The sequence below is a fragment of the Phyllostomus hastatus genome, unplaced genomic scaffold (assembly GCF_019186645.2).
Source record: "Phyllostomus hastatus isolate PE091 unplaced genomic scaffold, TTU_PhHast_1.1 phas_contig_196, whole genome shotgun sequence".
Lineage (NCBI taxonomy): Eukaryota > Metazoa > Chordata > Mammalia > Chiroptera > Phyllostomidae > Phyllostomus > Phyllostomus hastatus.
In genome coordinates, this window is record NW_025333709.1 from 14,522,230 (window position 1) to 14,809,238 (window position 287,009).

Sequence of the window (287,009 nt, forward strand, 5' to 3'; positions counted from 1 at the left end):
ACATACGCTTAAGTGGAACAAAATAGTGTCTAGTGAAAGAAAGCTCTGGTAGATCTAAACACTTTTATTTGTTGTTAAAAACAACTGAGGATTTATTTTTAACTTGAAACCAACTCCCTTTCTTCCCTCCCTCCCTTCCTTCCTTCCTTCCTTCCTTCCTCAGGAACCCCCCTGGCTGTTACCTGTATCCTTTGGGTTACCGTCACCTTCCTCTTGTATTTGGGACTGGACACCATTTACCAAATAGAGACCATCCAAAGAGAATCTTTGGATTCTCTCTTTGCAATTCCTCTCAGACATTTATATTGCTCATATTTTCTTTAGAATTACCTTTCATCTGGCCCTCTATCAATTTCCTCTTTCTGCCGGGGCCATGGTAGCCCCTTGTGGGGAAGACAGCCACAGTCTGGTCCGCAGAAGTCTCATCTGTTCTTGCCCAGACTTTGGTCACCCCCCCTTCCCCCCACCAACACACCTGCCTCGCACCCATCCGGGGCTCCCCCCAACCCACCCCATCTGTAATCCCTTCATGAAAACGTGTGTGTGTGTGAGGGGTGTGTGTGGTGCACATATGAAAATATGTATGGGGTGGAGGGTGCCACATTTAGATAAGGGGACAGCTACCCAACTTCTTCAATATTTGGCAAGAAAGGATCTCAGAGAAATAGAAGATCAACATTTCACAGACGAGCAAAGGACAGTTCTGGTGAGGTGGGAGGGGCAGAGGGGTTGGGCCTGACAAGGGGGAGGGGAAGAGAGAGGAAAACTGTGCAGGAGAAGACTGAGGCCAGAACAAAACCCAGATGGGCGGACGCAGCCCAGCTCACTTGTGCCTGATGTTTGTGTGCCCTGGGGGCGTCGGGGGGTTAGAGGAGCTCATCCCTGGAGCTGGCCACTTGCCTGGATGGATAGACTGTGCAGAAGGGCCTGGCCTTGGGGGACCAGTGAGCCTGAGCAACAGCCCTGCCCTCTGGTCTAGGGAGCTAAAGCAGGAAGCGCTGGGCATGGAGGCCCAAGATGGGGATGCACCTCTGATTCTCCCAAGCCTTAGTGTGCTGATCTGTAAAATGGGTCAACTTGCATTTTGAGTTTAGGGGTTCATTGAGATGATGCGGTAAAGAAATGTATGTGGAAGTACTGGGCACTGCACCTGACAAGTTGGACAAGGGGAGATGGTGGCTCCTGTAATGAGGGCAGACGCTGCGAGCCCTCACCCTGTGCCGGGCACGGCCCCCAGTGCTCAACCTGCACAAACCCAACCAATCCTCACAGCAAGCCTATGAGGCAGCTGTTTTTATTTCCCGTGCTTTACCGTTCAGGAACGGCGCAGAGATGTGCAGCCGCTTGCCCATCACTGCACGGCTAGGACCCCGGTCACCTGTCCCTAGAGTCTGAGTGCCTTACCAGCGGGTTTTTCCGACACTGGGAAGGGCCCTTTATACTTACTACCTGTGCCCCACCCCACCGCCCTGACACTGTGCTCCTGATGGTATGTAAGCCACTGACCCTTCCCTTCACATCCAGTCTCGTAAGGAAAGCTAACAAAAACCCAGGGAGCAATTCTGGTAAAAAGCGGGTGCTGTGGGCCTCAGTCTGGCCTCCCCCACTTCCCCTCCCCCGGCAGGTGGGCCCGGCACTCAGAGGGGCTGCACCGGCCGGCCTGCGCTGGTTGAAAAGCAAAACAGCCTCATCACCTGAGTGATAGTTAATTGGAGTTAAGGAGCTCTTGGCATTTGGGACTTCCCTGACCTCAAGGCTGGGGCCTTACCTACCCACCCTGGAAGTGAACACACACAGACACACACTCACCTGACGTGCACACACACTCATCTCTGCACTCACACTCGTACATTCACCTTTGCATCGACACACCTCCGCACAAGTACACGCAATCATACACACACTCTCAGACACACAGACACTTGTGTACTCTACTCACCCCCACACAATGCACTCTCACACACTCTTCTTACACGTGAGCCTAACTCTCCACTTTCCCCTTCTTGCTACCCCCATTCCTGTGCCGTATCAGATTCCAGCAGAGGGAGGGAAGGAGGAGCCCCTGCCAGAAAGCCCCACCCCCAGCCCCACCCGACCCCAGTGACTACAGGGCTGGTGCTGCCCATCAGAAGCCTTTCCGTCTCAGGAGCTCTGTAAACAAGTCCCTCAGCCACGCCCACTTTACAGACGGGCAAACTCTCATCACTGGAATGACATCTCAGGGAGAGCGGCCTTCCCTCTGTGGGTCACAAAGGACTCTCTCTCCTCCTCCGCATACTAATTAGAAGCCCCAGTGGACGAGTCACCACTGTTCTTGCCCTTCCACAGTCCTGGAAAGCGCAGGCGCAGGAGGGGACTCGGGATTAGAAGGCTGGGAAGATGTAGCCCGTTTCCCAGTCCAGGGACCCACCTGGCTGGCTGCGGGCTGCAGTGTGAACCTCAGGAACCGGACCGTTAAGCATCCTGGGAGGGACTTTGGGGTGGAGAAGAAGCCTGCGGAATAGGACTTGGAACAGTGTCATTGTGAGAGCTACCGTGAGCACGTGTTTCCTGTGCAATAAGCACAGTTCCTGGCAGATGCTACAAATCAGGGCTTTTTGTGTGTGTGTGAGAGGGCTGGGGGCAAGTTATAAGCATTTCCCAGGGCACACTGCTTGGAAGGCACTGGAAGTTTCTCATTCAGCGAGGGATGGCACTTCAGGACGATGGATCTTTATGCCGCGTGCAAATGGGATTGAAAAGGGAGTCAGGGGCCAGCCAGGTGCTCGCTTAGGCCCAGGGCGACTTGGATGTGATCTGGGTTAGGACTTGGCGATGGAAAGGAAGGTGGGTGTAGAGCTGCTATAAAGCAACCTGGCAGTTGGAAGAAGCTAGTTACCTTCCCGGATTGGAGCCTGCATTTCCCCAGCTCTGGAAAACAGGTGCGTTGGACTGCACCTCGGAAGTTGTTTTTTTAAAAATGCTTATGTTCTGAATCCAGATTCTGATTCAGTGGGCCTGGAGTGGGGTCAGCTATGCCTCCTTGTGTGATCCTAGGGGACAGCTGGAGCCGAGGATCACTGTTCCGAACCCTGGCTGCTCAAGGTGTGTGTGTGTGTGTGTGTGTGTGTGCGTGCATGCACACGCATGCCTGCCCCCCCCCCAGCACTGGCAGCAGCTGGAAACCCCTCCCAACTCAAGGCCAAGTTAATACAAACGAGTATCCTGAAGGCTTCTTTTACCCAGGGACCTGCTGAAGTGCAGTTTCTGATTCCGATTCAGGTCTTCCTGAGTGCCACCTCCGAGATCGGCTCCTGGGCCCAGTGGGCTGTCGGCTTGATGGTGACTGACTTTCCCACAGTGACTTGGAGCTCATCGCGTTTTGCCTAACCTTTGTCCTTTGCTGCCCCGCAGAGCGGGCGGCCCGGCACGCTGGGCCCCACTCCAGCAGCTGTGTTTTACAAAAGGGAGGCTGAGGCTCAGAGCTGGAAATCCACCCTTGGCTTGCTCAAGGCCCTGTAGCAAATCAGTGATGGATCTGGGACGTACAGCTCCAAGTCTGCGGGCATCAGATACCGGACAACAATGACTAGGGACACAGGCCTCCTGAAGTGCTTGCCGGTTGAATGACAGCTCACCACCGTGTGAGGAGAGGAGACGATTAGCGTGGAACTAGTCTGAGAGGGAGGAAAGGGGTCATAGACCAGTGGTTCTTGACCTTGGCCGCACAATGAAATCTTTCCTACCAAATCTTTAAGAAAATACCCAAGCCTGCGTCCCAGCACAGCTGTTCTGATTTAACTGATCTAAACAGGGCTTGTGTTTTGAAATGTTTTCAAAGTCACCCCCGTGATCCCCATGGTGCAGCTGAGATTGGGAACCTCTTTCTCCCCAGCCATGTGGCGCAGTCCTGTACCCTGAGCAAATACCGCCAGCCACCTGACAGCACGAATCCCTCCTCCCAGGCCCTGGACCCGCCCATTGTCCCCGGGCAGCCCGGCAGCGGAAGGTGCCAGCTGGGTCCACATGCTCTTTCAGAATCTCACCTGCACCCTCCTTCACAGTTGCCGGGTTTAGCGAACAAAATACATGATGCCCAGTTACATCTGAGTACCAGATAGCAGTCTTTTGCAGCATAAGCATGCCCCAGGCAACATGTGGAGCACATGTACACCACACATGTATTCCTCGTTTATCTGGAATCCGAATGTCAGTGGGTGCCCTTCATTTTGTCCGGCGGTCAGAGTCCTGCTCCCAGCAGCCGCGCCTCCTGAAACGGGGGCACCTGAGGTGAGGGCGTCTGCGCCTGGTTTGTGGCACCCAGTTTTGTCAGATGAGGCTGCTGAGGAGGGTTGGTTTTCAGGTTTCTTTATCAAAACTGCCCCGGCTGGACAGACACAACACCCTCCTTGTCTGCTTGGCCGTGGAGTCGGCTTTCCATGAATGTGTCCCACGTGCGTGGGCAGGCCGGTTTCTGTTCTCCCTGGCACCGGGCTGCGGACCCAATGGTGCGGCCCCGCTAGGCGCCAGGAGCCCAGAGTTTGCACGTGGAAAGAGTCTTTTTCCCTGGAATCAAGCAGCCAGAGCCAAACAGTGTGAAGTTCGGTGGAAGGGTCACAGGTGGCACGTTCTAAGAGAGTAAGATCTTGACTTACATTTGTACCTGGCACTCACAATTAGTTGCAGGCACTCACAATTAGTTGCAGGCACTCACAGCCTGCAGCTAATGCTGTCTAATGAAAACCATTGCTGAGTGAAGTCAGGGTGATGGGAATCTAAACTGCCACAGTCTAAGTTAGTGTTAGTTGCCTGCTCATACATTCATTTGATTTCAAAAATGATTTCTTCTTCACCTACTATGTGCCAGACATCGGGAGTGAAAAGATGCATCCTTGCACTCAGGTTGCCCCCGTTCTGTTGGGGGAGACCGATGAGTGAAGACACAGTGCAGTGAGGTGAATGCTTTGATGAGGGTAAGTGGGGGCGCTACGAGGACCCCTGGGGCAAACTTACCCAGAGGTAGGGGGCAGGGAAGGGTCTCCAGAGGAGACACATATGAATTTCTGGGGTGCAGAAGGAAGGAAGACAGGGAGTATTCCAGGCAGGGGGAATAGCTGATGGCAAAGCTAAAAGAAGGGAGAGAATGTGGAACCCCCAGAAAACAGCAAATTGTGGGATATCCCTGCAGGACGTGAGAGTGGGGAGCTGAGCAGAGGCTAAAGAGGGCATGAGTATAAGCCTGGAGTTTGGAGCAAAGGAAAGTCATGGAAAGATGTTTAAGCAAGAAAAGGACAAGACCAAGCCCTGGCTGGTGTAGCTCAGTGGATTGAGCATGGGCTGGGAACCAAAGTGTCCCAGGTTCGATTCCCAGCGAGGGTACATTCCTGGGTTGCAGGCCATGACCCCCAGCAACCGCACATTGATGTTTCTCTCTCTCTCTCTCTCCCTCTCTCTCTCTGTCTCCCTCCCTTCCCTCCCTAAAAATAAATAAATAAAATCTTTAAAAAAAAAAAAAGGACAAGACCAAATATAGAGGTTGGGTTGGAAGGGGCAGGCCTGAGGTCAGGGAGAGCGAGTTGAAGGCCGGAATTAAGCATCCATGTAAGGAGCTGAGGGTGGGCCTGCTTAGGGCAGAGGCAAAAGAGGAAAGAGAAGGGGTATACTGCGGAAGCTTTATGGAGGCAGGGCCAGCAGGACGTGCGGATCCCATGGGATATGCAGGGTGAGGGAGGGGCAGTGTCTAGTGTGGCCCCTGGAGTAGGAGATGAATCTGGCTGTGTAGTTGCCCGGGATAGGAGCTACATCTCCAGACCCAATTTGGCATCCGAGGTCCAGACTTGATGACCCAACTGACTTTTCACCATTCTTACCAATGAGTAACAGGCTTTTCCATCTGGATGCATCTGATAGGTTTTGGTGGTCTCCCATGTAACTGTCTCCTTGAAGTAGGAGTCCCCTCCACAAGTCATGATCAGTGATTGTCCATTCTCCACAGAAAGGTCTCATGTGACAGGGAACCCCAGGACCTCAGAGGAGTGAGCCAGAGCTTGTTACTAAATAGTTTTTCTTCCCATTGGAGCAAAGCGTCTTCTGCTGACTTCCACCCAGTCACCCCATTCAGCTCTCCAAGTTGAAATCTGATTCTCTTTTTATAAGACAGCCTTTCAAATATTTCCAAGAAGCTATTGCTTTGCCAAGTAATCTTTATATCCCTAAGGTAAGCATCTTTCATTTCTAAACTTTCTAATAGAGTTTCTAGATATTTCTAGGAACTCGGAATAATTTTAGGATCACATAAAGTAAAAAAGGAGGTAAGTGAAGATAGCTTTTGGTTAGAACGAGAAGGAGACAGGGAGAGGGAATCTGGCCCATAGTCGGTGTCTTTCATATCGTCTTCATTCATCCTCGTAGCTCCTCAGTAAAGACACTGTTGGCCAAGACCTGCTGTCCTGGCCTTGACTGGCGTGGCTCAGTGGGTTGGGCAACTTCCCACAAACCAGAAGGTCGCCAGTTCCATTCCCGGCTGGGGCACATGCCTGGGTTGCAGGCCAGGTTCCCACTGGGGGCGTGAGAGAGGCAACTGATTGATGTTTCTCTCACACATTGATGTTTCTCTCCCTCTCTTTCTCTTTCCCCTCTCTCTAAAAATAAAATCTTTTTTTAAAAAGCTTACTATACTGCAAGTGATGAAAAACAAAAAGAAAAACATCAACTCAAACTGTCTTAAGCAAAGAAAAAAACAAAACCAGATTAATAAGAAACTGAAAAATCCCAAGAGTAGATCTTGACCTTCAGTATAACTCGGTCCAGGAGCTCAAATAATGACACTAGGGTTTCTGTCTATGTGTCGGCAATGGGAAAACAAAAGCAGTCAGCAAAACCAGTCTTTGTATGGCCTTCACTCTTGACTGAAAATATGGTGACTCCCTGCAAATTCAGGCTCACACCTTCCCAAGTTCAAGTCCAGCAGGAAGGAGCCCCTTAAGTTTCAACAAAAGTCTCACTGCATCTCACTGGCTCTCTCTGCCTCATGTGCCTGCCTATGGACCAGTGGCTGGGCCAGGAACATGAGCGATCTTGCTTCCAAGGCCTGAGACTCCATCCACCTCTAAAGCCTAGGGTAGAGGCACCACCCAAAATGTCCCTGCCATGAATGGTGTTGAGGTGGTTCCCCAGAAGAAAATCTGGGTGCTGTTACCTGTCAGGAGGGGTAGAATTTACTCCCTCTACCTTTCTTTAGTTCTTACCGCTGGACTAATGATAAAATAGACACAAGACTAGATTAACAGGAGCAAAACCAATTTAATACGTGAGCATGGGAGAATCCTAATACGATGCTCAGATCCTAAAATGAGGCTCAAAGAAATGATCAAACCAGGCACCTTTTTGTACTTTCTAGACAAAGAATCAGTATATTTGTGTGAAGTTGACAGACAAAGAAAGTTAGTGCTCACTAGAAAGGAATCTAAGCAAGGTTTGGGCTGAGGTCATAAATCCCAAACGGCTCCCAGCTTTGTGTATGCATGCTCTTCCGTTCTGCACTTTTTAACCCTTGGGATAAGGTTGTCTCTCAGGCCTCAGGAGCAGGGAGGGTCCCTACGGTGGAGAGCTATTTCCTGCTTGAACACAGAGCAGAGCCAGAGAGGCTGCCCTCCAACCCCTGCTTGTCAAGTGACTTTAATTGGAAATATCCTGGGATGGCTTGCCCTGGGCCCCAGCAGACCCAAAGAAGCGGAGGGAAGCCCCACGCCAGCCTTATACGTGGACCCTTCCGTTAGTCTCCCATTCAGAGAGGAGGGAACTGAAGCTTGGAGGCAGGAAGCTGTTTGTGCAAGGTCACATACCTGAAAGGTGGCGGGCAGGCGGGGGTTTTGTGTGCTGGCCTGCAAAGCCATGCCCTCTCCCCACAGCAGCAGTGTCCGGGGAATTCTGCTCCCCGGAACTGAACCCAGCACCCGCATCTCCACTTTTTATGATTCAGTAGTCTGGGTGGCAGTGCAATGAATGTTTAGCCCTGGTGATTCATAAACTCCCGAGTTGTTGGAGCTAAGCTATGGGTTTCACTCAGAATTCCCAGCAAAGGTGTTAGGATTTCTCCATGATTGGTCACTGAGTTCATGAGCATCTTCCCAGAACCTGGGGGCAGGGGGCCGGGTGGGAGTAGCTGCTGGGATTTCAGAAGCCAGTCACCTGCTTCATCCTGGTTTTCATTTCCTGGTAGCCAGTCTGGCTCTGTCTGTCACAGACGGCCTCAAGGGTCCATCTCGGGGACACCGGAGTGGAACCCCATGGTGAGCCTGCTCCAGGGATGAGATTTGTTCTGCCTTTGCAGTGGTTGGAAGGTGTAAATGTGAATGCTTTAGTCATTGCCCAATGCAGGCCTTATTTTCTGTAGAACATTTTGTGTATTTCTCTAACTTGTCTGTTCTGAAGACAGTTGAAATGCCGCCTCAGATAGACTTTAGGAACCTAAACTATGTCCCTTATCACTAGTGAAATACACTGTGATGGGACCATGCATGAAACACATTCATCCATGGGGTACCGTCTGTCAGTAACGAGAACAGAAGGAGGTAACCAAATACCAATACTGGCGAATCTCAGACACGCAATGTGGAATGACAAAAAAAGTTGCAGAAGGACACACGTGAAATCATCCTGGCCCCACTGTCCTCTACAGTCAAGACACTACCAACTGGATTGGGACAAACCCCTCGGAAAGACCAGACTCCGCAACAAGGGTGCCTGCCAGCAGAAACGGCAGGGGCAGCAGAAGCGTGGCCTCCCACCCCCTGCTTCTTCGGGCTGGTGGATCCTCCTGTGCCTCTGAGAACTGTAGTTCCTAACTTCCCGGCCTCCGTGGTTGCAGAAAGACATGTGAGGAGAACGTCAGAAAAATTAATCCACCTTCTCAAAGGAGCTGTATCGTTCCATCACATGGTCTCTTCCTGCCTGTGCACGACCTGGGCCCGGGGCTGGTACTCCCGCCTTCACCCCCCTGAATGCCTGCCCCAGCCTCCATAGTGGGTTGGGCACTGGTGGTCAAAGGACTCAGTGAAAAAACAAGATGTGGTTCATGGGCATTGTTGTGGCGTGGTGAGCTCATGCATCTAAGACCCAGGCCCGGGGCTGCAAAGAAGGCATTAGACCTGGAAACAAATCTGGGGCCCGAGTGGACCACAGCCAGCTAGGTGGTCCCAAGGAGAAGGTGGTAGCACTTAGTGGTGAAGAGTCCAGTTCAGAACTCAGACAAATCTCAGGCCATTTTTGATCGCCTTGCTGCTTATTAAAGGGTGACCTTGCAGGAGTTCCTTGATCTTTCTGGCCTTCAGTTTTCTTATCAAGAAAATGGGGATGATGATAATGATAAAATCTCTCTCACTGGGCTGTTGTAATGATTAAATGACACAGAAATAATAACAGCAAATATATACAATGCTTATGAGGCACTGGGTTAAGCACAGAATGTACTTTAACTCATTTAACTTCACAACAATGCTGGAGATGGGTACTTAAGAAAAATCTTTTATTATTATTTTTTTTTTATGTTAGAGAGAGGGAGAGGAAGGGGGAGAGAGGGGGAAACATTGATTTGTTGTTCTACTTCTTCATACATTCATTGATTTCTTTTTTTTTAATTGTTTTTAAGATTTTATTTATTTATTTTTAGGGAGGGGGAGAGAGAGAGAGAGAGAGAGAAAGAGAGAGAGAGAGAGAGAGAGAGAGAGACATCAATGTGCGGTTGCTGGGGGTTATGGCCTGCAACCCAGGCATGTGCCCTGGCTGGGAATCGAACCTGGGACACTTTGGTTCCCAGCCCGCGCTCAATCCACTGAGCTACGCCAGCCAGGGCACATTCATTGATTTCTTATTGTATGTGCCCTGACCGGGGACTGAACCTGCAACCTTGGTGTATCAGGACAAATGCTCTAACCAGCTTAACTACCCGGCCAGGGTTTGAGGTGGGTGCTTTTGCTGTTTGCGGCTCACAGAGGTGGAAACTGAGGTTCACACCCAACAGTCTGGCTCTGTGCTCAGGAGCGCTCCAGGCTGCTCCTCTTGGGACATAAGAAGGGCTCAGGGCCGCCTGAGGGCTGGGCGAGCCTGAAACACTGTGTGTTGCCGGGTAGAACGCACTCCCACGTATAGTGCGCACCCACGTATAATGCGCACCCATGTTTTTGGCCCAATCTTTCCGGAAAAGTTTTTCGTTTTAATTTCTTAATGCACCTTTTTATTTATTTATATTTAGAAATAAAATGGATCCTTGTATTCCAGGGTATTAGTTTGCATACAGATATTATTATTGCTTTCTAGAGTCACACGTTTAATGTGTAAGCATAAATAAAAGAATTAAAAACATGTATATAGGTGTGGAATTAGTACTACCCATGTACAATGTGAATCCCTCAGAAATTTGGGCAAAAAAGTGCACATGATACATGGCAAAATGTGGTAACTTTTAGCTACTATCATCTAGGAGAACTGGTAGAGAGAAAGACGTGATCATAGGACCAACATCAGTAGTGGATTAGGTCACGTGGCAAAATGAACTCCTTGCAGGCTGGGGGGGCGGGGGTGAGGCCCTGAGGCACGTGTGTTATGTGTCACTATAAACCCCCACCCTCAGGGCAATGAAGAGTGTCCAGCAAAAGCCATTGGGCTCTTTATAGCTCTCTAGCAGAAAGCCTCTCTCCCCTCAATAAAATGGAAGTCTGTGGGGGCTCTCCCAATGAGTGGGTGCCCAAAAGTGCAACCTGGGAAGCAGTCAGGAGCTGAGGAGGGACCCTGGAAGGATGGCCACTATCCTTGGCTTCTGCTGAAACCCTCCTCAGGAGAGCTGCCCACCTCGGGCTCATCCCCTGGGTGGGGACGTTCCGGGGACTGCTCAGGTGGGCCTGGCCTCCTGGCCCCCAGCGCGTGGGGGTTCTAACCAGATAGTTCTGTTTGCGGAAGGTTCTGAGCCTGCCGCTTCCTTTCTGTCCTTGACAATGGGGATATGGCAAGTGTTAGAAAATCTTTAAAGGCATGCTAGAATCCAACTGGAACTTTCTCTTTCATCCACTATACATGATGCTAACGTGCCGCTTCAAATTAAAGAACTCTTTCAAATAAATGTGTATTTTCTTAAATTCATCAGTAACTACATAGCTTTGAAAAATAACGGATAGATTTTCAAAGAGTATTTGCTCAACCTTCAGGTAATGAGTGCCTGGTAAATACAGACACGAGAGGACACGGACTTGACCTCTGTCCTGTTCCCAGGGGTGGAAAGTAGGAAGATCTGAGCCCCCAGCCTTCATGACTTCCATTCCCACCAGGCAGGACTGGCTACATAATTCCCAAGGCTGAGTACGAAAGAAAAGCATACATGGGTCCCTCATTAAAAATGTATTAAGAATTATAATATAGTGATGGAACATTAAATCAAGTGTGGGGACCCTTTCGGTGTGGGTCCTGGTGACTGCCCAGGTCACATGTACATGAAGCTGGTCTTAGCACTAAGGGATTTCCCCCAAATGGAAGAGTAGTGTGGGTGCTGAACATTGACCCCTCAGTTGGGATGACCTTTTCACAGTCTAAGTTAGCTGAGTAGGGTGACCTGTGATGTCTGGGGGGTACCACAACACATGAAGCCCAAAGGGCTCCCCATGGCCTCTCTTCCCTTCCTTCTTTCTGCCAGCATTTATCGAGCATTTTCTCAGTGCCCGGGGCAGTGGGACAGACAGGCTTCTAGCCTGCAGCGTGCTCAGTCTGCCGAAGGTGATTGTTTCACAGGGAGCCATTGAAATACAAGGGAGGTGTGTGAGGGCCATTTTGGAGAAGGGTCAGCTGGAGGGAGGCAGGAAGGGACCCCTGATAGACTCTTCCAAAGGACTTTGCAGACCTGGGGGCCAGGGTTCCGTGTTTCAGAAGGTCACACTGGCATGGGGTGGAGGCTGGACTTGTGCAAGGCATTGAAGTAAGAAGGTCCAAAGCTGTAAAGAATTCTTGTGTTGGTTTGGGTTTTTTTTGCTTTAATAGTTCATTTTTATTGTATTTTTTTCCATTCCCATTTACCCCCTTAACCCTCTTCCACTTCCACCCATCCCGGGTCCCCTCCCCAGTCACCACCTGTCCTCCTGGTCCAACAGTCCTCTTTCTGCTAGATCCCTCCACCCCGACCCCACCCGCCTCCCACCCAGCTGTTCGCCTGCTCCCTGTCTATGGCGAGAATTTTAATGAGTTTATCGGAGTTTGTGTGAGCCAAACAGGGGAACTCTGGGAAGCAAGATCTCAGCAGGCAGGTAAACGCTTTAGACCAGAGAATGATAGTTTGCTGTTTCTTTGATGCATTTGGAGTTAAGGAGGGAATGTAGGAAGGATCACACAGAGGCGGAGGCGAGAGAAAGCAGGGTGGGGACTGGATTACGGGGCAGTTAAGTGATCATCCGCTTTCTTCAGGGTGGTCACAGCTCATTTCAGTGTTAACCTGGATGCACAAAAACAATGGACAAGGATTGCTTAAGGCAAAGGTAAAGCTTTTACCGAAAACACTTAGATTCCTGGGGTGTGACTGCCCACTGTGATCTGCCCAGTTGGGACTTCGTGATCAGATCACCCCAGGAGTTAATTGCCATAGAACCCCCTTACGAGGGAGGTGTGTGAAGGGACATTTTGGGAAGAGGCACTGGTCATCCTGAGGGAGGCAGGAAAGGATCCTGCGTGGGCCCTCCCAAAGGACTTTTCAGGCCCTGGAGAGGCCCGGGTCCTGACCGTCTCAGAAAGCCACACTGGCACAGGGAAAAGGCCGGGTTTGTGGAAGGCAAAGCTGGCACTGAGGAGCCCGCTCGTGGCACTGCTCGCTGCCCTGGTGAGACGTTAACTGGGTCCCAAGAGACAGCAGGAGAGCCTGGCACTCCTGGAGAGGAGAGGGCAGATCCTAGACTCAGCGCAGGCCCCACCCTGGCCGCTGCGTGGCGGCAGCACTGCCGCAGGGCTGGGAAACTAGGAAGGGCAAGCAATGGAAACAACACTTGGGAAAAGGAAATTTTGAGTGCACAATTGTTTCTAGTTCTGTAATCAAGGGCAATCATCCTAATACAAATATGTTTTTTTAAAAATAGAAATAATTTCCCCGGCTTTCATCAACAGACTATTTAGAAATGTTATTTACACCTTTCACAGACTATCATATTCCATAGATGAACTCAAGTACTAAGTGAAAAGGTGAGGGTGGCAGGGAAAGGGGGATTCTTGTCAAGTTAAGATAGATCTTTAAGTTAAAACATTTTTTAATTACCCAGAATAGGGTCACCCGATATACCAAGGTTGTGTTCAGTCCCCGGTCAGGGCACATACAAGAGTCAACCAATGAACGCATAACTTAGTGGAGCAACAAATAAATGTCTCTCTCTCTCAAATAAAAAAAATTAACTTATATGAAATAAAAAAAATACCCGTAGTAGCTTAATTTCTTAAGAGTCACCTTACATGCACAACACAAATCCTTGAAATGATTAGCAGAGGAAAAGACTGGTGGCAGCCCATAATATGCCCCTCATTTAGAAAGCATCTGGGCCAGACTCTAGGATGCAGCCTCAGAACAGTCACCAGTCAGTTCTGACTCCGGGAGCTGTGAGAATACGGAAGCCCCAGCCACATTGCTAGCACAGAAAAATGGCACCAGGCATTAGGAACCCAGATGATAAGGGGAAGTTTATTTGGAAAGTGACAGAGGTAGTAGAAGGGCCCCTGGAGCTTTGGACAAAGAGGGAGGGAGATACATGCCTTGCAGGATGGACGAGGGAGCAGAGGCATGGGATTGCTCCAGAAAATAGAGGACACAGGGGTCCCTGTTCCAAGGGCTTTTATCTGGAGGCCTCAGGGCAGAATCCCAGCAGAACGTTCACCAGCTCTGCAGGTGTTTCCCCTCGTGATCTCCACGGACTGGCTGGCGCCACGGGGTCCTTAGTCAATGCAGCTGGTCCTCATGGCAGCCACGGCGTCACTTTGTCTGGTTTTGCTTCTTTTCTGGGCGTGGAGCTGAAACACAGCTGAAGCCTCGATGTCATCTTCCAGGGGTTAATACTTCAGGGAGTGTTCCAGCAAGGGCTCATAGTTTTGCCTGTTGCTAGGTACCCGGGGTTCTCTGCCCTGGTGACCCCTCTGCACCTGGCGCATCATTCCTACTACAACATCACCTGAGCAGTAATTAGCATTACCCCACACCACGTCTATGTCTCATTTCACACTTTCTAGACCCCTTAGTTCCTCCTGAGCAGCAACTGAGGGAAACTATTCGGGCATTCATATATGCCAGATCACAGCAGGCACTCCCAGGGGAAACCCAATCCCCTGGCAGAGCGTAGCTGCGAGTTCGAGTCTGTTGAAATACACACCCGTCTTCAAGTTACCCAGAGTGGGTCTGTCCTTTCCTTTCCTTCCACAATGTGGTGAGGACACCTAGGGCTGCCACCTCCCAAGCCATGTGCTTTTCTTAGTGTGGCTTTGGGAGACAGGCATGGGAACCACAATGGCTGAGGGGCCTCCTTCTCAGAGATCCTGTTTCTCGGCTTTCTTACAGCTTCCATCGGGGGTGCTGCTTCTGTCTGCAGTTGGCCGGGGTACATCAAGTGAGAGGTTTTTCTGCTGACCTGTGAAATAACTTTTTAGAAGTAATTGCTCAGTGACCTTGGTCTTTAACTACTCCCACCTGTGAGGCCGGGAGGGCGGGGAGGGTGAATTATATATGGGGGCCTGGCGATACAGCTCTCCCTCTCTCTGCCATGTGCACGGTGGTTTCCCAGAGGCCAGGTGTCGAGGGGCACGGGTCCCCTTCGGCCAAGGGGTCTGGGCTGGCCTAAGGGACTTCATGTGTTGGAATTGCTGTTGTTATTTCTTACAGGCACCCATCTCTGGGTGCTCTGAGCAAACCAAACCAGACCTCTCCAGCACAGTATTTGATCGGGGACGTATGTCTCCATTTCAGAACAGGCTACGCTCTAGGGACTGAAGAATGGCCAAACCAATTGGGGTTCCAAAAACTTAACCAAGCATCTTCTGAAATGGGATGACTCACTCACATTCCTGAGGCCTGTGAAGCAAAACTGAAATCGGCTCCAACAGTTTTGCAGGAAGCAGGTGGCAGTTTTTCAACTAGCCTTTAGAGGAAGGTGGCAGATGTCCACATGGACAGAGAAGTGCGCTTCCCAGGAGGGCAGGCGGTGGAGGGGCAAGGATGGAGCCACAGGCTGGGACAGTGGCTAGCTCTGCAGGCGTCCCTCAGGGGCTGCTGACCACTCAGCTTTGTGTCAGCGCCAGGCCACGGACAGCCTCGGTCCCGGTAATTTCTGGGTGGCTGGGTGTAGCGCTCATCAGGGCTAAACGAGCTTCAGACCCTCTGCTGAATTACTGACGCTGTTTGGTTACCAGCTCCTGGGTGAGCAGGGGCAGAGCCTTGGCTGCTGAAGCCCGGGGAATAAAACTCTTTGCCTTCTCCCCGGAGAGCCAGTGACCCGTTTCTGACATTTTCTGGGTACCCACTCGGACAGCCTTCCGATGGATTGCAGGATGTGTTAATCTATTGATTGCAAAAGCTGCCTTCTAGAAGCCAGAACTCATAGGTTTCTTGACATGCCTCCTCAGCAAGGGAATGTGGTTATTTTCTTCTCTCCTCTTCAGGGAGCCGGTCAGTGGCTCTCAGAGGCAAGGGGTCTCTCAGCTGGGAAGGGACACAAGAGGTCTCCTGGAGGGTGGGACACAGATGTAGGAAGGGACAATGGGAAGGACTTCAAATGTCCCTCTTTCAGTGAGGCCTTTCATGGCCGCCCAATATAATTTATCCTCCACCCCATGCAATGTCTACCATGTCATTCTGATACGGGATTTCCATATATACGAGAGCCCTTATTGCTGCATGACCTTATTTTGTTTGTTTAAATACTTCCTTGCTGGAGGTCTCGCTCTCACCTAGAATATAAATTCCAGTGGAACAAGGATTCCACATGCCTGGGTCACCCCTCTATCCTCACCAGCTGGACAGTGCTGGTCTCTGATGGGCGCTCCATGGACATTTCTTGAAGGACTATAGGAATGCACGGGGTGGAACATTTCCCAGGGCCTCGTAGTTGTTGTTGTTGTTGTTTTAATGTAGATGTCTGGGTTAGAAGTTTTACTAAAGTGAATTATTTGGTTTCCTGCCTTCTGTAGTAAGAAGATACCAGAAAATTAAAGCTGTTCGGAATAAACCAGGGCATTGTCGTGAGTGCGGGTTATTACACGGGACTGCCATCCCATCCTGCTGCGTGCAAGAGTTGTTGAATGTGCCTTCACACAAACCGCTGTGGTTGCTGAAGCTTGGCTCTGAGTTGTATGGCTTTTCTCCCTTCATCTCGGCCTGGCTCTCAGCCCTTTTCTTTCTGTGACTGAAGCACCTACAACAACGATTCTCCTAATATTCACTTCTAACTGTAGTCAAACTGGATAGTTGAACTTAGGAAAGATAAATACAAAATACAAGTAAATAGGTCCTACCTATGAAGAATCTCTTGGCTACACACGTGAGTGTTAAAATGTCCTTGGTGGCATTTATTTAACTTAAGGCAGATTTTTTTCCCACCACTAGTTAATGGATGATAAGTTATGGGTAACCTGAGGGCAAACGACAAAAAATGATGTCGGATATCTCAAGAGAAAAGAGGACTGTTTTGGAGCCCCCTGGGAGAGCTCATAGAATTGAAAGGATTCTGTCATTAAGGAGCTTACTATCTAGGTGAAAAAATTAGATAAAACTAGTGTGAGGCAATTATTAGTCAAGGTTCTCCAGAGAAGCAGAGCCAATAGGATGGACAGAGAGAGAGAGAGCTAAGAAAGAAGATTTATCATAGGAAGTGGCTCACGAGGCTACAGAGGCAGAGAAGACTCAGGATCTGCCCCCTGAAAGCTGGAGAACAGGAAAGTCCTTGGTGGAGTTCAGTCCAGGCCCAAAGGCCCGAGAACCGGGAGAGCTTATCCCCGGAGGCAGAAGGTGGCTGTCTCAGCTCAGGCAGGGAGAGCAGGGTTGCCCGGCCTCTGCCTTTTCATGCTCCTCGGGCCCTCAGCAGACTGGGGGACGCCCACCCACGTTAGTGGCCTTCTTTACCCACTCCACCACTCCAATGCTAATCTCCTGGGGAGGCACCTTCACAGGCACACCCAGAAATGCTCTGAGCCTGGTCAAGTCCACGCGTAAAACTGACCATCCCAGGGGATAATACAAGTGGCATCATAATGTTCTTTTTGTTGAGTCTCCAGATCAATTAAACAGATGCCAAATGAGGAATTCTTTTTTTTTCCTGTAGTCCAGTGACTAAAAATGGTTGCCTCATACATTTTGTCCAGTTTTATATTTATATATATTTTTTGTGGTGGGAAGCCTAGTTCACCACTAGTTTCTCCATCATGGGCAGAAACAGAAGTTGTTGTAATGATCTGTAATTGTGTCCAAAGGCCGATGGCTATTTTTACCTTCAATACTGTTATCAGGGAGATTTAATCTTATGTCCAAATGAAGAATTCTGAGGAAGGGGGGATCCCTGTCCACTGAGGACATCACGTGAGGCTTTAAGAAGGGTGCGGTGGGATTTGGGAGCCCAAGGGGCCTTATAATTTATCTAAGTAGAGAGCAGTGTGTGTGTGGGGGTGGGTTGGGGGTCGGGGAGGTGATCAAGTCTTAGGGAACAGCACAAACAAAAGAATGGGAGCAGGACCCTATGTGACATTTTTAGGGGCAAATAAGGAAAGCTGTCTGGAGTGGAAGTTTCCAGAAGGGGAGTAGTGGGAGGCGAAGTCGAATGCTGTGAGTAGGTCAGGCTGTGCACATCAAGCCAAGGACTCAGAATGACATCCACAGCTGAACAGCTGACCTGGCAGGACAGAGCGGAAACCAATCACCGATGTCGAATCAGTACTGACTGTCTCATCTATAGGCAGTGTAGTCACACCTTGGCCTTGACGGAGTGACCTCCCTTCTTTATCTCCCAAATAGAAAGTGACCACAGGCAGGTCTGCTGTTATTTCTTCTCCCGAATTCCATAGTCTTGTTTTGGAAACTATTACCCACTTGGAATGTGCCTAAATGCTAAATCCCAGGTGAAGAGCTTGGCCTTGAAGAGCAGGAGTTTTGTCCTTTAAAACAGGTCAGTCATTCCAGGTAGTAGTAACAGTGACTGAAATTTGTGGAACACTGACCATGTGCCAGATATTCTTCTAATAGCTTATGTGTTATTTAATCCTCTCTGATGTTACTGTATTTCCAGGTTTATTGGTGAGGACACCGAGGCACAGGGAGGCCACAACTTGTTATTGGTAGAGTCAGAAACCCAACCACAAACCCTGTCACACATTTCAAACTCTGAATGACCAGGGCTGAGGCCCCACAGGGCTTAAGGGTTGTGGGGGAACTAGAGCTGTCCCCCAGGGTGGGGTGGCAGGTGCAGAGGTCAGTGGTGGCAGCTTCACCTCTCCTCAGCTGGCAGTTGGCAGAATTCCATCACTTGCTTTGCAGGATGCCAACCACATTTTCTCAGGAGAAAGATGTAGGTTCCCCACAAAGGTTTTTTTATAGGATAAATGGATGGATGGATAGATGGCGGAGAGAGATGGGTGGATGGCTGATGGATGGCTGACGGATGGGAAGAGAGACCCACTGCAGGTTATAAGGCGGCTCACCCAATATCTCAAGAAAGCATTTGTGTTGAATGACAAACACTTTCCCCATGACAATACTTCTTAAAGAGAATATAACCAGGGAAGTAGATAAAATCAATAACTGACCCTTTGTTTCAACTAATTCTTAGTGACCTATACTTGGGATTTGACTATGTTAGATCTTGATGCAAAAATGTGCATGTATCATTCCAAAGCAATGTTTCTAGTGCCTATGCACTGCGTAAGTGCCGAGGACACAGCAGTGCATGGGGCAGATGCGGTTCCTGTCTTCTCACATATTTATGCAATTAGCTAAGATGTTCTATGAGAAAATGCTTAGCACAATGCCTGGAAGCTAGTATGTGCTCAGTCAGCGTTGGTGGAATGAAAAAATGAGTGAATTAATGGAAATAATGAAACTAGCAATCTTTATGAAATCGTTTTACTTGGTGGCTCCCAATCTTATAATTTACAAACCAGCATCATGATTTTTACGTTATACACAAACTACATTGTTATTATTTATTGAGTATTTATTCTTAAGGTCTAATCACTTGTTATTTGCCAATTTTTCTTGAAAGGAAAACCTCCTATTACTGCTGCAAATGGAAGCTCATTATCACTTGCTATTAAATACAAGTAACCTTGAAAATACACATAATGGGAAGAATGAAATACTGGGTAGCAACGTCGCTCACTTCTAGCCAGATATCCCTGCTGGGGGAAGGCGCTGAGGCCAGGGCCTCTTTTCTGTTGCATGTACAGGGTTGCTTAGCAAGCATTAGAGAATTGTTAAAGACAGGCTAGTTTAACCCAGATAAACTGAGAGTTTGAGGACAAAATATATGCCACTTAGAATTAAGTAACTCTTTTAATGAATGGTGGATTTTAACTTCAACAGAGGCTACATGGCTTTGAGAAATAGCAGGAGAGGGCCCGAGTCCTTCTGATGGAGCCCCCTCACCCCCAAACAGCAGTAGGTAACTGTGTAGAAAGCAGGCCCTCAGCCCCTGGGAAACACCGCACGTGCATTAGGAAGGAAACAGGGACTCGGGCCTGTTCACAGCTGTCTGTTAGACTCCCAGCGCTGCCGAATAAAGTACCACAGACTGGGGGGCTTAAACGGAAATGTATTTTCTCACGGTTCTGGGGGCTAGAGGTCGGAAGTCAAAGTGTCACGGGCTGGTTTCTTCTGAGGCCTCTCTCCTTGACTCGTGGCTGGCTGGCGTTCTCCTGTGTACACATCCGTGTCCTAACCTACTCTTCATTCACATGAGGACACCAATTAGATTGGGTTAGGGTCACCCCTAATGATACCATTTTAATACACCTTTAAGAACCTTGTCTCCAAGTGTTACCACATTGTGAGATACTGGTGGTTAGAAGTTCAACATACGAGTTTTGGGTGAACACAGTTTAGCCCCTTTAACAAAAATCCTTCCTCGCATCCGGAACAGTGCTTGGCACCGGAGAGGTGCTCAGTAAGAGAATGAGAGGGTGGGCCTGCAGCCCCTGAGGGAGGTCTGTGTGATCAGGAGGTTCTACCGGTTTAATATTGTTTAACCTCTCCAAGATTTTATTTTCATGGTTGCCCTTTGACTAAGTACTAGCTTGATTATCCACAAGGTATTTCCAGTGAACTCAGTACAAAGGACCTGCTCTTGCCCATTAAAGATTGGCTCATTCACTCACTCACTCAAGTGTATAACTAGGAGGGGTAGTTCAATGGACCTGGCTTCTTTTTCTGGCTTCATTCCCTTGGTTTCACCTCAGAGTGTGTCATAAATCTTGGCCTATGTCCAATACCCAGGAATCCCTAAGAGACTATCTACACGTCCGAGTACCTAGATCTGGCCAAGGTCCTACAAACTCCAGGAGGCTCCAACCCTTCCTGGTCCCCGCTGCATGTTAGAATCACCTGGGAAGCTTTAAGAAACTTCCATGGCCCAAGCCTCAGCCCAGTCAGACTGCACTGAAGTCTCTGGGGGAGAGGCCTGGGTATCAGTAATTTGCAGCACCTCCGCCTGATTCCACTGTACAGCAAGCACTGAGACCCAAGGGGACTCTATGACCCTCTGTAAATAATCCGATCATGCCACTGTAGATTCCAGGAGTCCCCACAAGCCTCAGTCTCCTAAAGACGTTGCCTTCCTGCCTTGACCCTTTTTACTGTCCCTTACTGTCCTATGTGGGGACACACTTGTGCATCCATTTAACCAAGACTCATCGAGGATGAATGCAGGAGATATTGGGAGAAAAATATAAACATGATGTGATCTTTGTTGTTTAAAGAAAGTAAATAAGACCCAAGAGGGTAGCTCCATCGTTTAGAGCTTCTTTCTGGTACACTGAGGTTGCATGTTCAATCTCTGGTCAGGGCATGTACAAGAATCGACCAGTGAATGCATAGCTAAGTGGAACAAAAAAATTGATGTTTCTCTCTCTCTCGCATCAATAACAAATAAATAAAGCTTACAGTCATTTAGGAAAACCAGTAAGAGTACCAGTAAGAGAAAACCAGTGACTGAGTATAATGTTATTCATTCACATGTTTATTCATTGCTTAACTATTTATTAAGTGTCTATTATGTACAAGGTTTGGGGATACAGAGGTGAGCAAGACAGCCAGTGCCTGCACCCAAGGGCAGGAGAGAAAGAGGTTAAGGACACACATACCAAGGGACTTAACCTGGTTTAGGGGACAGGGCATGTTTCTTTCAGGAACCGACATTTAAGCCGAGACCTCAAAGATGAAACAGAGTCAGCCAGCCCAGTGTAGGCCTCGTAAGAGCAGAAGTCACATGTGTCTCATTGTACTCCCTGGGCCTGGCTCGCAGCAGGGGCCCAGCAAGTGTTTGTTGAATGAATAAAGTAAACGAATAGTGGAAAACCCAGGAGAATGTTTAGCACTCCCTGTCTGAAGCAGGAAGTGTCAGAGGGAAAATCTCAAGATTTCCAATTGGAGGGTAGGCAGGGTCTAGATCAGGGAGTCATAAAGCTCATAAGCCATAAAAAGGAACTTGGACTTTATTTGGGGTCAAAAGGAAGCCATTGAAAATTAGGCAGAACCACACCGGCCAGATCTGTATTTTAGAAGCATCTCTTCCTTCGGCTGCAATGTGGGTTTCGAGGGGAGGGGTGTGAGAGACTAGAGGTCAGCAGTTGTGTGACGGGCAAGAGGGATGGTCTGGTCCAGAGAGTGGAGCGGTGAGGATGCTCCCAGCACAGTAGATTGGGCTCGGTGGTGCATTGACTGGTTTTGGGGAGACAGAGGGTGAGGGACTCCCGGGCAGCTGGTTTGGGAAGCTTAGAGGATGATGTCATTCTTCACTGAAACAGGATGCTCTAGGGGCAGAGCAGGCTTGGGGTAAAGATGCAGTGTTTAGGGCAGGCCGTGCTGAGTTCAGGGTACCCATGGGCTGTGGAAATAGAGATACCCACAAGCAGTGGGGTGCATGTGCTGATTCTCAGGAGAGAGGCCTGAGCCGGAGGCAGAGTTGGGGGCTACAGTGCAGAGAGGGGGCAGTTAAAGCCAAGGGAGTGGAGAGATATCCCGGCAGGATTGTGTACAGGGAGAGGAAGGAAGGGTGAGTGAATTTACATTTTGCAACCACCTTCCATAGTCAATTAGTTATTGTTCTCGTGGAAGCCTGAATAATCCCTCCTGTGCAAGTGGGCCGTTACCCAAATCATAAACTGACTTCTTGGGCTTGTTCGATCTTTTAGCTAGAATGCTTATCAGCTACCACTGACTGAAGAACAAAACATGTATGAGGCACCCTGGCCCTTGTGAGCTGTGTGGCTTTGGGAAAAGTACTTTGTTCTTCAATTTCCTAGCCTTTCAAATGAGGCTAAAAGTATGTACTTCAGAGGGTTGCTGTGAGGGATGAATGTGTCACTACGTATAGGCTCTTGGAGCAACTCATGGAACAAGTTAAGAATTATCAACATTTGTTCTTTATCATCTTTGTTAGTGTTGCTGCATTTTATCCTTCCCATGTCTCTGCACAGTAGGAATCAGAAGTGTCCTTTTCTGGATAAAGAAACAGACTCAGAGAGGCGAAGTATAATTTGCCCAGGGCCCACCTCTAATATATAAGGACTCTTGGTCACAAGAAATGGGAATTCACTTGAGCTCACGTAAGCAGCATGTACGGGCTGTCTCATGGAACCCAAGCAGGCCATGTAACTGAGTATCAGTCAGGACCTCTCAGTGGCACATAAAAGAAACCAACTCTGGTTCTGCGCAAACAAAGGCAATTTAAGGAAGACCAATGTGGCACACAGAGCTGCCTGACTGCAGATGGTGCAGGCCCCCGGGCAGCCTGGAGGGGCAAAACCAGGAGGGCCAGCCGCGGCTGCCCAGGCAGGCAGCCACCATCTGGGTCTCTGGGGTGAATGGACCTTGTCGGTCACTTGCCCAGATTCATGTCCTGGGAGAGGCTACTTGATGCAGATCCTGGTTCCTGGGGTCCGTGGCGTTATGGATGAGACGAGACAAATTCACACGGACTACCGAGTCCTGTGGAGGAAAAGGGTCAGCATGGCTTTTCTCTCAAGAGGAGAGAAAGCCTAGGAGCACCTTGGCCACTCTCCAGGACCCTTGCCTTGACAAGCTTTTATTGGGTTCAATTTCCACAGGAATACAGGGTGTATACATAAAACTCATCAATCATTGTCAGGCAGAAATGGTTAAACAATAGATAACATTCAAAGAACTCTGGGGGTTTATTCTGAGTCAGGGTCAGATAGTTAAAGGGCCATAAAGCTTTGTGGAACAAACTCACTTCCTGCTTGGACCCTTATCATTTAAATTGAGGGCATTGGAAAAGTAGGTTTCATAGGATTTTATGCATTCTTTCTTAGGCCTGATTGCCTTAGGAACGCAGCACAGGGCTGCACCCACCTCCAGCATTGTTTCAGGCTTAAGTCAGGCGGGGGAAGTAAGGCAGCCAAGAGATTAGGAGACTTTTTGCAGACAGAATGAGGACTCAGGCTGTGAAATCTGAGGGGTAAGGGTCCATCACCCCCTTTTCCTATAGCCCCCCAAGTTCTTCTCTGAGGGCCCCTTCACGACCATGCCTGTGTTAGGTCATCCTTCATTTAAGGAATCTTACCTGTCTTTGGCTAACCAGTCGTCTGCCTGAGGCCCAGCAGGGTGAAGAGAAAGGGGGCAGAGGTGCTGCCCCTACTAGAAAGATAAGCTTTGTCTCCTAAGTGGCTTATGGTCCCAAGGTCCTTTACTCAGCCTTGGCCATGGGGGATTTCAGCTTCTGAAACCAGGCAGGGCAGTTCCCAACAGCCACTGTGTTTTCCCAGCTCAGGACATGCTCCTAGACATGGCGGTTCCTGGGGTGGGCAGCAGGGGGTGGCTCCCCCCTAACATAGTGAGGTGGGTCCCTGGAATGATTTGTCCCTACAAGGTAACTTTCAGTGAAGAAAAGCCACTCCCCAAAAGGAAAAAAGGCCACGTTTTGGAAGACGATGAATTCTGAACAACCAAAAGCACGCACACCTGCACTTCACCAGCTCTTGACCATGAACTGACCAGGACAAGAATGCCCTCCAGACTGTCTCAAAGTGTCATTCGGAGCCTTCTTTATATTTCCACTTCATTCATCAATCTCTTTGCCTGAAAACTGACTTTCTCTGCATCCTGGGTAGAAAACGGCTGTCCACAGCCTCAGGATTTCCTGATAGGTTCAAGCACAGCAGGACTGCATGTTAGCACAACGCCAACTTTCCAGGCCAAAAAAACAAAAACAAAGCAAACAAACAAACGAAGCCTCCCACAAACTTCCGAGGCAAGGAACTGATTGGTACAGCTCAGATCAGGTGTCTACCTCTGGTCCAATCATTTGAGGCCAGGGGGCAGAGACCATCTGAACACTCTAGGAATGTGGATTGGGGAAGGGAAACACTTTGCAGGACAGGCTCGAGGACTTCCCTGAGGATATGAACCCCAGCTTGGGGGGTTTGCAAGTCCCTGAGGACACTAAGTACTCTGGATGGGTCTCCAGACCAGTCTCTAGCCTGGCATCACCTCCGGTATCCACAGTCTTCAGAGACTCAGGCAGCTCCTTAGCAAAGAGATGACCACAAGACACTTGTCACCGTGAGGCCAGAGGCAGAAGTGCACATCCAGGAGAAGTCGAAGGAGGAGGTAGAGTGAGGGGGAGGCAGCCTGTGCAGGACTGGGGACTGTGTGTTCCGTGGGAAGATGTACAAAAGAAATGAAGGCTCTGTTCCCTGCCTTGGGGAGCGGCGCCCCCACGCACTGCCAATTAGCAGGGACTCCAGTTCTTGGGGTCTGAGACTGTGAGTCCAGTGGGGGAGGAGAAAGTAGGAGGACAAGCCCAGAGTGGACACGTCAGAGCTCAGGAAGGGACTGGGGGAACATTGGTCCAACTCCATTGCCCAGATTCAGAGGTTCAGACACATGGAGTCTTACCCAATGTCCGGGATGGCAACACAGCTGAGAGCTGCATTTAGGTCTCTGAATTCTACGCCGGGGGTACTCCCTGCTGCAGAGTACCCTCACTGGTGTTTTATTTTCAAAACAGATGTTTTATTGTGAGTTTTGTCACCCAGCCAGAAAGAAAGGTGTGAGCTCCCCTCAGAATGGCTGTGGGTTTGCCTTGGATTCCACAGTCAATCCCAAATGTGAGCTATTGGTGTCACATTCCTTTGTCCCCTCCAATAAACTGAGCGAGTGGTCAGGCTGGTTACCACTCCTCCGCCTTCTCAGGAGCTGTCCTGTGAAGCCTGTTCTTGAATCTGGACCATTGGGGGCCCCAGGAAAAGCTAGGCCTAGCGTCACTCCAGCCTGTCTGTGGTGATCAGAAAGGCATTTGTCGGGGGAATCTGGAATTCTGGCTCAAGGGGTGAGTTAGCCCTGGGGAGCCTGGCTCACCTGGCCAGCTGGGGAAGACCTTTCTGGGGGAACGCATCAAGATTTTGCTGGGGACTGAACACAGTTAGGGACTCTCTGACTCCTGGTTCTCCTGAGGATAATTTGTTTTTCTTTTTTAATTCTTGAACTTTAATGTTAGCTATTTTGAATACATAATAATCATATTCGGAAAGCTCAAAGTTCAAAAGTGCAAGAAAGTGTGCAGAAAATAATTCCTTGCCCTGGCTGGGTATCTTAATTGTTTGGAGAGTCATCCCAATAAGCGAAGGTTACAGGTTTGATCCCTGGTCAAGGCACATACAAGAAGCAACCAATAAATATATTGATAAGTGGAACAACAAGTTGGCGATTCTCTCTCTCTCAAAAAAATCAGTTAATAAACAGAAAAGAATCCCTCGGTCACAGCTTGGTCCCCAAGTCCGTGTCCCCATGTCCCCAGGGGACAGCCAGGTCCATCACATGAAAACGACGCATGCTAACTAGTCATTTTTTTTTTTTTGTCACGCTTCCTCCCGGGGAGAAATTGCCCGAGAAGCCAGGTGACTGTTGATTCAGGGAGGTTTCTATAAGGTTTGCTCAGCTGCAGTGCATCCTTCCTGCATCCTGGCTGTGCCGGGCACCTTCCAGAGCTGCCAAGGGGCAGCGGGTGGAAGTTCGGCTCCGATGGCTGGAGCGGGATCCCTGGTCTGTTTCTTGCTCCTTCTGGGATCTCGCAGAGTGGCCCCATCTGCAAAGTAGGGGAGCGGTAAAAGAACTTCCTGTACAAGGTTGTTGAGAGGATTACATGAGACCTCATACATTCTGGCACTTTCTCAGGCACAGGTGTTGCGCAATAATTCTTGGTATTACTTGTTCACAGTCTGACTTCCCACTAGAACACAGACTCCGGGAGGGCAAGGCTGTGTCCACGGTGGGCATGTGGCAGACAGTGAATCAACTGCCATCACGGTTAATGTTCCGAAGCGTTTGCTGTGTGCCAGGCACTGTACCAAGCTCATGACAGATGAACTCACAGTCGCTGCCCTCAGAGGCAGTTGCCACCCTCAGTCCTGCTGCGCCGTACAAGAGGAGACGGGCACAGAGAGGTCATCTCCCGGCCACAGAGCAGCAACGCCAGGCTGTTCTGGCTGCCAGGGCACTGCCAGGGTGACTGTCTTTTCCCATTTTTTCCAGGTCTACCCTGGTTTTAAAGTGGCAAGGCCCCCTTTCCAGCAAGGGCAGCCTGGAAGACCCCAGGCTAGGGCTAGGTGACCGAAGCTTTTGCCTGGGGCTGGCAGTGTAAGGTGCTGCCCCACAACTCAGGAGTCAAGAGAAAGAATGTTTTAATGCAAGCTTTTAAAAATAATCCAAAGTAATGCAAAAACATCTATGGTGAACAAAATATCAATGTAAACAAAGAAAAAACAGGGACCCAGTGAGAGTGGCCACGCCTCTGCCCACGCCCAGAGAACCTGTTTGGGTGGGAAAAGCGAGGCCCCTCCTCCTCCTCTCCCTCCAGCTGGGACCCAGGGACTGTTCCCCCCCCCCATCCCCCACGTCCTTAGCTTTGGGCAGGCGGGCTGTGGTGGTAGTTGCTGCAAAGCAGACAGAGTGGGCTGGGTTTGTGGGAGGAAACCGGAGAAGTGCCTGGCTGACAAGGGGAAGGCTGGGGGAGGAAGGAGAGGGGACCATCTGTGCCGGGAAAGTGTTCGGGAAGCCTCTTTGCTGGAGGGGCTGCAGACCAGGGCTTCACCGGTGGCCAAAGTCAGAGGAAGGAGAAGCTAGAGTATGAAAGGGGAAAGAGAGCGGAACTGGAGCTGCGGTGACAGAAGGTTCTAGAAGAGGACAGTGGAGACAGGGACAGATGCTGCTTGATGTGAACCCAGGATGTGAGCCCTTCGTGTGACTTCTTATGGTCACCTTGAATTACATTTGCCACCATCAGAAGCTCCTGGGGGTGAGGTCTCTAACAAGACTGCAGAGGCCAGGGTCAGGGTGGTCCCTGGTCCGCCCCGGAAGTCAGCAACATCACACATGCCGGGAGCGGATGCGCTCTCCCTTTCTGGGAAGGGTGGCCCATTTGTGCCTGTTAGCCAGCAGTCACCAGACTCGGAGTGATTCTGCTGTTGCATAGATGCCTACTGGGTACTCCCTGCGGATCTCTGTGGATCTGGGACAGCAGTCGGCCTCTCCCAAGTGTTCCTGCAATGGCTTTGCCTCTTGGAGAGATTTGGGCAGCACATTTTGGGGCTTTCGCAAAGCCAAGCTCTTGATTTTTTTCCCTTCCAAATTTGTCTCTCTCCCATTCTCCTCACCCCAATAAATGCCATCCTCATCCACCCAGTCCTTCAAGCTAAGTTCCTGACAGTCACCAGAGATTGCTTTCTTTTCTTCCGTCCGACCCGCCAGTGAGTCAGAGGGGCCCAGCTCCACTCACGGTGGCCCGGGCTTGTCGGGGATTTTCCCTTTTCAGCACTGAATGCCCCACGTTCCAGGAAGCGTCTTTGCTCCCGGCAGACGGCAGACAGGAGTGGCTGGTCACCCCAACCTGCGGGGGGCCTCGCTGCTCCGATTTGCATGACAGCAGGCCTCCCGCATCCTTGCTTTACTTTCCCTGGTTTCTCGTACCAGCGGTCTGAAACTGCTAAACAGAAATGTCCTGAAATAAACAGATCGTAGGTTTTAAAGTGCCCACCATTCTGAGCAGCATGATCTTGGGCTACTCGTTCTGTCCCCCCGCTGCCCCCCGACCCTGCCCCAGGACGTGACTTACCCCTTTGTCCAGCGTCTCTGCTCTGGGGATGGTCCCAGCCCCTCAGTCACTCAGTGGCCAACTAGGTTGTCAGATCAACTGTTGAGCTATCACAGTGCTTATGTTCAAGTCATCCTGATTTTATTTAGTAATGCCACATTCACGTAATTTTATTACAGTATGTTGTTATAACTTTTATTATATTGTTAACTGTTGTCAATCTCTGACTGTGCCTAACTTATAAATTAAACTTTATCACAGGTACGTATGTATGTGCAGTGTATACAGTGTTCGATACTATCTGTGGTTTCAGGCAGGCACTGGGGCTGTGGGAGCTGGAAGGTGCCCCCGTGGATCGGGGGGCAGGGGGCTGCCCACTGCATGACGCCCTCCTAGCTGGCCTCCCTGCTGACTCTGGACCCACAGCCCTTCTCCCTGCAGCAGCAGAGTGAGCTTTTAGACCAATGAATCCGGGGTGAATATCCTCTGCTAGAGACCCTCAGAGGCACTCGAACCCACAGCCAGACCTCAGGGCCTGGTGTGACGGGGCCTGGCCTCACTCCAGCCTGTGTGACACCGACCAGTCACTACACCGGAGCCACCACCGCGGCGTGCCACATCCGCTCACCCCACGTCTGCCCTCGCCGTCCCCTCTTCCTGGAGCACTGTCCGAGGTGCCCGTGCGTGGCCTGCTTCTCACCGTTCACGTCTCAGCACGAGTGCCGCCGTCTCAGAAAGGGCTCTCCTACCTGCAGACCTGCAATAGCTTAGCCTGCCCCGAACTGCCGCTCCCCATCCTGTAACTGTTTTCTTCTTCTTATGTGTGTGTCACCATGAAAACAATTACGTCCATGTTTGTATGTTTTGCCTGCCGCCTCTTCTCTGCTCCTTCCGGAATGCTCCTGACAAACATCTTGGTAGCAGGAACCTTGCCTCATACTCCACTGCATCCCCAACACCTAGAACCGTGCCTGGCACACAGTTGGTGTTTAATAAGTGAGTGGGAGCAAGGCCTCCCTTCACAGGACTCAAAACTGCAGAAGGAATGGTTCTCACCCTCCAGGAGCTTTGAGGACTTAAGGGCTAGTGGACACAGTAGCAGAAGGGGAACATGTGATTGGTATTATCTGAATTTTTCAAAGGAAAAGAGGGTCCCTGAATAGGCCGTGAGGCCTGAAGGACAATGGGATTTCCAGAGGTACAGCCGAGGGCACTTCAAGGGCATTCCCTAGCAGTGGAGGATGGAGGTAGGAATGAGCAGTGCACTGTGGGTCTGCGCTGGGGCTGCTCATGGGGTTCGCATGAAGTCATCAGTGCCTGGCCGAGGAAACGTGCGGAGGGGGCAGCAGGGAGCCGCAGAAAGCTTTGGAGCCACACACCTGTGTGCTCTTTTGGGAAGGTGAGTCTGGGTGTCTGGAGAACGGGGCCCACACTTGTGTGACAGGTAAAGGGAAAGGAGGTCAGGCTGGGAGAAGGGAACCAAATGCAGGGAACGTTCAGAGGGAAGAATCGCTAGGGTTTTGTGGCTGTTTGGAGCTTCATGGCAAAGGGAAAGAAACTGTCCAGCCCATTACCTAATTGTATTGATTTTCCAGTAGAATCCATTTGAATTGAGCGATGAAGTAGGCAACTGTAGAAATCGGAGAATTGGGAAATTCAGTAGAAAGAGCAATAGAAGTAGGCACCATATTTTTCCATGTATAATGCACCCTTTTCACCCAAATTTTTGAGGGAAAAATAAGGATGCATGTTATATGTGCGTATAATGATTACATGCCATGGGCATCATAATCCTGTGCACAAATGTGGGTGTGCCTTATACACGGCAAAAGATGGGTAATTGGGTGGATGTTTTTGGCAAAGGAGAGGGCACGTGAACGCTGTCTGGGTTGCCGGGTGGAAGGGGGTCTCTGCGGAAGGGACATGCCTGGGAGGGTCACTCCAATAAGATGGTTTTGCAGACTGTTCCGTGTAGGGTGCTGGTGGGACATCCAGGTGATGCTGTATGTCAGCCGCTAGGACCTGTGGGGCTGCAGAGACACAGACAAGTCACTCTTGCCAGGGGAGGAGGTTCTTAAACTCCTTTGGATCACAGACTCAGAAAAATGTGCGTGCAGGATTAACGAGTGTGTGTCTTTTGTTTTTTTTTTTTTGTTTTTCTTCGTGTTTGTATGTGAGTGCTCTTGAGGTTGGTTTTTCTACATAGAAAGGACTATTCCAAACATATTTCAATTTTTTAAATCATTTTGAATTTGTTCAAGTGCTTATTTTTTAAAAAACACTTCTCTCATCATCTTCTTAAATTTAGTTTACAAATGTCTTTGAACTACTTATAAATCTACCAAAGTTTAAACAGACAATTTTTAAAGCATTTTGTTTGCCTTTTAAACTTCATTTATGCTTTTATTATATTTGGTTTCTTCAAATTATTGCGATTGTTGAATATAACAAATCTTTCAAGATACATGAATAGTTTGTAGAACTCTGACAAATTAAACCTTAATATGATGGATTTTAAGTTCTCTCAAGTGTTTCAATATGGTTTACAAACTTTAATATAATTTCAGTTTAAATTCACAAGTCTGAATCAATTACACAATTGCCTATTTTAAATTAAAATGACTAAGTTAACCTGTTATAAGTACAAACATGCTAGCATTTCAAGAAATTAGACTAAGAGATATAGACAGATTATTTCTAAATTCAGCACAAAAATGTTGATATTCTAGGTTTGACGGACTTTGTAACTGTTGTTAGTTCTGAATCTCCCCTTGGGTTAACTTTGCTTATTCATCAAAGAAAAAAAAAACCCCTGCAGTACTAAGCCTTTCTCAGAGTGACTATGTCAAGGACTCCAAAACTCTTAAAGAAAATATTCCCTGATCTAGTCACAGATGTCTGCATCCCCACCTGTGGTGCTACATTATCATATTCTACTTTTTAATTAGATTTGATCTTGTGGGCTTTTGTTTTTTAGTTCTTAGGCTATTTTAATGCCTTTACGGCCTAACCCTGAAGACCTTGAATTTGATGGAATTCTTTCTTCCTTTATGCTGTTCACATCTGGTGTCCCCGGCTCACAGACAGTGCAATAACGTCTGAGGGAATCTCCCACAGCTTTGCCTGGGTTCAAGGTCACCTTCATCTTGAGCCATGCCTGTGACAGCAGTGAGGCCGTAAGAAGCCCGTGGACCCCACGTTATGACCCCTGAGTGGCATTAACAGCTGAATTTAGAGAAAGCAGAGAAGGCAACTTGTTCAAAGGGGGTGAGGGAGGCGAGGGGAGGCGGTGGACCGCGGTGGACGCACAGAGCCCAGAGCCGCGGGTCGGCGGACCAGAACAATGAAGGTCACTGAAGCCAAGATTACGGAGAGTCTTAAGACAGGAGTGTTTATCAGAAACGTCAAAACCACAGAAAGGCTGAAATGGATGAGGGCGTCAGAAAGACTCGAAATCTCTTGGATTACAAGAGCTCGGTTTCTGAACGTGACCGCTAGCTGAGGCTTCTCTGATACCAGGCACAAAGCCCGGCGTCCTTTTGCCCACCGCGTCCCCCTTTCCGAAAAAAGGTGTTATAATTTCTCAGCACCGCCGTTCAATATTAGGGTCAAAGAGGCAGCTGTGTCTTCTCACACAGGCTCCACATCGCCGTGCCAGGGAGCGCAAATTTCCACTAAACTCCCTTCATCTGTCCTTCTAGGGACTGGAAGAGGAAATTGATCGTTGGACTGTCCTGCAGGTCACTTCCCCGAGTCTCTTGGAGGGAGGATTTAATTAACCTTCACACGGTCAGCTTCTGAAGCAGCAGTGAGGCCAGCGCCACCAAGCAGGCAGATCACAGAATTAGGGCACAAGTTGCAAAGTGGCAAGGTCTATCAGGTTTGGAGAAAACAGAAAAGCACACTGGCTGTGGATTTTTCAGCCTCAGCACTAATGCCATTTTTGGCTGAATCAGCCTTTGTTGTGGGGAGCTGTCCTATACAGTGGTGTTAACAGCATCTACTGCCTCTGCCTGCTATTAGCAATTTTAAGCAAAGAGTGTAAGTGGAAGGATGAGGAGCTTTCAGAAGCACACTGGAAGTCTTTGACTTTGCTGGTTCTGGGCAGACCTGGTTGCAAATCCTTGGGTCTGCTCCTTACCAGCTGGGGACGCTCAGGCAAGTTAGTATGTAATTTCTTGGGACTCTGCTCTCCCCACCTCAGAAATGGGGGAATGACAGCTACTTAGACCAGTTATTTAACTCTCTATCTGCCCCACAGGGGGCCATTGTGAAAATTAAATAGGAAATGTACTTCAAGTACTGGCAGCTGGGCCTAGCTCTGCAGGGGCTCAACCTGTACCAACTAATTTTATTGCTGTCGAGATTAAATGGCAACACAGGCAAAGACAGCGCACAGAGGGGCACATTGTAGGTGAGCAGTAATGTTGCTGTTAGTAGCAGAACTGATATCTCATCTCATCCGCAGTAGCAGCGGCTATCTTCTAAAGGGAAGAATTTTGAAGATGTGGTCGAGCCACAGGCCCTACCTGGCTCTGCTCTTAATCTCAGCGACGGCGGGGCAGGTGTGAAACCAGTATGTTCCCTGTTCAGAAACCAAGATACGGACTTTTGGCGGCTGATTCTTGAAGTGGTCTTTTGCTCTTCGTCTTTTGTTTCCCTTGCCATCTTTTTCGTCTTAATCCATTGGAGTACATTTATCAAATGAAAGATTTTACAATGCCTTCTTTAAAAAACATCACATCATAAAACAAAAATTCTATCAAAGGAAATTTGGGGAAAATAAGAAACACTTAAAAAATTCCCTTTGTCGAACAAAAAAAGAGTCTTGGAGTCTGGAAAGCCCTTGCTTGCATGGCTCAGTTGGTTGAAATGGCATCCTGTAGATCTAAAGGTCGCAGGTTCAATTCCCAGTCAGACCACATACGCCGGTTGAGGGTTTGATCCCTGGTTGGGGTGTTTATGAGAAGGCAATCAATTGATGTTTATCTGTCACATTGATGTTTTTCTCTTTCTCTCTCCCTCTCTCTCTAAACACAATGAAAAAAATATCCTCGAGTGAGGATAAAAAAGAATCTGGAGGCTTTGTTAGAAATGAATGACAAGATGTTTTCAAGGGTCTTATGGCTTGCAAACCAGAAACACAATAGGCAACAGCTATGTTGCATGGAGAAAAGAAAAACTGAGGCTGGGGACGAGACTGTCCCGTGCCATGACAGCTGTCAGACCCAAAAGCTGGACTGGGCCAGAATGGAGATTCTTTACCCCTAAGCCACCCTAGAGACTGCCTGATTATAATCAGTGTTCATTCTGACAAAAATCAACACCACTTTCCTACCTTCTGCTACATGCTGGTTCCTGGACAGATGGTCCTGACCTAGTCAGACATGTAATTTCCATACCTGGTAGCAGTCACTTGCTAGTACCTGTACCTTGTCCCCACTGCCCCCGCACCCCCTGCCACTCTGTGTCTCTCTCTGGCCCCTGTCAGGCAGTGCAGAGAAGATGCACTTGTCTTGCAGCGCCTGAGATGCACCTCCCGTGTATGTTTCCTTTAATAAACTCTGTTAGTTACGAGACTGGAGCAGTCTATTGCTTTCTTCTGTTTTTCTCTGCTCTACCCTCATGGAGGTAGATGTTCAGTCTCTGGGCTTTACCCAGGGTTTGTGTGCATTAACAGGTTCTTGTACTAAAAAGTGCATTCTTGAGAAGAATCGGTCATACATTCCCAGCCTCTGGGATGGTACTCCTCTAGATGACTGGTGGTCCAGACGCTGGGCGTCTGGTGGTCCATACAGGTGAACATTCTTCCCATAGCCCCTCAGGGGTAATCAGATGGTTATCTGGAGGTTTGATGTATATCCATGCAGTGATGCAACCCTTGAAAGTTCAAAAGTTTAAGTTCCCTGTTTAGTTAAAACAAGAACAGAATCGTTTCCTCATGCCTCACTCGATTTTACTAATTTAGTAGCTTGACTGGAGTGACATCATTTCATTTCTTCACTCTATTTCTCATCTTTACCCCTACTACCCGCCCCCCCACACCCCGCCACAACTATTCTTATAAATCTGGATGCAGCTCGCCTTTTTCTGCCTAGCTGGTTTTCCCCTGTTTCTTCCTACCACTTATTTCCATTTTGAATCCAGCATTTCTTTGTTGAAAAAATTGTATCACAAACACTTGTATCTTGCTACCTTGTTTTCCTGCAGGCTAATGTTTCCGGTGGTCAGGGGTAGTCTCATTTGTCTGGTGAGACAGTTGTAACTTGCTTGTCATGTTCCCAATGTTGGCCACGTAGTAGAGCCCTCTCTTTATTCTCTACATTCTGATGAATATTTTTATGCATACACTTGGGATCTTTTCCTGCTAAGCATAGTTACTAGGCCAAAGGGTAAAAATAATGTGATGTATCTTAAAATATGTTTCCAACTTAATCCCCAAAGCTATACCAATTTGCACGACACAAGAAAATATCTAGTATTCCATTGCTCACCACCATAGGACATTCATGTTTCAAACGAATACTGCTAGGAGGGAGAAATGTCTTTTAAATCTTAGTATGTATTTCAAAGGATTATTGGCAGCTTTCAATAAGTAGATTCGAAGCCGTGATCCCAGCCGCGGGCCTGGAGCAGGTGGCCTGGGCCAGCCCTGTCGGGTCTCAGCTCTGGCGGGATCAGGTGGTCGGTCGTCCAAGGCCGGCAAGCTGACTCTCTGATCTTCGTCACGGGGACAATAGACTCTTGTCAAAAACATGTGGATTCAATCCATATCTTTCCTGGCAGATTTTCTGCTTACTGCTTTTATTTATGGACGTCTTAGTGTTTGGCTTATTAACATGAATAAAGTTTAAAAAACTCAAAAGGTATCAATTCATTGTATTTGCTTAATTGTGTATTTGTATGTTGATTCTATAAGCTCTTGTCTATTTCACCTTTTTTTTTTTTTTTTGCTCCTGTGGTCTTAACTGAAAATTTATCAATAATCCTTGACTTTAAAGTTGATTTGAGATGACCTCTTTATGAGATTTCTTCAGGGGACTGTTTCTGGGTTACTTTATTCAATTAATCTTCTTGTTGCTCTTAGGCTATTACCACTCTGCTTTGATAACTTGGCCTTTTAGTGTGTTTTGATATCTCATAGAGTCTGTTATATCTCAACTCTTTACTTTATTCTGAACTTTCTTCCATATTCTTGCCATTTCTATTCTTCCATCTGAGTTTTATTCATTGATTTTTTAGAGAGTGGAGGAGAGAGAGAGAAACATCGATTTGTGGTCCCACCCATTTCTGCATTCATTGGTTGATTCTTGTATCTGCACTGCCCAGGGATTGAACCTGCAACCTTGGTGTACTCGGACAATACTCTGACCAGCTGAGCCACCCGGCCAGCGCCTCTTCCAGATGGGTGTTAGCATTGTTTAGCCATTGTCTATACCTCCTCTCCTGGTGGGGAATGTCAGGATGGGCTGGCGGCCTAGGTCTCTAATGCCCCTGCAGCACCTGCGTGTGAGCCAGATGAGCTAGCTCAGACAGGACCATCAGAGCAAAGGGTGAGGAGGAGCAGAACCCACGACCAAGCCCCAAGGCTAGGTTTCTAAGCCTGCTGGGAGCTTGAAATCAGCTCCTGGAGAGGGGGCTGCAAGGATCAGATTTAGGGAGGGAGCTGGCCTGGGTGTGGCCGTCCCGCCCTAAGAGAGGAGCTGGGTGGAGCAGATTCAAGGAGGTTGCCGCCCTACAGTGTAGGCTATATCTTGGCTCAGGCTGAATAAGGCCTGGTGCCTTCGTTCTCAGCAAACAGCTCTTCTGGGTTGTATCCTTGCCAAGTAAGAAAGCGGCTGTGCGGCCCGAGGGGTCTAGAGCCTGCTCCACAGCGGGCTTGGTTTCCTCTGGTCCCGGGTGAACAGAGCTGGTCTCTGGGAGGGTGGAGGTGGGGTGTCAGATGGCCCTGTGAGGCCGGAATGATGAAGAAAGTCCGAGCGAGTCCGCTTTCCAGCCCCAGCAGGCCTGGGTGTTGGGGGCAGAGCGAGAGGGAGGGCCCCTGTGGCCCTGTGTAGTGGGGTGTTCACTGGGCTTCCCCCTGGGGGGTGCCTGTTGCAGACCTTGGTCACATTCACGCTCAAGTTCATGTTTAGGCCTGTGCAAGGTCCTGCTCCCGCGTGATTATGGTTAAGGTAGGTTTAAATCCTGATTGGCCTAGAAACTAATGTTGTAACTGTAAGCAACCTGTCAGAAGCCTCTCTGGGCCCAAGCTCCTTATCTGTAAAATGTAGATTCAATGACCAGGTTACTTAGGCCTGTCGTGAGAATTAAACAGTAAGTCTTGTGGCTTGCTGCAAAGTTTAGAGATGAAAAGCCAGAGATTTTGTATCTTGAGTTCTTTGTGCTTTGCTGCTCACTAGCTGTGTGGTGTAGGTAATCTGCAAAAATGTGGATAATGATAGGATCAGGTTTTTAAGGTGATTGTGAAGATTAAATGAAATTAACCCAAACCCACAAAGGCTTAACCCTGGGCTGCCCTATGTAACTCTACTCTTGGGGACCTCCCCTTCACTCTGAAATTCTATCCACCTCTCCTGACGCAAAGATGGGTGGGTGGGGCAGTTGGGACCTTGAAGGTGCCCCTGGCATTGCCTCCAGGCTAAATCTTGTGGCCTTAGGGGCCTAAAATGAGAGTGGGTGGGGCCCGCTCACCCCTAGGGAAGTACTCCTAAGATCCTATTAACCCAAGAGGGAACCAGCACTTCAAAAGCCCTTATAAACAGCTCTTGGCAAAGACCAGGGTGCAGGGTCCCACACAGTCCCAGGACAAGAGCTCTCGCTGGGGCTGGGAAGGGCATTGTCAGGGTTGGTGTCAATAACTTTGAAGACATTTTCATGACAAAGAAATTGCTTGCAACATTAATAACGGGAAGAAGAGGGGAGTCAAAGCACACATAAAATGATAATTTTATTATTAACATCTTAGACCATCTCAGAACAGGTTACTTCAGAAGGTCCTGGAGAGCAAGAGAAATTTGGCCAGACTTACTACAATGGGGGTAGGGGCTGTGTGGCTTGACTCCACGCTGGGAAAGGCCCACTGCCTGAAATAAGATGAGAGATTAGGTCATGGTGGCCCCAGCTGGCTGCCCACTGCACTTTTCTCTGAGTCACGTTCAAGGGTGCCCCCCACCCTCCGCCCATTCCCACAGATCAGAGAAAATAAATAACAGTTAAAGCCGGAGTTAAAAATGGCAAACCACCTTGCCCTTTCTCAGGGGTTATAAGATCTGTTTTATTGAGTTCCTTGAAGAACAAAAGCTGGTATTGTTCCTGGTAACTAGCGGCCGCTCCAGCCTACAATCCTCTGGACGCCTGCCCAGCGTAAACATGCTCACGCAGGGGCGCGGAGCCCCTCCTGGCCCGCGGCACTGTGATTAACTGTCATTGATCGGGGGAAGGCACCAAGGGCTTTGGAGAGCGGGGTGGGAGCATGATGCCTGCAGTCAGGTGGGCTCTCGGGGGCCTTCCTCCCTGACAAGAGCCAGGCTCTGATAAAGAAGGAATCGGCACAGAGGTATAGGTCATGGTGATGTCGGTGTGGTGTCTGGCCTGCGGCCTGCAGGCTGCATGCAGCCCAGGGTGGCTGTGGATGGGGCCCAACACAAAATCGTAAACTTCCTCAAAACATTAGGAGATTTTCTTGTGATGACGTGTTGCAGTGTATTTAATGTGTAGCCCAAGACAGCTCTTCTTCTTCTAGTGTGGCCCAGAGATGCCACAAGGTTGGACATGCCTGGTCGATTGTCCTCTGTGTCATTTGTTCATTCCATACCCGTCAGGTGAGCTCTACTCTGAGTCAGGTCACCCTCTAGGTTTGGGGGACTCGGGTAAGAGACAAAGATCCCTGGCTTCATACAGCACGTACTCTGTTGTCCTCAAGAGCCGAAGTTCTAGGAAGGTTTAAAGAGAGAAGCACCGCAGAGCATGAACTAGCAAGCAGCTCAGCACGCTGCATTTGGCTTGAGGTGTATTTCATTTGGCATAAGTTTTGAGCCAACATCAAAAATTCTGAAATTAGTATTGGCTGGTGTGGCTCAGTGGATTGAGCATGGGCCTGTGAACCAAAGGGTTGCTGGTTTGATTCCCAGTCAGGGCACATGCCTGGGTTGTGGGCCAGGTCCCCAGTAGGGGGGGTGCAAGAGGCAATCACACATTGATGTTTCTCTCCTTCTCTTTCTCCTTTCTTTCCCCTCTCTCTAAAAATCAATCAATCAAATCTTAAAAAAAAAAAAATCTGACACGACCTCCTGAAACACGAGAGAAATAGCAATGCTGGCCCTCGTTTCCAACAGCAGCAGCTGAAACTGAGTGGCGCCTGCTGCCCCTTTCAGGAGGACGTGAGTGGATCAGTCACTCTTCCCAGGCCGACTGTGACACCTGGCCTTCCTCTCTCCAGCCCTACCTGGCTGCCGTAGTGGAACCTGCCTCTTACTTCCCTACGCCTCTCTTTGCCTCTTCTCACTTCTTTTTCTTCTCTTTTTTTTCCTTCTCACTTCTTTTTGAGTCACTTTTCCTTTGTCAGTTTGTAAGCTGCCTTGAACCCTCGGTGGGGCAGCTCGCAAACAGGAAAAAAGTCACCTGCTCCCACCGCCGGCGATAACTGCTGTGAACGGTTTGTGTGTTGCTCTGCAGTATTCTTCTCTGTATGCCCGTATGCAAATTTCAGCCAAGTTGAAAACCGCCTACAATTATGTCAGCCCAGGTTCCGTTTCCTTAGCGGTTCTCCATCTAAACCTGCGCTTTCTCACGCTGAGGTGACATTATTTGACACTTCCTGAATCCTGGCTGCAGCAGGGGGATAGATAGCCTGTCAGCGGGCCTGACTAAACAACTCCAGAATTACCAGCATTGTCAGAGGGCTCTGAAGAAGCCCCTGATGAATGAATGCAGGAGTTCGAAGCGGTTTTGTTCAGCTGTTATTTTTGGAGCCACTTTTCTTGTAGCGGCTGTGGCCAGGAGAGCACCAGGCTGTTTGTGCACTGGCCCCCCGGGTGGGTGCTGGGCGAACCAGCCCAGAATGCAGCTGCCTTGGCAGCAGAGAGGCCAGCAGGGGGTACCTGCCATCCCCTCTATTCCTGCTTCAGCCTCCGGCAGCTCCCGCTGCTGGGGAGTTTGGATGAACAGGACAAGGCCACGGTTTTCTCACCGGTCTGAGTACCTTGGTTTTCCCAGGCCTGGTGACTCAGAGTGTGGGGCACTGAGCCCAGAACCTGGGCTCGTGGGTTGCCCTTCTTGGGTGCACTGTGGCCTCCTAGGGAAGAACGCCATCCTCTCCGCTGGACCCTCTCTCTGCCCCTTCTGCTTTGTAAATCGCTGAGCGCATTAGGAGAGCGGCAGGAAGAAGCAGCAGAGGGCCCCGAGGGCAAGCCAGGTGATACTGGAGATCCTGTCTGGCGTCAGGATGAACGCTGGCAGTCCACTTACTTTGACCTCTTAGACCGCTTACTTCGGCCTGCTCAGCATTGTTTTTTTAGTGATAAATTTCAGATAAAAACTGGATATGTGCCGTCTCCAGAAAATTCTACAGATCTGGCAGCATCAGTCCATGTCTTCTGACGCAGCACCTGGAGCTCAGCCCTGGACAGGGCGCTTCCTCTCCAGGCTAACAGTGTCTTCCTGGTGCCCGGCTCCTCCAGGCATGTCCCCTGCCCTGGAGGGAGCGGTTCCTGCCCTGCTCTCTGCTCAGCAGCCAATGGTGAGCTCAGGGTGGCAGCAGCATTGGCCAAGACCGGCGTGGCTCAGTTGGTTGAGCCTTGTCCCCGCAAAGTGAAAGTTTGCTGGTTCAATTCCTGGTCAGGGCACATGACTGGGTGGTGGGCCTGGTACCTGGTTGGGGGCATGCAAGAGGCAACCAATCCATGTTTCTCTGCCTCCCTCCCCCTCTCTTTAAAAATAAAAATAAAAAATCTTAAAAAAAAAGCGGCAGCACTGTTCACAGACAGCACGTCTACTGCTCCTGGTACCACTTGCCCCTCCAAAGGCAGGGCCGTTGGGGTGGGGGTGGGGCAAGGTGGGAGGCAAGGACGTTTGGGGAAGTTCTCACAGGCTGCTGGATTTCCAGGAAATAGGCCTTTCAGGAAGGACAGGTGATATTGGGAGGACACCATTTTTAAAGGCCAGGGGTGCTCTGCTAAGTGGCGGCAGGTGAGGTGGATAGCAGGGCAGGTTCATGTGGGAAGCACTTCAGGGAGAAAAGGACAGCGTCACCCTGGCTGGTGTTAACCTGACCTTGGGTTCTGCCCGGGCACCTGAAGGGGTGGGGCGTCATTCTAAATTCACTATGTACTTCGGCGGCTCTTCAGCTAAACAGGTGGGCAAACACTCGTGGTCATCACACCATACAGGAAACAGATGATGTATTATAGACTTACATGCCTGAATCCTACGTAATTTTATGAACCCCTGTCACTCAAATAAATCCAATAAGTAAATAAACAGACATATATGAGATAAACATGTTTTCAATCCAATCCTAATGCTCGTCAGTGGAGAAATGACTCTTTGGTAGAAGTTACTGGGAGCGTGACTGGAATACCCTGTTTCCTACAGAGTTAATGTAACAATACGTCTGTATGTAGGGTGCGTTGGTACAGTTCAACTCTCATTCATTTTAACTTTGCAGTTACAAAGCCCTTTCCTTCGGTAAGGTGGGCCTACCTGTTGCCCCCATTTAACAGGTGAGAAAACTGAGACTCAGATTAGGTGGCTTGCCCATGCCAACGAGGGGCAAATGATTAAATCTTACCCTCAGATAACCCCTGTTATGGTTGGCGTATTATCTTCCAGTCTTTTTTTTTTTCAATCCATAGCTATTCTCTGCTATTTAAGTGGTAGCCCATTGGCTCATGGGTAGCTTGTTATAAGGATTTTGTTAGGGTGTATACAAAACAGTAAACGTATTGTTTAGCCTACATTATAATGTATGTCCATGTGGGAAAGGTAGTGAAACTTGAAGATGATATACGTTCATTTAAATGGTTTCCCTTGGTTTGCCACCATAAACATCAGCCTACCTCCACACACTAAACACTTTTCGGGGGGGGGGGGGGCAGACAGCTGGGAGCTAAAGCAGAGCGGCAGACTATTACATGCTGCCGCCCCACTGCCAACATTATGCCCCGACGTGATGCGCACACCTCCTGCTTTTCCCATAGTTCCATGCAGGGCGGGTTCTATGACTTTCTCCTTTTGTTTTTTTTGGTCTTTGGGCATAAAGGGAACGTGAGATGCCCTGAAGGGTGGTAGGCAGGTGCTTGGGAATCACGCACCCGTCTTCCTTTGACACCTCCAGCAGGTCTGTGGGACCCGGACTCTGCGGATGACAGAAGGGAGAGCCCAGCCTCCGGGACGGTGTTCCGAGCTGTGAGTCCCTGCTTAATTTTAAATTATCTTATCGTTTGATTTTAATTATGTGATTAGGAGTGTTACATAATGTGATGGAAAGTTATATATTCTCAGAACTTTTAATTCCCTTGGTTAAAAATATTTAAGTCGAAAGTGAAATATTGAGGAAACAATTTGGACCCCAAATTCCGGTCCCTCAACCCAGGAAGAAACAATTTATTTGGAAGTCTATGGTTGAAAAAGTCATACAATAATCTATGAAGGAGCTAAGAATACGGTGACAATGGCTGTGGGCAAGGGCCGTGCTCTGAGACCTGAGTGACAAGGAGGAGTGTCCGTGTGCAAACCAGGGAGAACGTTCCAGGCAGAGGGGACGGCAAGGGCAGAGGTGGGGCGAGTGGGGGAAGCAGAAGGTCCAAAGGGCAGGGAAGCCTCCTTTCTCCGGGACTCCTGGTGCGTCCTGGTTTCCCCAGGCCCGCTGCATGGCCCTAGTCTTATCCTGGCATGCCGTGACCTTGTGAAGTGGGAGCCCAGTGCCACGGCCTCAACTCTTCAGAACCTAGCCCAGTACCGTGTGGTAGGAAACCTCCCTGCCTGTAACAGTGAACTGTGACTTAGTAGTAACATTAAGTCTAGGTGGTCAAAGATGCATGGAAATAGACCCATCAGAGCTTTCAGGTCTCCTTACTCTTCCTCTATCCAGTTTTAATGATGGCTAGTTGAATGGATGCATGAATGAGGTGAGCTATTTTCTGAATCCACAACAGGTTAGAAATAGCAATATGATCATGGTGGGTGATAAAGCGGGGAGGTCACGGCTCCATGTATAGTGACAAGTCAGAAAGTGCCCATGCATGGCCTAACTGCTGACACTTCCGCAGCAAAGGAAGAAGCTTGCGTGTGAGTAGTAACTTCTGGGGCAGAGCCAGCAGTATGCACGTGCTGGCTGTGCTGACAATCGTGGTAACCATGGACGTGACAGCCAGCAAGTGGTTCAAACCTACTGGTTTCAGAAGAATTCAAACCTAGTGGTATAACCCAGCACCTAGCTGCTTCCCTTACACCGCTCCCAATACCATTCATTGTTTAACTTTTTAGTGGCGAGGTCATCATAGAAAAATACATAGGATGCGTACTGTACCACTCATGGATTCATCACCAAGCAACGACCACAACCAAGAACATAGTCAGCACCACAGAGATCCCCTCTTGTTCCCTCAAACCTTACTCCCTCCTTCCCAACAGTGTGACCCCCTACCAGGCCTCTGTGTCTAGTCCTTGCTTCTTTTCTTCAGAGTTTTACCACTTCAGCATGCATTTCTGAGCTCTAAGGTTTAGTTTTGGCTGGTCTTGAATTTCATACCATCGACACTAAACAAACCTGGCTTTTTTTTTTCCTCTCTCTTTGCTTTTCTGGTTTCTTTAACTTAACATTGTGTTTGTGAAATGAGACTTACCCATTTCATTCAATGTGACAATAAGTTGTTTATTTTCATTGATGCATATTAGGTGACCATTTTTAATTACAAAAATGGCAATTTTATGATAGTAGCTTACTGTATGAGTGTTTCATAGTTAATGTTCTATACTAACTGTGGAATAGTAATACAGTAATATTCTATACTGACTATGGAGCTAACTCAGGGATGGACCTCTGAGCTGTTCTGCGGGCTGTGCTGCTACAGTGTTTCTGTGTGCTTTGGTGAACATGGGTGCACATTTCTCTTAGGCATATGCATGGAAAGGAAAGAACATACACTGGGTTTAACTCTCACTGTGGTTTAGTTTGCATTTCTCTCAATAGTGATATTGAGCACCTATTAATGTGTTTATTACTTTCATTTTTGAAGTGACTATTCTGGTCTCTTGACTATTTTTCATTTTTTAGATTGTATTTTATTGATTATGCTATTACAGTTGCCCTGATTTTCCCCCTTTGCCCCCCTCCATCCAACAACCCCACTCCCTCAGGCAAATCCCCCCACCACTGTTCATGTCCATGGGCCATGCATAGGAGTTCTTTGGCTACTCCATTTCCTGTACTGTATTTTACATTCCCACCACTATTCTGTAACTGCCAATTTGTATTTCTTAACCCCCTCACTTCTTCACCCATTGCCCCACACCCACTCCCAATAGGCAACCATTGAAACCCTCTGTATCCATGATTCTGTCTCTGTTCTTGTTTGCTTGTTTTTTTAGATTCAGTTGTTGATTGATTTGTATTTTTTGCCATTTTATTGTTCATAGTTTTGATCTTCTTTTTCTTAAATAAGTCCCCTTAACATTTCATATAATAATGGTTTGATGATGATGAACTCTGTTAGTTTTTTTCTTGTCTGGGAAGCTCTTTATCTGCCCTTTAATTCTAAATGATAGCTTTGCTGGGTAGAGCAATCTTGGCTGTAGGCCCCTGCTTTTCATGACTTAGAATATTTCTTGCCAATTCCTTCTTGCCTGCAAAGTTTCTTTTGAGAAATCAGCTGACAGTTTTATGGGAACTCCCCTGTAAGCAACTAACTTCTTTTTTCTTGCTGCTTTTAAGATTCTTTCTTTATCTTTAACCATTGGCATTTAAATTATGATGTGTCTTGGAGTGGGCCTCTTTGTATCCATCATAATTGGGACTCTCTATGCTTCCTGGACTTGCATGTCTATTTCCTTCACCTAATTAGGGAAGTTTTCTTTTACTACTTTTTTCAGATAGATTTCCAATTTCTTGATCTTGCTCTTCTCCTTCTGGAACCCCTATGATGCAAATGTTGGACCTCTTGAAGTTGTCCCAGAGGCTTATACTATCCTTATTTATTTATTTATTTATTTTTTTTGGATTCTTTTTTTTTTCTTGTTTTGATTGGTTGTTTTTCACTTCCTTATGTTCCAAATGATTGATTTGATTCTCAGCTTTATCCACTCTACTGTTTCCCTGTAAATTATTCTTTATTCAATTAGTGTATCCTTCATTTCTGACTGGATCTTTTTTATGCTGTTGAGGTTCTCACTAAGTTCCTTGAACATCCTTATAACCAGTGTTTTGAACTCTGCATCTGATAGATTGCTCACTCTATTTCGTTTAGCTCTTTTTCTGGAGTTTTGATCTGTTCTTACATTTGGGCCATGTTTCTTTGTCTCCCATTTTGGCAGCCTCCCTGTGTTTGTTTCTATGTTATAGGTGGAGCTGCTTTGACTCTGTGCCTTGCTAGGGTGACCTAATGTAGTAGGTGCCCTGTAGGGTCGGTCCAATGGCACAGCCTCCCTATCTCCCAAGCTGGGTACTCGAGATAAGCTCTTCATATGAGCCAAGTACACCCTCCTCTTGTATTTGAGCCTTGGTTGCTGTTGGCAAATCAATGGAAGGGATTTACCCAGTCCAGTCAGCTGCAAGGATTGGCTGTGACCACTTATCACCAACCTCTTCCTTGTGTGGAGGATCAGGTGTGCAGGGGCAGGATGGTGTTGCTCCTCCATGGTCTGTAGTTGTCCACTAGTTGCTCTGGCCCTGGGGTTTCCCAGGTGGTGTAGGCCAAGATCAGCCCCCACTTAGGTTTTGCTGGGGGCCTGAGCTATAAAGCAATCTGAAATGGCTGCTACTTGTGCTGGGCTTGGAGATTCACAGTTGAAGTCAAGCTGTGAATTTAGGCTGGTTGCTTCTAGTGCCAGACCTGGGGTTCACTGAGGCTGGCTCTTGCTTGTTTGAGAGGATTTAGGAAGTTGTGGAGCATCGGCCAAGACCAGTTATTCATATGGAAAAGCAGCTTGTGTAGGCTCATGTGGGGTGGTGTCTCTGGGGATCTCCAAGGTTGATCAAACAGTGTTAGCCAGGTTGACAGAATCTCAAATATGGTACCAGCCTGCTGGCTCCATGACTGCATGGGGGGGGAGGGCTCAGAAAAGGGACAACGGTCTTTGCTCACCCTGATGCCAGACACATCAGCCTCTCCCAGTATGCCACTGGTGCCCTTCAAGCTGACACTCCGACCCTGGAGCTCAAGGAATTTAGTCTGAGTAGGTGAGTCTGTGTGTGGGTTCTTTAAGAGGAACTGCTTGGGGCTCCGGAAGTTTCTTCCACTGACTTAATCTCCATTGGTTCTTGCAGCCAGAAGTTCTAGGGACTTAACTTCCTGGCACTGGAACCCTGGGCTGAGGGGCCTGGTGTGGGGCTGGGACTCCTCACTCCTGAGATATCCTTCCTGAATTTTTACCCTTCCACACATGTGTGAGGGACCACCCCAATCCACACCTGTGCCCCTCCTACCAGTCTGGATAAGTGTGGTCTCTAATTCCGTAGTTGTCAGACTTCCATTCAACTTGATTTCTGACTGTTCTGAAGGATAGTTGTTCTATATTTTAGTTGTAATTTTGATGTGGTTGTGTAAAGAGGAGAGCCATGTCTACCAACACCGCCATCTTGACCAGAAGTCTTGGCCATTTTTCAACTGGATTTTTCTCCTCTTATTAATATGTAGCCGTCCGGTCTTCATTTGTCTTGTGTTCTGGATACTTCTTCCATTCTGGCTCACCTTTTAACTCTCTTAAAATGTCTTTTCTTTATGGTCAGTCCATCTTTGTATCTTGTTTAAATCTTTCTCCACCATGAGTTTGTGAAGATTTATCTGTATTGTCTTCTAGAAGTCTTCTTTGTCTTTTACATTTAGGTGTGTGTGTCTGTGTGTGCGGTATGGGGCAGAGGGTCGTCTCATTTGTTTGCATTTGGATAGCCATTCAGTGAAGATGATCTTTACCTTAGTGCTCTGCAGTGATATTGTTAAATCAAATGTCCGTATGTCTCTGGGTTCACTACTTCATTCCATTCATGTAAGTCCTTTGGGCAACCAAATACCCTTATAAGAAAAAGGAGGTAGGAAAATAGTGAAAACTTTACTGATTATGTGGCTGAAATTGATAACTGGGTTAAGATCTTAACTTTGCCACCTACTACTTCTGTAACTTTGGCGTAAGTTGGAATTTCTCTGAGGCCCTGTTTCCTGCCTTTCCATCTAGCTCATGGTGTTATAAGGATTACTGACTTAATATGTGTAAAGGGTTTAGAACGGTACTGGCACTCAGTAAATACTTAGTAAATATCAGTCATGATCTCTAATCTGCAATTTAAATACTCAGGTAGTGCCAAACCCTAAGCTGAAACCAAGTGTATTCTCCTTCATATCAATATTTATATGTTTTTACAGCAAAAATGTCAGTGGATTTGGTTGCAAGGCGCTGCCCAGGTCCCACTTGCGATGTTGGCATCTCACTTGCTAGAAATGGAAAGTTCTCAATCAGGAAGGACACCTGGCCCCAGGGGCTCAGTAAGGGATGTGGGCCTATGTTAATTAGCTCATTGTCTTGCAGCCTAGGGGCAAGACACTGGGTGACCTCTGGGTAGGCCTCAAGTTCAAATTCAGAACACCATTTAATTCAATCAATTCTACCCTGTAGGACAACAGTAGACACAGAAAGTGTGCTAAAGGAAGGTGCTTTGGCAGTGAGTGGTGTGAGAGCAGGCTCTGTGTTTACAGTACTGAGTGGTGACGGGTTCTGTGTCTGAGACGGAACAAAGGCAGGCAGACACTCTGCATTCAGCAGCAAACTGTGTGCCCCTCCAGGGGAGGGTCTAGACATACGCACGCTGTCTACCTTTCCTCCACACTTTGTGCAAAAGGTAATACAAAAACTAAAGTCCAAAACAAAAATCAAACAGACATCCGTCCTGATCTATTACCGAGATCCATGCACATTTTAAAAAGGTCTCCTGATTGAACCAGCATTTTGCCTTTTCAATGGGAACATAAAAGGGAAACCTTTCTTTTTCCCAAGTTTTTTGAAGTTTCTGTCTGTCTATTAGCTCCTAGTGGGGAGTGATAAAGAGATGTGAAGGCAGTTAGGTCCGTGCCCTGCAGCAGAGCCCACAGTCACTGCAGGAGGCTTGTCTGAATGAATGTCCAATGAAGGCCAGCTGCTGGGAGCCCCTGGTGTGTCTGCAGCCCCCATGCCCAGGGCTGGAGGCAGAGCTGAGCTCCATGAATGCCAGTGGTTTAGCACTGTCTCCCAGAGCCGACTTTTAAGTCAAGCACCCACTAGCAAAACCATTATCCCTTTAAAAATGACTTGATTTCTAATGCTTGCTCTTTAAGCAGTATGTCCTGGCCTTTGGGCCAATGTGACTAGCACCCGAGGCTGCGGAGTAATGACCTCAAGGTTCTAGGTGAGTCTAATCAAAGCTTTTCACCTCCAAACATCAGAGGTTCCCGGTGAAAACTGTAATGGTTAACACTGAGTCCGTATCATATGCCAGGTACCGTTCTATATGTGCTATAAATATTGTAAATCATTTTACTCTGATGAGGACCCTTATTCTCACTTTATACAGAGCAAGTAACGACAGGGGAAGCAGGGGGCAGAGTGGGGGACTGATTTCAGATGCGTAGCCACTGGCCGCTCAGCTCCAGGGAGATCCTGGCTCTGGCTCTACAGGCTCCTGGAAGCCAGCACTCCTGACTTCTTCCCGGAATGGTGGAGAGAGCTCTTGGCTTTGGAGTGAGACCAGCCTACTTGCAATGGGGCAGTCCACTACATATTAGTTGTGGGCAGCTGGCCAGCTAGTAAGCGGCTAAGCCTCACTTGCCTCAGCTGTGAAACCGGGACCCTACGGCAGAGGGAATAAGACCCGGGTTTTGGAACAGGATCCTGGCTCAGCAAGTCCGGAGTAGTCCCATGCCCCACCCCTCCCCCACCCCCCACCCCCGCCCACGGTACCCCCTCTAAGCTCTCAACTAGAACGGGGGCTACTCTGAGTCCAAGAAAGCGTTTGTGTCGGCATTGGAGAACCCGTCTGCCTGGCCCAGAACCGGGGTGCTGCTAGGATAAAGCGTGGTGATGGGCTCTCCCTGGGGCAGGCGTCCTCCGGGTCCGGATGAAGAGAGAGGCGTGGCGACACGAGGAGGACCGGACGGAGGGTGAAACGGGGCCATGGTTCTCCAAAGTCCAACAAGCTTCTGGGGAAGCAGTTTTCTTTTTTAAAAAAAATCAAATTTATTGGGGTGACATTAGTGCGTAGGGCCATATAATTTGTGTGCCCACCACGCAAATCATGTGTCACCCTGTATGTGTCCCCCTTTAGCCATTACTGCGCCCCGCACGCTGAGAGCAGCTCCAGCCCTTTTCCCAGCCCGGCCCCTCCAGCCCTGTCCCATCGCAGACCCGGGGCTCCGAGTGTCTGTCTGCGGCTGAGTCCAGAAAGCCGAAAGCATCCCCAAGACTAAGGCGGAACAATCCTGGCTTTGTTTTCAAAGGTTTTGTCCCTGAGTTTTCCAGTTGGCTTTTGTCTGACTTGCTCCGCACCAGAGCAGCTAAACTGGAAGATGCAGGTTCTCGGGGAGGGGAGCGGCGGAAAACCGGTGCCCCACTGCCATCCCGGTGCTGGGATCTTTCGCGGCCGGCGGCGCTCAGGCAGAGCAGAGAGCGCGCGCCAGCCGGGGCCCAGGGAGCACGGGGCGCGGGCGCGTTCGCTGCGCTGGGACGCCGGGGAAAGGCCGCAATTTCTCCCCGTCGCCTGTCTTTCCTCGTCGCTGCGGGCGAGGTCGCGATGGGCTCGTTAAGCGGGCAGGTAGGCTGTGTCCCGCCGGCGGCAGGCGGGCCTGGAATGTGCGAGGGGCGTGGTGATGGCCCCTGCCGCCGGCCTCTTTGCGCAACACCTAGGCTACAAATACCCGGGCCGCCGCGCTGCACCTGGGTGCCTCCTTCGGTCCATTACCTGCGCGCCGAGCGCTGGTGAGTACCGCCGCCTCTGGGGCGAGGGCGCTTCCCGCTCCCACCTCACTCCTGAAAGAACCTTAATTTACTTTTAATTAATTCTTTTAGATATTCCCTCGATGCTGACCTCGAGGAACTTGGCTGACTTTGGGCCGCGGAAGAGAAAAAAAATAATAAACCTGCAAATTTTCAGATACTTCCCCCCTTAATGTTACTGCTACTGCCACTCCTGTGACTACATTATTGCTTCTGGCAGCGTTATTAACGAGCCATCTTTGGGGGTTCTAAAATTACAGATGCTTTAGGGTCCGTGGTTTTGGCAGGAAAAATGGGGTGGGGTGGGGAATGGAGGGACCACGCAGGAATCAAGAAGGCTAGGTGCCCTTTTTGGTCACTGATTTGCTGTGTGACCCAAGGCATGTCTCTGAGCCCCACGTGCCTCAGATTCCCCCTTTTACTACCAGAACCAAATCACCTTGGAGATTTGTTTGAGCTGAAAGTTCTAGATTTGTGTGGTTCTCTGCATACCCCCACACCCACTTTGCATGACTTCCACGTGCTAAGTTCTTTATCCAAAATGACTGCAAGAGACGGTCCTGACATTCTGGGCCCATTAGGACAGGCGGCCTGAATCAGCGAAGGGCTGGCTGGTCCTTCAGCTTGCCTTGGGAGAACAGAGCCCACAGATTTTTCAGTGGTTTGAGGGTACCAGGCCAGCTGGCTTGGGAAATGGCTCGCCAGGTGACGTGCACAGGTGCAGCTTTGTTGGAGCGAATGAGAATCCCCAGACCAGAAAGAGGGAGGCTCATGGAAAGGAGTTCATTCAGCCTTTAGATCCCTTGGGGCAGATGTCTGGCTTGGGTAGCTGGCAAGGAGGTGACACGAGTTAGACTCTCTCTCCTCCTCAGCAAGGAGGCAGCTTCCTCAAACAGGTGGACTTCATGGAGGCAGCTTGTGGATTTTATCACTTGTAATCCTCTCTCCCTACTTGTTTAGGCTCAGGGAGAGATTTCTTTGTGAGCCCTCCGGTGTTGGAATTCCTTAACTTGCTGCCTCTGGGATATTGCTGCAAAGTTGTGCCTCCTAGGAGACCATTGTTTCAGATCGTTAAGAGCTTTTGAATCTCCCTGTGCCAGCCAGCCAGCTGATAACTATCTCCTATTTTTATAACTTTGGAAACCGGTGGCAAGAAGGGCACACCTCCAAAACCCTCCCCAAATCACTCAACCATCCCATGAACAGAAGTCCCCGGCGGTGGGAGGACGCCTGGATTATTGCTGTTAGACACAAAGTTGACAAAAATAGCCCGAGTTCAGCTTAAGGAAGAAAACAGCCACCTCCCACCCCACCTCCCTCACCCCCTCCTCCTGCCTCCGCCCTGGGGACAGCGGGACGGGATCAGCAGGGAGTAATCAGGGCATCCCAGTGAGTCATTTCATTCCAATGCATTTTAAAAATGCAAAGGAGTGCAAAAGGAGGGCTGCAAAAAGATTGAAATGCGTTTTAAATGTTTATTTTCATAAATTAGCCCTTTCAACTCCCCAGTGCAATGCAAAATAATTAATGTAGCTGTAAGTTAATGACAGGATTTATTTAAAATATAAATACAAATTAAAGGTGCGCTGGGAGGGGGGTTTGGTCAGGGGGCCCTAGTTCAAAGAGAGGGTAGATGTCTTTTTAAAACCCCATTAGTGCATATCAAGAGTCTAAACGAAAGCCTGTCAGCAACTAAACCCAGGCCAGTTGCTTCCCTGTCTCCTGTCCCACACACCTCCCTCCCGCCACTGTTTCCTTGGGGATCATTTTGCCTCACAATGGCTAAAGCTCAAGAAAAGTACCCATCACCCTTTTGGGAATTTGCGAAATCTTGGTCATTTTTGCACAGTATAAGAAAATATTCCTCGAGCATACTGAGAGCAGTGGAGTCAGACTACCTAAGTCCGAATGGTCTTGCAGATGGGGCGTGTAGTTAGGTCCTGCGTCCCGGTCTCCTGCTGACGCTGGTACCGAGGTATAAACACTTACAGTGAGTTTCATACAACTTTGTAAGTGCATGTGAGATCCAGGGGTTTCATGGGTGTACAGGGCTTACAGCAGTGCCTGGTACAATACACACACACGGCTGGCTACGTGGTGTCCTGTATGTTGGGGCTCCAGCGGTCATCTCCCTCTTGCACATGGAGGCCACCACCTGGTGGGAGAATGTGTGGGTGTCGTGATCTGCAGGACGCTGCCTTGTGCCTCCTCTCCCCACGTGTTCAGGCGGCCCCAGGACAGGTCTGGGTTGGAGAGGCCCAATCAATGCGAGTGGAGGGGCTGGGTGACTGCCAGGTGCCCTACATTTTCCCTGTGGCCCAGGTCTAAGAAGAGCCGACAAGGTTCCTCTCCTTAGCCTGCAAGAGTTCCTCTTGGCATTGGGCACACAGGTGGATGCAGGAAGTTGAGCCAAAGGGCGGTCAACACAGCCAGCTCAATGATAGGGACTGGTGGTGGGGAACGAGGGAGCAGGTATGTGAGCATGACCCCAATCATGTGCCTGGGCCTTAAAAACACCTTTCTGAATATGAACTGTCGGAGTAAATGCCTTTCCTCTCCCTCCTCTGCAGGTAGCAAGTATACGCTGGGGCGTGGCTTGCAGAGGTGGGGAGAGGGAATAGCTGGACCAGGGTTGTGGGGTTAAGAGAGAGCCTTGGGGGGCCCAAAGGCTCCAAGGACCCCTGCTGGTGTCCACCGAAGGCTGGAAAGAACAGGGTTTCCACAAAGGGCCATGAATCCAGGCAGCACGGCATGGTAATAATTGCTACTATTTGTCGGATGCCTGCTCGAAGCCAGGCCAGGCACTTGCCTACAAATCACCGTTAATCTCATGACCCTGCACAGTAAGAATTATCCCCCTCGTATACATACATGGGGAAACCAACACTTCACGTTCAGAGGCATAAAGTGATTTAAGTCAACACACACCCAAGGATAAGGGGCACCTCTGGGATTTGAACCAAGTCCAGCACTGCATGCTTGCACGGCAGACCCAATGGTTGTTGGTAGAGCAGGTAGAATGTGTAGGAGTGCAAACATCAAGTCCACCGGGGCCCCTTAGAGGACAGTGAGGACTTAGCAGACCGTGAGCTGGTGAAGATGGAGGGGTTTGCACCTGCTCTCTGATGGAAAGGGATAGTCAAGACAGAGGCTGAGGCAGAACTTAGGGAAATCAAAGATTGGAGGCAAGCATGGCAGAACACGGGAAGAAGGGGTGGATTTGGTGACCCCCTGGGCGGGTGGTCGAAGGAGGCCTGCAGAGGGTATAAAACGGTGCCAAGAGCCCACACTTAGGAAGTGTGAGCACGTCCACTCCCCCAAATGTTGCAACTACTGGCTCTCTCCGTCATGACGACCAAGTGCCCCTCCTTTCAGTGGCTGTTCCTTTAAGCCCTGTTTTCTTGTCCACAGACCATGGCTCCTTGGCCAGAGGTGGAAAATGCCCAGCCCAACCCCAGTAAATACATCGAAGGGACCAGCAGGGCTGGGAAAGACAAGGAGACGACGGACAAAAGTAAGTGCCGTTCACCCAGTCCCCGACGAGCCTCCTGTGCGACCCCAGGACACTCGGGGCTGACTCCTCCTTTCTCCTGGCCTTTGTTTGTTTGGGCAGATGACACCGGGATCATTCTGACCAAGATCGAACTTCTGCCCTCGCACTCCTCTGTGGCCCTGATCGAGGAGCCCACAAAGGAGCCCACAGATGTGGGAGACCCCTGGGACCTGCCCGAGCTTAAGCCCCAGGGGATCAAGTGGTCAGGTAAAAATGAGACCGGCAGGGGATTGAGTTCACCACCTTTACAGTATCACCTCTCTTCCCATTATCCTGCTGTCCTTTCAGCAGAGGTCCTGGCAAGAGTTTTCCCCCCGACAGTCCAGGAGGCTTGGAGTCAGAGCGTGGTGTGATGGTTGGGGAATCGTCTGTTCTTTTTTCATTCCTTCAGCAATTGTGCCGTTGCTGGGGTTGTAACCAGGCACGGCGCTGCTCCTTAGAATCCATCGCATGCTGAGCAGGTCCCGGGTACTGTCCTGGGTGAACAGTCAGGGTCCCTGCTCTGAGAGCTCCTGGGTGGGGAGTAACCCTAACCCTAACCCACCCACTTCACCTAAATATGAGCATCAGAGGAGGCTTTCGGAAGACAGAAACTGCACAGCCAGAATAGCTGGGCGGGCAAATGCTGTGCTTTTCCTGATGCAGGGAGTAGGGTCTGTGTGGATCACACAGCTGCGAAGGGAAGGGGGCTGGGAGGGAGGAGGTGAGAACCACTGTGAGAGTAAATAGCCATCAGGGATGCAGCCTGGCCCAAGCCCTCCCCCGATGGAGGCTGTGATTGCTACCTTTCAGCCACATGACAGAAAATAGTCTGTGCTGTTGAGAAGGTGCTTAGCAGAGCCATTATCTCTGGCCCCACCCTTAGCAGGTGATAATTGCCTTTCACTGCCTCACCCATGATACTGGTTCAGTTGGGCATGGAGCCTGGTTTGCTTGTCCCCAGACAACCCTGAACCCCTCCTCTCAGATGTAAATCCTGTAACTGACCCTTTGCCACCCACCACCTGCCACCTCTGGGCCTCGCCGCTCCTGAGAGCTCCCAGCCCCTGGCTGGGATGGGGGGCAGGGAGAGCTCTGAGCTCATTGCCCAACTCTTCAGGGTTTCAGACACTAAAAAGCCTTTGTGCCTTTTCCGCTCCCCCCAGAGAGGGACACCAAAGAGAAGATTCTGTGTGTCCTCCAAGGGATTGGGAAGCTCATCCTGCTTCTGGGATTCCTCTACTTGTTCGTGTGCTCCTTGGACGTGCTCAGCAGTGCCTTCCAACTGCTTGGAGGTATGGCTGAAAGGGGCCAGCTTTGGGGGGGGTCCCCTTTGGTTCAGACCCTTGCAACTCAGCGAGCCCTGTCCCGCTGCCTCCGAGGCTTGGGAGCCACCTGACATCCTCTCCTGTCTCACCAAGGAGAAAACTGAGGCCTGTAGCTGTCTATGGCCGGCTGCGGGGGCTGAGGCCCGGCACCAGGGCCTGAGCCCCTTCCAGGTGTTCAGCCCCTTTGTGTGTGTCCACAAATCCCAGACAGGAAGCTGTTTGATGTAAAGATCTATCTCAGGGATCCCATCTTTCTTTGCCCCCCCACCCTGCTAACTGAAGGGAGGATTGGATAAAATTCTTTGTAGGCCAGAACATGTATGGAAATCCAAGCTGGACCTTTGCTGGAGAAGGACAAGGGGCCCCCAGCCTGGGGGACTCTTCTTCCAGGCCTGAGTGTGGCTGTGCATTGTGAGGGGGGCCCGAGTGCAATCACCGTGCACTTGGTGGCCTTTGTACCCAAAATGGGTAATAACACTGATGAGCTAGCTAGCACTTGGAGTGCCTGCTGGGTACAGATGTCTTCAGGGGCACTGTCTTCAAGTCACCTCCACTCTCTGGGTTTCAGCCTTCATAAAATGGACTGGGGGATGGCTTGGGGATCTCATGGCCACACTCAGAAATGACACTCCCAGCACTCAACTACAGGCTGTGGCTAGGGCTGGGGGTTTGGGGGAATGGTGGATGGATGAGAGGACCCACTCCTGGAGAGAAAATCTTATGAACTGGAATACATCCCGGAGACAGGACTTGGGGCAGGAGGTTCACTGGCATCAGTTGGGGTGCAGAGTTGAGGCCAGGTTCCTGATCAGAGAAAGCTAGAGCGGGGTTTGCAGACAGAGGTCGAAGGGTGGAAGGGTGCAGGACGAAGCCACACAAGGAACGGGGCCGAAGGTGGGTGGGGCAGGCCTCCTGGTGTCAGGGCGGCTGGGGGAAATGCAGAAGGAAGCAAGATGCTGTAGGCGTGGAGACTCCAGCACTCGGTGCCCACCTAACGCCCTGTCGTGTGGCCATGGGTTTTTGTGTTTTCCAGGAAAGGTGGCTGGGAAGTTCTTCAACAACAACTCTATCCTGTCCAACCCCATGGCGGGGCTGGGGATCGGGGTGCTGGTGACCGCCATGGTGCAGAGCTCCAGCACCTCCACGTCCATCATCGTCAGCATGGTGGCCTCCTCGCGTGAGTGCGGGCGCTTCCCTTGGCAGCTGGGGTGCGCTCAGAATGGGCCCCAGCGTGTCACCATCACCCCCCGTCTCGTCCAACCGTGACGTCTTCCACTTGGGGTCACAGGCGGGCCTCCTGGGTCCATTGCTGTAGCTGAGGGTGAGAGTGTGAACACATGGATTTTCAGCCCAAACCAGCATTTCAGCCAAAATTAACTAGAGCCCTTAATGGGCCAAATTAGAAAAAAAGGTATTACTTCTTTAAAATATTTATACAGGGTTTGGCAGAAATAACACACTCGAGTGTGGTGGGTAGGGTAATACTCTGGGTGTAATAATTTATAGTTTTAATTTGAACATTTCACCTAAAATGTCCTATGGTGTGCTTGAGTGTGATATTGTTACAGAATCACATGCTTATGATTTTGTAATAAAAGAGTTTATAATGAAACAGGGGCGTTATTTGTGCCAGACCCTGTATATGCTAGAACGTTGTGGCAATGAACTAATTTTGTAGGAAAAAGAAATTATATTGCCAGGAATTGGCTGTAATGAACACACAGGTCTGTCAACAGTGTTTTCTGGCCTTTACGGTGGCCTTGCCTCTGAGGAATTCAGAAATGCGCTTTTGAGCCAGGGCCCACAGAGGGACTTCTCGGCCTCTGTGGATTCCCTGAAATTATGCACTAAAATTTTTGGGGGTCCACGTGCCTGTTTCTGTGGTGGACGCCATGGCTTTCATCAGACTGCCCGCAAGGTGCAGAGCCCCAAGAGGTTAAGAACTGCTGCTCTAGGGAGGTGCTAGCCTGATGCGTTCGGCCACTCGGGTCCCACCACAGAGAAGCCGGTCGGGCTGCCGTCCCGCACTCGCTAGCTTGCTGACTCATGTTCCCTGCACCCCAGTGCTGACGGTGCGGGCCGCCATCCCCATCATCATGGGAGCCAACATCGGGACCTCGATCACCAACACCTTCGTGGCGCTCATGCAGGCAGGAGACCGGACTGTGTTCAGAAGGTAAGAGGCTCAGAACCAGCCCTTGCCACCATCAGGCCCGTCGGCTCTGGCCAGGTTGCCGTGGACTACCTTTTAATAGCCAATGAGAACATGTTTGTCCTTCCTGGGTCACTTATTACTGGCCACAGTGAGTGCAGCTGAGGGTAGGGATCATATACTTAGCCCGCACCCCCTAATCTGCGTAGCGGTGATAAAAATGGCATCACCACTGTGTTGTCTAGAGGAGTAAACACGACTGTGCGGGTAAATACTTAGCAAGGTGGCTGGCACAGAGTCAGGGCCCCCCAAATGCAAGTCCTAGCCGGAAGCTCCCCTGCAGCAGGGTGTAGTTCAGACAAGGCCAGCCAGGTTAGGACTTCCTGTCCTGCTTCGTCAGAAATAATTGTAACCCGAAGCTTCCATTCTTGGCCAGCTCAACCCCTGCCACTTCTTCCTGGTTCTTTGTGTGCCTGCCTGCCACCGAAAGGCAGAACGTAGCTTTTGTGCTTGTGGGAGGTATGAACGTGCAGCGGGTTGGATCCAGGCAAAGAGAACCCTTTCCTCCCGGAAGGTTAATGTGAAAATTAAGCGCATTTCCCGGCCTCTCTTCTAACAGGTGACAGCTTTTTCAGCTCTTGTACTTATTACGGCAGAGGAGCTGTTTTCAGCTTGTCTGCGTCGCGCTTTTGCTGTGTGGGTCATGCACGTGGCTTTCAACAGGCTGGGTGGGGTGCCACAGACGCCCCCCCCCGCCCACGCTCCTTTGGTCTCTGATGAAATGCTGATGCACATCACCCCCAGGGTTTGCAAAGCTGCTGTTCTCAGGAGGCCAAGTAGGCTTTTCTGTACGCCCATTTTGCGGATGTAAAAAGGCAAAGAGGTTAAAGTGGCTTCTGTGGTATGCTTGAGTGCGATACTGTTATATTACAGAATGACACACCCTGAGGCACGTGGCTGGGAATCTAGGTTTTCTGATTCCAGATTTTGATTTCTAGTCACTGTCCCATGAATTTTGGCTTCTGGATAACCTATGAACTAGGCACATACGCTCTCTGGAGGTGCCTGCACATAGGGGTGTCGTTGACCTTGCTCACCCCTGTTCGGCAAGTGTTTAAATAGACTGACCTTCCTAGACTGGTGCCCACTTGGTCATTGACCAATCTGGCCGCCGGCTCAGGATGGGGTTCTCCCCTGCAGGGCTTTCGCTGGGGCCACCGTCCACGACTTCTTCAACTGGCTGTCTGTGCTGGTGCTGCTGCCTGTGGAGGCCACCACCCATTACCTGGAGATTTTGACCAACCTGGTCGTGGATTCCTTCCGCCTGAAAAACGGAGAAGATGCCCCGGCATTTCTGAAAGTCATCACAGATCCCCTTACAAAGCTAATCATCCAGGTAGCCTGGCTTCCTCTGAAAGGGAAAGGTGCAAACTCCTTCCCCCTTGCTCAGCCGGGGACGCACAGGGCTCTGTGGACACCGCGACTTGGCTGCCTCTGAAAAAGGCCAGGAGAAGCGGGGTGGGGTGGGTGGTGGGGGGCACTAGAGAGACTCATTGGCCTTCTTTGGTTCTTCGACTTCAATGTGCATGTCATGTTGTGGGGAGGAAGAGGTGGTGAGAGCTTCCCAAGACTCAGGCACTGCCCAGCGGACACTGGGGGCCTCTTTGTTCCCATGTTGACCTCAGCACCCGTGGGCTCACTGCTAAAGTACTATCCTAAGTCTCACCAAAAAGAAAGGTTACTGGCCTTCCCTTCCATCTCACGGCCTTGGGCTCCAGGGTCTGTCCCCATTATTCAAATGAAAGAAGGCTTTGCGTATGCCGCCTTGGGAGAAAGGGCCAGCGTAGGCCTTGTCCTTTCACTCTTGCTTGTCAATGTCCTTCAGTCACGAAGAGAACATCTCCACGCTTTCTAGAGAGCAGCCCACCCACTGTTCACACGGCCATTCATCTACCTGTCAGGCACTTGCTGGTGTCCAGGTGCTGGGCTGTCCCCCCACGAGTGCAGGGAGGGGGATCCCAGCTCATCTCTGCAGGGCCTCAGTCTGTTCGCGTCCTCGGAGCCCCCGCACGTCCCTCCCCCATCAGGTCTGAGGATGTGCTGACTTTCTTCTGTCCGTTGCCTTCCTCAGCTGGATAAAAAAGTCATCAGCCAAATTGCAATGAACGATGAAGCAGCTCAAAACAAGAGTCTGATCAAGATTTGGTGCAAGACTTTCACCAACGTGGTAAGTGTCTAAGAATACCGCTGGGTGGGTGAACTCTTGCGTCTGTACTTGAAGCAAATTCCTGCATTCAGAGTGGGCAAGTAAAAGGTAAGGGAAAAGAAACTGGGGATTTCTGAAAAATCAGAACTGGCCAGGGAGAGTCTGTAAAGAAGCAAGTCCTTGAACGCTGATGGACAGAGAGAACGCAGTACATCAGAGACTGTTTTTTACCCCATCCCACCACACGTACATTATTCCCGCTTGGCACTGTTTTCGTGTCTCTTGGTTTAATCCCTGGCTGCCTCTGTCCCCGTGTGTGGAGGAACCCGCGGAGGCAATGCATCACGCCCACGGGTGCACACGGTCTCCCCCGACCACACCAAAAACGAGCGTTCTGGACGATCCATGCCATTTCTCATGTTTGCCATCCAGACTCAGATGAATGTCACCGTCCCCTCCGAAGAGAACTGCACCTCCCCCTCCCTCTGCTGGACAGATGGTTTCCACACCTGGACCATCGAGAACGTGACCCACCAGGAGAACATTGCCAAGTGTGAGTACAGCTTTCAGCGTCAGTCCCTGGGACGTTCTGTCCAGGGTGCTGGTGGCTGGAGACCAAGGTTCCGTTACTGGGAGACAGAGGAATAAATAACAGTCTGGCCTTGGGGGTCTCTGTGCCCTTCGATTCAGGACCTCCCATGGTTTCTCCAGGCCACCACATCTTCGTGAACGCCGGCCTTGCGGATGCTATTGTCGGCGTCATTCTGCTGGCGGTGTCCCTGCTGCTGCTTTGTGGCTGTCTGATGGTGATCGTCAAGCTCCTGGGCTCTATGCTCGGGGGGCAAGTAGCTGTTGTCATCAAGAAGACCATCAACACCAGTAGGTGCCCTGCCCCCCGTCCGGGGCTTACTCGGGGGGTGGCGTCACCATTTGCCACCTCAGGGGAGCCCCGCCAGCTTCTTCTCTAGCAGTGGCCTCTCCGCATGAAGTTTATCTCTTGGATTTGACAAGCTGCAGGAGATTTTGCCCTTGGGATCTTTCTGGGTGTCATGGGTGGGACCTGGCGAGCAGGAAGAAGCTCCCATCACCCATTTTCAAGGTCCCAAGAAAGAGGCCTTCCTTCCTGGCAGTGTTCCTACCCTAGCTTGTGCACCCCCCACCCCCCAGGCCCCCAACCCTTCTCGAAGGATCGTGACAGATCTCTTTTCCTTCCACCTTCCAGATTTACCTTTTCCCTTTGCCTGGCTGACTGGCTACCTGGCTATGCTCGTGGGGGCAGGCATGACCTTCCTCGTACAGAGCAGCTCCGTGTTCACGTCTACCTTAACCCCGCTGATAGGTGAGCTTCTCCCTGGCTTCTCCTCCTAGCCACCTTACCTTCTCCTGTCATCCCCTGGGCCTGACGGCGGACGCTTTGTGTTTCTCTTACCCCGCCCCCCCCCGCCCCCCCCAAGGTATCGGCGTGATCACCATTGAGAGGGCGTATCCCCTCACACTGGGCGCCAACATCGGCACCACCACCACCACCATTATGGCTGCCTTGGCCAGCCCAGGCAGTAGACTGAGGAGCTCGCTCCAGGTCAGGCCGTGTTGCATGGGGCAGGCAGGGGCTCTGTGGGCGGGACGCAACTCCTTCCATGGTCTTTTAAGGGGACGATCTCTAACAGGAGCCTAGCTTTCCTCTGGCAGGCCTGAGACTGTGATGTGGAGGAGAAGCAACAGGGAGACAGAGAGGTAGTGAGGCTCCCGGCACTGGCAGCTGTTTAAGCAAAGGTGGGGTGGCCACCTGATAGCTATAGGAGGAGTCTTCGGGAGGCACAGACCCCCACTTCTCTCCCCACTCCCCTTGGGGACTCAGCCTGGGTCTGGCATTAAGAAGAATCAGGGGGACCTGCCTTGCTGCATCAGCTAGGCACCGGGGTGTATTTTATACTCACAGCATGTCTCAAGGGAAAGGAGCCACATTTCAAGTGCTCTGTTGCCACACGTGACTCGTGGCTAATGTATTAGGGCTGGTCCGAAGCCCCTGGCACGATGCCTGGTACCAGGTGGGAGGACGTGAGACAGTGCATGGCCTCGGAGCCAGGCTACAGCTCCCTGGGTTTGAAACCCACCTCTACCATGTCCATCTGTTTGATTTTGGGAAGATAGCTTAACCTCATGGTGCCTCATTTCCTCTTATATCAATTGGGGACAATATTGATAGCCGCTTCGCAGGATATTGTTTTAGAATTTAAGTGCTTCACATAAAGGGCTTAGAACCGTTGTCTCGCCCATGGTAAGCACATACATGTCAGCTGCTGAGGCTGCTGCCACCTTCCTTCTCTCCCCGCTCCCGAGAATGGGACACTGAGCCAAGAAGGCCAACTACCCTGTGAGCCTTTCCTTCTGCCCCTCCAGCTCCTAACCACTCGGCTGGGGACAGCAGGGCCAAGACACAGGCTAGCAGTGGGCACATTCGTGAAGTTCATTGTTAGAGTTTGCCTGAAGGACCTCGGGCTCTGAAAACCGAGCTGTAATTCAGCTGGTCCCTTCCCCTCCCACCTCCCCTCAACCCCAGATGCTTCCCAGGCCCTCCTGCGATACAGGTCCCGCCCCTGCTGCTTTGGAGATAAAGGACCCATGACTCTGCTGCTGATGCTTGCTAGGTGACAACCCCCTTCTCCCCACTGCACAACAGACAGTTCACCTGTCTAACCTCTTGTGTTTCAGATTGCCCTGTGCCACTTTTTCTTCAACATCACAGGCATCTTGCTGTGGTACCCAATCCCGTTTGCCCGCCTGCCCGTCCGCCTGGCCAAGGGGCTGGGTAACATCTCAGCTAAGTACCGCTGGTTTGCCATCTTCTACCTGGTCGTCGTCTTCTGCCTAACCCCGATGACAGTGTTCGGCCTCTCGCTGGCCGGGTGGCCAGTGCTGGTGGGCGTGGGGGTGCCCGTCATTCTCGTGATCCTTCTGGTGGTGTTGCTCAAGCTCCTGCAGTCCCGCTGCCCACGCGTCCTGCCCAGTAAGCTCCAGACCTGGAACTTCCTGCCCTTGTGCATGCGCTCACTGCAGCCCTGGGACCGTTTGGTCTCTCTGGTCACCCTCTGCTGCACGAACCCATGCTGCTGCTGCTGCCGCGTCTGCTGCCGCGCCTGCTGTCTGCTCTGCTGCCCCACGAGCTGCCGCTGCAGCAAGTGCTGCCAGGACCTGGAGGAGGTGCCAGACATCCACATCAAGGCCCCCGAGGCCTTCAGTAACACCGCCATGGTGGGAGAGGGGCAGGATGGGGTCCCTAAGTCCCAAGCGAATGCCCTGGACACAAACGCCATCTCCAGCAGCACGGCCTTTTAGCAGCTGCCCCTAGGCAGGAGGAGGGGCCCCAAGTCCCACGTGCTCCCTCCTGGTTCTGCATGCCACTCTCCACCTCGCTGAGAAATGGCATCGACATCAGCCCTGACTCATTCCCCTTTGCACTGCTGCGGCTAGAAAAAGGATCCCAACACCCACCCACCCCTGCACGCAGCTGGGTTGGCCAATAGAACTTATTTCCAGACTCAAACCATCTTTTTCTGAAGTCCTAAAGGAGGGATTTGTGGGGGATTCTCAAAGACGCATTCGTACACACATGCTCTTCTTATAATACAAATCTCCTTTTACCGAAGACTGGCTTCAACTAAAGGCAGCTGCCCCTCAGGTATCCTTGCCCCAGAGCAGCCCAGGTCAGAGGAAATAGACCTTGGAGAACACAGGTGTGGGCCTTTTTCTCTTCCTAGGGCTCCCCACGTTCCCTGACAAGGTTTTCTCACCTGGGTAGGTAGGGGCTAGCCCAAGCATTGTACCAGCTGTGCCCTCAAGTTTCCAGGATGGGAGCTGCATGGGAGCTGCGGAAAGATCTGGGATGCATTTTGGCTCACCTGTTGCTTCGGCCTCCTAAGAGGAGGGTGGTCCTGTTCCTGAGCTGGGCAGATGGAGGGTGAGAGCAAAGCCGTTCAGCGGTGGCGAGCGCGGGGGAGCCGGGGAGAGGATTATCTGCTAAAAGGGCCGAGGGCTCTTTTTAATTTGGCTATTTTGGAAGCCAAATTGACCATTATAGCTCAAGCCTGGAGCCACTCTTGGTCAGATTAAAATCATCCCTGTTGAGTCTTCCGGATTCAGGTTCTGAGTCCCAGCCACGGCCACTGCCTCGAGTCCCGGGAATCACCTGAGCATGGGGCAGTTCTGCACACCTGTCTCCTTGCTCCGTGTGCAAGGTGACTGTCAGCTTCCTTCCACCCTTCCATCCCTCCACGCTTTCCAAACACGCTCCCATATACCCATAGACTCACGAACTTGATTCCCTGCCCTCGCTTGAGGCCTGCGGAGGTAGCTTTTCTCCGAGGGTGGAAGTGAGGGCCCGGCTGGACTCCCGCAGAACCCCGGTCATCAAGTGGCAGTAGGGCCGCGTGTGTGGGCTGGCCCAAGGGGTGTGCTTCTTGCCCCAGAAGCCTTCCGTGCCTTCTAGATTCCCTGTTGTGTTTCCTCCTCCACTTCCCACTGCTCCTCCCGTGCTCCCTGGAGAGTGAGCTTTTAACCAAGTCTGGGGGAGGCAGGGGGCGGGGCCACCACGCTCCCAATCATAGGTTGGGATACCAAACCGAGCCCTCCCCTGACCTTCGCCCGAGTAGATACAGATCCTCTCATGGCCGCTCATGCTCCATATTTATCATTGTGTGCCTGTACAGTGCTTGCTTTTGCTTTTTCTTTTTGTAAGTTATACAGTGAATGCATGATATGTTTTGGGTTCTCATTTGGAAATGTAAAGGAAAAACCATCTTTGTATTTTTTTTTAATACTGGCTTTTCACCATGCCTCTGTTAGCTGTGCCCCACGCCTCACTCTGTAAATATGTAAGCAAAACCCTTTATACTCTAAAAATTGGGTCCTTGTATCTGCATTGATGTATTTTTTTAACTGGTTGTGGGAAGGGAGAAATAAAAAGATAAACCCAAAAGAAGTGTTTTGCTTTCAGTTACGGGGAAATAAGGGCCCCCTGATCTATTTCCGAAAAATTTGAGGTCCTTTTTTTCACTTAATGTCACTACCGACCGCCAGGGCCATAATTTTTTGGACCCCTTCATCAGGAAGCAGGAAAGAGATTACAGGTATTAAAGACAGAAAGCTTTCCTGCCTTCCCCGGTCTCTTTTGACTTGTCTCTGTAAACATTTGCTAGTTACAGATTGGTCTCTTTGAGTGGTCTCTTTGACTTGTGATGGGTTTATATCCCAGTAAACTCATAAATTGAAATTACTGTCAGTTGAAAATGCATGTAATACACCTCACCCTACTGCACATCATAGCGTAGCCTCGCCTACCTTAAATGTGCTCAGCGGTTTCCGGACAAGGTGGCAACACTGTCTGCCGGGCAGCGCTGTGTTCGCCTCGTGGCCACGCGGCTAACAGAGCCGTGGCTCACGACCACGGCCCGAGAGCCGTGTTTGGCTGGTCCATTAAAAAAAGACCGAAACTCAGGCTTCCAAGTAAGTTTTCTACTGAAAACACGTTGCTTTCACACTCTCACAAAGTCAGAAAATCATAAGTCAAACCCTTGTAAGTCGGGGAACATCTGTAATACTGTTCCAAGTAAAATTGACATATTAGCCTGGATTTTCTGTTCCTATTGTGTGATGCTGGTTTTAAATGCAGAATCGCTCAAGGCACACCACTCATGTTTGGTAGCTCATACATGCATTCTGTTCCTTCCAGAACAGCAGGGCACTGCCCAGAACTAACTCAGGTGTCTCGATCTCATTGCCTGGTGCCTGCACGTGGCACTGGCACTTCACCTCACTGATGAGTGAGTGAGAGTGAAAGGAAAAGGAACCATGGCCGCCCTTGGCACGGACACCACCACTTTCAGCCTAGGTAGGTGGCTAGCACAGGACAGTGAGGAAGGATCCAATACAGTTTGTTTTGTTCAAGGAAAGTTCTGGTTTAAATGGAAAGCATGGCCTCGGGGTGGTTGTCCGTGCCCCAGCTCACTCAGTTGCAGACGTAATACACCTTGTACTTGGCTTTGGTCTTGCTGCCCTCCCACCAGTGGGAGTCTACAGAGATTCTGTACTCTGGCTTTGCAAATGTCCGGCTTTCTCCTTGACTCACCTCCCTGGTGCTCAGCCAGCTCCTCCCTCTCAGATGTCAGCCTCCTTTCAATGCCTGGGCCTCCTCCCTGCAGGCCCAGGGATCACCAAACACTCTGTATCCCGGGTGTCCTTGGAGGAAGCTCCAGATCAGTAAACATCCTAGCAGGCCAAGGTGGCACACCTACCCTTTCCTGTGCAGAATAATGGAATTCTTCCTTCAGAATGGCAGGTGTCTGTCTGGTCTAGGCCTAGGGGGGATAAGCATGGTAGAGGTTTTTCCATCCCCAAAAGCAGCTCCCTCCATCCCCCGATCTGAGGATGACCCCTGTGAACCTCTTGCTCAGGAGTGTTCTCAACTTTGTGGAACCACTGAAGGTGCCAAACCCCAGGCTGCAGCCCAGAGACTGTGTTTAAATAGGCGAAGGGCCAGGAATCTGCATGTTGGGAAAACTGCATGGAAAATGTGATTCTGATGCAGATGATCATCAAATCATGCTTCATAAGAACCATGCTCCAGCAAAGTGCAAAAATCAAACACAGCTTCCCAGGCCGCCTCCTCCTCTCTCCCTTCCTCACCACCAGTCTTCTCCTCCCCCCACCCCCACCACACACAAACACGAACGGTCCTTTCTGGGTAGTAAGAGATATTTATAGAAAATGTTATATGTGCATATTTTATGTCTTTATATATTTACTTTGCGACATTTTAATAATTATATGTATTTATATGTACATTAACCCCAAAATAAAAACCCAAAGTGAGAGGCAACAAGTGTGTATCTGACGAGCAGCAGCTGGGAAGCTGTGATTCAGGCAGAAACCCAGTGTCCTGATCAGGAGGTGAAGGCTAGAGGTGTTTATGAGAGATGGGACAGAAGGCAGGAATTTCTGTGGATGTGAAGAAGCGAAGGAAGGACTTTTATAGGTGCAGGCAAGCTGACAGAGTGAACTGAACTTTTAAGGCTGCCTCCAGCTGTCAGTCCGAGATTCGTGATGAACAGGTGTCTGCAGTACAACTTCTAAAGGCGCTTCAGACCCCGCCCACAGGCCGATCGCCCAGTTCTAACGTCCTGCAGGTTTGACCAGTTAGATGTGTAGGGAAGCTCTGACTCCGTTTTTTTTTTTTTTCCTTTAATAAATTTTGTAGCCTGCTCGACTTTTTAAAATGGATTTTATTTATTTTTAGAGAGGCAGGGGGAGGGAGGGAGAAAGAGAAGGAGAGAAACACCAATGTGTGAGATAGTTGCCTCTCGTACATCTCCTACCTGGGACTTGGCCCTCAAGCCAGGCACGTGCCCTGACCGAGAATCGAACAGGTAACTTTTAGGTTTGAGGAACGATGCCCAACCGAGGGAGCCACACCAAGCTAGGCTCTGACTCTGTTTTGAAGTGACTCTATTTATTTTTTTTATTTTTAATGTTATTTATTTATTTGTTTATTTATTATTTATTTATTTTTAGAGAGCGGAGAATGGAAGGAGAGAGGGAGAAAAATGCCAACGTGTGGATGCCTCTCGTGTGCCCCCACACTGGGGACCTGGCCCACAACCCAGGCATGTGCCCTGACTGGGGATCAAACCAGCGACTCTTACGTTTGCTGCCCACGCTCAGTCCACTAAGCTACACCAGCCAGGGTATGACTCTATTTATATTCTGTCTTACATGGATATGCATATACAATATAAGAAAAATACAAATACTTACATTTTTCTGCTCTCCTCCCGATATTTTGACCATGAACTTACATTATTTTGTCACTAGGAAGAAAAAAATCTATGAAGAAAAGAAAAAAAACAAACTCCAATGACCCCTCCAGGAAGTGTATCGATTGGGAGACTGGATTTGACCTGGGAGGCTTCCCTTGTTCAAGGACAAAGCTTCCTTTCCTAATATCTCAGTAACCAGGACTCCAAAGGAACCTCCTGAGTGAGTGTCAGTGCTCACCAAGGACAGCAAGTTCCTCTGGCTTTAGCCGCGTGCTCCAAGCTTGGAAGGGAAAAGGTGCTTGAGGGTAAAAGGGTCAAGGTCATCTGCCGCAGGTCTGCCAAGTCCCACAGTTCCCTTCCTTCTCTGCCTCCCAGGCTCCTGCCCCACCCCAAGGTCCTGGGGCCTTTGTGTCAGCCTGGTGAGTTGGACCCCGGTCTAAGCCTGAAGGCAAGACTCAGCTCAGCAGTGCCCACTGCCGGCAGGGCAGCAGGGATGCGGAGCCATAACCCTTTCTTCCCAAGTGTGCTGGGAGAATTAAATGACAATCAAACCTTGTCCTGGAAACCCTCCTGCAGGCATTCACTGTGTCTTCAGGGCGTTACCAGTTCTGCTGAGGAATGGCAAGGGCCCTGGGCCTGGGACGGGAACGGAGAGAGAGAGAAACAGACAAAGCCAGTGTGTGTGCCGGTGGAGTCAACCTGACCTGAGAGCAAACCCCGACCCCCCCTGAAGAGTTCTGTGACCTGGGGCAACTGTTTGACCCTCTGTGACCTGCGGGCTTCAATCTCAGAAAAGCAAAGGTCTCCATGTCACAGGGTTGTTGTACGGATTAAATGAGATTTCCCCACACCTTGGGTGTTAGCATCTTTCTTTAATTTATGTATTTGTTTTTATTTTGAGAGCACATTTATTAAAGGGGAGGACAGTAGTACATCAAAGAAGGGCTTAGCACAGAAGAAACAACAGGGGAGAGCCTAGGCGGGGCTGCGTTGGCTCCACGGGAAGTCAGAGAAAAGGGGCCTCGCAGGCAGGTTCAGTGGGGGGATTAGTGCAGGACGAGCTGCCGCTGCTTGTTGCTCCCCTGGTTGCAAATCTCATGGGGACACTTGGAGTTTAAGAAATGCATGCTTGGGAGGGAAGAAAGGCATGGGCCTGCTCCCAGTGTTACAGAACAAACTGGGGGGCCAAGGGGAGCCGACGGCAAGGTACTATTACCAAAAGGAACCCCCCAGGTTCGTTATGTCCGCCGCCAGAGGAAAGATATCTCTCAATGTCAGAGATTCGTGAAAAGGAAAGGCAATGTTTATTTAATGCTATACAGACTTAAAGTAGTGACCTAGTGTCTTCATCAAAATCCCAAAGTCTCTTAAAACACCCACAAACACACACAGTCCTTCCTTTCCCCACTTTGCCCAGTCTGGGGTACCGTATCTCAGGAAAAGAAATAGAAGTCCGTGGCTCAGGCAGCCCCCAGTTCTTCCCAGTAATCCGTCTTGGCTGGTAGGCCTCCCTCAGTTCCCGGCACCCTCAGCTGACTCACCGGGATCTCTGCTAAAGCCAGGTGGTGGTTCCCCTTCTAAAGCTACGGCGGTGGGGGGTCCCCACTCAGGCAAAGCCGCATGGCTCTCCTTTCTACTGCCACAGCTGCATGGTTCTCTGCAGTGCCACAGCCAAGTGGTCCTCTTGCTGCACAATGGCTGTGGGAGTCCCCATTCTGGCAAAGCTGTGTGATTCTCTCCCTCCAATGTCTGCCGTGTCTGGGTTTAAATCCCTGCGCCAATCTCCCTCTGCAGCCCCATTTCCAACTCCTCCCACAACTGGCTACACCTGCCAGCACTCTCATATCCTTCCAGCTTTACTGGGCTGCCATCGTGAGTCTGGGCAGGCGTGGCCCCATGGTGTGGAGCCAATCTTCTCCAAGCTCCCACGCAGATGCTGTAACTCGGAGGACCTGCCCCCTAGTTACGTCTTAGGGGGGAAGTTACTTCCATCCCCCTGGCTCAGAGCATGGCCACAGCTATTTAACATATCTATGTAACCAGTTAAAGGTTATAGATGTCTTAAATGACCGTACCAGAGGTTAGCTGCAAAACTGTTGCTATGCAAAACAGCTCTCAATGGCCCTGCTCCATTTGTCCCTTCCCCCAACTCACACCTGTGGAGGAAGGGGTGAGGACATCCTAATATTTCCTGGACACCTTGAGTTCTGGACCCCATTCCAAACCCCTATTTGGGGCCCCCCTCTCAGCTGCATTCTGTTACACCAGGATGGAGAAGATACCAGCATCATTGTTTTAAAATGTTTGCTACATGTGCCCTGGCTGGCGTAGCTCAGTGGATTGAGCGTGGGCTGCAAACCAAAGTGTCGCAGGTTCGATTTCCAGTCAGGGCACATGCCTGGGTTGCAGACCACGGCCCCCAGCAACTGCACATTGATGTTTCTCTGTTTCTCTCTTTCTCCCTCCCTTCCCTCTCTAAAAATAAATAAATAAAATCTTAAAAAAAAGTTGAAAGTAAGAAGAAATAGACAAGAATCAAAATAATTTATCTTAAAAAAAATGTTTGGTTCATCTACCTGCAACCTCTACAATTACAGTTGACCCTTGAACAAGGCAGGGTTTAGGGGCACTTACATCCAGGCCTCGGAAAATCTGTGTATAATTTAAGTTGACCCTCAGCATACAATTCCTGACCAAAGCACCCAAAATACAGTTGACCCTTGGACTGCCTGGGTCCATTGTCTGTGGATGTCAGTGCCCCTAAACCCCAAGATGTTCAGGGTCAACTATAGTTCATTGACATTGCTATCCACTTTCCTTTAATTTTTTTTTAAGATTTTTATTTCTTTATTTATTTTTGAGAGAGGGGAAGGGAGGGAGAAAGAGAGGGAAACATCAATGTATGGTTGCCTCTCAAACGCCCCCTACTGGGGACCTGGCCAGCATCCCAGGCATGTGCCCTGACTGGGAATCGAACTGGTGACCCTTTGGTTCTCAGGCCAGTGCTCAGTGGTTCTCACTGAGCCAAGCCAGCCAGGGCTCCTTTAGTTTTAAGCTCACAATATTTGTGAAATTGTGGGCTTGATGTGTGAGTCCTGTTTTTCCCCCCTAATGAACAGTAAAACAGAGGCATAGCTATTAAAATTTTACAAGTTCATTCAGCTACTTAGAAACAATGCACATGTCTTGAGGGGTATAGATACTGCACTTAGGGAGATGCTGAGATTCATCACAAAAACACCCAGCACATTGCTTGGTGGTGGTAAGGCTTACATGCAAATTTTGTTGATTCTGAGAAACACATAGGCGAAAGGACCCAAGGCCTTGGAAAGGGGAGGTGGAGGGTGGGGGAAGAAGGGCTTCCCAGGGAGGGGGCAGGAGGGGGGGGATGCCTGAACACAACACTGAAACCTCAGCTGCCACCAGACTGGTGAAAGGACTTGCAGAAAGGAGGGGCAGGGGAGGGGGGAAAGAGCTTGGACTGCAGAACATTTGAAGAATTGCCTGCCGGGCAGCCAGGCTGGGCTATAAGGCAACAAGCCTGGAGCCCGTAGATAAATTGGCTCAGATAAGGAAGGCACTGCCTGTTCCCTGAGGAGTCTGAATTTGATCCCGAATGATATGGTGAAATACTGAGAAGTCACGTGGTCCTAGTTATAGCCTAAGAAGACCTCAGAATTATTTAGAAGTGGCTGCAGACAGAAGGTCCACAAGGCTATAGACCAAGGTTGCCTGATAAATCTGTAAAAACACCTCTCATGCTCCTCATCCCTTCCTTCGATAACTGGGGCCTCCCCATGAAGCAGCCCGTGGGGAACTATTGATTCCCTTCAGCAGAAATGAGCAGCGTCTGCTGTCCCAGAGAACTGTGGCTGTGAGGGTAGTCATCCACCCACCTGGTGGGGAAAGCCAGGAACCTGGGAGCTGCTGCCATTAGTCCCTTCCTGTGCCCTGCCATCCTCAACCGGGTCAGCAGCCCGTCAATTTCTTTTCATTTTTTTTTCCAATTTCTTTTTCTGTGCAAATCAAATCCTGTCCCCTCTCTGCACCCCACTGCTGCTGTAGGTCGTAACCCTTTTTATCTCTTGCCTCAGGGCTTTGCCGTAGTCTCCAAACTGGTCTCCCCGCTGGTTACCTCTGGGTTCCTAGAGTGGGTAGCTGCAAGATCCTCAGCCAATCTTCTGATCTCACTAAATCTCGTCCCCTCATCCGTCAAACGGGGATAATAGGTTCATATACCTGTCTCCAAGGGTTGTTGTGGGGACAACGTGAGACACTGAGTGCGAAGCACTTACTGTACTGTTTGGCACGTAGAAGCTCAGTAAGGATTTGGTGGTATTATTACAGCCCCCGGTCCCCCACCCTGCCATTCTGCAATCTGTAGCTGCCTGAAATATGTCGACTTTTTAAGGGAATACATTGGCCTCCTGGTATCGGTCACCAGCTTCCTGTCCTCGAGTCCCTGTCCAGAGGGTCCAAGGAGCCCTCTGTGTGCAGACTGCTGAGCGGCGGGGCTGGGGATCAGCAGGGGTGAGACCCAGGTGAGGCGAGAGAGCCACCTGGGGTACAAACTTGCAGGAGGCTCTCCCTCTCCGGCCATGCCAGTGCTTCCTTAAAGTCTGCGCTTTAGACCCAGAGGTGGAACTGCAATCTGTTTTGTTTTCTTCCAGGTGCAAAGCCCTTTACCTGAGAACCAGATCCTTGAGCTTTTGGGAAAAAGCCATCAGTCTCCCCTGGTCTAGGCCAGGTTTCCCAAGACCCCAGGGGGTAGGAGGAAGAGGACTGAGCCCAGGGGTGGGTTAGGGTCACAGAGACACCATGTGAAGGGAGTGTTAGGGAAGAGATGAGTATCAGTGGCCCGGGCTCCCGGACTGTCCAGGGACAGAGGTCCGCCATCAACCCCAAGTAGACACAGGTTGGCTAGCAGGCTGTAGCTTTCAGTGTTGAAGTCCTATACTTGAGTTTTAGAGCATCTCTACTTTCTCCCATTCCAGCTTCACCTTCCAGCAAGGGAGATAACACCCCCTCAATTCCTTGGCACCCGGTCCTGAGCTACTAAAGCCCATGCTGACTGATTAGCTTCAGGTCATTTTTCTATGCTTTGACCATCGTGGGTTTTTTTTTTCAAATTAAAAAAAATTATTAATCATAGAAAAAGAGAGAGAAACGTCAATTTGTTCTTCCATATAGTCATGCATTCATTGGTTGATTCTTTTTTTAAAGATTTTATTCATTTATTTTTAGAAAGAGAGGAAGGGAAAGACAAAGAGAGACAGAGAAACATCAATGTGTGGTTGCCTCTCACATGCCCCCTTCTGGGGATCTGGCCTGCAACCCAGTCATGTGCCCCGCCCGGGAATCGAACCAGCGACCTTTTGGTTTTCAGCCTGTGCTCAATCCACTGAGCTATACCAGCTAGGGCTTGTTGGTTGATTCTTGTATGTCCCCTGACTGGGGATTGAACCTGCAACTTTGGAAATTGTGACAATGCTTTAAACAGCTGAGCTACCTGGCCAGAGCCTCTGACCACCTTTTGGTTGCTGATGAGACAGGCAACTCTAGATCCAGTGGGCGAGGTATGGTGATGTGGGGGGTGATAGAGGGCAGGGGCAAGGCACCATCCTTGCAGGGGGTGATCCGGGCAGACGTCTCTGTCTCGAAGCTCTCACACCAGCATGAGTAGGAGCTGCTCTTCCAGCATGGGGCGATGCAGCGACAGAGAGAGGTCTCAGACATCCCGGGCATCTGTCCTGGCCCATATTTTAGAACTTCTTTCCAATCAGCAGGTTGACACACTGAGGTGAGGCCACATCGGGCAGGTCCCAGTCTGGTGTTTGGGATTCATGCGTCATGGAAGGAATCGAGGATGTGGCTGAGGCTAATTAGAAAGTCAGCAGCTCTGGGACTCCCAGGCAGCAGGGTTTGCACACCCTGCGGAGCTTTCCCTGTCTCCCGTGGGTTTCCCACGTGTTTGGCCCACAGAGGAGCTTCGGGCGGGAGAAGCAATGCAGTGAACCAGGAAGCTTATGAGATCTGGTACATGTCAGACTGGGTTTGATTTCTAGATCTACCATTAACCCTCTGTGAGGTGTTTGTCGATTTCTTTAATCTCTTTGAACCTCCGTTTTCCCCCAGTGGTGAAATGAGGACTGTATGCCTACCCAGAGGACGGAAAAATGAATGTGGTTGTATTTGCAAAGTACCGGAGAGTAGGTTGCACTGATACCAGGTACACTCAGTTCGTTCTGTCCCACCTTTATTTTTCAAATGGCAGGCTACTGATTTTTTTATCATCTTAATGGAAATAAAAGAGGAAATGGTTTGCATGAGAATTTTTTTGAGGAAGCTTTCTAGTGGGTGCCTTGGGTAAGAATGAACATTGATGACAGATAACATGCAGGGAGCAGTTAGTTCCCTCGCGTGCAGCCCTGTTCTAAGCACGTTACAAGGACGCGCTCCTCTCTTCTCCCTCGAGCCCCGTGAGGCAGGAACTGCTGCCATTCCTGACTTTCGGATGGGGAGTAGTAGCCATGCCTCCTGGAGAGCACGCTCACCGCTTTCTTCCTGCTAGATCGTTTGTTTGTTTATTAAAGAATGGCTTCGGCCCTCTCATGATTTAAACAAATAATAATTTATTGAGGCAAATTCCTACAACGCAGCACCAACTATTTGAGAGAGAACAATTCAGTGTCGTTTTGTGCATTCACAACGTTGTGCTACCGTCACTTCTGTCTAGTTTCAAAACATTTCCGTTCTCTAAAGTCAAACAAATCCTCACCTACGGGTAGTGTCTCCCCGTGGTACACCTCCCTATTTGTGTCCTCTCCTGACGGATTTATATATTGTGGGTATTACACAAGTGAAATAATGTAAGGTGGGTTCCTGCTTCTGAGATTTTCCTGCTTTGCATAATGTTTTCAAGGTGCATCCACACTGTTTCATGTATCAGTGCCTTCGTACGGCCGAATAACACTCCGCTGTACGTTTGTTCCACAATCTGCTTATCCATCCATCTGCTGGCGAGCATTTGGGCTGTTTCCACCTCCTGGTTATTGTTAAGTCCTGATGCTGTGAACGTACTCGTGCGTTTACTTGTCTGAGTCCTTGTGTTCAGTTGTTCTGGGTATTTACCAAGGGGTAGGACTGTGGGGTCATATTGTAATCCTACATGTAACTTTCTGAGGAACTCCCGAGTTGTTTTCCACAGTGGCTGAACCATTTTACATCCCACGCACAATGTACGGGGGCCCCAGTTTCCCCACGTCCTCACCAACATGTGTTCTTTTCCTTTAAAAAAATTATGACCATCCGACTGGTTGTGACATGGCAACTTATTTCTCTAATGACTAAGGGTGCTGATATCTTTCCATGTGCTTGTTGGCTATTTGCATGTCTTCTTTGGAAAAATGTCTGTTCAGGTTCTTTGCCCATTTTTTAAATTGGGTTGTTTGTCTTTTTACTGATTTGTAAAAGTCCTTTATATATTCTGAACACTAAACGCTTAGCAGGTATGTGATTGGCAAATGTTTTCTCCTATTCATAGGTTGTCTTTTCACTTTCCCGATAATGACCTTGGATGCACAAAAGTTTTTAATTTTGATGAAATCCAGTTAATCTCTTTTTCCTTTTGTTGCTTGTGCTTTGGTGTCTCGTCTAAGAATTCATTGCAAAAAAAAGAAAAAAAGTCATTGCCAAATCCAAAGTCATGAAGATTTACCACCAGTTCTCTGCTCAGAGTTTATGGTTTTGGCTGTTATATTCTGGTATTTGGCCCATTTTTGAGTTAATTTTTGTATATGATGTGCAGTAGGAGTCTAACTTACTTCTTTGGCGTGTGGAACTTCAGTTGTCCTAGCTCCGAGTGTTGAAGACACTGTTCCTTCTCCACTGGACGGTCTTTCCTTTGTGGTTTTGATCTACATGGAATAGGCATGAAGACAGTGAAAGAACCAAGAGGCACCCCGGCCCCGGTCGGGAACAGGGGGAGCGATCAGAGCAGATGGCTGAGCATGTCAAACAAAGGACAGGGAAGAAAATTTCCAGAGCCACAAGGCTGCTTGTAGGTGGGGGCACCGCTTCTTCCACATGGTTTATCGAACACGAACTGAGGGAGCCTTTCAAATTTATTTGATTTATAAAGTGCGATGAGAAGAATGAATAATGCACACCATTGTGGTAACGTTGAAATCCCAAGTCAGAGCTCCGAGCCTGCGACACACAGACAGACAGGCAAGGTTAGCCTTTGCACCAATGAGGCGATGGGACTTCCAGCATTTGCGTGATTTGCTTTGTGTGCTTTTCTAATATTCCTGAATGGGAAGAACGTTATCCAAGCTGGTGATTATAGCATAATACTTGACAGTTTTCGAAACCTGTTCACATTCTATTGCAGCAAATGCTCAACTCAAATAAGACCTCACTCTAATACAAGATGGTCAATGAACTTGAGATTGTAAATAAAACACGTGGGAAAAATGGAGTGTTTACAACACAAACCTCACACAGAACTGCTGCTGAACTGGAAGAACAGGAAAAGAGGGTTTCTGCCTTCTCAGTATTTACTATATGCGGGCCACTCAGACAGGTGCGCAGCCTTTGTTTTCTTGTAACTTCTTGCAGCAGCCAGTGAAGGAGTTACTCTGGTTCCCATTTTACAGATGTGATGGCTGAGGCACAAAAAAGTGGCAGATATCTAAAAAGTGCAAAATCCAGGATTTTAGCCCAGATCGTATGGTTGCAAAGTCCACACACTCTCTTTTAAAGAGTGGAAACATCCCTGGCTGGTGTAGCTCAGTGGATTGAATGCAGGCCTGCAAACCAAAGTGTTCTCGGTTTGATTCCCAGTCGCGGCACATGCTTGGCTTGCAGGCCAGGTCCCCAACAAGGATGCATGAGAGGCAACCGCAACTATACACTGATGTTTCTCTCCCTCTTTCTCTCTCCCTTCCTCTCTCTCTAAAAATTAATAAATAAATAATCTTTTAAAAAATAATAAAGAGTAGAAACAAAATTTAGTTCACTTGTAATAAAAAAATGAGAATAAGCCAAAAAAAATGACTCAATTAATCGACACGGACCTTCAATAAACTAGATACTCTTACAGAATGCCAGTGACGGTTTGAGAATTGTTTGACTCCCTTATTTTAAATTGATGACTTCAGGACTCAGTTTCATCTTTCTTCTTCCCCTGAAGAGATTCCCAAGAGATTTTCAGAGGTGGTTTTAACCTGAGCTATTAGTTTTCATTTGTTTCTGGAAGTTCTACATTCTAACAAGTTCTAAGTTCAGAACCTCTAGGGTTCAGAGGATTCCAGAAAGATCTACACTTTCCCTTATTACTGATCCTCTTTCAACCCTTCAGGGTGAGAGACACAGGTGGAGGTGTGTCTGGTCACCGAGGGGCCCAAGAAGGCAGGCCAGCAGCGAGGAGCCAGGTGCTGAGCTCTGCAATGGAGCTTCGCCCTGGAGGCCAGAGTTACTGGGGATTTTGTTGGAAATTCAAACATCTGAAGCCGAGTGCTCACATCAGCCCCTACCTGAGGTAATGAACAGAGCCAGCCACAGGTAGCATTCATTCATGGGTTGATTCTTGTACATGCCCTGATTGGGGATTGAACCCACAACCCTGGTGTATTGAGATGACACTCTACCCAATGGAGCTACCTGGCCAGAGCAAGAGACTAGGTCTTAAATTACCATCTCCTTTCCACAAAAGAGGAAATGGTAATTGTGTGCTGTGATGGACGGGTTGGCTAACACTATGGTTGTAATCATAGAGTGATATACACTATAAATGTATCATCAAATCACACAGTGTACACCCCAGACTTCGCAATGTTGTATGCCAATTATAGCTCAATAGAAAAAAAAAAGAAAGTGAGATTTCTTTTGGGCTCATGCCTGGATGAAGCAGAACTGAAAATATGGATATAACCTTGGAACAGATTTTGTGTATATGTTTTACATCTGGTTTTAAGAAGAAGCTGAGTTTTGACAAGAGCTGCTAATTAAGTCTGCAAGGAGGATCCAGCGCTGATTAACCCAGCTGTACCTGCCGGTAGAAGACCCTCCGACATCATGAAGAACTGTCAAGTTCTTCCAGCGCTGTGGGCCACAGTTACCAGTGCAGCTTTTTGGGCTCGTTTCAGGTACTCTGCCGGAATGTCCCCAGCGGCACATGTTGCGGGCTTCTTGGTAAGACAGATATGCCTGACCGGTCCTGTGCCGTTACGTAGTGTGCTCCTTCTCTGTGCCAGCATCGTGCAGGGCCCTGAGTGATGAGAAGGGCTCCCACCTCAGGAACTCAACAGTCCCACTGGGGACACGAAGTCAATACCTAACAATAAATACCTGAACCAAAGACCTGTAATTAATTCCTTCATTGAACGAAAGCCAGAGAGCTGGGGGAGTCCCAGGAGGGGCGGTCGGCTAATGTTGCAGAAGGAGCTACTGCTTCGGTGCCTGACCAGTGGAAGTTGGAAGCAACCCCCGATCCTCATCCATAGGAGGAGTAGCTTTCCTGCCCACATGGCTTACCCTCGTGACTTGCTTTAGCCAATGGGACACGAGCAGAGTTGATGTGGGTGAAGGTTTCAAAAATGCATGTGCAGTTGGATTTTGAGCCTTTTGCCATGAGGTTGTTGGGGAAGATAAATTTCTCCTCTACCCTTTGATGTTCAGTAAATAGGGGCCTGTGATTTCAACTAACAGAAGATGGATTGACAGGAGACAAGGCATCATTTTCATTAATATATTACATGTATAGAACTTTACAGAAAAAGAGAAACTCAAAGGAGTAATTAGACTCAGGAGCTTCTATACCATTTTTACAAAGGTAAGAGGGTTTGAGATTTGAGGAATGGCGAATCGTGGGGAAGTCACTAGGAAAGTCATGCAAACACTAATGGAAGATGAGGGATAATTTAGCAAGGATGGTGTATGTGGACCATCTCGGTGCCTACTCTCCGTCTCTGGTGACAAGAATTGCTCTCCTCTTTCTGGTTCAGGAGAGGAGAGAAATCCACAAAGGGAAATTTATGCCCCGCTTCTGGGCAGAATAGGTGGACACAGAGAATCCTTCCTGTGTCTGCTGGTTCTTAATAACCCTTGTGCTGAAGTGGCATATTTCAGGGTTGCATATCCTGATCCCATTCCATATGAACACTCCCCACTTGCCTGCTGACCCCAGAAGAATAAAAAGCTTGCCTGGACCCAACCCACAGCCTGGAACCAAGCCCCGCTGAGGCCAGCCTAGATCAGCTGAACCACAGCCAACCCACAGGTGCCTGAGCAAGAAATACATGCTTATGGCTGTGTGCCACTGAGACCGCATGATTGCTTGTTACTTGGTATGCTTGCAACAAGTGCATTCATCTGTAAAATGGAAAAAATGTACATCTTACTTGCAGTGGTATTGTGAAAACTAAGTGAAATATAAACCTAATGTCTCAGATTTCAACATCCTGAGAAGACAACGGAGGTCACACTCTTACTGATGCCCGATTCCCCACGGTTCATCTGCTCATGAGGGAATCCCCTCTGGATGAGGGTCTACAAAGAGTCCAGATGCTTCTCAGTGTGGGATGTGTCCTCTACCTCCACCAGCCCCTGGTTCTCACAACTCTGCCAGGGTACCGCTTCCAAGCTCGGGCTCTGCATCTATTGATTGGCTCAGGCTGGTCATGTGTGGGACTGCAGGGGAAACCCACCAGCCAACAGCAGAGAACTTGAACTTCATGAGGCAGACAGTGAAATTCATTGATTCAACGATTACCTAACTCACAGAGCCAGATTCGCGCTGCAGCAGGCTGAGAGAAGGATAAGGGTATCTGAACGTGCCAATGTGTTAAAAACAGCATTAGTCAGGGAGCTGGGGTCCATCACGCTCCTCAGTTCCTGGCCCCCCATCACCATTGTGGGCGAGACCCTGATCTTTTTTATTGTAATATTTTCCCTTTCCTCGCAGTCCCTCACCTCATCCCTGCCTCTGAAAACCGAACTAGCCTCTCTAATGCATTTGATATAAAAATGGAACCAGTCGGTCTCAACCAGGGCAATCCCCCCGACCCTCGCCCCACCAGAGGACATTTGGGAATGTTTGGAGGGATTTTGAGTTGTCACAACTGAGGGTATGCCACTGGAGTCTTGTAGGGGGGCCAGGGGGCTGCTAAGAAGCATCCCTCAGTGGGTGGCACAGCCCCCTACGATGGACTATGGAGCTCCAAATGCGAATATGGCCAAGGCTGAGAGCTATTGGATGTATATAGTATTGTATGGAGGTTTTTAAATTGACATAAATAGTATTGAGATTAACACTCATGTTCTTGCTTTTTTATTTGTTAATATATATATTTTTAACATCTTTTTATGTTGCTGCTCCTAAGTCTAGCTCCTTCCTTTTTGACTAGTGCCTCATTTTCCATTACATTCACCTACTACATGCCTTCTCTTACCGGGGGACACCCAGTCCATCCCCTCTCCTTGTTCTTTCATACAGAACCGTGGTGAACATGCCCCTGCCCCCACACATATCCCGTGGGACCTGAGCCATCTGATCTCGGAGGGGAGCACCCTCCGACAACTGTCTCAGACCAGGACGGCTCCACGTGCCCACCTTCTGGACCTGCGCCAGCATACCCTGGTGTTAATGTTGCTGTTCCAAACTGAGTCATGTCCTCCCCACATTCGCATGTCAAAGTCCTCACTTCGGTATCTCAAAAATGTATTGTATTTGGAGACAGGGCCTTCAAAGGGACGACTAAGGTAGAAAGAGGTCACTAGGGTGGGCCTTGATCCAGTACGACCGGCATCCTTACACAGGACGAGGAGGAGATTGGGACACAGACACACACAGGAGGAAGGCCATGTGAAGACGCGGAAAGAAGACAGCCACCTAATATGTCAAGGAGGGAGACCTCGGAAGAAACCAACTCTGCGCACACCTTGATCTTAGAGCTCCAGACTCCAAAACTATGAGGAAATACACTTCTGCTGGCGAAGCCCCCCAGCCTGTGGCACTTTGTCACGGCAGCCCCAGCAGACTCACAGAGTCGTGTGTGAGCGGTGCCGGGAAGTCCCGTGTGAACGAGGAAGGTGGAGTTGGGCAGAGGGAGCCATGGCGCCACAATGGGGTGACCACCAGCTGGAATACTGGGGCCGGGAGGGCCCTCCTGGGCTGTTTCGCTGTGATGAATGGGGCCTTTGTTTTTTGTGCACGGGTCTTTCTCCAGCGAAGGGACGTGTGATTTTGCCCCCTCCCCCAGGAACATTTGGCCGTGTCTGGAGACACTGATGGGGGGGGGGGGTTGTGCACTACTGACATCTAGTGGGTAGAGACCAGGGCTGCTGCTGCTCAACGTCCTGCCATGCAGGAGGAAGTCCCCCACAGCAGGGAGCCGTCAAATCCCAACAGTGCCGAGACTGAGAAAGCCTGCCCTACATCAGCGAGCCACTGGCCCTGAGCTGCTCTGGCAAGGACGCAAGCTGGTGCAGGTCCCCTCGGCAGTGGCGATTCCCACGGAGGCTGTAGCTGTGGCTGCCAGCAGCCTGTGGTCCCAGAAACTGAGGAATGGGTGTGTGTGCCATGAAGAGGGGGTCCAGGCAGAGCAGAGGGCCCTTGCCTGGCCCCTCAGACTTCTCTTTCTCGTGAGAACAACGATCATGAGATGGTACTCAGGGCACTGACTGGGAAGTTTTGCATACATAATCTCGTGCAAGCCCCATGAAAAGCCCAGGAGGTGAATTTTATTACCCCTGTTTTATAAAACAATCATCTGAGGCGCAGAGAGGGTTAACCACTCACCCAGGGTTACTGAGCTAGGAAGTTACACAACCACAATCTGAATTCAGGGCTCCAGAGTCTGGCTGGTATGCCAGCAGGAAGCATATGCTTTGCTATAAAACAAGAGCACACGTAGGAGAAAGCGGGTAGGTTGCAAACTTAACCCAGAACTGATGGGAATCCAGCCTCAGAGCAGCCAGCAACCCTGAGGCAATGTCTGGTCCTGCGCAAACATCACATGATCGGATCCTGAGCTTTTTCAGGGAGGACTTGCTTTATTTTATTTATTTTTTTGCTTCCTGAGGGGGATGAATAAACTTGAGGACTTTATACAATGACAATGGCAACTATGAAAAAGAAAAAAAAAGCCACTTCTTGGGAATCAGTGGTATAAAAATAATTTTTATTTACTACTGTAAATAAAGTAGTGCAAAGAGTAGTTTGGACCCACAATATTGCATCACCAATTTATTCACTACCGTAGCAGCATCCAGTGCACAGTCTGCCCTTCCTCTTCCTCTCAGTCTCTCTCTCCCCCACACACACACACACACACACACACACACAGGGACTCAGGCACGCACACACCCCTACAGGGACTCAGGCAGGCATAAAGGGTGCGATGCCTGGGAACTAAAGGCTTTTTTCCTGCAAGTCCCACTGCTGCCAGTCTATTCTAATGGGTAATTCATGGAGAAGGCTACACTTAAATACTAAGAATTTTCTAAATGTTACTTTATGGATTGCAATTGAAAAGCAACCGACGTCCAACCATGTCACTGAGTGATTCGGAAGCACTACGACCCTAGAAAAATCCGAGGAGAAAAATGTAAACCAATTTACAAAGCCACCACCTTCCCCACACGCCCAGCCATAACCTAAGCCGGGTCATGGCAAACACATGTACCGAAACATTATCTAACCTGTAGAAAAGTCACAATTTTCCGTTACTGAATAAAAGGGAATGAACAAGGGGCTGAGATTCTGAAAACGTGCCCCGTGCATAGGGAGTCGATATGGTGCAGGCCGAACCGTGACCCCCAGTACCCGGAATCACCAGGAAGGGCCGCCGCAGACGTGCCAACCTCCCCGGCGCGCCCCTACGACCAGGATGTCCCTCGTATTTGTCTGAATGCCTTTAGTACCACTGTCTGCTCTGCATACTTCTCTGTAAGTTGATTAAAAAAAAAGACACCAAGTGCAAATGTCACATCCACTGACAAGACGTTCAAGGTGTTTATCAGTAGTACAATGCCGTGGTGGCCCCAGCTTTCCAATACCACCTGCTGAAAGGGTTCTCTCTCGTGGGAGACACCTGGAGTGCACACATCACCCACGCGGCTCCGGGTTACTGGTGACAGGGGGCTGGTCCTGAGCAGAGGCGTCCGCAGCTGGCGTCACAGCTGGACTTGCAGTGGGAGCGGTGGGGCCTGGGGAGGCCCCGGCTGGCGTCAGGTTGAAACCATTGGCTGCAGAGACACACATGCACACAGCAGGTGGTGAGGATGCACAACAGTGCACACAGGGCACACAACCACGCCTAGGCTGCAGCAAGCTGGGCGAGATGCTCCTGATTTAGTGGCCCTGAAACCAACTAGCTAGGCAACATTGGACCCACTATCTACATTCTTTAGACTTGGGTGTCCCCTTTCTAAAATGACAGATTGGAACACACATATGAAGCTCTCTGCTGGTTCTGACATCGTGTGACTCTAAGTTCTACATTGATGCTGTGACTTCCGGTACGTATTTTAATTAAAAACAAAACACTTTCTGGTCCATGGTTCTTCTGGTCACATCTACTTTTTCCCCCATGGCGTGGATGCAGTGTAAGCTATGAATTATACCAATTGATAAGAAAGGAACGTTGGTTTTATTTACATTATTATTCCATTTGGACGATGTACCAAATTTGGTTTCATTATTTTACTTAAACGAGTGTGTAGAAGTTCTGAAAAATGTAATTACTAGATTTAATTATTTATCAACTTACCTTTAGGTATGGAGTTGGTCCACCATAAATGTTAGGGAGGTTTATCAAGTTTATAGTTTAGGTCAGTGGTTTTTCAAATGGGAGCAGTTTTACCTTCCGGGGGACAGTGAGCAATGCCAGGAGACATTTTTGCTTGTCACACTGGAGGGTGGGTGCTATTGGCACATAGCAGGCTGAGGTCGGGGGCAGGGGTGCTGCTAAGTGTTCTACGACACATGGGACGGCTCCCCACAGAAAAGTATGACCCAGCTCCAAACACCTACTGCCGACGCCAACAGCACTGAGGCCAAGAGGGGTCCTGCTTACAAGACTGTGTGGGCTCCAGAACCTGGTTGCTCTGCCCTTGACCAGTTATGTGACCTTGGACAAGTTTCCCACTCTCCTTCTAAAATACGGGGAAAGGGAAAGCGTCTACACCCTGCTGAGCTGCCAGGCTTAAATAAACGAATGCACCTGAAGCATGCCTAGAACAGTGCCTGGCAGGCAAAGGCACTCCGCAAATGTCAGTTGTTACTACTAGTGAGCTGGGTTACTATAGAACAGTGTTGGGGTTCATTAATCTCAGGTGCACGGCTTGCAGGCTCGAGGACAGAGTTGGTGCATTTGTTTCTGGGATGTCTACACTTCTCTTTCAGGCCCCAGTAGCCCGGAAAACAGCAGAAATGTTGAAGCCAGAGTGGCTTCAGGAGTCGGTCGAATGGCTCTGATGTTTTTACCGGTGGAGCGATCCTGAGCAAGCTACTACACCACTCTGAGCTGCAGTTTCTTCACCTGTAAAATGAGGGCAGGGGTTTGCAGGGTGGGTGACGTATGGCCATTGTTGGGGCAAATAATTGCTAGTTTGCTTTTAATCAGTGATCTTAATTCAGTTCATGAATCCTGGAGTCCTCCAGTTTTCAGTCGGTGGGACCATTTTTAAAGGTTCTCAAATGTCCATCCTGAAATGTATTGACTTTTACAACGTTGGCAATCTGACTTCCAGAAAAACCTGTCAAAAGTTGCAACTCCAAATACCTCTAGTCATCTCCATGGGGCTGTTCTAAGAAACTCAACGATGGGCTCCAAAGCCCCTGGCTTCTCAGGATACTCAAAGGAACCCTCCTAGGAACCCCTTTCCGAACCTACAGGAGACCCTGTGAATCCAGGGACTGTTCTGAAAGGGCAGGACAGGGCAGGGGTGGGGGCCGAGGGTGTTACCCGCGCAATGATGTGACAGGTCTAGGTTAAAGCCATCATTCTGGCAGCTGACCTAACCGTGCAGGGAGCAGAAGGCCCAGTGGGGCGGCCCAAAGCCCCCCTGCTGGGGTCCAGAGGCCCAGCCTGGTCAAGCCTCACGCCCCCACCACCAGTACGTTACTGTGGGGTAGATACTGAGTAGCACTCATTTCATTTCTGAAACGCTTGCATCTCGTAGGCCTTGGTTTCCTCACCTGTGAACAGGGCGGCTTAGATGAGAGGGTCTCGGACCCCTGGGCCCTCAAATTGATCTTTCTGATGAGCTCTGAGGAAGTTAATGAAGTACTAAGTTAATGAAGTACTAAAGAATTCATTTTTTTTTCCTTTTTGAGCTTAGGGAAAAAATGTTTAAATCACCATGGTAACAAGATAAATCAGCAATCAGTTTTCTGATTAAAACAAAAAAGTGCCGATGTGTAAGTGTAGAAGGAATGCATAATCAGCACTGCTACGTTTAGATCCCCTTGTCGGAACATAATGAAAACGCTCGGTGCTTCTGCAGTCAGCTCGGTATCACCCGCGCGCGCGGGAAGGCGCTCTGCCCTCACCGCGGCTGTGTGCCCCCCACCGCGGCTGTGCCCCCCACGGCCTGTCGTGATTTTCAAGCGGCCTCTCTTTCTGTGCTCACCTGGGGCGTGTGCTAATTTGATTACCGGACTCGAATCAAGGTGACCAGGAAAATGGGCATGCTGTTTTAAAACCTTAAGAGAGTATCTTCCAGAGCCAAATAGAAGTGATTTTTCAATTACTTGCCGCTCGGGGGGCGGGGGCATTTTCTGTACCTTAGTGAGACTCGTGGAGCCCTGGCCCTGAGTCATGTGGTCAGAATGCAGCCCTCCCCCATCTCCTGGGGCCAAGAGAGGCTCCCCGCCTGGCGTTGCACGGCTCACAGTCTAAGAACGGTTTTGACAAAAATCTAAAGAAGAGTAATACTTCATCACATGTGAGAAACACATGAGATTCAAATGGTCACGTCCACAGAGAAGTTTTCTTGGCAACCAGCCGTACGGTTTGTTTTCACGTGTCCTCCACGGCTGCTTCCATGCTACGGGGAGGGCGGAGTCACTGCCACGGAGACGGCCCCCAACGCCCCGACTGTTTGTTACCTGGCCCATCACAGAACGCACTTGCCAGCCCCTGCCGTGGCCACTGCGGCAGAAACGTCTGCTTGCCAGGTGCCAGCCCAGATGAAAGTATTTGGGGAAGGAGGACATGGGGGAATGTGTTGGGTAGGTCCCCAGACAGCAAATGTTTGCAAAGGGGAGGTGAAGGGGGCACGGGGGGAAGCCCTGGAAGTCGCCTGCCCTGAGTAAGATCTAGCCCACTTCCCTGCGCCTCCCAACCGAGTGGGCCCGTGCAAACACGTACATGTGCCGTGTCATCTACACCCTTGCTGTGAGTGGGGCTCCCGGGAGGGCGCCGGGGGCGGGGGGGAGGTGAGGCAGGAGGGGAGTGAGACCCTCTGTGCACTGGCTCTGACTGGAATGCTCCTGCTTCTCCTGTGAGCGCCACGTTTCCTGACATTTTACTGTAATTTCAGTAGAAACCTCATTAATTAGAAGTGTCGAGGACAGGAAAAGGTGTAATTGACCTTGTTTATATCATTTTCCTCTTACATGAGGCTAACCACTTAGGCGGAAAGGATGAGCTGGCTTAAATGATGAATGTTCCGAGTGGGCTGGCCTTGGTTTCAAAGGTTACTCGTCACTCGGAGGAGCTGGTAGGTCCGCAAGTCCCGCTCCGTGCTGCGCGTGCTATTTAGACGCAAAGTTTACACGAACACTGGGCAGGCAGGACTCTATCTCTGAAATGGTCATTTACATTTCTTCCCCTCTTCTTCCCTTTACCTTCCTCCAGGTAGCCAGCCGGGCTCCATGCTTTTTCTTTTTTGGTCTTGGGAGATTTGTGGCAGAGCAGAAATGGAGATGTTTTTAGACATACTTTGCTTTGGGGATTTTTGTTTTGTTTTGTTTTGTTTTTTTTGAAAGCCTGAACCCATTAAGGCAATTACGCTTGGCATCCCTGGCGGGCAGGGGAGAGGGGAAGCGCTTTAGAGAGGCACCAAAGCAGGACAAGGAGCCTTTTTGGAGTCTGGGAAAGTGGCTGAGCCTGGCAGTGGGCTGTGCCGTCAGCGAAGCACTCACCTTGCACGCCAGCCATCTGGGAAGGGAATATCGGGAGATAAAAGGCTAATGGGGCTCAGCTTTGGCAAAGATGATAGGACTTCTAGGCGACCCAGAAGCTGCAAAGCCAAGAGACCCGCAGGGACAGTGAAGGCTCTGGGACACTGCGTGTGTTCCTCTGTCAGACCTGGGACACGTGAGTGTTCCTGGTGCCACCTGAGACCCAGGGGCCCTGGCGCTCCCTTGGGCGGCATCGGCCTCGAGAAGGACTGAGCAGCCTGGTGGAAGGGAAGCTCAGAGTCAAAAATAAGTCCCCTGAAAGGAAACAGAAAGGTGTGCGATATTTCTTGTGGACTTCTTTTGGTGCCTTTGACAGACTAGTTGAAATCTTTGTTTAGATGCCTTAAAAAGCATTTTGTGTGTTAGACAGAGTCTACTAACATAGAAAACCGGGCCAGGCTCTGGCCATTGCGTCTGTTGCGGAGGCAAACTGAGCTAGTATTTTGGTGCAGGCACTACCCGCCGTCAGTGTGCCGTCACTGCACGTAACGTGCCCCTAGGACGTACTGCTCAGGCGCTCACACGTGAGGAGTTCTAAGCACTTTACTTCTCTTGTCGTATTTGGTTCCCACAACTGCAATAGGAGGTAGCTGTACTACTTCCGCTGTTTTACAGAAGGGGCAACTGAGGCACGGATAGGCTCCCTGCCCAAGGTCACTCAGCCAGTGGCAGGGCCAGCATCCAGGCAGCCTGACTCCGAGCCTGTGCTGTTGGCTACTGTCCTGCACCGCCAGCCTCCCGAACGCAGGACAACTTAATGTGGCCAGTGCAGTGACGTGCTGGCTGACTAGCCATCACAGGGCATGTGAGCTCAGCAGGGGGTGGGGTGGGGGGAAATGCAGGTAGTTGGAGCTGCGAGCAAAATGGATGGACACCTCAGTGCAAAGGTTTCACCATAAATGTGTAATTTTTACAAACAACTGACTGAAAAAACTCCAAATGACACAAAAGGACAAAGATCCCTAATCCCACAATCCTTACACGAAGCTACTTAAGGCGGACTCCTCACTCTCCAGTCTGGTCCTGCTTCACCGTTGGGCTTGCTTCACGCCGCCACGGCTGCCACCAGCATCTGCTACAGCTCCCCCCTCCCACGGGGCAGGTCATGGGGCCTCGCACCCCTCATCGGGGTGACGCCGGGGGCGAAATCTTTGCCTCCTGAGAGGCTCCTTGCAGTGGCTCCTCCTCGCTCTCTGGGCCTCTGTCACCCCCACCCCCATCACCCCACCGCTGATGGAACAGTACCCTCTTATATCAAAGTTCCCGACCCATCTGCACTCAGGTCGGCAACCTGAAAAATGCGAAAATAATTCACTACATATTTTTCCTCGACACTAATTCTAGCAGGGCTGGCAGGCACTGCCGCGGTGAGGCACATTTTGGAAATATGTGAGTATGTAGAGACTTTGTCTTTTTCTTTCTTTCTTTCTTTCTTTCTTTTTTTTTTTACTTCTAGGCCCTTATGACTCAAAGTGTGGTCCATGGCACGGCAGAAAGGACGTCGTCCGAAAGCTCATCAGAGCTGCTGAATCTCAGAGCTTGCCCTGGACCCGCTGAACCAGAATCTGCATTTAACAAGCAATCCCTGGGTGATTCATGAGCACAGGAAAATTAAGCACGGGGCTAGAATTTACATACCGAAAAAGATATTATCTTATAATAATTAGTTTCTTTCTACTTCTTTATGTTGATGTTAGAGCAGTCTTTAAAAAAATAATGTATGTAGGCAGGTTCAATATCATTCACGTCAGGGCACCAAAAATGTGCTGCAACGTATTTCTTATGTAAGGAGATAACAGAATAGGTTCGACACGGATGATAATGAGTGTTTTCCAGTATGGCGCGTTGGGGAACGTTTAACATTCCGCTGCCCTACATCCTTTCTTGGGCTTTATTTGGTGATCATGGGGCAGGCCACGTCATCCCTTTGGCCTCGAGGCTTCAGAGAATTAAATTATGTTTAAAATCCCAGGCAGACTTCTCTGAGGCCCGTGAACAGAGAGGGGGGGATGTTAAGGAGGAAGCAAGCGGAAGACTTTGAAAACCACGAAGGAAACGTGCGCAGGAGCAAAGGGTCCACGGGAAGGAGGGGAAGGAGGCGAAGGGGCAGGAGGGATGCGGAGGTGAGGCTGTGGAGGGACTGACAATGAAGACCCGGGAAGGGGAAAAGAGACGACTTCTGATGAAAGCAATTCCACCAGCCCATGAATTTTCATGGGCTACCAGCTGGCATGAAATCATAAAGACAATTTTCAGCTCCTCCAACGGAATTGCATTTGTAATAATCATAACAATATTTCTACAGAGTAAAAATGACAAAGATAATTTGAAATGGAAAACACCGACAAGATGCAAAATAAATGGGCTATACCTGGCAACAAATTTTAGGACGGGGCAGAATTTGCATGAGGGGAATTTATAAGCTGGCGTATGCCACGGGGCATCCAGCCGGGAAGGGCTTCCCATGGCTCCCTGTCAGCCTGCCCCCTCAGGTGAGTCGGTGGGGCTGAGTCCGTATGGGCCTCTCGGAACAGCGACTGTCTCACCAGCGAATCTGAGTGGGGAAATGTGCCCCTTTCGCTTTTTGGTATCTGCTCCACAAATAGCGGCTACACGAACGCTCACATGCCACGTCTGGTCCCACGGGTCCCCTTGCAAAGGTCCCTGTTGGTCCTCGTGAGCGGTTATGTCCTTTCGCAGCCATCCCAGATGTGGGAAATCAAAATCCTCCGTGAGACACGCTTGCAAATTCGAGCACCTACTCAGTGTGAGATCGCAAATAAGGCCTTCCTCTGACTCCACTTACGATCTAATGGGGGAGGTCAATGGAATAGCTAATATTTATCAAGACGGTTTTACACGCCAAATACGTACGACAGGTAAGATGTAACTATAGTTGTCCTTTGGTGTCATGTGTATTGCTTTTTTTCACTGGACCTTTTTAACATCCCTGGAAAGCAGCTACTATTATAACCTCATTTAACTGACAAGAAATCGGAGGATCAGGAAAGTGAACTAACTCGCCATAAGTCACACAGCTGATAAGTAGCCACGCCTGGACTCTCAGCCCAAATAGAAGTGACGGAGGTGCCCATGTCCTTAGCTACTGCCCCACGTTAGTGCAGAAAAATAACAGCAACTACTGGAAACCACACTAAAATAAATGTTCACTTTACATTCCTCCTCGGACCCTCCCTCTGAATCCATGGGGCTGGGTATTTTGATTCATCATCGTGCTTGTTTATCATCCTATTGGATTTTTTTATCTTTTGATTGGAATAAATAGGATAAGACCTCACACTGGAGGGGCCCTCGGAGGTGGGTTTTACGGCACACATAGGTAGAATTTTGCTAGCCGGGAGTTTCAATAGGGGAAGACATTTCACTTCAATTTCTTAAGCTTCTTATTAAGAAATTCTGCCTCCTTCGAAAACTAAGTCATTAGAGGCTTCCACCAGCCAGATATTATGATACAACCTGAGGAGGACCCCTGCCCATGGACAACCATCTGAACAAAAGGAAACAGCACGACCCAGTGCATGAGGAGGGAGAGGGTGATTCTTCTGGTAAAGGAGAAGAACTGGTACATTTTTATATTGCCCTGGCCTCGCAGGAATCTCTACCTGAGACGGACTGGAAATACTGCAGGGTCCAGGCGATCAGCACAGACAGCAGGAAGGTTCCCAGGAAGTAGGTCTGCAAACACCGGAAGCACACGTCAGAGCACGGACAGGGCCCCGGGACCTAGGAGGCAGGGCTGGTGGGAGAGACGGCACCTACCAGAGCTGAGTGCAGGACAGCACCCCAGATGAGCCGGGCGTGCAGGTAGAGCCAGGCCAGGGCACAGGGGCTGAGGGACTCCTCGCTGCTGTGGCTCCAGCACCTGCAGACACAAAGCACAGGGTGCCTTGACATGTCAGCGGACATGGTTGGCATCACTCGTGACCAGCATTATCGGGTCCTCAAACCCACCTCCTTCAGCCTGGGGACAAGGAGGCACACTTGAGATGAGAGGCAAGGGAAGAAAGCCAGCTCTCAGGGGTTCAGGCCTGCCCTGACATTCTAGGACCCTGCCAGACATCTCAGGAAAAGGTCACTTCTGTCCTCAATAAAAAGCCAACAGGAAGCCCTGGCTGGCGTAGCTCAGTGGATTGAGCGCGGACTGTGAACCAAAGTGTCGCAGGTTCGATTCCCAGTCAGGGCACATGCCTGGGTTGCAGGCCATGGCCTCCAGCAACCGCACATTGATGTTTCTCTCTCTCTCTTTCTCCCTCCCTTCCCTCTCTAAAAATAAATAAAATAAAATCTTAAAAAAAAAAAGCCAACAGGTCAAGGAGGTCCAGAGTCATGGGGGCTGGCAGAGCAATAGCTCTGTCCAAGTGTCTGTCCAGAGGCCAGACATCAGAATGCCTCCCTGTCTTGCAGAAAAGCGTGGTCTCAGCAGATGCATTATTTTCCCCACTCTTGTAGAAAACCTTGGCCAGGACCTTAACTTCACGTTAAGTTCATTTCGTACCTTAGGCCTCAGAAACTAGAAAGTGGAAGTAAGTTTGGGTCCAGCTGAGTGTTCTCTAATCAGAACAAACCCTGAGCCCCTTTTATAATAAGTGATGTTACAAAATAAAAGTCAGGCTAACTTTAACCAAGATGCCAACAGCATCCAGATTCCAATGTTCAAGAGGCTCTGAACTCACCTTTCATACAGCTCCTGGAGGATGGAGATGTTATTCGAATGGATAGTTGGGTCAATTTCCAAGAAATCCAAAATGTGATGTGGGATTAGAGCACCTTCCTCAATCAGCAGGGCCAGGTTAAAAAATCCCTGAAAATAAGCCACAAACCACGCTCATCAACTCCTTATAACAAAGCCCAGATGCATACTCTTCATTAGCATGTAAACGTTCACAACCTCTAGATATTTTTTTCAGTCCCTAGAGCCAGATGGTTTTGTCATCTTCATTGATGAATTGTTTCCCTAAATATGTGCCTCTGAGACATTTATTTGCAGGGGAACCAGGAGGCTTTCAGAGGAAGCTGGGTCCCATCTGCTCAGAAGCCAGTCGACCGGCGGATCTGTCCTTTCCTGCTCACTCTCTGAGACAGAACGCGCTGGGAAACGTGCCCTGTGTCGCCAACAGAACCAGGACGCCAAGCTGAAGGCCATGTCCATCCCCGACGACTCTGCTCTGGGTCACCATCAGCATGTCAGAGATCTCACACAATGTTTTTGTGGCTGGAGGTGCTACCGATGACTGACACTCTACCGTGAGGAGTCTCACGATTCTTCTTGGCACAGACCTCCACTCTGGTGCATTTCCTCACGTCCTCTTCACACACCTTGTTCTTGACCCTCAGAGGCAGGGTCTGTCTGCCACCTCGGGCTGTGCAGGCCCAATAACATGATGCGGCGAGGAGCCCGACGGCAGAGGTGCTTCGTCGGGGATGGGAGCTACTGTCCTACCTGGAGGAGACGCACTGCCCATCATGAGCTGAGTGTGCGGCCAGACCAAGAAATAAACAAAAGATGACCTTACTTAGCATTAGGGCTTTACAAATTGCATTGGTCTGTCGCCCTTCAAGGAGTTCAAGGACTTCAAGACTATGTTCTAAGGACATAGTCTCCTTTTGGTCTTTCCGTTTAGTTGCCACTGACAGCACTCTCAGTGGAAGCCATCATCTGCCCGGGCATGCACGCCAAGGGCTCTCACAAGCATCCTGGGCAATAATCATGAAAAAAAAAAAATAACAGCAGCTAGTATCTTCTGGGTATTCACTCTATGTGAGGCATTGCTCTGGTTTTTACATATTTATTGAATATTCATAACAACAAATTGAGGTAGGTACTGTTATCCTCCTCACGGTATAGATGAGGACACTGAGGAACAGAGAGGTTAAGGAATTTTTCCCAGGGCCACACAGCTGGAAAAGAGCAGACAAGGTCCAGAGTCTTCAGTCTTAACCTCTACCATGCTGCCAAATAACCTCTGAATAGATGGAAGCGTTAAGTATCTTTAAGATGCACACACATGCAGAAAATAGAATACTTCTCCATGCTTTCAAAAGGAGGTACTCTTAAAACTTAATGTATTACAAGAAAAGAAAAAAAGTACCATGTAAAAATTTAAAGTCGCTGAAGAATGGAAAAGTAAAAAGATTAAAATAAATGAGAAGATAGGCTAGAGGAATATTTACATGCAATGCAATAGCTTAAGGTTCATTATTTACTAGGCAAATTATAAAAAAAATGAATTGTCACTTAAATTTTTAAAGTATCAGAACTTTAATAGATCAACAACAGGCAAAGAGCAAGAATAGAGAATTCACCTAAAAAATATGAAGAGTAAATTATCATAGACAAGTATATGCAAAAAGTATCCCTTCCCACTAGAAATCAAGTAAATGCAATTCAAAACAACAAAGAACTATCAACTTCAAATTATTCAATTAGCAAAATCAAGTCACCAATGCAGACAAGCGCAGACCAGATTTCAGTGACCCTCCTACATGTGCCCACTGCTGGGCGATGCATTAACTAGAAAACGCTTTCAGAAAGCAAGTCAGCAATAAACTATTATTAGGTAGCCATAAAACCATTTAGATTGCCCTTGACTTAGTAATACTGCCCCTTAGATTACAAAGAAATTATTCAAATGGAGCTAAAAGATGGAAATATGAAAATGTAAATAGAGCACCAGCTATAATTACAACCCAATAGGAAAGGACCTCCTCGTCTTCCTTTATGGGCTGTGATCCCATGAAGGCAAGACCTCTGTCTATTTTTTAATCTTATGTTCCCACTGCTAGGCAGTGTCTCAGACATGTGGGACTGAGTAAATGTGCCACATCAATGATTAAATTAGCAAACAAATAATAAATGTCTACCACATAAGATAAAGCTTAATACATTACAGTCTATTAGCTTGACAGAATATGGGAAGCGGTTAAGAGCAACAAGTACATCCAGTGCGCGATAAAATGCACACATCCCTACAATACGGGAAAGGCACTCCTGTGTGTGCACGGGAGGTGACGCTGCAGAGGTGCGTGCACCCGTGGCAGGGACTGAAGGGAGCCTGCAGACACGAAGGAATAAGGCCTCTGCCATGGAAAGTTTTTTTTTTCCTTTTAAAATTATCTTTTAATGTTTTTATCACATTATCTTTCCAAATGATAAAAATCGGGCTAAAAAACAAATGGTCCGGACCTAATTTTTAGTATCAACAGACATCATCTGACGGAGTTTGACTCTCCAGCAAATCCTTTCGGCACCAATTCATGCTGCATTCCAGAAGAAATATTAATAGAATAGACAGATCACGGCCATCGCTGGGTTCGGTGCTTCTACATCAAAGGTCTCATAAACCCAGAGGCTGCTGTTGTTACTGTTCCCAGTTCACAAAAGAGAACAGGAAGACTCAGTGATTTAGTGACTTGCCTCGTACAGATCGCTATGAAGGGATACAGATAAGGGACTTGAGCCCAGGTAAAGAACCGCTCTGATGGAGGGCCTACTGGAAAAAAAAAAAAAAAAGTCTAAGACAGGGATGAGTTTCCAATGTCTGCTCTGCAGTCAAATCCCGGAGCACGACACCAAAACCTGTTGCCTAAGAGAGTAACAACTACTCCAGCTTCCACTGTGAACACGGCCCCGAGATCCTCACGAGAGGGTTCTGATTAGCAAACATCCAGAAAATGAGAGAAACAGGGAATCATCATTAGTGCACTAATTGTTGCAAGATCTATCAAAGGGTGCTGAAATTAGCAGCAGCAGTTTGAGGAGAAGAGAGATGTCTGCACGGCCGCAAACTCGCTCCCCATGATCTCACTAAACAGGAAGAAAACTATTAGCTTTTCAGGGGAGAAACCCAGCAGAAAGCACCTTCCTTAACCGAGTGCCTGCGCCCAAGCTCCCCGGCAGTGAGACACCACGTGCACCTCCGAGGATACAGTGAGGACACATCGCTTGTGTGCTCCGCTTGCCCCAAAGGCATAATCTCAATCTGTTCACGAGAAGACAGAAGCCAGACCCACATCGAGGGACACTCTACGGAACACTTGGCTAGTTAATATTCTCCAAAAGTGTAAGGAAAGAACTGAGGAACCGTTACAGACTGGAGAAGACTGAAGAACTATGACAACTAAACGCCATGTGGGACCCTGGGATGGAGAGCGGCCTTGAGGGGGAAAACCAGTGAAATGCAAACAAAGCTGGAAGCGTGCTTTACGGCACTGAGCCAGCGTGGACTTCGTAGTGTGATAATGGGATTGTGCCCATACACGATATTCACACTAGGGGAAGCCGGATGAAGGGTATACAGCAACTCTCTTGCACTCTTTCTGCTACTTTTCTATAGATCTTAGGATGCCACCAAGAGCGAAGTCCTATGGCCAAAGTGTTGGGTCCACTGTACAAGCAGACCACCTTGCTTTTGACCACACCTCCCGTTTCCTGAGTTTCTACCTGGTGAGTCTGTTTGATGGAATCTGGTAGAAAGACTCCTGGGCTTGCAGCCGGAAGCTCTGGCTGCTTCACCTGCTACCTGGTTGTTTGGCCTTGAGCAATGTATCACCTTGTCAGAGTCGTGGTATCCTCTCCTATACACCGGGAACCATAGCCCCCACCCGCACCAGACTGCAGTGAGAACGGTGGGAGAAACAGAGGAGGAGCTCCGTAAAGGCTCGCCATCATGATTGATGTCCTTGCAGGGTCTTGGTTAGGGGCTCGTGAAACTGGGCGAGAAGGGACTTTGTAGCCTGGGAAGCACGTCGACAGAGCGCTGGAGAGAACTCAGGGCCTTGCCACCTCACAAACGGGCGCCACCGAGAACCCCTTTTTGTTGTTCTCGCAGCTGCTGCTTACCTGGGAGTCTCCATCCAGCGCCGCTTGGGCATACATCTGCACGGACAGTTCAAGGTCTTGTGACTGGTTTGGGTGGCCGTAGTAGTACAGGTCTCCCATCTTCAAATACGCTGCAGGACAAAAGGCACAGATGCATTTGTCAGGGGTTTTATTTCAGATGAAATGACAGTTGAAATGATTGGCTCATTCCCATGATTGAGAGGTTTTCCTACCAGAATCCTAATACAGAACATCTTTAGGGTCTTTAGTTTTTCATGTGTCAGTAGGCGGGTGGGTGGGAGGGGGGGAGAAGCTTTTCTGCTGAGTATCCACATTTCCAGATACATTTTCTTGCTCTGCTTGGTAGCTCTCTGGAATACATCTATCAGGGAGGATGGCAGCCCAACCAGCCAAGGATTTGGGGGACGGGGGGCACTTTATTCCCCATCTCAGATTTTGCTGCCTAGATTTGATGACTAAAGAGTACTTCTTTACTCTGCTTTAGCCATATATTTTATTTTTTCTTTTGAGGAAAAAGTTTTGTTTAAGAATGTAGGTATTGCCCTGACGGGTGTGGCTCAGTGGACTGGGCATCATCCCACAAACCAGAAGGTCACTAGTTTGATTCCCGGCTGGGGCACATGCCTGGGTTTCAGGCCAGGTTCCCAGCTGGGGGTGTGTGAGAGGCAACTGATTGATGTTTCTCTCGTATACCAATGTTTCTCTCCCTCTCTTCCTCCCTCTCTTCTCTAGAACAATACAATAAATAACATCTTTTTTTTTTCAAGAGAACATATGTATCGCTCAGTGTCTATTCAGAAAAATAGAGTCCATGTCAGGTGGTCCAACACAGGGATTTCCCAGCTGGGAAGTGGCCCCCAGGGTGTAGGAAGAGCTGAAAAGGCAAACGGCCTCCCAGGTGTCAGCAACGCAGGAAGCTACTGCCCTCCCTGGGCTAAGGCTCAGCGGGTCCCACAGAGTGTGGACTCCCACGTGGGAGCTGGGACCGTGGGAATGCACCCCTGCCAGAGACACAGCCCAAAGCAGAGAGAGAGGACAGAAATACCTGGGCCCCCCCACTGCCCCCAACCTGCAATCTCCCACCAGAACCTTCCGTTGACGGAACTGATCAGGAGCCCCAGGGCAAAGGAGTCTGGGAACTGTGCTTCCTAGGGGTAGCCCCCTACCCTACAGAGCAGAGGAAGACAGGGAACCTATCTGAGAGCCAAAGGGCACTGGCTCAGAGAAGCTCTCCATAACAGCTTCCTTGGCGTCTCACTGACTCAAGAAATGGTGGGTTAAGGCTACGGCAGACAATGGGCGAGGAAACATCCATAGCGTGAGGCAGAGAGCAGTTTAGTCACGATCTTAATAGCAGAGATTTTTCTCTCTCCTACTTGTTTAGAAATACCACACGGCACACGGAGCTGTTAGATGTTTCCTGTTACTAAAGATTAAAAGCCTCCCGTGCTTCATTTTAGCATCCGCTTTTCCACACATACCAAATGAAGGCGCGTCGATTTGAAACACAGAGAAATTATAGTATCTCCAGACGCAGTTCACACCCAAGTACGTCTCCGCCAGGTCCTAACGGGGTGAAGGGGGAGGAAAAGGTAATTCGTTAATATTTCAGCCAAGGGACTAATCTTGCCTCCCTAAAAACCCCAGTTCATCCTCCTTAACCTTAGAGCTTCTATTCCGAGAAGAATACATTTACTCACGGGCCTCTCCTCACAGATGTGTGCTAAATTTGTCTGTGACACTTCGATTCCAGTTTCTGCAGCTAAAACGTAATACAGCAAAGCTTCGTGCCTAAAAATAGATGATTAATAATAAATTTCATACAGGAGCTTTTGCTAATATTCACAGACAACTTGATAGTCAAACAGAAGGATACAAAATAAGCAGTTTTTTTAAAAACCACAAAACCATGAGTTTTTTAAACATTTTTTAAAAAAATACTGTTGTTAAAAATACTGCATGCACTGATTTATTTTCTTCCTTAAGGCTGAACTGGCAGATACGGCTGGGAGCTGGTTAATACAACAGCTACCTCTACTGGCTGAATGGCGTGTCAGTTGGGTTCTTAAACGCTTCCATCCTTCTTAGAGGAGACAGCAGCATTTAAAAAAAAAAAAAAAAAAAGTCCTGTGCCTTCAAGTCCTCTGTTTTGTGAAAGGCTTTACGGGAATCAGGATTCTGAACAAGCTTAATGGAAGCTGAGCTTTTGTGGCACATTAGACGTTTGGCAGAGGAAGAGGTGGTTTACAAGGGCCAGAAACACATCTGAATAAATAACAGTTAGACACAGCTAGTAACCAAATGCTGCAAAACAATGAGACCACTTCTTGTCTGTTGAAAGGATGGCCCACGACTCATAACACCAGGAATGGCGAGAGCTCGGGGAGGAGGCAGACGCACATCCCTACAACCCCTGCGGGTGGGAGGCCCGGAGGCCGCGATGGTTCCGTGTGGGAAGTCTTAAGAATGCAGAGACCGCTCACCCAGCGGTTCTGCCCGTGAGGGTTTATTCTAAAGAAACAATCAGAGACGTGCACGGATTCTGTGGCCAGACTTTATGGCAGAGCTTTTTCTATGAATGAAAAAATTAAAAAAAACTTACTAAGAACTTAAATATCTGAAAATCAGTGACCATTTAAATGAACCCACGATGCAGCCTCTTTCAGATGAGGCCATGAAAAACGGTGCAGAATAGTAGTCAAAAGTGTGCAAAGATGTCTATGCAAAATTATCTATTCAGTGAAAAAAAAACCAGGCAGAATAAAAACCAGTGCAATTCCATTTCTGTATAACAGAAATAAACCCGAATACACACATACGCAGCTAAATATATGCACCAAAAAATTATCTACCAAAATGCTAACTGTACTTATTTCTAGGTGGTGAGAATGCAAGTCCTTTTTATTCTTTACTTCTGACGGAACTGATTTTTTCCATTTTCTTTGTGGCACCCAGTTTATCAGTAAAAAATTTATTTTAACCATAAAAAGTTGTTTCTGAAGTACTTGACATTAAGAACTCTCCCTTAGTGTCCGGTCCAACCTAGGGAGTGCTTTAAGGAGTGTGGGGATGGGTGGGGGAGGAGGGCTAAGGGAAGCAGATTCTGAAATCACCTTGCCTACACTGCTAAAGCAGCCTCTGGCAGACCATCCCCTGGGGACAGAGAGAGGTGACTGGGGAGTCAAATTAGAACAACAGACCTTCAATCTGACATACTGCAGGTCACGAGCCACGTGGCTGCTGAGTGAACTGATTCTCAGCCTCCAAGACACCCAAGGCAGCCAACCAATTAGCCGTGACTCATTCTAAAGAGACACAAGACACGAGACTTGCCTGCACAGGCACGTCGGCTAGCAAGCCCTCGCTGCAGCCGAAACACCATGAAAAACCCACGGGCATCTTCTTACACGGACTGCAAACGTCACGTTTGGTGACAGGAATCCTCAGCTCAGATTGAGGACGTGTGAGAGGCGCAGCACAGAGCCCGCATTGTTCTGTAAATCAGGTCCTGTTCCCAAGGTCTTATAATCTGAAGTGTCTTCTGAGACACTCAGGCATGCACCCGTGCCTCAGTTTCCCCCAAGGATGAATGAGGGAGCGAGATGGTGTGCACTTGCCAGCCCAAGGTCAAATATCAAGCTCGCTCCCTCTGCTGCTGTGACTGCATGGGATGTGACTCCTGCTATTAAAATGTAACAAGGAGAGTTTTCCTCAGACAGCGGTCAAGTACTAGCAGACTATTAGAATTTGCTTCAGGGGTCGGGGGCACGAGGTTGACCCTCCTGTAAACCAGAGGTACTCTGGTAAACTTTATAAAGACAGTATCTTGTAGCTAAAGTTATTCTGGTGGTGGTGGAAGTACGGGGTAAACAAGTTTTATAGAAAGGCTTTTGCTGTCCAATTATTGTATAAGCCGGGAGGAAATTTCATAGAATCCTTGTGCATTTCCTTTGAAGAAGCATGGCAATCCATCAAAAAGAGATGTCTGCAAACATCGATGGTCATAGAAGTGCTGGACAGAAATCCACCTCTGCCTTCCATCGTGCAGAAGCAATCACCAGAGGCCAGTGCTCTCTGGTTCCACCGCCATCTATTTTCATGTAACGAAGTGTGAACTACAGGCAAGGGTGTGAACCCTGCAGACCCGACTTTCTTGGGTTATGAAGACTTCCGAGACTCGCCACCTCTGCAGAAGCCCTGTCCCCATTCAGCCTCCCTCCCGGCGTGTTCATTACAGGTATTTCTACACTCATATTCATGGGGCAGTCATTTTCTCAGTGTTTGCTATATGCAGGAAGCCCCAAAACAAGCCACAAGACTGTACTGCCCTTCTAGAAATTTCCTCAAGGTTGAGGAAGCCAACCCAAGCTTCCAGTTTTATTTCCAATGCGGACAGGACAAGTGCAACTGTCTCCCCCGACAGTCATTCTACTGGGGAGGGGGAATGCGGAAAGGAGGGATTCACAGAAAAGGAGGAGGTGAGGGGCACATTTGCTACCCTCCCACGTCAAAGTCGGCATACACGTTTACAGAGCTCTCCTAACGAATGATGCTTTGTAACCAGTGCTTGATGTGCTGGCTGTGATTTGTGGATCTGACTACCTCTGAGCAGGTTCTCAAAGAATTTTTTTCTCTGTGCTCCTTTCTTAATGATGCCCGAAGCAGCTCCAACTGGAAGGATGAAAAACAATCCTGGGGTCTCAGTGGAACTCAGGGCCCCTGCTCCATTGCCAGAAGGTGACTCTCTTGGCTGGAACTTAGCAGGCCTACCTGTCTTGCCTCCAGCCCACCACAGTCAGGCAAACGTCCTAGGTTGAGTATTTGGGGCGTATTTAAGATAAAGGACAATAAAACACACAGTTCATAGATAAAGCACACAAAGGGCCAAGGCGGAGAAAAATGGAGCCTGACGGCCGGCCTCTCTGTAGCGGAGCTGTCCTGGTGTCTGCGGACAGCCTTGGGCAGGACAGCGTCACCTTGCGTGCTACTACGCCTGAACAGGACACAGCCCTCTCCTCAAGCACGCTCGCCCCTCTCTGAAGCGATCCCATGTAAATCTTGGAGCCACACAGAAAAGCACAAGCTCATCAAGCCGACACGAGTAACTCGAAAGGAACGCCCAGGATAAATGCACTCACAAAAAAATGTGGAAAGGGGATGGGCCGGGGACGTTGATGAATGATTTAGCTCTGTGACAGCAAGACAGATGGCACCTGAAACAGTGATGCTGTAGGAGGTCACGCTCTCCTGTTTCCTGTTTAACCCCTGGGGCGGGTTTGGGGCTCAGAGAGATGAAAGCACTCGGCCTCAAACATGTTTTGACAGAAGTCTCCCATTGTGATGGGGACTAAGATGTTTCTGTGAATTGATGTGAAAAGGCCTCAACTTCAGATTGAGACTTATCTTTAACAGTATTTTAGCGCCAGCGTCAAGACTGGCAAAGATATGGAGGAACAGAAATGTATAGAGGATTGGCGGGAGAGTAAATTGGTGAAACCGTTTTGGAAAACAATCAGCATTATCTTTTTTCAAAATTAATTAATTTAACACATTTTATTTATTTTTAGAGAGAGGGGAAGGAAGGGAGAAAGAGAGGGAGAAACATCAGTGTGCAAGAGAAACATAGATTGGTTGCCTCTCGCTCACCCCCAACCAGGGACCTGGCCTACAACCCAGGCATGTGCCCTGACCGGCAATCGAGCCGGCAGCTTTTCCATTTGCAGGCCAGTGCTCAATCACTGACCACACCAGCCAGAGTACAATTGGCATTATCTTGTAAAGTACAACATGTGACCCTACTCCTAAGTTTATATTCTTTAGAAACTATTCCTCTGATGGTCAGGATATACACAAAAATGCTCATGGCCACATTATTCTTAAAAACAACAAAAAAAATGGGGCCTTGGCCAGGGGGCTCAGGTGGTTGGAGTGTCATCCTGCACACTAAAGAGATTGCGGGTGTGATCCCCAGTCGAGGCGGTAACAGGAGGCAACCGACTGATGTTTCTCTCTCACAGTGATGTTTCTCCCTCTCCCCCTCTCCCTTTCTCTCAAATCAATAGACATATCTCAGGTGAGGTTAAAAAAATTGGGTAACAACCCAAATACGTGTTAATATGAGAACTGATAAGTAAAATGTGGCATATGATAGCAGTGAAAATGAATGACCTACAGGGACATGCGTCAAAATATATGAATCTCAGAAACATGTCAAGTGACAAGATGCAGTTGAAGATTCATGTATAATAACATTCTAGTAATAGAAACCTCAGAAGCAAGTCAAACTAAATCTATTATTTTGTTTAGGAACATACCTGTAAATAGCAAGAACTATAAAGAGCAAGGTTCAGGATCATGGGTGCTTCTGGGTGCTGGGGGTGGGGGTGGGTTTAATCTGGGAGGGACGTACAGGGCAGGGGCTCCAAGAGTTCCTTTTCTTAAGCAGGGTGGTAGGTTCATAGGCGTTCATTTTATTTTCATGCTCTGGAGCTTACGTGTATATCACTTACGTATATTATTTCAGGTGTTATCCACTACCACGTGACAAAAGAAGAGAAAAACAACTCGACTGGCTCATGCCACTCTCCAAGCCACATGCTCAGCTCCTCTTCCTCTCAGCTCTCCCTTCTCTCCATCATTATTCACTTGTTCGGTTAAGCGTCTCAGAACCCAGCTCTGTCACGTCACTACCCTCTCCCAAAACTATCAGTGGCTCCCTGCTGCCCCACGGATTAAGTAACAAGACAGAACCTTTCACTCAAAACTCCATAAAGAGCACCGCTTTGGTCTTGTTATATATTATTCTTTTTTACAAATCTTGCCCTCAAGGTAAGCTGGGTAGCCTGAACTTTTCTAGATACTCCCAGAATTTTCCTCTCTCTTTGTTTTTGTTCCTGTGATTCCCTTCACACGAAATGCTGATCCCTGCATGGCAAAGTGGACATTCCACCCACCCTTCATGGCCCCCATCACAGAGGCTGGCCTAAGTCCCCCAAACCAGACAGCATCTTCTCCCCTCCCTCAGAATCCCTGACGTTCTTTATGTACTGTTCATGGCGCTTATGTGATGTTTGTTCTATCTGCCTTAGTTCATTCACTCAGTAGTTCCTGAGTAGCTCCCAGGTGCACTAGTTGCTGGCTACTGGGGTACAGTTCACAGGGCAATCTACAAGGAAGGCGCAATCATGACCCGTGGAAGGACCAAAGTGGGTAAGAAGTTAGGTAAGACTTCTGGGCAAGGGCCAAGGCCCGGGAGTCAGACAGAACGAGGCATGTGAGACACTGCGGGAGTTCAGCATGAGGAAGAGAGGGGGCAGCCAACTACCCATCCTCCTTGCTGCCATCCCCCCCAGCTTATGGCAAGGTGCCCGCATGAGAGGGACTCAGGCAAATCTGCTGATCTGAATCTGAGCTCCAAACTCACCAACAGTGTAGGACACAATTCCCCCATCCCCTCCACCAAAAAAAAAAAAAAAGAAAAAGAAAAAAGAAATCTCTTGTGACTGAATATTCTAAGAAGGACAGCAGGCCACAAAAATCTTAATTCATCGTGACTTTCACAGCAAATTTTTAAATGTTGAAGTGATGTTAAATTCAACAGGAGGCAGAAAAGCTAAGCTTCCGACAGGTCCTCTCCTTACAAAAAAGTGTATCAGACGTCTCGGTGTGCGTCTGTGAGTGCGTCGGGGCTGTTGGCCTACGTGCCCTCCCTTTGGGAGTCAACCCCTTGGTATCTGAATGTTTAGTTCCCCAAGAAGCTTGCGAGGAGCGAAGGGTGGGAAGTTTGGAGGGTGAGAACAGAATAGCTAACGTCAAATTTGGGCATTTTGCAAGATAAAACAGCACCAAAATGGTAAGGAATATCAATTAGAAAATAACACTTTCATAAAAATTTCTTTCCTATTGTGCAAAGGGAGGCCACGGATAATAAACTTTCACAGGACATTAACAATAAACATTTTTACTCAGTGCTGTTTTCCACTGGCCTCATTTCCCCTGCATTATCTAATTTCGGACTCTCCGTCACGGAGACGCTCTCTGTGGGTTACACGGGCACCCATGGACCGAAGGGGGAAACGGCGTTCTTTTGGGCTTACATTTAAATTTTTTAATTAAGGTTCTGATCAGTGTATGATCGATGTTAGGTCTGGTCTAATGTTTTTGAGACAGTGTTCCGAAGAAATACGTGCTGATTTGCATAGCCTTTGTAGTTATTACTGAAATATCCAGATCATTTAGGCAATAAACCAGCCTAAAAAATGTAGCCCAAGGGGGAAGTGAGACGGAGCGCTGGAACCGACAGGAGAAGATAAAGTGATGAGGTCCGGGAGACTCTGGAGAGGTGCGCCCTTTTTTTGTAAAACCACGGAGCAGCAAACGGGGTGGGGTGGGGCGGGGAGGAGTTGGAAGTCAGCACGCATGCTGTCGGGGGTGTGCTTTGTCCCACAGAGCCCAGGATGAGGTCTGCTGCCCCGTCAGAAGGGGGTTAGAACAGGGCGTCTGTTTGCCCGTGACCTGAGAGGCCGTGTGACTTCCTGCAACCCCGGGGCTCCCGGCCACAGAGGATGCAGTAAAATATCCGTGGAAGGATGTAGTCTGAGCCCTAATTCTTTCCCCACAAACACGGTGAAAGTCCTGGACCTTCTATGACCTGCCAGCGAGAAGCAGGGGGTGGGCTAAGGCCCCCAGTGGCGTGTTTAGACTCTAAAACCACGAGAAACAAACTGGAAGGAAAGAGAAGTCAACACACCCATGTCTCTCAACTGGATAAACGTGGATGCTCCCCCCAGAGAACTAATTTTTGTGTCTAATTAAACACAGGATCGCTATGTTTTCCAATCAGCAGCCAATCAGTCAGTGATACTCTGAATAGTATTGCGGAGGGGCCGTGATTTCCCTGCAAATTGCTGTTTTTGGTTGCATTTTAAGCTCCATCTCATAAAGCGACAGTGACAGACGCAAGGGAAGGGACGGGAAAGTTCGAGGTGGCACGGGGCCCGAGCTTACCAGGAGCCCTCCAGGTAGGCGTTGAGGCCTTTCCGAATGACGTGGCCCAGGTAGCCATTCTTCTCGGCGATGTGCTTTGCCCACCTGAAAAGGAGAGGGAAGAGAAAAATATCCAAACGGTGGCCAATTAAATAATTGCTTTTTTCCTTCATATGATTTCGATGAATCCCACTTGGGGAATATTTTGCTTGTTAGAATTTTTACAGAGCAACAAACCAGAACTGAATGTTAAGAAGGTAAACAGAGAGGCATTTTGAGAGCTTAGCAAAGCTGTCGCGGGTTTATGGAAACAAAGAAATGGAAGGCTCCCAAGGAGCAATGCTCACCGATACAGGAAACAATCATCTTTTTTCACATCTGCATGGTAATTAATTGATACTAGTTTTCTCGTCCTACCTTTACTTTAGAAGGGGGATTTGTAACGTTGGGTATTTTTTACATTTTATTTTTAACTACAGTGTACATTCAATATTATCTTGCATTAGTCTCAGGTGTCCAGCGTAGTGGCTGGACAGTCACATACTTTACGAGGTGGCCCCCCAATATCTGCAGCGCCCGCCTGGCACCGTGCACAGTTAACCCAACAGCACTGACTGTGTATTCCCTACGCTGTGTTTCACATCCTGTCACTGTTCTGTGACGATCAGTGTGTGCATCTAAATTCCTTCACCTTGGGACAGATCATCTTCACCAAGAATTCTAAGTTCCTCATTAAAACATTTTTACTGCTTTTTTTATAAGGTTCCCTTATTTTGTTTCTGCTCTCTAATTTATCCTGGAGAATAATTTTTAATAATTATCCTTAACTATTAAAAATTGTCATTAATAATAATGAAATAGCCTACTGCAATTGTTAGATGTACAACCACTAAAAGGATGTTACAAAAATACATAACAAGCTAATGAAATGGGATATAGAATAATTTTTTAAAATATTTGACTAATAATGGCCCCAAAGCCCAAGAGAGGTGATGCTGGCGATTTGGACAAGCCAAAGGGAAGCCATGAAGTGCTTCCTGTAAGTGTGAAGGTCTGTATGTACAGAGAAAACATTTTCTGCAGGGCTCGGTACTATCTGTGGTTTCAGTCGTCCACTGGGGGTCCTGAGACACATCCCCCGAGGAGCAGGGAGGACGACCACAGATGCCTGTCCCTGCGTACACAACATCTGGAAGATGCTCACACGACGGCCTTCTCGGGGTCTCTAGGGAATGTCGCCAGGTTGCCCGTTATGTAGTAGAGAGAGCACCACAGGGTCCCTTCGATGTGCCCGCCTTGTGCAGCCTTATGGAAATACTCGCCAGCCAGAGTCTGTGGAAAGAAGAGATGCAGCAGCGTCACCCTCCTCCGTGAGGAGCCCTCCTGGCTGCGCTGGTTTCAGCTGAGCCAGTGCATTATTGCAGGCTCATAGCTTCTGAGATCTTTAAGAAAACCCAGTCAAGTTCAAGGAAGACAGCCAATCACAGACGCCAGCCTCTGGAGGTGATAACCCCGACCACAGCTTATCCTGTTGACGAGGCTTGCCCCGCCAGTAGGACAACATGTAACTACGAATATCACTGTCATCTCATTGCGTCCTCGCGTAACCCCTGCCAGCAAGAGAGACGGCGGCGTCAGAAGTCACGCCAGGTGAAAATGCAGGCACTTGCTTTGCTAACCTTGCTCAAGACCTTTCTCCAAACTCGTGCGCAAAGACTGCATTTCCAACAGGAAGGTGAGAATTAGACAGTGACAATAAAAACCCGAGTTCCCAGGTGTGTGGGAGGATTTTTGCAATGCACAGAAATACACAGCTTCACACGCAGAGAGAGAGAGAGGGAAAAAAATGAAACACTTCGACATATGTTCCTCTGATTACTATTATTTTTCTGAGACAGTTAACTGATGTTTTATTTTTTTATTTTTGTTTTTAATTATTGATTTTTTTGAGAGAGAGAGAGAGGAAGGAAGAGAGAGAGAGAGAGAAACATCAATTTGTTGTTCCATTTAGTTATGCATTCATTGGTTGATTCTAGTATGTGCCCTGACCAGGGATCAAACCTACAACCTTGGCGTATCAAGATGACGCTCTAGCCAACTGAGCTACCTGGCCAAGGCTAGCTGATATTTTTAAAGAACAGGCTTTGGAATCAGGCAGGCTTGGGTTCAAATCCCAGCTGTGTTTCTTACTAGCTGAGTGACCTTGGGCATGTTAGTTGATCTCTCCCCCTGAGAAATTAACTCAGTTTTTTCAGCTGAAAAATGCGGTGTCTGATAAAACCAAGCATGCAAGGTGTTGCGAGGAATAAATGAGAAAACAAGTTCTTCAGGTTTAGCATGGCACTTCATGAAAAGTAATCTGATACCCCACCCCAGGTATGCTGCTGCCCATCCCATAAATGCCCTTCCATTCTTTCCATCTCAGTATAATGCCAGGTGCTCCAGAGTGGTCCTGACCCCTCACCCCCTTTCACACCTCATATCCAATCACCAGCAAACCCCGCCTTCAAAATATATCCAGCATCCAGTCACATCTCAGCCCTTCCTGTGACATGGCCCACCCTCTCTCACTGGGATTCAGTGCCTTAACAAACCTACCCACCCCCACCCCGAGTGCTAGCAAGCCTAGTTTCTGCTGGTATCCGAGAGCCTTTTGAAACACATCCCGCCCACCTCAAAGCTGTGCGGTGCTCCCCCATCTTGCTCAGAACAGCTGAGTCATCTCGAAGACCCGGCCACCTGGCCGCCTGCCTCCCCGACTTCGTCTCCCACCTCCTGATCTCCTCTGCTCTCTGCTCTTGCCACCCTGGTCTCCCTGCTGGTCCTTGAGCTTATTCTCAGAGCTTGTGCCCTGGTTGTTCCCTCTTTCTGGAATGTTCTCCCAATATTCGTAAGAGTCCTTCAGGAGCTTATACAATGTCACACTGTTAGAGAGACCTTCTCTGATCTCCCTTCTAAAACTGCATCCCCCAGTGTCTACCCTCCCTGTCCCCCTTCTCCTGCTTTATTTCTCCCCACAACATCCTCATATCATACAGGTAATAATTTATTGCCTTTCTTCCCCATCGGAAAGTACGCTTCCTAAGAGCAGAGACTATTTTGTCTGTTGCTGTATCCCCCGGGTCTGGAAGAGCGCCTGGCATGGCATGGGCGTTCGATGAATTTTTTTAAATGTGACGGGGCTCAGATCGTTGTCATCATCATCAATGTCATTATTAATGACCAGGAGCCTCCACGCTACATCGGGATCCAGATCCTGACTCCAACAAGTGTGTGTGTGATGGAAGTTCCACACCTTTCAGAGCCCTAGTTGCATATTCTGTAAAATGGACTTAATAACAGTCCATTTATGGCAACACTCCAGAGGCAGGTAGGATGACCCAGGACATGAACCCTTTGGGAGTGTCTGGTGTAGAGGAAGTGCTCAGCCAACACTGAAGCTTATCACTGCTGTTTTCACTGTTCTTCAATCTGCTCTCCTATCCGGCCACCCCTTCTGAACCCGGCTCTCTTCCTGTAGGATCGACCTCTACGCTGCCTCTTCGTTTCTTGCTCATTCTCACCTCATATCATCTCCCTCTCCTCTTGAGTTCAAGCCTCCCTCCTCCATGAAGCCTTCCTGACTGCTTTGCCCTTCAACTTTGCCCCTTCCGGAACTGTTTGGGTCATATCAATTAGCACACACTTGGCACCTGGCTAAATTCACGATCTTATGTTCCTAACTGGGCCCGTCAGTTTTTGAGGACCTGGTCTGTGTCTCCGGCGCTGTCTGTGCCACCACGGGCCGGGTCCGGGCAGGGCACACGGCACACCCTCACAGAGACTTCATGAACAAGCCACGCGCCAGCTGCCCAGTGTGTCTCGTCTTACTCACTTGATTCCTTCCAGGGACTCCTGGGAAAACACCATCTAAATACAGGACTCCAAGATTATATGAAGCATCCGGGTTCCCCATTTCTTCTGCTTTTAACCAGTACTTGGCTGCCTTGGCATAATTTTTCTTGAATTTGTGGTAATACCATCCTAGACCATTGACTGCCTGATGCAATCCCTGGATTTGAGAACGACAAGAAAGAAATTACTTTAAAAACAAAACAAAACAAAACAAAACAAAACATAAATAGAATCCATTGTCATGAAAGCATTCTGCACGAGTCTGACCAAAACCTCTCCTGTCTCCTTTCTGGGGCAGATGGCATTAGAGAAAAGCTCAGGGTTCAAACATACGAGCCCGCCTCAGAGTGCCCCCAGGTGGGTTTCCCGTGGTGGCTGCAGGGACGTCTGTCCTCCAGCGCAGCAGTGATGCTGGCCCCCAAACCAGCATCCCTCAGCTCCTCTGGGCTCTGCCACGATGCCCTTGTCTACAAAAAGCCTCTGGTGGCCCTGCAGTATCAACAGTGCCCTGACGTCCGTGAGCGCTCAGCTGCGACAGGCAGCCTGCAACCCGCCCTGGCGGGCACGGGGACGGTTTCGAGGTGACCCGTCTGCCCATCTGTCGATGACTCTGTCCCAAACACCAGCAAATCCTCTGACGGAAGCAGCTGCCAACATCCTACCTGCACAGTACAGGTGATGTGAGACTGCTCAGCATCCCCGTTCTGGGCTGAGGCAGAAGGGGAAGGTGGGGGATCAGGGGGCTGGTGTGGAACTGTGTCTGAACCAGCAGGGCTGGTTTCTGTGACTCCAGCCTCGAGCCTTCTCGCCCTCACTGAATGCTGCTTCCATCGGCAGCTTCCAGTCTGCTTGTTGAAGACGCAGGCGCCCCGCAGGGGTGCGTGTGCCAGCCTCGGCGCACAGCGCTCATTCCTCCCTTCCTGCCAGAAGCGCAAGACCGTGAACAAGCAGCGGGAAAGGATTTGAGGCGCAAACAGCGCCCTCGCATCTGTGAGGGGTGGGAAGTGAGAGCCCAGGTGTGGAACCCGATCTCTTCCACCTCTCTTCTCACAAGGGGCAACTGTATGTCCCTTAACAGCAGATGCCAAGGTCCCAGCCTGCAGCCTTTCCAGTTGGCAAAGCTCCTGGAGGCCTCACCGCCTAGTCTTTACGTTGGAATCCAGGTGCCAGGGAGACCAGGAGGAAGAAACCAAGGGAGGCAATTAGACAGACATGCACACAGCAAGGATGATGGGCCAGGGACAGAAGGTCACCAGCGGGGAAGGCCCAGGGGCCTAACAATGGGCAAACTGGGAAAGTAAGGATCTTGCCCCCAGGGTAACCATTCCGTCCCCCTCCCTAGCATACCACTGGCCATGAGGTTTAGACCCCCTGACCTTTCCTTCTTAAAGATAACACCTAGGCCTCAGCGGTGTTGCAGCTCCAGGCCCGAAGGGCAGCAAAACTAGACAAGTGATGCCAAGGCTGCCCCAGGACCAGCTGCACTGACGGATGACCCCGGCCCTGGCAGCAGCCATTCAGTGGAGACCCCGACCCTGGAAGGACACACCTGGAAAGCTGGTGAATGTTCTACCGAGACCCACCCCTGGGGCCTCCCCTGAGGTTCCCACCTGCCAGGGGGAGATGAAAACCCACCAGACAGTGGACCCAGTGCGCACTCTCCCTCTGGGGAGCAGTCCCACACCATTCCCTTCCTCCTCTCCTTCTTCCCCCACGGGCACGCGTCTCCTAAACTCCAAGGGTCCCCCCCGCAGGACTTGCAACCAGGGGACAATGGACAGCAGCAGGCAGCTCCTCCCAGGCTAACCCCCTTTAGCCATCTCCAGGGCCCCCTTTTCTCTGACTTCCCAGTGAGCTGACAGCAGCCCCGCCTGCATTCTCCTGTTGCTTCTTCCATGCCGAGCCCTTCCTTGTCTCACGGTTCCGTGTGTGCTTCCGCTGCGGCCAGATACCTGCTTGCTGAGCTGCCCTTTGTCTTTCCACTGAAATCTTTCCTTCCAGAAGACAAGAACCAAGACCCTGTGGTCTCGCTGGGAACAAAACTAGCAAAGTCCGTTCACAAGGGAGCTCCATGAGGGCAGGGGCCTTCGTCTGTACCCCAAGCACCAACATTAGTGCTTGGCCTAGAGGGAGCGCTCCCTAAGTATTTGATGAATGAACGAAAGCCACCCGCTGAATGCCAATGCTAAGCGAAATGGAACCCAAAGCCAACACCACCCTGAGGAGGCAGAGGAGGGCTCGGATTTGCAGGCCCCCAAGAGAGCGGACACCTGGGAACGAGTCAGTGCCCCGGATCCAGTCACAGGAGTGTTCTCCTTGAGCTTCACACAGCACCAGGTGCAAGGCCCACTCCTGACAGGTCTTGCAGAATGGGTAAGTTTCAATGGTGTAATGGACCAGGCCATACTGTAGAGAGGCCAGAGCCGGCTCTGGGACAAACCCACAGGGCAGACACACCCCAATGGCTTTCGTAGTGCTCATGTCCAGAGGCCACAGCTCCTTCCAGTGGGCACCTGTCATCACCCACGTCGTCCACAGAACCCCTTTACGAGCTGCGTTTGGACCTAGTTCAGGAACCCGCAAGAAATCTTGTTTTATTTCTTAGGTACTCATCCATTTTTCTGGACCTCACTGCTTGATCCACAGATTTGCCCCCAAGTGATTTCTGGCTGATTCCAAAAATGAAACCGTGTGCAACCTTCTCCACAGGGCCTGGCAAAGGGTAGGGGCTTCACGGCTCCCTCCTCAGTGAATGGCTGGGAATCATTTACACCCTCCAGGATGTGGCTACTCCAGGCCATAAAACTGCATTTGCCTCAACACTCATCTAAGCCTTGCTAAAAATACATGCAAAAATACAGCACATCAGACACCAATTCACCACCAGAATGGCTAAAGAGATGCAAATTTCACACCTGCCAGGAAACCCCACCACTGGCCCGTTTTAGGGTGCTCTGAAACCAGTGCCTTCCGCGACCAACATTCAGCTGCTTTTCTGGTTCCGCCCTAGAATTGTGCTGGGGTTGAGAGCTGGTGGGCACTTCAGTGGGTTCCCTTCTCCTGGGTCACATGCCCTCTTGACACGGGAAAGCCTCTTGGCTCTCTCACTCCAACTTCTAGTACTCCAGGAAAATGTACTCTGCAGTCCCTGAAGAAGGGGAAAGAGGAAGCCCAGCCTGGTTCCTTCAGGAGTCTGAGACAGGGCATCCTCGGGGTGGAGCAACATTCATGAGCCAGAAGGGCTGTGCAGGTCCTGCTAAGGTGTAACATTACAGTAGTTCCCACAAAATTTATTTATTTGCAAGCCTGCATGCATGCATGCGAGTGCACGCGTGTGCATATGCATGCTTGGGGCGTGTGCCTGACGCAGGACTATGTATGCGTATGTCTGCGTGTATGGGTACCTCCTCACAGGTGGCATTGTAACCTCTGTTCTGAAGCGCTGTGCTGAAAATAGCTGCTTGATGACAACACTGAAGAGTAAATAGTGACACAAGCAAAACAATGTTTAAACCCGGTAATACACCTGATAAACAGCCCCATTATTGAGGCGTGGAGAAGCACACAGGCGTGGACAGGGCAGGGTTAACCTTCCATGGAATTAGGCTTTTGGTTTTCCTAATTCAATGGCATTTATATCCATTTACTTTCAAGGAGCCCCCGCTGCTTGTTATCAGGGCAGCCTTGATTATAATTTTAGCCTTCAAACAAAATTGGCCCGAATTCTATTGACTGAAGGTGAATGCTGCTTTTGAATTCTGCTGTTCCCATTGTGGTGGGTTTCTGTACGCGTGTCGCTCTGGAAAAGACTAATGTTGCCATTCTGGTGACCCCTCCCACCCCACTCCGTGTCTACCTTGGAGCTCTGCAGGGAGATGCTGGCCGTGTTCTCTCTGGAGTGGGTGTGTGTAGTGCAAATGTTTTCCTCTGACAATATGCGAAAGTGTTACCTTGGATGCCGCTTTCTTCATCAGCTGCAAGGCGAGCCGTCTGTTCTTTTTCACTCCTTGACCCTAAACAATGATGAACAGCAACGATTACAAATAGAATGAACCCAGCGTGCACTCAAAAATACCACACAGATAGGCCCGAGGTCGACACAAAAGAACATCAGAAATAAAGACCCAAGCCTTCTTAATTATAAACCAAGCATTAAAAATTTCTATAAGCAGTGTTCTACACCATCATCATCACCATCATCATTTTGTTCGTATCTGTGGAGCCGAGGCAACGAGCCTCAGCCTCCCAGCTTAGCATCCGCACACGAGCCCCCATTAATCATCGAGCGAATCGCCAGCGCGTCCGCCCACAGGTGCTGTTGGGAGGAGCCCAGAACAGGGTTAAATGAGTCTGGTCATCCTGGATGGGTTTCTCCGGGGATTATCTAATTTGCTGCCGGATACAGTACTTTATCCGTGTCCACAGGCAGAGTTATCAGGCGTTGTCTGCAGCCTCCCCGGGTCTTCACGGAAGCCCCCAGGGTGAGGAAACACAGCGGCTTCAGGAGCAGCTTGAGAACCACCTCTGAAGGGGTTAGGACCCCTTGGGTTCGGCTGGGTCAGGCAGAAACTGACAAGGTTCCTCCGGCAACATCAGGTTCCTCAGGCAACATTTCTCTTTTGGGGAGGTGGTTTGTGTGCCCCAGAAAGAAACGGCCTTGGGGTTTTTGTTACTGGAGAGGAGCTCCGTGAGACCACACCGAGATGTCTGCAGGACCACGTGGGGAAACGGTGAGTTTTTGGGGGGGAGGGGTCTCCTGGGTCTCTCAGGACAGGGGTCCGACCCTCAGGATGGCGGGCGGGGGGAGCCAGGGAAAATCGCTGCTTCCTCCAAACTCACCCAGAGTCCGTGTGAACACACATCCCCCCACCACGTGCCCCATGGAGTCCTGGTCTCAGACACAGGGGTGGATGGGGTCACGTGTACTCTGAGGTGAGCGGGCTTTGCAATGAACCCAGCTTTTAACCCCAGTTATGTAAATACTTGGCTCTACAGCAAATGAGACAGCAACCGTGAACATTCCTGGGTTAATTAATGTGGGTCAAGCACTATCCTGTCATTCTGAATCCTCACAACAACCCCGCCGAGGTGCTGCTATCGTTCCCATCTGAGAAACTGGCCTGGAGTCCCACAGCGAGAAGTAGAGGCGGGGTTTGAACCCAGGCTGGTGGGCTCCACAGTCCAAGCTTATAACCCCCACGCTATGTTTTCCCCTGTACGTTTCAGTTGTATGCGGGAATCGTGGAACGATTCATAACCTCCTAGCAGGATACAGAAAACATGCAGAGTATGTTTGTCTCTATATTTTTCGGGACCCAAAATAAAACTGTGAATCCAGCTAAAGGTTAAATTACATACACCAAGTTTCTATTAGACTTTAACTTACCTATTTAATAAAACCAATGAGCTGAGGCAAAGTAGAAGATGAAGATATTTTTCAGAAGTGCATCATTACTTCATTTAATTAGAGAGGGAGCGGAGAGAGAAGAGGACATGAGGATATTGGAATAACTGGAGGTGCCAAAGGGACAAGCTTTTCTGATTTCTGAAAAAGCACCAAGACCACAGAATGTTCAACCCAAAGTTTATCCTTCACCCTTTTCCAACTTCTTTATTTTAAAGAAATAAAACGGAGGCTCGGCGAGCTTGACTTATGCGAGACCTCACGGTTAGATCTGCGATGAGAACTCCGAGATGCTGATTTCTAGGCAGGGCTTGTCCAGGCCTGTGCTATCCCATCAGAAGAGGGATGATGTCATGCGCAAAGACGACACATGATACACAAGTCAGAGCAGTGCTGGAAGTCGTTAAGTGAGAGAGATGTACGGTCCTGGCACCACATGGTACGTGCTCAGTAGTGTTCACTGAACACATTCATTGAGGACAGCTGTGCAGCGAAATCAAAGCTCCACCCTCGTGCGGATGCAAAACGGGATGGACTTGACTGTCCTGGACAAACCACCGCTGCCACCGCGGCGCCATGTTTGAGCGCAATAAGCTGAACGCCCTCACAATGCAGTAAGCCAAGTGCACATTCCTGTTCTCCACATTTGGGAAGCCCGTTTTCTGCTCGGGGCTCCTTCACATGGAATACACTTAGAGAGACCTCCCGGCCAGAGGCGTAAAGATCTTCCCTGGAAGGCTGATCAAGGGCTTCCCTCATCCCACTTAGGAATATCTTAGTTAAAAGGCAGGGGAATCGAAAAAGCTTTCAGGTGGGGGAAATCAGACCCTGAGGAAACAGTATGTCAACTGCAGAGTAGCTGATTTATGCATCTGCCTCTCCCTCTGGACTGCGGGTTCCTGCTGGGCAGAAGTAATGTCTGAATCACACGCTTTGGGGGCAGTCAGCCCTGGCTCCTGGGGACAGGTGCCTCTCCTCCGTGCCAGTCTCTGTCCTGTCTTCCCCATCAGTGTACGAGCCCCCCGAGATGGGAATGTGGCTCATGAGCCCATATGTCCCACCATCTAGCACAGGGTCTGGCACTTCGTCAGACCGAATGGGTATTTATCAAACAAACAGATGAATGCATTGGCATATGGCTAAGAGTCAAACCATTTCCATGTTGATTTGACAACTGGAAAGAGAAAGCCCAGGCCATAAATTTGGAAACCATAACAACCAATAGGTTTTAAGGCTTTGGAAGGTTAGAAACGTACCAAAGTCATGGCTGTTAATCGGTGAGGGCCACAGCTGCGGTTCTGGAGCTGGGCCTGGCCACAAGAACCCATGCCTTCGTTTGAAGACACTTGCTCTGTGGGGGCAGCTGCTCTGTGTGGGCTCGGACACAGGTCTAGGGGTTCCTGACCAGCGCCAGCAGCTTCTTCCTTTTCCAGGACTGGTGAGCTGATATCTGGTGTTTGGGAGTGAGAAGCACAGGCTCAAGCCAGCCTGCCTGGATCTCAGTGTCAGGTTTGCAACGCACTAGCTGTGCGCCCTTGGGCAAGTTACAAAACCTTTCTGTGCCCTCTTGCCGTGTACAAAAACCACAGTAATGATACACGCTATGCCCACCTTGCCAGGTTGTTGTGAGGATTAAATGGTTCATGCATGTAAATCAGGTAATAAACACTTGGTCAGTCACTGTGAACGATTGCTATTTTGTATAAAATGCAGTTTTATAGTTCTCAAAGCCCATTCATTATGTCATTTCATTCAGTGTATGGTCATCACCATTGTCCCATGGGATCAGGTAACTCCAAGGACACAGCAGAGGCAGGGCTTGAACTCCATCCTGTGTCCTGGGCTAATGCTCTTCCCACCTGTCCCCCCATTCTTCTGTTGGCTTAAAACCAAGGTCTTTGTTTGACCACAGAGATGGTTGGGAACGAGCCCAAACACGCACTTTAAGCTGTGATTGAATGACAACACTGCCTGGTGACAACACTGGCTGGTGGCACCACCATAGCACCTCTGGGGCCTGGGGGCCACGCACCGGTCCACAGACTCTGGCGTCTCCTGCAGAACACCACAGTGCTTGCAAAAGCAAGGAGAACCCAGGCGCCAAACATAAGACTCATGATTAAAAATGAGACCAAGGGACCGCCTCGGACTCTGCCTTTTCAGCAAATGTCCCTCTTCACTAAGAGCGACGGAAGGGTACACCGAGGTTCTTCGGTTCCAGACTCCCTGTTTGATGGCACGCCTCCGGGAAACTGCTTGGAAGTCAGATAAGAACTCAGCCTTGGTGCACAGCCTCAGCACCAAGTGAGAGGTTCTCACCTTGAACAACACGATGGCGTAGTCGTATATCAGTGCGGGGTCCTCGGTCTCCAGGGCCCCCTTGGCGTACCACTCGATCGCCGCTTCGGGGTTCTTGGCCACACCTTGCTGCCCCCAGAACAACATCTGGGCCAGTCGTTGCTTCAAGACAACAGCAGTTTAGAATAGTGACTTTCCTGTGCAATGCTTACCATAAAGTTTTAAAGGGCGGGAGGACAAACCTGGCTTGGAGTGTTTACATATGGAGAACCAAGAATGAGGCAGATTCATGTGATCTTCCAACCTGAGCCAGAGCCCTGAAGGTGGACCCGTGTAAATACAAGTCCTTAACACAAGCTGGAAATGGTGTGTCTGTGTGTGCATGCATGCTCGTGGGCATGTGTCCATGTGTGTGAATGCATCAGCTGCACCCAGGGCCAAAGCTGGATGAAGACAGCCACAGCTGTCTCCTCTCCTCTCTTCCCTGAGAGATGCCGGCCGGCCTCTTGGCCCAGTGAACTGTGTAGAAGTTTGTGCACATCCATACCCATTAGGGAATCTTTCTACAGCATTTATCTCCTCCTAGCCCAGCACTTGTCCACATGGCCGGCCCCACAGTTACACTTGTGGCTGGGAGCCCTCTGGGGGTAGAAACCTCAAGAAGCGATTGGTCTGCCCTCGTCCCCCCGGCCTCCACCCAGCGGAGCTCATAGAAACCACTCAACAAAGATCTGCTGAAAGAACAGAGGAAGGGAGATGTGTCCACGGCTAGGAAAGTTCGTGCAGGCTCTGGAGCACCCAGGACAGGGCTCTGGCAGTGGTCTTTCCAGAACCACGCACTGGAATTCCTTCCTGCAGCAGAAAGCGATCAGGCTAAGGGCAGATGCCCAAAAACAGAGCCAGAGGCAACATTGTTAATATTCTGGCCCCATGCGGGCCCCTGATCATCTCCTTTCTGCCTCTTCTCTCACCTCCTCCTTTTCCTTCCCTCCTCCCTCCAACTCCACCAAGTACTTGCACCTCCAGCAAAATATTCCCTGAATTGCTAGGGAGACCTCTACAGAGGGCGGGAGACCTGTTACTGAATTGAGTGCTTGTCGATGCGTTTATTCTGTTTTCTTCCTCTTTCCATTTCTGGTTCTTCTGCCTGCCTAGCAGCCCCAGAGGCCCTTCCCATCACTGTGCTCACCAGGAGCGTGAAGGCAAAGCTAGACCCTGTGGGGGAGAGGCCTCCCCCTCCCCACCACGGCACAATCAGCCTTAGCCAGCTCCCCCCAGGGGCTCTTCTGCACCATGAAATCAAGGCCAAAGGGCAGACGAGGCATGTTCTCCAGGCTCCTGCCCTTTCTAGTATCCCTTTCAAGTCCACCCAAAAGACATGTTCAACAGACAGGGTCGATCTTTTTGGCACATGGATTTCTATTATTCCAGCCAATACACGGCTTTCTTGATGCCCATCTAATCTCTCCCGCACCCCAAGACACTTCTTTTTGTTTCTATCTCGTGCACTGATGTCCTCTGGCAGCCTTTCGGACTGGCCACAAATACCACGGCTCTCTGTCCTTCTGCAGTCAGGGTAGGACTACGCTGCAGGCCACCTGAAGTCAACAGTGACCAAGGACTTGTTCTGGCCAGTGAAATGTGAGGAGTGACTTGTGCCACTTCTGAGCAGAGGCGTTAAGAGCCAGCCTGGGAGGTCCCACGGCTGTCATCCTGCTGTAGCGGTTTTGGAAACATGCGTTTTGACGAAGGCTCCGTTAGCTCGGGCTCCTAGGGCACTACGGCAGCACAGCCCATGCCAACCCCTGTCGGACAGGTCATGGGGGCCAGAAATAAACCAGCACCGCCTTAAGGCACTGTGGTTTGGGGGAGTTCGTTAGCACGGCATAAGCTGGCCGACCATGACAGAGAATTTCCAAGACAGTGGACCTCGTTTTTACCTGAGCTGCCGCATTGCCTCGGGTAGCTTCATGCTTCAGCCACATAAAGACATCTCCGTCTTCTTTGGTTTGTACCTTGAGGACTTCATCATCTTTTAGCCTAATAGTTTCAACATATGCCTAAAAAGGAAGCAAGGAAAGGAGGGAGAGAAGAAGGGAAGGGAGAAGGGGAGATAGGAAACATCTAAATGATATGGGCATGCAAAAGACAAGACGTTGTTCTTAAGCCAGAAATTGCACGAATGATTGAAATATGAAGGCTGTCCACTCTACCATCAGATCAAAAAAAATTTTTAAGCAAATGCATCACATCCAATGTATCTAAATGAGTATTTTCGTTCCTATGAAAGCATATGCCCTGGGAGGGCAAAATTTATTCCACTTCTACTTCTATCGCTTCAGCCTGTTCAGAAGTCAACTTCTGTGCCTCCGATTTCCGAGCCAGATCATACATAGCATCAAAAAGGTAAATCAATATTTTCTAAGTATAACCTTATTTTTTATCCCAAAGTGTTATTATCCTGCATGACTAACCCTTTTGATTCAGCAGGCTCCGCTTCAGATACCTTTTGGCTATTTCCAAAAATTAAATCCACCTTGCAAAGAAGAGGGCATGTTAACTCGGAGGATGCGAGCGAGAATGCGCTTAGAGGTGCTGCAGACGCACCCGAAGGGAAGGTTCACAAAATATTCGCATTTGTGAACAGCCTCCCAGGTCTCTGACTCCTCTGAAGGAAATAAGACTCATTTTGAAGTATAAAGTTTGGCCACTTATCAAAAAAAAACCAGTCCTGTTGTCTCCTAGTCCCCCCTTTCGCACAATGAATTCTACCTAAGAGGGCCGCGAGGGTTCCCTGAAAGGGCTTCTCATGCCAGCGCCGCTGCAAGCAGATGGTGGAAAAATTGGATCTGGGAGAGTTTGGGAAAGACGCCTCAGAGAACAAGGAGCTGATTTCCCTTTGGACCTCTCTGTTGTTAGTTAAGAAAAGGGCTTAGATTCATAAACTCTAGTCCACAACCCCATTCCTGAGAAGGTCTTTCAGCCACCATGTCTGCTGTGGCTGTGTGGAGCTAGAGGTCCCTCTCAGGGCCACAACGGCACTGAGACTTGGGGACAGTGTGAGGACTCAGAACCCAGTGGGTACTAATTCCTGCTGGATGTCTAATGGGAGACAGACCACCAAGCCAAGAGCAGCAATGAGAATAATAATGCCCACCCTGGCTGGTGTAGCTCAGTGGATTGAGTGCCGGCCTGTGAACTGAAAAGCTGCAGGTTCAATTCCCAGTCAAGGGCACATGCCTGGGTTGCAGGCCAGGTCTCCAGGGGTGGGTGCACGAGAGGCAACCACACATTGATGTTTCTCTCCTGCTCTTTCTCCCCCCTTTTCCCTCTCTCTAAAAATAAATAAATAAAATAATAATTTTAAAAAAAGAATAATGATGCCCATGACCTTTTATTGAAACCAACTATGTGCTGAGTGTTTAACAAGTGCTCCACCCCCCCCACCACCATTTAGTCCTCACAACAGGGCTGTGACCCAAATATCACTGCCCTCGATTTATACACCAAGAAAAAGAAACTGAGGCGCAGGAGGTGAAACCATGAACTCAAACAAGGCCACATTGTAGAGCCAGCCCTGGATGCCAGGCCGGCTTGCGCCCAAAGACAGGGCTCTGAGCAGCTCCCCGACGACGGCCTCTGGGGAGAAGCCTGTGGAGTCCTGCCTGGGCACAAGCCACTTGTTAAGCCACTCTTAACAAGCCACTCTTTGCCAAGCGCACGGCCAACGAGCGGTGCTTCAGCTCAGCCTCCAGGGGACGCAGTCACCAGTGGCCAGCCTGCAAAGGGCTGAAGCTCGAGATGCTCCCAAACTAGAATTCTCAGTGATGAGTTTTTTTGTTTCACTGGAGAGTTTGGATTTTGAGCTGTTTTTCTTCTTCTCTTTAACTGTGTCAAGGGAGAGAGAGAGAGAGAAAGGAGAGAGGGAGAAAGAGGAGACTGTGAGGCAGGCATAAAAAGGGAGAGGAAGAGAAGAAAAACAAAAAGGGGAAAAGAGAGGGAGGGAAATAGAAGGTGGAGAGGAGAGGGAGGGAGGGAGACAGAGTGACAGAGACAGAGACAGAGACAGAGAAAGACAATGGAAGACAGGGCAGGAAGGAAAAACCCTCCAACTTCACAGCCGGGGAGCACAGGCCCCCAGCAGCGCCCCCGCTTCCAGAGCCCCTGCATTCGCTGGAACTGTGAAGTAGACCGGGCCCAGCCTGGGGACTCAGGAGCAGGGCATGTTCGGAGCTGACACTGAAACCACCTACCTACCTCCTCTAACTTCCTCCGGGGCCCCTGGGAACCGCCACTAGGAACCTGCCTGGGGGGCCAAGGGAGGGGTTTGTGTGTGTGTTAAACTCAGCTATAATGGTTGGCTCCCAACGGGGGTGGGTATATGTTCCTTCTTGAAATTTAACTAGGGGTTTTAAAGTAGGAATGGGGAAATATCGGCAGTAACAGAGAAACAGGAAAGCAAGTACCTGAGATTCCCCAAAAGGGGGTGCCGCTTACTAAGAGAGTGTTGAGCACACAGAGGCAGTGTTGACAGCCGGTGCTCTGGGTACTGGCCATCAGCAATGGACACTGGTCGCATCACAAAGCACTGGAGTCGACAAGAAATTGCAATCCCTTTATGTCTATCACTGGCCTGGATGCGCTGCACTTCCAGCCTGCCCATCATCCCGTCGGTAAACACCAAGCACCGACTTTAGGTCAAGCACAGTGCTGGGCACTGGGGTCACTGATGTGAATACACGAGATGCCTGTCTCGGAGCTGACACTCGAGTGGGGAAGCTGGACCTTTGACCTCACACCAACACCAACATAAGAGCAATGGCAGGGAAGTGCCTGGCCTCACAGCACAGGGGAGATCAGGAGGGGGATGTGAAGTATGAGCCTTGAGTTCAAGCAGGAGGAGGGGCCAGCAGGCAGGGAAAGGCTGGTGGGCGTGGAGAAGGAACACCAGGCAGAGGACAGCCGGCAGGGCCGTGGGAGGTGCGGCCAGAGGCTTGGTGTCTCCAGGGTGGGCATGCCAGGCAGTGACAGCTGAGAGCCAAGGTTGGGGACACAGAGAGAAACCAGGTCAAGGGGCACCTCTTCTGCCCAGGGTCGTGCTGGACTTAGTGCTTCTGGGTCAGTCCTTCTCAGCACTGGCTGCACAGTAGGGTCATCTGAGGGGCTTTTAAAATAGACACATGCACGTATAGGCACAAGTTCAGATTACAGGCCTGGGCCCCACCCTCACTCCTGTGAGACTACGGGGTGGGGCCTGTGCAGAGGTGTGCTCTAAGCCGCCAGGTAACTCTGACGCGTAGGCAGGTTGAGAGTCCCCCCTGTTGACAGCCCACTGTGGCCTTTGGGAGGAGAGAATGGGAAGGGACAAGACTGGTGACAAAGACCAGTTAGGAGGTACATTTGTTTGCTAGGGCTGCCCCGGACTGGGTGGTTTAAACCACAGACGTTTATTTCCTCACAGGTCTGGAGGCTTAAGTCCAAGATCAAGGTGTTGGCACGTTTAGTTTCTTCTGAGGCCTCTCTCCTTCGCGTGCAGGTGGCTGCGTCTTGCTGTGTCCTCACCTGGTCATCCTTCTGTCTGTTGTGTCTGCACCCCCAACTCCTTTTCGCGTGAGGACACCAGTGGTACTGACTCCATTTTAAACTTCATCACCTCTTTAGAGGCCTTATTTCCAAATACAGTCACATTTTGAGGTGCTGGGGTGACGGCTTCAACATAAATTGCAGAAGCAGAGGGCGGTGAACACAGTTCAGCCCCTAACAGGAGGCTGTCGTGGCAGCTCGGGGAGAGATGGAGAAGGACAAGTGCAGGCAGCAGCAGCAGCAGCAGCTGGAGTGGAGACGGAAGAGACCGAGTGGCATGGGAAGCTGCTGGGGACTGTCACTGATTAGGACGATGGGGGCGTCTAAAATGACAGCCTAGTGGCCAGCGGGGAAAATAGCGCCATCCGTTAAGGTGTTTGTGGGGAATGGTGGGGAGGAAATGTGGGGGTTCCTCCGCAGCGTGCTCTGAGAGCCGATGTGAGCCGTGGGCAGGAGCTCAGCTGCAGAGGAAGGGTCGAGGGGCATCGCATTTGGAGGACAGCTGAAACCAGGGGTGTGGAGGAGACGAGACCCCCCGCCCCCCGGCAGGTGGAGGGAGGAGGCGGCGGCTGGGATCCTGCAGGAAAAGCGAGTTCTGAAAAGTGCAGGGAATGAGAGGCACTCCTTTGGGACCAAGCCACAAAAAACAAACACAACCCGAGAGTGTCTTCTTTCTCTTTAACCTGAAGCAGAGTCCCACGAAACCATACAGAAGTGACACGGAAGTCGGATGACTAATAAAGAAGACGAAGGGATGCCGAGGACGCGTTACACAAAAGAGAAAATGAAACGAGAATCAAGAAAAGAACGCCTGACAGATCCTTGGCTCGCTAATTAGAGGTCTGGCCTTCCCTATCTCCTCATCTGTTGCGTGCTGCTGGCGAATTAATAGATTCCTCAGCAAAAGGACATTCACGTCAACGTATGACACCTGCTTAGAGTCTCAAGAAGCCATTAATTACACATTCTTAAGAAAATGAGCTATGATACCACTTTTCTAACTGTGTAATTTGTATCTGGCATTCTTAATCATACGACTTTTCAGCTGCAAGATGGATTTTTGCTATTCAACTTTGCTGGTTCTGACCAATTAAACATTTTCTTTCATAATCATAACATTTCATGTGTCAAATCTTCAAAAGAAAAGGAGCTTGTTAGCAACATACCATTTCCTGTTGCTAATTTATGCTAAATTAGAATTCTTAAAAGTATAATATATACATATAGGACATCATTAACACATCCATGCTTAGTAGAGCAGTGCAATATTATTTGGTGGCTTGATTTTACATGAATGTTTTTCAGAATAATTTTAAAAAAATCTTTATCAATTAAGTCAATTCCTGTCAAATGGAGGTCAAATTTTGCACAAAGCTTATATACACTGAGGGACTATATACGGTGAAGAGAAAATTATGTATGTTTATTAAAAAAAAAAAACACTTTCTGAAGGAACTAGAATGTCCATACCTACAGCCTTTGGTGTTTTATAGCTTGACTCCTGTTTAACATTCGCCGAGAGCACGTGTCTTTGAGTCACTTATTTCACGACCACGTAGTGGTCACTGCAGATCCTTTTTTCCAGAATCCACCCATTCCCAGTCATCAGAGCCAGCGGCTTCAGATCAAGAGCTGCACTAGGGGACAGTGAGAGGCCTGGCCCCCCACTAGCTGCTTGGCCAAGGATTCCATGACCCTGACCTAGCCAGGCCTACGCCTAGGCTCTCTGAGCGCAAGCAGGAAAAATCAACGGTTCATGGTCGAGGTCAAGTCCACATCCGGCAAAGCCGTTTACATTTCATTCATACACTGTCTCTGGCAGAGTCAAGTACAGTTTCTCTCATCAGAGCCTATATAGGCAAAGCCTGTATTTACTATCTGGCCCTTTATAGAAAAAAGAAATTGCTGCCTCCTGGCATAAACTGCTTGCACTTCCTCTCAACTCGCCCACCTCAAGTGCTAAGACCATCAAAACATCTTAAATCCGTTCTGGAGGAAGAAGATATATAAAACACATTCCAAGAGGCTAACCACATCGTGCGTGGTCTACTCCCTGGATACAAATCTCCATCATCTGCAGGCAGCTTCCCCTTTATTCTTACACTGTCTCCTTCGCTTGTACCTTTTCATTCACTGTCACTCACACAAGTATGGAAACCAACCATTGGTGGTCTAAGGTAACACACTGTGTCTTGTGAGTGGATGTAAGCCATTGATAGCTTTGCCCCAAGAGTCAAACAGATTTAGAAGCCTGCAAAGTTAGGGACTGGAGTTAATGCAAACATCACATGCTGTCGATTACCCGGGAGCACTGGGCCAGCGAGGCTGACCTGATGGGGACAGATGCTTCTCTGGGCATCCAGCAGTGGGAACAGAGCTCTGATGGAGTCTGCTTCCGCATGTCATTGACCCCGCTCGACCGTTACATATCGATAGGAGCCCTGGGTTAGTGTTCCACCCATGTGACTCAAGGTCCCCTAACATCTCTAGACCCACGATGTCACACAGTCATGGAGTAAAGACAAGATGCCTAAGTTTCTGGTACACCTTCTCTTGCAAAATCATAATCTGTCCTTTGTATACAGGTCCTCCCATTCACGAAAAGTTTTTCACGCGTAGATGGAGGATGGTGCCTACATTGAGCCTGAGAGCACAGACAAGAAATATGAATGGGAGAGTATAAGAAAGTTTCTCTCTCCATTCAGTGACGCTCATCCTCTGGAGGCCGGCAGATATGGACAGCCACAGGTGCAGACACTTCATAAAGAAATTCAGGAAGTCGTGGTAAACAGGGCCACGACCACTTCCTCCTGCCTGGCTTTCGTACCTGATCTCCTTGCAGCGTGTGCTGGTCGAGGGGTGTCTTGGTGGCGATGTTGCTGTAGTAGGCGTAGGACAGCTCCCAGTCCAGGGGGTAGTTATCCACGCCCTGGAAGTGTTTGTACCCAAGGTTCATTGCAGACAGCCTCTCACCGCCCTGGCCTCCAACCAAACTGTACAACATGCCCTGTGGGGAAGAAACGGACGGTGTTCACAAGATTAGAGGTAAGGGTCATAAAACCCTGCCACTGAACGGTCATCTGGCCCCATCCCTGTACGCGACGATCCCAGTCATTCCCGAACACGTTAACATGCCTTGATAGTATCTTTAGAGAAGAAGGTACAGCGGCTTTCTGAAGGTTTACGGACTCCCAGCTACCTGCCCTTCTAAATGTCTGATAGCTTAAAATTCCTTGACCTTTGCTCTTCTTCAGTGACAATGGGGGCCTTCCCCTGACCTCTCACAGTGTCTTCGCATTCCCGCCGACTGTCCTAGGGTCCCTGGTCTGCTTCAGCCACGTCACCTGTGGCCAGACGGCCCCGACCTCATGCTCTCAGAATGTTACTGTTGGGAAGTGTCTTTTGAGATCGACTGGTCCAGAAACCTTATTTCACAGTTGAGGAAACAGAAGCCCAGAGAAGTAGTGTCGTTGCTCCATGTCCAATCAGCCACTTTGTGGCAGAGACAGGGCTAGAATCTTCTAGACTATTCCACCTTTGTGGGGACTGCCTCAGGGACTCGGGAAAGCATGCTGTCCATCAGGAGCTTCTCTAAGCCAGAGTCATGCACGAAGAAGTCAGTGTTCCTACACGGAGCCACCTGGGCACGTCCAGACAGCATGGCTCCCCACACCCGGGACGAACAAGTCGGGAAACAAGGCGACCAGGGACCATGTGGCGGTACCTCCACAAACATGATTCCAAACGAGACCCGAGTTGTGTCACAAACTGGATCCAGAACCGAAAAGGAAGCTGCCTGGTGCAGCTTTCATGTTGAGGGCTGGACGTGCCAACACGTGGCTTTGAGGCCCAAATGACCTGACTGGCTAACAAGTCATGGGCTAATGGTCCCACAGCCAGAGCAGTTGCAGGGATTGGGGAAGAGGCGCCCGTTCCCGAAGGGCTGGGATTCTGGAAAGCCCGGCCCAAACTGTCCCTTAGCGTATACCAGTCACGTCCCCAAGCCCAGCAGCAGTGGGGCAGGGGGGCACTGAAGGCAGGAGCCCCTCTTTAACACAGCCCTAGGGTGTTGTTCTTGACTGTCAAGATTCCATTCCTGGGATCGTGAACTCATCCAGCTCCACTGGGGGCGTGACAGCATCACTCTGCAAACAGAGCGTGGGCAATCGATACCCCAGGGTCCCCTGAAATACTCTACCTGCAGCTGGTCCCGAGGCACATTTAATCCAGTTTCGTAAAAGACCGCGAGGTAGTAGGATGCTTTATGATATCCACAGCAGCTGGAATCCATCAGGAAGGGCATGACAGAACTCATTTGGTGAAGACCATCCACGCTGGAGAGTCTCTTTACAGCCTTTTCAAATATCAGCCCGCCGATTTCCAAAAGAGATTCATTCGGGTGCCTGGGCCCTGTAAGCAACACAAGTCACAGCCCACACAATTAATTACCACGGGATCGGCGCGGCTTTAGAAAGAGGGAAAAGCCAATTAAACCACCTAAGTTATTAATGTGGAAGGTTCTGCAGTGCCTTGAAATACACCCCCTTCCGGGGAGGTAAATCAAACCCTCTGGGGATGCCACGTTGTCATTCTGTAAATAGCTTTTTCCTTTGGCACCAAATGACAGCCCAGCATCCTGGGAAAAAGGATGTGCCTTATTTAGCTGAGGCAGCGCCTCGAGAGAGTAATTTACTCGGTGTAACTCAGCACCAAATCAGGACTACCTAAACTTCCAGAGGATTTTTTCCCCTCTAAGACTCTCTGAAGAAGAAAGTGTTCTATTTCAGAAATAGTTCCTAGGTGCTGCTCTAAAAAGTTGAGCAAAAGAAACTTATTTTGAGATGCTTCCCTACCTTTTGCCTCCAGTTTCCATAAATGCAGTAACAAGAATGAATCAACTGTTACCGAAGGCTTACGAAATGCCAAATACCGTGTTAGGTGCCTTGTGCGACTTACGTCAAGGAAGCCGAACGATTTTGTGAAGGGGGCACTGTCATTAGCGTCCTCCTTTTTTCAGAGGAGCAGACCGAAGCCCGAGAGGTCAACCAAACCCTCTAAAGTGACAAAAGTTGGCAAGTGGCAGAGCCAAGCTCTGAGTCCAGCTTGCCAGGCCACAAAAGCCAGAGTTCCTACTCACTCTGCATCACCGGCCACACCCCCACCCCCATCAACAGGCCACCAGGTGTCTCAACAAGTGCCTGGCCACCAAGGTAGAGACGTCGTTATGCAACTGCTTTAAGCTATATGATACTTCCCTTTACCTAATCCTCCCTAAATCTGATGAACATTTTAAGCCCAAGCTAGCCCGTTATATGGCCCTATCACGTACGTGTTACAGTCTTCCAAAGTCTGTCTCCACTATTCCTGCCTCTCGCTGACCAATTCGGACAATGAATATTCGCTTTCTCTTCTGTGCTCTGTTACAAAAGACCACGTAGGATCGCACACATACTATTGACACCGACAGAGAGATGGTTAATTTATTTCAGACTGAAGTTTTAACTGCCTAAAAACTATGTCCAACATTTTCCTTTGATTTTCTTCATTTTCTCCAAAATTAAAATAGTATTGGCAACTTTAGGGGGCCATAAGAGATTTATTTTATGAGTACTTCGTAAGGGAATGGAGAGACGGGAGTTTCCGATGGGCGGAACCTTGAATGGGAAGATCTGAGACTGGGTTGCTTTAAGGGCAATTCCCTCCCAGGGGTCCAAGCTAAACATACACACCAGTGAGAGCCATGGATGAAACTGTGAAACCCAAGCTGTTGGCTAGGAGCTGGTGCCAGTCCCTCCCAGCACACAAGCTGGCTGTCCCTGAGAGGTGGCACGTGCCGTTTTTGGCTAAGCCGTGGGGAAGGAGCCCACCCACCCCCTACACCCAGTGCTAAGAAGCAGATCTCCTGGAACTCTCCGCGCCAGCCCCCTTGGGTTCCCCAGACAGCCGCTGGGTCTGCCTTCACTCTCTCCATCCCAAGTGGTAGGTGCCAAGAGAAAAAGTCACCCTACTGCTGAACAAATGGAATTCACTCCTCTGTCCGTGTTTTTTAATCCCTAAAGAAATAGTGGCTTCTTATAAGAAAAAGAAATCAAACAATGCAGATTTGTATAAAAGAAAAACAGAAGTTCCCTCTCTCCCAATCCTTCTCCCCCTCTCAAATTAAAACCCATTTATTCCCAGAAGATTTCAAAATAGCACCCTTTTATCATTAGATGTAGTCATTTTTATATGGATTTTGCTTCAAAAGTACAATAAACTCCATTAAAGTTTTCTTCACTAATTTTAAAGTGAGCTGTAAACAGGCAGAATGTATTATTCTAATGAAGAGTTTGAGGAAAAAGCTGCTGCTTCTGGATATTTTAATAAAAATCATTATAAAATAAGAATGTTTAAATAAACAAGTAATTCAACATGTTTTCATGTCAGGAGTAGCAAAATAATTGTCATAATTTAAAAAATTATTCTCCCAATTCTTCTTTAATAGCAAGGAAAAACACTGTTGAAAGCTTGGTGCCCTGGCTGGTGTGGCTCAGTGGACCGAGTGGCAGCCTGTGAACCGAAATGTCGCCGGTTTGCTTCCCGGCCAGGGCACATGCCTGGGTTGCGGGGCAGGTCCCCAGCTGGGGGCATGTGAGAGGCAACTGATTGGTACATCTCTCACATACTGATGTTTCTCTCCCTCTGTTTCTCCCTCCCTCCCACTCTCTCTAAAAGCAAATAAAAATAAAATCTTAAAAAAAAAGCATGGTGTGCATGCTTCTAGAAGTTTCCTGTGCACAGACAATAATCTACACATGCACCTTACTGCGTATACACATACACACTTTCTTCCCCAAAAGCCCCTACAGATTCTGACCCTCAACCTTTAGAAATTAACCACGTCTCATGAGTATCAGTCCATGGCTCTCAGAAGCTCTTTCTAAAGCTTCTTTCTAAAGCTTCAGTAGTATCGAGTTCTATAGCAGCGCCTGCTCTAACCAGTCCTCTATTTTTAGACTCCTGGATTGTGTCCAGTGGTTTTGCTATAACCAACAACATGGTAGTGAACGTCCCTGAACACTTCTCTCTGCTCATCTGTCGGGATACATCTGAATAACAACACCCCTTCCACCGGGAGTCTGCAGATCTCATTCTGGATCTTCCCTCTGCGCAGCTGAGAGCGTGCCATCCCACTCCACTGTTAGACAGGGTACGGATCTTCACCAGAGGCAGCGCGCCTGCAGCACTCGGATGGAGTGGCAAAATAAACCCTTCTTCTGCTTATTCACATGTTTACTTTTAAATACATACTATCTCAGATGCCCCTCTGGGCACATTCAGAGCGAGGCAACGGTAGTGTTTCGTTAACGACTCCTCCCCACCTCTCTCGCTCTGCCAAACCCCTAAGATGACGAGTTTTGCCTGAGTACCCACGAACACGGACCTTGTGGGCTCAGAGGAGAGAAGCGACTCCAAACCAAATGAAGCTCCAAACGAAACACTTGCCCTGCCGACCCCTGGCACGGAACCCCAGACATCATGAGCGGGAATGTCCAGGTAGCTGGGCTTGCTGGGGAACTGGGGGCAAAAGGGAAATCCTTCCCAAAGCTCTAAGCCTTAGCGCAAAAATACTTGGCAGACTGAAAACGTAGGCGGGTTGAAAAGGCTTCATTAGTTCTTTTACATATTAAAATGAACTCCTCACCCCAAATATTACCAGCCAGTATTTTCTCTGCAAAAGACTCTAAACAATTTTCTGTACTAGTGAACATAATTTAAAAGAATACATTTAAAGTAAAACTGCTCCTTTCCTACATTTTTAAAATTTATTGATTTGAGAGAGAGAGACAGAGAGAGATAGGGAGGGAAAGATGGAGAGAGAAACCAGCTGAGCCACCCAACCAGGGCACAACCGCTCTGTTCTGCACATCCTTTAAAGTTCAAGTTCTGACTGCAGCACAGAATCAAAGCCAGGATGACACTGGTGATATTGCAAAACTGGTAATTTTAAAACCAGTCTAATGGGAACTATTAATTTCACCCATCTGGTTTAGCATATGCATTTTTTTTCTAGTCGGTCTGTAACTAAAAGAAACACATGCCTTGTTTATGGAGATTAATGGTGTAATGAAAAACAAACAAAATAGAAAAAAGGAGACATTTCCCCCATTTTCTCCTTTCTGCAGCAGAAGCGAAGGAAACAACAGGCAGTGGGGCTGTGCGTTAATCCTCGCTCTTTTCCAGGTAGCGCCGCATTGTCTGCCTTCCCCTTTGTTCTCCTTTACAGCAACACCAGGAGGCGGCCGGGTGCGTGCCCGTCGTCGTTCAAAGAGGCAAAAAGCAGAAAATGAGAAAGTAGCCACTGGCTGAAGGCGCTGGCATGGGCACCTGATTGGGAATTCGGAAGGAGAGAGACAGACTCATTTCTTGTGAGAGGAACGGGGACCTCGATAGGAAAGTCATTTTTAGTTTCAAGCTTCCGAAAGGTGGCATGCATCCAAAGTAGAAGTTGGAGAGTGGGGAAAAAAGTGAAAGGAGAGAATGTCATCTAACCAGAAAAAGAATATCTTCACCAAGTTGACTAGTTAAAACAACAACAACAACAACAACACACAGGGCGTTCCTCATTTGCATTCTGATCAGGTGAGCCCCACTGGGTCTCTAGAGACCTAAGGAGGTGGCTGAGTTCTACCTCCAAAGTAAGCGTTATCTGTACCTTGCGGTGCTGTGCCAATTTTCTGGTTTTATACATGGAATCTCTCTCCCTCCCCCGCCCCCCATCCCCTCCTCCCCAGCTCAGTACTGTCATCGGGAATTATCTCGGCAGGAAAAGTGTGGTCCTTTCTTTGTGCTTCTGTGAATTTAAAAAAAACCCCAACAACTATAATGTATGCTTTCTTAAGTAAAAAAAATGATGGTTCTGCACCGAACAACAATGCAAATAGCTCTTAAAGGACACAGCATCCGGCATTATTAAGTAACATCATTTCCATGCTCTGCGTTTCAGAGTCTCCAAATAAACATTGCAATTGTCGGCAAAAATGAAAAGAGTTAAAAACAAATTAGAGCAAAGCCAATGCAGCCAGCAGCCCTCAGGCATACTCGTCCCAGGCACTGGGCACAGCGAAGCCTGGGGCAGGCGTCAGGCCCTGGCCCTGCCCACAAACACAGATGGTGTCAGCCCTGGAGGGCGAGCCCACCCTCAGACCTGGCCTTCTTCCGAGAACCATTTGCTGGCAGACCTTGGACTTCCTGGGGCCACAGTCACCAACTCCTGCGGGCTCAGAGGTGCCTGTGCAGGATACAAGTGCAGGGGAGGGGAAGGGAGCAAGCCGTTCTGGCCTTGGGGAAGACGTCTGGAGAGGCTGGCCCTCTCACCTGTCCTTCCCTGCCTTCAAGCCCCCCCCCCCCGCCCCCCCCCATCCCCCCTGCCCCGGAGTCTCTGTGTCCTTCCTCACTCCTTCCACCACCAGCTCTCCGGCCTCAAGCACTGCCCCCACCCCCGCCATTGTCATTCCAGCCTTTTATCAGCCCAGTTCCCACCACCTCTTCTCCCTAGATGCCAGAGCCCTATTCAAAGGGTTTTTGAGTTCAAAGCATTCCATTTTGACAAAAAAAAAAGTGACAGGAGAGCAAAAGAAATAGCCAGCACACCTCTTAAATAGTGAAAAATGATGCATACTGAAGTACTACCATCCTAATATTAGAAAAAGCCAAATGCTAATAGGGTGATTTCTATGCTCCACCAGGAGCCCTTTTCCTGAAGAACTGGAGGTTCCCCAGGAAACGTGGAAGAGGCTGACTACCAGGTGACTGACCGGGACAGTCCCCTGAAGACCTGAATGTGGGGTCTGGCGTTGGATGCCACCCGGCACCTGGCCAGTGGTGAACCTGGGGACAGAGCAGCACGGAAGAACCCCCATGCCAAACAAGGAGATTGGGATGCAGGGCCGCAGCCCTGGAAGGGGGCGGGCAGGGAATTCTGCAGCATCTACATGCACTGTGGATAGCCGGCTGCCCCGGGAGGCCTGCCACCTTCAATTCAAAGGCATGCCAACTCTGGGAGGCGAGGAACAGGCCCTGTGGTACTTCAGAGGGGAAACCACTGGAGGGGACAGCTGCATTTTATACCGGGTTAGCAGATCAGCTGTCAACGTGTGAGAAGCCTCCCTCCCCCGCACTCCCTCGCACTCCCTCGCACTCTCGGCAGAGGGTTGTGTGTGGGTGGGCTGGTCTGTGCTTTTCATTACGGCCGCCCCAGGGCCCAGCACAGTGCTCGCGGGCACCCCACACACAGGTGCTACGTACCTAGGGGCTGTTTTACATGTGGGCACCGGCACATCTCAGCGACTAGACTGCAGATGGATGAAAGCAGGAACTCTGGGGGCCCGCATTTCCAGAGTTCTTTTGTAATGGGTGTGCGCAGACTAAGAAAAAGTCTGGTCTCCTTTCATCGCCGGGGAGAGCTGGCAAACAGGGTTCTGGGAAACAGAACTGTTTGTAGATGTGTTTTCAGAGCCAGGACAGCGGCTTCTGAGAGGTAACAGGCTAAGGAGTGTGTAAGGGATGAGAAAAATAGAGCGAGGGGCAAATAAACCTACAGAACTCTCAGTCTGCAGGGGTGTCATCGCTTGGTTAGGGCAGACCTTGAAGTTGTGTCTCCCAGAAGTCAAACTCCCTGTTCCTTTAGTGACTCACTGACCCAACAAAGACTTTTTTTTAGTACTTACAATGGAATCACTTATTCATTCAGAGTCCATTCAGTTACTCAACAAATATTTACTGAGGGTCTGCAAAGAAATCCTAGCTCCCCTTCCTGTTGTCCAAGCTCCACTGTGGAATCAGACGGGCACACCAACCACGAGGCAGCCAGACAGGTACCGTTCAGGGGAAACTGGCACAATGGCAAGGGCAGCAGGCGAGATGGAGCCATCTGCCTGGAGGGCATAAGATGCCATGGGGACAGCATCTGAGTCCGGACGTGAAGACTGTCTGCAGGGCAGGTGAGCTGAGAAGTGTGGGGGTGGAGGGCGGAGGCGAGGTATGTTCTTTGAGGACATGGCGCAGAAACATGCTGTGCAGGGTCCTACGGAAGAAGAACGGCTAACCAAGCAGCTAACATATGCCCAGCACTGGGTAGACGCCGTGCAGAACGAGAAGTGTATGTGGGATACTCCCACCGCACGCACTGCCCTCAACGAGCTTGCAGCTGAGCGAGCGACAGCGTCACCTCCAGGATCAAGTGGCTGTGCATGAGGGCAGAGCGAGATGAGCTCTATTCGGGCAACCCCGCCCCACATATTCACACGGCGTCTTTCCGTCCCCGGAGCGCTTTCAGAGACATCATGTCACTGTATGACGTCATTATTCTTACTCGCTATCAAACCAGACTTTCCCCAGTATGTGAGTTCTAAACAGAGGTTACACCTCACACCCATGAGGCTGGCTACTATTTAAAAAAGAAAGAAAGAAAATAACAAGTGTCAGCAAGGATGTGGAGAAACTGCAACTCTTGTGCACTGTTGGTGGGAATTTAAAATGATGCAGCTCCTGTGGAAAGCAGTACGGTGGTTCCTCAAAAAACTCGAGGTAGAGCTTCTGGCCAAGATGGAGGTGTGGGGAGATACACTTTACCTCCTTGCACAATCAAAAGAAGGATAATGACCAATTCAAAAACAAAAAGAGAACCATAACTGCCAGAAAACTGAACAGTATGAAAGTCTGACAACCAAGGAGTTAAAGAAGAAACATTGACCCAGACTAGGGTGCCGAGACAAAGAAATATGACCCAAATGAAAGAACAGATCAAAACCCCAGGAAAAAGAACTAAGCAATGAGGAAATAGCCAATCTATCAGATGCAGTGTTCAAAACACTGGTGATCAGGATGCTCATAGAAATGATTGAGCACTGTTGCAAAATACAGGAAGAAGTGAAGGCTATGCAAAGTGAAATAAAGGAAAATGGACAGGGAACCAACAGTGAAGGGAAGGAAACTGGGACTCAAATCAAAGATTTGGAACAGAAGAAAGAAAGAAACATTCAACCAGAACAGAATGAAGAAACAAGAATTCAAAAAAAAAATGAGGAGAGGCTTAGGAACCTCTGGGACAAATTTCAATGTTTGAACATCCAAATCAGAGGGGTACCAGAAGAAGAAGCGAAAGAGCAAGAAACTGAAAACTTATTTGAAAAAATAATGAAGGAAAACTTCCCCAATCTGGTGAAGGAAATAGCCTTCCAGGAAGTCCAGGAAGATCAGAGAGCCCCCAAAAAGTTGGACCAAAGGAAGCCCACACCAAGGCACATCATCATTACATTACCCAAGATTAAAGATAAGGAGAGAGTCTTAAAAGCAGCAAGAGAACAGGAGATAGTTACCTACAGAAGAGTTCCCATAATACTATCAGCTGATTTCTCAAAAGAAACCTTGCAGGCCAGAAGGGGCTGGAAAGAAGTGTTCACAGTCATGAAAGGCAAGGACCTACATCCAAGATGACTCTATCCAGCAAAGCTATCATTCCGAATGGAAGGGCAGATAAAGTGCTTCCCAGATAAGGTCAAGTTAAAGGAGTTCATCATCACCAAGCCATTATTACATGAAACGTTAAAGGGACTTATCTAAGAAAAAGAAGACAAACAATGTGAACAGTAGAATGACAACAAACTCACAACTATCAACAACTGAACCTAAACCAAAAACAAAAATGAAAACGCTAAGCAAACAACTAAACAGGAATGGAATCACAAAAATAGAGATCATATGGAGGGTTATCAGTGCAGAGGGGGAGGGGAAAGAATAAGGGAAAAGGTACAGGGAATAAGAAGCATAATTGGTAGAAACAAAACAGACAGGGGAGGAACAGCATAGGAATAGTACAAGAATAGCATAGGAAATGGAGAAGCCAAAGAACTTATATGTACAACCCATGGACATGAACCAAGGGGGGGTGGGGGGATGCTGGAGGGAGGGGGCATGTAGGGCAGAGGGGGATAAAGGGGAGCAAAAAAATGGAACAACTGTAAAAGCATAATTAATAAAGTACACTTAAAAAAGTCCAAGGCAGAATTATCATAAAATCCACCAATCCCACCTCTGAGGATATACTGAAAAAAACGGAATGCCAACTCTTGAAGAGATGTTTGCACAGCCACGCTCACAACGGCACTGCTCGCAATAGCCCGGAGGTGCAGGCACCCAGATGTCCATCACAGATGAATGGACACACCTACGTGGTTTACATACAATGAAATACTATCCCGCCTTAAAAAGGAAGACGATCCCGACACATGCTCAACACAGTTGAACCTTGAGGACTTCACACTAAGTGACAAATGTTGTGTGACCCCACTCATCCGAGGCTCTGGAACAGTCAAGTTCACAGGCGCAGAACCTAGAATAGTGGTTGCTGTTCTAAGGGGGACGGGAAGTAGTTGTTTAGCGGGTACCTAGTTTAAATTTCACAGGGTGAGAAAGTTCTAGAGAGCTGTTAAGCAACAATGTCAATGTCCTCAACACTACTGAACAGAACACTTAAAAATGACCACAATGGGGAATTTTATGTTATTAGTACTTTGCAACAGAAACCATGCACGTATTTTAAATCACAGTGCTTAGCGAGGGCGTAGAAACACTTGGGGTGATTCTCTCCTGGAGGAGGAAATACAGCGCCCCCTTTGGGTACGCGGAATGGTGGGGACCGCTCCTGACCTCCCTTGGCCGGAGAGTAGAGGACACTCCGTCACATGCTTTGTGCTGGTTGCTGATGAAGCCCAGCTTCCGACTCTCCAGCCCCGCGAAATGTGCCCGCGGCCCCTTAGAAGTGTGCTGCTGGCTCACAGTGAGAGCGGGTGACCCGCCGCGAATCACGCCGTGCGGGGAGCAAGTGCTCTGGAGCCGAAGCGCGTGTGCGTGGCGGCCTGGAAGTGGCGTCGGCCAGCTCGCCGGGGAGCGGCTGCCAGGGAAAAAGACGGCGCTGTCGCAGAGAACCCGGAATCACAGGCCACCGTCTCACACTGTCTTCTTTTTTCCTTTCTTCAAAATGCCAGGAAAAGGCAACTCCACACAGTGATTCCCTTTGTGCGAATGAGGGGAGTTGGTATTTGCATCATAGCTACCTGCATATGAAGAGGCACGGCCCCATGGCTGCTCCGCCCTGGCGCGCAGACGGCCCGCGGTCAAGACTCGTTTAGTGGACGAGTGCATGGGGAGGGGTCACGGGAGGGACGTAAGAAATTCCTCACACGGTCCAGTCCCTTACCTTGGGGTCAGCACCTGCTCGGTTCCCACAGCAAGAATTCCAAGCCTCCAACATCGGATACTCGCATCCATCCTCACAGCTTATCTCAGATGTGAAAACCGTAATATGAGGAGGAGGAGGATGACCTTTATCAAACGTCCCCCAGCCCACAAAGTGGACAGCTCCGGGCGGCCGCGAAAAACAAGGCAGGCACAGTGCCTATTAACTAGCGTTGTTCGAAGTTCTCCAAAGCCAGCCAGACACAGCAGGCTGAACTTGGAAGGAAGGGTATGTGAGAAGCCAGGAACGGATGCATCGTCACACCAGTCTTACTACTATTCTTTTTATAGATCAGAGGAAAGACGTGTTAGAAAATATGCACTTGTTTTTCACCCTCAATTTACTAAGTCAAATTTTCTGCATTTCTCTCAGCCTGGTTGGAAAATGGGCACAGCGTCGAACACCCACCTCGCCAGCGTTAGCAGGAGGATGCTGGGACAGCCCCAGGCGAGGGCAGTGTGCCAGGCAGAGATAAATTTTAATGAGATCTCTGTGCCCTACCTCTGCAGAGGCCGCCCCACTCCTCATGGGCAGGACTGCGTAAACCAGAAAAACGGGTGGAAGGCAGAGTCGGGGGGCCTGGGGTCGCAGTGTTCGTGGCCAGCCTATGGTAGGGCAGGGTCGCTGCACCATGGCCCAGGGAGTCTTGGGGACTGGGAGCTCATGATTTGGGTTTTTAATTAAATTTCATCTCCAGACTTGCACGGAGAAGAAAAATGATTCTAAATTCTTATAGACAAAACTTCTGAGCTGGAAAAAGAACATGAAAACATTCCATTGAGAGTATTTACTTAGAAAAGAGGCGTGAAAATGATTCACTTGTGTTCCCCATCAGCAAAACCACATTTAAATATGATCAGAAATCGCATAAACCCCATTTTGCCTGCATTACCCAGCATGGCCCTCCCTCCCCTGTTCGCCTGTGTTGCAGGGCGGCCCCGCCACCGCCCAGACATCCAACAAAACCCGGGAATCGTCTCTGCCCTGCCGGTAATGTCTCTAACGCTTACATGACAGTAGTTCTCAACCAGGCATGGTCCAGCGATGTCGGAGGACACTTCTGATTGTCACAACTCGAGCAGGGAGTTGTGGGAAAAAGGGAGACAGTGCTACTGATATCCAGTGGGTGGAGGCCAGGAGCTCGGCCAAACATGCCACAGTGCGTAGGACAGACCCCACACAACAAGGATGGTCCAGCACAAAATGTCGACAGAGCCAAGGGTAAGAAACACTGCTTACAAAGAGCTTACTATGTGTTGTTAGACTGTTCTGAGAGAGGTACCGCTGTCCCCTCATGATGCAGATGAGGAAACTGAGGCGCAGAGAAATAAAGCCACTTGCCCAAGATCACACAGCTTGTAAACCGGAAGTTAAAATCAAGAGCCAGGCCAGCCGGGCCACAGAGGCTGTGCTGTCACATGACCCTGCACAGCCTCCCCTGCCTGACCCTGAAGGAGTCCTTCAGGGCCAGCCTCACTACAGCCTTTGTTAACTCTATCCATCTGTCCTTTTCGGGCCTGTGTCTTCTCCCGCGGGCCATCACAAAGGACTCCCTGCTTCCAGCTCCCCTGCTTCCCTCAACCTCCCACTGCTGTCAGAGTGACCTCAAAGACCCAGAGCAGGTCCCACGTGTACCCTCTGCTTGAAACCCTTCCACAGGTCCTTGTCACCTACAAGGAGAAGCACAAACTCCTCAGGATGGTGTCCTCCCTCTCCAGGCCTTCTTCTGCTTCCCAACCCCCCTGCACATCATCGGGACTGCTGTGCCGCCCCTGCCTCCCTGCAGCTGCTCTGTCTGCAATGCCCACCCCCACCTCACTTATCCGGTAAATGCCTACTGACCCTTCAAGAATCAGTCCCAGCGTCACCTCCTCCAGGAAGCCTCTCTGAACACCCAAGCCCTTCAGGTAAATAAAACTGACCATTCCCTCCTTTTGCCATGTCTTTCCACAGCCTTTATTCAATGGCATAACCTTTTTTTTTTTTTTTTTTTTGCCTTCCAGTCTGTCCCTCGAGGGCAGGGACCCTGTGTTGTCTTACCCACCTCTGAGGTCTAGCCAAGTAACTAAGCGGCCGCTCAGCAAGTATCAAATGAACAGAAGGTGAAACATCCTGTATGGACTGAATTCTTTCCAGAGAGGGGAGAGGGGGCACTATCTGCAGTGGAAATCTACCCCATTGAACACTGCCATTGTTAGCGAGTTCTGACACGAAGAGGTCAGTTTCTGCAATGCTGTATAACAGCAACACCATGGGTTGCCTCTGACCACTAAGATAGTTTCCTTCACCCCGTCTTTGCATCCCCTTCCCCAGGCTGAACATCTCCAGCTTCTCTCCTCTTCCTAACAGGTGTGGTTTCGAGCGGCCTTGTGGCCTTATAGGGTGTACTAGTTACTGAGCAAAGCCAAATCTTGATGGGAGAAGCTGGCTACATGTGGGAAGATTCTCAAGATGCTACATAAAGTGTACTCTAAATCACGGGTCTCAAGTGTAGGTGCCTTTGGGCCAGGCAAGTAAGATCCACGCAAGAGGTAAGCAGGTGGTGCTGGAATACAAAGAGGAGAGGCTGTGGACAACCCCCGCAGGCCCGTGCCGACCACGGCCACACACCTCCAGGATTGCTGCCATGTGGGCCAGGTGGCCGGGTCTTTGAAATTTTTTTTGAGAAAAGCTAAAAATTTGCATCATTACACAAGGTTTTTGAATCTGGTAACTATTTTTTTTTAATTGGCAACCATGTATGTGCCACACCAACCACATTTGGGGGCCAGCTCTGGTTGTAGGCTGTCCAATTGTGGTCTCGGCTTTAAACAACGAATTGCTGGGGCCTTGGCCAGTGTTGCTCAGTTGGTTGCAGCATCATCCAGTCACCAAAAGGTTGTAAGTCTGATCCCCAGTCCGGGCACGAGCCACCCCTGGTCCGGGTGTGTGCCATCCCCAGTACCAATCAATGCTTCTCTTTCACATCAATATTTCTCTCTCCCCCTTCCTCTCTCTCTAAAAGCGATGAAAAAATGTCCTTGGGTGAGGACTAAAAAAATTTAACCTAAAAAAAAAAAGAATTGCTCAAGCGATTCCTAAATATAAGTTTTTGTATTTAGTGTTGGAAATGTGCATAGATATATTGAGGGCTGTGGACAAGGCAGAATTTAAATTTAAAGTTAAGCTAGAAGACTAGGGTTAAAAATAACTTGGAGGCATAAATCACCACAGAGGGCGAGCGAAACAGTGGGAAAACAGGGAGGCTTCCCAACCGGCGTCCAAATGCAAGGCAAAGACACAATTACCCATCAACAGACCTGTCTCCAGCAAGGCCTGGAGCAAGCTGGAGTGCTGGGCTCTCCGCTCCCGTTCCCAGGGGAAGGCTCTGCACGTCGGGGGTCTCCCGTACCTGCGCCTCAGGTCCAGGTAGGAGTTCTGCAGGTCACCTGCAGGACAGGGAAGCATAAGTCTCACCTCTCTCCACCCCTTCGTCCTCAGCGAAACTAGAAATAAGGGGTCAGATGAGACGTTACTGGCTATGGGTTGGGGTGCATTAGGGATTTGAAATTGGTACGATGCTTTTGCCTTGAGGTCACACATTCAAAGCCAAGTCCGAGGGAAATGTGCCAAAGTTGCTGATGGCTGTTGAATAATTCTGCAGAATGAGCAGCTGGCCTCGGACTGGCCCCCAGGAGGCCAGTATCTAGGCCATTTTGTTGGCAGTGTGAGCCGAGGAGCAAAGTCCAAAGACCCCCAGGGAGTCAAGGCAGTAGACATTAGAAAAATCTCCCCAAGGCCCCCAAACAGATCAGCATGCAAGGCTGGGCTTCCAACTCAGGCTATCTCTCCTGAAATTTCATCAGTTATCGAAATCAGTTTCTTTCCTGTTCAGGATATTACTATTCCTATATATCTTCCCCCTCTCTGACAGCATCGTATTTTCTGGATGACTCAGCGGTGAGAGCAGCAGCTGGGGACCAGTATAGCCTATTCTTAAATTGAATTGCAGAAGCGCTGCCTTTCCACGTTTACCTATCACCACCTCTAATCACTCCCTGGGACTGTCTTTACGCAAACCCTATCGGACTGGGGTATGTTCAAGACGCATCTGTTCAGTCCTCCGTGGCCTGAAACAGGAAGTTCAGCTCTGGAGATGGTGAGATATGTGGGCAGGACTGAAATACGCAATTTGCTTTTGCTGATGGCAAAGGCCCCACAGGAACTTCTCTTCCAGAAGAAACATATGTGACTAACTCTACTGCCACCCTATCAGGCAAGAGGATCCACAGCACAGGGAAACTGATTAGCGCCAGATCCAGGCTGGAACAGTGGAAGACAAGACCAAGTTTTGCAACAGATAAACAAACACCCCATATGAGTGAGAAGATGTCCGTGCACATATGAGCAAGGCACGAGAGCAGGCGATTTGAAATTCCTTCCTTCTGTTGCAAATTACCAACATCTTCTTCCTGAATGAGTCGATTTCAAGGATTTAAAAAATAAAACCGAGCCCCGAACAACAAAGTCATTGTTCAACATTTCTGAAAGCTAATATTCAGATATTAATGGTCCAAGACAAAAGTGCACCGATGGGGAAACATTTCTAATGATTAATTTATTTTCCAATTCATTTTTATTTTCTTAGGTTGGCCTAAGATCCCATTATGAATGGGAATAATGAAACTCGAGGCCCGCAACACTCTCATTTGTATTCTTAAACTAAATCGCGTCTGCCTAAAGCTACGAGGCAGGTTGGGCTGCTGTGGGCTGCGGGTCCTGTTGGAATCCAGGGGGAAGGCACACTTTCACTCGCATCCACCTGCGAGTGGAGGTCATGCTTCTCCCCATTGGTCAAGTCACAGATGTTCCCTTTCAACCCCGTTAGAAAGAAGCCAAACATGTTGACACAAACAAACGCTCAGAGCCTGAGGCTGCTCTCCTGAAGCTCAATACTCACATGCTTCTTGGCTCCCGGCCCCTTCCGTTACTGCAGATGTGTACACAGACACTATTTCTTGAACCTCTGCACACCTTTCATAATATAGCTTGATTTGTTCAGCAAGTTGCTTCTCAAGGAGGGGATTAAAAATCTACAAGAAGGAGAGAAAATCGAATGAGCAGGTATTGTCATCCAGCGCCCTTTGGCACCGGGCAGGCTGTGTCAGGCTGACGTCCTTCTCCTGCTGGTCCCCCAGCTGGCTAGTTTGCTCTCGGATCATCCGATCCGGGTCTGCAGAGGGAGGGTGTAATCCAAGGACCTGCTGGCTCTGGCCACTTCCTTCTTGCTCCTTTTCGGGCCATCTTCTCCTCTGCAGAGCTTCTTAAATGTCAGGATTTCTCAGAGACAAGGCCTCCCCCTCCTCTTGCTCCCCGCTATGTGCTGTCCCCAGAAAATCATACCCAGCTCCCCTTCAGTTCTCAAAGGACACTAAGTCTACCTGTGCTGAGCCAGCTGACCGGCAGCCCTTCTCCCGTTTTCTTCTGCTTGGCAGGCTCCTCCTCAGCCTCCAAGGGCCAGGTTCCAGGGCATCACTTCAGGGCGGCTTCCCTAACACTGAAGCCCCCCCTGCCCTGTTTGCCTATGTCCCCACTGCAGGGCTCCCGAACACTGTGCTCCCATCTGAGTCAATGCAGCTACCACATTCCTTCATGACTTGTCTAAGAGAGATCAGGAAGCTCTTTAAGAACAGAGGCCTTACCTCAACTCAGTGGTTTTCAAAATACAGACTGTGTCCCATTTACAGGGCCATGAAATCATTTCAGTGGGTTGTAACAAGCAGTGATTTTTTCGTAAAGTGGAACACAAAATATCGGAGTACACTGAACATAACAAGAGTATGTAGGTGCTCAATAAGTATCAGGTCTCTCCACAGGGGTTCTAAGGTGCACCCATGGGTGGCAGGGATTCCCATTTCTCCTTAATGGCTTTGTCTAGTGACTCCTGCTTTTCCCAGAACAACCCCCACAGGGTCACGGGAATCAAAGACTGCTCTTGGTTCAGGTGTTCAGGGATCTCCCTATGCAGGCAGAAAAAACAACTGCTGTGAAGGCCCCTTCGTGGGTCAGCGCTGCTCCCTGGGGCAGCAGCTTGCTGGCCTGGGGACCTGGCCAGCTGCACCTCTAGGTGGACTTTGGATGTGAGACCATCCAACAGCACATGCAGATCCACGTACAAAGCCCTCTAGGCCAATCGCCAGAGCATGAGTGGGGCCCGCGTTTCTGAAGGGAGCCGTGAAAAGAACCAAGAGTCTCCTCTGCTGGAGTGGCTCCTCTTCTGCTACTTTAAATAACAGCGTATAGAAGAAGCTCTACCAAACAACTAAGACTCTGTCCTTTCATTAGCTTAATCACTGGATAGGCAACAGCCTGATAAAAACCTACTCTATAATTAAGCCAGTGGTTATTAAAACAGAGGAAGTAAATGGTTTCCATTTTATGAGTACTAAATGAACCAAACGTTAACAGAAATCTATTATCGCGTTAGCTAGGGGGAGAGACTCAATATGAATAATGTTGGAGGACAGAGCTGATGAGAGATCCAGCTTAAATAAATCTTTTGTTTACACAGGGTTCTGGGCCCCTGAGGCACAGGCCCGTGAGCACCCCCCAACTTCACCTCGATCCCTGGGGCTCACCTGAGCAGGGTGCAGCGCGCGGAGGCGATAGTACTTCAGGGGTCCGAAAAACCCCGTGACGCCGGCCACATACCTGCTCCCTCCAACAATGAAGCACCCTTCAGTGTCATTATAATGGAAATCCTCCCGGAAGCTGCAGGAAAACACAAAGCCTTTGTGTTTGAACCAGATTTTTAAAGAGACTTTTTTGCTGACCCTCGTTGACTTACCCCAAATTTCCACCAACCCTTCACTCTGAGTTCCAGCTGATGAGACGGCGGTGGGGTCGGGCGGAGTTGGGCTAGGGTCCCAGCTCTGCTGTGTACCGGCTGTGTGACCTTGGACCCTTTGCTTAACCTCTCTGAGACTGTTTTCTCATTAGTGAATTAGTTTCTCACTTAGAGGATTGTTAAAAAAAAGTTAAGTGAAATACAAGACATAAAATGTCTAGTCGAGTGCCTGGCTCACTGTCAAAAAGGACCGGCTGTTGAGATGAGTGAAATTGTTTGGAATTATTAAAGTTATTTGAAATTGCTGGTTGTAACTGGAGCTATTATGCTCTCAAAGGAAAAAGAAATTGTTGAATGGATAGACAGTATCTGAGGAGGAAAACCAAAAAACATATCCTACTAGATAACTTATGTAACAACGTATGTAAATTCAGGCTCAGGTGGAAGAGGCCACAGCAAGGTCAAAGGTCTCGACCAAAGACAAGAGGTCAGCAGGGGGGACCCGCTGCAAGTCCACGTTGTCCTGAAAGACTCAGAGGGTCAGGAAGGAAAACTGGGCTAGCACGAATAAAATGCCCGGAGTGGCTCCTTGCAGCATGGGTAGCATTCACCAAGGCCTGGACAGCTCCAGGGGTTCTGTCCGGGGAGGCTGGCCCACACCCATCCCCCGGGCCTGGCCGTGAGCTTCTCCACCACACTGCTGCAGAGGACATGGGGCTCTGAGTGCGGACCTGGAGGGACCTCCAACACACACTGTGAGGTGAAAAAATAAGAATAAAAGTGCAGAATAAAGCGTATACTTTTTATCTAGGAAAGAGGAGAATGGGTGTGTGTGTGTGTGTGTGTGTGTGTGTATACATTTGATATTTGCATAAAAACTGGGAAGTACATGCAAGAAACAAATCAGTATTTCCCCATTGTGCAGGGTAAGGGGGTTAGGGGATGGAATCGACGGGGGCAGGGTTAGAAGCAAGACATCTACCTGTACACCTTTTCACACAATTTTGATTTTTTGTAAACCATTTAAAAATTCCAACAGGAAGGTGCGATCAGAACGTATGGGAACGGCAAGGGGGAGGGGCCGAGACGGGCACCGAGGGAGAAGCCAGGCGGAGAGCGAAGAACCGGGGACCGTAGAGGGCAGAGGGCAGACGGAAGTGGAAAGGAAGAGCACAAACTGTCAGCAGGCGGCCAGGAGCCCGGTGAGCCATGGGGGCGAGGGGCCAGTGTGACGCCTGTGAGGACAGAGCAGGCTGCCCACGGATGGGCATCCCAGGAGAGGTGATGGACTGACCGCTAGCAAGGAACCTGCCCCGTAGCAGGGACACCTGGCTGGCAAGGAAGACAAGAGAGGGACGAGAAGGGCACTTGTGGATAGCATCGACTGACGGCAGCCAGAGCAAACCCTTAGCAACACGCTCTAGATAAGCAACTCACACGGAACAGAAGCTTCCTCTCCTGGTAGTTCTCTTTGCAGAATTGAAAGGATAGGAGAAAAGACGATGGTCTCCCCTCACCCCCCTTTTCAGGTGGGACCTCTGAGTTATTATCAGAGCTGTGAATTGATTCTGTTTTTTTCAAGGTCGTGGAAAGACTTGAACCACCCTCCTGAGACAGCACCTGGCACTCAGTGGATGTGAAGCCGCTTCTGCAGTGAAAGGTCCTTTAATAGAACTCTGTTTAACCAGCCCGCCAGCTCCCCCGATGGCCCATCCCTCAGCAGGCCCGGTGCTGGCTTACTGGAGCCTCAGTCTTCTCACTTTATCAGAGGAGATAATCCCAGTACTTAGCTACAGGCTGTTGTGAGGATTAAATGAACTAGTATCTAAACAAAGCATTTAGAACAGTCCCTGGCACACAGGAGGCTCCATAACTTCACGGTTATTATTACTAACCTAATCCAATGTGCAACTTTTGCTACCGTCTCATGAGTTACATGCTTCGTACGAGTAAGATGTGTGTGTTCTCAAACCTGATCGTGCCAACCGTATGGCCGTTTCATCGTACCACTGAATGAAATACTACTGTGTTACCCAATAAAATAGGGCTGGGGCAGAAGTCATTCCTTCTGTAAAAATCGAGTTGAATACTTTGGGTAGACTCAGTAAAATAACGGTTACTAAAAAAGGTATTGGGGCATTAGGGCAACCGTTTGGAAACAGAAACTGAGGACACGGATTTGGGGCTCTGGTACTTTCACAAGTGGCCTCCTTCTCTTTTCATTGGGAGAAACGGAGACTGCAGGCCATTTATGCAAGAAGATCAGAGAGAACGCCAATCAAGAGATTCACACCCACCGGAAAGGCTCTCCATAGAAAGAATGGCAAATGAATGTACGTTTCTCCTTTTTAACTAAAATAAAATATTTAAGGTATGATTTTTAAATGATCTTTGCTTTAACTGAGGTCTTAACTGACCAATAAATTACTTGGTCTCCATTGTACTGGATTGTAGTTCTAGTTTTTATCACTGTTAGGATATCACCAAATAGATTTCCCCAGCATGGTCTCCGACATTTCTGTGCTCTAACATCCTCAGTGGCTGCACAGAGATTGCTCGTCCTGTGCACGGCCCAGTGGTCATCCATTTCACTGACATAAAAGCTGAGCTAGACTCTTCCAGAGCCCAGGATGGTCCCTTTCAAAAACGTCTGACACGCTGGCACACTGACTCGTATCTGGACATCAGAGCCTGCCCTAGTTTATTGCTGCAGAGTACCGGCGGCCTGGAAGAATGGGCCGTGGGCGACGCTGTCCAGCAGACCTCACTCAGAACCAGGAAAGAGTTGTCCCCTTCACTCAGACTAATTCTCATCTCGAGTGTCATTTCCCCAGGCCCTGCCCTCAATGCTGGCCCCCTCGCCATCTTCTCAGGCTGCCTTATTCCTTTCCTTCCCAGCACTCACCGCCACTTGTGATTTCACATTTATCTGTGAATGTCTTCATTGAAGATCAATCACCCCCACTAGGCTTTTTGGTAGGGGCTGACTGTATTTAATCCAAGAGTCCAGCACTGTGCCTGGCATGTGGTACACGTGCTGGATGCGTGAATACATACTGGATGGACAGATGGATCGATGGACAGGCTGACGGGTGGATGGACGAAAAGACGGACGGATGGGTGAATTCGACACTACACAGGCCTGCAGTTGCTGCCTGCCACCAAGTGTTACCGCAGCCTCTCCTTCGAGAGCAGCACTGCACTTTCGAGCCCTCAGTGATGGACCGTTCTCGACCAACACTGAGGGAGAGCGCTACCACTGTGTGTGCATTTTGAGACCAACTGGAAAGGAGGTTAAAAGACTCTCCCTGGATCCCCTATCAACATCTGGAGTGTTTAGTTCACCGGCTTGGCCCACTCTGAAAGTGGGATTCCAAGCATCCAGTCACAGGGGATGCCATGGGCCCGGTGTTCCCTCTTCAGCTGCTCTGTTGATGGGGGAGGCTCCAGGGATTGGGGCCGGGCCGCTGAGGTGGTGGTGAGGGCACCCTTGGGTCTGGGCACCGCCAGGGTCCCCAGGTGGGGAGTCGCTTCAGTGCTCTAACTGCGACTTTGAACTGCTATGTCCCTGGCAGTCGGTCTGCGTGTCTGTAATCATCTGTGACCATACTGATTTTGTCTTCTCTTAACACAGTGACATTCTGTTCATCATGGATTCTTTACATTAATTTTGTATATAGAAAATAATTGCAGGAGATGTTATTTACCATGATTACTGTCATGAGTTGAATTGTGCACCCCTTGAAAATTTGTATGTTGATGTCTGGGCTCCCAGGACCTCATCACGTGACCTGACTGGGAACTGGGGCCATTGCAGAAGTGTCGTTAGTCAAGAGGGGGCCATACTGGGGTCTTGAATCCCGTATGACTGGTGTCCTTATAATCAGAGGACATTTGGACAAAGGCAGACACGCACACGGGGAGAACGCCACGGGAAGACTGGAATTATGTACCTTAAAGTCAAAGAACCACCAGAAGCTGGACAAGGTGCAGGGATCAGACCCTCCTCTGGGGTATTTGGAGGGAACATGGTGCTGCTGAGACCTTGACCTTGGACTTCCAGTCTCCAGAACTGCGAGACCATAAATTTCTGTGGCTGAGGCCACCCGGTGTGTGGAACTTTGTTCCAGCAGCCCCAGCAAACAAATACACTACGAGGTTTTTATAATTTTTGCTTCTCTTGCCTCACCTTGATCCCAGCCCTGGATCATACTGTGATCTAGGATGGAGACATCCAAGATTCACCATGTCAGCCTCTAGATTTCTAGGATTTAGGAGACAAGGAAGCTCTTACATAAAAAAGGTGAAAAGGGGCCTATGAAATTCAATCGGTTGTCATAAACGTCCTGGGGTTGGAGATGGGTGACAGGGGAGAGAGGGGAAGGTATTATTTTAAACTTCATATCCTGAAACACAAACCCCTAATTTCTGCCGCCTCCTTAGCAAAATAGGGCAGTCAAGGGGTTTGCAAAGAGCCACAGTCATCCGCTCGCCCAGAGCAAACACCTCAGAGGAGAGCCCACGGCCCCCTGCCACACGGCCACACGCAGGCCCACCCACTTCTTGTGGGCAGGTGCAAATCCACCCCGTGCACTTGAAGACATCTCCTCTGGTCTTAGGCCTCGGCGTCCGCACTACAATATAGCTTTCAAGTCACCCCTGACCTTTTCTTTGCAGGCTAAGGAAGACCACTTCTTTAGCCTTTCTCTATAACTCTAATCCTTTAATCCGGCCATAAAAATAAGAATGGTTCTGCGGGCCCAGGGCCTAAAAGGAGTCAGCTTGGCTTCAGTGTAAACAGACATGGCAGGTGGCGGGGAGGGGAGGGACGCAGAGCACGTGCCCTTTTATTCCCCTGTCTCCTCCCGTTTGCCTTCCTTTCCATCGTGACTGGTTTTCCAGGACACGTGGGCTGTGAGGGGACCACGAGTGAAGGGGGCCTGTTTGGAAAGGCAGCTCTGCGCCTGGTGGGGTCAAACGGCCACAGGAAGGAGGGAGGGTCCCCAGCCCCGCCCAGCCCCGCCCAGCCCCAGCGCCAACATCTCCTGGCACATTTAAGAAAACGATACATATGAAACCACTCATTATTTTTGGTTCTTCAGACTGTCCTTAAGCATTTCGTTATATATTCATTTATTATCAAGTTATGATGAGGTATCTTGAGTTCCCAAAGAAGCTTGCCCTCTGGTTCCGCCGCTACAAAACCCACTACTATATGGGGATAATGAAGCAAATTCAAAAAAATCATGAAATACAAGGCAAGGGACCCAATTCTCAGTTTCTGTACCTCTTATAGAGAACAGTTCTATAAAGATGAAAAGTTACACCAATATCAATAGTTGCGTACATTTCAAATTTAGATTATGAACATAAATATGAAGACTGTCTGCTTTTATGTTTTATACTAGGCCAACGTTACCAACCATTCTCAATAAGCAACATTAATATTTTGATTTATTTTTTGAGAATCCTTCGTAGAAGATAATTTTCAAAGAAAATGAATTACACAAAGTGCCATGAAAGAAGGAATTTACAATGAGGTCTGGAGAGAAGAGTATTTTCTCTTGCTTAGAAAAAAAGGTTGTAGGGGAGACGGGGGGAGTTCGTGGACAGTAAAAAGGAAGGGAAAAAGTACAAAGACCAGCCACAGGGCAGACGAGCACGTGCTTGGAAAAGCTGAATAAGGAGCTGTGGGGACAACGTTAGGGTTCAGGGCTAAGGCGTGAAGATTCCTTAACCCTCCTCACGCAGCAGCATTTTGAATCAGAAGAAAGATCGCTCGTCCTGGCTGGCGTAGCTCAGTGGATTGAGCGCTGGCTGCGAACCAAAGTGTCGCAGGTTCGATTCCCAGTCAGGGTACATGCCTGGGTAGGCCATGCACCCCCATGACCCCCAGCAACTGCAGGCCATTGCAGGCCATGACCCCCAGCAACTGCACATTGATGTTTCTCTCTCTCTCTCTTTCTCCCTCCCTTCTCTCTCTAAAAAAATAAATAAATAAAATCTTTAAATAAACAAAACAAAACAAAAAAAAGAAAGATCGCACTTACCTAATGGTCTGATTGTGGTAGCTTTCCAGATCCTGTCCGATGCTGGTGGTCACCACTATCTGCAGTGGGAGAGAGAGACAGGAATCGCTTATGCCTCTGCGCCCCACATCATAAAAACAGTCCTGGGTGTAAGCTACCCAACATGTGCTGCAGAGCCTTGTGCTTGATCAGTTTCGGCAAAAATAAATTTAACACTTTATTAGCCCTGTGTATATTTTAGCCCTGTGTAAGATTAAATAAATATAATTTCTTCAAATGACTTGTGGTAAAAAGACCTAGAAAGCAGTTTCACTCAGCGGGTGTCAGATATTTCCAAACTCCAAGCCAAAGGTTCATTTGGTGGATTTGTGCTTCAAAGCTTGTCGCACAGGAAGACAAGGAAACGTGTACGACACAAGGAGTTTCTGAAATTTTACTTGAGTTCTACGAAAGCCTTGGGGGTGGGGGACAAGATCAGCGCCGAACTTTCTCCACGCACTACTGCTTCTCACTGCTCTTTCCCTAAGCACTGAGAAGCCGCGTCCCCGTCATTCCCATGGTGACGATGTTTCTGTCCTGGATGTTATCAGCTGTCTTTAGTTGTCTCACATTCTTCTCGGTGTCTTGGATTAGGACAAAACCCCCTGGTGTTAAGGGGCTCTTGTCACTCTGCCAGCGCTAGCCCAGGGGCTGAGCAAGCACGTGCTGGCCCAGCCAGGTTCTCAGAGACGCGTCTATACCTCTGTGTCTGTGAAAGCCGAAATAACCCGGAGAAGTCAACCCAGTTCAGCCATGTACGGCAGGAAGAAAATGACTCCAACCACCAGTTGTTTCTCTAAACCAAACCACTCACTTTAAGTCAATTTGTCCATTTAGTCAAAGCAATGAATACGGTAGTCCCATCTCAGAGGTGGATTTTGTGTAGAAAAACAATTAAGTATTGTTCTGGGACCTATATATTTTAGGCAGACCAGATGGAATGGGGAAAAAAATCTTTTTTCTTTCCACCCCATCTGGTCTGCGTAATTCTTCTCTCCTGCTTGATCAGATCACGTGCTCTGCTATTGAATTCCTCTCTTTAATTAAAGAACTACTTTGATTTACAATTCTTCTACTCCAAAAGCTTCCAGGAGGGCCTGCTGCTTTGCAAGTAGGAATCTGAATTCCATGATATTCAAGATTTTCCACATTCTAGCCCTAAAGACAATTTTTCCTTTGATTAGTGTCCTACAGTCTGCACATTTCTACTCTGGTCAAACTGGTTTATCCTCTCCCCCCAGGGCTGTGTTGAGACGCCCCCCCACCCTCCTCTTCATCTCAAAGCTGCCCATTGGCAGGATCCTTGTCCGTGAATCCTTCCCCTCCTGCATCCCAGTATGAAGTGCTGTCTCTCTTCTCTGAATTCATAGGAATCGTCTGGCAACGAAGCTCACCTCAGGACACCCCTTCACCTGCTCAATGTTAATTCCCTAAATAGTCTATAAGCTCCTTGAGCACACAGTGCCTTGCATACAGCAGGTGCACAATATGACCTGGGATTTGCTCTGATGATCTCACACCTGTCCAAGCGACGCAGAGAAGCTGACCTTCTTAGGAGCAAAGCAGCAACCAAGCTAGAATGCCATCGTAATTTGTCACATCGATAAGAAGCTGAAACGGGGACCACAAGCCATGTCACCTTTAACGTTGCTAAAGAAACAAACTAACATACAAACATTCCTGGCCACCGTTTCCCAGGCTCTTCTCGGGAAAACAACCAGGACTGACCTGATTTCCTCTCTCTTCAAAAAAAGGAAATGTGATAAACCTGGCCGCCGAGGGAAGGCTGCGTATTATCTAATAAAACACAAGACAAACAAGACGTCTCTTCCAGTTTTGCAGCCGGAAAATCACAAATCAATAAGAAAAGCTGATGAGAACACGAAGTCGCCAGAAGAAAAGTAGCATACTGACATTGCGTAGATTGAAAGATGGAATTGCCTTTCACTGTAGCAACAGATTTGCCATAATCCATAAAATCTGCATTATGACAGTTGGAAACAGTTATGCATAGTGTTTTATAGTTCAGAGTAGATGAGGACCCTCCGTCCCACCAGAATTAGCACTTAGGTTTGTTAATTATTATTTGCCGGTTTATGCCAAACAGAAGCAATTGTTTCAACTGCCAAACGCCGTCAAATCATTTCTCGACTCAACTAATAAATTTTCTGACAAAATAAAAGTTGTAGCTCGATAACACTATACAAACCCGGCTGATGTTGTTTTACCATTTATCTCCGCGAAGCCTGCCTTGCCAGGGGAAAAGCACTGAATTCTTCAGATAACTGTAGCTATATAGCTGGCTATTTTATTTACTCACTCACAATATGGTCAAAAGAAGCACTATAAAAGCCAATTAAATGGAATGGGATTCTTATGATTTAAACTTCCATCTATAAAAGTTTGATTGGAAAAGTGTGGAGCTGTAAAGAGTTCATCATTTACCACAAATTTGTTTTTAGGGATTTGCTTGCTCCCTGGCTTTTTGGCGGTGCGAACTTTAAGCCATGGCGCTGGCGTGGTTGATGGGAGGCGGGGCCCACCAATACCTGGCCTCCGTTAAATGAGATGTCCAGGCGAAACCACTCCTTCAAAGGCAGGGTGAACTTCGTTTTCACAGCGAGGTCCTCTCCTTTGACAAGATGCATCTGAATATGCAAGAGGCCTAAAAGGACAATTCAACCTTATGAAAATGACAAAAAATACCCAGGAGTGAATGAAGGGGCTACCCCTTCACAACAATTGTCCTAAGGAGCTATCCAACTAAGACTACGTGCCTCCTTCCTTCCAACAAGACAAAGCAAAGCAAAAAAATAAATAAATAAACCACACACATCAACGCATTTCTTTGTAAAGAAGACAGTTATTTCCAGCTTCCAGAAAAAAAGTTTAACCTGAAGCCCACATTTGAAAACCATCACTCTCGCTAAATTGCCGTGTTGACAGTATCTTCCTTATTCTGGACAGACATAGCTGCCCATGGACAGAGCATGTGAGAATGACGATATATCGTTTTAAGACTCTGTGTTACACTTACCCTCTTCGGTAAGAAATACAGATGGTGTGCTGTACATCTCATTAGAATCCACAAAGTACAGGATCCCGCAGAGATTGGCCTTGCAATAATGGAGTAAATAAAGCCACAATGAAACAGTAAACCTGGAAGAGTGAGGGGAAAAAAATTTCTGCAGATTGATATCGTCCAAGAATAGGTAATTATAGTTAACAATGACCAAGTAAATTGCCTTCTTCCCAATGAAGGGATGAACGTGGCTCCGTGTTCATCATGGGAGATCAGCTCGCACAGCTTGATCTTTGAGACAAAGGTAGTTATAGTAACTGGAACAGACAGGAGCTAAGCACCATGGTACAGAACTAGCAGACACTCCGGCTTGCACCTCGGAGTCTGTCCCTGTGCCCTGTGAGAATCTCATGGGCCTGCCGTTCAAATTCTCGATGAAGGCTTGTAAAGCCAGACACAGAATGAAAAGCTGGAGTTTAATAAGAGGTGATTTGATAAGAAGCTATTTTAATTTTGGTGATTAAAAGAAAAAAACATAATTAGGGCTTTTTGAGCAATTTTGTCTCTTTCAAAGATAAAAGCATAAGGTAGAAAAGATGTCATAATCTGCAAACGGCTTCACTATACACTAACTGGGACACATATATACTATTTTAAGGCATATATTAGGTTGCATATCACAGTTTTGGCTGACCGATATGGAACAACTAATCTAATTGTTCCATTTCTGGACTGGGGCTATTTTTGTTGGAAAAAAAAGCTTTCGTGTATCTGTGATTTGTGGAGGGAGAATAAAGTAACAGTCATCAACTTAACTAGGACGGATTTAGCCAAGATATAAGATCCACCAATCACTCGGCAAATACGTGCTGAGCACTTGCTTGGTGTCCCACATTGGGTGAGCCACCAGCAGCTCAGAGATGAGGCGCTGGGCATGACTGCATTGTGCCCGGGGAAGAGCAGTCGAGGTCAAAAGAAATGCACAGAGTTCTCTCTATCGATCTCCCAGTAACCAATTCCCAGTTTGGGGTTATGGGGCCAGTGACCTCAGGTTCTTTGGGGATTTAACCAAATACGTTCTTTAGAATATTCTGGGCTTTGTAATGTGGCCTCCAAACCAGTGGTAAGATACGCAGACAGATGGTGCCACACAGCTCCCTCCTGACCCACCCAGCTGAGCAAGCTCATGAAGATAAGTTATTACAAGGAAGCTTAGCAAGAACATACGCTCAGTAAAATGACTCAAGATCTTTCTACAGCCAGCAGCATGGGAAGAATTAAATCACTCTGCTAAATCCATCCAGTCTGAGGTGCACCAGGAACCGTTTTTAGCATCTTTAATTCAGCAGAAGGGGAAAAAATATATATCTGGGTTTTGCTGAAATCAACGGAGATCAGAAGTGGTGAGTTTCCAGCAGCTTGCCCGATCTTCCAAGACAGAGAAGGCAGGACAAAGCCTGCAGGCCGGGCTTGCTGTGGCTGGCTGCACTTGCAGCCCTGCCAGGGCCTCGGGCTACAACACCTCGCTCCCGCCTCGTGTCTTTCCTGGGGCCACGACGCAGAAAGTCTAAGGCAAGTTGAGGATTGCTAAGTGCAAGAATAACTCAAGAATGCTGTGAGGTGTTTGGGTCCACAGATTCTGCCTCAGCCACGTAGGTCTCCATGTTTTTTTTTCAAAGCCAGTGACAAACGGTTTGCCCTGTTAAAGGAATCCACCAGCCTGCTCTGATCCTCAGATTAAAAAAGAAAAACAACAGCATGTCCCCACCCGCCCCACCATCTGCCCATTCTTACACAGGGTAGTCTATCCGCTGGCGTCGGGTGGCCTCCAGCTCCCGGTTCTGAAACCTCGGCATCGTCTTCACAATGCCTGTGTTCTCTCCACTGGAAGCATAGAGAAAGCCCAGGAGGGTGACCGCATCTGCAAACAACAAGACACTGGCCTTTCAATGATCCCTGGAAAAGTACTGCTTTCCCAATCGCATTCCTCCTGGAACCCTCTGCTTAGGTCCCCTCCAACACGGAAAGGACACGGTCTGCAGATCTCACCCAACAAGGAACACAGGCGCCTGCCAGGCACCCCAGCTGAGCCCTTTACAGAGCTACCCCCATTCCTTTTCACAGCAACCCCATAAGGCGGATGCTGTTACTCGTCCCATCCTGCAGAAACATGCGAGGCGTGGGGAGGAAAAGCAACTCGCCTAAGGTCACCCAGCAAACAAGCAGTGGGGCCTGCAGGCACAGGTCATGCTCACCCTCTCGGTGCCCAACCATTTCCCACGCTGCCTTCCAACGTTAAGAAAAGCATTTTGAACTTGCGTCAGGAGGGTAAGTGAACCCTGGAGGAGCACGCACCACGGCCCATGCTGCTGCAAAACGGTAATTGAAAGTAAAAATGTACACAAATTCATTTCATCCTCTTATCCCCGGCTTACAGATGAAGACATGGAAGGATAGCTTCCTAAATAATAACTAATATTTACTTAATGCTTAGACTGTGCCCAGGCAGTATGCTGAGCACATTTCAGAAAAAAATCTCATTTAATTTCACAATGATCTGGGAGTGGGGTCTATTATTATCCCCATTTCATAGATAAAAAAACTAAGTTTTAGAGGAGGTTGTATAATAAGAGGGGGAGTTGGGATTCAAACTCAAGCAGTTTGGTTTCAGAATCCATGCTCTTAAAATTGCAGGGTTTTCACTTCTTCTGTACAGAGTTTCCTAATATACTCAACACCATATTTAGTGTATGCAAATATTACTAACCATACTCCTTACAGCTATAGAGAGCGCCTTCCACTTTCCTTTGCAAATGTGGGAGAATTCTGTGGCTCCAGGGAAGAGGGTGTTCGTAACAAATTTTTAAGGGAGAACAGAGTTATTTCATCTGTATTTAATACCTGTTGCGTTAAACAAGGCTAATGTCAATTTCTTATTTCCTACGTCTCCCTTCCTCTAAAGAGAAAAAAATTCGCTGAACTCAACCTAGTAATAAAAATCACTTTTCTCTTTCTTTAAAATGCTCCTTGGTTGCCCTGGCTGGTGTGGCTCAGTGGATTGAGTGCTGGCCTGTGGACCAAAGGATTGCCTGTTTGATTCCCAGTCAGGGCACATGCCTGGGTTGCAGGCCAGGTCCCCAGTAGGGGACATGTGAGAGGCAACCACACATTGATGTTTCTCCCCCTCTCTCCCTCCCTTCAGCCTCTCTAAAAATAAATACATAAAATCTTTAAAAAATTTTTATTTTAAATGGTCCTTGGTTTAAATGTCCATGATTAAATGGTAGAAACAATCTATTTCCCTGGGCTCCTTGGAGACGGAAGGGTTGGTTTCTATGCAGGTTACCAAGTGCCAATAAGGGTACAAATTACAGGAGGCTCAGCCTGGGATGCTGAAGGCCCTAGCTCTCGTTTCTCTATGAGAAAAAAAATGTTTTATTATAGAGAGAGGTACCTCTGGTTTGTTATCACTTGGAAATCAGAGGAGCAAAGTTTTCATCATCTCAGACTTGTGTGTATAGTTAATAGGATTCAGTAAGCCAAACTTCCCGCAGTGCCCACAAATCTACCTGTTTTGTTATGTAGAGATGCATTCAAAATCCAAAAGGGAGAAGTTATCCCTTCCAACAGAAACTTTTTTCTTTTTCTTTTTTTTAAGATTTTATTTATTTATTTTTAGAGAGGGAAGGGAGGGAGGTAGAGAGAGAGAGAGAGAAACATCAATGTTCGGTTTCTGGGGGTCATGGCCTGCAACCCAGGCATGTACCCTGACTGGGAATCAAACCTGCGACACTTTGGTTCACAGCCCACGCTCAATCCACTGAGCTACACCAGCCAGGGCTAGAAACTTTTTTCTTTATAAGTTGAGCTCAGTTTGGGCACATTGGACTTGCTGGCCTGTAATGGGGGTGGGGAGGGAGGATTGCAAATGATGGTATGGCAAGTGTGTCTTTGGAATCTGGAAGGAAAACGACATCACGGAGAGGCTGAGATCAGCCCAGCCCTGGTTTGGCCTCCACAGCGTTGAGCGGAACAGGACAGACGAGAAAAGCCATGTTAACGCCCCCGCCTTCCCAGGAGGCCCGCTGCTAGTGAGTGCTGTTGAGTTATCCTGTGTGGATTCGAAGCAGCTATCAAAACGAGCAGGACGTGATGCTCCCCGACCTGACCCCCGTAACTCGAGGCTTCACAAAGGAGATTTCCAAAGGGAAAGCAAGGAAAAGTGAATGCGGACGAGCCTCTCTCTCCCTTCTTTGGGGATCAGAGTAAAGCAGGCTGAGCAGGAGAACTCGCAGCAAAGGCCAGTGGAGGGAAAATCGAAGACCCAAATATCCAAAGTCATTTTACAGGAACATACACCCTCCTGTCACCAACAAAGCCAAAGTGATGGTGGTTTTCCTGTAAAATCTGTAGCTTCAAGAGTTCTATGATTGGGAGTTCTATTGCAATTGTCCCCCAGTATTATGGTTTTTACAGTTAATTAGAAATAATTCATGAGAATGAAATTCTATAGTAGGAAAGGACTTCAGAATGCATCCAGCCTGGGAAAACATAGAGGCTTATTTTCTAGTAACTGACTGCGGCTGCCTGGAGTGCTGTAATTGGGTAGCAATGGCTCTCCTAGGCACTAGAATGGGGAATAACCACCAGTGTCAATCACCAGGAAAGGAGTCACAGGCAGGCCCTGACTGGTGTGGGTCTGTTGGCTGGGCATCATCCTGCAAAGCAAAAGGCCGCTGGTTCCATTCCCAGTCAGGGCGCATGCCTGGGTTGCGGGTTCGGTCCCGGTTGGGGCGTGTGCGAAAGGCAACTGATAGATATTTCTCTCTCACATTGATGTTTCTCTCTCCCTTTCCCCTTCCTTCTCCTCTCTCTTAAACAAAATCTTAAAAAAAAAAACCCAAAACGAATTCACAGGCAGGAAACCTAAGGTCCAAAGAGGCAGACTGGCTCGCCTCATTTCCTCCAGGATGTACGGTCCAGGAGACCAGGGACATCACTCTAGTCATTGTCCGTTCCCGAAGCCCAGAACAGTGCCCGGCCCTCGAGGGAGGTTCCAGAAATACTTGTGAGTGAGAGAGTGAGTGAGTGAGTGAGTGAGTGAATAAACTAACAAATGAATAGCGTTGTGGCCCAAGTCAGGATCTGGACCTCTCTTTGGCCCAACCGGTTCCACAATCCCATAAGGTGCCCCATGCTATCTAAGCCACATAATAGCCTCCGTCTTTCAGGCTCTTCTCCCAAGCCCGTTTCTTTGGCTTTTCCGGAATGAGGAAGTCAGATAGGAAAAAGGCACCATGATGGCATACACATAAAATGCCAGGGAAAAGGTTCAGGTTCGGCTCTCACCCCCTTGAGTGTTTTGTTTTATTTCCTCCACTTTTAGAGCAAGAAGAGGCTTCGGGTATCATGCGGTGCAAACTCTTTTCTTCGGAGATGGGAAAAGTGTTAGGTGTCGTTGAAGGTTCTATAGCTAATAACAGACCCAGGTATGACTCAGACCTGGTCTCCCCCTGCAAACCAAAGGGCTTTTTCTTAAACCTCGTCCCACGCCGCAAGGCCTCCCTGAGGGCCAGGGCGGGTATTCAGCAGGTATGCCCCTGTGATGCCACACTGGTTGTTAAAACTGAAATATTTCCACATTGGTTAGACAATTGGTGCAGCCTTGGACCTCCGGGGCCCCTCCACCCACCACCCACCACCCACCACCCACCCTGGCCTCTCTTCCCAGGCAGGGACCTCCAGCACCGCCCTGTTTCAGCACTAGGGCTGGCACCTGGGGACTCTGACTGAGTCCCGCCCATCCCCCCCCTTTCTGGTTGTCAGGTACTTTGAGTATCACCCTGGAGTGATATTCACCCCCTGGCTGGGAGGGTTCCACAGCCCACTGTCCAGTTCAGCTGCGGGTTCAGAGCCGTGACGCGGAACCTGCTCTGGGGAAGGTCCCGTTCCCGCGTAACCAAGCCCCGCTCCGACGTGTGTCGAATGTGTCACGACAATGCAGCTGAGATCCTCAGCCCATTGGTGGGGAAGTTAAGAGATACTCTTACTGCAAGGAATAACTGTGACTACAAATCTATAAACAGAACCTAGAGGACAATATGCTCAGATTTTCCAACCTGGAGAAGGAAAGCTAGAGCGCAGGCAACTCAATATGTTTTCCAAACACAGAACATTAAAAACACAGTGGTGATCGGGGGTTTTATTTTCCTTAAAGCCACAGGCTGAGAACAAACACTGTCCTCTCTTGTAAGCGGGAAGGACAGAACTTCCCCCTGAAAGGTGCCAGGCAGGCAAGTGAGTGGCTGAGACAGTCTGTAGAATATTCAGTACGAGGAGTCTTAAGAATAAAATAACTCGGCTCCCAGTAATTTTTCCTATAGACATACCTGCATGTGTGCACCAAGACACGTGCACAGGGATGTTCGGCAAAACCTTGCTGTGGGTGGTAAGGGACTAAAAACGACCTGCGCAGCCAGCATCAGGATACAAGTGATGCTATGGGAGGCCGGGCAGGGGAATGCTAAGCGGCTATCGGAAGGAGCGAGGCTGTGTCGCACATACTGACATAGAAAGATCTCTGCTGCACCGTTAATGAGTGCGGGACAGAGCTTATAGTGTTCTTCCCGTGTGTATGCAGAGGAGGGCTATCGACATAACGTTTACGGGTTCAGAGAATGTTTCTGGAAGGAGACACAAGAAGTGAGTGTTACTGAGTTTGCCTCTGGGAACGGCGCTGGAAGAGTATGGCGGGGGGTGGGAGGGAACAAAGCCCTTTACACTCTCTGAAGTTTTTAAATTGGGAACAGGTATCACTGTTCTGGCTAAGAGAGAGGAGAACGACAGACACTCTCTGGCATTCTGTGCGGGCCGGGAGCAGGGACTGGATGCAGTCAGAGGTCCCCCCTCTCTGGGCCACCACGGACATTCAGTCTGCTTCCAGGAGACAACACCCGGTGGGCGAGGAAAACAGGATGATTCACATTGGTAACAATTCAACTTTCAGAAAAAATAAAAGGGGTATTTCTTCTCATTTAGAACCAGAGTTAGGGCCGTATTAGCATATTTTAGTTAAAGACTGAAACAGCAAAGTCGAAGGAATCAGGAAGCCCGGACTCCAGTTCAACAAGCACAACGAGCCCGGGCCTCCCCCCGTAAAGAGGAGAGGAGAAATAATACTGTTTCCCATGGGCATATTACAAGGATTAAATGAGACAATGTGCATGGGGAAAGTATTTTGAAAATCGTAAAGGGCAATGCAGAGACGAGGCATTAATTAGTGTTCTTACAGAAAAATTCAGACTACATGATTAACTGGGGAGAAAAAGGAACTAAGTCTTTTTTTTCTGCAAGTGCCAAATGTATGGTTCTTATAATGACAAAAAGTATCCTGTCATTGATTTGAGTAGTCTTGCTGCATAAACTGATATTTTCACAAAGACAGTAATCTGGCTTCAATATTTGACTTAATCTTCTTAGTTTGTTATAATGGAATTTTGTTCTAAGAAATCATTCTTCCAATGCAATAGATCTGCAGATGAGAATAAATTTGCAGTGAAAGGAGAAGAGAGAGGAAAGGAAGGAAAGTGCCATGTTCCCCAGGCACTGAGCTAAGAGGAAAGGTTAGGAAAATGTTCACAGAGGGAAGCACGAGGGCAGAGTGCTTAACACCCCGCAGCGAGCCTCCACCCTGCCTTTCTAGTCTGATTTCCCGAATGGCCCAACTCCACTCGAGATTCTACCTGAACAAAAGCATAGCTCGAGTGCCGCTCCTCTACTTGCCCCCACTGTGGTGGGCATTGGTGATCAACCCACACGGCTTTCGCCCTAGGCACAGACTCAGCCTCAGAATCCTTCCCAACACCACACTCGGGGGAGCCACACCATGCCCGTCACTCTGGGTCGACAGGCAAGACGAAACCTCTTTGCCACCCCTCCCTCACATCAACGGAGCCCCCATCAGGCTGCATGTCCTCCTTTGTGTGCAGTGGCTCATGCTTTCCCTTCTGCCTGGGTGCCCTGTGAGGAGCATCCTACTGTGCGCCTGTGCCCTACTCCTCACAGTAGGAGAAGGAAGGAAGGAAGGGAGGGAGGAAGAAAGGAGGGTGCTTCGAGGGGGCACTGAGGAAGGGTGGAGATCCGAGCTGGCTACTGAAGCATGGACACGATTTTACCAGGAAGACAAGGCAGGCGGCAGTGGAGCAGAGCGGGAGTCAGGGATGGCAGCTATCCCAGGTAAAAGGAACAAGTGTAGCCAAAGCACAGGGGTGCGGAATCAAACTGATGAGACTCAGACTACAAGGGCAGGCGCACAGGGTGAAGGTGAGCTCCTGTGCAAAGGGAGCTTGCTGACCGGGAAGATGCAGCCTTAGCCAAGACAGCCCAGATGGGCTCTACCTGGGAAACTGCAGTGTATGCGTGTGTGCACGCACGTGAGAGTGAACCCCAAGGAAGGCACACAGCCACCGCCTACCCCCACATGCTCCCTAACGATGCTGTCACAGTGCGATGGTCACACGTAAGCATGAGACAGAAAAAGGCCCTTGCCCCTTGGACTAAGGGCATTCATTCCTGTCTCCTCCCTCAACTGACAAGCTGTCACTGCACCCTGACGCATGCAGGTGCTGTGCCAGGCACCACAGCAGCACAAACCAGGACCCTGGCCTTATAGCGCTTGTGTTTCGAGGATGGAGACACTCAACCAGAAAAAAAAAATTAAATCCAGTTCAGGACAATGTTCAGTGGCACTAAGACTATGAAGGAAAATAAAGGTGATAATGGTCAGGTGGGGTGGCCGGGGTGGGGCTGCTGTCTGGGATAAGGCGGTCGGGGCAGTCGTGCCGATGAGGTGGCATCGGCGCAGGAGAAAGAAGGAGGTAAGAGAGGTGAGCCAGGGAGGAGAATCTCAGGAGGAGGGAGCAGGAACACAAACGTCCCAAAGTGAGAATGAACTTGGGACATTCAAGGAAATGCAAACAGTTTCGTGTGGCTAGATCAGGTGGGCCAGGGGAGCACGGCAGGAGATGGAGCTGGGCAGGGGACAGGGACAGATTCCACAGGCCACAGGAAGGGACAGGGGTTGACCTTTTGTAACTGCTAGGGGAGTAACTGCCCGCAGGAGGTGATGTCACCTGCTTACTATGACTGCTGTGGAGTGGTGGGCGGGGGGAGGCAAAGCTGGGAGGCCACCTGCAGACAGAGACCACAGTGGCTTAGACCAGATGGCAGCAGCACACTCAGGGAGAGGTGACTGAACATGCGGAAGATGGAGGCAAGAGGACTAGCTGACCTATTGCGATAGGACCTGCCGGGAAGAGCAGTCTAGTCTGTCCAGACTCCAGTTACCAGCCTGGGTGGGTGATTTTGTTCTCTCAGTGGGTTCACCCATGCAGCAGGCATCCGTGTGACAGGCGAGGGACCACAGCTAAGGCCTGGTCCCCTCCCCCAAGGAAACGCACAGCAGTGAGTGGAGTCCCAGGCGTGGTGTGCCTGGCCACCTACGGCCCACATGCCTGGAATGCAGCAGGACCAGGTGCCTGGAATGTGGCAGAAACAGGAGCACCACCAGAGAGCAGGAGGCTGAGCCAGGGCACACACATGTCCTGAGAGGCTGCCACTTCTGACCCGGGGTAGGTATACGCAGCAGCACCGGGCAAAAAGTCTGCTGCACTTCCACTGAAAACCAGACCCCCGGCCTGGCCCGGGACAGGTGCGTGCAAAGGAGACTCACCGCAGGGGTGTGTGCACGGGCGCACAGCCGTCCCCTCGGGAGCCGAGCCTCAGCCTTTGGCACAGGGTCACTTGGGCCATACTCACACGACCTCTGTGCCCGGGGACTTTGGCTTGCTCTCTTCATAAAGGAAAAGGAAAATGAAAGCAAGTCAGGCGGCTCTTCAGTTCAGTTGCAGAGCCCTCGTAGGACACCAGGCACTTGACACAGAAAACGTTCCCCCACACCCGCCGCCAGTGCCGGCTGCAGACTGGGAGCGCACATGAAAGGTGCCCCCATAGCTCCCTAAAGCCATCTTGTTGTTCGGATTCGACTCTTCTTCATCAAGAGTCCCTGCTAAGAACAAGCCAGAGGCCTGGCCTCTGTCCACCACACAGCTGACGACAAGAACGAAGGTCACGGGCACTTTTCACAGAGCGGCTGCAGATGCTCTTTTGATTTGTCTTTTAAGGAGAGGGAACAAATCACAGCCGTGCCCGCAGAGCTGGTGCTGAGGGGACACAGAGTTCCCCCCCTGCCTTCAGCGGCTTTGACTCTTAGAAAACGTTTTCCTCTGTGTTATGCTTCGATTGGTTCCCACCCCAAAAGTAATGGCCTGAATGTGGGGAGAAAAGCCCGAGCCCCGTGACTATGGGGAGGGACAAGAAAAGAAAGAAGACATGTCAAGGGTATGTTCAGGTGCCCCAAGAACTCGGGCAGTTCGTAAATGACTTCATTTGAAAACTTCTAGCCTGCCGTTCAGCCATTCTCTAATGAGGAGTGTGATTTGGCCAAACACGAAATAGAGTCATTAAGCCCTGACGACATCGGAGGCAAAGCAAAACTGAGGCTGTGTGTGCCCTGCGCTTCCTTCTCCCGAGCAAATTAGGCCCCCAGACGTGTGGAAGGCCTTCCAGACGGACGCCAGCCAGCGCGGCTTCTGCCTGGCGGAGGGAGGCACAGCGATCACCACAATGCGTGCGGCTCGGCGACTTCAGACGCTTAATTGCCCACCCCCCACCCAACGCGCACACGCAGGCAGGGAATTTGCCTTCTGCTTCTGGATGTCTCTCTACTTAAAGCGCCACTCAAACACGGGATAAGCCAGACACCGAACACGGCTATTAAAACAAAACGTGGGATCGCATTTTGTTTTAAAACAAAACGGCACGGAACGCGACACACGCAGGGAAGTCTGCCTGTAAGAGGCGGTGGCCGCGGGCGGGAGCCTGCAGTCGAGCTCACAGTGCCAGCTCCACACCAGCTTCCTGGTGTTGGTGCCCTGCTCCAGTTACGGAAGACAAGCCGCCAGGAGGGGACTCTGGGGGAAAGATACGCGGGGCTCGCTACCATTCTTGCAACTTCCTGTGAATCTGTGATTATTTCAGAATAGTGTTTCTAATGCCAGATGTGTTGATTCTGCCGTAAGTGGCTTCTGACTGGCTGTAGTTTGCAGTGGCACAGGCTTGAAGTTTTCTCATGGTGTGCAGGGCTGTTGCAGGGTGATTCAGGAAGTACTCACTGGCAGTGTTCTCCCCCTGTCCTGAAGGTGCCTTGCCCCAAGCCAGTCCCCTCGAAGATGAGGAGGTGTCAGGCCCCTCCCGTGGCAGGGCCTGCTGTCCCAGGCCCATGGATGTCCTCCACCCACCAAGCCTGCCTGGCGGTCTGACCACAGTCACTCTAGAGCAATGTGCCACCAGCCCCGCCCCTGGTACAGAGGTTCTCAAGCTTTTGGGTACATCAGTTGTGGGAATGCTGATTCCAGGGCCCTGCTCCCATAGATCTCGACTGAGTAGTCAATGGATGGGGCCTGAGAATTTGCACTTGCAACAAGAGTCCTGGCTGATTCTGTTGCAGTGTGTCCCAGGGCCACATCTTGGGAAATGCTACCAGAGCCGGCTGGTTGCAGGGAGCTTGTCCGGGATGGCTCCCCACTGCAGGGCAGGGAGAAGAGCCGGCGGGTGCTCAGCAGCCATAGGGCAAGGTGCCCCTGGCACCAATGCAGAGATCTTCAGACCCCTACTTCTAGGTACGTATAGCCAGAGAGCTCCAACCCCACTGCTTAAGGGAGACAGACAAAGGAGCCAGGAGCCTCCCGTATGGACCCCTCAGTGGCTGTGACCACGTGGCACTGAGGATAAAGTGCAGGGGTGGGACTCGATCATCTATCATCAGCGCTACTTTTTCACTGAGTGCTGACTATGTGCTGAGCAAACTACATGTCATTCCGTTCTGACAGCACCGCTCTGAGGGCACTGCTGTTTGGTGTGCCCATTTCACAGAGCAGGAAGCTGCGGCTCTGAGAGTGCCACATTTCCAAGGGCAGAGAGAAGGTCCAGGAGCGGCAGTGGAAGGCGGGTCTGCTCGCCCGAGAAGCAATGTTGCCCTAACAAACACGGACATTGCAGGGATGTCTGAGGGGCGATGGGAGGGAGACTTTCCCACAGTATGTTTCAGTGGCCGCCACGTGCCTTTGCAACTCAAAGCAGCTCGAATGTCTCAAGGCAGGTCCCCTTCCCGTGGCTCCGCTGTCCCTCCCTCCAGTCCTGTCCCATCTGACTCCTTCCCCTCTCCTCACCTTTGTACTTTTCCCTTCTCACCCCCAAAGTCCTAAATTACAGGCTCCGTTTTCCTTGTCTCCCCCACCGCTAATGTAAGATCGTTCTCCTGCCCCTCTCTGATGGTACAGGCTCTCTGGAGAAATGAGAATTAGGTCCCTGACCAGGCACGTGACCTACCAGTTTCAAGAGGACACTGGGGGATCTTGTTTGCCCGCAGGTTCCAAATGTAATCCATGTTCCACTCGAGGCACACTTGGTGGTCTTTGAACGGGCGCTCAAAGGGCGGGACTGTCTTCAGCAGAGTGTAATTCTTTGCGACGGCGTGTAGCAAGTTCTCGTCCCACTTCACGTGCACGTCTCCGGCCCGGTACGTGTGAGTGATCCAGGCGCGGAGAATCACCACCGACACGGATATGGAGTGTCTGATGAAATAGTCGTCTCTGTACACCATGATGCTTGGGAACTTCACCTGCACTAGGTGCGTCCTGCTGGTGTGAAGATGTTTCTCGTTCTTCCACCTTTTCTTGTACACGGGGATGCTGCTTCTGAACTCCGAGGAGACGACGGCTTCCAGGTGGACGACACAAGGCTGGGAGCACAGGTACTCCACGGAGACCTCGGAGATGTTGCGCACGTTCCCTTCGGCCACAGTGAAGGAGACGAAGTCTCTGTAGGCCACGCCCTGCTCCGCTCTGGGCGCCACCGCCGTCGTCTGGGAGGTCTGCCGGCCCCAAGACGGCACGAAATTCTGAAAAGGAGAAAACATATATAGGAAGTTTTGATAGTATCATATCGCCCTGGCCAGTGTGGCTCTGGTGGTTGGAGCATCGTCCTGTAAGCCAAAAGGTTGCGGGTTCGATTCCCGGTGGGGCACAGTCCCTGGTCAGGGTGTGCACAAGAGGCAGCCGATCAATGTTTCTCTCTCACGCAGATGTTTCTCTCCCCCTCATCCTCCCTGTCCCTCTCTCTAAAAATCAATAAGCATGTCCTCAAGTAAGGATAAAAAAAAGTATCATATGGCCCTGGCTGGTGTGGCTCAGTGGATTGAGTGCCAGCCTGGAAACCAAAAGTTCACCAGTGTGATTCCCAGCCATGCCTGGGTTGCAGGCCGGGTCCCCAGGTGAGGGCGTGTGAGAGGCAACTGATGGATGTATCTCTCGCACATCACTGCTTCCCTCCCTCTCTTTCTCCCTTCCCCTCTCTAAAAATAAAATCTTTTAAAAAATTATCATATTAACAGATACGTGAATCATGATTTTCCTGGGATAAGAAAAATCCACCTCCATAAAGCGGCAAGTGTGGAAGATAAAGGATGTGGAAACCACTACTGAACAATTGGAGAAAAACCAACACACACACACACACACACACACACACACACACACACAAATGAAAATTAGGCTACATTAACTCTCTCCCCAGACCCAGTAGCATCTGCTGATCAGAACGTGACTTCGAAGCAATGTGGCAGTCGCTCCAGAGCTGGTTTCCAAATGGAGGAGCTAGTTCATAACACAACCAGTCACAGTGAATCTGCCTTCCAGTGAAAGAGAGAACAATCCAGCTTCAGACATTTCCAAACTATTGTCCTGACTTCAAATGCCGGAGAGAAGCGGCCAAATCAGAGGGTGGGGGAAGAGTTCAAAGTGCACCCGAGGGGGAACACGACAGGGATGCCAACCGGGCCTCGTTTGCTCCGCTAGGTTCTGAGCCAAAACAAGCGTGTGTGATGGATGGACCAGCAGGAGGCTTCTGTGGCTCCAGATCGGGCACAGGCAGGCTGGGACCACAGGCTGTGTTGTCTGATTCTGTCGTCGTGGATGGCGCAGCCTGTGCCAAGAAAGATTTCACTTGCTCGTTTATGTATCTAGTTCTCTAAATGACCAAGCCATCTCTGTGGACATGGGTTCCAGAAAAAAAAACAAACCTGTAAAGTGTGGTCGTGAAGTCAAGGCACTGTTCGGCGCATGATGTGTGGGTGCTAAGAGAGCCCCTAAATCTGACTTTGTGATTCAGACATCAAAGCACAGCCGCAAAAAGGTTACTTGGGACCACTGCACACCCATTAGTATGGCTATTGTAGCAACAAACAAGCAAAATAACAAGTGTTGCAAAGGACGGAGAGAAAGGAGCCCTGTGCACTGCTGGCGGGAATGAAAAATGGGCAACCGCTGTGGAAAACGGTACAGTGGTTCCACAAAAAAATTAAACAAGAATTACCATATGATCAGCAATTCCACTTCTGGGTGTGCTCTCCCCAAAAGAGACGAAAGCAGGGACTCCAAGAGACGTGTTCGTAGACATACACCCGTGTGCAGAGCAGCACCATTCACGATAGCGGAAAGGGAGGACCCACCCAAGGCCCATCCGCAGAGAAATGAATGCACAGATGGGTCTGTGCATGTGACGGAACATCAGTGAGCCTTAAAAAGGAAGTTCTGACACATGCTGCGACTGGATGAACTTTGGAGACACTCTCCTAACGGCAATAAGTTAGTCACAAAAGAATAAATCCCGCACGATACCACTTATGCGAGGTCCTGGGAGGAGTCACAGTCCCAGACCCAGAAAGCAGAGCGAGCGGTGGCTGCCAGGAGCTGGGGGCAGAGGGGAAAGAGGAGCTACTGTCACCAGGCACAGAGTTTCAGTTTGGGGAGAGGAGAGAGCCTGGAGGTGGGGGTGATGGTCACACGGCACTGTGAATGTACTTGAATGTCAGCAAGCTGTGCACTGAACATGGTTAAATGGTAAAATGTTACTCTATGAATATTTTTACCCAACAAAATTTTTTTTTTCAAAAGGTCACGGTCGCCTTCTCCAAAGAAGGAAGACATAGAGAATCCTTCCCTCACTTCTGGTTTAGGGCGGCGGGAGACGCCAAGGTGGCGAGGGCAGGAAGACAGGTCCACAAATACCAGAACCTTTAACTCTAAATCAGCCCTACGGGAGCACAGCCCCAGGCTCAAGGAACTCTGACTGGGGCGCCCAGGACAGGCGCTGTGGAAGGAATGGTATTTCACTTGGGCTTTGAGGGAGGAAGAGGAGTTCTTTAAGTGGAGAAGCAAAGCAGAGACGCTGCACGTGGTGTGAACAGCCTGAGGAGGGGCAAGAAGGCAGGGAAATGCAGACGCACGGGGGGCAAGCAAGCAGCTGGGTCTGGCCGGAGACTAGAAAGGACGTAGAATACACGAAAGGACGTGAGAATTTGAGGTTGAGATAAGGCAGGTCCTGGTTCTGGAGGACACTGAATGCCCGCCCAAACAAGGCTGACATTTACTCGACTGACAGCAAAGAATCAATGCAAGTCTCTGTAAAAGGGGACAGTGTTCCTATTTCAAAGCACTGACACAGCCAATGAGAAATAAAGCTGAGGGTCAGGAAAAAGGAGCGAACGACAGAGTTCATTGATAAGTTCTCACTCATAGTAAGAGAAATGCCCACTGGGACTGTCCTGAGACGCCATCTTGAACCCAGTAGAGTCACGGACATGAAAGAGCCCAACAGACACGTGGTCCTGGCCAGAGGTAGGGACCCACGGCCCCTTATGCCCTGCCAGCGGGAGTGGTCTCCGTGGACTGAGACCAGGCAATGCCAACAAACCTCTGGCCCAGTGATTCCTCTTCTACGGCTTTATCCTACAAATAGACTCAAATTTGTGCAAAGGCAGGCGCATACAGCTTTTCGCTGCAGCACTGGTTGTGACAGCAAAAGGTGGAAGACTGAAATGCCCATCGAGACGGGGCCGGGCACATAAATCACAGTGCGTCTGCTCATGGAATCCAATACCGCCATGGACACAAGGCATGATGGGATGATCATCAAAGTTTTTACTCGCCCCCCAAACTTCAGAGTTCAGAAGTACCACTTGGGTTTTAAAAAAAGAAGATATATATACATACTTTCCTGAGTGCACAGAGCACTGGACGGCCACATGGAGAAGGTAAGGTGACCAGGAGACACGGTAATAGAGAGACCCGCCCCAGCCATCCCTACTCATCTTTTGAATTTTGTACGACATAACTATGCCCCAAAAACGGGGTGGGAAGGAAAGCCCGAGTCCTAAAAAATAAAAAGGGAAAGTACAGTTTCTCTACATTGCAGAGGGAGGAGACCAGTGATTAGTGGTAGGAAACCCCGGGGGAAGAATATGTAAAGTCCAGATCGTTCACCCCCTCGGGGAGAGGTTGAATTGTTTTATGTCCTCATTTGTACCTCCAAATTACAAGGGTGGGGGGGAATGAATATAAAATAATCTTCTATTTAGATGTAGACAGTGTTAGAGCGGACGAGCCCTGAGTGACGAGTCAGCCCACCACGGTTCAGGCTACAAAACAGCAACCCAGAGGGTGGCCGCGCCGAACACACCCCAGCCACCTCGGCAGCAGAAGCCAGCTCCGAAGCCCGGCTCCTCTCCTCGGCCCCCCGCTCCCACGCTCCCCACCCGACAGCACACAGCAGCCAGCCGGAAGGCTTGCCATTTCACGGCTGCCTGAGAACTGCAGGCTGAATTCCGCTTTCCTGTGAAGAGAGCTACACCCAGCGTCCGTCCAGGAGCGGCGGGTTATGCGCTCAGCAGAGGTGCCGAGGTGTGGCCTCCTCCTCGAAACGGGAATCCAGCTGGTTGTGCCCACAGCAGGGTCCCGCGGAAGCCAGCGAAGCTGGTGCTGGTGGAGGCTGGACCAGGGCAGCGGCGGAGGGGCGGCTGGCACACCTTACTCTAAATCCCTTACTGGGACGCCTCCCGTACTGGGTTTCACAGGAAGGAAACATTTGCTTAGTGAGTGAGACGACAGGGAGCAGAGTCCGGGGCGCGCTGTGGCAGATCACGTATCACATTGTGTTCTTTTTCCAAGAACGACTCAAAACCGCTTCCTCATTCCTTCCATGTCCAGGATACTTTAAAAACTCACTGGGGCCCCGTTCTCCACTTTGATTTTTTTTTAATCATGTTTTTATTGCTGATGCCAGGAACGCCCGTGAAAACCGGGATGTCAGGGGGGAAAGGCTATTTGATTTCGCCGGATTTCACTGCAAAGTGCAGTTCATAATAATCGTGTTCAATATTTTACATCTTATTGCTAAAAATGCACCAGCTCGCTTTTCCACGTTAGTGAGTGCTGTGCGCTGAGCATGGTCTCAGTTCTGCTGGACGGCCCACGACTTTCCAGAACTCGGCTCCTCGGTGCAGAGGTCAGAGGTGACAGGCGGGAACAAAGAAGGTGCAGGACACCTGACTGCCTGCCCCTCCAGGGCCCTCCCTTGAAATGGTTTGAAAGGAACCTCCATGGACTTACATGAAGATTATTTTATTTTCACCTGCTTCAAAGTGCAGTCAAAGTAAACCCAAGGTTTACGTGCTCTGGACACATGCAATCCAAGACAGTGGCCAGGAGCCACGTGAAGCACTCGGAATATGGCTGGTGCAAACGGAGGTGGGTCGTCGGTGTAAAATACACACTGGACTTCACAAACTACGTGAAAAAGGATGCAGAGCATCTCCTTAATAATTTTTATACCGACTACATGCTGAAATGGTATCAGGACACAGTGAGTTAAGTAACATATATTACTAACATTAATTCCACCTTTTGAAATTACATATGTGGCTTGCATGTGTGGCTCCCGTCATATTCCTACGGGATGGCACTATTCCGGACTTGAGGTCAGCCGTTTTCCTGTAAAAAGGGACCGCACGGTAAATGTTTTAGGTTTTTGGGCCACTTGGTGTCCACTGCAACTACTCACCTCTGCTGTGGCATTGAGAGGAGCCACCGACGGCAGGTGAGTGACCAAGCCTGGCTGTCATCCAGTACAACTTTGTTTACTTACAAAACCAGGCAGCTGGCCGGTTGGACTGGCCCGTGGGCCACAGTCGGCCCACCCCTGCTCTAGCTTTTGAAACTTTCGTTCCAGAGAGAGTTTTGAAGAACACAAAGTGACAGAAGGCATGCATTATAAAGGAATGATCTATATAGGAGAAATGAGATGAATGACCCAATTAGGTATAATTTCAAACATGTGCAGTTGATGGGGCTTGATTTGTTATTTTGCTAAGGTTCCCTGGTGGTAGTGGTGACATCTTGCTATTGTTTCTTTCCAAAAAGATCTAAGCCGGATGAGAAACTAGATCTCCATGAGATCTAATTGCCTGGACTGAGAAAGATTAGTTGAGAAGTGGGAGAAACATGAGTGGCAGCTGGGGTGGGAGAGAAAAGCAACCTCAGGGGCTGGGCAGCGTGGTCTGAGTATGACGGGGTGTGCTGGCCCCAAGGAGGCTGGTCGGAACCCCTCGAGAAGGCGCTGCGACCTGCGGTCCTTTGGGGGCCCCTATGCAGTGCAGGAAGTTGGCACCTCGTGGTTGGCACCGAGCCAGTGGGCAGCTGCTGCCCTGTGAGTTGTGGCTCCCTCTGTTATGTACAAAACCAACATCGATTATCAACACATCACACTCTAAATATTGATTAAGCTGAAGCTGATTTCCTGGATCAAGTCATGTGTGTGGTTGTGAGCTGTTTCCTGCCAGGAAAACAAGGCAATTAACTTGAGTTCCAGCTACAGGCATGACACGGGTCCAACCTCCATAGGTATTTTCACATGCCAGGTTGCACTAACACAGGCTAAAAATTACCCAAACACGCCTTTGTTTGGAAATTATGAGGTCAGAATCCATGGCGTAGTCACTGCTGTCTCCGGCTTGGCACACAGGTGCTGGAGTTTCTTGCTGAAATGCAGTACCGGGCATGGCCATTTCCACCAGGTACCCTGGTGGTCCTGCATATAAACCGAAGGATTTGATCCAACCATAAGTCCCCCCAACACTCTTTCCTGACATTCACAAGTTCTTTTGTGGGGGGTGGGGGGCCTCACCCATTCTCTATTTCCCACCCAGCCTCATCGACCTCCTTCGGAAAAGCCCTTTCCTGAGGGCATCTAGCTGGGCCCCTGGCGGCCGGAGCTGAGGTGGGGGACTGTGAGTGGGGTCAGGGAAGGTGGCACTCTGGCACCCACCACGCCCACAGGGGGTGGGCTTCTCCCAGCTGTCCAGTCCCTCCAGACCTTCAGACAACCACCCTGCATGCAAGAACTTTTTCATTTCTCCACAGCAAAAGCACAAAGCAAATCTTTAAAATGCCTTCTCCCTCCACCCGCCTTGGACTGCTGTTCCTCTGGCAAGTTCATCTGTGTTAACGGGATAATGACAAAGTGCTGCAGTGATGCCACTTCTAGGCATTTCTACGCCAGCCCAGTGGAGACAGTGCCTTAGATGCCAAGGCCAAATGCACTGCTGCTGTGAGCAAGGCATTGGAGGGGGACATTTCTCTGACCCTCAAACCGTGCCATGTAGGCAGAAGCCTAGACGTTCCCCTCGGAAGCGCCTGCTCCACTCTGCTCTGCACACAGTGGGGCTGAGCTCCGAGAGACGCCCGGGCCCTCGCACATCTGTTCTGCCCAGAAGCAAGCCCTCATCAAAGTCAAGTCTGACAGCGTCACACACAGTCACAAAACACAGATGCCTTTGTCTTTGTGTGATTGTGCACTTAATGAAATTTTTCATGATAGAAAAAAATGGGTCAGCTAATGTGTGCTCATGATAAAAGACCTCAAACTGAAGATCTCAATGCACTCTGTTCGGCCTGGGAATAGAGAAACAGATGAATTTAGGTATTTGGTGGATGGAAGGGAAAAAAGCTGTCAAGACTGCCTAAACTCCTTTCAGGGTGGCTGCATCTGATTCCTTTAAACAAAATCAGTAAGAAGAAACTCTGTACCCTCCCTTATTCTAAAGAGTTGAGGAAAACTTGGCTCTTTTCTCTACATGATCCTCTGTGATCTAAGGAAGGGACAGAGATTAGACAATCTTAAATCATTCACATCTTACTGGGGGAAGTTCATTCACACTTTCACTTGTACGTGGGTATGTCTGATACACAAACCACAACTGGCTGACTGTTCTTCTCACTCCTGCCCCTTCCGCCCCACCCGTCACCTCCAAAACCGTTGGCTCACGAGGTCTTTCCCTCCAAGGTGGCTGGATCAAACTTCCCATAGGTCAAAAGAGTAATTGGATTGGCTTAAAAGGCCTGCTTTTCCCATTTCTGCTGACTAGAAATAAGCAAAAATTTTGTTTATGTCAACAAAGCATGCCATTAAGCAGAATGGGCAATGATGTCAATATGGACTTTCAAAAATCCAGATACGCCTTGGGAAGCATTTCCGAGTCACTAAGTATGCCTTCCCAGACCCGAGAGCTGGCTAGGGACACGCCATCACAATAACGATCAATACTCCTCCTGAACGGGATTCTCTCCCCTCTTTATTGTGGTTTAATGTGCTATTTCTTTCTAACTCAAGTCATAGGAGGATAAACCAGGGTTTGGACTGGTTTGGTTTCTGTGAGTAGCTCCTGTGTGATGGGCGTGGTTGTCCCCACTCAGGTTTAACCTCGTCCTGTCACACAGAACTTCATCGAATGTCCCCCTTCAAACCTCATCCTCACAACAGCCCTGGGAGGGACAGAGAATTCCAGCTGAGGAAACAGAATGGATTCAGAGAGGGTGAGTAACTTGCCCAAAGTCAACCAGCAGAACCCAAAATTCAAATCCACATCCGCTAACTCCAAAGTCAGCCATGGTGTTCTTCTTGCCTCCTTGAAATACCCCAAATGACACCCTAAACTCCCCCACTGGCTGCTACACCTTCACCACTTTCTGGCTACAGGTGAGGGAGTCTCAAGACTTTCCTCACTCCCATCTTGAAAGGTGGTGGGGGTGGCTGAAATTCCAGGGGGTCACTATGCCTGTGTCTGGGAAAGGAAGATGGTTTCCACAAACACACACACCGCACCGAGCCACCTCCCCAGCTCTTTTTGGGGTGAGGATGGGAGCCAGGAGCTGCCAAGTCAGAATCTTCACAGCCATTCCTCCCACGCTGCACAGCCCCCCTACCCCTCAGTTCCTTTCTCAGGGGAACGGGATGTGCCAAGGACCAGGGTCACTGAATCCACTGCAGGCTTGCTGTGGTCCACTTGAGTCTACCCATCTTCTCCATGAAATACCTCGGTTCTCTACGTCCCCCGGTCAGCCAATCCATGGCTCCTACGCTTTTACCAACGAGACTAGAAGGGCTAGAAAGCCAAAGGCAAACGCCATCGCTTGGGAGATTTCAGGGGCCCTGGTCCAGATGAACGAGGAACCTGGTAGCGGACGTGAAGTCCGAGGATGATCTCCGCATTTCGGAATGTTCATGATGACTCTCGCACACGCCGGACAACCGAGGCCCCTTCACTCCGTTTTGCTCTTCCAGGTCCTGTGTGACGCGCATGGCTGCTTCTAGAGAGATGACTAAAGGCCAGCACAGAGAGTTCGACACCAGACTGTCGCTGCAGCACCTGCCAATGATCCTCACAGACGTCTGCACATCTGATGTCCTCTTATTCCTGTGTCCGTGGTTGTCTAACAAGGGCTAACGTCTACAGCTGACCATCAGTAACACTAGACGTTGTGAGATTTGTTTTCTCATTTAAGAAAAAAAATTGTATCTTTGAGACCAGAGCTCAGAAGGGACAGAAATTGCCTTCTACAAGTGCCATTGTCACAGATGGGGCTGGGGAAGCCTCAGGATGTTCTGGCCAAGTCTGGAGGAAGGTTAGGGTTAATGATGCAAGAGGATGGCAAAGGGGTTGGTCTGTTGGGCACAGCAAGCCCTGTGTGGACCACACCGCTCAGCACCAGTGAGCTCAGGGGAATCGATCTCCATTGCCTTTTGCCTGTGAGGCCCTCACCCTCTCTGGGGAGACTCTCTGCATCTTGACCTTTGGTGACCTCAGAGTCTTCCGGCAGCTGCTAGAACCAAGGATCATCTTTTCAGATATCTGCTTGGCACCACTCTGTGACTTATCTTTCAGGCCTCATCACAATTATTCATGCTTTGGCAGTATCCTAGCTACAGTCACAGTTCCATTCTTAGGCTGTGACTGAAGGTTACGCTGTCTCAGCCAATGGGGAAGGAGCCCATTGCCCCAGACTCTGGCTCCAGGATGCACGCTTCCCACGAGGGCAGGGGCTCCCAGGCATCTGTTCAGAAAGCTGCTCTCAGAACGCTTTAGGAGATCGGCGGGGGCCACACAAATTGGGAACTGGTCCCCAAATCACAGAAAATCAGCTTTGGAACGGACTCCCAGGCACGCTCAGCTCTACACTTGGACACACGTTCAAACAAACTCAAGTGCTCAACTTTGCCAACCAGCTGCTTCTGGACTGTATAAAGACCCGCTCTTATCTCTCCATCACGGATGGCAAATAATGTCTGGTTTAATCTCTCTCTTTAACATCCTGCTTCTATTCTGTGGCCTGTGCTTCCTGCTTTGTATACTTTAGGTTACTTTAGACATGACCTCACATCCTGGCCAGTTGCACAGTAGCTGCTAATTGCAAAAGCTTTGCTAATGGCCCATGCATCTATGCATGAGGGGAATGGGTTACAAGAAGCAAAATCCAGAAGGCAAGTGGCTAGCATGGCTGAGAACCGGGGCCCTGGAATAGGTGGATTTGGGTTTCAATGGTGGGCTACCTGTGCGGCCCAGGACAAATTATTTATCCTCTCTGAGCCTCAGGGAATCATAATAGCTCCTGCCTCAGATGGGCATGGCTAAAACTAATATTAGATAATGCATATAAACAACTTAGTGCTAGTATTATTACTATTATGATTTAGCCTTACAAATTATGGGATAGCTTTCTCCCTCTAGGGTCTACATAGTCCTGAGATCCTAGCTATTCTGCTCAACCCCTACCCTCCACTTGCCTGCCCACCCCGCCCCCTCCACAGACTGATCACACTTCCTCCCGGAAGGATTCCTTGATGAGCAGAATGCATGCAATTATCATTTTCTTCTTGGCTGTTTCACACTTTTCAGACAGATGTTTACAATTCCCCCAATTCACAGGCTAAACCTCTCCAAGGTCAACGAAGCCTTCCTTACCTGTTGTCAGTATCTCAGGTAGCACATACCTCTAGAGCAAAATCCCTAACAAGTGGCTAGACCTTGGTGGGGTCGGGGTTGGGGAGGGTTTGGGGGTAGGCCCACCTTCCAAGTCACACTTTTGCTTCCTTGGGCTTTGCAAAAGCGTATCATTCAATTGGAAAACGGCTTTCCTGGCTACGGATAGCCTCTCTTTGGCAGCGGCACACCTGAAGTCCCCCTGAAGGGAAACGCAGAGTCGGGAGGCACTGACATTTCCCTCCCTGTGTCGGCTCCAAAACCCATTTCATCCCTCTGCCAAGACGTTCATCCACGCTCTAGTTATTCCCCACACGGCAGTGTTTTCTAGAACCTCCCCTTCTGGAGCCCGACCTCACACTTCCCTACCTCAGTCCCGTGTGCCCTGCGGCGTCATTACCCCCTCTCTGTCACGCCCGCTCAGACCCCCTTGGTCCACACAGGACTCGAATACCTGGTCCACTGTCTGTCTCTGTTCCCACCGACCGGGAGGCCTCTAGGCTTTGCACGGGTTACTCTGACTTCTTGGAATTGTCAAGAAGTGGTCTCTTTTTGCCAGGTGTGGAGATTTCCAGACCACCTGTACATTAACGTTTTACCCAACACCCTACTCCATCATTTCTGCCTCTGTGGGTAGTAACCAGGGCCTTGCGGACGGGGCACCTCTGTTTAAACTGGAGCCCTGCCACCCCCGACGGCAGTTGTATGTACGAGCCTGTGTGCGGTAACCCTGTGGCATACGTGTTAAATGATAACATCTCTTAGGTGAAAAAACCTCATTCATGTTAACCGGCAACTTCTTATGAAAAACATGAAGTAAATCCAACCACAGGATTTGGTCCTGGATAATTTGTTAATGCAAAGAAAAGCACAGATTGCTCAACAGGTAGATGCAAAAGCAGAAGTGCAACTTGCCTTTGCACACTCCCCGCCCCCCCTTGCTTCAAAGCAACGAAACACCCGAGAAGTCAAGAATGTTCAAAGAAACTTGCCAGGTGGCAAATTTCCCTGGAATCAAATGCTAAGTCCTGCAGTGTCTCCCAAGCAGTTTTGAGCTCCTGAGAAGAAAGACTCCGAATAATGACAATGCCACATAAATGAAAAATAATTCTGGACAATGACACTGCTCCATTTTTTTTTCACATTCTGTGAATTTCCTATTACATCAGTTTCATGATTCAGCACTTTCCATTTCATTTATGTGCAGTAATATGTGGCAAGATAACCCAAGGGCTTTGCAGGATCCTGGAACATAAGGTAGGCTGGACAGGACGGGTGTCACCTTCTGTAAATTTACTGTTGTTTAGAACTCAAGGCATGAGGAAGAAAAGCCATCAAAGGAATGGAGAGATACTTCTCCCACCTTGCTCCGAGGATCTAAGTGACTCTGGTATTTTAAATGAGTTGGTCTTGACAAATAGGTTGCTGCCATTTAGCTGATGACTAAAAACCGAAGCCAAGAAGTGTGAAAACTGTAACTGACATGCATTAACCCAGACGTATTCTCAGAAATGACAACGTGCAAGACGCAGCTAGAGCCACCACTCCGGCGGTAAGCTTGTTAAGAACTAGAATTCTTTCTGGCACCGGCAACTTGGCTGGAGTGGCCCTGGGGGAGTGGAAGAGCTCCGAAAACGGGAGATTCACCGCCAAGTGCCTGGGCAGAAATGGGTCGGGGTCATGACGACAGGGTGGAAACTCACAGGAGGGTGGAGGCGGGTGCCATTCGCGGAGAGACAGAGAAGTTAGGCGCGAGGAGAAAAGGGTCTACGAGAAGATTGTAAGGAAGCCCAGGACCGGTGGGGAAGGGGCTGGAGAGCCGTGCGCAGGGGGGCGGTTTAGGAACTCGGCTTGGCAAAGATCCCCGGCGGAGTGGGGGACAGGCCGGGTCTCGGGCGGGGGGGGGGGGCGGGATCGGACTCAGGTCTGGAGCGAGTCTGGGAGGGAGATGAAGAGACTCGAGAGAGAGCAAAGCGCCGCAAGTCCGGTCCACGCACTGCTCTCTGCGCCTCCGGTACCCATCCCAGGTGCCGGGAGCGCCCGGGGCACAGCAGCCAGGAGAGGAGAAAACTAGCAACACCGCACCCACTCCGCGCTCAGTGCAGGTCCCCGGCCCCTCCGCCCGCGTCCCTGGAGCCCCGCGCGGAAGGGAGGACCCGGGCAGGGTCCGGAGCTCACCAGGTAGCAGAGCAGGAACAGCGCGCAGGCAGGGCGGCTGCCGAGGTCCTGGGGGACGCCGCCGCTCGGGGGGGTCATGGCTACGGCCCGGGGACCGACCGCGGGCGGCAGGGGCTGTTGCTGCTGCTGCTGCCGCGGCCGCCCGAGCCACGCGCCGCGCCGCTTCATGGCGAGGCCGCCCGGATCCTGGCCGGAACAGGTCACCTGGTGCAGGGACCGGCCCCCGCCCGAGGCGCCACCTTCCCGCCCGCCCCCGGCCGGGCCGGCTGCCGCGCGCGGGGCCACCTGCCGCCGCCGCCGCTGCCGGACCCGCCGCCGCCACGGCCGCTCGAGCCGTCGCCGCCCCCGCAGCCCCAGCCGAGCGCCGGCTCCTCCCCACCTCCCAGTCCCCGTCCTCTCCTCCCCTCTGCTCCCTGCCCAGCCCGCCCCCCGGCCGCTCCCTCCCGCCACCAGGCTCCCACCCCTCCCGACCGCCGGAGCCCGAGCAGGTGGGGACGGACCCGGGTCCCGCCCTCCGGCGGCCGCCGCCCCCCCGCCCGCCGGGGCCCCCCAGCCCGCCGGGTAGCCCTGCCCCGGGCCCGCCTCCCCTTTCCCTTTCTTCCCTCTCCTCCCCCGCCCCCCTTCCCCGCTCTGCCTTTTCGCGAGCCTCTCCCCTCCCTACGTTTCCCTCTTCTCCCTCTCCGCTCTCCCCCTCTCACCTCTCTTCCGATTCCCATCCTTTTTCACTTTCTCCCTCCCAATCTCCTTCTATTCCTCCGTCCGGCATTTTCCCAGTCCCACCCACTCCTTCGGCGGGGCGCGCAGCCCAGTTCCCGCCGGTGCAATGGGTTTTGTTCGGTTGTGGGATTTTTTTTTTTTTTTTTTTTTTTGGCAAGGGCGCCATTCCCGCTGGGCGCGGGGCGAGTGTGCCCCCTGGAGTTGCGCCGCGCACCGACCCAGCCTCTAGCCCTTCAGGATGGATTTTGACCCCTGCCAACCTCCACCTGTCCACCTGCAGGGGTGGGGCAGCCTTCCTGCTGGTACATTATTAGCCCGGGTTGCGCCGCACCCTGCCCTGTGGGTCGCGGCAGGTTCTGGATGTTTCCCGAGGGTTTTGTGCGGTGCTGCCGCCGCCCCAGCCGCCGCGCTCTTTGTTTTAATTGTCCAGAGTATCGGCGCCCAAAGCGGATTGGTATTTAATTTGTATCCATGTGCCCCGGCTCCACTTTGGACGGAAAAGAAAATGAATTAATTAGGCCAATGCAATTGTCCTCAAGCCCCAAATGAGAGGGGGTGGAGGCTCTTCAAGTGCACAAACAGCTTTCAAATAAAATCCAGGCACATCTTGGCTTTGGGGACGGAGGTTGGGACTGGCTGCTCGCTCGCTGACCAGGGGGTTGTCGACAGGCCGCGCAGCCCAAAGCGGGAGCCCCAGCCCTAGACCCGCCCTGGCGTTCAGGGAAGGGCACCGCTCTGCCTAGCGCCTCCGATGACTGCTTGAGCCCGTGGCTGCTGCCTGGAAACAGTTAAGCTGTCTTCGAAAGTTAGCAAAAGCTTCCCTTTGGCACTGGTGGGTTTGTGCGGGTTGGAACTAATAACAGACTGGGAGTCTGAGACGACACAGCCCTTTTGCTGTGGAGGTGCTACCACAGTAGGTGAAGTCACGAATGGCATTGGCAGAGGCCGGTGGTGAACATGAGATGCCCAGGGCTGGGTTTGACCTGCTTTGGAATGCCCTGAGCCTGGGTGCACCCTCAACCCTCTCACTGCAGGCTTGGCGGCACTGAGCTCCTCCTCTGAATCATCCCTTAGTGTTCTTAGGGCACCCAAGGGCCTGGGTCAGGCTCTTTGACCAGAGTCCCTCACTGCAAGATGACACCTTCTATCAGTGGTTCTCAGACTCCAGCCTGCACCCGAATCTCCCAGGGAGCTTGTGAACACACCTGTGGCTGGAGGCCCTGGCTAGAATTTCCCAGGGGGTGGACCTGGGTGGGGCTTGAGAAGCTGTCTTCCTGACTAGCTCCCAGGTAATGCCAGTGCTGCCGGTCCAGAGGCCCCATTTGCAGAAGCGCTGGCTTATGGGAAAGGGTTGCTTCTGCTCCTGCCACACCTGGCAGTCACCTGTCACACCTAGCAGTCACCCGTGGAACCATTTGAGGGTTTTCTTGTTTGACAGATGTCACCACTGCCCTGTCCCATTTCTGCAGGCCCAAAGTACTCAAATGCTGCTCTGTGGTGTAGAAAACCATTTGTTCTATCAAGTGTGTGAGGCGACAAAGCATGCGGTGACTTCAGCGGAGAGCATGCCTGTATTTTTTCTGTGGGGCCAAAATAGAAACGCTACTTTATAATGTATGGGGCAGGAAAACTGTTGGCCGGTTCGGGAGAACAGGGCGTCGCAGTATCTGCGGGGTTTCCACTGGTGTCCCTGGGCGGTTGCGCAGACTTTCTCTCCTCTGCTGCACCTGGACTCTGCTGGTCTTCAGGGAACAGAATGGTTCCCTCGGCTTGTTTGTAATCAGGATTCACGGACTTGTAGTCTTCCAAGCTTTGTGAGCTTTCGGGGTTTGGATCTGCCTAACCGTAGTCAGTGTGGAGGGCCCCCGTAGGGGACTGGGCTATTTTTAACATAGCCTATCCAGTCCCTCACCTGCTCATCTTCCACTGCACTCCTACTGTGCGCAGGCACTACCCCAGGCCCCAGGAACCCAGAGGTGGCAGGACCATCCCCTTCCACGGGGTGGAAGAGCGGCGGGAATGCAGAAAACTGACTTAAAATACGCTTTGGTTCTCTAAAGCCACCTGCAGGTTGCTCTGTGGCCCAGGGCAGAGGGTGGCAGTAATGACTGATTAATTCCGTATTAGAGAGGGCCAGAGGAAGAGAAGGTGGGGATGTCTGTTCACAGTGCAGCGTGACATTTGATCCAGGGACAGAATGCTATCGCCCTTGCCTCTGTAGCCACTTGTGTCAGTAATTTGAAGGGTGTGGTCTGATTTCAGAAGAAGGTCCTTTATTTTAAAAATACTGTGCCTTCCCATTGTCATGTGGAAGGGCTTAAAATTCCACCATTGTAATGCATCGGTTTGATTTGAGTTTTAATACTCCACTAAAATATGAAGGCGCCTGGGGAGACTGTATTAATCTGGCGTCTCTCATTACTGCCTAAGTGAGTCGGTCTATCACAGCCCCCAGAACTCTGCACCTCAACTCGGAGGAAGGCAAAGCAACAGTGTCCTAGGGAGGACGGTGGCCTCTCACAGGGAAGCTCAGTGGAGAAGCCTCCGGGGCCTGGAGGGGGAGGGGCTGGAGGGATGAAGCAGACCCTGCACTGGATGTGCTTGCCTGGGCGGGCCCTGCACGACATCCTAGACCTGCAGTTCTCCGATGCTGAAATGGCTTAGAATCAGTACATCCCAGGGACCAATGCAGCTGGCCAACTCTGAACTTCACACAAGCAAAATCAACCTCCAGATACACTTACAGTATCTTCTGTCAATGTTATTTCTTTAAAAAGTCAGGGCATTTCTGCCATCCAAAATTTAGGAAAGACCTAATGGCAGAATAAAAGACAATCCTTGAAATTGTGTGTAATTTGCTTATGGAAAAACTCCCAACTGGTCTTTGTCTCATTTTGCTCTGCACTAGTAGGAATGGACCTCTGGACGGTCACTGTCCATGCTGCTACTTGGAAACCGCCTTGTAGGGACCGAGGATGCGTAGGGTACCAGATGTGACCCTATGGAGACAACTGACCTCTAGGGGCTGCAGGAGGGGAAGGGAGGGCACTCCTTGTAAGAAGCACTCATTCTTCCCACTTCCCTCCTACATGAACAGCTGGCGCCCTGGCAAAGCCACCAGCTCTAGGGAGCCTTCCCTCACGACCGCAGGTTCAGACTTCACTGGTTGTTTCTCTCTGCCCCTCTGAGCATTGCCTGTAGCTGCATGTGGCAACTGGCTGGTCCTGCTTTATATCTCTTGCTCTGTGTTGGACTCTTCTCCGCCTATGAGTAGGCTGTAAGCTCCTTGAAAGCAGAGGTTGTTTCTTAATTTTTTTTCTCTATTTTTTATTTTAGAGAGAGGGGAAGGGAGGGGAAAAAGAGAGAGAAACATCAATGCAAGAGAGACACATCGATTAGTTGCCTTCCATACATGCACCGACCTGGGACCACACCTGCAACCCAGGCATGCACCCCGACTGGGCATCGATCTGGTGACCTTTCGGTTTGCAGGGCGATGCCCAGCCAGCTGGGTCACACCAGCAGGGGCCAGAGGTTGCTTCTTCATCCGCTCCATGTACTCCCTTCAAGCGATGTATAGAAGTTCTTATTCACTAAATAAAATAGAATCCACCATCTTCCTTTTTCATTTTTTCTTCCGTCCTTCCTGTCTCCTGTCTTACCTTCCTTCCTTCTTTTTCTTTTCTTTTATTCATGGTTATCTCCTCCATGTACCTCCACGGTCAGGGTTCTCAGAATCCTGGCGCCTTCTCCTCTCGCCCACCCCCTCCTCTCTTTCTGCAATTTCAGATATTCAGAACAAAGATGAATGAACTGTGACATTTGCCTTTTACATCAAACCAGAAGAGAATAAAACAGAAATAGAAGAGAAGACTGCTGTCAGACCACACACTTTCCATCTCGATGGGAAAACCGCGGCCCTTCCTTTCCTGCCAAGGGTGACCTTCAGGTCTGGCTACATCCCGCATGCCAAGAGCAGTGTGCAGTGCTCCCGTTTTTCCCATCACATCTGGGCTTTACTTTCCCCAAATCTACTTCCTATCTGTTTGCAGCCTCCATATTAACCAGTTACCCCCTATTCCCGCCCTCCTTAGAGTATTCTAGTGGGTACCATCCTCATGTCCTGGTCCCCAGACTCTGTCTTTTGAGCCTCAAGTGCCTGACTCTGCACACGCTCTGTGTATGGGCCACAGAGCCCTTGCTCTGAGAAGCTGTAGCAAAAGAGGGGATGGAACCGCTCTTGTGGAACCTAAGAATTTTTCCGGGTGTTTCTAAAGGAATGCTGAAGGTCCAAGAGTCGCTCTATCTGTAGCCCTGGTGTGCTCCGAGCTGTATTTCTGGGCCTGTCAGATGAAATGATGTTGCTCTTGGTTATTTTTGGCTCTTTGCCTTCCTGAATAGGTGCATCTCCAGCTCGCTTGTTCCCCAGCCTGAGCTGGGAAGAGGCAGGTGGCTTCCCTTCGCCAAGCCCCGTCTCGTGTCAGCAGCACGTGCCCCTCGAGCAGGGGCTGTCGGACGCTCTCAGGCTGCACACAGGCTCTGTGCCATGTCCAGGTGGGCAGCGGGGCAGTCCCCTCTCCGGCTGCTAATAAAGAGGTTTGTGAGCTGAACACCCCTGGGCGGGTGCAGCCAGGTGCCCACAGCCTCCCCACTCAGACACGGGTCTGCTTCCTGCCCTGTGGGATGGCTGTAGGAACTTCTCTTGCCATCCCTGGGGGCACCTGGGATGGGAGGGGGACGTTTCAGGTTCAGTGAGCACCGAATTCTGTATACTGGGGGTCTGAGGAAGGAAGTTACACCGGGGGAGGCAGAAGGTCAAGGGCACGTGTCCGTAGGTGGAGAGAAATCTTTGGGAGAGTGTGTTGAGAAGAACCCTCGTGTGAAAAGGAGTGGAATGGTGAGAAGCCGTGTGTGAATGTGCAGACCCACTTGGGACTGAGAGTGAGAGCGGAGCACGGCAGGGCGCCGAGGGAGGGAATGTCACTGTGAATAAGTGAGGGGAGAGAGTGAGTACCTGTGACAGCCTGGGGAACGCCAGTTGTGCCTACAAGCCCTGACGGTGTTTTGCAGCTGCAGCCGGCCCCTGAAATCAGGATGCTCGGGCAAACACATCGAGTTCGGGCTTCCAGTCTATTGGTCACGTGCAATGTCAAGTAGAACGAAGTGTCGAGATCATCTGTGCCTCTGTGGGAGCTTAGCAAGGTCCATATAAAATCAAGAAAAGCAGCCCTGGCTGGCGTAGCTCAGTGGATTGAGCTCGGGCTGCGAACCAAAGTGTCACAGGTTCGATTCCCAGTCAGGGTACATGCCTAGGTTGCAGGCCATGACCCCCAGCAACTGCACATTGATGTTTCTCTCTCTCTATCTCCCTCCCTTCCCTCTCTAAAAATAAATAAATAAATTCTTTAAAAAAATCAAGAAAAGCACGCAAAAGGTAAAGCTAGAGCAGGGTTCTCTGGGTACCTGCTTATCTCTACAGCTTTGCTTGAGAGATTTCTTTCTAAAGTTCTCATCAAGTAGTACTGTAATTCATTTCATCCTTATGACAGCAGCAGCCCCATTTTACAGATGAGGAGACTGAGTCACCAGAGAGGCTCAGATCCACGTCCTGGAGGTGGCGGAGCCCCTTTGGATTAGGCCTTTTGCTCAAGGGCTCGAGCTCACCCCACTACCCTGGGCTGCTGCTGTGAAAGGAGGTGCCGGCGAGGCAAGCGGGCATTGTTCAGCGTGTGGGGGAGTCACACCTGGATTTTAGACCTTGGTCTCGTCAGTGCTTTGCCAGGTGCTTGAGGACATAGGTCGTCGTATCAGACACACTTGCCGAGGGTCCAGTCCTCCACTTCCAAGCTGTGTTACCTCAGGCAGCTCACTAATCCTTTCCAACCTCAGCCTCCTGGTCTATAAAAACAGGGATAAAGTCACCAATCTGCCCATTTCCACAGTGTTGTGAAGGCCAGGTAAGGCAGCATGGTAAAGTATCAATCCCTAGACAAACGTAAAGCATCGTTTGTGTATTATTGACACTTGCCTGCTTTCATAAAAGGCTCATAAAGAAAGTAACATCCCTGGTAAGACCATAAAGAACAGAAGGATGTTTATGGGGTAGTGTAGACCCCACCCATGAGCCATATCTCCCATTATAACCTCAGGAAGGTATTTCCCCTGGGAGAAGCCAGCTGCCACATGTGAACTGTGAGAAAGCTCAGGCTAGCCACGTGCAGGGAGACAGAGCTCCCCCGCCGGCCTCCAGCCATGCCAGCCATCCCAGCCCAGCTGCCAGCCGTGGGAATGAGCAAACCCTCTTGAACATCTAACATCGTTGGACCTCTAGGTGGTTCCAACCCCAGCCACTGTCCGACTGAAGCTGCACGAGACTTCCCAAGCAAGGACTGCTCAGCTGGGTCCTGTCAGCTCACAGAACCGTGAAAGGCAAAAATACATCGTTGTTTTGAGCCACTAAGTTTGGGGTAGTATGTTCACAGCATGAGCTAACTGAAACTGTGCCCTAGACTAATATTAACATTTTCACTAAATGGTATAGTTAGCTTTGAGCTTCCTGGCATTCAAAGTGAAAAGGGGAGCAGGGTGGATTAGACGCACGTAATTATCTTGAAGTGCAATGCTTTACCTGAATGGATAGTTTATCTGACTTGCCTCCTTTGCAGTCTAATCAGGGTAAAAACTGAATGATCTTCCTTCCATGAAAATCTCTCCTGTCTTTACCAAAGTTACCGTTTTGCAAACCAAGGACTTGCAGTCATCACTAACAAGAAAATGCCCCTCGCGCCTGCCTGAATCTTTCAGGCCGTAACTCAGGCCCATTTTCTCCTGTCTGGTTCTCAGGGGACCTTCTGCCTCCTTCCTGGTTCTCATCCCAAATTAAGTCACAAAAGGGTTTGGTGACTCCAGAGTCCTAAGTGGCCCAAACTAGTGCTTAAAATAGAAATGCTGAATAGAGTTGAAACTTAAGCAGATTGGATGATTTATTCAAACCTTCAGGAAAAAAATCACTATTCAGCCTGGAATTGAAATTTAGACTTGTGGTTCCTAATCAACTAGAAGGCAATACTTCCCTGGTGGTAGCCCCCCAAAAGGAGAAAGGAAAGAAAGATAGAATATTGGGCTGGTCACAAAGTCCATATGGTTTTTTCCATAAAATAAGACGCATTTTTTTTGTTCTCACCAATAACTTTATTGATTGGGATATTCTGAGCATGTTGGCTATCTCCCTCCCGCGTGGTATAATGCTGATCGTTTTCAGTTAATGTCTCGATTGGATCGTTACCAACGTCAGCTGGTCTACCCGACCGTGGAGCACCGTCCATTGAGAAATCTCCAGCACGAAATTTTGCAAACCACTTCTGACACGTTCGATCAGTCATAGCATTGTCTCCATACTCTGCACAGATCATTTGCTTTGCATTTCAGTTGTGTTTTTACCTTTCTGGAAATAATAAAGTATAATATGGCAGAAATGTTGCTTATTTTCTCCCATCTTCATCATTAAAATGGCTACACAAAAATTCACCAATTTCATAAATTTTTAAATTTTTAAAAATACTTTATTTCTAGAGAGAGGGGAAGGGAGTGAGAATGAGAGAGAAACATCAATGTGTGGTTGCCTCTCGCACGCCCCCACCTGGGGACCTGGCCCACAACCCAGGCATGTGCTCTGACTGGGAATTGAACTGGCGACCCTTTTGTTTGAAGGCCACCATTCAAGCCACTGAGCCACACCAGGCTTGATAATGTTTTCTAAATGCACACTGATTTGACTGCTGTCACAATAGAATCTAACAAAACTGTCTCAAATGAATTTAAAGACAACTAAGCACTACTAGAGCCATCGTATGGAAACAACAAATGAATTTTTGGGCCAACTCAATACACACATGACTGCCCTTCTATCCTTTAGAACCCAAGCCCTGGAGGTGGGGGACCGTATCTGTCTTCTGAATAGTGTGGTGCTTACCACTGTACTGGGGCTCACTAAAGCTTTTCTTCATTAAGTGATCATCCAAGCCTGCAGTAATGAGAGACATAAAGATGAGTGTGGGCCGGTCATGTCCATTCTCTCCAGTGTGGCCTTGTGAATGAATGGGCATCACGTGCCTGCTGGTCCCGTTTCGGGATGTCTGGGTTTGCACACGGGTATTTGAGGTCACCTCACTTGGGCCCTGAACAAGGTCCGGGCAGCCATGTAAAGGTAGTAAACTTCATCTTTTTGTGCCCTTGACCCCATTTTCTATAATCTTCCCCTTCCTTGGTCTTCACACCCTAAACTGGACTTCACAGTCCTTACGCTGAAACCCTTGTGGGTAGGCTAATGGTTGGGAGAAAGGGCCACACTGAGGTCCTTGTCCTACGTTTGCATAAACACTTATCAGTCGTCGAGAGCTGCCACACCCATGTTCCTGTTCATTGTGAGTTATGGGTTGGATTGCATTCTCACTCCTGGTATTTAGGAACATGAGCTTATTTGAAAATAGGGTTTTTGCAGATATATCCAAGTCAGGATGAGCTCATAGGATGAGCCCTAATCTGATATGACCGAGGTCCTTATGATACGATGGGAACTTGGACATGGACACGCACAGAGGGACAGCATGTGAACACAGGGAAGACGGCCGTGTAAAGACAGAGGCAGAGATTGAAGTTTTAATGCCACAAGCCAGGAAACACCTGGGCTACCAGAAACTGGAAGAGGCAAGAAGAGATCCTTGTCTAGAGGCTTCAGAGGGAGCATGGCTCCACCGATGCCTTGACTTTGGACTTGTACCTTCCAGAACTATATCTGACAATACATTTCTCTTGTTTCAAGCCACCCAGTTGGGAGTACTTTGTTCCAGCAGCCCTAGGGAACTATATAGATGTCCTTTTTCCTATACTTTTGAACTCAACATTACAGGGCACCTACCTGTGTGCCAGGCTCTGTGCTGAATTCTGGAGACTGGACCCAAGGCCTCAGGTTGACACAAAGCAGACCAAGGACCCTGAGCCCTCTGGTGAATTTCCATGCCCATTCCGTTGTGTCTCCGGCTCTCGCAGGCATCCTCATGCATCGCTGCCTGGCTCGTGCCCATCCCCACAGCTGTCTTAGAAGGAGCTAGTGCTGGGACTGCAAGCGACTTGGAAGGTCTCTCCATCTGTCCCCCTGCTGTTCTGGGTGTGCCAGCCGAGGTTTGGAAGGGCGATGCCACCAGCAGAAAGGCAGCACTGGACTCCAACATGCCTGCTCGCTCCCTGCCTCTAATGAATTCATGTTATGAATAAATTCAGCAAACAACAAATGTTTGTGGAATGAACACTAAATTATTAATGACTAGTAAAGAGAATGTGTTATACCTCCCTGAGGTATTTGAACGTGGAACAATACCTTAATCCAGAGAAGTGAATTTCAGACAGTGGAAAGTGGGATGGAGCTAAGAGTGGGCCAAGCAGGGCAGGGAGGTTTGAGGGGTGAGAGCAAAGTTTTTTACTGACCCTTGTCTCATATCCCCAAAGCAACCTCTGTGTCTTCTGGAAGTGAGCAGAGGAAGCGCTTACTCTCCTCTGTATTTGGAGACCCCGCGCAGGGCTGTGACCAGTGGCTTCCAGGATTCAGAAGGAGGCGCTGGCCTCATTATATGCACCCACCATGAGTGCTGTTTTAAACTCCGATACTGCTGAACAGCTCAGAAATAGATCCATTATAGGTCTGCTTTAGCCCCAGGGCTTTAACACAGGTCACTAGAAAATCCAAGATTGCACAGTACTTCAAACTCTTCAGAGAGAAAGAAAAAAATTATCTTCGGCACTCCTCCTGCCCCCTCCCTACCCCACGCCCCAGCATAACAGAGAGCATCTCTTCATGTCTATAGTGCTTTACAATAAATACTTCTCACAATGAACTTGAAATCTACATTGCTCTTTGGCTATTAATTGATAAGAGCAGCTCCTGTTACCTATCATGCTCTGAAGGAAGATTACAGTGTAAATAAACTGGGTCAGGTTTAGCAGGATGGATGTGAACTGTTCCCTAATTCCTCTTAATCTCCGGTAAAGGAATAACTAGGATTTGGATGTCAACATTCAATAAACAATTATGTCGCTCCTTCAAACGCGATCTCAATTAGCCTGCTCTTCCCTGAAAGTCAGGCCCACGGACCTCCAAACCACGCCGTGCTACTGCAACCCCTGTCTTTTTTGTTCGAGCCCATGGGAGAAGCGGAGATTGTCGAAGGGATCTGATTTCATTTACATTAATTTTTAGAGCATCAGGATCTCTTGTTTTACTTGAAGCAGATCAGGGAAAAGGGGTCAGTTAACAAGGGTTTTCTCGACTACTGATCACCACGCCGTGCTCAGCATTTCATGAGCCCGGCGTCTCATTTTCACAGCACAGGAGAATCATTATCTAATTATTAATCTCACCCTAGAGTTCTGAGGAGCTTATGACGCCCGTTGAAGTTAATGAAGGCTTTTACCTACAGATCTGGCGCTAAATCATTGTGATTGACTGAGTGCTTGCAATATGGTAGGCACTGATAGAATTGACAGAAGGGAGAAAGAATTAAACAGAAGGAAACCGGGAAGAGGAAGGAGAAGAAGGCGGCGGGAAGGAGGAGGGGGCCAGAAAGCAAAACTAGACTCTAACTTCAAAACACCTCATTAACAAAATGGGGCAGTTAAGGAAGGACTCACCAAGTAATCTGTTTCAACTTTAATTAATTATTCATTTATAGATATTTACGTGGCACACTCTCTCTAGGGAACTCCGTGTACGTTGCGAACATATTAAATAATTAACTCTCTCAAGTCTGAGTGGAGAGGCAGCAAAATTATTGCATAAGAGGCCAAGCGTGTTAGTGAGCCAGGGCTGGATGTCTCCCTGTGGCGAGGTGAGCCCACGCGACGCTCACCAGAGGCTACCGCGGAGGGCCAGCAGACACTCTGCTAACCCATCCTGGCACGCTCCAGAGCAAGCAGTTTCGGTTTGTACGGATAATGATAGGCAGGTGGGTAGGTGGATAGACAGATAGGCAACCCCATAGAGAGCTAGGAATTACCGTAGAAACCCCCTATATTTTGAGGGAGAGTGTTATTAGAAGACAGTTGAATGGGGTACATTTTTTTAAAATACTGCCTTCAAGATAAATATCAAACTTGGGACATATTTCAAAACAAGAACATCAATTATGGCATTGCATAAAACGAAACTGCAAAGGTCAAATGCCAAATGGGGAGCAATCACATTGACTAAGGTGCGTTTAGACATGTTTTGAGTTCCTAAACTTGTACTCTCACCGTACTGTTGACAGGACACGGGGAAAACACAAAACAAAATGAAAAACAAAGAAACCCTGTAACACAAATGGCTTCAACATCTCTCCAGAAAGGATCAATGTGTCCGAATCAGTGGAAGACAAAAACAAACAGAACACTTAAGAGAGTTTTAAAAATAAGAAGTGAGAGTGGCAGCTGTTCAGATGCCGTGAGCAGCGTGGCTCAAAGAGTGAGAAGGGTGGCCACCTTGTCGTGGAAAGATTCCTGCCTTCTGGGCTAAGACCTGTCCGTCAGCGACAGGAGCAGACTTCTGTTCAGTGTGTCTCAAAGGCAGTGCATGGGAACCCACACGTGTAGGAGGCCAAGATGGCCCTTGGAGAGATCATGGTAATTGAAACCACGACACATGTGTGTTCATGCCCATATCACCCAGCGACGCATCGCCAGCAGCTAATGTTGAGATTTGGCCAGCTGACCTACAGAGGGTGTCAGTGTGGGAAGAAGCTGATTAACAAGAAGACAGGTTTTCTTACTTTTTTAAAGTGAAAAATGACCTTACTCAAACCACTAGCAGGGAATTAAATTTAAAAGGGAAGGGAGATGCGTTGGAAGGGAAGAAGCTTTTTTAAAAAGCAAACAAAACCCCTCTAATTGATTTCCAACTCCACCTGGAATCCTGGTGGCTTTCAGTTTTTCTTTTATTTATTTTATTTACTTATTTATTTATTTTCAAAGAGAAGCAGCTTGGTGTGTGCTATAGACTTGGTTTTCCACTAATTCCCCACCAAAGCCTTTGAGAAAGTAAGTGTCTTGACCCTTCTGAGCTGCTTTACCCGTCAAAAGTCATGATAGCCACTCTCAGGACTGCCCTGAGGATGACATGAGCTGGTGGCTGGGGCAGTGCTTTGCAAACGACAGAAATGTGGGGTGATCAGTGTCATTCTGCCCGGGAATGAAAGCCTTACCGTCCAGGGCACACACTGCTGGGTGTCAGGATTGAAACAGGCACAGGTCTCTTCTTCCCTCCCCGTTTCATAAGACACACATCTACCGCTGCCACTGGAAGTTTCCGCAATCACGTTCCACTTTCAGAGCCGTTGGTCTCGTGCTCTTGCTTCCTTCCCCCCTGGACTAACTCGGTTTAGCTGACTAATGTCAACATTAGCTGAGGATCAGTCTCCAGCCTTAATGCAAACGCACCAATAATTTCCCGTCCAAATCCTCCTGCTTCCAGCAGCACAGGCTGCAAAACAAAACAAAACAAAACAAAACAAAACAAAACAAGTCCTCTCTCCATATTCCTTCAGGGGCTGTGAATACAATCTTTCCACCCTAATAGACAGGCAGGCCGCCTGGAGTGACTGCTTTCTAGGGCTTTCTGACATGCACGCCAGCTAAGTTTTCTGACTCCATCCCCATTTTTCAGTAGCTATGGCTTATACCTTCTAAATCTGAAAGAGCAAACATTTTCCAAACTGCATAAGCTTTGGAATGATATGTTTAGGTAGTATTTTATTGTAATTCACATTTTGAATCTATCAGAGAATACTTGCTTTTCCTAGTTTATACATATATACATATATAATTTGAATCTATGTTATATATTATAGAGAGAGAGCAAATAACTACATGTAATAGAGATGAGCTTAAACTTATGTTGCATACATAATTAGTTTATATAATTTATGTATTTTGTATATATATATAAGTTTAAACTTGTCTATACCCTACCTCAGCTCATCAGATTTCAAGTTAGGTTGGTTAGCAGGTCCTCTCATGACATTTCTAAATCCTGCTTCTTCAATTCTGCAAAAGAAGCATCTGCCTACCTAACCAACTTGACAACAAGTAATAGGCAAAATACTGGGAAAGCCCCTGGTGCATCAAGGTGAAGAGTAACACTCCTCGAATGACAGCGCTGGGCCCCCCAGTGTGATTTCAGTCGACCTCACAGCACTGAGACAAGGATTCAGCCACTGCTTTTATTTTTGTTTTCAGAAAAAGGACAGTGGTGATGCAAGGAGACTTTGCCAGTTTTCAAGGTCACTCACGTACAGCATGGTAAAGAGGCTGAAAGTCTAACACTGTCAGGTCTGCTTGGTTTCCGCAGCCCCAGCTGGAGATGTCCGTCCCAGCCAGAAGGTGAGGGGGGCGTCGGAGTCCTGTCAAAGCGCTGCACTCCCGGGAAATTTTACAGAGCTTTTCCAATTCCTCCAAGCTATGGCCACGCATCCCAACGATTGTGTTACAGCTTTTCACACCCGTCCCATTGCCCACCAAAGCTGAGATGCAGAGAAATAGTTAAAGTCTCCAGAGCATAGGAAATGCCAACAACCAATTCCTTTTTTGTTCCTCTGCAAAGGAAGAAATGGCAAAGCTGCTTTTGCATTTCAAACTTAAAATTACAAAGTTGACTTACAGAAGCGTAAGCTCAACTCTGCTCCGTGCATAGAGAGGGATCTGCCCCAGAGTGGGAAGTCTCCCGGAAGGCTCCACTGAAGTCATTTCCATACACATGCTCTGCGTCTAAACAGTGTGAGAAGGAAAACCGATTTTAATTTGAAAAAACCTCTAGCCACAGTCTACAGAAAATTAAAAATATTTATGCAAAACAGTCTTCGGATTATTGACAATCCTTGTTTTTATTTCACAAAACAACCGTACCAGGTTTGTTAATTACGGGTCAATGACAGCGGTTCCAAAGTGGGGAGTCATCCCCAGGGGACATTGGGCAACGTCTGAAGAAATTTGGGGTTGTCACAACCGGGAGTTGGGTGATGTTGATATCTAATGGGTGGAGGGGAGTGATGGTAATAGACATTATGCAACACACAGGACAGCCCCCCAGATCAAAGAGTGACCCAGCCCAAAGTGTTCATCGGTAGTGCCAAGGTTGGGAAACCCTGCTCTGTACAGTCTCAGTCAATGGTTGTTTTGTCTCTTCCTCCACCCGCCCTCGCCAATATTTCTGCCCCTCCAAGGTTTACTGGGGTCTTAGCATGCTACGCATGACAGCAGCTCAAGCTGAAAATACTCCTTTCAATTGTTCTGAAACTCTGAATGTTGAATACCTGGACTATGAAAAGCACTATTGCAATGTATTTTAGTATTAGCATTATAAATCGAGTCCAGATCATTTATATTTTGAATCTGTCTACCTTTAATCCCAGTCACAAATTGAAGCCCTAGCTCACAAAGGCGACACATTGCCTTTTGACGGAGAGATTATGGCAGCTGGTTGGGTGCCTCGTGTTCTATTAAAGTTGAAACCTGGCTTCCCTGTCAGATCGTTACAGCTAAACACACTCAGATCTGCGAGCAGCCGGCACCGCCTTCCTGCCCAAATGGCTCGTTGTGTGCAGAGGAGACAGCGGATCTGGACTGCCAGAGCGTGTCCCTCCGCCATCCCTGAGCATCCTCCCTATTATCCACTCAGGCTGGGGAGAACAGCCTGCCAGGCAGCTAACAGCTGTCGGGGGACACCCGCGATTGAGTCGAGCTGCCGACCAGGGGCTGTGTTTCTGCAGGAACCAGAAGTTCTAAAACCCTCTTCCTTGGATGTCTCTTGAGTCCCACAACCCACACTGTGAAATTGGATCCCTCCCTGTCCTCCACCTGTTCTTCCCTGTGTGTCAGCTTTGCTCTTAAGACAAGGACGAAGCTCCTTGAAGCCCCACCAGGATCTGCCCACAGCCTTTGCTCTCTCCACTCCTGCCACGCCCGACCTTCATTTGAATGCTCACGCCAGTCACACTCCCTCCCACCACAGGGCCTTCGCACGAGCTGTTCCCATTTCCTGCAGCTCCCCTCTCCCACCCCCCACCTCACTTAACCTAGTTAATGAATGTGCCTGTTCACTGAACAGATATAAGCCTAGTGTCGCTTCCTCAAGGACATGCCCAGGCCTCTCTAAGTCAAATCCTTCTAATACGCACTTCCACCGAAACATGCTCTTCCTTCAGAGCACTCACACCAATGGTGTGGCTATTTGATAATGTCTGGCTAGGAGACATCCTCGTATTCTGAACACCAGGCGCAACACTTGGCACGTAGTAGGTGCTGGGTACCTACCGTATTTTTCAGACTATAAGATGCATCCTCCACCCCCCCACAATTTGGGAGGAATAATGGTCGTTAATGCTGCTGTTGAGTTCTGTCTACATTTACATTGGTGACATATTATGTTATTTATGTTATTAAATATTTTACCACATTTTTGGCTTCAAAATTTTTTTTCCTATTTTCCTCTAAAACCCAGGTGCGTCTTATGGTCCAAAAAAATACGTTATTTGTTGCCTGGTCGTTTAATTAAAGAAATGAATGAGTGGGTACATGAATAAGTGAATGAAACTGCCTTAAAAATGAAAACCAGAAGCAAAACCATAGGCATGAAACTCTGTTGTGTGCTCAAGTCCAGGTAACCCTCTGGATTGTCAATATTTGGTATTTAGATCTCTGAAGGGAGCGGAAGAGAAACTTGCCTACACAACATGCAACTGAGAAAAAAATGGTGTACCTCTCCTAGAGCATCATTAAGGGAGAGGACAACCCCCCTGCCCTGCTCTAAGATGAAGCCAACATCCGGATTCTTGTCACAAACTCGGCTCCCCCCAGATTCTCTGTTCTTCTTTCCCCCGATCCCACCACTTCCGAACGTGAAATATCTATAGCTGCTCCGTTTTTTTACTTTTGTTGTTATTATTATTATTTTGCAAAGTTAACCTTCTTTGTTTTCTTGTACGTTGTGCAATACCCAAGAGGGCAACAGTTCCATTTGAGACATTTAAATATGACTTTGAGAAATGAGCCTGTCTTAGATGTAAAAGCCTACAGTCACCGTGATGAACATGACTGCAATATTTAAAAATCCCTAAATAAGGAGGCGCGGCACTTTCTGCATATTCATTGCTGAAATGAATGTAATATATGATTCCTGTTTTTGTAAGCATTCAAATAAGGGAGTGAAAGGGAATGTAGATTTACTTATTTTTCATCAATGAAAACAACTTTCCTTGACCAGAGGAAGAATTGTTTCCTCTGGTCTAAACAGCAATGTGTCCATAGAAGGCAGTTCTGTGTGTTTGTCTCTGAGCGAAGCTTTATTTTTATATCATTATCGTGTCATTTTATGCACAGTCCCCAAGTGCCTTGTCAGTGACAGCCACTCATTAAATCACTTAAACTATCATATAAATATAAAGATGGATTTTAAGCCACATCCAGCTAGTCAGTTGGTTAGCAAATAATTATTGCTCCCCATGGGGTCCCAAGAATCCTTGCAGGTAATAGAGTTATATATTAAAGAAGTAGATGGTCCATTACCTGAAAAAGACTTAGAGAATAATCTTAGCGATACAGAGATGAACCTGTAATCAAAATAAAATGATATGGATAAATACTATCTTGGCAAAATGGATCGTAGGTCAGCAGTGGGTTCCCTTCACATTCAGCCAGTATGGTGTGGGTGCGAAGCAGGGCAGAGGAGGGAGGCTGTTCTGTGAATACGAAACAGTTCGGTGGACGGTTAGGTGGTCGTGATTCTGAGTGAAGAAGCACCGAGAGGTCAGCTCAGCTGATCGACAGCCGAGCTCCTCAAACTTGGGACAGGTAAAATCACAGGATAAACTCAGTGCATCCCCCAGAAGCATCATTTTCCTCTTTTGGCAAAAAAAAAAAATGTGTAACAGATTTCAACACAGAAACAAGCATGGCTAGAACATGGAGATGAATTTACAATAAAAGCCATATGACAATGTGGGGCCATCAGAACTCTTGAAGACTGAAAATGGGTGTAGATATTGGTTCAACCACACCAGAAAACAGTTTGAGAGGATCAACTGCATTGAAACATGCAGAACCCGTGATCCAGCAATTCACTTCTAGATACATACGGTCCCAAATTCATGCTCAAGCACACCAACAGATATTCCCAGCAATGTTCAGCAATGGTATTAGTCATAATCAGCAATGACTGGATACAACCTGGACACCCATCAACAATGAAGTGTATGCATAAATGGTGGCGCACTCATAAAACAGATGCAAGTCAATGCAGACGAGTGGACTAGAACTACACACGCATCATAGATGAATCTCACCAACACATTGAGGGATTCCTGATTCCATCTGCATAAAATCCAAAAGGAGGCAAAACCAGACAATAGCATCAGCAATCAGCATAGCGGTTGGCTTTCTTACAGGAGAAAATAGTGAGACACAAGGGTAAGGGAGCTTCTGGGACATTTGTTCGCCTGGTGGTCATGTGCCTTCTGAATCATTAAGCTTATATAGACGTGTTTTGTGTCATTTTTGGAATGCATGTTATACATGAATTATATGATTAAAACTGTTTCTTAAAACATGTGATCCTTTGAAAATAAAAATACTGAAGTTCAAAAAATATAGTGCTTGTGGGTGGGACTACCTCGCACCCCTGTCTGCCCCAAATTTGCTAAAGTATGTGTTCATTGTTTGTGATTAAATTTAGGAGGCAGTAGCATGGGGGGGTGTAGGAGGGGGTTATCTTATAGAGGAATCCGCAACCTCTGGGGCACAGACCAGGACCAGTTCAGACCTGATAGGACCTGGGCCACACAGCAGGGGGTGAGCTTGAATGTAATGCACTTGAATCATCCTGAAACCATCCCCACTCCTTGCCACCGAGTCTGTGGAAAACTTGTCTCCCATGAAATCAGTCCGTAGTGCCAAAAAGGTTGGGGACTGCTGTCATATAAGACCTGGGAGCTAGAAGGTAGGTGGGACTTAGCCAGGTTCCGTTTCCTAGCCCTCAGGGGAATCCATCAGGGACACCATTGCCTGGGGACTGTGCCCATTGTAAGCACTAGACCCAGGTTATCTCAAGGGACTAGAAACAGATTAATCAGCTGCAGAAGCATAATTTGGGTTTAAGTACAGAAGCCAGAGGGCAGAGCCAGGTAAATGGCACCAAATGACATATAACTAACTGACGAGGCAGTAAAGAGGAAGCAACTTGCGAGCGGTTGGTGCGGAGTCCAAGGGCAGGTCGGAAAGCAGAAAGACGGGTCAAGGGATGAGAAATGGGGACTAGGATGGACTTTCCCACTTTGCCATGTTCCATCGTTAGGATCCCAAGGACCTGGAAAATTCTGAATTTCAATCTGGGCTTCTAGGTGGTAAGGAAGTATATTTGTCAAGTAGGAGGAGAGAAAGGGTAGAATACTTTTTGCCTAGCTCTTTGTTAGCTTGATTTATTAACTTAGAAGTATTCGGACATAAGAGCTGACCTCCATTTCTACCCTGCCCTCAGGCCCTTGAATGTCAGGGTGGGCCTGCTGGAGCCTCGCCTTCCTCAGCCGGGAGAAGCTGTGTCTCTGGCCAAGACCACATTCTAGTCACTGCTGTAGCTTATCAAGAATTCTTTGGAACATGGACATACTAATGCCAGTTATTAGCTGTTCCTCATTCCCCAGCCATAGGAAGACTCCACATTGATAAACACGGCTTCTGATCTATTTGTGCCAATAAGAACGCTGAGTAGGACAGAGGACTATATAGAGTTTTGCAGAACCAGATAGAGATCACCCCAAGATCTTATGGGGTGATCTCATGGGGTCAGCCCATGAATCTGCACATTTTGGGGAGTATTGTGTCACCACAATACAACCCCCTAATCAGCTCTGCTCTATACATAAGGGCATGTGAAATGTCCTTGAACTCTTGTAATCAACATATGTGGTGTTTGTGGTAGGCTGCTGACCTACCACACTGGGGGGCTCCTGAGGAGAAGAAATAGGGTGTCAAGTCTGGTCAAACACTGGGCCTTGCCTGGTTCTTGGCACTCACCGTCTTACTGACTCTTCTGGACATGAATCTCCACTGTTTCCCACTATTGGTTTGAAAAGTGCAATTAAACTAGGCTACTTAATAAAGGCAGAGGTGAGCAGTACAAAAGGTAATGAGGTCAAGCTTCAAGGTTATCTCTGGAGTTTCTAGTTTTAATGGGAAAGATGGCGATGACTTTGGAGAACCAAAGTGCAAGGGTCAGCAAACTTTTCCTGTAAAGCACCAAGTCATAAATATTTCAGACCTTGAGGGTCATACAGTTCTTGTTGCAGCTACTTAACTCTGCTTTGAAATCAACCAAAGTGGGAAAGCAGCTATATCCAATAGTGAGTGTGTTACCACAGGTAGTTAGCTCGTTATTAATGAAGAGAGGAAGCAAAGGAAATCAGATGTTATTAAGCATTATCAACTAGGGAGCATGAGTCAGCTTGCTTTGCCAGGAAGTTACAGCTTCACACACTCCTCAGGGAACCACAAGTCTGTCCCCCACAGATCACCTGGAGAAGGGATAAAATGATGGAGGGAAGGTAAGCCCAGGTGCAACAGCAGCCAACATGGTAGTCTTAGAGGCCGGTCAGTCCAACCTGGGCAAGGGATCATCTGGTTGGAAGGTGGACCCATCAGAAACTTCCCATGAAAGCTTAGGAAGTGGAATGGTTATTTTGAAAAAGCTCCTGGTCCTTCCCAAGCCCAAGATAATACAACCCAGCTTAACAAAGAAGCTCATTCTCTCTCTCTCCCCACTCAAGAACACGCACTAATCCAATTTGTTTGCACATTATCTCTGTAGCTACCATGCAGATCTAGCAGCCACACAGTGCAGAGCTCCTCACTGTCCCCTGATCGGCTGTGCAGAGTCGGGTCTCCAAACCTGTGCCCATGCTGCTCCTCTGCCAAGAAGACTCCCCTTGCCACTTGCTAATGCTTATTCATTGTCTAAGACGCTGTTCAAATGTCTCTTTCTTGATGTTTCCCCTGAACCCTTAATCTGAGTTTATTTCCCCTCTTTTCTGTTTCTACCGCACTCTACACAGACCTGTACTTCATCAATACCACTTCAGAGCTATCCCTTCTAATTGATCTCTAATGATTTAACCTTACCTTGTATAGTTTTTTTTAAAAGCTGCTGACTCCTCCCTATTGGGTTGTGAACGCCTTTTAGACCAGGCTATACACCTTATGAATCTTCCTTCACCCTGAGCTTAGCACTGAATCTGCCATGGAAAGAATGCTGAGCACATGTTTGCACAACTGTTTACCTTGGTGCAGAATCTCATTGTGCTGGGGCTGCTGGGGCTCTGCGGGATGATTCACAGTATAGATTGTCTGCTATTTTTATAAGATGCTTTCAGTGGCTTCGTAAGAGACTCTTTCTGACAAGGCACTTGGGAACTGTTCATAAAGGACAGAATGATATTAAAATCAAATCAGGTTCAGAGGTAAATATACAAATCTCTCCTCCACCTATATCATATGCTCCCTGCAAACCAGGAAAAGTAATCATTTTGGTTTATACAGGTGTTGCGTATTTATGTAGATGCACCTTCTCTTCAAAAGACATCTCATGAAAATCTCTTGTACTAGATATGGGACCACATTGCATCTTTTTTTTTCTTTCTCAGAATGGATTTCCTAGACCTTGTTGATTGGATCTCCAGTTCCATTTAGCACACTAACGTGATCGCTCATTCAGTGGAACCCTAGCAGCTCAGAGTGTGGCTGCAAGTTCTCGAAGGGCCTAGTGATGATCCCTCATAGGGTTAAATCCAGGGGAGAAGGGGGCTCGTGAAATGACTGATGCCCCAAGGCCTGTCACTACATTGTCCAAGGAAAAGAACAAATCAGTGTTTGAGACAGACACCCGTTGTTAGTTGAACTCTGCCTCATCATCAACTTTTCCGTGGCATCCACTTTCCACATGCTGCTCTCTCTGGAAATTAGTGTGCAGGACATGCTGGACTGGGGTGGGGGTAGGGGGCAGATTGCAGCTGGGCAGTCCTCCCCAGGCTCCCTGACCCTGCTGCTAGTCCCAGCCTCAGGCTATCTGGAGTGGGGGGCCTGGGGCAGCAGGATCCCCTCCTAACTCTACACAAGGCCCCTTATAGATCACAACTGGCCCCAAGAGGACCCAAGGCAAAAATTCCAAAAGCTGAGCACAACCAAAGCCTAGATAAAACCCTTACTTCCTTCAAGGCTTTAGACAGCATATTTTTCTCCTTATTTGCCCGCAGGAATTCTTGGGAAGACATCAGGTCTCTGTGAGTTCCCACAGCTGGCAAGGCTGACTCAGTCCTGCCCCCAGTCAGGAGGCTGCCTGACGTCACCTCTCTCCCTTTATCTGGGTCCTCTCGCCTCCCCGCAGGCAGTGTGACTCCCCCGTGACAACCTGGGTGGACCTCCACGTCAGCCTGATGGGCAAGCCAGCTCCGAGACTGGAGAAGAAGTGGCAGGACCTGGTTTCTTTCAGGCTCGTCTGATCTTGAGCCTGAAGCGTGCCCAGAGCGTGCGTGGCAGGGCACGAACAGATCATCAAAGATCCTTGCTTTCCCACGCAGGAATTATGCCCTCGGAGGCTGCGTCTTCCTTTGTTATTTTGAAATTTCACCAGAAGAATATTTCCCTTGCGTTCTCAATTCCACTGAGCACTTTCCCTCTGCTTTCATGTGGAGATCTTCATGCTCAAGTCAACTGGAGCTAATCAGATAATTCTGTGTAAATTACTACAGAGTGGAGTTTTAGAATATGCATCCTTTATGATCCTTTGAAGGGGGCGTGTGTGCACGTGTGAAGAGATATAGGATGGAATATAACCCATTTCAAAAGTAGTCTGGTTTCCTTTCCTCTGACCCACTGAACCCAGGAACCTGGCATCAACCCCCCTCCACCCCAGGGCTTCAAAGAAGAAGAAGGACTCTGTCCCCACCCCCCATTCTGAGAAGGTAAAACTTTTCAGCTCCCTTTAGCAGAAGGAACAATTTCTTCCTTTCGGGTATGACTTCTGGCTCTCCGAAGCGTCGGCTCCCCATTGCTAGCAATGCCCAACTGCACTCCTGACTCCTGAGCCCAGACCTTGTTATCTTCAGTCTCCACCTATCCACCCCCCAGGCATCTCCAGCTCCACTTGTCCAAGCCCAGCGTCCCCTCGGTCCCACCCTCAGCCCACCAGACCTGCTCTTCCCACAGCGCTGCGGCTGTGCTGTGCCGCAAGCCTCCACCTCCTTAAGAAACCTTTCCCACCCTTCTCTCTCCTTCGATATCTTCCCATCCCTGGAGGGTCTGCCCACACTCCCCTTAAGGCCCTGCTCACCATGACCGTGACCCTTTACAGGGCCCCCATCCTCCTGCTGTAACACATTAACACCTTTCTCTTTAAATTGTGAGTGGAAAGTATGTGAGCGGAAAGACTCACAGCGTCTGCAGTGCTGTCCTGATCATATTCTGTGCTCAGTAAATATTGGCTGAATAAATAAATGAACTTCCTACATGTGGATGGAAGATTCAGGAGAAACCTTCCTTGATTACCCCAGTTCCCAGGGAGCTCTTCCTTCTGTGAGCACCTAAAGCATTGGGCCCTCAGTGATTTCCTTTAAAAAGACACATCCTTGAATAATGGCTAAGTGCCTTGGCTCTGGGAATACAAATTCCTTGACTCTGGGTAAAAGTTTCAGCTTCATCACTTCCTAATTTTGTGGCTTTATACAAGTTCCCTAACTTCACTGAGCCTCCACTTCCTCGTGGGTAAAAAGAGGGGAATGACTCATATGTTCTTTGCAGATTTGATGAGATAAAGCATATAGAGCAATCAGCTCAATGACTGCGCTATCGCTCTGGTCACATTGATTGAGTAATGGCCACAATTGAAGCCCTTTCATTCATGCGTTTATTCTTCACAATGGCCCTATGAGTTAAGTGCTATTGTTATCCTCATTTTACAGATGAGAAAACTGAGACAGGAAGAGGTTGTATAACTTGCCAAAGGTCATGCAGATAATGTAGCAAAGCCAGGAATCCAACCCCGATTGTCTGGCTCCAGAGCCACGCTGCTCACTCCAGTTGGTAGGCGTCCCACTCTGACTAGACATGGGAGAGATTCTAACCTCTTCTGCAAGCTTTTAGGCTCCTGCACGGCGCTGTGCACGCAGTGAGGTTCAGTACCTACCTGCTCGCTCATTTGCTCATCCCTCCTCCACCCAGGTCCAGAAGAGAGATCCAAAGAATATTCTAGAGAGATTTCCTCCTGCCCAGGCCTGACCACCGATGAGCACCTTTGCATCTCACAGAAAGGGGCAAGAAGGGAAGCAGAAAAGGAGAGTGAAGTAAGAAAGCAGTGCAGGTGGGGTGTCTGGGGAGGTTTCGCCTGCTCAGACGGCGGCAGCCGCGGAGTTTCAGTCCGTCTTGGAGAAGTTCTGTTCCCTGCTGGGGGCACCGACCCCACCATCAGTGAGCGGCTTGACACCGATCAACACAGCCTGGTTCCGCTGATTGTTTGTCACGTGACTGCGCCTCTTAATCAAAGTGATGTCATTCTCTGATTTTGGAAAGTGAAGGACAGCAAAATTAATGATGGCTCAAGTGGGCTTCTAATGGCCACCGGCGGCGGAGAGGCTGCAGGGCTGCCGCGCTCGCTGCATTTCAATGGTGTGTGCAGGCGCTTTGCTAACGAGGGCCCTGGAAGTCTTAATTACCCAGAACCAAAGCCTCACCTTGCCTCCTGTCCCCTGGGAGCTCCCTGTGAAGACAGGGGGAGCTCTGCCTGCAGTTCAGCTCGGTGAAAACTTGCCGGCAAATGTTTGCAAATTACCTTGAGTGCTTCTGATGGAAACCAGAGAGAATTATTTATTTTTAGAATGCTGGCATAGCCCCGGCCCTGCCTTGCCTGACGTGCACCTCAATGTTACTCAAATTCCACTCCCTTTACCTCTGAGTAATCTGAATCGTGGGCCTCTTTTCCTCATGGCTGCCGGCTGATCGCTGCACCACTTAGGTCTTGTCTTCAGCCAAACTGCCGGAAATGTCCTCTTGTTCTCACCCCTTACTTAGCAGCTCGCTCTAGAAAGCCTAATGCATTTTCCATTAGAACTGCTCTGCCCTTTCCTTTCCAGAAGTGGCATGCCCAATCTCCCCCGCATGGAGGACATCGTGAGCCTCCGCCACTGCTCTTCCTTCCCTCTGCAAGTAGATGCTACCGGTACCCTGCCCAGGGCCAGCCCATAGCTGCTCGCTTCTTGACACTTGTCCTGGGAGAAAAGCACCAGACATTTTCACCTGGAGGTGCCTGGGAGGTTTTGACTTCCCTCTAAGAGCTGCCAACAGCTGGGGTTTCCCGATAATGAGGTACAGTGCTGGACTCCAATGCCCCAGAGCTCCGGAGGGGATGAGGCTGAGGTTAGACCCCTCCTCCATCTGCCCCCTACATGCTGTCCTCACAGCTTTACAGGTGGCACCTGAGAGCAGCCTCTCAAGAGACTGCCTGCCCGAGAAGCCAGGCTCAGGCTCAGCTCCTTGGTAACCCAACCTAAGACTGCTCTTCCCACTGCAAGCAGAATCGTCTTTAAAACCTCACCCTGAATAGAATTGTGCACCTGAAACCCATATACTTTTATTAACCAAAGTCAACCCAAAACATTCCATAAAAAAGTAAAAAAAAAAAAAGAAAGAAAGAAAAAAACCCACTTCACCCTGATCACGTCACTTTCTTTCTTAGACCTTTCTAGACTTTCCACTGGCCAAATTCCATAGCATGGGTCTGAATCCCACAGACCTGGCACTGCTTACCTGTCCTGTCTCACCTCGCATCACACCTCTGTCTCACCTGAGGAGTCCGTTTTTCCAGAGGTTCACCCAGACCCCGACACTGGGCCTGGGGCATCTGTGTGTGTACCCCTAGCCCTCTTACGGTGCTGACCCCTACTGTAACTCCCACCGTATTGGAACCGCCTGCCTGCTGGTCTTTCTCCCCGTCTAGATGGCAAGCTCCTCTGGTATTCCCAAAGCCCACCATGCAGCTGGTCCAGATGAGGCTGTCAATAATTATTTGGTGATTAATAAAATGGGCCAATGAATGACTGAACTAGGTATTTAATAAATTTTTAGTAATGACATCTAAAATGTAACTGCAAGCCAGTGTAATGTGTCAACTTTGCCTACTTGTGGGTGGTCTAAGGTTTTCCCGAATAGAAGAGTTCACAGGAAATATGTTAAAAGAATTGTTTTTAATATGTACCTGTATGCAGTCTGGTCAGGGCATCTATATCACAGATGCAGGAATGGGCCCCAGGGTCTCAAGAGGTTTGCATTTCTTTTTTTTTTCAGGTTTTTAAACACCATTATTATTAGTAGTAGTAGTAGTATTTTAGAGAGGGGGGAAGGGAGGGAGAAAGAGAAGGAGAGAAACATCAATGTGTGGTTGCCTCTCATGTGACTCCCACTGGGTATCTGGCCTGCAACCCAGGGATGTGTCCTGACTGGGAATCGAACCAGCAACCCTTTGGTTCACAGGCTGGTGTGCAATTCACTGAGCCACACCAGCCAGGGCAGGAGGTTTGCATTTCTTTTGGCCCCTCAGCTTGGCAATCAAACACTTTCCAGCCGTATCAACCTCTGAATTTCTCAGCAATTTTTTCCTTGCTGAATTTTAAATCCCCTGGCCTCTCCCTCATCTGCTCCCAACAACGGTACAACAAACAAATAAGCAAAACAAACAAAAAAACCCCTGCTCAATCCCAAGTGCCAGAGTAGCTCTGCTCATCTGAGGAAGAGACCCTTGACCATCAATGAACCATGCTCTAAAATCTGCCTTTTCCCTGCCAACTTTTCAGAAAAGCATCACCCTGTGAAGAAATCGTTCCTGAATGCAAACCTTGTGACAGCCAGAATCACCCAGTGTTCTGACTTGCCTAGTTCTCACTTTGGAATTGGGTATATCCGTCAGGAGAGGGGCATTAATTCTCGGCGGGAACACGGCCTGAAACACCGAGCCATTAACAAATGACCAGCGATGGATATGCAAATGGAGCAAGAACAAATATTGAAGCAGTCCTATCTCTCTGTTTGCCACTGCCTCGTCTCATCCAAAACTCATAGAAATATTAATCCTCCTGGAATGTTTAGCAATGGACTCTGTAGTAACATCAGCATATGTGGTAACATTCTTGAGGAAGCTAATAATTATCTCTTGTTAGCAAGATCAACTTACTGCAGTCTTTCACTGCAGGGCCAGAAAAATATTTTGACTTGCCATGCTAAGCGAAACACTGCGGCAGGATAAATTAGGACATTTACACTAACAATAATAAAGACACGGCTATAGTTCCCCTCTCCATGTAATGGATAAAATTGACAGAAAACAGACACGGTCCTAATAGAATGCATTATGAATGGTTGGTTGAGACACAAAGAGACGAACTTTCTTCCATTGCTTATGTTATTATAGCTCATATTGGTTAGGCACCCAGTGTGTATGGCACGACTCTGATCAGGGACAAGGATAATAATAAATTACTACCTGCCAGCCACGTGCACAGTAACTTCATTATGTGACGAGGCAGCACTCTTATTAAGTCTTTGGAATCTATTAAAAAGTCTCATTTTGAAACAATGAACCAAGAGGAACAAATTTATGAGTTACGGCTCCCCAGTATTAACCCAAAGACTCAGCCTTGGAGAGAGAGAAAAAAATTCTTAAGAAAAGAAATTTCTGCCAAGGAAAATCTAAGAACATACGTTTGTAGGCCCAACCAGATGCCTCTGGCTGTGCTGTAACAGAGATGAGGCAAATATCTAATTTCACAGGGAAAAAAATTTATAGTCTAGACTTGAAATCAGGCAGAGTCCAAAAACCTTCCTTGCTGGGTTCTCAATCAAACAACACAATAAATGACAATGTCCTCACAGGTCCAAGATGTCCCTCTCTCTGATTTCTGGCTCTGATCAGTATCACATTGTCACTCCCGCTGATGTATCCAGACATAACTCACCCTTCACATTCACTGGTTAAATTTGCAAAGTCGGCCACAATAAATCAGCGCATGCGTGTCTCTCGGCAATGTCACTTTGCACTGCCTCCTTCAGGGGATGGGGTCTATTCTTCTCTGTCTGGAACGTGTGTGGGGGAGCTTTGTAATTGGCCTTGGCCAAAGGAACACAATGGAAGTGATGTTCTGGTGACTTCTGAGCCTCAGCCTTAAAAGATCTTGCAGCTTCCATTTTTACCTTCTTACAACACAGGGCCTCCAGGTAAGGGAGCCAGGGCTAGCCATCTTGAAGAAGAGAACTCGAATGGAGAGAAAATCCCAGCTAGTACCGACTAGGACCAACTGCCAGGTGTGTGTGCGTGTGGTCATCTTAGACCATCTAATGCCAAAGCTATGTTCTGAAAGTTTGTGTTCCCCTGAAATCCACACGTTGATCCCGAATGCACCATGGGATGGTATTTGGAGGCAGTGAGGTCACGAGTATGGAGCCCTCATGAATAGTATTAGTGTCCTTATAAGAAGAGACACAGGAGAGCTGGTTTCTGTCTCTGCCGTGGGAAGACACAGAGAGAAGGTGTCCCTCCACACACCAGAAAGAAGAGTCTTCACTGAATTAGCTGGAACCTTAGTCTTGGACTTCCAGCCTTTAGACCTATGAGGAACATATTTCTGTTGTTTAAGCAACAAAGTCTATGGTGTTTTTGTTATAGCAGCCTGCATGGAGTAAGACACTGAGTCGTGCTATCAGGTCCCTGCAGAAGGGATTCAGCAGGAGAGCCCCCCTGGTGAGCCCAGCACAAGTTGCTGACCCTCAGGGCATGAACAGATAAAATAGTTACAACTTTGCCTTGGCTGTTGTGGCTCAGTGGATGGATGGACACTGGCCTGTGAACCAAAGGGTCGCCGGTTCGATTCCCAGTCAGGGCACGTGCCTAGGTTGTAGGTCAGGTCCCCCATTGTAGGTATGCTAGAGACAACCACAGAATTGATGTCTCTCTCCCTCTTTTTCTCCATCCTTCCCCTTTATTTAAAAGTAAAATAAATAAAATCATTATTAAAAATAGTTACAATTTTAGGCCACTAAAGTCTGAAACAGTTTGCCACACAGCAATAGGCAACTAGACAATGACAATGGGATAGGCTTTAACATGTTGTGCGTTATTTTAAAAGAGTGATTCCTCTTTAACTCCTTGTGCAGAACAGCAGCTCCAAGAGCCATGTTAATTTGTGAAGCTAAGAAATTTCTTCTGATTTCTTTCCCATCGTCTCTTATAGAAATTCACACTGAGACGGAACTGTTCAACCTTCCTTTGCCGAGGAAGTAATGAAAATTGAAGGCTCAGAACTCCTTGCTCAGTGCTTGGCTGGTCGTTTGTTTGCAGGGAGGTGGGTTGAAGGGCAGCCCCAGGCACCCTCCTCCGGCTAGGTGAGGCCTTGCCAGCCCTGCCACAGCAGCACCATCGCCAAGGCCTGGGGGCCTAGGAGAGGGCCTCTGGGAGCAGGGGTGCTGGGGCGGTGCATTAGTCAGGGCTCTTCAGAGAAACAGAACCAACTCTCTCTATATAGGCAAATAGGTATCTATCTACATACACATAGGTCTCCTTATATCTGTATGTATGTATAGATACATGTATATAGACAGATATAATATAGAATGTAGATATGGATATATGGAAATAGAATGTAGATATAGAATACCTATATCTATGTATATGTACATAGGCATACACACCTATAGACACATGTATAGACACATGTATCTGTGTGTACGTATATAAAGATATCTATATCCATCTATCCAGAGAAGAGAGGGCAAAGAGAGAAAAATTTATTGTAAGGAATTGGCTGACATGATTGTGGAGGTTTGACTAGTCCAAAGTCTTCCACGATACACTGGACGGTGCAGAGACAGATTTTAGTTTGAGTCCAAAGGTGGTTTGCAGGCAAAACACCCTCTTCTTCCAAGGAGGTCAGTCACCGTTTAATAATAATGGCTTTCATTTCATCGAATACTGAGCACGTCAGGTAGATTATCTCATTTACTCATCTGAACACGCATTTTACTGATGAGAGATTGAAATTCAGAGAGGTTAACAAACTTTCCCAAGGTCACACAGCCAACTAGCATTCTAATCTAGGAAGTCTGATTCCCAAGCTCCAAAGCCCAAATTCTTCATCACCACACAAGAGAGAAACAACCTAGGGATACCAAAGCCTGAATTAAAGCTCTGTACTCGATCAAGCCAACTAGGTGTTTTAAGCCAGAAGCACCCACTCTGTTAGATGTTTTAAAGGAATAAAAAAAAAAGTTAATATTGATGCCTTGACCTTGAGGTGTTGATGGTCTCATTGGCAGGAAGACACCCATTTGGGGATAATTATGGCTGACATCTTCCTCTTCTTTGGAAGTGTGGAAAGTTTAAGTTCATCCACAGGAAACACTTTAGCTACTAGGGGTGTCAACATTTTTAATGAGTTGGCAGTTTGCTCTCCACATACATCAGCCAGTGAGTGCATTTTATTAGAAGAGTTCTGCCGGTGTTGAGAGAGAACTGAAACTATAATGCGGTTGAGCCAACGTTTAAAATGCTAGGCAGCAGGTCCAAACGGTTGCTAATCACTACCCTAGGCAAATCGCTGATTAATTCAGACCTTATTCCCTCGGATCTGGAGTCTTCTTCCACATCTGCGCTGCCTACCTGACTCCCGGGAACGGGCAGGGGTGAGGGCCGGTCAAACAGAAGGGCTGCCACGTCCGGCAAGCAACGGCTGTGTGCCTTCACGGTGTTATTAAGACAGTACATCAAGAAACGGCCCCAACATTAATCACAAAGGAGAAGTCATGAGACCCATATCCTGGAAACAGAACCGCCTTAGAATATAAAGAAAGGAAGGCCAGCATCCTGGCGTCAGCTGTCCACCGCCCCCGGGCACTCGCCTGGCCAAAGCAAACAGCGGGGCCACAATGTGTGCAGAGGGCAGGGAAAGGGAAAGTTGCCATATCGGGTGGGGCCTGGTGCCGGGCACACGGAAACCTGGTGGCTTCCCACAGCTGTGACAAAGAGGACAGGGAGCTGCGGCGTAGGGGAACCCGCCGGTGAGGTGTGCTGGTGGAGAGGGCGGGGCTCTCTGGCTGCAGAGGGTGGTCCCAGGAGGGCAGTGGGGGGCGCTGTAGGCAAGGATCTTGCTTAAGCAAGATCCAGGTAAACACAGCTTCCCGGAAGTGGGACCCTACTGACCGTGTCCGTTTCCTTGGGCTGCAGGAAGGAAGTACCAGAAACTAAAAACCGGGTGGCTCACAACGACACCAATTTCTCACCCCACGGTTCTGGAGGCTCCACGTCTCAGTCAGGGCATCGGCAGGGTTGGCTCCTTCTGAGAGCTCGGAGGGAGAACCCGCTCCAGGCCCCTCTCCCGGCATCTGGCGACAGCAGGCGATCCTTGGCGTTCCTTGGTTTGTAGCTGCATCACTCCAATCTCTGCCTCCACTTCTGAGTGGCGTTCTCCCCGAGTACCTGCGTCTAAGTTTCCTTCTTATGAGGTCACCAGTCATACTGGATTAGGCTCTGCCCTAATGCTCTCATCTCGGCCTGATTACATCTGCAGAGACCCTGTCCCTAAAGGTCACATCCACAGGTTCCGGGGGTTAGGGCTTCAAGATACTGTTTGAAGGGATACAATTCCACCCATAAGAATGACCCTAATGGGGTCTCCCCCTGTGGACGGTGAGCAGCTGAAGGACGGGTGCTATCTGATTCATTTCGCATTCCCACTGCCTAGCACCAAGCCTGGCAAAAGGCCAATGTCCAGTAAGTGCTGAATGAATGGATAACTGATAGCTGCAGCCAGATCTGACATGGGTTCCTCGGCCAAAAATCTGAGTGCAAAATTCTGGCTCCGTTACTTCTTATCTGAGTGGTCTTTGGCAAGTCTCCTAGTTTTGAGCTTCAATTTTTTCCTCTCTAAAATGAATGCAGTACAACACACAGGATAGAGGTGAGAAGCCAAGATACAGTACATAGTAGTAGGTGCTCGGTAGAAAGGTGGCATTGTTTTTCTTTTTTTCTTTTATTGACTCTAGAGAGAGGGGAATGGAGGAAGAAAAAGAGGATGAGAAACATCAATGTGAGAGAGAAATATCGATTGGTTGCCTCTTGACATGCACCCTGACTGGGGCCCGAACCTGCAACCCAGGCGTGTGCCCTGACTGGGAATCAAACCCACGGCCTTTGAGTTTGCAGAATGACGCCCAGTCAACTGAGCCATACCAGCTGGGACCAGCTGGCCTTGTTTTCAAAGGTAAATACAAACTTAACTCTGCATTCTACCTTCTGTTTCACATTTCTTTATATCACATTCATATCACTTCTTCAAGACTTTCAAAAACCTAACACATAAGCTAAAGTAAGTGTATTGTCCATGATGCTTTCAACTGGCAGTGACAGAAACCTCACCCAAACCCCAGTTACAAAAAGCAGAGTGGAGGGTGTATTTAGCTTGTAGAGTGCCCTGCTGTGGTGGCTTCAGGCAGGGCTGGATCTAGAACGCTAACAGTGCTAGTGGGGATCTCCTGTCTCTCCAGCAGGCCTTCATCCAGGGCTACCATAGCCTCAGACTGAAGCCCTTCCAGCCTACCAACCCCAGAAGAAAGACTCGGCCTCTCCCCATTGCCACATCAGAGAAGATCCAAGGAAGATCCTCACTGGCTTTATTTGGATCATGCGCCTATCGGGGTCAGTCGTGATGGCCAAGAAGGCAGGATCTGTGAGTTGGGCAGGTCTGGGTCATGTGAGTGGAGAAGGGCAGAGTGAGCTGCCTGTGGGATGGGCTCTGTTTTAGAAAGGGTGCAGGAGAGTTTTAAGTAAGAACTACCCCAACCCTTGAAACTGTCCATAGGACAGAAAGACCAAAGACGAGGCTAAAAACAATCAGGTTTCTGCAAAAGTACTCAGCGTAACTTGAAAACAAAAAACAAAACAAAACAAAAACCCAGAAACCATAACTTACGTAGAATAACTTGTTGCTTCAATATAGTGGCATCAATTGCTGCTAGGGATGAGCAGGGCTGCTGGAAGTGACGGACTTAGAGGCCTCTCAGTATATCAGCTATTGTCACTGGGATGTCCCTGTCTGCAAGGGAGACTGGAACATGGCCAGGCAAGGTAACTCCTTATGGCCATAACCAGGTCCCTCCAGGTCCCAGGGGGAGGAGTGGGGTAGGATGCAGAGTCTCTTCCGTGGCAGAGACAATGGTGTGCACCCCCCTGCCCCGCCCCCGTGCTGATGACAGCCCCATCCAAGTCAGCTTAGGTTTGCCTCAGTGTTTTTTTTTACTTGTTACTTTTACACTAGACTCTGGCTTTATGAAAAATACCCCATAACTCAGGTTTAATTTCCCTAGGGAAGACAGATTTGAAATAACCATCAAATTTTTTTCCCTCTTTTTGCTACTGTAAGCAAACTGGGAAATATTTTCCCCTGAGGGACGATAGTCCGGTCACTCCTACAATAAGCATGTTAATGCTATTTGCCTCTTTTCTTTTAAATTTTTTAACAATGTTTGCATATAGCCTTTCCCATTCTATATTTTTCCATTTTTTAAAAATGAATAAGGCAGATGACATGTCCACATTTAGAGTTTTGTGAGAAACTCAAATTAACTTTATGGCCAGGGTAGGTGAAGGTGAAATGACTCATTGATGAACAGCTGGCATTTGCAAAGTGTTTGACAATTTTTCCTGCACTCACAAGAGGCCTTATCCCCATTTTATAGACGAGGAAACTGAGGCCCAGAGAGGTGAATTAACTTGTTAAGTTGCCACACATAATGGCAAGTTGAACCCAGACTTGAACCCAAATAATAAACCACTGGACTTTACAGTTCTAAACACTTTGCATGCAGTGTCTCGTTTAACCCTCTTAAAACACTTGGCAGGTAGCTTATGGTTAGCATGCCCATTTACAGGTAAAGAAATGGAGGCTTAGAGGATGCAACACATTGGCAAAGATGCAAACCCAGATTTAACTCACTGCAGATGTGCCTCTAAACGCAGAACTTCTCCCAGGCCTCCCCTGCCGTGAACATGAGTGATCCCGCGGGGAGGTGAGAGGCCAGGGCTGCACCTCAGGCGCTGAGAGAATTGGGGTCGGGTCCACCCTCCTGCTGGGCCGAGAAGCCTTTGCCTGCCAAGCCAGCTCTGCGCATGAACTATTTTCAGACCTTGGGCACTCGGAAGTGCTGAGGCAACCTGGATGGGAGCCCAAGCACTGAGAAGAAGGTCCCCAAGTGACAAAATACCAGAGTGAGCAGCTGCCTGCTGGCCTCACCTGCTGAAAACTCGGGACTCCCTACGTCCATAAAGATGCTACAGAGAGAAGGAAATGTCTGGTAAGCAGAGAGGTCCCGGCAGGCTCGACGACCCACTGCAGCCAACACTGGGTGTGGACGGATACGGGTGTGGAGGGACGTGGCTGGTCCGTGGCGATTCCCTTACCAGCATCGAAGGGCAGCCCTGGCATCTCTGCCAGCCCTAAGCACCCTCCTTCAGCCACCTCTAAATGACAGAGGTCCCACTCTTATAAGTTAAAATTCTGACCATGAATGAGAAAGGAAAAAAGAAACTCTATTAATTAAACTCTCAAAAGATGCCAGTGGTAACAGTCTGCAGATGCTTTCTTGCTATGGTAAGCCCTTCGGGACACCAGACACCAGACATAATGTAAGAGTCACAGGTGCTATAATTAAGCCTGAGAGCATGTGGCTGTGACAAGTGGAATAAGGAAGATTTTTAATCTTCCCGGAATCCTAAGCTTTGAAGGAAATTAAACAATCGATGAGAAGTAAGGCTTTCCCTGCCTTCCCAAGAGAGGTTAAATTTCCAAGAATCTTCCCTGTGCAATAGTGTCTCTAAAATGCCTGGAGAGCGTTAAGAGAAGAATTATCTGCAGTCAGTCGACAAATACTTATTGAGCATCTACTATGTGCCAAGTATTTTGTAAGGTGCTGGAGACACAGCAGGGATTCTGCACTCATGGAGCTTACAGTCTACAGCAGTGATTTTCAATGTACTGCATCTCATGGCACACATCAACCAGTTATTAAAATTCTATGGCACACCAAAAATATATTTTTTGCCAGTCTGATAAGAAAAATAGGTATAATGTTTATTTATTCACACCAGAAGATTATTGTTGTGTTGGCTATTGTTTTTTTATTTGACCACCCAAGGGAAAAGAGATGAGTGCCCCTGACTAAATAGTCAGATATTGTATGTTTAAAATTTTTTTGTGGCACGCTGGTTGAAAATCACTGGTCTAGAGGGAAGGACAATGATTAACGCGTACACAGGTAGGTTGAGAATGCTATAGGAGAGAAAGCAAGGGGATGGACTGAGCATGAAGGGGAACAGGACTACCTCAGCATGTGCAGTCAGGGGCAGCACCCTGAGGCCTTGCCATGTGAACAGACGCTTGAAATCACAAATAAAACCAGACCAAGAGCTGGGCCCAGTGCATTTCAGACAAAGGGCACTGTAGGTACCGAGGCCCAGAGGCTGTGTTCTAGATGTGTCCTTGATGTGTTCTAGAACAAACAGGAAACTTGTGTGATAGTGGGACCCACTAATGGGTCCCATGAATGTGAGAGAAGGAAGAGAGGTGAGGTGAAAGATGTAAGCAGAGACAAACCATATAGAACCTTCTAAAGATATGGTAGGATGTTTGGCTCTTACTCTAAGTGATTGGAAAGACTTTGGGGTGTTTACGCAAGGGGTCATAGAATCTAATTTCAGTTTCGGAAAGTCAGCTCTGGCTGCCATGTGGAGAGTGGTTGTGGGGTGGGTGGCGGGGGATGGAAAGGACAAAAAGGTTCCATAGGGCTAATGGTCTGTATTAGATACTATTGCCTCTGATAAGCCTAATAACATTTTCGATCGACTTTACAAGCACAGTAGTTAGTATTTTCAGAATGGATTTCCCCATCGTTTGGCAGTGTTCCGACATTTCAGACCTTCTAGGGTCTAAAGGCAGTATTTTTATCCTTCTGGGACTCACGAGTAGACCTGGAACAAGGAGAACTGGCTGTAAAGAATTAGGATTGTATGTTGGCCAGGATGAAATAGTTTTGTCACTCTCAAAGGGCAGAGAGGTGACATAATTGTGTCTTTGAAGTTCTGAAGACACACCTGCTCTGTAATGCCCAAAACCGTGGCCACCATTCCCAGGTGATGTCATTCGGGAACGGTGAGTATGTGAGCAAGGGGCTATCGGCCCTATGAATGTGGTGGCTACAGGGGAGAAAGGCTAAAAAGGTCTCTCTCCATTTTTTGTACCAACGCCACATTCTCATTGAAAAACTGCTAGTGTCTGAATGTGTGTGTTCCCCTAAAACTCATCTATTGAAATCCTGCCCCTCCAAGTGATGGTATGAAGAGGTGGGACCTTTGGGAGGTGCTTAATTCACAAAGATGGAGCCTTCACGAGTAGATTAGTGCCTCATAGTAGGGTTCTAGAAGGCTCCCTCACTGCTCCTAGCAGCAAGAACACAGTGAGAAGGCACCGGCTGTGAACCAGAAAGAGGGCCCCTGCCCACCTATGCTGGCACCTTGACCTTGGCCTTCCCAGCCTCCAGAACTGTGACAAAGAAATATTTGTTGTTTATAAACTACCCAGTCTATGGTGTTTTGTTATAGCAGACTGAATGAACCACGGCAGAAACTGGGGCTGTTTTTTAGACTCCTGTTTTTAAATCCTCACCTGAGGGTATGTTTATTGATTTGAGAAAAAGAGAGAGAAACAAAGAGAGAGAGAGAGAGAGAGAGAGACAGAGAGAGAGAGAGAGACAGAGAGAGAGAGAGAGAAACACCAGCTGGTTGCCTTCCACATATGCCCTGAGTGGGCATCAAACCAAAACCTAGCATGTGCCCTGACTGGGAACTGAACCCACAACCTTTTGGTGTACAGTACGATACTCCACCCAACTGAGCCACCCAGGCAGGGCTGTTCTTTAGATTTTTTGCCCATTGATGCCCTTATTTTCATAAAAGAACAGAGGTGTAAGAGGTTGCATAATGTAAAAAATATCAAAATTTCCCTGGTTGTGAAATTCCCACTTATTTTAGGTTTTAGTGTCTCTTTCTCCACAGAGAGAGGCCTTGTGCACATAAATTGATGTTCTCAGGATAAAAGCAGAATCTTCTAAAACCAGGATCTCACTGAGCCGGGAGATGGCACTTGTTACTAATGGGAAGTAAATCTACATTCTCTTCTAGCTGGGAGGAAGCAGACCAGAAATTCAGAGTTGTAGGTCCCTGGTCCGGGTGGATGGGCTAGAACGTGAACTATAAACCTCTATCACTTATCTTGGCAGGGAGAAAATTGGAATTTTGGAGGAAAGTTTCCCACCAGCCATCCAGACCCAATAAATACTTCAGCTCCTTGTTGAGATCCCAAACGCTCTGCACTCCGACTAGCAGGCTGCAAAGGATGCTTAGCGCTGCACCTCTGGGGTGTGTGTTCACTCGAGCGACCTGGATGACAACCCCATGCCAGCTCTAACTTTCTGTACTGCCTTCTTTCTCCTTCCCCTTTTGTTTGTCTGCCCATTGGCACTTTGGTAATGCCAATACACATGAACTTGAGTGCATTTCCTTGGTGCCAAGATTGTGAGATGCAACAGAAAAGAGAATGAGAACACAGACTCTTAAATGGATTCCAATCCTGGCCCTCCCATGGACCACTTATGTGGCTTTGGGCAAGGCTGAATCTCCCTGTGCCTCAGTTTCCCAGTGTGTAAAATGGGGATAATGCCTCTCCCATCAGGACAGAAACTAAGAAAGACCAAGCACATAGTAGGCATAGAGTAAATGTTAGTTATTTTTGTTGTTATTGTGGTTATTATTATATTGAGAGAATTGGGTTAAATATGACGTAGTCTCTCACTGGGGCTTAAAATCTAGCATGTGTGATGAGAGAAAAAACAAATAATTATAATGTAGGCAGCCCTGGCTGGCGTATCTCAGTGGATTGAGCGCAGGCTGCGAACCAAAGTGTCACAGGTTCGATTCCCAGTCAGGGTACATGCCTGGGTTGCAGGCCATGACCCCCAGCAACCGCACACTGAGGTTTCTCTCTCTCTCTCTTTCTCCCTCCATTCCCTCTCTAAAAATAAATAAATAAAATCTTTAAAAAAATTGTAATGTAGGCAAAAGGTAACACTCTAACCAGTATGTGGAAAAAGCACCATGAGAGCTGCAGAGGGTGAAAGACGACTGCCAGTTCCTCAATGCTGCATCCACGGAGAGCCAGGGGCCGGTGCCGCCCCCACTGCCTGCCCTGGACACCGGTCTGCTTCGTGGCCTGGTCTTTGACCGAGGAAGTGCAGCTGAAATGACTCCAAGTGCCTTCCGAACCTGCACCATCGGAGAAACCTGTGGTTTCCTCCTGATTTTCTTGGCATGTTCCCTCTTGGAACTGAGCCTCCACTCGGGGAGTGTCACCTCTGGGTGCTCTTATTGACAGCTCCAGCCGGGCGTCAGCCACCAGTCACCAGAGTGAGCTGAGATGGCCCAGCGTTGGGCCCCAATGACTCCAGCTGCACCAGTGCCCCCGCACTCCTTGCGGTGCAGATGGATGCCTAGTACACTCAGTAGTTCCAGAGACAGCAAGTCGTTGTTTTAAGCGCGAAGTTTTGGGTAATTAGTTATGCGGATAAAAGTAATCCAAACAGGAGTTTAGAAGAGAAGAGGCCATTTTGAGTCACCCTGGAAGTTTTTGTAGGAGGAGTGGGATTTGAGAATGTCCTTGGAGGGAAGGATGGTGACTAGAAGCTCTCGGGAGAAAGTCATTCCAGAGAGAAGGACGAGTTAGAGCAAAGGTCCAGAGGCCACCAGCAGGCTGCATGGGGCACCTGGTGGAGAGGTCAGGGCCGGGGGAGTGCCGTGCTTGCAGAAACGAGCTAAGAGAAAGGAAGCAAAGCTGAGAGGGATGTTCAGGGTCAAGTGAGAGTGGCTTTAGGGACAAGTTCACTTTGTTGCTAGTAAGAAAAACTCATTTTGCTCTTCTGAGTAAATGGCTTTAGGGGAGACCACGGGGCTCTATGGGTAAGAAAGACAGGAATCTATGCAGAGAAGGAAAACCGTAGAGCAGCTGGACTTCCTGGAAGACACTGGAATTAAAAGGTAGTCTGGGGTCCCCACTGTCTTCTTGTCACAAACCCAGTAACATTCTAAGTCCTGTGTGTCTTATGAGGCACTTTTCCCTGGCGACCTCACTGACCTGATTTTCACACACTGTCGACTCCACCGACTCCTCCCAGGACACATCGACCTCCTCGCTGTTCTTCGCAGAGCGAGCACATGCGGGCTCTGCACTTTGGCCCTGTATCTGTGAGCTTGGTTTATTTTTAAATCTATTTCCTACCTACCTCCCTGACCGAATGCACATTCCATGGGGCAAGGACTTCGTCTAATGCTTAGGACAGTCCCTGGTATATGGCGGCTGCTCTGCAAAAGCGGTAGAAAACAATGAATGAATGTGTCCCTGGCTGTCCTAGGGCTTAGGGTATCTTGTTACATCTCAGCAGCTGGGATTTCTGGATCTTCATTTTAATTCTCCTCCATTGTTCTCTGCTTCCTGCTCTTCCCAGCGGACCCTTTCCCTATCTACTCTCTGAGTTACTCTGTCACAGCTCACTCACTGACTCATCTCCGTGGCTTACTCACAGCGCCCTGCTTACTCACTGCCGTTCCCCGTGCATCTGTCCCACGTCTGCTCCCTCTGCCACCTCCCGACTCTCCCTGACTTCACAGCTGAAACTCCACAGGCAGAGACTCTGATTGGGCCAGGCCTTTCCCCACTTCGGCCGAGATTTTGGACCTTGACTTTGTTCTGGGCCACGTGTCCTTGCTGATTCCATCAGCTGTGAAACAGGCATGGGCTGTGGCAACCAGAACACGGAGACCAATTCTTGCACTCGGCAGCAGCCCATAGATGCAGCAATAGCCTTTAATGACCGGTTGGCCAAAGCCAGAGTAATGAAGGCTGAGGATTCGTACTTTAGGAAGATGCTGAAGCTTCCGAGAAGAGCAATGATGGGGCAGCTCTATGTTTTCAGAAGATAACTTTGGTTACCCCGTGAAAGAGGCAGCAGCTCACTATAAAGAAGACGGTACATGCAAGATGAGTGAGGAAGCCACGGCCCGGGGGAGTTGATGCAGCCTCCAACCACACCAGTGGCAATGAGAGTTGAAGAGGAGCAAATAGGAACAAGCAGGTCTTGAACCTGATGTCTACCAGGCACACGAGGCTAGCATTCAGCAGAAAGGCTGGTCTAGACACCTAGCTCTGGAAGTCACGAAGGTATTAGTTAAAACGGTGGGGTGCGCAGTATGGCCAGAGATAAGCCATGACAGGCATCTGGGGAAATCTCAGATGAGAAGAGCAGATCAGAGAAGAAAACCTTGACAAATGATCTAAATCAGAAACATTTAGACAGATGAACGGGCACCCAGAGAGTCAGAGTGAAGATGAAAACAGAAGGATTTCTTTCCCCTACAGATTCTCAGAAGTACAGGTCCAGAGAATCCTGCATTAGACCCCGCTCTATTCCAAGCCCTAACCTTCTCGTCTGACTGCTTTTCTGCAGAAAGTACTGATACTTCTTGGGAATCCACAATATTCTAAAAATACATCAGCTGTGCTGCAGTGCCACAATTAGTGGAGCTGCTGTCCCATGAAACCCTCATCACCATTTTGCTTAGATCAGAGAGCGGATTAACTTTGATGTCTGTCTGAAACCCGTGCAAGACACCACTGGGGGTCTGCTCCCTGCAAGCATTCAATCTTCACATCCAAGGAGAGAAGGAGAAAGGGCTGGGTAGGAGCCCAAACCAATTTTTTTCTCAGTGATTGAGATGAAAATATGCTCCCTAGGACTCCTGACATATTTGACTTGCATTCTGCCTCCGTACATCCCTGAGCTTTCTCTGTTTGCACAAATACCTTCCCCCACGCCCAAGGCTTCCTTTGGCTTTCACAAACATTCACACAGCTATGAAGCCCCAAGCCCTTTGTCTATGCCACGTGGAAGTTTCTGTCTCTATAAGGGTTCCTAGTGACAGGCAACCAAAACTGACACTAACTGAAGTCCAGAGGGAGTTATGGAAGCACATGGGGTGGTCTGCAGAACACAGTGAATGGTGGAAAATCAGGGACTGCAAGGGGGAATGACAGGAAGCTCCAGGGTTCTGGGCAAGTGCGAGATATGCAAAAACCCACTGTGCCCGGTGGCTCAGTTGGTTGAACATCCTCTTGTGCACCAAAAAGTTGTGGGTTCTATCCCCGGTCAGGGAACATAGCTAGGTTGCAGGTTCTATGTCTGGTTGGGGTATGTGCAAGAGGCAACCAATTGCTATTTCTCTCTCACATTGATGTTTCTCTCTCTCTCTCTCTCTCTCTCTCTCTCTCTCTCTCCCCCCACCCCCTCTCTCTCCGTTCCTCTCAGTCTAAAATCAATAAGCATGTCCTTGGGTGAGGATTAAAAACAAGTCCACCTCAACTGCATTGTTTGTCCTTGTGTCACCATCCTCTCCTCACAGTTCTGATTTCTGTGGGAAAGAACAGGCGGACCTGCTCAGAACTGTGCCCCACCCAGACAACACATGCTCACTGACTCTGTAAGGCAGTGTAGGTTGATGGTAAGTGCAGGTCTCTGGAGACAGTCTGAATTTGAATCCTGGCTCCGCCACCTCCTACCTACGTAACTTTGAATTTGTCATTCTTGCTATGCCCTGGCTTCCCCTTCTGCAGATAGAGACGACTATTTATGGGGTTTGGGGAGGACTGAAGGGATGAACCTGTGATTGTGACTGGCACAGGGAAATGTTCTACAGCCTTGACATTATTAGTGATAGGAAAACACGGGGCCCCTAAACTTACAGTCCAACCAAGAATGCCAGGATGAGAAGTCACTCTCTGAAAGGAATCAGGAGGCTGAGTGGCCAAGAAGCAATTACTTACTATCCATTGCCACATCTTACTCCTCCACCAGACTGCAGATGCCATGAGGACAACAGACTCTCCTATTAACTCACTGCTGCCTCCACCGGAACCTGAACAGTGCCTGGCACATTGTTCTGCTGCCTTTTTGTGTTCCCATTCAACCAGTCCGGTGCTTTGCCCTGAGTAGGCATGCAATAAGTCCTTGCTGATTTAATTTATGGGTCAGTGGAATTCTCAGAAATGGGAAAAACACTGAAATCAAAAGATAGACTTATATTTGGTAGGACTTGGTGGGAAGCAAGGGCAAAATCATTGGTGTAATGATGATGCTAATAAGCTATACAAATGGCACAGTTGGTCTAGAGAACAGGGCAGTCCTTGACTTGCAGCTCAGGGAGGTGTTAAGCAAATGAAATTACACTCATAGTGGTTTCATCTGGAACTCCTTCTGTTTGCAAAGACAGAACCCAATTCAATCTGGCTACTGTGAAGAGGGGACTTGATGAGAAATCCAGGGGTAGACCCCCTGTTAGCTGGCTTCAGGGGCTCAAAGCTAACATCAGCATCTGATTTCTACCTCTGTCCCAGGTCCTCTTCTGCCATATTGTCCTCATTCTCATCTCTAAATGGTGGTCCCCAGCAGCTTGAGTCCCATCCTCTCAAGTTCAAACCCAGCTTTCCAGCAGCTGAGACAGTCTATGGTTGGCTCAATGTGGGTCACGTGGCAAGGATGTTGCAGCTATATTAAATGATAAGACCTGTGCTCTATGCCAGTCAACCCCTGTGGTGAAGGAGCTTGGTGAGGCGTGGCTATGTGCTTAACTCCTGGAGCTGGGGGAAGAGTAAGAATTTGTTTGGGGGGAGAAGCCCCAGCTTACCTCATGGATTGAGAATGGGAGAGGAGTGGTTTGCCAGAAGATATTCAGGGTACTATTAGCAGAAAGCGAATGGATGCTGCTAAAATGACAAATGCGCACGGCACCTGGGCATTTTCATATCACATGATATAAAGCATGCATCGCTTCATCCCCTCTTCGCTGTGAAGTCTGCCCTCTGCCTAACAAGCTCCTGCAAGTGCCTGAGGAGCAGCTGTCTCCCCCTACTGTCATCCGTCTTCCTCCTCTGAACTTCTGTAGCCTGCAGGACCATATCACTCACCGGCAAGATCAGGTCATTAGTTATCTTTTTATGTATATGTCCTGTCTCTTCATCCACATTGGCAGGATCTTGGAGAGCAAGGGTCACATCTTATTCATCTTTGTGTTCCCCGTAGCATTTTGCCTGGTGTTTGGGGCATGGCTGATAGTTCATAAATCTGCTGACAGCTGGAACACCTGATTTATATGCTTCTGGAACCACAGAGGTAGACAGGAGCTTGATTCAACTACAACACTACAAAGAAAGGGGAAACCGGTGCTCTGAAAGGATACCATTTCTGAAAGATCATAGATCTTTCCTGGACTGAATAATGCTGCTGAGGTCAAGATGAATATCCCCTCTGCTCCTCAGCTCCTGGCTGCTGGTGTCATTCTTATTTGTAAAAGATTGAGTGAAGACCCAGTTTTCCTGGTTGAAGGCTGCGACTTCTCTCTTCCAGCATGGCTCAGATCTGTTCTCCAATTCCAAGGAATAGGAGACAAGGCTGCACCAGATTCACAGAAGATCAACGGAAAATCCTCATCAAAGCATTCAACCAAAAACCTTACGTGAGTTACACTAGGAAGCAAAAGCTTGCTTTACAAGTGGACATTGAAGAGTCTAGAATCTAGGTTTGGTTTCAGAATAGAAGAGCTAGGCGCCGAGTCCAGAAAAGATTAGAACCTGAGGAGGACTTACAAGGAAGCCAAGACAAAGACCATCCTATGGAGAAGAGTCAAAGTAGAGAAGGTAGATGGCATGGAACCAGTTACACTTCCTCCCAGTCACACACCCTCATCTCGGCATTTACAAACTACCCTTATCCTGCACTTAACTCCAGAGAGCAACTCACTAAGGACATTGGGGTTCCATGCCCTGGCTGGTGTGGCTCAGTGGATTGAGCGCTGACCTGCAGACCACAAGGCCGCTGGGTCGATTCCCAGTCAGGGCATGTGCCTGAGTTGAGGGCCAGGTCCTCAGTTGGGGGCATGTGAGAGGCAACTGATTGATGTATATCTTGCACATCAATATTTCTCTCCCTCTCTTTCTCCTCCCCTTCCCCTTTATCTAAGAATAAATAAATTAAATCTTTAAAAAAAAAGAAAGAAATTGGAGTTCCAGAGTCAAGAGTCCAAATTCAGTTTTAAAATCAAAGATCCAGTTTCCATGTTTGGAGAAATAAGGAATCTGATGAGCCTTGAGAACAGTAACAAACCAGGACTGAGATCTCTGACACAAGAGAGTTCAAGGTACAGAAACTACACACAATGGCACCCATCTCACAAGCAACTGTCTCATTTCTCTGAAGCCAGAACAGGATGGACCGAGAGACAAATCAGTGTACTTGACATTATCAGCCTGGGCTCCACATCTCTCTCACTCTTCCTGGGCACGTGCCCTTTTAAATTAGACCTTCAGCTTCTCTGGAGGCAGAGCCTTCTGGCAGGCGGACATGAGGCACCACACCAACCTACCGATGGAGCAAATGTCAAGGAATATAATGATAAATTTATTCATATCTTTAAAAAAATAAAAAATAATAAAAGGAAGATTGGGTGAAGGCCCAAAGACTGTTAGCCTCAGCTGCCCAGTATACCCCTGGACAGGTCATAGGTGGACACAGCCCACCCAGAAGGATGGAGGATGGCAGTCATAGGGAGAGGAAGCAGATGTCTGTTCTCAGTGGTCTCCCACACCAGGCAATAAGGCAGGGCCCCAAGGTCCCATCTGTGGGACAGGCGGCTGGCTCTCTGCCCTGTACTGATCCCTATATACTCCCCACCCTCATTCGTAATGGGAACAGGGAAAGAGCAAGGATGGAAAAACGTAGTCAGAAAAATTCTTCTTATAGCGTGAATGTTGAAACAGCATTTCTCCCAGGGTAGTCTTGGTCCTGCGGCTCTGGTTTCAGAACCCCTGGGCCAGGCGATTTGCCTGTTTGCCTCTAATCCTCCCAAATCGCTCTTGGGAAGGCCAAGTAACTTGTCCAAAGCCAGGCAGCCAAGCTGTGCTTCCCTCACCTGTAAAATGGGCCAAACTAGTATAAGGAATAATTAAGTCATGGAGCCACAGAGCATCTGGACCCTGAAAGACAGTTGCTAAAATCAAATTAATGGGGGAAGCACAGGAAATCGTGGTTGGAATAGGAGGGAGTGGCAAAAGAGGTCAGAAGACTTGTGGGAGGGGTGGCTCAGGTGGGAACCAAGCAGAAGGGCATGGCAAGGCAGGGCAGGGCAGGGGACAGTACAGGGTCCACGGAATGGAGCTCAGCAAAAGCTCCAGTCTCAAAGCACCTCTAGTGATCCGCAGGTGCCTTACACCACGAGGGAGCGCAGGGGAGGAGGTGTGCACAGCTGAGGCCCCGCCCCATCCCGCCCCAGCTCCGCCCAGTCCCCCTTAGACCCGCCTCTTGCCCTACCCCATCCCTAACCCCTCCCCTCCCCTCCTAGCCACGCCCCCAAGGCCCGGAAGGGAAAGCTGCTCCGCCCCGACCCGACCCAGCAGCGGGAGCGTGATTCCGGTGATTCGGAGGTGCGGGGCCTCTGAGCCGGTCAGGGCAGTCCCTGCGGGCGCCATGTCCCGGAACCTGCGGACCGCACTCATTTTCGGCGGCTTCGTCTCCCTGGTCGGCGCCGCCTTCTACCCCATCTACTTCCGGCCCCTAATGCGGCTGGAGGAATACCGTGAGTGACCTCTGATCCGGTGTGATGACCTAGTCCCAGTAACTCCCTGCCGCCAGTCATCTCCACGTGGGGACGTGGAAAGATCTTGGCTCCAGAGTCAGGCTGGCCCGGGTTTAATTCCACTGTGGCAGCTTTGTGGCTGTAGGCGAGTGACTCAATCTATCTGAAACAGCATCCTCATTAATAAGTAACTATTTCTATAATATCTAAAATCAAACCCTCTAGCCACCCGTGGGACTCAAAGGCGGTAATTAAAGCAGTCTGCACATAGTAGGTCGACACTAAATACTAGTTCATACTTACTCTTAACATTAACCGACTGCTTATTATGTGACAGGTTAGGCATACATTGGATCGTTTCATTTCTGCAACCTCCTCTAGAGGTTGGTATTATCACCCGTTATATAGGTGGGGAAACTGAGGCTCAGGGAGGTTATATAGCATGCCCAAGGTCACACACCTAGTAAATGGCAAGACAAATATTCCCACCAGTCTTCTGTCTCCAGAGCTTCCACACACTGTAGCTGGAAGTGGTGATGTTGGGGGCAGGCAGATTGAACCCTAATCAAACTGAATTTCAAGGTGATTTTCCTGGCAACTTCATTTCCATTCCCAGAGATGTCCTGGGCGGAAATGTTTCTAACCTAAACTGTTAACCTGGGCTTTTTAGTTATTCCTCTTTTCTCAAATCTTTTTTCAGATTCTGCTGTCTTCATTTTAAGCTGGTTGCTCGCATGACAATGGTGGATATCCTGGGAGTAATTTTCCTCCTTAATCATTCAAGTCCTATCATGCTAAAAGCCAAACTCTCCTTCCTTGAGACCTATACCTCAGCAAGGATTAGCACTTTGATACATCTGAAACCATCTGTCAGAGAGAAAATATTAGGCATTAGAGGCTCATTTTGTTCTCCAGGAAACCTGAATCATCTTGAAGTTGAATGAGAGCCAGCCCTGCCCCTTGAGAATATTAGAGGAGGCTGAAAGCTTGGCGATTTGAAGGCGAAAGCTCCGTGTAAATGCTCTGCCCATTACAAATGATACAACATGTGGTTTCCGGAGGTAGAGCCTTTTAAATACACACTTAAATTTCCTTGCAGCTTCTTTTCATCAGCCAAGATTAAAATGGCCTCTCTGCATTCTGCCTTCCAGCCTATGCACTGTGCATGGGGGTAAACAGGGCTGCGTGAAGCCCTGCGTGTAATGTTTCCATCATCTTTATTGGATCCCTGCCACAGGCTATTTTATTACGGCCTTGAGCCTTGAACACGGGACAAGGGGTCTGCTTTGGATCCCACTAGAAAAGTTTCAGTTTTGAAGACTACAGCAGTGGCTTTTCACTGGGGGTGATTTTTGTCCCTCGGGGGACATTTGGTTCCATCTAGAGACATTTTGCTTATCACAGCTGGGGGTGGGGTGGGGTGAGTGTGGTACTGGCAGCTAGTGGATAGAGGCCGGGGATGCCACTAAACTTGCTGTAGTGCACAGGACAGCTTCTCATGCCAAAGAATCACCCAGCCTAAAATGCAAATGGTGGCGAGATCGGGAGATCCTGGCCTAGATCAGATGATCAGGCTGTGGTTTGTGCCATGGATCCCAACTACAGCCTATAGAGGTTCTCTGGGATCTGCATTTGTCTGAGTCACCTGAGACAGACGAGGCAGGCCGGCTAGGTGAACACTTACTGAGTGGTCACTAAATGCATTTTAACTGGAGGGCAGTCTGCACCTGCCCACTTTTATGGTTCAGTTTTAGTTAATTTGGCCAATTCTTATATGAGAGTCGTAACTGATTTTTTTGAACAGATAAATAATACTAAACAAATAATATGTCCTGAAAAGTTTATTGTACATGCTATGTCTGGCACCCTTCCAAGCACTTCATACATATTAACTTGTGTAGTTCCCATACCAGCCCTGTGTGGCAGCTGCTCTGTGAGCATGCTCTCCATTTCATATGTGGATACAATGAGGTATGGAACAGCTAAGGAACTCGTACCAGCACGCACAGCTGACAAGTCACAGACCCGGGGTTTGAGTCAGTGCCCTTCATCGGTACACCGTGCACCATACTGCCTCTCTGAGGGAGTGAGAAAGGGGTGTGAGGCAGATGAGGGTCTAGCACATGAGGACCTTCAGGTAAATACTTAACCTCTCTGAGCGCGGCCTCTTTCCTCATCTGTGGCAGTGGAGCTTACAGACCAAACTGACAGGTTTGGGGATGTTTTTAATGAAGTAAACAGGTGAGATAGCATCTAGTGTAGTCTTATGTTTGGCATCCCATAAAAACATTTAAAAAATAAGGACCCACAAGAGCAGGGATGCGAGATAAGGACATTTCAGCGGGCAGACTCACCCCCGGGCTGGCTGGCCTGGCAGTAACCTGGGGTCTGGGCAGGTGAGGCGGCGTTCGTGACTATGGGAGACTGCTGGGAGGACAGCGCTTAAATGAATTTCAGCTAGCACTTATTTAGCTTTTTAAAAAGTTTTTTTTTTTAGCCTGGATTGTAGTGATTACTATATACCTGTCACTGTGGTAGGTGCTGGGTGTACCTGACCGAACAAGACAGAGCCTTTCTCTCTGTCTCACTTCACCTTTGTCCAGCAACCTGCCGCCACCCCGACCCAGTGCCTGGACTCTGAGCTGGTCCCCCTGCTTCCACCTGGCCCGACTCCCGGCCCTCTCTACTGGCTGCCATGGTGGTCTTCCTGGTTACTTTTCATTGCTCATTTGTACCTTATTTGCATCTGTAGTCAAAGAATGTGCACTGTGAATTTGATTCTTTGATATTGGTGAAGGTTTGCTTTATGGCTTAGTACAGATCAATTTTTACAAATGTTTTCTATGTGCTTAGAATGATGCATCATCTCAGGTTGTTGGATACGGGTTCTATATATGTTGATTACAGATCAAACTTCTTAATTCTGTTATTTATTTCAGTGGGTATCTTGAGGCCACGTTACTAGGTGCACGTGACCTAGAATATTCTGGAGAACTGTTTCAGTTATTATGTAGAGGCCTTCATTATTCCTAATATCCCTCTCTCACACTGTTTTATCTGATATTATAGTTACCAGCTTTCTTTCGGTTAATATTTTCCTGGTATAGCTGTCCTCTGACAGTCTGCCTGAATTGGATTTTTAATTCTTGTCACTGTTAGATTGAGTTCATTTTCATGTGTTATATTTACTATTATATTTACTTTTATTTTCTCCATCTTATTTGTGTTTTCTATTCTTGTATCTCTATACTTCCTTTCTTCTCCTTCATGCTCAAGGCTTAATTTTTCTCCCTCCTCTACTATGTAGTTTGAAAGTTTACATTCTGTTTTTATTATTTTATTGTTATCGTTTACAGTGAGTCATGTCTTCTCCCTGTCTGTGAAATACACAGAGACCTCGGAACCCCGAGCCCCGTCCCAGCCCCGTGATGAGTCCCTTCAGCCCCCGCTGTGTGTGTTCCCGACTGAACCGCGGTGTTTCGCACAATCCCCGGTGCTTGTCTCTGCCCGCAGTCTTAGGCTCCCGTCCTCGCATCTCACTCCTTTCTCGTTTCCGTTTTCTTCCTCCTGAAATGCATCATCAGTTACTGTTTCTGCGGTGAGAATGTGTAGCTGGGAAGACTCACTCTCGTTCGTTCGAAGAGGTGTAGAAACCCCGGTCTTTGGCTGGGGTGCTCGTCCTGCCGCTTGTTCTTTGAGTTGGATCCTGCTGCTCGACTGAAATACTTCACGAGCGCTCTGCCGTCCTCTGGGTCCAGCCAGTGGAGGCCCACTGAAGTGCTTCCGTCGGGAGAAGGGGTGATGAGATTCACGCTTTGTGGGCCTTGCTCGGTAGTGTGAAGGAGGGCCCGGAAGGGTCAAGGCTGGCGGCGAGAAGACCAGGTGCAGGAAGGCCGTGCCTCCTGTGGCCACGGGAGAGGAGGGCGAAGGGACTGGAGCCTGAGCCAGAGTGGTCGTTGTGGGACTGGGAAGAAGTGTTGAATTTGGGAGCTGTATTTAGGAAGTCAACTCCACAGGGATTTGTGACTGATGAGCCACAGAGTAAGGGAGGGGGAGGAAGGAGAGAGGCACTCAGCTTTCTGGCTCCAGCAGCTGAAGAGATGGTGGTGCTAGTCATTTAGGAAGAAACACAAGAAGGAATCGGTTTTGCAGGGGAGAGGATGAGCTAGTTGCCAGTGGGATGTGTTGAGTTTCAGGTATCAGGATGTGCTCTTGGAGCTCTCCCATGGGTAATGGGAGGTGCCAGTCTGGAGCTGAGATCTGGGATCTGAGCTGAGCTAGAGATGCAGCATCATCAGCATTGGATGGGGAAGGAGGCTAGGGGTCCCAGGCAGCATCCAGAGGCGGAAAGAGACGAGCTGGCCCAGGACCAGGATGCTGGTGGTGAACACGGTTTGAAGCGCAAGCACTCACGAGAAGGGGTGGTGGCCAAAGCGAGAGCATTAAAGACAGCTCTTCCCGGACAGGGGTGTGTTCAGCAGGGTTAGGCTTCTTGGAGGCTGGAAGAAGTGAAAATAGCCATCAGATTTATTTTTTTTAAAGAGGTAAAGGTCATAGGTCATTTTGTTAAGACTGCTTTAGGTGGTTCGGTAGTGGGCAGAAAGCAGACCGCAGGGACTGAAGAGTAGAGAGTGTGTGAAATAGTGTGGGAGGAGAATGACAGAGTGTATTTGCAGCAGGTCCGGGGTCTAGGGAGAGTTTTGTTTGAGTTTTGTCTGGGAGAGCTGGGAGAGCCCACAGGGTCTCTGGACAAAGAAAGATGCTGAAGAGAGAGGATGGGAGTTGGCATGGGACCTCGAGACCAGATGGAGGAGACAGACGTGGACGGAAGGCAGGACACCTCCTGCCAGTTCAGATGCAGCTGCATTAGGTCTGACGTTGGGAAGTTGTGGGCACTCCCAGGTGATGACTTCCATTCTGGTCAGCTATGTGTGAGAGGCACAACCACCAGCCTCTCCGCCAGTCCTCCTGGCTTTGCTGTTTTGCTTCCACCGTGTAGCCACTCCTCGTAGCCCTTCCTGTTGGGTCTCCTCTTCTGTCTATCCCTCGTACGTTTGTATTCTTTAGGATTCTGGGCAGACCTAGGAGAAGCCCACAGTTCTGGGAAGGGCAGGGCTGACACCCAGTCCCTGAGAGGTGGAGCCAGTAGCAGCAAGGGAGGAGCCAAGGCCACGTAGGGCTCCAGTGTAGGGCTGTTCAGCTGGGCTGGTGGGACTGGTGCTGGCCAGCCCGGGTGTGGTGAGTGTGGAGACAGGCAGGTTCCAAGGCTTCTGCTGGAGTAAGCCACAGTGCAGCCGAAAAGAGGAGGGAGGAGCTTAGGTGAAGTCCAGCCAAAGAGATCTTCCATGCTTTACAGTCAGGCAAGCTGCTGTCACAAGATCGCTCGTGGGGGTTCATGTTGACATTCACTGTGATCTTCAGCCCTTTCACTAACTCAGCCAGACTGTACCCAGCGTTATGTGAAGTACAAGGTCAGTTCTGCACATGATGCCTTGGTACCATGGTGACCACGGGGAGATGGCAGTTTGCCTTGGTGGTCAGTGATCCCAAACAAGAAGTATGGCGACCATTGTGCTTCTGGAGGGGATCCCAGACGTTGCCTTTAGCTCTCCTCCTGTTGGCACAGCACGGCTCGTCTGAAGAGCCCACGTTCAGGGACAAGTACAGACACTGTAACCTGACGCCTGATCTGTGTTTGTATCCTAAAGCGAGGTAATGATCTTGAATGCGGCCTTGTAACAACAACCTATATATGGCATTTTAGGCCAACCCATGACATCAGACCGAATGAGGTCATTTTCTGTAATCCTGTTCATTTTTAAATTTGTTAGATCTGCAGAAGCATAAAAATCATAGTTTTGTCAAGGACCCTGTGCTCCCTAAGTCCTGTCACATAGGTGACTTGTCCCACGTCATTTAGCGCATTGCTGGGTGGACACTAGACCCTGACTCCCCAGCCTGTGTGCTGTTCGCGGGTGCCCAGTCTCCCCTGACAGCGAGGGGTGTTTAACAGCAGAGGGTGAGTTACACGCGAGGGCTGTGGGGATGTGCGTCCTCCTGCCGCCCGGTTGTGTGTTTTGCTGCAGCCTGCTGCTCGCAGCTAAAAGCATATTGTGCAGAGTCTGAATACAGTTGAAAGAAATCACTTGATGCAGAAATCATTCTTACCAAAGGGACATTTTCCCTATCCCATCCATGCCAGGTGCTTAGAATATGCTTTTTATTCCTCTCACCGTGGAGTCAATGAGATGCGCAGACAGACGAGTCTCATGCTCTCACCAGTGTCACAGAGCTCTCTGGACTCAGCCAGACCCCGGTGAGGGGACAGAAGCGTTTACAGCGTTGGGAGGAGCCGGTGCCTCCCTGGCCATTTGGCCCCCCTCCGCCGCTGGTTCACACTCACCCGCGCCCCCGGGCCCATCTGGTTCCGGATTCCCCCCGTGCACACCTGGAGGACGTTTGTGTCCAGGCAACCGCGGCAGGCGGGCGCTCTGGGAAAGGAGTTTTTAAATTTCATATTTGCTGTTTGAAAACAGCTCCTTTGAAGTAATCATCATGGAACAATCACAGTGTTGTTGGACTTCCTTATCCTTGTTTTGCAGTTGTGTAGTTTCATTATTCAAAAAACAAACCAACAGGAGAGGCCTAAGAACTGTGCAGTAAATTTGTGTTATGTCCTTCACCCAGACTTACCAGTTAATGTTTCGCTACATTTGCTTTCTCCTCATATGTAAAACATAGCATATGTTTTCCGTACATATAGATACATATGTACATATATAATTATATCTGCGTGTTATAGAATCATTACTGTTGTTCTGCTGCACCCTTTGAGAGTAAATTAAAGACACTATGAGTTCTCATTCCAAAACACTTTGGCGTATATTTCCAAAAGAACAAGGACATTCTACATAATCACAATACAATGATCCAATCCAGGAAATTTAATACTGATACAAATGCTATTATCTAATATGTAGTCTCCCTTCAATTATTGCCACTTGTCCAGTTAGGTTATTGTGAGTAGTTGCTTATTATTTTAACTGTCTTTTGGCAGGAGGGGCTGGGGCAGGGGGTCTTGAGGTCATATTCTACACCTGATCAGTATGGCCATTAAGTATAAGGACATGTTCTCATTTTCAAAGACTTAAGCATTATTAGGTGATTTCTTTTACTGCCATACAGAAACCTGCCAGTCTGCATGTACTACCAGTTTAATAATATACCTTGGTTCTCTGACTAAAGATAAGGATCCTCAATTAAAACTACAAATCACACCCCTGCCTTAGCACCAGGGGGCAGAGTCGGGCTTGCTGAGACTTGGGAAGGGGGTGGGGGGCTTTTCTAACTGGCATGGCGAAGCCCCAGGCCAGGTGTCGCATATTAGCATTTTAATCATTTCACTCCTGATAGAAACTCACTCGCTACTGAAAAGTCAGTAATTAGCTTACCCTGATTTGTTCACCTAGTTAAACCCCTGACTTTGACATTGCCCTTTTCCTGAGGTTCAGAGACTTATGCTATTTCCCTAATGATAACAAAATAGAAACCTAACTGCCAACCTCATCAAGATGTACTTGCTAAACCCTGGAGGACCAGTTTGTTTTAGCGTATTCTGCATTCACAGACGGTGTCTTTGTGTCACGTCATGAATTTGTAGAAGACTGCTTTGGCCTTAGAGTATTTATGAGACATTAACAGATTAAAGAACCAGAGGATACAGATAGGAGGCTAATACCAGTTATCAGTTGGTCAGAACTGGTTCAGCAGATCAGTTTAAATTGCCTGTCCAAGCCAAAAAAAAAAAGAAAAATGTGGTTGCATAAGGACAAGGATTATAAAGAGATTATGGTCTATTTAAAATAAATCCTCCACCTCTCTCCAGCCTCATTAGCAATTAGCAAGAAAGTGTGAAGACAGAGATTCCTTTCTCTTCACTTGGTTCCCCACTGCATTCTAAGAGGTTCAAACACAATTAGGCATTCTGTCCCTGCCGTCAGAAGTCAGCTTCCTTCAGTGCTTGGCAGTCGGCCAGCTCCTTTGGCTTCACAGTGCCTCTCGGAGACGGTGTTTGATACACCAGGATGTCTGATTTCCTCAAATCTCTGGGTCCGGAGCGCTTTCTGACAATTACTTTTTTGAAAACCACGTCACTTCCCTCTCCCATAATACTGGAGAATGGACCTTGTAGGTGTGGAAAATTGTATCTTTCTGACCTTTGTATACAGTCAGTGACAGTACAGTCTTGTACTAATTGGCATTTTCTAAGAGCATCATGACTGAGACACAGCCACACCCGGAGACTTCTGAGTTGGCAGTGGGGTAGGACTCTGCCCTCCAGGACTTCACCTTAGGACACGAGATCACCGGTCGAGTTATTTTAGAGAAGTCTAATAACACCTTTAGAAGCTCTGTTGTCACCCCTTCAGGTGGGGGATGTCTTTGGCATATCTGGGTCCAGGGGGTCGTTGCCGTTCACGCGCGCTGCATCTCAGAGAGGCCCCGTGAAGCCGCAGCCAGCCGTCGTCTGTAATGGGCTTCATTATGCGCCGTCTTCTCTCTGCCTCTCCCGGAATTGGATATCAAGATTCACATAATCCCCATTGCCCAGTGTTTTATTTGCCGAAGCAAAACTTAGCATTGACAAAACTATCAGGTAGGTCACTTAGGATTGACTTTCTGCCACATCACCGGAGAAGCAAATTCAATGAATATTCGATTTGGCAAAACTCTATTTCTCCTACCTTTATGCTTGTGTAACTTTATGAGGATCCAGGGGCCAGAATCAAGAAAAGGGCCTAATATTAAATAAGAGCTAAATGTGGATTTAAAGAAACACTGTCAGCCTGATTAAAACAAAGGTCTGATTACAACATTTAATTACTGTAATTTAGTAGTAAACATCTTTTGGCTCCAAGTCTTTCCTCTGAAAAGCCACCATTTGTTTTTCACGGTACTTAAAATAATAAGTCTTTGTTTTCACAGGCCTTGGGTTTACTCTAAACCACTTAGAAAGATGTGTCAGAGTGCTTGAAGCCCACAGACAGAAAACGCCCAATTTCTCTGGGCCCTGGCCTGTTGGACATCTCCGAAGAGATTGGTTAAGCCGCTGTAGCTAAAATGCACTTTCTAATTGGCACAGCACCTGCAATCAATTAGGGAAGCTTCAATTACCCAAACCAAAGCCACCCACCCAAAGATTAATTTTCTGCTCTATTTCCTATAAAAAACATAGCATATTTAGCTCTGGGCCTAGTCCTCCAGTGGAGTCCATTTTAGACGTATAAACTACATCATTTTCTGTTAATTGTACTTGGTCTTTCAATTCCGCAGCCTTCCCCTCCTAGTATCACGCCCACCAGTTCTTTCAAAATTGTTCATTTTCTATTGTTTTGTTGCCTTTTCAAAAATGCTGAGTGCACAGAGAAAAGATGCTAGTTTGCAGCTTTTCTTTTGAAATACAGCTTGCTTTCTTTTACTGAAAGTATCCAGGCTTTTTGCTCTAGGACCCACCTTCTATAACCTAAAAGCTTTGAGTAATGGTGGCCTGAATTTCATCACACTCATATATTGGTTTTTAATTGCCCCGTCATTGTTGCATGTAAATACAAAGACTTCCACCACCACTGCCCCCCTTCTTGCTAAAAAAGTAATTTTTCTGTTGTGTTTTTCAGAGAAGGAACAAGCTATTAATCGGGCTGGTATTGTTCAGGAAGATGTGCAGCCACCAGGTAAACTTAAAAATCACAACAAAGACTCATTTGTACTGTTGTGGGGGGTTGGGAGGTGTTTGCTTTGCAACAGGAAGAATCTTTTTAGTTCAGAGGCTAGACCGTGATTGTGCTGCTTACTTTACAGCCGTTGCCACTTCACAGGTGCCACCCCAAGATTTCATTTTAATATTTCCCTCCAGAATATTTTTTGCAAGTTACAGGTCCCTCTTTTGCATTTGCTAAGTGGGTGTGAAAATGTAACGTGTTCGATTCAGTGTGAAGCGTGAAGAGCTGTTTTGCAGACTTATTTACCAAGCACCTATTTAAATACTACCCCCATGGGAAAATACTGTTTACTTGGGAGCTATTTTAATTGATGCAGGATTCTGCTTTATACAAAAACTCAGAAGTTCCCTTTATGGCTGGATGGTTCGTTACTTTCAGATGATCCAAGTTGGCTGAGAACGAGAGGTTCCAGCTTATTAACCCAAACTCTTGTAATCTGTGGCAACATTCTTTTTAATTTAGTTTTTAACTAGGCCAGATACGTGTCTTCCTATTGTGGGGCGATTTCTGAGCCATGTAAAAGTCTCGTGGCCGCCACGGCTGCCCAGCTGTCCACCCCAGGGTTCCGGCAGCGTGCCCGCACTCTCGCTGACTGCATGTCGGCACACACTCCATTCTGATGTCGTTTTGTTTGTTGAGGGTTGAGGGAAGTGTGGGAAGTTTAAAAACGAATCCTGTTTTCATTCGCGTTCCTTCCTATAGGGTTAAAAGTGTGGTCCAACCCATTTGGCAGGAAATGAGAAGCCTGTCACCGACTCTATTATGAAATTAGACATCTTCATGCTCTCTGCTGCGCAGCAAGCGTGATGAATCGCCTCGCTACAGAACGACGGCTGGAGAAGAAAACTCTGTAATGCCACAAATAAGAGTACTATGCACAAGGATTAATATCTCCCTTCTTAGGCATCAGAAGAACCCTGGAACAAATCACACCATTAGGAAGGTTTTGTGATTCGGTTTACTTCTCTAAAAATGAAGCCCTCTGGCCCAGCTGTGTTTGGAGATCCACTCGCTATTCACTATTCAGTCTGTACTACTCGCCCAACTGTGCTGTGATAGGGTACGAGCAACCAGGAGCCTTGGGAGGATCCTAATTTCAGTGAAAAGCCACTGTGCTGAGAAGGGCTCTTTCTCATAGGGCTCTTTGAAGACGTTAAAGTGGATAAAACTCTCCAGGGACACGGTTCCTTGTACTCGTTAAGAACAAACCATTCAGCCGCACTAACTTGTCGAAGGTTGCTGCATGTTGGAAAATAATAAATACGAAGCAATTCATACTAAACGGGAGTACATGCGGAATATGAATAGGTGTTAAATTAACAGTACTGCAAATGTGTGTATTAAAGTGATTTTTACTTCACAGTGGTGTTTTTTGGTAGATCCTTTCTTAGAAACTTATTAAATTGTACCAGAAATGATTTGACTAGATATTTGACTGCGTGGTGTTCGTCAGTTTGCATACAAGTAAAAAATTTTAAGGCAAATAGCAAATCTGTTGACGCAAATGTTTATGTGTTATGAGGTTCTCTACCCGGTGCCTCACGCGGTGCTGCAGAGATGAGCGTGAGAATGCTAACTTCTGTCCCTAGGGCCGTCCGGCCCCATACTGGACCATACGCCTTTGAAGACACACGTCTTTTCCAGTTTTAGATCTCCCAGAGTGCCTTGCTCCTTACTGTAGTCTCTTTAGAGGGGCCGCCCGGTGACATAATTTTATTATTGTCAACTGGGAGTTTGCTTAACATACAACTCCCAATTCCATAATTATTGTCAAAAAGAAATAGGATTATTCCAAAATCCAAGTCATATTTTTTACTAGGATTTCCCTAACATTTAATTGACTTATAGTTAACAACCCAATAAAAGAAGTTGACTCACTTGGGGCACGTTTGACCACTATTTTCCTGGGAGGGGCCACCAGGAAGTTGTGTAACTTAAAGTCAAATGTTCTCTGGGTGCTCAACTGAGATTTCTGAATGACCGAGGCAAGCGCGTGTACCATCTGCTTTGGAAGATATCCAGGCCGAAATGACTGTCTGAGTGTCGCAGAGGACTTCGGGGCTTCGGTTGCCTGTTTGTCAGATAAAACAGACTTAGTTTAGTCTCCTGAGTGGGATCTTTGTCCTGGCCTTGACCCTGCCCTTGGTTCACCTCTGCGGAGATGAAAGGGGCTCTCTTGTTCTGCTCAGCTGCCCTGATGTTTATACAAGGATCACTTCCTGTTGTCAGAGGGGTAATGTCGGACTCTGCTGCCCACACTTGACAAAGGCCGGTTGTCAGAGGCGTTACTCAGGAGGATGGACCGAGGGCCTTGCAGTTCATGCACCCCAGGTGTGGCCCCCAGCTGCTAAGGCAAACACTCGAAAGAGAGATCTTAGCCAAATACATTTAGGAAACAGTTCAAGTTAAGTAAGTCTATCTGCTTCTAATTTGATGATTTCTGAGAGAGGAGTAGCATTTCCCAGATGTATTTGATCACAAATATTTTTCATGGATTATCTTCTGGGATTAGTGACCAAAGACATCCTTGTGGGGAAATCCACCTCTAGACTGGTGCTTCTCCAGCTTTTTGGTCTCGGGAGCCTTGAACACTTGAAAGTTTTTGAGAACTCTTGAGAACTCCAAAGTGTTTCTCTTTATATGGGTGATATCAAGAGAGACCATATTAGAAAGTAAAACAAATTTTAAAGTACTTACGAATTCATGTAAGAACATCAACAACAAACTCACTGGTTTACACATGTTTTTGTGTAAAACATTTATTTTCCAAGCCAAAGTAACTTGCTGATTTCTGTGATGTCCGGCTTAACAGAGTCTCAGCTCAGCTTCTGCATTGGATTCCTTGCTACATCACATGTCATGTGGCCTCTGAGAAACTCCACTGTGCACACTTATGAGAAGATGAGAGTGAAGACGGCTAAACGTTTTAGCTGCGTTGTGAAAATAGTTCTGACCACGCAGAGCCTCTGTAAAGGTCTCAGAGACCCCTAGAGGTCCCTGGCCCACACTTTGAGTCTAGTTATTCCCCCTCTTGGAATTTAGTCAGAACTTTTGAGAAATGTGTATCTGGTTGCATTACCTCCCTGTGAGTTGCCTATAGCCAACTATGATTTGGCGTGTTTATACTGAGGGAGGTAATAAGGGAAGGGGAGAAGCTGACATTTCTTGTTGTTACTGAAATGAAGTTGGTTTTTTTTTAAAGACTTTATTCATTGATTTTCAGAGAGAGAGGAAGGAAGGGAGAGAGAAAGAGAGGGAGAGGAACATCGATGTGTAAAACATCCATCAGTTACCTCTCAGGTCCCTGTACTGGGGACCTGGCCTGTAAAACCAGGCATGTGCCCTGACCAGGATTCGAACCAGTGGTCTTTCAATTTGCAGGCCAGTGCTCAATCCACTGAGCCACACCAGTCAGGTCAGTCCTTTATTTTTTATGTCAAACAGTATCCTTTTCAGGAAGACCTGGGTTGACATTTTTTAAATCTCAGAACCACGAGTAGCCACACTGCTGAACAGCTGGCACATTTATCCAGTGAACACTGATTCATGTCACTTGCTCCTTTGAACTGATCCGTAGGAAGCTCACCCACATTTGTGGTCGGCTTTTTAAAAAGCACCTAAGACATCAAATGTATTTGGGCCATTACATTCACTTTATCCTTCCCCGCAGCCTCAACCTTATTTTTTTTTCTGCTTTCTCACTTCAGTTTTCTATCTTATATTGTATGTGAGACCCTTCATTTTAAAGTGAGACAGGGCATAAACAGTATTCAATTGAAAAACCATTTCTAATTTAGTAAGGAAAGTAAATTCACAACAAAGATTAAAATAAAATGGAATATGAAGTGTCTTTAAGAAGGTTTAGGGGACTTTTGGCCAAGATGGAGGCATAGGTAGACACCCTGTGCCTCCTAGCACAACCAAAAGAAGGACAACAACAATTTAAAAACAGAAAACAACCAGAACTGACAAAATTGAACTGTATGGAAGTCTGACAACTAAGAAATTAAAGAAGAAACACCCAGACAGGTAGGAGGGGTGGAGACGGGCAGCCAGGCAGAGAGGACTCTGGGCCGATCGGCAGCCGGTGGATCCGGCGAGGTGGTAGCTGGCAGACAGGGTGGTCCCACATTTGCGTACAGATAAACCAGGAGGAACAACTGGGGAGCGAGACAGATCTCGCAACCCAGGAACCCAGTGCGGGGGAAATAAAACCTCAAACCACTAGTTGAAAATACCTGTGGGTGTTGAGGCACAGGGAGAGACTCCCAGCCTCACAGGCGAGTTTGTTGGAGAGACCCACAGGATCCTAGAACATACACAAGCCCACCCACCAGGGAATCAGCACCAGAAGGTCCCAATTTGCTTGTGGGAAGCAGGGGAAGTGACTGAAATCTGGCAGAGGACAGAACAAATGTCATTGTTCCCTCTTAAACCCCTTCCCCACTTACAGTGTCACAACACAGCTAAGTGGGTTGCCCCGCCCTGGTGAACACCTGAGGCTTTGTCCCTTGTATGTAACAGGTGCACTGAGACAAAAAAAAAAAATGCCCAAATGAAAGATCAGATCAAAGCTCCAGAAAAAATACAACTAAGTGACAAAGAGATAGCCAACCTAGCAGATGCACAGTTCAAAACACTGGTAATCAGGATGCTCACAGGATTGGTTGAATATGGTTGCAAATTAGAGGAAAAAATGAAGGCTACGCTAAGTGACATAAAAGAAAATGTACAGGGAACCAAGAGTGATGGTAAGGAAACTGGGGCTCAAATAAATGGTGTGGACCAGAAGGAAGAAAGAAAAATTCAACCAGAAAAGAATGAAGAAACAAGAATTTTAAAAAAATGAGGAGAGGCTTAGGAACCTCCAAGACATCTTTAAACATTCCAACATCTGAATCACAGAGGTACCAGAAGGAGAAGAGGAAGAGCAAGAAATTGAAAACTTATTTGAAAAAAAATGAAGGAAAACTTTCCCAATCTGGCAAGGGAAATAAACTTCAAGGAACTCCAGAAAGCTCAGAGAGTCCCAAAGAAGCTGGACCCAAGGAAGCCCACACCAAGGTACGTCATAATTACATTACCCAAGATTAAACATAAGGAGAGATCTTAAAACCAGCAAGAGAAAAAGAGACAGTTACCTATAAAGGAGTTCCTATCAGACTGTCAGCTGATTTCTCAAAAGAAATCTTGCAGGCAAGAAGGGGCTGGAAAGAAGTATTGGAATTCATGAAAGGCAAAGACCTACATCCAAGATGACTCTATCCAGCAAAACTATCATTTAGAATGGAAGGGCAGATAAAGTGCTTCCCAGATAAGGCCAAGTTCAAGGAGTTTATCATCACCAAGCCCTTATTATATGAAATGTTAAAGGAACTTAGAAAAAGATAAAAAATATGAACAGTAAAATGACACCAAACTTACAGTTATTAACAACCGAACCTAAAACAAAAACAAAAACAAACTAAGCAAACAACTAGAACAGGAACAGAATCACAGAAATGGAGATCACGTGGAGGGTTATCAGCGAGGGAGTGGGTGGGGAGAGGGGGAAAAGGTACAGGGAATAAGAAGCATAAATGGTAGACAGAAGATAGACAGGGGGAGGTTAAGAATAGTATAGGAAATGTAGAAGCCAAAGAACTTATTGTATGACCCATGGACATGAACTAAAGGCGGAAAATGAGGGTGGGAGGGGGTGCACAGGGCAGAGGGGAATAAAGGGGCGAAAATGGGACAGCTATAATAGCGTAATCAATAAAATAATATTTTTTAAAAGGAAGGTTTAGATGGTCTACTAATACCGGACACCTGCAAACCCTGTGTCCTGGCAGTTGTCTCCTAGTTATTCCCACGGCAGAGATGCACCTGGAGGCTCACTAGAATGCATGCTGGAATGTTCACGGCAGCCACGCAAACTGCTCCAAGGCCCATCGGCGGGACAATGACTAGATGCACCGTGGCAGTCACACGAACGGAATACGGTACAGCAACAAGAATGACAGTACAGTGACTCTCCCGAGCAATGCTGAATGAGTGAAGCCAGTTACCAGAGTAACAGTTGTTAGGTTCATTTAGATAAGGAAAAACAGCTGTAGAATACCCATGCAGGTACAAGTCAGGATACTGGCTACTCCTGCTTACGAAGGGGGAGTAGTGATGGTGGATTGATTGGTCGTTAGAAACCACTGGGCATCGCTGCAGGTAGTTTGAAAGGCCCTCGCCTGGAAGACGCACCTGAGAGGGTGATCCCGGGTCCAGCCAGCCCGGGACTCAGCAGCCGGTCTCAGCAGCTGGGTGTGCTCAGCAAGCCGCCGGGGCTCCCTGCCTGCCTGCTGCTGCTGGCCTCTGGTGCATTCACAGCCCTGGGCGGGACTCCATGGACGGTGATTTTACCCTCCCAGCCTTCACCCACACCTGCTGAGTGCCAGAGGCCTGCAGTTTAGTCTCCCTGTTGGTAACAAAACACACAGCTCATCGGCAACCCCTGTGCGTGGGAAGGGAGCAGGAACAGCCTGAGGAGGGCCGGGAACTGCTGCCCCTTCCCTGGAGCAGGGTTCTCGGCCAAGCAGTGTCAGTGAAGTCGCCCGCTCCAGCGGCCCAGCTCACTGCAAGCAGCAGGGTGCCCACCACTCCTCTGCTCCCATTCTGCTAAGTGCTGTTTCCCAAACAGACCATCTGAACGCACTGGGAGAAGCGAGGATTTTGCTCCTCACGAGAGTCGGGGAACAGTCCACAGCAGTCTGCTCCCATTCTGCTAAGTGCTGTTTCCCAAACAGACCATCTGAACGCACTGGGAGAAGCGAGGATTTTGCTCCTCACGAGAGTCGGGGAACAGTCCACAGCAGTCTGCTCCCATTCTGCTAAGTGCTGTTTCCCAAACAGACCATCTGAACGCACTGGGAGAAGCAAGGATTTTGCTCCTCACGAGAGTCGGGGAACAGTCCACAGCAGTCTCCTCTTCCTGGGGTTCTCTTTCCGTGACCATACCTGATGAAAATAAAAATGCAAAAATAGGGGGTGCTTTGTTCAGGCCCTATTGGCTGCCAGTGACAGAACACCAGACCCCAAACAGTGCAACCCGGGGAGTCAGTCATGTAATTGACAACTCCAAAATCACAATCACTTTATATTGTCACGACCCGTCATAAGTGATGATCACTTGTGAATATGCTCAGTGATATGCTCAGAGCCCTCAGGGAAGAGCCCCAAGGATAGCCCGGTAGTTTTCCATCTCCTGGCCCGCAGATGGGAGCTGCCCTCCCCGCCCGTATCGCGCTCCCTCTCTTTGGGGAACATTCACGCCTACCTCCCACCCCCAGCTTTGCTCATCCTTCTCCCAGTCTTTCTCCCTGCTTTGGGTGGCGCAGATGTGCCCTATGGTCCAGGAGTAGTCACGTGGTCCCAATTTGGCCAATCCAAACAGTGTGCAAACTCCTGGCCAGCGGGATTGGATCTGGGGTGGGCATGTGACCCAAACCAAGCCAATCATGTCTAGCTGGAGTCCACCTTGCCGGCTGGTGTGTGGTCAGACTGGCGGAGGATTTCTGCTTCACCAGGTGTGGAGCTGTCGCTACCAGCTTGCCACCGTGAGGGCAGAGCTGGTCTGAGACTAACACTATCACCAAAGGAAACAATAGGGCTAGTAGTCAGGTCCTGAAAATGCTGCTGGTACCTCCTAGACTCACTTGTGTCTGAAGCAAAACTATCTCTGGTTTACAAATAATGTTAATAAATTCCCTTTCTGCACCCGTTGAGGTTGGGATTTTGTCACATCCAACCCAAAGGGTCTCCGTAAGGCGTCTCAACTTTATATTGCATTCATTTTTCTAAAATGCAGTCCACAGGTCACTTCCACCTTACACGAAAGAGGTTAAACATAATTCAGCCTTTTGTTATGGCCTGGGCGGCTTGTTATTGTGCAGTTACGTCTGCGGGGCAGTTGGGGTGGGTCAGACGTTTGCCTGCAGCGCTCGCGAGGTTTCTGACTTTCTGTCGCTCTTCTCGCTCTCCGCCCCGCCTCACAGTTGTAAGGAGCTGGCTTTGGCTTCATCTCAGACTTGCTGCTTCCAGTGTCCAGCGAGATTGGAGAGCAGTTAGCCCCAAAATCCTGAATCCGGCATCACATGAAAGAAAGTAAGCCCCTCCGCGTGGATTTAGAGGCTCAGGTGTGGATACATTGCAAGGGCTTTGTGACCCTTTGACATTTTGGGAGGCCTATGTTTGTTTTCTGGTTCTGCATGGTCCTGGAGAGATGAGGTTTCCTGGTATTTCTGCGGGCTGAGCCTTCTACTTGAAGGGGATTTCCACACTCAAGGATTGTGCAGCGTGAGCAAAGGCACAAGGGCTGAAAATGTCTTACTACTCAGCAAAGTTATTCGTTTTCCTTCAAAGAAGAAACCGTAACCCACAACAGTCTTTCTGAACTCGCGCTGACCTTTAACTTGTTTTTCTTCTTTTCTAAAACAGCCCCTTTCTATTCTAACCTCTAATAGCACACACGGACTCGCAAGGGGAGGAGAAAAAACAAGGACGCTTGTATCAGAGGGAGCGGCTTACTTAAGGCAGATGTGGAATCAATTTGGGCGAATGTGAGTTGCCAGCTCCCGAGTGTCCCTGCTAAGTGAGTGCGCCCTGGAATACAGCGGGGCCACTTACGGCTCGTCAATGAGATGCCGGGCTATTGGGTAAACACATGTAGGGCATGCAGCTTGCAGCCCTTGCAGAGGTGAGTGAAAACCCAGAGGGAACACGCTCCTCGGAGAAGCTCGGAGGAAGACAATTGTGTTTAGGAAAAATGTTACCGATGACAGGTTTTGAAATTACTAGGAAAATGGCAGCTCTGGTGATTGATCTTACGGAATAAGCAAAACCTGCTTTCTAAAATGGCTATTTTTTATTTTTATTTCTGCTCCCACTCGATGTAGGCTCACATTACACACATAAAATAGCCAAGCGCGGAACCATTATTTGGTTTTTTAATCAAGAGAGCCGGGCTTGGCTTTCTGCTGGTCCCTGCCTTGGAAAGTTCCATCCGAGGCTCTGGGGAGCAAGCCAGGCGACCGGCAGGCGGGGGCTCCCAGGAGGGTCACTGCTGTTCCTTCACTAACGAGACATGTGGTGTCTCAGTCTGTTATGGCTCCCCGTTGACTCTGCACCAGCTCTTGCCAAACACAGTGGTTTCCAGTGACGGTGACCGCACTGCGGTGAGTGGGTGTCAGAGAACTTGGCACAACCAGTCCCCAGGGCCCTGGCCTCCCAGACGTGTTTCCAGTGAAGGGAGTGGGGGGAAGGAAACGAGGGCAGCTGCTCCTCTGGCCTCTAGAATGCCTGGCCCGATCACACAAACCTCGTCGGTGTCACGGGCTGGATTGTGTCCCCTGAAAACTCTCGAGTTGAAGGCCTAATACCCAGAGCCTTAGAATGTGACTATTTAGAGACAGGATGTTGAGAGAGATGATGAAGACAAAATGAGAGCCCTGGCTGGCATAGCTCAGTGGATTGAGCGCGGGCTGTGAACCAAAGTGTTGCAGGTTCAATTCCTAGTCAGGGTACATACCTGGGTTGCAGGCCATGACCCCCAGCAACTGCACATTGATGCTTCTCCCTCTCTCTCTTTCTCCCTCCCTTCCCTCTCTAAAAATAAATAAATAAAATCTTTTTTAAAAGTTAAAAAAAAAAGACAAAATGAGGACCTGAGGGTGGGCTCGAATACAGGATGACTAGGGCCCTTTTGAGAAGAGGTTAAGACATAGACACGCACAGAGGGAAGACCATGTGGACACGCAGGAAGAAGACAGCCATCTACAAGCCAAGGAGAGAGGCCTCGGAAGAAACTAACCCTGCCAATAACCTTGATCGTGGGCTTCTGGCCCCCAGGACTGTGAGAAAATAAATGTCTGTTGTGTAAGCCCCCCATCTGTGGTACTGAGTTATGGCCGCCCTGGGCAACTAACACAGTAAACATCAGCTGGATGCTGTTGTATCATTTCTTGTGAATATCACTCTGAAAAAAATCTCTTTGTCCTGTGGGACCAGGGCCTTAACTTGAGGCTGAATTTCCCCCACGGTTTACCTTGTTTGCCTTCCCGTACTGCCCATATTGCTCACCCACATGGCCCTCCATCTGAGCCCAGCGAATCCCCTCCTGGCCCCCAAAATACCTGTGGTGCCTTCCTGCCGCTCTCCGTCCCTCTGCCCACCGCCAGGCCTGTGGAATACCCTCTTTTCTCCTCCTCGCCCGTCCAAACACTGCAGTGGTTTCCACACCTCTCCTAAATTTGTTCCTGCCTCTGGGGCTGCCCTGACCTGGCCAGTGTGAGGGGATCACGTTCCCCTTCGGCCCGGTTCACACCACCCACTTGGCATCAAGGGGCCTGGCCACCTCGGGTTGCGATGTCATTACCAGCAGGTGGCAGTTCTCTCCCTCCTTCAGCTCAGGCCGAGGCCCTCGGCGTCATCCTCGCCTTGCTCTGTCTCTCACAGCTGAGGGTCAGTCTGGCCGGAAACCAGTGGACTCTGCCATGCAAATACCTCCAGACTCTGGCCCCTTCCTGTCCCCTCCGCTGTCATCACCATGTCTAAGCCACTGTCTGCTTTTGCCTGGATTGTGACGACCACTTCTTAACTGAACTTGGCCTCTGTCCTTGTTGCCTGTGGTGGCCAGAATTCCAAGATGGAGCTGTATGCTCCCCGCTTCTGAGGGTGGGCAGGACCAGTAAATATGAGGGATGTCACCCTGGGATTAGTTTACTGACCCGTTGACTTTCGGGGATACCTTGGTTGGTCCTGCCTAATCAGATGAGTCCTCTGAAGGGATGGGGTCCTTCCTAAAGGAGGAGAGGTGAAGTGTAAAGAGAGATTCTCCTTCTGGCCTTGAAGAAGCAGTCACATTGTTAACTGTCTGTGGAGGGGACCACATGGCAAGGACTTCAGAGGGGCCCCTAGGGTCTCAGAGCCATCCCCATCCAAAAGCTGACGAGAAAGTGGGGTCTCAGTCCTGCAACCACAAGGATCTGAATTCTGCCTACAACCAGTGAGCTTGGGAGAGGGCCCTGAGCTGCATATGAGATTAAGGCCCCAGCCAATACCTTGACTTCAGCCTGGTAAGACCCCTGAGGTGAGGACCCCGCCAACCCAAACCCGGAATACTGATTCAGGAAACTGAGACAATAAGTTTGGGGTGTTTCTAGCGACTAAGTTTGCGGTCATTAGTTACACAGCACGGATAAGGGACAGGCCTCACTTCAGTCCGGTCTCCCCACATATGTCAGGGTGATCCTGTGAGAGCACAAGGCAGATCATGTCCCTCTGCATCCCAGAAACCTCCAGCGTCTCCCGTTGTTTTTGCAATAAAAGCCAAAGGCCTGGGACATCCTCCACGATCTGACCTCTCCCGCCTCTGACCTTACACTCTGTCACTTCCTGTCCTGCTCTCTCTGCCTCGGGCCCAGTGGCCTCCTCACTACTCTAGGCTGCATGGGGCCTGCTCATGTTTCTACCTCAGGGAGTCTGTTCTCTCCCCTCCAGTTCTCTCCACCTCCAACTCTCTCCCAGCAGATTTCTCCACCGCTCCATCCATGATTTCCTGCAGGTCTTCGTCCAGAGAGCCACCCCAATCTCCGCACTGCAAGCTGCAACCTCTCTACCCCGAGCCTGGCACTCCTAAACCCCTTTACCCTGCTCTAGTGCTGTTTATGTGTTTGCTGTGAATGTTATTCCGTAACACTATGTGTAATTCATTTATTTTTCATCCATTTTATATGCCACAAAAGCAGGCGTGCATGTCCCTTTTGTTCGCTGACATATCCAGGCATCCGGAGGCGCAGTAGCACTACCATCAATACTTGTTGAATGGATGGATGCACAGTTGTGACTGTTCACGGCGAGATGCTTTCTGTTTAGTCTCTCTGGAAAAGCAGTTGATGCCCCACTGACATCCCCTCAATGAACCTTGGAGGTCACCTACAGATACTTCCCAACAAGCAGACGCCCTTGGGCCTCTGACCATGCTGATAAGAACTGCCAGGCAGTTAACCCCGAAGAGCAACCCCCGACAAGTGGAGGGGTGGGAGTTGGTGAAGAAGCAGCCCCTCCACCAGACCGAACGCCAGCTGTGCGCAGCAGCCGCCCACTCACTGACGCCCCTCCGCTGGCTTTCTCGTTCTTTCTGTTCCACCTCCCCCTTCTCACATCACCTGCCGCATAAATGACAGGGTCCATGTTTCAGGGTCTTCTTTTACCCAAAAGGAACCTAGACTAAGAGAGTCTTCTGGTTTAAGATATTATGGTTGCAAGCTATGTTCTTAAAAACAAGCTTTGGGATTGACCAGCAAAGGAACCCTTACATTTACCCCAGAGGAGACTGCAGGATTTATACCCTTAAATATATTAAACGCAGAGGACTATAGAGAGCTTTTAGCTCACTGGATCCTAAGGATTCTAGCGATGGGTTAGGGATGGAGTCCCACCAAGGTAAGAATGGAGATCTAAGAACTGCTCTCAATATTCTGACAGTGGGAGAGAAACCATCCATTTACCAATAACGAAACCATGTGGGCTAAATGTTAACATGCACTCTTGGGGGTGAAAGGCATCCCTCGTTATTACGGCATATTATTCTGATCAAAAGCTGTTACAGTTATGGATCTATGATTAATTTCTATGAAGAGGGGACACACCTTATAAACTCATCAAGAGCATTGTTGTTTGAAGGAGTCTTTCTAAGTAGAGGCTTTGGGTGTAAGCACAGTTGGAAACCATTCAACTCACTCAATCCCCACTCTACAAAGAAGGCATCCGAGGCCAGGCAAGGCCAAGGGACTTGGCCAAGGTTGCTCAGCTGGGGGCGGAAAGCCAGGGCCAGAACATGGGCCTCTAGGCTTCCAGTTCCACACTCTTGCCACTTTGCACAGGAAGGGACTTTGGAAAATCTGGAATTGTTGTTTCATCTGGAGAGTATTTTGACAGAGCCAAAATTTTCCTCAAAAAGCACAGTGACTGAATTTTACCCATTAGGAAATAAATTAGCAGCAATGATAAACTGCTGAATATTTACAACATCAAATGAGCTTCTCTGTGGGAGACAGCTGTCTGGCATGCGAAGACTAGTACTAAAAGCACATTGACTCATTCTACAACCATGCAGTGTAATTACGCGCCTGGCATGGTGCCTGGCACACAGTAGGTTCTTCATGCCTAACTCTTTGACTTTGGATAAGTGACAAGGTCCCCCGCAGACCTCTTTCTCCTAATGAATAAAATGTGGGGAGGGGGAGTTCATGAGTTTCGAGTGGGAGAAGACCTGGTTTCAAGTCTTAACTTGGCCATGGGACGCTGGGTAGGCACTCCATCCCTCTGACCCTCACGGTCCACATCTGTAACCAGAGAATTGCTTACAAACCAAGATGTCTTTTGATTCAAGAATTCTGAGTCTGAAGGCCTGGATGTTCCCATGCATCCTCTTCCAGCTCTCACAATTTCATTTGGAATTGATTTGTTTCCGAGATTGTTTTTTTTTTTTAACCTAAGTAAAAAGAAAATGACACCATTTCCACCTTCCCTTGGGTCGGCCAGGCTAATCCCGAGCAAGCAGCTCCGAGATGAACAAGGAAGTGTCAAGTAGATAAATAGAAGTGCAGCGACCACAGCAGGGGGCGTTCCAAAACCTGTTTCCTTGCAGCCAGAGGTGATCCTCCGGCCATTACTCTCCGCTGCGTGAGAGGCGTAGGACAGGAAAGCCGGTGGCCTTGTGCTGACAGACCCAGGAAACGCTAGGAGCGAGAGGGTTGTTAAAATATGGATTTCCTGAAAGTCTTGTTCTCAGATTTCTTTTGAAGAGAGCAGACTGCATTGGCGGTGTCTTTCTCCTGACCGATATCTTCCTAGAACTCATAGTAGGATGTCAGGTCTCCACCCCACCCTGATTTCACCCACCCAGGTGGGTGCTCCCCGGGCAGAAACCAGGAATGAGGTTTTTGGGGAAAATGCCACATATAATAAACCCTGTATTAGGATTTAATTCGTGATCTGGTGTGTAATGTCTCAGTGTGTGTGTAAGAGGGTATGGTGGTAAAGCAATAAAACTGATTTCTATTGTAATCAGAAAGTTTAGAAGTTTTATGCCCAAATGACCAGGCACCTTGGACAGCCATGTGCTTGTTGTTCTTGTTGTTGTTATATTGTAGTTGCAGTAGTAGTTGCAGTAGTAGTAGTAGTTGTTGTAGTTGTAGTAGTTGTTGCTATAGTTGTTGTTGTTGCTGTTTGGGACAGTCATGTGCTTATACCAGTGATGCCTCACCTGGGAAATGCTTTTTAGAATTCCTCTCTCAGGCCTGTACAGACGTTTGAATAAGGCTGGTTCTCCAGCTCTTTAGAAACAGGCAGAATTCTTCTGCCTGCTAATTGGAGAAACAACGAGTGAATTAGAAAATCATCATTTTGCAACTCCTAGGAAAATAGTTGATTCAGACAGCAATCGTTAATGGATGGACTCATTAGGTGAAAGATTGGTGGGGAACCTGCCCATGGAGGGATCAGGCTGTCACTACCTGTACCAATGATCAATCCTAGTGTCACTGAAAGTGGGACATCGTGTGTCTCCCAACATGAAGCCATATGCAGCTCACAGCACTTTCTGGAGGTGGCCCTGCTACAAATGCCAGCTGGGCCCCTAGCGCTAGTTTCCATTTAGAGGAATCAGGGAGGGATAGGGGACAAGTAAAATGGCTTAAATAACACGACAACGAAGCAAAGACACAAATTCAGAATGTGGGTCATTTTCCAGGGCAACAAAGCTGATTTCTACAAGCTAATGGCATGAAATAAAGATGGCAATGGGATTATTCAAGACTAAAAGAGAATGAATCTAACAGGTGCAAAGCAGAGGTCCCCGAAAATATTCCCCACAGCCCATGGTTAGGTGATGGGGAAAGGGGATGTTATGGTGTTAAGATTCTTTTCATAACAGTGGCAAGTTGAAGGTCTATGTGACTTTCAGACAGTACAGAGACTCATGACATAGCCGGGGGTGGGCGGTGTGGGGGGTGTGGACACTGATACTGCACCTGCATGAGAGGTAGGGAGGTGGAGGCTCCCATGTCATGGTGAATGCTTGCCCTGACTGAAGTTCACAGCTGAAAAGAGGTAAAAGATATGGGGGGTCTGGCAAAAGTAGCTCATTGTAGGAGGGGTCGGATATGAGCTCATGTAGGAAGCTCCAGGTCAGCATTTAAAATAAGGGCAGGTGGAGAGAGAACCAATACAGAGACCCCCCCCCCCAACCATGCTGTCTGTAGTGAGAGAGGAGCTACTTCTGCTTGTCTGAGAATTCTGCCATGAGGGCTGATGTGTAAGAAGAAAGCTGATGGAGCTGTGCAGGACCTGCCTAACCAAGCACAGTTTCGTGGGAGATGCCGGGGGAAAGCTGAACTGTGACAAGGGAATGCTGACTTCTGCTTTTCTGAAGGACATATGGAGAGTCCACTCTCTTGGGATGTGTGCCTTCCTGGACCCCACCATGATCCAGTGTAACATGGCACATGCTTTCCTGGACTGCTACATGGAGGCTGAGGACAACGAGCCCCAGATCCTGAAGGAGAGAGCCGCTGCTAGAGGATGGCAATTCTAAAATCTATGAGTGCCTTCCAGAGGGGATGGAGAACTGTTTGCACAGCCAGCTTAAGAACAGATAAAAATATGGGGAACTTCTGGGCATGCTTTTGGCTTAGAGTCTGGTGGGGAGCAAGGGAAGTTCTGGGTTTCATGGAAGAACAGGGCTCCGTGAAGGAGTGCTCCCAGCCCCACCACCACAAAGTTGGAACCCTGTAAACAAAAACCTGTTTCCTTCAATACTAATTGTTGGGTCATGTGTCAAGATGCCATGTGCATGAGCCCTGGTTTGCTTGGTTACATGAAGAGACACAGCAACCAAATGTCATGTATGGATGTTTTTGAAAAAGAATTATCTACAGAAGGGATACTTGTGAGATTACTGGGGAAATTTGCTGTAGACTAGGCACAAGACAATAGCAGAGAATTCTGGTTAATTTTGTTAGGTGCAATCATAGCTTTGAGGTTATGTGGAAAGAGAGTTGACATGTTTTTGAGCTGCCTATAGAAGAATGAAGGGGTGAAATGAGCTGATGCCTGGGGTTTGCTTTGGTATACAGCAGCCAAGAACAAAAAACAAAGAGAACTTTTAAATGGCTAAAAATAAAATAAATGTCACCGAATCTTGATGATCATTCCATCTGTGCGATGAGTGTATAGGGCTCTGGGGCACTAGCATCCCTATTTTTGTTTGAAATATTAAAAACAAACACTGGGAGAAGTGGTATGACTTAAAAGCTGGTCATCCTGAAGATGGGCATCAGACCGCAGACACCCTGGGGTTCCTCCCATGTAAGTTAGTAAGTACATTTCCCTATCAGGGAAAGAGGGAAGGGAAAGGAGGAGGGGAGAGGAGAAGAAGGGGGCACACCTACCTGTGTGGGGCTGTCATGATCTTCATGATATATTTTTAGTGACAAGGCAAGAAACAGAATAATGGGCCTAGAATGTTACCATTTGGATAAGAACAAAAAGGGGTGGGGGTGGGGTGGGCAAGAAATCTACCTTCCTCTGGAAGGACACAGAAGAAATCAGCGGTTGCTTTAGAGCAGCAATTTTTGACTGGTGTGCTAGAACAATTATTAAAACATGCAATACCTCACTGTTTAGTCAGGGGCACTGACCTCTTTTCCCCTAGACTGTCAAACAAAAAATTGACAACAGCCAACACAATAATAGCCCTCTGGTATGGATTAATCAAAATTATACCTATTTTTTGTCAGATAGGCCAAAAAAGATTTTTTTTGATGTGCCACATAATTTTAGTAATTAGTTTATGTGTGCCATGAGATGAAAAAGGTTGAAAATCTCTGCTTTGGAGGAGAGAAATTGGTGGCTGGAGGAAAATTCCTTGGTACGCCACATACTGTTTTATATTTTTTTGAATTTTGGACAGTATGCATGTATTATCTATTTTTAAATTGTAATTTTAAAGAAAAACACAAAAAGAGAGCCATGCATTTGGCTCCCATGTGGTAGGCAGTTAGATTGATATGAGCAGAACAAAGACAATGGGCCCAGTACAGAAGGTCACCAGAGCCAAAAGCCTTGGGTGCCTATTAATAGGCAAAACTGGGAGACCTTACCCCCAGTGTGACGGTTCCTCCCCTAGCATACGCAGTTTAAACCCCCTAACCATTCATATCCCTGCTCATGTGATTCAGATGCTCTCCTGACCTTTCCTCCCCTGGAAGGTCACTAGTCATGTGGTAGACCCCTTGGAGGAAGAGCAGGAGACCGAATAGTGGCCTCATGCAACTCCCGTGCAGTCCCTTGCATGACCACTATCTCCAGCATCAACCCCAAGGGATAATATCGAGGTCTCAGCTGTGTTTCAGCTCCAGGCCCAGAAAACATCAAAACCAGACAAGTGATGCCAAGACTGCCTCAGGACCAGCTGCACTGACTGAGGACCCCCTGCCCTGGCATCAACCAATCAGTGGAGACCGTGAACCTGAAGGGACACACCTGGAAAGCTGGTGAATATTCTACCGAGATCCTCCCCTGGGGCCTCCCCTGAAATCCTCACCCTTAAAAGCCCTTAGAATTGAGGACCCAGTGTGCGGTCCCTTTGAGGTGTGCCCCCTTGCCTTTCCTGTCTCTCCCCCGCCCCCAGTGCATTGCCTTTACCCTTCTCTCTCCTAAGATCCAAGGGCCCTTCTTTTGTCTCTGTCACTTTTTTCCTGACCCTACTTCTTCTACCACTTACTCCTTATACCTCTGCGACTTTCTCAGTAAACTTTCTCTTATAGTTTGAGTCTTGGCTCTGACTTCCTTCCTAGCCAGAAACCAAGTACCGAGGTTGTTGAACCAAGGTCCAATCTGACGCCAGCACTCTAACACCTGGTGCCGTTCTCACTGCCAACGCATTTATTTCTCCATTTTCAGCAGGGCACTCCTGGTCTAAAGCAGGTTTTTAGCCTTGAAGGGTTTTAGGTTTGGGGGATTGCTGCCTCATTTATACCTGTTTTCTTCAGGAACCACCTCCCATAGACCTATGAGGGTGGGGCTCATTATTCCAATATGTAGGAGAGTCTGTCCTTCAACCTGTGGGTTGGAATGTGGCGTAGTAGGTAGATGTTAAGAGCAAGGACTCTTCAATTAGACTGCCTGGGTTCAAGTCCAAGCACTACCATGCAGAGCTGTGTGATCTTAGGCAATGTACTTACCTTTTCTTTTTTTCTTCTTTTTTTTTTTTTTTACCTTTTCTTTATTGGAAAATAATGCCATCTATAGCAAGGGTTACCATGTTGATTATGTTTGTCAATATACGAATTTATTGACAGGAATTTAAAATGGTGCTTGGCACTGGGTGGTACTGCTGTTGGGGTGGGGTTGGCTGGGGGATAGTCCTGCTCAGATGATCTTTTCTAATGATAAAGATGGTTCATTTAAATGGAAGTTGACAGGAGGTTAATGGAGACAAAGGTGCTGTTTTCTGGGGCCTGGGTGGAGTTAAGGGGATCAGTGAAGGGTGACGGAGCCCTCAGGGGCCAGCAGCAGCGAGATGACGGAGCGGCAAGAGGTGGAGGAAGTGGCCTGAGTGGGATGTGATGAGTTCCGAGGGATGAGGCCACCGCACAGGTGCTGCGGCTGTGGGGAGAGGAAGCAGCGGCTGTCAAACCAAAGCTCTGCAGTGGAGGGGGGGGGCGCACCTTCTCCCTCCCTCCCCTCCAACTCCCTGACTTCCTGCTGGAAACTTCCATTCCTGCTGGTGATTTCCCCAGGCTCACTTTGCACTGACTGAAGTCAAAGGGCAGAGGAACCAGCCAATGCTAAGTCCTAGCAGGGTAGAGTATGAATCTGGAGGGGTAAGTGCAGAATTAACAGAACCCCTTCCTGCACCCTCACTCCCCACCTTCCCCGTGAAGGCTGGCCTTACTGGGGAATCCAGCACATCATGAAAGCAGTGTATGCTCCCTGAACCACACCAGTTCCCACAATCCTACATGCTTCCCGTGGGCAGCTTGGGGCCACGTGACTACTTCTGGCCAATGAACTGAGGGCAGAAATGACAACTGTCATTCATTGGCCCAAGCAGTTGGGAGTCAGCATGCCTTCTCCCTCCCTTTTTTCTTCTCACACAGTGACATGGGACTTTGGAGGCTGCGGTTTCAAGACAGCACAGCTTCAAGATGGAGGCAGAGTGCCCAGCCAGTATCGGATTCCAACTAAGGGAGGAGAAATCCTTTATTGGGATAAGCCTCTGAGATGTGGGGATGTACCTGTTACAGCAACAGAGTCTATCACATCCTGACTAATGCAGGCCCTAAGCAGTAGGGAAAATGTCCCAGTGGAGATTTGGATGTTGGAAATAGTTTAAAACAAATTGCCCACCACCTCCACCCCTGGGGGCGATTGGAAGTTGACTCTTTCCTAAGAATCTGAACTGTGTCATCTGAGTGGGTGGGTCTCGTGGGGACAGGGAGTTGGGGGATGAGATTCGAGGTGTTACGGGGGACGGGAAGCAAGGTCTGAGGCAGTGGGGGACGGGGGGATGGGCATTTCCACGGTATCCTGGCAAAGGCTCTAATTAGAAATGATACATTTCAGCAGTGGGGCATTTTTTTCTTTCAAGGAGCCAAGGGGCTCAGGCAGGTATTATACTCTTTGAAGATCTGTTTGTGTTGTGAACATCAAAGGGTAAGGAGGGTCCTTTCTGAGATTTAAGTGTAAGGTTTTACCTCCCAACATCTTGCTGGCATTTTAAATTAAATTGATGCCTAGAACATCACAGGATTCATGAAGGCAGCAGAAGCTCAGATGTGGAGCTGGGCTCGGAGGAAGTGGGCCCTGGGGCAAGTCCCAGGGGAGAGTGCCCCGCCCCCTGGACCCGGGGTGGGCAGCAGGACAGCTTGGGCCCCCATCAGGTTAAAGCCCTGCATCCAGGGGCCCAGAGGTGGGGCTCCCTCCCTATCTTGGAAATCCAATACAGAGAAAACTGGGACCCAGAGATGGGACCCAGTCAGCGGAGGACCTGCCACTCAGGTGGGCCTAGAGCTCGGGGCTACGATCTTGGGTGGGGACCTCGCAGGACCCAGCGTGGGCAGTGGGGGACTTCAACGTGGAGAAAGTGAGGCGAGGCAGAGAGAAGGCACCCAGGCTGGGGAAGGGTTCTACTGAGTGAGGCCTGGAGGGTGGGTGGCCAGGGAGTCCCAGGCCCTCGCAGGGACGTCCTGAGCACCACATGCCCCCCCCCCGCTCCCCCCCCTCCCCACTCCACACTGTGCTCTGTCTCCCTACATCTTTCCATTTGCTCTCCCCACCACTCACTGCCCACTCTTTTCTCACTCCTCAGCTCGAGTCCTGGAAGATGGGATGGATGGCCCAGCTCACCTCGCTTGCACAGAACACTGGTCAGCCCGCGGGCTGTGCCGAGGGAGCTGGGACAAGAAGGTGGCAGAAGATTTAACAGCCAACCTGGAGGAGAAGATTGTGGAAGTTTAGCCCTTCCCCGTTCTCTTGTATGGACAATTGATGTTTTTGTGATTTTATTTTAAGTGTAACTTCCACTTCTTCCCAATTAGGAAATTCTGAAGTCTCCACGGGTTTGCACAAGTGAAGACTGGCCGCTGAGGAACTAGCCCCTCAGCCTGGCTGCGGGCAGGACCTGCCCTGGGCAAAGGCTGCGTATCTGAGGCCCATAACGCATTTGACAGGGTTAGTGCCTCAAGCTTTCTGTGAAAAAAAAATTTTTTTAAAGATTTTATTTATTTATTTTTAGAGAGGGAAGGGAGGGAGATAGAGAGAGAGAGAGAGAGAGAGAGAGAGAGAGAGAAACATCTATGTACGGTTGCTGGGGGTCATGGCCTGCAACCCAGGCATGTACCCTGACTGAGAATCAAACCTGCGACACTTTGGTTCGCAGCCCGCACTCAATCCACTGAGCTATGGCAGCCAGGGTGAAAAAAATTTTTTTAATGGTTACCAAAAAACTTGGAAAAGGCAGCAAACACAAAGGAACAACATAAAAGCACAATGGAAGACAATCACTCTTTGCATTTCAGGGCCTCTCCTCCCGCACATGCGTGTGTATCTATATTTAGAGGGAAATATTTCTTCCCCATAACAAGAGAATTGCCCTACATATGCTGCTTTTTATAACCTGCTTTTTCCACCGTATCACTGAACACGGTTACATGCCATTAACTAGGTTTCTACAGCCTCTTCTTAGTGTCGGCCCGGCTTCGGGCATGGGCGTCCTGCCCTGCTCAGCTACCTGCTTGGCCCGTCCCTCCCCGGGACATGCAGCTGTGAGAGGCGCGGGTCTACAGGTAAATCTAATGAGCTCGTCTTGCCTCCTGCTACACAATTTCAGGTAATCCTATGGGATAGCTACCCTGTAGGGCCTGGGCTGTCTACCCTGGTGGGAGCTTCCCCAGGGGCCCTGAACTCTCCCAGAAAAGCAACAGTCAGCTCTCTACAGCTTCCTCATTCTCCACGTGCTGTCTGCAGAGCCAACTCCAGACGCCCAAACTCAAATCATCACAAAACCAGGGAGGTAGATGCTCCCTTAGAAGACCGCTCCAGCCCCTCCGTGTTAGCAATGAGGAACCAGGCCTGGAGAGGGGAAGGTGCAGCCCACACTGGGCCAGGGGAGTGGGTGGCAATGTCAGGACTCCAGTCTGTGACCCTCGGGCCAAGTTCCATCTCTTCTTGCTGCCACCTGCAAGGTGAGGCCTCCGTGGCATCACCGAGCCAGGGGCAGAATTTGCCAACTGAAAGCCCTAGCCTAGGGACTGACCCTCAGGACGTGGCTGCCCCCAGGCTCCTTCTGGATCACATTGGGGTTTCAAGCCCCTGGGTGTGGTGTGGTAGAACAGCTGCCTCGCTGGCTGTCTGCAGGGGTCCTGCCCCCCAGGGCTGAGTAAACATTCCAGCAACAGGCTTTCAGGTCTCTGGGGCCTAGCTGGGGAGGTGTCGGGGCTGGAGAGACAGCAGCTTTGCAGACTGCCATGAAGTCACAAAGGCCCTTCCCGGCCTCCGGGCTCTCTGAGTCTTGGAGCAGATTGCTGGGTTGATGGCCCCAGGAGTGGGGGACGCCCCTGACCATCCAGAGGCACTGTCAGTCAGAGATGCCCTCATCGTCCGACCCCCAGGCGTCTCTGGTTACCAGGGGGGCCTGGAGGAAGCTTTGTCACTTCTGATTATAGGACTCACAGCCCGCAGGGTGCCTTGGGGATAGTTCTTCCAGTCGATTGCCAGCTCATTCAGTGTGAAATGGGAGAAGATTATCCCGGCTCCCCATCTGCTGTTTTTGGGAGTCTTGGGCTCCACGCCTGAATGCAGGCGCCCTGGGCTTTGTATTTAAGCAGCATGAATGGAATTCCAAGGCCTATTTCCCCTCTTCACTGAGCCCCAGCCTTGAGGATCCCCCCTACACTCCCCCACTGACCCTCTTCTCAGTCTGGCAGGACAAGGTTTTTCCTTCAGCCCACAGCTCTGCTTCAGAGCCTCAGGCCACTTTCCCTGGTCGTCTAGCTGCCGTCTTTGAACCGTTGGTGGGTGTGAGCCTTCTCCCAGCCAAGATCCCTTAGCTCCTTTGCTGCATCTTAAAGCACACACTGCCTCGTTTCATCTTCAATCCATTTGCTTCAATCCACTTACTTCTCGTGCAGATTTTCTTACGTGACACGCAGGACCAAAATATTCTTGGTGGGCACCATGTTGATGGGGGACTCCAATGTTGGAAAATTTTTAGCTTCAGGTAACAACTAACAAGTTTAGTAATCAATGCATGTAAAAAGCTGTTGTTTCAGGAACTGAAGGTGTGACCCACCCTGACTCCAGGAGACCATACACAGTTCCACCCTTTGTGCCCCAGGGGGCCTGCAAGCCAGCAGGATGGTATATGAGCCAGTGTGCTCCAGGGGGAGACGCCCACCGCCCAGGACACAGATGCCAGAATGCTGCAGCTTTTATCTGATTAGCTTTTCTCCTGAATTCCAAACCCCTTACCTGCCCTTTTCTTCTCTTTATAAACAGGGTCAGTTTAAAATGGAATTTAAGATGCTCTGTTAGGATACCTAACCCATCATCTTCTCAGATCGCCGGCCATCTGAATAAAGTGCCTGTACAGATTCAAGCCCTGTCTCTGCATATTGGGTCTGGTAGGTGATGGGCAGCATGAACACCAGCATTTCCGGTTTCCCGACCTTCTTAGAGGCAAGAGAAGCAAGACAACGACTGGCCCTGGGGAAATGAATGACCGGTGTGCCCACTCTCCATGTTAAGGCGCGATCACAGAGATCACAGACCGTGCCTGGCTTCCTTGATGATCAGAGCAGAGCCTCATGCCCACGGATCCTCCACTCAGGCATCTCCTTGGCCAGGAAGCCTTGGCTAACTCTCACTCCTTCAGGCTAGGAGGCCAGAATCTTCGCTCAGCAACCTTCATGGGTTTGTAAAGACACTGAGATGTCTACTCTTCAGAGACAGAATCCGTGTTCACCACTGCACACTGACAGCACATCGCCGCAGGGGAGAAAAGGGCGAGGCCTGTGAAGGAGGGGCCTGGGGCCCCTGAGCTGGGCAGGGGCACAGTTCTAAGCTTGGCTGCCGAGCAGGGAACGTAGGCGGGGAAGGCAGAACCCAAGGGATTGGGAGAGGAGGGGCGAGTGAGGAGAGCAGAGTGGGTGTGCACCGGACAACCAAGCCCCGAAAGCCCCAGTGCTGCTGCCTGTGGGGGCAGCCGGGGCCAGAGAACCAGGCTCTGCTGCGGGCGGGCCTGCCTGGCTCAGCTTCTGCATGATGGCCAGAGGCCAGCGGTGCCTCTTTCCCTGGCAGGACGAGCTACGTTATTTGTGGGGTTCATCACAACATGAAACTGCAGGGGCCCCTTGTTAGAAAATTGTTGAGAACTTCAAGACAGAAACTGTAGAGCATCAAACCAAGGGGCCCGGGGGAGTGCACAGGTTGCAGGCACCCCGGGGAGCACCCTGATCCCAGTGCAGGCGCTAGTGTTTCCATGGGCCACTGCGCTGACTGAGGTGCAGTTTACTGAGATTAAAAACACACTGGGAGGGACATGATGGGATTACACCAAGGGATGGAAGTTACAGCAACAAGAGCTAATTATTGAGCACTTGCTGCATCAGGCTCTTTTCCAAGTCCCTTGTTTATTCACTCTTATGACAGCAATAGGGTCATCATGGTCATGGTCATCATCAGCATCTCGAGGAAGCCGAGGCACTGAAAGTTGAAGCATGGGACCCATTGTGAGTCAATGGACAGGTTTAGTCATTTGCTCAAGGGCCTAAAGTCCTAAGGGGGCGGAGGGGAGGGGGCGGAGGGGATGTGAATGCAGGCCCAGGCCCGAGGCCCAGCCACCCGATATACTACCTGTCTGCAAACGTGGAGCACATCTCGGCAAGGGGAGCTGCTTACAAGGAACCTCTCACTGTAGCAAAGGATGTTCTAATAGAGGTATCCAGAGAGACACGGGATGGAGACATTTGAGAATAAGCAAGAGGGCCCTTCCTAGAGGAAGCAGGACATGGTTGGGGACCTGGGTTAAACTAAAAACAATCCCGATAACAAGACTCACCACTCTCTCAGCCGCTGTGGCAGGGGGGAGTCAGGCATTCTACAGGCATCTTTACAGCCCTGGTCGCCATTATACAGAGAAGGACAGGAGCCCCAGGTCACGGAACTTGGAGCTGGCATGCCCCCGAGTCAAAGAGGTCGGACTTGAACCCAGACCCATCTGCCTCCGAAGCCCTTGCCTCCAGCAGCCATAAAGTCTGAGCTGACTTGTACGGTTCCTCCCACTCCCGAGACATTATAATTCTAAGTCTCCAGGGGAAAGGATACTGTGCCCGCCCAGGCAATTTTATTTCGGCCAACATTGATGTTTTTGCTGAGAGCTTGGTGACTGCTGGGGACCTCTGGGATCCGTTTCCACTTTGAATCAGTCATCTGGAATGCTGGCCCCAACCCTGGCCGGATCGTACTGATTCTTTCTGCCCTGTAGTTTACAATCAGGTTTTCACCTAAGTGCCAGTGAAGGCCCACGCTTTAGATTTCATCTGCACCTGCTATTAATTGATTAATTAATTAATGTTTCACTCTCACCTGAGGACATGCTTATTGATTAGAGAGGGGAAGGGAGGAAGAGAGAAAGTGAGAGAAACATGTATGTGAGGAAAAAACATCGATTGGTTGCCTTTCCTATGCTCCCTGATGGGACAGAGCCTACAACCTAGTTATGTGCCATGACTGGGAATCGAACCCATGACCTTTCGGTTTACAGCATGACACTCCAACCAACTGAGCCACGCTGGACACAGATTGCTTCATGGGTGCTGCACGTTGTCCAGAAAAAACTTGTGAACTCTTACTTTTTCTAAGCAAGGAAGTCTGGGGCAGCCCCTGTATTCAGGCTGAACCCCAAAATTCCTCTTGGAAATCACAGGGCTAAAGCCGCAGGCTGAAAGGGCTCTGGTCTGGGACTAAACTAGAGCCTTCCCCAGCCTTGTCTCCCCACTTCCCAAGCAGCCCCAAGGGCCCGATCGTCTGGCCCCAGGGCAGCAGCATCCACGCGTCCTCAAGGAGCTGGTCCTGAAACACACGGGCCAGCACACAGCTCTCTGCGTCCGGCGGGCACTCAGCTCTCCCGGAGATTCATCGTCATCACTGCGTTCATTTCCCACGGTTGCTGTAACAAAGCACAGCCACCTGTGTGGCTTGAAACAACCAAAATGTATTGTCTTGTGGTTCTGGAGGCTAGACGCCCAGGATCAAGCTGTCCACAGGCTCACGCTCTCTCTGAAGGCTCTGTCACAGAATCTGTCCCACGTCCTTCAGTTAGCTCCTGGTGGCCAGGCATCCTCGGTGTCCTTTGCCTCGTAGACACATCGCTTCAGTCTCTGTCGTGTGGTCACGTGGGGTTCACCCTGTTTGTCTCTGTCTCTGTGTCCCTCCTCTTCTTATAGGAACAGCGGCCACATTGGATTAGGGTCCACCCTCATTGCATATCTCTTTTAACTTAATTACATTGGCAAAGACCCTATTTCCAAATAAGGTCACATATACAGATGACAGAATTAGCACTTCCACATATCTTTCTGGGGGACAGAATTTAACTCTCGACATGCTGCTAGGAACGCTCACATGCCATTTCCTGTGTCTGAGCTTTTTCAGTCACGTGATCCTCACATCGCTCCTTTGAAGTAGCTTCCACTAATAACCCCCTTTCACAAAAGACACAGTAGAAGGGCAGAGAGGTGAGGCAGCTTGCGGAAAGGCACACGCCAGTCCCCACAGCAGACCTAAGATTTACGCCCACGACACTAAGCCGCACTCCTCTGAGGACGCAGGGAGCAGAGGAAAAGGGAGCCCGGGCCCTTGTGTCCAGAGCTTGGGGCCTGGGGGGCCCCGGTCACGCCAAAACAACCCGGTGGTTCTACAAAGGGGCATGCTGGCTCTGCGCTGGACACCTGGCTTCAGACTCCTTCCTTCGCGCCAGCAGGAGGACCAGCACCAGGACTTGCACTGACCCCTCGGACGTGCCACACACAGGCACTGCGATCGCCTGCCCACCTGGCCGTGGCTGTCGCAGGCCTTTGCTCTGATGCCACCATGCTAGAGAGAGCTTCCCTGGTCACAGCATGTAAACCAGTGCCATCCACCCTACCATCCCCTGGATCTCTCCACCCGAGATAATGGAATAAGTGCATGACTGAGGATGAGGTGGCGGTTTGCATTAAGCTGATTGGAGTGGAGGAAGAACAGTTTTTCCACTAGAACCTAATCTCCAGGAACGCAGGAAATCATTTGATTCATTGTTATATTTCCGGTGCCTGACACAAACAAGGTCCTCGGTGCACATGGACAGACAGAAGTCATGCTGCCCTGCTCCGGGCCGTGGGAAGCCCGGGAAGGCTGTGGCTGGACCTGACCTGGACCTGTAAGCATTTTGGAAGGTGGGAGAAAGGAAGAGGAGTCACTCAGCCCAGGAGGCAGAGAGGGTGGGCTGTGGGAGCAGGCGGGGCTGGCACGGAGCAAGGCCTGTGTGCAGGGTCAGGGGATTTGGACCAGGCTGGGGCTGGAGCTAGAAAGGCACGTTGGTTGCATCTGATTATGAATTACTTAAATGCCAGGGACGTGAAACAACATTTTCTCCCCAGCCCGAGGCATCAGGGATTTCTCGGAGGCACAATTCCAAGTGTGGAATGATGAAAGTTATTGCGTTGATCTCATTCTCCTGCCCCCTCCGGTATCGCCAGTGATCTCAGGCTCCACAAAAGCCAGGGCATGTCTTGGAATAACTTCTTTTCAGGCAATTAAATCACATCTGATTTTATAAATTTGAATGTGTCAGAGGATCCTGTTACCGCCATCCGTGGGCCTGGAGGCCGACATTTTCTCATCAAACCTCACGGGCTGGTAAGAGGAGCCGACGTCTGGGTGATAAAGCAGACGCGTTGGCTCCTGGCTGCTCCTGGCCGACGGGCTCTGGCCTGGCTCTCCGGGGGTGCTGGGTTTCAGGGACTCCGACGCGCCCTTCCCTCCAGCAGCCAGAGGTGCCAGGATTCTTTAATGCAGGTCAGCACCTTTCATTTCATTTCAGAAGCAAGCCGCCTAAAACTCAAACTGCCCCAGGTGGAGCAACATACTGGTTTAAATGAATACTAACCTGCAAATGACTAAGCACAGACCTTTGGTCCCTGGAGGGCAGATTTTAATAAGCAATGAGAGGAGAGGCAGTATGGAGACAGAGAATGGACCTTGCACAGGCTCAGTTCACCCGCTGACTAACCGTAGGACTGTGCACAGGTTCATTAACCTGCACCTGTGATAACCCAGGGCGCCCTGCTGCAGCCAGACTGCGCGGGGGCCCGCGGCAGCCTGGGTGTGCTCGTCCCCACCCCCACCCCCGTGCCGTTCCTCAGGGACCCTGTGGTCTGGAGAGTTCTCTCCCCCTTTTCCATCTGGCTCTGCCTTACGTTTCTGCTTCCCTGGATGTGTTTCCGGGGCTGGACGGCCTGCTCTGTGTTCACGTAGTGAAGTCAGCGGCTCACACCCCACGCGCCTACAGACACGCGCCATCGGACCGGGAGCACTCAGCAGGCAGAGGCCGCTCCCTGTTCTCTCCTCCTGCCTGCGGGTCATCACGAAGGAATCAGCAATGATCTCGTCAACAACGGAGAATTACGTCTGCTGAGAAAAGTTGTCCACAACATAAAAATAAAGCAAAGAAGTGACTGCACACCCTTTCCGCGTCTCACTGCAGCATCCGGGCCCACCCAGCGTTCTTTAATTCTCTAGGAAAACGTCCCTGGGTTTGCCGTTGCCGTTTACTACGCACAGAACCCAGATGCCGAACGTCACATGCGAATGCACAGATTCTGGCCCCGTAGGGAGGGAGGCGTTTTCTTCCTGGTAGAAAAGACAACCTATGACTTCGTTGCCATGCAGAACGTTAACCAGTTTTACCGCACATGGAAATCTTATTCTAACATTCTTTTTTCCCCCTGTTCTTTGTTCTCTCCTTTCTCTTGCCTACAAATATCTCAAATGTTCTATAAATCAGTCAGCTTTTCCACTTTCCTGGTTCCCTCATTATTTAATGAGTTTTGTGTTCACTCTATATTTTGTAAAGGCCATGTTTTTAACTCTTCGAAAATTGTATTTTGACATCTTGCAGGAATTTTCAGAGGCCTAAATAATAGGCCCAACGGTTGTGTGTTTTCCAAGTGACTGAGCTTACGAGAAAGTCCACAATGTCGAACAGGTTACAGGAAACGAGCTTCTGTTGGAAAGTTTGGCGGTGAGGAGGCGTATCCCATGAAACTGTGCCCGTTTCCCCTTCCTCCATAGTAATAGATCCCACAAATTCTAGTTGGGCCCTGACCGTCCCAAATAAAGATTCCATTTCCCAGTCTGCTTTGCAGCCGCTTGTGGCCATGTGATTAAGTGGGAAGCAAGCAAAATTGACGCGTGCCTCTTTTAGGAACCTTCCTTAGACGAGGGTTTCTGAAGACCTCTTCCTCCACACGTTCCTCCTCCTGGCTGCCACTACCATGGGTGGGCTGCCTGGAGGTCTAGCTACGATCGTGTGCCATGGGGATGATCCTGGTCTCCGGGGGGCTTGGAGGATTCACTGGAAAGAGGTTGGGTCCCTGGGAGATTGGTCGAACCCTGGACCTCTGACTTCCCAGCTTTTATGTGAAGAAGAAATAAATAGCTGTCTTTTGTAAGCCAGTGAGCTTCCAGATCTCTATTGCTTGTCTCTGTCAAAAAAGAAAAGAAGAGAAAAGAAAAAGTAGCAAATAGAGCCACTTTAAAATGGAGCTGGCGCTGCCGTGCCAGAGCGACTGCCTTGAAGGTGAATGTCTCCAGACTTTGGAATGTTATGAATGGGCAACATGACCTTTGGACTGGACCTAAAGTAACATAGTGTCTCAAAGAACTATTTGCAAGGCTAACAAGAAAGCAGATGGTATGACTACCAGACCGAAAATCACAAACATTGTTTAGAATTAGCATCATAGGTTAAGTTATATGCACCAGTAGCAATGCCTGCCTCCTACTGATGTCATCGTGCCCCTCCCCTTTTCCATAGGCGCCCATTGTCATTGTCTGCTCATCGGAACACTGTTTCGCCATCTGCCTGAATCGGGGTGTCCCAAAGAGCTATTCTTCGATCTCAAATAAATGCTTGTTGCCTCTCACTTTGAAAAGCCTTTTATTTTTAGTTTAACACAACCAAGCACAATCCTAGCAGACAGAACACGGAAGAAGTGGAGAGGGAAGCTGGTCTTCATGGCAGTGCCCAGGGACGCCCTTGATGACAAGATCCGACCGGAAGGGCTCTGGAGAGCCCAGCAGCTGGAGCTGTCAGGAAGACAGATGTGGAACGGGTGCCACCAGCCACAACTCGCCCTGACTTGTGTCCCTGCGTGCTCCGGCAGGCCTGCCCTGCCCACCCATTTCACGCCATTCGCCTAGGAGCCATCTGCAAAGACATTATGGCTCCACACAGGCAGCGACAGTCTCTCTCCTTCTCAGTGGAAAGAGATGGTGCATCACCACCACAACTGCAGTGAGGAAATCTTTTAAGCACAGGGTTCTCGTCGTGGTGAACCTGAGCAGGAAATTCCTCCTGTTCCGCTCCTCTGGGCTTTGCCCCTTCGGCAGTGCAAGAATAAAATATGTCAAGACCGACAAGCCTGTGTAGCCTCTGAACTTGCTAGAAAGTTAAAATTCCACTTTGCTTCCTCCTGGGTCTCGGGAGGAGGGGAAGGATCTCACTCCCCCACAGATGCAGAGCAGGCTCGGCAGGCCCGGGAGCTGGCATTGGGGGTCTTTTTTGGTTTCTGCTTTCAAAGGGTACTTTTATTTATGCCCAACATTCGGCTTGGTACAGAAAGGTCTAGACGCATCTAAAAGCTCTTTGACCCTTTTTCATTTCACAGCCGTGTTTCATAAGCCCGTTGAGTTAAGCAAAGCCTTAAAAGGAGGCTAAGACACAGACGCGTGGACTTCTTCCCCAAGGTCTCACATGTCCTTCCAATGAGCAGTCCACCAGTACTCATCATTAAGACCCGGCTTCCAGCTCCCCAGCTCCGTACGTGGCCTCTTCCTCGTACGAGTCCAGTGCAGCCTACACACATACACGCACACACACACGTACACACACACCATCAGTCTCCATGTCTCTCACTCTGGGACAGCAGCCTCTCGACATTTATCTGGCTGCTAATCAAGGGCCATTCTTCCTTCTTCTACTGACCCTGCAGACTGGACAGCGCCTACAATCTCTTGTTCCATTTCTCCCCCAAATCACAACTCAAAGCAACAAAAGAAACAAGTCCCTTTTCCCTAAAGGCAGACAGCTTCTTTAACTCCACACATTACCCTGCCCCTCACCATCACTCCTATTCTCTGTCCTGCCTCTGTGATTCAGAAGGTGCAGGGTCTGGGGAGATCTCCCTCACACATGCTAGAGGCACCAGCACCCAGTTCCCGGCTGATCCCGGACAGACTAGCGTGGAAGTCCTGCAGCAGCCCAGACTCGATCACTTCCTCGGCCAGAGGCAGCTTTGAAGCCCAAGCCATCCTGGCTCCTTCCTTGCCCCGGGAGACACTGTTTCATGTACAAAGGTGAGCAGTGTGATTCTCCCCAGTGGGGGCAAGGGCTGTAGGAAACTCCAGACCGAGATCTCCCACACGGTGCCCACCAGCCACCCCCAAGCCCTACCCGCACTAATCTCCCTTGTGTCCTTGGCTCCTTGTTGGGCGCTGCCCCGACTTCCAAAATCCCCCCCACGCAGCTCTCTGGAGCTGCACAAGGGCCCTCTTACTTAGGGATTCCACACTTCCCAGAAGCAGCCCTGGACTCGCTGGTGGGGATCTTTGAGACTCCTTGAATGAAGGCACCCACCGAGCTGTTCTCTGCCAGGACTGTGTCGCCTCCGCTGCAGGTGTCCCATCCTGGGGTCCAGCTGCTCCAGGTGACGTCCTGGCCTGGCCACAGGATTTGCTGTGTGATCCTGGACACAGTGTTCACGTGCCTCAGTTCCCCAGCTGTCAAACGTAAGTTATGATTGCTCTTCTCTCCAAGGGCTATGATGGAGACTAAATGTAATACCCCCCATAAAGCTTTGAGATGCCTGGCACATAGTAAGTGCTCAAGAAATGTTTTTTGTTAGTATTGTTATGAAGTAATGGTAACACTTTGAGCACTTCCCATGTGCTGGGCACTGTTCTAAGTACTCTACATATTTGTATCTTCACAACTCTGTAAGAACTGCTACTCGAACCCCCGCCCCTGCCATTTTCTTGGTGAGGAAACCAAGGCACACTTGGGGCACAAACCCAGGCTGCTGCTCCACTGGAGGAAGGCGGGGGTTCTGGCTCCTCAATGACCATGGCCTCTGGTTTCCCCAGCACAGCTGGCCCCCTGCCTCAGGCTTTGACAATGCTGCTGCCTCATCCAAGTTCCATCAATAGACAAATGGATAAAAAAAAGCAGTACATATACACAATAGAATATTACTCAGCCATAAAAAAGCACGAGATCTTACCATTTGTGACAGCATGTTCTAAGTGAAATAAGCCAGCCAGATAAATACCAGATGATACCACTTAAATGTGGAATCCAAAGGACAAAATAAACAAAATTGAAACAGACTCATAGGCACACAGAACAGGCCGATGACTGGCAGAGGGAAGGGGGGCTGGGACACTGGGGGAAGCGGTGGAGGGACTGAGAGACACGGACTGGTAGTCACAGAACAGTCTGGGGGAGGTCAGTGCAGCACAGGGAACAGAGTGGATAACCTTGTGACAACTGTGTGGGGTGCCAGGTGGCCACTGGAAATATCGGAGGGGACACTTCGTCAAGTATGTGATTGTCTACCCACCATGCTGTATGCCTGAAACCAATACAAAATAATACTGAACGTCAACTGTAATTGAGAATTGAAAACAAAGAAAATGTTGCTGCCTCACTCTTCCCCAGATCCGCGTCAGCTGGCTCCCGGGCACCGTCTCAGCCCCCTGGCGGACCCCAGTTTCTCTACCGCACAGCCTCTCACTTCCCTCTTCACTCTGGTCCCCGGTAAGAAGTCACTCCTTCCACGTTCCCTCGGGCTCTCTTCCCGCGGATCGGGCTGCAGGCTCCGTCAGCTGCAGAGAGACCACCTGCCTGTGCCATGTCTCGCGCACAGCAGGCAAACAGTGACTTTTGGAAGCGTCCTCAGTCTCAGACCTAAGAGTAGGGACTCCCCTCAAATGTGGTGTGTCTCTACCGACCCCTGCGTGCACCTTCCCACGAGGGGCAGGGCTGGCGTGCGTGGAGCCCTTGCCGCATGCTGGGCCCTATGCAAAGCATCTCGCAGGCATCATCTCATTTAAAGTCACCGACAGGGGGCGCCTTAATCCATGCGGCTGCCACATCAAAGCGCTGCGGACCGGGAGGTTTCCACAACGGGGATTTATTTTCTCACTGTTCTGGAGACTGGAAGTCCGAGATCAAGGTGCTGGCAGGGTTGATTTCTTCAGAGGCCTCTCTCCTTGGCTTGTAGATGGCCTCCTTCTCCCTGGTCTTCCCTCTGGATGTGTCTCCTACTCCCCTCTTCTTACAAGGACACTTGTCATATTGGATGAGGGCTCATCCCAAAGACCTCTTGTGACCCAAATTACCTCTTTCAAGACCCTACCTCTGAACACAGTCAGAGCCCATTTTGATGGGCTGGGAGTTAAGACTTAAAGAAGTGAATTTTGGAGAGGCACAGTTCAGCCCGTAACAGGGCAGAAGGTAGTATTATCCCATTTTTCAGTTGAATAAACCGAAGCGAAGAGAGAATGGGTGACTCGCCCAGGCCCACAGCTAAGGGAGGGCGGGACTGCAGCCAGGATAGCCTGACTCCACAGCCAGAACCCGGAACCACTGCCCGCACCCCCTGCTGCCCCCAAGGGCAGGCCGGGCCTCACGCCACCAGCTTCTCTCTCCAGCTGAAGGAGTCAGGACTCAGAAGTGAGAGCTCTCGCCCGAGGCCGCTGAGCTGACAGGTGGCAGAGCGAAAACTGCAGCCCAGGTGTTCTGCGTCCGAGCCCAACTTCCTTCGACTCCTCCACCTCCGCCTCCCCCAACTCAGCTCCTTCCCCAGGAAAAGGGTTAGTCATTGGTCCCAAGAAGGTAAAGAAGAGTTGGGGAATAAAAAGCAATTTTAACTTTGGCATTAGAGTAAGGGAGATGAATGAAAACACGGTTTCCTCGAGCACCTCCAACACTTGCCTTTAGGAACGGCCCCCGTGGTGGTTCAGAGCTGCCGCAGGCAAAGCTGGGAAGGGGGCAGCGGGGCTCACCTCCCTGGGAAACCTCCTCGCCCTGCCTCCTGCTTCGCCTTCCCTTGCAACCGCCGCCATCACAGCACTAACACTTTCTGGAGATGATGGTGTGATGGGCACCATCCTGAGTATCTTATGCATTAATTACTTTAATCCCCTCAACAACTCCACGGGGGAAGGGGTGGCATTATTATCATTCTGTTTTATAGATAAGAAAGTCAGCCCTGGCTGGTGTGGCTCAGTAGATTGAGTGCCAGCCTGCAAACCAAAGGGTCACGGGTTTGATTCCCAGTCAGGGCACACGGCTGGGTTGCGGGGCAGGTCCCCAGTAGGGGGCACATGAGAGGCAACCACACACTGATGTTTTTCTCCCTCTCTTTCTCTTTTCTCCTCTCTCTAAAAATAAAGTCATAAAATCTTAAAAAAAAAAAAGAAAGTCAAGACCAGCCATTTGCCCAGGGTCCCCTAGGAAGTAGCTGGGGGAGGCTGCGTGTAAACCCAGGCAGCTGGCTTCCAGCCTAAGCTCCAGTCCACTCCTTCACACTTTGAGGCGGGCGGCTGACGGGAAGTTAGTGGGTTAACTTTCCCCAGCTACTCCTTCCCTGGTTCACGGCTCATTCATCCACTGAGAACTTGCTCTACCTACCCCACTTGCTCTGACCCAGGCCGGCATCAGGTTCCTCCCTTAAAGAGAAGCATGGGCCCTGTATAACAGGAGTGTGTCCGAGATGCTCTGGGGCAAAGGGGGAACTCCCAGTCTGGGGGAGTCAAGGAAGGCTGGATGGGGGAAGTGACAGGCACACTGGGTCTTGAAGGGCAGGCAGAAGTTTGCCAGGCTGAGAAAGAGATGTTGCCACAGGAGGTCTGTGGCTGGGTAAGGTGGGTGGGAGGAGAGCCCAGAGGTGGTGTTGGCTGGGTGCCGTGCTGAAGAGAGGGTTTCATCCTAAAAGCCATGGCGTTTAAGTTCCCTGTGGGACTTAAAGTAACATGGTCTTCAAGCTCAGTAGTAGCTTCCCATCCTACTTGAACTAAAATCCCAAGGGCACCATGTGGCCTAGAAAGCTACACATAATGTGGCTTTCCAGCCTGAGCTCCTACCTTCTAGACTCATCTCCCACCCTGTCTTCTTCCAGCTCTATGTGCCCTCCTGCTTTTCCCTGAACAAGCCAAGCATATGACCTAGACATTGGACTCCCATCTAGTGTAGCCCTCCTGGGTCGGCTGATTGCATTCTGCACAGCTTGAGCATGGCTCTCAATGAACACCAGTTGAATGAATGATGAGCTGGACTTTGTTAGACTCCAATTCATTGAAGGTAAGTATATATGTGAACAGCTCTCAGCTGTGCCACGGTGCTGAATATTTAACCAGGACACACACACTCTCCCCCTCTGGACTGCCCTGATCGCCCCGTTAACTGGGGGCTGTTCCCAGGTTGCCAGTGCAACCTGCAGTGCGGGTCTGGGCAGCAGTCGAAGTGAGGCTGCTTAGCAATTGGGCTGCCCCTCAGCCTGCGGCCACCTGGAGCAACTCTGCCGCCACAAACTCATCTCAGTAGCAGAAAAGATGCTGTGGAATTGCCTGAATTGAGAAACTGATGGGAAAGCAAAAGGCGCTGTCATAAGCCCACCTCAGCTGAAAGACAAAATTCCTTCTAGTACCCTTGGCATGTTCCTGATGTTGGAAAAGCCAGGGAAGGGAAGTCTTTCCCACTTCTCCTACCTTCCCACCCCTTTGCCTCTCTGGGGAGACATGGAGGGAGCCATAGGAGCTGCTGCGTGACAGTGGCCTTAGGACGAGATGAAATCACTGGCTGAGTTATTAGGGAAACATGTTTCTGACAAATTATACTGGTCAAAATAGCAGTAAAATCTGTGATAGAAAAGACCCCCCACGCCCCCAAAAAGTTCTATTTCTTTCCCTGGAAGCCAAGTGTCAAGCAAAGTGTTTTTGGTTTGTTTTGTTTTTTAAATGTATTTGCAATTTCATTCATGCCGCACTCAGCGTTTGCATCTTTATGTCTCAACTATTTCAGAATGAGAAGAACAAAAACAACTTCCGGTTCCCAAGTCTTGCCCCCTAACCCGGTGCTTAAGTTTATTTCCCATGTTTTTATTATCTCTTCCTGCTGAATGACAACATGAGCTGCTGACGGATGAATCAAGGCCCTTAGCTGGCAGCTGCTGCTGAAAATTTGTTTTTCAGGATTGAGCCGGATCTCAGTGCCTTGAGGAACAGAGGGTGGAGCAGCCAAACCATCCACGCGCAGAACCCTGGGGAAGAAACCAGGGCTCAAAGAACCCTGAAACAGCTCCCCTCCGCTCCCCTGTTAGGAGAAAAGAAAACCGCTCCAAACTTGAAACGCGAACCAACAGCCGGTTTTGGAATAGGTATTTGGAGATGGTGGCAGTGGGGAACTCTGGAAAGCAAATGTCTTCGCCCTTCCGGGGAGAGATTCTTCTCCCAGGGAAAGCTCAGGTAGCCCCTGAGCAACACTGAAGAAGAAATGTGGATGCCAAGTTTTCCATGATTCTGTGCATGCGGCGCTGGGTTTTATAGGCCCAGAATGTACAATTTGCGAGGGGCCCCTTGGGGTTAGGTAACTGCAGCTGTTGCGGGCTCTACTGGCAGTGGGCTCAGGAGGTTTACTCCTTGAAGACTGCAAGACAAAGGGATTTCCCAATATTCGCAAAGTGGCAAGCTGTGAAGTTTTTGAAATGTCAGGTGGGAGGTGGAGAGAGCAGAGCGGCGCCGGCTTGAAACCCCAGCTCGGAGGTGCGCGCTGAGCCGCTTCTCCGTCGGAGCACTAGATGGCGCCAGCAGCCTTCTCGGGCGGAGCGGCCTCCTCCAGCGCCGCGGACCTGAAGAGTAGGCTTTCCCAGTGTGAGGTCCACCAAGAGGTGACTGTGACACAGCGTGGACGTGTAAGGTGATCAGGGACGTGTCTAGCCCTGGAGCGCAGCACGTCTCAAGGTGAAGAACCACTGCTTTGCACTGCCATGCATGGTTTTCCAACTGATTCCTGCCTGGACGGGCGGGTTCCCCCACTGAGACTTTTTAAAATTCTTGACTGTATCTCCTCAGGGCACAGCCTACCCTCTACCCGCTCGCTACCTGAGATCTTGCCTAAGCGATGACACTCCTCTGTGCGCCGGCACTGCTTGTTGTCCTCTGGTGCTTGTTTTCTCCTTCTCCCGCTCCACCTCGCTTCCCCAACTCCTGCCGTGGGCACAGCCAGGAGTCACACAGCACAGGGGAGTCACCTCCCAGGCCCCAGAGGCGGGGCGGGGAGGCAGGGAGGCAGTCAGAGGCTCAAACTGGAGCTAGCCCACCTCCCAGTTTTGTGCGTCATGACTGCAACGTGAATGCCGTGTTACCATTCTCGGTCAGTACCAGGACTTTCTGTTTGTCTTGTTTTCTCTCTCTTATCCTCATGTTTATTCCATGCTTCACTGCCTTCATTGATTCATAGAATCCTTGAATTCACATTATCTAGGGAGGGAAATGCATTCTTGAACACGTATACACATACAGACACGTGTATGTACATGTTCACACACGTGTGTGTTTGCATGTGTATATATGCATTGAGCAGGAATGTACTTAAAACGCATGCGCACACACACATACCCCTAGTCCAACATCAGAAAGCCCGAGGACAATAGACAGAGAGTGCAAGGGGTCACATGGGTTTCCCATTGGGTTGGGGGCAGAGCCTGGTCTCCATTCTGGGCATCTTGACTCACAGCCAGTCCTTCTACCAGAGCATGCACATATTTTTAATTCACACAAATGGTTTAAAATATCAGAAACCACTCTAGGTCTTTCAAACAGAGGGAACTTCATATAGGGAACCAGCTGGACAAGTGGTGGGGGAACTGAGAACACCAACGTGACGACGCAGAGACCCAGAGATTGCCCACCCAGGAAACCAGCACTGCCACCCCTGCGGCTGGAGGGGTGACGGGAAGGGGCATGTGACCAGAGCCCAGAGCTTGGGCTTGCGGCTGCGGCTGCGGCTCCCAAGTGGGGACTGCCTGGTGGGATGTGAGATGGGTGGGGGCTTTCCAGAATCTGCCAAAGCCGCAGAAAAGGCCCAGGGACTGTGGGACATACCACAGACACAGAGGGGGAAACACCCTGGCTCTCTCTTCCTCCCACCTTCCCATCTTCCACCAGAGCTTCCCGTCGCCTCAACCAACCAGAAGGCGGACGCGAGACGACCTGAGCGACCTGAGCGTTGTAGTTCCCTGTGATACCAAGGGGAGCAGGGCAGGGCAGGGATGGACTGAGGACAAGCTGGCAGTTCCTGGGCAGAACGGTGGTGTGTTGTGATGCACGTGTGGGTGTGTGTGCACTCAGTATAGTACTGAGGGGAAGCATGTGGGCGCCTGGTTCAAATCTCAGCCCCTCCATTTACTAGCCAGAGAACCTAAGCAAGTTACTGAACTTCTCTGTGCCTCTGTTTCTTCCTCTGTCCATTGGGGATAATAATGATGTGCATAGATCGCATAGGGTTTGTGAGGAGTAAATAAATGAACCTATGTAAAGTACTGGGATGGTGCCTGGGATGGAGAAAGCATTTAGTCTCAGCTACCACGTTTTGTTTTGTTTTGTTAAAGGTTTGTTCACGTTCTACGTATATGCATCTAGTTTGTGTCTTCTGACTCCTGCACGTGTTCCCATGGTGTGTGCCCACCGCATTTCATCCAAAGGAGCTCGAGGCAACGCTGAACCACGGTCCACTTTCAGCCGGGATGCCTGGAGGGGTAGATATGCATTGAATTCAAGCACAAAATTAGATGGCTGCGCATCACTGCCATGTGTGATTGTACCGAAGTCCATGGTGACACCTTTAGGGTCAGTTTAAGGGCAGGGTTCCTTGGAAACATTTGTCGATGGGTTTGAACCAAAGGTGCTTGGTGCAATTCAGGTGGCTGAAGCTAATTCACTCTCCTAAGTGAAGTAACTCGACTCTGTTCTTCTATTAAAGTGTAAGTTCCGCAAAGGTAGCACACATGGCTCATTTCACCGATCAAATCCCTCCCTGCTCCCCACAGCCGCCTGGGAGTCAGGCATTGTCATCAGCTGAGGAAATGAGGTTTAGAGGAATTAAAACAACAACAACAAACTCTCAGTGGCTGAGCTAGGATTGACCCGAAGCCTGGACTGGATCCTTTCACCATACTGCTGCTCTTCTGGTGGCGGCAGCTAGCCTGGCTGGTGGGGCAGGAAGTTACCTCCTGCCTGTGGCAGAGAGCGTGGGTTGATTCCATGGACCTGCAACTTGGGTGGGAAGGCCAGAATCTGTTGCAGGCAGACTGAGCTGCAGGCAGAACCTGAGATGGGGTCAGAGCCAAGAGTGTGTGAGGAGTGACTCCAGGTCTGGAACCGTCCAGAGGAATGCTAGGAATCCTCACCTAAGGGCAGGTATGGTGGGTGGGGGAGGCGGGCTCAGAGGACCCAGTTCTTGGTGGGATGGCAGGTCGTTGGAAGCTTCATATGATCCCATTGAGTGATCACCGCAGCATCCCCTTGGGTCTGTGCAAATGATGGCACTTTGTAATTGAATCCAGCTGGGAGATTTGAACTAATTCTTGGCTCTGCCAGTTTAGAGCCTGGTTCTTTGGGACAATCGCTCTTCATTTCCAAGGATGGATGTGGACCATTTATCTATGCCTTGTTGTCTCAGCAGGCCTTGAGTCAATGCAACAAGAGCAGGTTCCTTTTCCTGAAACCCCGTTTTCCTCATATTGCTCCTGGATTAAAACCCCATGAGGACTGTCCATGTCCTTCCAGGAGAAGGCCAAACAGCGCACCTGGGAAGGTGCCCATGTCCTCCGCAGTCAGCCCCGGCCTGCCGTTCCAACCCGACCTTCCCCACCTTCCACACGCACCCTAAGTAGCTGGTTCACTCATTTAATACTTATCGAGCGCCTGCTGCATGCTGGGCACTGCGAAGCTATGGTGATTAAGAGTCGGGTTTGGATGCTTGTGTCCCTCCCCTTCCCCCATTCATATGCTGAAGTGGAGGGGGTGGTAGTTGGAGTGGGGCCCTTGGGCGGTGCGTAGGTCATGGGGGTGGAGCCTCGTGAATGGGATTATTGCTGTTGTCAAAGAGACCCCACAGGGCTCCCTCAGCTCTCCCGCCACGTGAGGACACCACGCGAGGACAGCACAAGAAGACAGCCTTCTGCAACCCAGAAGAGGGCCTTCAGCAGAACCTGACCCGACTGGCACCCTGCTCTTGGGCTCCCAGCCTGCCGAACTACGAGGAATAAATTTCTATCCTCTCCCTGCCTGCTTGTCTAGTTCTCTGTCTCTGTCTTTCTCCACCTCCTCTCTTGCCCTGGCTCCTTCCTGATCATTGGCTTTGTCCTGCAGGTTCTCCCTAAACGCCTCCCCTCTCTGTGCACTGCTGTTTGCAGGTGCCTTCCAGGGGACCAGCCCCACCCCTGCCCGAGTCTCCTCAGTTGTCTAGCTCCAGGTCACCTCTGCCGTGGCTTCTCTGGGATTCTCCGTTCAAATGCAGAAGAGAATCTGCCTGTCCCACAGGTGAGCATGTGGTCAGGAGCACAGGCCTCCTCCAGGCCTCAAGGTGGCGCAGGAGGGAGGACAGGAGGAGGGGCGGGGGGTGGGGGGGGTGGGCACACAGTCTCCTTGACAACTCATCAGACAAATCTTTGCCACTGGCGTACCTCAAAGATATGGAGGATCCCGTTCCAGACCACTGCAATAAAGCAAATGTAGCAATAAAGCGAGTCACAAGAATTTGGGGGTTTCCCAATGGATATAAAAGTTATGTTTACCCTATACTGCAGTCTATTAAGTGTGCAGGAGCATTATGTCTAAAAAACGATGTACTGCCTTAATTAAAAAATACTTTCTTGCTAACAATGCTAACCATCTCCTGAGCCATAGCAAGTTGCAATCTTTTCGCTAGTGGAGGATCTTGCCTCGACGTCGATGCTGCTGACGGGTCGGCGTGGGCGGTGCTGAAATTTGGGCTGGCTGCGGCGATTTCTTACAATAAGACAAGAATGAAGTTGGCCGCAGCTGTTGACTCTTCCTTTCACAGACGATTTCTCTGTAGCACGTGGTTTGTTAGCATTTTACCCACAAAACTTCTTTCAGGATTGGAATCGACCCTTTCAAACACTGCCGCTGCTTTATTAACTAAGTTTATGTGAGATTCTGAGTCCTTCGTTGTCATTTTGACAGGCTTCACAGCATCTTCACCGGGAGTAGGTTCCATCGCAAGCAACCGCTTTCTCTGCTCGTCCATAAGAAGCAACTCCTCATCTGTTCACGTTTCATCGCGAGATCGCAGCGGTTCAGCCGCATCTTCAGGCGCCACTTCTAATTGCAGCAACACCTGCAGTTACCTCCTCCGCTGAAGCCCTGAACCTCAACTCATCCACGAGGGTCGGACTCAGCTGCTTCCAAATACCTGTTCCTGTTGATATTTTGACCTCTTCCCGTGAATCTCAAATGTTCTTTTCTAAAAAAAATATTTTATTCATTTATTTTCAGAGAGAGGGGGAGAGGAGGAGAGAAACATTGATTCATTGCCTCTCCCACGACCCCAGCAGGGGACCTGGCCTGCAACCCAGGCATGTGACCTGACTGGGAAGCAAACCGGCGACCTTTCGGTTCACAGCCCAGCACTCAGTCCACTGAGCCACCCGCGCCAGGGCACCAGTGTTGTTAATGGCATCTAGAATGTAACATCAAAGATCAGCAATCACGGATCACCATAACAAGTATGGTAATAATGAAAAAGTTGGAAATGCGAGAATTACCCAATGGTGACATGGGGGCAGGACAGGAGCAAAGGCTGCTGGAGAAACAGACTTGCTCCATGCAGAGCTGCCACAGAGGTTCAGTTTGTAAAAGACACAATATTTACCAGGCAGAATAAAGGGAAGTGCAGTAAGATGGGCGATGTCTGTATTTCACTGGAGACGGAACGGAGGCCTAGGGCAGGCTGCTGGCTCCAGTTCACCCTCAGGACATACTTGTCCTGTGACTCCTGTCCCCAGTCTGGTGAGGATCAGAAGGCCTTGGGGGCCAGGAGCCACGTGCTAGACTTCTCTGCACTTCGCCTTCCTCCCTGCCCCCCAACCATGGCCCTCAGCCAGGCCTCAGCCCATATCTGAACCCATATCTGAGCTCTGCCCGTCACCTCTGAGAGGCGTGAAATGAAAGCAGGGTGTCGCCGAAGGCTCTGGTTCTATACAATGTGAATCTAGTTAACCGCTCTTTAAACATTTGTGGTAAAATATACATAACAAAATGTACCATTTGAACCATTCCTAAGTGTACGGTTTGGTGGCATTAAGGACATTTATTTTACACTGCTGTGCAGCCGTCACCACCATCCGTCACCAGAAGGTTTCCATCTTCCCCAACTGAAACTCTGTCCTCTTTAAACAATAATACCCATTTTTCCCCTTCCTCCCAGCCTCTGGCAACCACCTCTCTACTTTTTTCTCCTGTGAATTTGACTACTCCTATAGGATGGATCATATACAATATTTGTCCTTATGTGTCTGGCTTATGTCCCTTAACACAATGTCTTCAAGGTTTATCCTTGTAGCTTGAGTAAAAACGTCCCTTTTCAGGGCTGAGTAATATTCCATAGCATGCATATTCCATGTTTGGCTTATTCTTTCACCTCTTAATGGACACTCAGGTTACTTCCCCCAACAGCTCTTTTTAAGAAAAAATATTAATTTGGCACTCACCATGTTCCAGGCCTTCCACACAATCCCTAGTATGCATAATTTAATGAATGTCCCCAATACCTTTAAGAGTTGAGTATACTTATCCTCTTTCAGGATGAGAAAACTGAGGCTTGGAAAAACAGAGGAATTTACCCCAGTCACTTAGCAAGTAAGCTTTAGGGTCAGCTTCTCTTGGGGGTGTGTGATGCCGGAGTCCTCAGGTTTCCCGCCCATGTTAACTAGTACACCAGTCATGTAGTCAGCAGAATCCTGAACAAGGACATCTGTAGAACAAACAACCCAGTGTTTTCAACAAATAAAATGGAAGAGGGAAAAAAAGAAAAGGAAGGGAACCTAGAGATGAAAAGAGACTTAGTAAACAAATCAACTGAATGAAATGATTGGACTTGTTTGGGTCTCTATCTGAAAACACCAACTTCACAAAGTGAACAACTAGGTAAATTTGAACAATATCTGGATGATCTCTGATGATGGTACAGTATTATTAGTTATTATTACTACTTTGGTGTCCTAATGGTATGGTGGTTGTGTTCTACAGAGACAGAGAGTCTTAGAGGTACAGACTGAAATAGTTAGAGATACAGTTCATGATGTTGGTGTACAGAATTTGCTTCAGAATAAAATTGACTTTGTATTGATAATTGCTGGAACCTAGAGATTAAACAAGACTTGAGAGACATATCAACCATACGAAATCTACTGATCCTCGTTTGGATCTTGATTCAAATAAATCAAGAATGAGAAACAATCCGAGAAGAAATAGGGAAATTTGAACTCCGAAGTATTTGAATGACATCAAGGCCGTATGGCTAATAATTTTAGGCAGGATGATGATACGGTGGTTATGTTTAGGAGAAAAGGAGTCCCTGTTTTTTAGAGATGCATACGGAAACATTTATGGAGGAAAGGATATGGTATCTGGAATTCGTTTCAGAATATTCCAAGCACGGGGTGTGGGGACAGTCAGTGGGGAATACAGATCAAAAAAGATCGGCCATGTGGTGATAATTATTGGAGCTGGGTGATGCATACTTGGGGGTTTATTTTACTATTGTGTTTACTTTTGAATATGCTCGAACATTTCTACGATAATAAGCTTGAAAGCAAGTTAAGTAACATGTAATCTGAACGGGTCTGCCTGACCCTGAAGCGCAAGCGCTTTCCTTGGCATCACAGTGCAGCTACTCGCTGGAGTGGAGCTGGACTTGGATTTCGCAGATCCCCCCAAAACCACACGGAGGAAGCTCATCTGCAGCAGAAAAGAGCCCCAACATCCCGTAACTGAGAAATAGACACAGGGAGAATGATATTGAGTCTCTGCATCCAGTCATGCCTGAAATCAGCTCCATTCCAGGAACCTTAGTTTCTGGAGTCAATAAATATTCCTTTTGCTGAAATTGGCTTGACTTGAGTTTTTCTTGCTTGCAACCCAGAGTTCTGGCTAGGACTTGCTTTATTACCCAGAGGCTTCCTTATTCATGGCTTGTTCTTCTGGCTTTTCTCACGTTGACTTTCACAAATGCTAATAAGTCAAGAATGTGTGTGAAGATCGAACTACAAGGAGACTGGCTGCAGAATTATTTATTACTGTAAAACCTTTGGGAAGCAACTTAGATGGCCCATTATAAGGGATTGTTCACCTGCATAATGACCTAGTGTTCTTAGGTGTAATGACTTTGTAGATAAAAAGTGACATGTAGTGATATTAATGCCCTGAATATGGTACCCATGTGGGGGTTCCGCTCCACCCAGGGGTCCCCATGGTTATGTCTGGGGGGTCCGCATGGTGGTGCTCCGCATAAGTTCAGGAACAAGCTCACTTGTATTTTTTAGCTCTGGCTTTTTCCTTGAGACAATTTACCACTGCCTGGGGCTCTCCAGGAAAACACTTCGGGGCGGAGGACCGGAGCCCTGGGCATCAGAGCTGGCCAGGTTTGTGGGGGTAGGAGAAGCAGGGAAGGGAATTGCCCCTGCAGTGGAGGATAGTATTTATATTTCTTCTTTTTCTGTTCAACACACTCCCCTCTTTCTTCTGCTAACCGACCCCCATGGCCCAGGCCTGGCCACTCAAACCTTCCTCTCCTCCTGACAATTGTGAGTGGTGAAGACAAGACATGGGACCCCAAGAGAACCCTTCCCTGAGAAATATATTCCCTCTCTCTCCCCTTCCTGTATTACGTTTATTACAGCAGTGTGTAACTCAGGAAGAGCCGGATGGAAAAGAGCAGAGGGCAGGGCACGGGGCGAGGGCGCAGAGCTTCCTTGCCTTGTCCAGGCTGCCACTCTCTGAGAAGCCCCATGCTCCTTTATTTCACTGTAGTTTCTGTGCTGGAGCCCCTGGGGTTAACCTGTACTGAGAACCCCAGGAGCTGTTTTACCACGTGGACAAGGCACAGAGAAAGCTGGTTTGCAGAAAATAGGGATGGAACGGATGTGCGGGGAGAAGACACATTCTTGGCATGCTCCCATCTAGTTCCTGGTTCCGGATCTTTCCCTAAGCTCTGATGCATCTCTGACCTTGGGCTTCAGAGGACACCTTGGAATCTACACCATCAACTCCCAATTATTGCTGAAGCTTTAACTGGTCTTTGCTTTCTGGCAACTGAAAGGGTTCTAGCTAATACCTTCCCTGTTCTCCTTTCCTCTTCAGCCACCTGTGCCCAGAACTGCTCCCTTCCCCCTTAGTCACACACACACAACTGCCCCTGAGCAATCCACCACATGCAAACCAGCCTCTGGGCCACCAGCCCAAGCCTGGTGTCATACCCAGCCAAACGAAATCCCTTAAACACACCCTTGAACTCACAATGCCTCCTACTTTGAGTCTAAATACTACAGTGTCAATTAGAGTATTGGGATGCTCCAATACTCCAGTGCTCCATCACCAATTCATCGCCAACAGCAATCCCCGATTTGGGCTGCAGTGAAGAAGGAAGCACGCATTCTGTGCTCAAGCGGGATGTAGCACAAAAAGCAGCATGGCTGAGAGGCAGCCCTGGGGCTGGGCCCCTCTCCCTCTACACAGCCTCTGCTGCTACTCCCGGATGTGCTGCTCTGCTCTACTCCATGCCGGTCCGCTCTGCTTTGCTTTGGTGAGACATCTTGGGTCTTTCAGCTCAGCCAGGGAGATGCAGTCTTCAGTGGAAAGGGAAAGTACATTCTCTGAGACACAGAGGAGGTGGCTATATGAACAGAAGTCCCTGGCTGTAGTCCCTGATTGGTCTGTCCTCATGCAAATGAAGACTCCCTATCCCTGCAGTTTGATTGGTCCAAAGGGTACTTTCCTGATTGGTCAAAAATAGAGTAGCTCTAATGGATGGAAAATAGGGTCCCAAGGAACTCCTTTATAAGGGCTGGTTTGACAGCAGAAACACAGTACAGGCAGGCGGGCAGATCTGTGCAGAGAAGCAGGTAATCCAGGCTTCTCTGTGAAGTGCAGGTGTGAGAGGCCCCTGTGCAGAAATGGGTGCTGGACTTTATGGGGTTTTTTTTGTTGTTTTAATTTTAGCCCAGTTAGTCAATAGGAGCCCTTCTTAGTAGGTGCCTTCTTTCTCAGGGTTCACATAAGCAACAATCACTAATTCTAACTCAATCAAGGTGTTCAATATGGAAGAAATAAAAGAGTCGGAATTCAAACCTACCTATGTCCATCTGCATAGGAAGGTATTTCATCGTTTTTTTTTCTTTTTTAGATTTTTTTTAATTGTGGTAACATACACATAATGTACAATGTAACATCTTACGTGTTTTTTAAGCACACAGTTCAGTGCGCTGAGTACATGCACATCGCTGTGCAGCTAACACCACCGTCCACCTCTGGAGCTTTTTTCCTCTTACAACACAGAACTCTGTAACCATTTTCTGTATTCTCATCCCAACCCATGTTTCAGAGCTTTACTACGAGGAAGTCATCTGCGAAACCCGTTTGCAGTCCTGAGGGCAAGGGGCTGAGCAGGGCCCCTCCCTGGGTCCCGCCAGCCACACCTCTCTGGTTTGACTGGCCCTGCTGCATGCGCTAGGCCAGGCGGTGGGGGACGCAGTCAGCACCCCACTCAGGGCTGGTGCATCCGCAGCTCGGGCAGTGGAGTCCTCAGACCTGGACACTCAGCAGCTGAGCCTGTCCAGTCACAAGAATAAATGAAGACGACCCTGAGGTGAGGAGACACAGGCTTGGTGTGAGGCCCAGGACACAGACCTGGCCAGAGTGTGGAGGTTGAAGGGCTCAGCCACGGGTAGAGAAATGGGACTCCCTCAGACAGTGGCTCCCCAGCGCGGGGAGGGGGGCGGCCTCGGTGCCTCGGTGCCTCAGTGCCTCGGGAGGCAAGCGTGCCTGGGCTACTCACCAAGGCTGGAGTGCTGGGCTGCCCCCCAGACCCCTCAGGGGGACCGCTGTCTATGGGTCATTTCCTGGGTCACTCTTGCCCCTGCAAATTCAAACCCAGGGACTAGAACTCTGATTCAGGGCCTGCCGGCCTGGGGTGGCTGAGACCTGGGTCTTGCCTGAGAGGCTCATGGCCTCTGCCAGGCCCCCGCAGCTCGAGCACTGTGGCTTTGTGCGACTCTCTGATGTGGACTTGGGGGCCACTCCCACGGCGCTGCACACTCCGCCGTGCGTCATTAGAACAAACCTGTTCACAGCTTCCCCGGGTTGCAGGTGAGCCAGCCATCTGAGAAAAGCCTGTGTGTGCCAAGGATGACCACCGTCATCATCCCTCCGGGGCACCCTCTGTCAGTTCTCCTTGGGTAGCTGGAGGTGGCCGGCCGCGGGGAGAACTCCGACAGGAAGGGCCGAGCTGCTGCCGCCGCCACTCCCGCCGGCACCTGCGAACCGACAGGCAGTTCCCTGTGCTGGGGAGACCGGCTCTCCCTTCACAGCCGTCTGTTCCCTCCTCCCACCCCAGGCCTCCTGGTTCCGTGGATGATCTGTGGTCTCGGTGCTTCCAGGGGAGGCCTCCCCGACTTCCTACAATCCTCCACAAGCCACCTACCGTAGGCCCAGCCCGTGACCTCACTCCCTACATCCCCTAGGGTCCGGCCACCCGAAGGGGCCTGCCTACGGCAGCTGCGCCCATCCCTCCTCTCTTGCCCTCCATCCTCGAACTCCCCTTCCGGTCAAGGCACTCCCGCTCTGACTCCTTAGGAGAGTTAACTGTCACTGTCATGATTTTCCCTCTTCCCCCCTTCTGTACCAACTATTTTAGTCGGTGTTCTCCAGAGAAACAAAACCTCCAATAGGGTGTGTGTGTTTATGAGTGCGGAGGCAGGGAGGGAGGGAGGGAGGGGGAGATTGATTTACCTTATTTTGCCGAGTGTAATGTGCACCTACTTTTCTGGCTCAAACTTTCAGGAAAACTTTTTTTTGTTTTAATTTTTTAATTCAATTTTTATTTATTTATATTTAGAAACAAAACTGATGATCATATTCTAGGGTATTACTTTGCATATGAATATTGTTGTTTTCTAGAGTTATACTTCGAATACATAAGCATAAAAGTGCATAAGCATTAATAAATAATTAAAAATATTTATAGAGATATGGAATTGGTACTCCCCAAGTATTATGTGCATCCTTGTTTTTCCCTCAAAAATTTTGGCAAAAATGTGTGCCTACTATATAGCAAAATACAGTGTTTTAAGGAATTGGCTCGTGCAATTGTGGGCTCTGGCTAGTGGGAAATTTGCAGGGCGAGCTGGCGGGGTGGATGCCCAGGAAGACCTGACGCTGCGGCTCGAGGCTGAAGGCAGGCCGGAGCCAGAATTCCCTCTTCCCTGGGAGGCCTCGGCCTTTTTCTCTCAAGGCTTTCAACAGATTGGATGCAGCCCACCCACAATCTGGATTTTTTACTCAAAGTCTACGGTTTCAAATATTAATCTCATCTAAAAAAAAACAAACAAACATCTTCACAGCATCCTCTAGACTGGAGTTTTACTAAACGTCTGGGTACCATAGTCCAGCCATGTTGACATATAAAGTATGAACCATCAGTCAAAGAGGCATGGTCAGTGCCAGCCATTGTACCAAGTTCATCATGATGTCTTATTTAGTCCTTTCAATAACCCGAGAGGGAGATTCTATCGTTATTCCCATTTTACAGTGTGAGGACATTAAGTTGCATAGCAGAGCTCTGCCTGAAACCCAAGTCTAACTCAGAAGATTATGCTCTTAATCTCTAATTTACGCCCCTCCCAACCGCAACGCCCCCACCCCCTATGCTGGCTCTCCCTGTTTCCTATTCCCTATTTTTACCCTGTGATTATACACATTCAATTCCCTCTGATTAAACAAGACAGAAAACTTCCCACTATCTCTTTCCCAGGGAAGTGTCTTTGAAAGAGCTGCTTGCTCGTGGTGCCTCCAGTTCTTATCTTCGCTCAGCCCACAGCGTCCTGACGTCAGCCTCTTCCAGAATGAGGAAACAACGTTGACCAAGGTCACAAGTGATGTCCATATTACGAAAGCCAGAGGATGTGGCCCTTTTATCTATGTGCTTATTATAACAGTAGCAATTGTTCTTGTTAAAAAACAAAACCAAACCAGAGAGCACTTCTGGTCTAGATGGTATTGGTGTAATTGTTTGCGGCACACTTTCTGCTATAAACACTTAGCAGTTATATGTAAAACTTTAAAGATCTTAAGATATGGAAAGGCCTAATTCAGCTCACAAATGAGGGATCATCTTTGCACAAAGACACACGGCACTGCTGGTCCCCCGGGCAGAGGCAGGAGGTGCTGGGTTCTGGTGTGTAACCAAGCTAGTGTGGCTCGCAGGAAGCAGGGACTAAACGTGTTCCAGGGGAGGCAGGGGTCAGGGCCCAACCGAAGGCTGAATCTAGGACCAGTGGTTTCTCCACTTAGGACAAGAAACGAATGAAGTTCCTCCCAGCCACTGCTCAAGGCTGTAGCTGATGTGAAGCTGCATGTCCAGGTGGGCAGTGACCTGGACAGCACAGGAACTGGGACCTGAACTGAGCGAGCCACCCCACTGCCAGTAAGCAAGAGCTACAATCACCAACACAAGTAAGGTTCAATTAGCAGTAAGACTGATAGAGGAAACTGTAGAACTCCTAGACAAGGAAAGGAGAGAGGGGAGAGGAAAAGAAGAAAAAAAAATGTAACCAAGCTTGGAATGACTGCAAACCAAAAATCCAAAACACAAGAAGAAATCTGTCTTTAACAGGTAATAACCAATAAACCAACTATTGCCAAATTGTTCACTTCAGGTGACATAAAATAATAAAACGGTCTAAGAATTTTAAAATAAATATGATTAAGGCATTAAATAAGTGAAGAAATAAAATGAAATGAATAAGAATTTAAAACTTGTGTAACAAAAACAGGTGGAAATGAACTTAAAGATACAAGAAAGAACCAATTAGAAATCCTGGAAATAGAAAACATAGTCCCTAAAACAAAAAAATCTAGTACATTGGATAGAATCTAAACTTGGTACAGTCATGAAAAAAAAATGAAGTGAGAGATAATGCCAGGCAGTTCACCCAAAACTTAGCACCAAGAGACAGCGAGACAAAAGTTGGCAAGTGTCCACTAATGATTAAGAAATATGGAAGGTGGCTTGAGAGGCTACAACACACAGCACACAGAAGTTGCAGAGAAAAATGTCACACTGGAGTAACGGTTCCGAAGTTTTCGGAGTGCTAGAAAGACTGAGCACCCAGACTGAAAGTGCATTTTGAGTGAAGCCGCAGAACACCCAAGATAGAGAGATGGTCTTGAAGGCAACCGGCGGGGACAGCTAGATTGCCTGAAAAGGAACCGCAATCAGGCTGACAGTCATTTTCTCATCAGCACCAGAAGAGGTCGGAGAGAGTGACTGCTGCGGCTAGGGGCTGGGCTCACACCAAGTATACGGTGTGTATTCACTCAGTTAGTCCTCACAGGAATTCTGTGGGAGAGGATTATTCTCATCCCTTTTTAAATATATATTTTATTGATTATGCTATTACAGTTGTCCCATTTTTTTCTCCCTTTTATTTTCCTCCACTCTGTACCCCTCTCCCACCATCAAACCCCCAAATAGTTCATGTCCATGGGTCCATACATTTAAGTCCTTTGGCTTCTCCATTTCCCATACTATTCTTAACCTCCCCCTGTCTATTTTGTACCTACCGTTTATGCTTCTTATTCCCTGTACCTTTACCCCCATTGTCCCTCCTCCCCCTCCCCAGTGATAACCCTCCACGTGATCTCCATTTCTGTGATTCTGTTCCTGTTCTAGTTGTTTGCTTAGTTTGTTTCTGTTTTTGTTTTTGTTGTTTTTAAGTTCAGTTGTTGATAGTTGTGAGTTTGTTGTCATTTTACTGTTCATAGTTTTGATCTTCTTTTTCTTAGATAAGTCATTTTAACATTTCATATAATAAGGTCTTGGTGATGATGAGCTCCTTTAACTTGACCTTATCTGGGAAGCACTTTATCTGCCCTTCCATTCTAAATGATAGCTTTGCTGGATACATCTTGGATGTAGGTCCTTGCCTTTCATGACTTCCAATACTTCTTTCCAGCCCCTTCTTGCCGGCAAGGTTTCTTTTGAGAAATCAGCTGATAGTCTTTTGGGAACTCCTTTAAGGTAACTGTCTCCTTTTCTCTTGCTGCTTTTAAAATTCTCTCCTTATCTTTCATCTTGGATAATGTAATTATGATATGCCTTGGAGTGTGCTTCCTTGGGTCCAACTTCTTTGGGACTCTCTGAGCTTCCTGGACTTCCTGGAAGTCTATTTCCTTTGCCAGATTGGGGAAGTTTTCCTTCATTATTTTTTCAAATAAGTTCTCAATTTCTTGCTCTTCCTCTTCTCCTTCTGGCATCCCTATAATTCAGATGTTGGAACATTTAAAGTTGTCCCAGAGGTTCCTAAGCCTGTCTTCATTTTTTTGAATTCTTGTTTCTTCATGCTATTCTGGTTGAATGCTTATTTCTTCCTTCTGCTCCAAATCATTGATTTGAGTCCCAGTTTCTTTCCCTTCACTGTTGGTTCCCTGTACATTTTCTTTTATTTCACTTTTCATAGCCTTTGCTTCTTCCTGTATTTTGCAATTGTACTCAACCATTTCTATGAGCATCCTGATTACCAGTGTTTTGAATTCTGCATCTGATAGGTTTGCTATCTGTTCATTGCTTAGTTGTATTTTTTTTGGAGTTTTGATCTGTTCTTTCATTTAGGCCATATTTTTTTGTCTTGCTGTTCCTGTTATGTTGCAAGGGGTGAAGCCTTAGGTATTCTCCGGGGTGGGGCAACCTACCTCCATGAGTTGTGGTGCTGTCTGTGGGGGAGGGGTCTGAGAGGGAACAGTGCCACTTACTCAGCTCTCTGCCAGTTTCACTCATTTCCCTCACTACCCACAAGCAAACTGGGACCTTCTGGTGCTGATTCCCAGGTGGGTGGGCTTATGTACATTCTAGGACCCCGGGGGTCTCTCCAGTGAACTCACTTGTGAGGCTGGGAGTTTCTCCTGCCACCTCAACCCCCACAGGTGTTTTCAGTCAGAGGTTATGAGGCTTTATTTCCCTGCATTGGGACTCTGGGTTGAGTGGTCTGTCTCACCCCCTAGTTGTTCCTCCCAGTTGTTCTCCCCAGTTTTTCTTCATGCAAATGTGGGACCACCAGGTCCTCCAGACACTGCCCATCCCAGTCCTCTGGCTGCTGCCTTGCCATGAGCTCTCTCCACCCTGCTGCCCGCTCTGCCCCTCCTCCCAGTCTGGATGAATGTTTCTTCTTTAACTCCTTGGTTGTCAAACTTCCATACACTTCAATTTTCTGGCAGTTCTGGTTATTTTTTGTTTTTAAATTTGTTGTTTTCCTTATTTTGGTTGTGTGAGGAGGCAAAGTGCATCAACCTATGCCTCCATCTTGGCCAGAAGTACTTCTCATCCCGTTTTACAGCTGAGGAAACTGAGCCGGAGAGAAGTTTATGAGTTTCTGCCCAGGCTTTCACAGTTAGTGAAAGGAGGAGTCGGGACTCAAACTACGTTGATCTGGTTCCAAATGCTCACAACCATCACTTAATACCACTTCTCACAGTAGAGATATGTGTTCATGGTAATGAGGGAAATTAAAAGACAATCACAAATTTTAGCCCCAGGTAAATTAAGAAACATTTTAGCATAGAAAGATTAAACACATACATTACTCATAGACATTCCTTAAAATAATCATTAATGTCTATATTTCAACAAGAAAAAAATTAACTCAAAGAGAAGGCGTGGAAGTCAAAAACAATGATGAATTGATCATCTATGTGGGTATACTTAACTCTGAAAGGTTAAAATGCTGAATTTCTTTTTTTATTGAGATATAACTGATATGTAACATTATATTTGTTTTAGGTGCATAACGTAATGAATCAACACATGTATATATTGCAAAATGATCAGAATAAGTCTAGTTAACATTTAGCACCACACGTAGTTACAAGCTTTTTTCTTGTGATGAGAGCTTTTAAGACCTAGTCTGTTAGAAACTTTCAAATATACAATATGGTATTATTAACTATTAACTGTATAAAAATATTGAATTTTTAAAGTAGAGATAAAACAAAAACAGGCAAAAATAACAAAATGAGTAGCAAAATTTAGTTAAAATAATTCATTTCTCTTCATGTTTTAAAGGAAGAAACACATATTGATTGGCTTCAGATTTGTTTTTTAAAATTAGAATTCAAAATAACAATCAAAGATCATCAACAGAATCTACAGCTTCTGCATCAACAGAGAGGGAATATGGAAAACTTTTCCAATGCAGCAGAATGAATGGAAGAAAATAAGAAAACAAAGGAAAAGAATGGCAAATTGAAAGTGCAAAATTAAATGACAGAAATAGCTCCAAATGTATCAGTAATTACAATAAAGGTAAATGTAATAAATTAAACAATGTTTATTGGTTAATTGGTTTATCTGATAAATTTTTTAAAATCCTGGACGTACTGACAAAGCCTCATAGAAAGATGGTGATGAAGGTGGAGAAAGATGCCATGCAGATACTGGGAAGAAGAAAGCTGGTATTACACTACTTCCAGCAGGAAAAATAAAATTTAAGGTAGAAAGCATTAATAGTGACAAAGAAGGGTGACATATAATATTAAAAGAAATGACTTTCTAAGAAGGCAGTGGTCATAAACATGTACTCTTTCCAATATAACATCAAAATGTACAAACCAAAATTGATCAAATTACCAGAAAAAATGGAAAAATATATATTACCATAACAGAAAATTTTAAGAAGAATTTCATACAATGCTGATAACAAATTTAGGATTTAAATTTAAATAAAAATCCAACACTTTAAAATCTATATGAAATGCTATATTTGTCAAACAGAGAATACATTATTTTCAAGTACATGTGGAACACTTAGAAATTAATCGCGTATTAGATCACAATATTTTCAAAGAAATAAAATACAGTCCACATCCTTTGTCCACAATGCAATTAAGTTGAATGTCAAACTTCTAAAAGTTTGGAAGCTAAAAAAAGCACTCTAAACAAGAGGAAGGAAACCACAAATGGAATGGAAAGTATTTTGAACCAAAGAATATTAGAAGGATTGTATATCAAAACGTAGGTGTGCAGCTAAAGTGGTACTTAGAGCTGAAATGTCCTGCCAGCTACTCGGTCACCTTCCCTGCAAGCTCCTAATGTTCCCAGTTTCTTCGAGATCCTTCCATAGATATTCAAAACATGGACAGACACATACAGATAGGATGAACAGGGGTGTCCAACTTGTGGCCCAGGATGGCTATGAGTGTGACCCAACACAAAATCGTAAATTTACTTAAAACCTCTTTTTTGCTCATCAGTTTTTGTTCGTGTTTGTGTATTTAATGTGTGGCCCAAGACAACTCTTCTTCCAGTGTGGCCCAGAGACGCCAAAAGCTTGGACACCCCTGTCAGTATACCGTAGGCTACCATGGGCATAAGAAGTTATAAGGAATGTATATAGGTTTCTATTAATAATACATGTTGCCCTGGCTGGTGTAGCTCAGTGGATTGAGCGCGGGCTGCGAACCAGGCATCACAGGTTTGATTCCCAGTCAGGCCACATGCCTGGGTTGCAGGCCACAGCCCCCAGCAACTGCACATTGATGTGTGTGTGTGTGTCTCTCTCTCCTTCCCTTCTCTCTCTAAAAATGAATAAATAAAACCTTTTACAAAATAATACATGTTGATTTCCCTTTTCTTTAGATGGCTTCATGGTTTTAATTGTGAAACTTTAGAATCATTTGCATTAAAATCAGAAACACTGCAAATATGCCCACTCACAACCAACTCACTATTCAATGTGTTACTGGAGCTCCTAGCCAAAGCAATGACGAGGAACATGAATTACCAGTATAATCATTGGATGGAAAGAAATAAAACTCTTTTTATTTGCAGGTAAAACAATCATCTGTACAGAAACCCCAAGAAAATCCATTATCAAATTATTAGAATGAATAGATGAGTTTAACAAGGCAGCTAGATGCATCATTAAAAAATGATTACGTTTTTATATACGCCAATAACCAATTGAAAATGTTAAGTGGGAAAAGGTCCCATTCACAGCAGCAGGGGTTACAGCCTCAGACCATCATGAGAAACGGGAAGAAAAGACTGCGTTGCCGGCGTTGCCTGC

At 49.0% G+C, this 287,009-nt stretch overlaps 3 protein-coding genes across 4 annotated transcripts; 2 read left to right on the top strand and 1 right to left on the bottom strand.

Moving 5' to 3' along the window:
* The first annotated feature begins 41,672 nt into the window (after positions 1–41,672).
* Positions 41,673–63,651, top strand: SLC34A2 (solute carrier family 34 member 2). 2 transcript variants are annotated; one of them, XM_045834319.1, is made up of 13 exons: positions 41,673–41,699; positions 52,881–52,983; positions 53,083–53,229; positions 54,168–54,296; positions 55,363–55,506; positions 56,394–56,505; positions 57,682–57,877; positions 58,613–58,708; positions 59,120–59,240; positions 59,399–59,566; positions 59,910–60,026; positions 60,142–60,266; positions 61,400–63,651. In XM_045834319.1, exons 2-13 carry the CDS (start codon positions 52,884–52,886, stop codon positions 62,021–62,023), a joined length of 2,079 nt encoding a protein of 692 aa, XP_045690275.1. In that variant the 5' UTR covers positions 41,673–41,699; positions 52,881–52,883; the 3' UTR covers positions 62,024–63,651. The 2 variants fall into 2 exon arrangements, with proteins under 2 accessions (XP_045690275.1, XP_045690276.1); XM_045834320.1 differs by lacking the exon at positions 41,673–41,699 and adding an exon at positions 49,390–49,451.
* Positions 63,652–80,660: 17,009 nt separating this feature from the next.
* Positions 80,661–176,696, bottom strand: SEL1L3 (SEL1L family member 3). Its single transcript, XM_045834544.1, has 24 exons — positions 176,356–176,696; positions 163,356–163,926; positions 152,703–152,829; positions 150,924–151,045; positions 150,436–150,551; positions 147,869–147,927; positions 141,610–141,742; positions 139,932–140,064; positions 138,292–138,420; positions 124,913–125,124; positions 123,542–123,721; positions 117,072–117,191; positions 115,153–115,293; positions 111,380–111,442; positions 107,410–107,586; positions 104,740–104,867; positions 103,557–103,640; positions 96,251–96,341; positions 96,032–96,116; positions 94,551–94,660; positions 90,385–90,512; positions 89,471–89,573; positions 89,314–89,386; positions 80,661–81,747 (listed from the first exon to the last, which is right to left on the bottom strand). Exons 1-24 carry the CDS (start codon positions 176,521–176,523, stop codon positions 81,608–81,610), a joined length of 3,393 nt encoding a protein of 1,130 aa, XP_045690500.1. The 5' UTR covers positions 176,524–176,696; the 3' UTR covers positions 80,661–81,607.
* Positions 176,697–221,732: 45,036 nt separating this feature from the next.
* SMIM20 (small integral membrane protein 20) lies at positions 221,733–233,092 on the top strand. Its single transcript, XM_045834711.1, has 3 exons — positions 221,733–221,953; positions 231,628–231,684; positions 232,435–233,092. The coding sequence occupies exons 1-3, from the start codon at positions 221,845–221,847 to the stop codon at positions 232,470–232,472; spliced, it is 204 nt and encodes a 67-aa protein (XP_045690667.1). The 5' UTR covers positions 221,733–221,844; the 3' UTR covers positions 232,473–233,092.
* The last annotated feature ends 53,917 nt before the right edge of the window (positions 233,093–287,009 follow it).

Coding starts and splice junctions, on each gene's coding strand:
- SLC34A2 (XM_045834319.1), top strand. CDS start 52,884: ATGGCTCCTTGGCCAGAGGTGGAAAATGCCCAGCCCAACCCCAGTAAA. Junction 57,878..58,612: donor TTACAAAGCTAATCATCCAG/GTAGCCTGGCTT, acceptor TGCCTTCCTCAG/CTGGATAAAAAAGTCATCAG. Junction 59,241..59,398: donor CCAGGAGAACATTGCCAAGT/GTGAGTACAGCT, acceptor TGGTTTCTCCAG/GCCACCACATCTTCGTGAAC.
- SEL1L3 (XM_045834544.1), bottom strand. CDS start 176,523: ATGAAGCGGCGCGGCGCGTGGCTCGGGCGGCCGCGGCAGCAGCAGCAG. Junction 163,927..176,355: donor TGTTCCTGCTCTGCTACCTG/GTGAGCTCCGGA, acceptor TCTCCTTTTCAG/AATTTCGTGCCGTCTTGGGG. Junction 104,868..107,409: donor GAGTCCCTGGAAGGAATCAA/GTGAGTAAGACG, acceptor TTCTTTCCACAG/ACTCTGGCTGGCGAGTATTT.
- SMIM20 (XM_045834711.1), top strand. CDS start 221,845: ATGTCCCGGAACCTGCGGACCGCACTCATTTTCGGCGGCTTCGTCTCC. Junction 221,954..231,627: donor AATGCGGCTGGAGGAATACC/GTGAGTGACCTC, acceptor TGTGTTTTTCAG/AGAAGGAACAAGCTATTAAT. Junction 231,685..232,434: donor GGAAGATGTGCAGCCACCAG/GTAAACTTAAAA, acceptor TCCTTCCTATAG/GGTTAAAAGTGTGGTCCAAC.